The sequence below is a fragment of the Malus sylvestris genome, chromosome 13 (genome assembly GCF_916048215.2).
Source record: "Malus sylvestris chromosome 13, drMalSylv7.2, whole genome shotgun sequence".
NCBI classification, from domain to species: Eukaryota; Viridiplantae; Streptophyta; class Magnoliopsida; order Rosales; family Rosaceae; genus Malus; species Malus sylvestris.
The window spans coordinates 7187804-7469228 of NC_062272.1; the positions used below are offsets into that span (position 1 = coordinate 7187804).

Here is a 281425-nt window from a genome sequence, read left to right on the forward strand (position 1 = left end):
ATCATCTCTTCTGGCCTTACCGGGTGAGCCAAAACCACATTCATCAGTTCTATACATGCAGTGATGGTTCTGTAATTGAGTAGAGTAGCCTACTGGTGCATGTTAAAAACTTAACAGTAGCCACAAACAAGTTGCAATTTCTCTTCTGTCTCTTACTTTGTTGTTCACAGAATATAAAGGAAACGGTAAATATTTACCAACCATACTAACATGGTTATTGAACAGGCGCAGGCCAAGTCCACACCCTTAGTTTGATATTCTTCATTCTTCACAGGTATAAAGGTTACGCTACTATTAAATTTCATCCAATGATCAAAGGTGCTTAGTCAAATTATCCACAATCCAATCCACCCTTGCATTTAGATTTAGTACAAAAAATTAATTTTTAATGTAGGAAGAACAAAGTTACAATCATAATGGAGAGGTTGAAGTTTACAAATAGAGACCTAATACTATGTTTGGACGAGGAATTTAGGCCAAATTAGTCAGAAATGTCCTACAAAAGATTAAGTGGAGGGATTTGAAGAGTAGATATAACAAACTAAGGGGTTGAAGAATGCCTATTTGATGTGAGTAATTTATACGTAAATCTCTTATTTAAATTTTTGGAATGATCATGTAGTGCATTTTACATTCCTCCATTTAATGTTTTGATAGAATGACTTTTTTTTTTTTTAAAAAAAGAAAAAAAAAAAGACCAACTAGTGACTTCGCCACCGTAGTCCATCCTTCTAGGGGCCGAGAATGAAGACTCACAAAGGCATTTTAGCCTCCCCAGGCCACCATCATGATGAGCCGTGTAGAATACGGATTTGAATTTCGTCTCCAATTACTAGATCACTTTTGATAGAATGATGATATCAGTTTAGCAAAAAAGTATTCTACAAGTCTGATAACATTATCATATGTTTGTTGTATCCAAAAGTAATCTTCTGATCATGAAAAAGATAACAATGGACAAAATGCAAAGATAGAGAATCACGCAAGTTTCACTTCAAATTATCAACCTTTTGGAAAAGTTTTCGGTTTCATGCCAAGACAGGCAAGTCCTAAGCGCCGTACTGCACCCGTAGATAGGCTTGCAAGAAATCGTGTCCTAAAGCTCAGCAACAATGCATAACCGATTTGTCACCATCTACAAACAAGTTAAACTAGGTCGCGTGTTTGGCATGTAGGCACAAGATTTAAACCAATAAAATACATATTCCGCCTCCAAAAATAGAAAAGCTTTTTATAAGATGTATCATTTTACACGATATATTATGTGTAGACGACATGATTGATATGTCTCACTTCTTAAATATATTAAAAAAAACACACTAATTAAAATGTGAGAAAATATAATAGCATCACGTAACAGTATTTAGATGAACTTCTGAAAAAGACGACCACCTTTTCTCCATATTTTCTCTCTACAGCTAATAAAGTTGGTACGTACTCATAGTGCTTATCCCACTCGAAACATGTATATAAGATCGATATGCTGCCATTGCTAGTGCAGATCAAACACCTCCGTCTCCCATAATTCTCAAAACCCTAAATTTCATATTTTCTTGATTACAATATTATTATAGAGTGATGAACTTGGGGAAGTTTATTTTGGTTGCCCTAGCTCTAGCTCTGGTCCTTGTCCTGGCTGAGAGCTTTGAATTTCAGGAGAAGGACTTGGCTTCTGAAGAGAGTATGTGGGATTTGTATGAGAGGTGGAGGAGCCACCACACAATCTCCCACGACCTTGGCGAGAAGCGAAAGCGCTTCAATGTTTTCAAGGAGAACGTGAAGCATGTGCACAAGGTGAACCAGATGAGCAAACCCTACAAGCTCAAGCTGAACAAGTTTGCAGACATGACGAACCATGAGTTTGCGAGCTCCTATGCTGGCTCGAAGGTTAGCCACTATAGATCACTGCATGGCAGCAGAAGGGCTACTGGCTTCACACATGGGATGACCGACGATCTTCCGGCAAGTGTTGATTGGAGGAAGAGTGGAGCTGTCACTGGAGTTAAAGACCAAGGCAAATGTGGTAAGTCTCTTATAATTGAGCAAAATAAGGGGACGTTGGGAAATCCCTCAATTAGAATACTTTTGTTCATAAGTGCTTTTTTACAGGTGAGTCGATTGTTTTTTTATAAATATCCATGTTCTTAGAAAGTCACTTCTAAGTGTTTTTGTTACACATAGCCGCTTTTTAATATTTTCTACCAACCATTATTAGAAACGCTTTTAGTTATCTGAACAGCATTCCAATAATAAATAGTACTTCTACTTTTATATTTAAAATTGACCCTAAAAAGGTTTTTGAAGTGCACATATATGAGTAATGTTAAGAAAACTAAATTTTGCAAACTAAAAAATATGTAAGTTGATGATTGGTTTATTACTTAATAATTGATAAACGTGCATATTTCTACTGGTGACACATCATTTAGTTTGCAATTTTAATCTCCAAATTTAGGGGGTGTAGTCAAACTAAGATTTTAAAGGATTTTAAATGATTTTAAAAGTAATAGATTTGATAGGATTTAAGAGGATTAAAGACTCCTACAAAATTCATATGGATTTTAAAGAATTTGAATGGATTGTGATGGATTGTGGTGGAAGGATTTGAAATCCTAGGGGGTGAGGTTTGATTTTTTTTAGTCTTGGTTATATATATTTTTTGCTCTCAAATCTCACAAAATCCACAACTTATTGAAATCCTCCAAAATCTTAATTTTTTTAACACACTTAGATTTGGATGGATTTTAAAATCCTTTAAAATCCTTTAATTGACTACACCTAGATTTGATTGGATTCTAAAATCCTTTAAAATCTTTTAATTGACTACACTAAGATTTTAAAGTCTTTTAAAATCCTCTCAAATCCGAGTTTGACTAGTCTTCTTAGTATTACTCGCACATATTTACAAACTTTCAGCGGGAAATTGGCAGTTGAGCATGGATGATTATCAATATATTATGCGGTTAAAATCAAGAGCTGAATAAAATTCACCGCATGGTAATTTGATGTTATAGGTAGCTGCTGGGCATTTTCAACTGTAGTTGCAGTGGAGGGCATCAATCAGATCAAAACAAAGCAGCTAGTTTCTCTGTCTGAGCAAGAGCTGGTTGATTGCAACAGAGATCCGAACGAAGGGTGCGAAGGTGGATTGATGGAAAAAGCATTTGAGTTCATCAAGAAAAATGGTGGAATAACAACGGAGCAAAACTACCCTTACTGAGCCAGTGATAATCCTTGTGACTCATCCAAGGTGAAAAATTAATTACCCATTTCAATATTTATGTTATTCGTATGAGTACTACACTATACTCTTCTTACTTAACTTCGTGTTAAATTTGCAGATGATGAATTCTCCTCTGGTGCAAATCGATGGTTATGAAAACGTACCTGAAAACGATGAGAATGCCTTGATGAAAGCTGTTGCAAACCAACCTGTGTCAGTTGCACTTGATGCTGGTGGTACAGACTTCCAATTCTACGCGGAGGTAAACGAGCTTCTAATAAACCAACTAAGCACCAATAAAACTTGATATTTCATAAGTTCCTATCCACACTCCTAGTAATATATAGCATCTAGCACAGTAAACAATCTGAATAAAAAGAAATTATTAGATACGGTCGTGCGTGTCACGTCACTTATTTACCGAAGACACATAAAAATGAGACCTTATCATTGAAGTCCACCTAAGTGTGCACATGTGGAGTCCAAATGCAATGTGAGGAGTCATCATTTTGCGTTTTTGGACAAATAAATAACATGACACAGACGATTGTACCCAATAATCTCTCCCTAACAAGTCAATCACAGGAATTAAACTACTTTATCTGAAGCATATAAATTCTTTTCAAAAGCATGGACATGTTTTAGTTTCCAACTTTACCCATGCTGGTACAATGCTCCTCGAATAAGTGCAGAATGACAAAGTAGGAGTGTAACAAAGCATCGCCGAACATGTATATATGTAGTGTCAAATGAGTCGTTAATGTTTTAAATTTGCAGGGTGTGATGAATGGAGACTGTGGAACAGAACTGAATCATGGAGTGGCAGTAGTGGGATATGGAGAGACTCAAGATGGAACCAAGTACTGGATTGTGAAGAATTCATGGGGAGTTGAATGGGGAGAGAAAGGTTACTTGAGGATTCAACGAGGAGTTGATAAAGAAGGAGGGATGTGTGGAATTGCTTTGGAGCCCTCTTACCCTATGAAATCATCACCAAACAACACCAGAAGAAGCTCATTCAAGGATGAATTTTGATGATGCCAGTATATATATACGTACACACGCATATCTATATAATATATATAGTTTAATTGGTAATTTTAAATTTCATTGCCAGTTTAGTAGGCTTTGTCATAAATAAAAAAAATTAAAAAGAGAGGTATAAAATCTTATAAGATATGTTATAGTGTGTGCGTTTGTGTTGTACTGTATTTACCTTTTATTTAGATGAAAATAAATGTTTGTTGGTGCTGAAAAATGAAATGAAATAAAGAGTTGAAATCAGTTATCATATAAGGTTATGTCAATTCAATTTTAAGGCAAGTAGTGGATTACCCTTGTAGTTTTGATATTTCTCTTGAATCATCTGCTTTTATAAGCTCCGCTTTCTTTTGAGTTTACCTTAGATTAGTAACATTGGTTGTAATAAAAAATTAAAAATATTTTTATTCAAAAACTGAACACAGAGAGGATCCTCATCCGGGATAAAGGGTGGCAGCAGCCTGACAATTAACAAGATGGCCACAACAACTACCATACATGACACTGAAACAGGGTAGTGGAGGAGAAATGTCTGATGGTCCCGTGGCTGCGCCGTGCGCCTATAGGTACCGTTTGGTACGTGGGACAGGACGGAACGGAACGGGATGATCCGTTCCGTCCCACGTTTGGTGCGCCTAAAAACTGTGGAACGGGTTGTCTCATGGGACAAAATTTGGCTGATTTTTCGTTCCACCTCTTCCCCCTGGAACGACCCGTTCCACATCCGTGGAACACAAATTTATAACATTTTATGACAAAATTTCTCCTTATCTTTTTCAATATTTACATCATCAGTTCCGTCATGTCCTGTCCCATCCTGTCCTATCCCGTCCCGTCTGCGTACCAAACGGTACCATAGCAAATGGACATGGATGGGAGGGATGCTACTAAAATTTTTATGCGGATTTTACATTTTTTTTTTACTCTTTTTTTACTCTGTAATATTGTATAATTCAAAATCGTTCATTTTTTAACTTCTCTTTTTATAGATTGATTTTATAAAAAAAAAATCAACTAAATCATAAACTGTTTAATATAGAATAAAATTATATTATAAAAATTGATGTGACATGTTGCCTACTTAATTTTCTCGCGAAAAAAAGTTGTACTCTCTATTACATTAGGCAAACAAAGTAGACAAAATTATATTTTATTATTTTCTTTCATGTGCAACATTAATTTTTAATTTTTACCTTTTAATTTTGTCATCTTCCTTCACATAAAGATATCATACAATAAAAAGATACGTGAAACTCCATTATTGTAGGCAATGTTGCCAACTTTGGAGAGTAGGGAAAGTTTGTTTACTCTGCCTGCTCAATTGACTACTTTATAGAGCTTGATTTTGCTCAAATGTATCATAAAAAACAGTTTGACTGCTCTTTTGATTACACCATAACTCTGCAACCCTAACTGGTAGGGATCATTGAGGGTTTAAGGCTTTAGAGCCACATGTATTGCCATATCACCCAACTTTTCTATCCTCGGATTCGAATTACCTGTCACCAACTTCACGAGCAACCCTCTCTCTCTCTCTCTCCCTTCCCCCCTAGGTACGCAGATTACTGAGCCAAACCTCTACAGGCGATGGCAAAACATGGACGCAGCTGCAGTCAGCTTACTATTCCAAGCTATATGTTTGGCAAAAGTTACTTGCTTTTTGTTCAGTACTTTAGCAGAAGAATTGTCCGTATAATCACGTGTAAGTTGAAGAGTATGTATTATTGACACGACGAAACGCAGCCAATATATTTGTGTTTCGAATCTTTGATTTATGGAAGAAGTTCTCACACTTTACTAGTGTTTTTTTTTGTTGTCAAAACACTTCATTAGGGTTGTGATACCGGTTACTAGGACTTACATTGAAAGGCTGCCTGAACAGTGGTACTAGTATTTGAAGAAATCAGAGACTTGCGGGCAGGCATGCATACTTCTGGGCGGACAGTCACAGACTTGATCGTAACTTAATATCATCTGACTACATCGTTAACTTATATCCCAGAAACATGCAGTGCAGATAGGGGACATCACATAAACAGACCAATGCCATAGAAAATACTATTCATTTCTTCTCAATCTCCTTTTATGGAATAAACACCGAACCAAAAAAACTAGGGAACTTTAACAAAAAACTCACAGTACTATTTACCTTAACGAAAAATCATATTTTTACACTAAAAAGTCAATTCTGGTACTATTCACTTTACCCTTTATTTTATCCTTATTGTTAAAACTCAAAGTTTTCAAACTCTTTTCTTTAGTTTTCCTAAAAAATTATTTATACTAAAGGGTGGGGAAATGAGCTAAGCATCAGAATAAGCTAACAATAATGTGGTTCGAATTCATCTTTGATGATAATCGAACTTAAAATCTCTTAATTACAAATAAAGAGAAATATCACTATACCGTAATATCAAGTGACCCCTAATCCTATTATCATACAACCATATATATGTGCATCCTACAGAGTAAATGTACCGCTAAATTGTATGAATATTAAACAATACAATTGAAAATGATTAAACGATATTATTTTTGTTTAATAGGAAAATGTACGGCTGACCAAACAATTGCTGTGCGTACAAAATTCAAAGCAGAATATTGCCAGCGAGATGTTTAAACCACTTGGTCATCTGAGACAATCTCCAACCCTTGAACTAAAAAGTAAATTTTTTAGCCCGAAAAATTTAGCTTTTAGTTTAGAAATAGTTTTTTTGCTTTAATTCTTTTAGCCTAAAATTTTAGCCCGGCATTATTAAAAAATGAACTTAAGCTAATTTTTTTCTTAAATTAACTTTAAAAAAAATATGTAAACTATCGTAAATTAATTTTATGAATATTTTAACCTAAAAATATTTAAATTTCAATAAATATTGAAAAATCACTAAATCTACTTTACATCAAAGTGTGGAATAATAAGTACAATATTTTTTTAAGACATCTAGATTAATAGAAATAATATTAATACACACGACAATTAATAAAGTTCATAAACTTAACACAATTGAAAATTCTTAAACTACATAAACTTAATAATGATATTCACCATCTTGATTTTGTGATGGTGGGCTTGGGATATAGCATTTAGATGAATTATCATCTTGAAATATACTCTTTCTGGCATCCCTTTGCAAAATTTCCATTTGCTTACCATGTAAGTACTTATTCCTCTCTAGAGTGTATTTGTTGAGGTCCTCCATCATCAAATTTATTTCGAATCTCTCTTGCTCCCTATCCCCTTCTTTCTTCATTTGCAAACGCATTCGGGCCGCTTCTTCGTGGCAAACGCTATGGGTTTCACTCAATTTTGCAATTCCGGTACCAATGTGTTCACTTGAAGGATCTTGGGACTTCCCTTTTCTCTTTGCTTCCTTTTGCTTATCTCTTCCCGGGGACCTTGCAAAAAAAAGGAGTTTGGGTCATTTCATCGACATCTTCATTGACATCTTCATCTCTGGCATTTGTCGGTGCGGCTTCAAGTTGAAATAATCTTCCCCATTGTTGGTCCACATCAGTTTCCCACCTCAGACAATCCTTGAGGACTTCCTAAGCATGTTGCAACTTAAAAACTTGATTTTTTGGTGTTACTCTTGTCTTGTAAATTTCCATTGCTTTGTCACCCTATGCAAAAAATACATAAAAATTAAGGAAAATTAATGAAAAGGGTTTGAAAACTTTGAGTTTTAATGATAAGGACAAAATAAAGGGTAAAGTGAATAGTACCAGGATTGACTTTTTAGTGTAAAAATATGGTTTTTCATTAAAGTGAACAGTACCGGGAGCTTTTCGTTAAAGTTCCCTAAAAATAATTAGTTGCAAAATAATATTATATACATGACAAATAAAATATTAAGAAAAAAACTCACAACTTATGTGGCACTCCATCCACTAGCCATGCCAACCACAACTCTCTCCAAGCTTCCCTTCCATAAAGTGCATGCTTTGTTGATAGTCTTCCACCAATCGTAAACACCACCACCGTCCCTCCAGCCGCCGTTGTAGTTTTCTTGAAACTTTGCAATAATTTTATCCCACAAAACCTTTTTATTTTGATTTGTGCCAACTGCACTATCTTCGCTAACAGAAACTCATGCCAAGCATAAAGCAACATCTTCCTCACATGTCTAATTACGACCTCTAATATGCTCTCTTGCCATGTTAAACAATTTGGAAATGGAAAGAAATGGTAGAAAGATAAATTGGAAGAATTGTAGGAGAAAATTGAGTTTTGTATGGATATTTGAACAAATACATACACATTTATAGGTTTTTCTGATGAATTTTGAGTTAAATAATTTTTTATTTAATTATTTTAGCCGTTGCATTTAAATTTGGGTTGTTAGATTTTTTTTTTTTTTTTTACCATTAGATTTGATTATATTCAATTTCAGTTATTGGATTCAATGTATTTTAAAATAACATATTTTTAAAAAATAAATTTTGAATCTGGACCGTTGGATCAACCAACGGTCCTTAAATTGTGGTCGTTCGATGCGGAAAAGAGTCGTTGGGCTCGGGGAAGTGGTCGACATGGGCCCTGACAGTGGCCCTCCGCTGTCAGGAGCTGAATTGATGCGGGCCGCGTGGGGCGCGTCGGCGAGTGGGCGGGCCGAGAGTGGCCCAAATGCAAGCGAGTCCACGCGTTTTGGGGGGGGGTATTTGGCCCAACTTTAGCATTTGGCTTTTAGCCCAATGTTTTAGCTTGGGTTGGGTGGTGTTTGGGGAGGAATAAATAGGGTAATTTGGCATTTAGCCCAGGGTTGGAGGATGCCTGAATTCGCGGTATACATTTTTTAATTTCAAGGGTGAAAATTAGCTACAATTTTTACAGTTCATATTATTTTCCATGATAAAAAATCTGAATTGATGTAGAACAAGTAGCATAATGGAACAAAGAAAAAATAAACTATTGAAAGACAATGATACAAGTGGCAGTTTGCGGATTTAGCATCCAAGTTACAATTTGGGCTCGTAATATATTTTCAGAAAGGGAATGACGCCATGATTCAAACTAAGGGTGGGCATGGGCTGGGTCGGGCCCCGCTTGAAAATACAACGAGGTGGAGTGGGTCGGATGTTACTATTTTAAAACTGAGAACCGGACCTAACCCGGCCCATATAAAACGGGCTGGTTCCTACGGGTACACTTTTTTTTTCCCTTTAATTTTCAATATCCCAAAACCCAAATTCCCAGTCGAATTTGCACCCGATCGAGTTCTTATTCGAGTTCGAAATCGAATTAAGACAAGAAGAGGGCGCCGCCGGAGACAAATCAGTGAACTGGGGGACGACGCTGCCGGAGACAAATAAGAGATGAATCAGGACAGGAAGATGGCACATGGACATCACCCCATCCAAGGCTCCAAGCTCTTTCCTTAGCCTCTACGAGAAAAGCTTGCAAGCGTCCATCCTCAGATCAACAACTGCAACCAACGCAACGAAAGCCCTTGCATCCTCCTTGTAGTTCTAGTGCTACACGCTCACCTCCACTGCGGTTTGCAGCAGCGCGTTTAGGTTTGTTTGCAGCAGTGATGGTGATTGCTGCAGATGAGAAGGGAAGGAGAATATGGGTGATTGCTGCAGCGGCATGTAGTACTTGTGCAGAGGAAATGGTTGCTGAAACGAATAAATCAAGATCGAGGTCTAGTTCAAGACAAGAAGAGTCGGCAGGATTCTGGAATTCGAGATCGAGATGAGAGGAGTCGAGAGGATTCTTCTGGAATTCAAGTCCTGTGTGTTAGAAATCAACGGTGGAGATTTAAGCTCCCTATAATGAATGGTTGAAACGGTTCGGGCCTGAGGCCCGTTTTCTCTGAAATTTGTACCCTCCCCACCCCACTAATTAAATGGCCCCGCCTCGCCCCGCCCCACTAATTAAATGGCCCCGCCTTGCCCCGTCTTGACCCGCGAGTCCAGGACCCGTTTGCCGAGCCCTAATTCAAACTCACGGCTTTGTCGTGTTATACAATGAATTTCGGCCAACCTCCAAAACTGTGTTTAAAGTTTCGTAATAAAAATCAAATCTTTCGATTTTTTTTCGATTAATGTTTAATTAGTTATTTCACTTCCTGGAAGTCCTGGACCAAAAAAACATATCCTAAAAGTCATTTGAGTTGTAAGCCGGTTGTAATCTTTATTTAAGGCATGCGGATGTATTAATTTGTATTCATTGAATCATTAATCAATTCAACCCTTTGAGATTTATCTCAACTTTATAGTAGTTTACAGACTTGTTCTTCAAGGGATTTATGTTAGTAACCCTTTTGATTACTCCGTGCTACGGCACGAATGATTATAAATTCAGCAGCATTAAGGAGAAGATGAAGAAAATACACTAGATTAATTCAAACTACATTAGCAAAACAAGAAATCAATACGAGCCCTTTGCAATTTTTCTTTCTTTCGAGAATATAAGCTAGTCAACTTTGCACTGAAAAAGATAAAAGAAAACTTATAAAACACGATATAACATGGCGGTGGTGGTAGCTGCTGCTGGCCGCCTTTTTTTTCTAATGAACATATAGCTAGGTAGGTGGCAGTTGTCTATCTTGTTCATCATCATCGTCAACCATGGCGCCGCCGTTCTGGCTGCTGTCGTCGTCCGTATCACACGCGGACACAGGCGCGTCGTAATCAATATCGTGATGGTGAGGTGGCGGGAGCAGGAGAGAAATGGAGGAAGATGAGGAGGTGGTGGAGGAGTGGGTTTTATTATTAATTTGGACGCCAAGGCCAACACTGGGAAGTGGTTCGGTCAGTTGCTTCCCGTCCCGAGGCGGAGAAAACACCACTGGCAGGTAGTGCTCCATGTCGCACGGGAACTTCGAGTTCTTGAAATGCTCCTTCAACGCCTCCAATCCCTTCACATTAATTAATATTTATAGCTAATAATAATTAGCAATTTTGATAGTGGATTATGCTGAAATAAAAATGTTTAACGAGGAAGTTAAAGAGACTTGTTACCTGAACTCGAGCGTAGGTGACTTGGCAGATTTTCCTGGAATTGAAGACCTCCCAATGTTGATGGTGAAAGGCTTTGTACAGCCTCCACGTTGCCTGCGGAGTCGTCATGTTCACGAATCCATATCCCACATTGCACTTGTTGCTGTGCTTTCCACACATATGAATTCGACCCATGAATTTGATATTTGACAAATGTGTACCAGAACATACAAAATTTTAATCACAATTTTGGAAATAAAATTTACATCGAGAGAAGATAAAATGATCGCAGAAGCATTTTGGTGACGAACTTCAAACCACTTTTCATTCAAAAATGTTACTTTTATTATCTAATTGTAGCATCAATTGTATCATCTCTCTCATAGAGATGAGACTCATGCGTTGGCAGACCCTATCTCTATTAGAGAGATAATACAAATGATGGTACAGCTAGGTGATAAATATAGCATAATTCTTTGGATATGATTTTCTTCTTTCCTAATCTCTCTTCCCTTCCCTCCACTCCTATTAATCGGTTCTGGTTAAGTTATGTCAATATTTTATTTTAAAGTTTTTTATATAAAAAACAAAAAACAAAAAAAAAATGTGAGACGAAAAGAAGGAAATGAATTATAATAGAAATGGAGAGAATCTTAATTCCTACCTTTTTGGTCGCCGAAGAGAATGTTCATATCTTTACGAAAATCAAATAAAAATTCATGACCAAGCCGATAGACAATTTTGTAAATTAATCATTTCAGATATTAAAGTTGATGTTTTCATCATTTTAGCTAATTCACCTATAAATAATTCGTACAATTATAATTTATAGGTATAATTTTGATATTTCTAAAGAAATCAATTAATAAAACAAAATAATAAATCCATTAAAAGAAAAGGAAAGTTACTTGAAATCAATGGGAAGATAAACGAAATCGTAGGAGGAGAAAGGCTGCTTTTCATCATCACCACCACCGTGATCGCCGGCGCTAATGATCTGTTCATTACAGTGGATACAGTGGTTGTCCAGCATGTTCAACAGCAGCTTCTGACTGCCACAATAATCCACCACCAAAAAAAAAAACAACTTCATCACCATCACAGCAAAAACAAAAACTGAAAAAATAAAGAACAGAAATATGAATTGCCCTAAAAATTTTAAACTGAAAACGTTTACCTGTATTTATTGGGTATGTTCTTGATCATGACGGTGGTTCTGGTATCTCCGCTGGTGGATTCCGACAAGGCATCTTCTTTGATTAAAAATTTAGAATCTAACTTCTTCGCTTGTCTTCCCTTCTTCCCCCTACTGCTCTTCGGCTGCTTCGGACTCGTTGCAGTGGCTTCAAGGCTCTGCGAGCTCCCGCAACTCATCTTCTTCGAAGACGAAGACCACCTCTTCTCTTGAATTGCATCCAAATTTAAACCCGCCATTTTGGATTCAACATTGTTTCTGATAATTACCATTCCCTTGCTGCTGCTAGAACTACTTGATCTATTATCGCTCCTAGTCGATGAAAATTGGATTTGCGATGAGGATGTACACAGACGAGGCTGCGGCCCCGCCAATCTAAAACTGTTCGAGCGTCTAGAGAATTTCACAGCCAATTCCGCCGGCGGCAGCGGTGCAAAGAGATTGTGAGGCGAAAGTAGAGTTGGGGCAGTGTGAGCCACCGCATTAAAAAACTTCCGGCTGTGGCCACCGGGCCGACTGAATTGAATCACAACTGATTTTCCGTTGATTTCTTTGCCGTTCATCTCCTCGAGAGCTCTCGCCGCGTCTCTGACGTCGAAGAACTCGATGAATTTTTGGTGCTTCTTCGATGGCGTCTCTCTCAATTCCTTCACAGCACCTGATAAAACTACAAAATTACACCCGACAAAATTGAAACAAAATCCAGGTCCCATGTTCTTCCATTGGCCATGAAAAACGTAGGACAAAGACCCATGAGACCTACTCCTTAATTATCTCCACAAAAATCCGGAAAAAATAACGTGAAAAAATAAATTAATGGAGGAAATGCTACCAAAAGCTTGGAATATGTCTTTGAGAGCGGAGGTGGTGACAGCCGGGTCCAAATGGAAAATGACGATGGTGCCCTGATTGTGGCCGTCCAGGACGGCTTTCAAGGCCGGAAAGACGAACTGGGCCCACACGGCCTGCCCCGCGATGAGGCCGCGACCTGGAGGAAACGGAAGCGGGAAAATAGGAGGCGGCAGAGGTGATGTGGCCGTCGTGAACGACAAGGCGGCGTAGTGGTTACGAATCCTGTCTTCCTGCTGCATGTACTGCTCCCGAATCTCCCGCAACGCCCTCTCTGCATGCCTCAGATCGTAGAAATGGACGGTCACGATACCGTCGCACGCCCTCTCCATCTGCACCCACCTCACCTCCCCGAACCCCTCCAACTCCCTCCGCACAGTCCCCTCGCTGACGTCACTCGAAACCCCGTTCAGAAGCACTGCCCGTGTGGCAGCCGCCGTCGGAGGCGGCAACGGTGCGCATACGGTAGCCCCCGCACTAACGTACGCGGCTGGCGCGGAGAACGGAGCGTAAGGTACAACTTCGCTGATTGGCGGGGGTGGGTAGGGATAGTAAACCTGGTGGGGAGATGGAGACGGTGGTAGCAGTTGTGGCGGCGTTTGTGGAGGCCCGAAGATGGGTATTTGGTTCTGGTTACTGGGTCTGAACTCTTGGGCTCCGGGGTCCAGACTTCCCGGAAACCGTACAAAGCTGGTATCTTCCATGTGGTGGATGATGTCGGAAAACCACTGTAAGTAAGGAAAGGCGTGATTATCCGGTGAATAAAAACTGGGAGATATTAGTTGGTTATCTGTTGCTCTGCTCAAATTCCACAACTATCTTCCCGTTTAACAGTACATCTCTCTCTCTCCCCTCTTTCTCTCTCAGGAAAATGGAACTGGGATCATCTCAAGTGTGGTATAAACTATAAAGAAAAGCAGGCAGAGCTCAAATGTGTCCAGGACGTTATACCACTTTTTTTTTTTTTTTTTTTAATAAACGATGTTAATTACACTAAAAGTAAAATACAATTAGCCTCGTAATAGGCTAGATACCACACGTTGTATCTTTTTCTAAAATTTAACTGTTATTACAAAAATAAAAGAATTCAAAACTATTGCAGTAATTTAAAAAAATGATAAATTTTGAACCCGAATGCATGAGTATTCCTAATATCTTCCTATTGATTATTTTTACATAAAGAATTTTATTTTTTAATTCATGCACTCGGGTAATCCTCATACCCTCCTACTGATTAATTTTACATAAAAATTTTTATTTTTTAATTATATAATAACATGTAATATATTTTTTAAAAACACGTGATATAATAATCCTTTTCCACTACTTTCTTTTCAAACCAAAGTTGCTGAAAATGTACTTCTATCCATTTAAAACACGCCGTGAAATTACCATACTACCCCGGAGTTATCAGATTTTACCGCGGGCATAGTTAGTACGTCGGGGTTATGCTGGTAATTGAGTCCCAGTAAAGGATGAGAAAGAACGTGGGCCGTACACGTGGAAGAGAGGACGAGTGAAGTGTGTGAAGATGCGCGAATGAAGGGGATGGGAGGCTATGGAGGGAAAGGTACAAGCTATTAAGTCGTGAGTTGTGACCCAAAAGAAAAGAGGGATTTCCGTAAACGGACGATAATTATTGCTCTGCTACACCTGCATGTTACTTTTTGAATCCGGATCCTCGTCGTCGGATTCTCCCTGCAAGAATCTCGATAATCTTTAAATCGTCTTTGTTAATAGTACATCATACGAAATTATTTTAAATATTTTTATTTAAAAATAAACATAAATGGTATTTGATAAAAACTTATAACACGATATACGATAAACGGACATGATTCACGAATCTTCAAGATTTGAAAAGGATCTTGTTGGGTACCTTTTAAGGAAAAATAACAAAAAATCCTCAAAAACTGTAGGTTTAATCAAAAGAACAAAATAAATGTGTAAGTAAATAGTATCATAAGTGAGCTAGAAATGTTTTTAACGTTAAAAATAAAAATTATCATAAATGTTTCATTAAAACTTCGTACTTTCTAACGCAACCTTGTTTTGACTACTCACCATTGTTTTCTTTTTTCTTTTTGTTATCTATCATATGTTTTTTGCTTTAAAAAAAGGCATAATCGGATAAATGGTCCCCGTGGTGATAAGGTATTCGGATGATAGTCCCTGTGGTAAAAAAATTCGGATTTAAACCCCTGTGATTTAAGTCTGTTAGGATTTATGCCCTTCGGTAAATAATGCTGACGTGGCTGCCACATATATGTCATGTGGCTGCCAAATGTCTGCCACGTGGCAAAAATAATATATTTTTTTAAACCTGAATTTTTACAAAAAAAAAAAAAAAAAAAAACCAAAAACCAAAAACTCCCCCCCCCGCCCTCCGCCCGTTCCCCCACCCCGTCGGACTTCTTCTTCTTCTTCTTCTTCCCGCCGGAGACCAGCTCCCCCCCTCCCCCCGACGGAGCCCTCTCCCCGCGCGACCCTCCTCCCTCTCCTTCTTCCTTCTTCTTCTTCTTCCCACCAGTCTCCCCGTGCGACTCCTCCCTCTCCCTCTTCCTCCTTCTTCTTCTTCTTCTTCTTCTTCTTCTTCTTCTTCTTCTTCTTCTTCTTCTTCTTCTTCTTCTTCTTCTTCCCGCCGGAGACCAGCTCCCCCCTTGCCGGAGCCCTCTCCCCGCGCCCTCCTCCCTCTCCCTCTCCCTCTTCCTTCTTCTTCTTCTTGCAGATCTGGGTTTTTTTTTTTTTTTTTTTTTTGTTTGTAAAAATTCAAGTTTTAAAAAAAAAAAAAAAATTATTATTTTTGCCACGTGGCAAACATTTGGCAGCCACGTCAGCATTATTTAATAGAAGGGCATAAATCCTAACAGACTTAGACCACAGGGGTTTAAATCCGAATTTTTTTACCACATGGGCTATCATCCAAATACCTTATGACCACGGGGACCATTTATCCAATTAGGCCTTAAAAAAATGTACTCCTTGGTATCTTGAGGCTTGAGATTGAGATATACATTTTTTTATGTCTTCGTCATACAAGCGATATTGGGGGACGGTATTCAAATATGGATGCTCGAGTAGTGCACGATTAATGTTCTTATAATTACTTGAATTATAAGCCTTATGATTTGATGGAATAAATATATATACTGCTTTATTTTTATTCTTGCAATTAATTGAACATTTAATTATTTACTGGTGAACAAAATAATTAAATTTATGTCATATAGTATTGGAAATCTAGGTGCTACCTTAAAAGAATAATTAGGTTAAATCTCTGAGTCAAACAAACAACGAGAGAGAATAATAATATTTGAATAGATCATTAACCTAAAATCAATTGGTAATATGACGATTTGTCCAATTTACTTATAAGTTCATGCAACGTCTTTCATTTTCTTGATGTAAAATTAATACTCTTAACATACTCATTCAAATGCGGTAAATTTTGAAGCCTAGTATGTAAACAATACATATTGATCAGTGAAGTAAAGTCCGTGTGACCATGAACTTCACACACGAGATAATTTGCTGATATCATAAAAAATGTTAAAGTTTCACTATAATACCAATTAGTACTCTCAGCAGTCGTTTTACAAGTGTATACATGCAACATGGGAAACAGGAAAAGCTTTTACTTGCTTGGTTCAAGAATGTCCGCAGATTGTTGGCATTACCACTCGCTAATTATTATTTCCAATTCTTTTAATTTGTACAATATATATGTTTAATCATCGTATTACTCCGATTCGTACATAGTTTGGTTGATGTCTGCAAGGAAGAAGGTGCTTCGCGGTATTCAATAAGCACACTGGAATTGGGAGTTGAAGTTCCATTTGTGTGATTTTCGTAAAACTGATACTTTTTATTAATTTTCTGTTATCTCATATTTTTTGCACAATAAAATAATGTTGACATTAAATTGTGATATAGCAGAGAATTCATAAAGTGTCATACTTTAAGAAAATCTCGTTAATGTATCTCTTTAAATCTTTCTTCTTTAAGCTCTTCATCATGCATTGAACTATTTACTTTTTAATCGTTTTTTTTATAGATTATCTCTATAAAAAGTTAATCATCAAGTAAATGAATCAACATTTTTTAGTTAAAACACTAAAATTATTACAATGGTAATTAAGGATGACTCGAATAATAGACATGATTATCCAGTAACATTGTAAGATTGCAACACTAAACGAGAAGTTGGAGGGAAAGGTGTAGACGAGATAGTTGTTTACATCCTCCTTCAAGATTTATGTTCAATCTCGACGTTAGACTCTCATCATTCGATATAAGAATGCACCTTACATTTAGAGTATTTTTGCACATAACACATAGAGAAGTTTCATTGGGTAACGCAAGAACAAGTATGTTCATTGGTCTGCCACGTATACAATATGTCTTCAGCTAATATCGAGTTACTATGAGCATTAATTTAATTCAAAATCAATTAACAATATGTGAAGGAACTGAAAAAAGATTTCAGTTTTTACTCAAAGTTTCATAGTTTATCATTCGATGAGAGATAATATCACATGTCTTAAGTTGTCCAAATTAATCAATATGGCTCATTTGTTCAAATTTAATTGTTTTTTTGGATTGCTTTTTAAATGACTAAAATACATTTTTATTATCAAAAGCATTTCTAAACATGTTTGGTAACAACATTTAAAAGTATTATCAAACACGAGTTTAGGGTTTAGAAACGTCTTCTTAAAACACACTTTAAGCCTTAAATTCGTGCTTTCAGGTCCTAGAAGTAATTTGTAGTAAAAATTTAATGCATTTTTAAAAGCAATTGTAAGAAAATCGCTTTGGACATAAATATTTCTCACAAAAAACAATCTCAAACGAGCTCTTAGATCTCAAATGTGATCAAAATAACATTTTTCTCCACTCATAAATCCCTATTTTTAATCCCAACAACAACAATACAAGCTCAAACTTCGAATTGCTTCCACGAAGATCCACCCAACTTCCATCTTTTCTTTCGAGACATAAACAAATTAAGATTAACTCGAACAAAAATTGTGCAAATCTAGTACTAGCTATTAGTATATATAGGAAATATTTAAGGGGAGGGATCTTCATTTTTTTTATAAAAATGGGGATTAGTTGTGGGGTCCATACTACATCGAACTTTAATGATCCGAACCGTCTATTTTTCAAGTTGCACCTCATAGATCATCCTTGCAAAATATTAGCCAAATCGGAAATGTTTAAGACATCTAATTGGGTTCAAATAAATTGACGAATATTTTGTTATATAAGAAATATTGAAATTTTATATTGATAATTAAATAGACAAATGGTTTCGAATTTAATTGAATTTTTACAAGGATAATCTATGAATCGAGACTTACAAAATAAATGGTTCGGATCGTTGAAGTTCGATGTGAAGTGAGTCTCACACTTAATTCCTATTTTTTGAAAAAAATAGAGATCCCTTTCCATAAAGAACCTGAGTATATATATATTAGTTAAGAGTAGCACACGTGCGCCATAGTTTCCACTATCCAGTCATGGGGTCCAAACATGAGATGAGACTACCAAGGCCGGCCCGACCTTAATATCCCCAAACATCGATACTTTGCATGCTCTTGTCTCCCTCTCTCACATTAAGGTACGTGCAAACATTTCGATACGGTCTTATTTCTTTACTATCTCTCCTCCTCGTTGTGGTCCATCTGCATTATTTAATCCTCCTCAATCTTTGAGTTTGGTAAGAACTGCACCATATGTAATTGCACCACTACATCGTATATATTGCCCACTAATGTCAGTGTGGTAATTAGGGTTATATGGTTACTTCGTTATTACATATCAAAAGCTATATTATATTCCAGAAAGGCGGATAATACATTGTCACTGAACTTTGTGATACTTGGTGTCCAGGGACGAGCCAGAGATTTATATGAATGGGGACATCCTCAAACAACAAAGTTATAATTAAAAAGCTTAAGAATTTACTAAACACAATAATTATATATTAATCCAGAAAGTTTTTCATACAACATTCCCTTACAATATCCCTTGACGTGTTTTCATGTTCTAAAAGCATTATATGATAACATCATTACCAATACCATCAAATATCTCTCTCTATTTATAAAAATAATCATGTTATCATTCATCTATTGATCACCCATCCGATTTCTCAATCGATTCTTCAGAAATTTCATGGCCGAAAATACTATTTCAACGGTTGCAGTAGCAACTGGAAGAGTTAGTGCTAATGTTATAAGCAAGTAAACCAAGGAATACACTTTGTGTTTTTTGCATTGAACCTTTTTTTTTTTTTGCAAGGTCTCCAATCTCTTTTAAACCTAAAAACTCAATGCTAGACCGCATATCCACAATAAAAAGTAAACATAGATGGAATTTGGGGGGGGACAAGCGGTCCCCCACTATACTTTTTTTTTTTAATATATAGACCAAAACAACGTCGTTTAGTTCTGGATTTAAAAATAAAAAATAAATAAGAATTAGAATGCATACAATTTTTAACATTTAAAAAAAATATTCTCAGTGGGGGCATCCCCCCCTAAGCCCCACTGTAGCTCCGCCCTTGTTGGTGTCTCAAGTTCGATTCACACATAAGCAAACATGATATATCATTGTAGGTGGATTAAGGACATGTTGTATTTTTGCCAATATCCTATCGTTTGACTAAAAAAACAATGATAAACATGGTAAAATGCATTATTATTTTGAAGAATTGTTGAGATAATGGGTCGGTTTTGTGTGTTCATACAGAGGTAATGTTTTTATACACAACTTATTAGCTAACTAGTCATATATAGGCTTATTTTTAGTTACGCTCTTTGAAACTTGATTTCGATCCCACTTTGGCTCCTAAAACTCTAAAGTTGCGACTTTACTCTCTAAAACTCAATATTCGCTCCACTATGCCTTATTTCTGTTATTCCGTTAAATAACCGTTATGTTGAGGCTTATTTGTATTTATGCTCTCTGAAACTCGATTTTGTTCCCACTTTGCCTCTTAAAACTCAAAAGTCACTACTTTTCTCCTTAAAACTCAAAATTCTCTCCACATTGCCTTGTTTCTGTTGACGATGCCACGCCTTCATCTTTTCCTGATTCTCTGTCTTTCCTCATCTTCCTCTTTCCATAAACGAAATCCAAATTCCTCATTTTGCCCTGGCTCATAAAAATAGTGAAATCAATGGAACTAATGATAAGGTGGCTAGAGATGGAGAGAGAAGAGATGAATGTATGAACAAAGTTTAGAGAAGGGGACATAGGGTTATTTAACTGAATACACATACACAAGCAAAAGTGAAGTGAATATTGGGTTTCAAGGAGTAAATTGACGACTTTTGAGTTTCAAGAGGCAAAGTGAAATCGAAATCGAGTACCAAGAAGCGTAGCTAAAAAAAATTTATTCTAAAAATGTATGTTTTAATCCACATCAGCATATTTGACGGTTTTTAACGAAAATAACATAAACATGGCAAAATGAGATCAAAATCGAGTCATTGAGCATAGCTAAAAATAAACCATATATATTGTTGTGTTCCCCATTTGCTTCACATGATTCATGGGCCACTGCGCTCTCTCTCTCTCGCACTATGATTTATAATGGAGCCCTTTTAATGGCACACAGAAGTGAAAGAGATGTTTCCTCATTTGTTTTAATCTCCATCGACCCTATTTTAAGGAGTTGAGTCACACACAATTGTGAAAAAGTTGAAAGCGGGCAAACAAACAAGAGACACATAATTAAGGAGACATTCCCTATGCACCTATGCTGCTGCCTTGCCATGCTATAGCCTTTGTACCATCTTTTGTTTCTTATTCCTGTGCCTTCAACATAAAGTGCTCCCCACCAATGTATAAAGCTGTCGAAACAAAGATAGGTCACCACTACTCATCACTTCATTATGGTCGAGGCCAAATCTGATAACAATAGCATGTGCGAGTCCACGACTTATAACTGTTGATACATTTGAATTATACAACGCATCAATAGTTAAGATTTGTTTGCTCCTTAGTTGCCACTCACCGGTTCATTTTGGATAAGGGGTAAGCTATCCACACACCTTATTTTACTTCTCACACACCCCTTGATAATTTCTGTTCGTTGATCTTCTTCAATTCATCTGATCCGACGGCCGAAAATTAAAAAAGTGTGCGGACAGTTGCTTGCTTGAGTTGAAAATTTTTGGCCGATTGAAAGTCGTTTGCACTCTGATCACCACTCATCAGTTAATTATTGATAAGGCCAAATGTAACAACTTCTTAGAGAGATGATACAGACAATCACACGTGCGAGTTGCCGACTTTTAACAGTTGATTCCATAATGCAATTTCTAGTCATTGATACAGATGGGTCTCATATAATCATGTATAGGCTTTATTTGATTGGCCCAAGTATGAGCTACTCCTAAGTGGTAGACTGGGAATATTGGGTGAGACAAAAAGGTTCTTCAGACCATCAAGTTTTGCTTCCCCTTACCTTGGTACCAGGAATATTGCCTGCTCCTCTTGTTTTGTTCATGCCTTTGGTTTGCCACCAGACCAGCTCACCCACAAAACACACACACATAAAGCATAACTGCATATAAACTATATACAACTTATATAGAATTATAGAAAGAGCAAATAGAATCTTGGAGAGTGTGTGCGCATTGCGCACCATGTCGTGTCCTCCTACTGTGGCGAATCGTTTTGCAACTGCCCCACACACACACACACACATATATATATATATATATTATACGCACATGTATATATACGTACGTTCGTTGGGACAAGTGTTCCTTTCTTATGTCTTTTTTTATTGAGTAAGGTATGATTCGTTTGGAAGTGTTTTTAAAATGACTGAAAGCGTGTTGACGAAAACGTTTTTGAAAGAAATCCTAAGCAAAAATGCAAGTGAATATTGGAAAGACATTTAAAGCGCTTCCCGAACACAAAAAAAGCAAGTGAACCCCAATCCAGATTTACAGTCCCAGAGAGAGCGAGAGAATTTGTTGGCATGGCACATGTAACTTGCAAATTTGAAAGATCTTTATCAGGATAAGATGGTGTTAATTGGGTAGCAGTATTCAAAATATTCAGAAGCCCAATTCAAGATTTTGAGCCATAGGCTTAGGTTTGTATTTATCCTCTGCTAAACAGTTTTGGGACGGATCAGCCCGGAGTCCGATCTCAAGCCAGGCCCATACCAACTAAACTCATAGGTCTAATAAGCCCTCGGAGTTGGCCCGACCGCTGTAATAGGTGAAGATTAAGATACATCCAGAGTTCGATTCGCTCCAATTTAGACAAAAGAAGCTCGTATGTGTAAAATGACACTAGTTTGGATGTCGAACATTTCTCTATAATTTATCAATTTCGATACAGAAGGTTGGATGAAAGTACAATGGAGATACAAATGCCTTAAACGGTTGAAGTGAATTCAGTGGACTCAACTCCCTCTCGACTTGGACAGTCCAGTTTTGAGGTTAGAGAAGTAAGATCTGTACCTCTGTGCTAATCCAAACAAGCCTAGAGTGCCTCCAGTGTGAATCATCACCACCATTGCACCTCCTTCTGCTTCCTGTTCACGAAGGATCGTTGCCATCTCCCACGCAGCGAGTGTATACACTGGATCCACCAAAATACCGGTTTGTTGTGCAATGTGTTGGCATGCCTCTACTTCCCCTTCTAAAACATTGCCAAACCTGACAGATATAGGGCAGGGTTTAACTTATATTACAGAAAACAGATGAATACATAAATGAAACATTGTAGAAGCTGTGGAGAGGATGACAGGCTACTCACTTTCTTGGATGGCGACGTTCTACCCAGTGCACAATTCCTTTATCCATTTCATCGAAGCAGCTGTCAATTTGAGAACAAAAATGCCTCTTGAAATCGGAAATCAAGCGCTTCTCCTGATGTCTATACCCGTCAACTGTATCAGCTAGCATCACTGCGGTAACCTCCCATGGAAGCCTGACAGGACGAAAAAGAAATAGTTTAAATGCGGCAATAGACAAAAGTCTGCTTGCACAAGAAGCTATGTTATTTAGATGACATTTTTAACATGTTTGAGAAATAATACGTATGAGAACATACCCCAAACATATGGCTCCAAGTGCTAAACCAACAGCAGTTGTCCCGGTTCCAGAATCTACAACAAATCTCAAGGGCCTCTCTTTCCCAAGTAAGTGATTCTGGGATAAGTACTGCACTAGGCGAATCAGACCTGAGAAAACAAATTAGGAGAAAGCAAGACCGAGCCGTCAACGATGTGTGAAATTGCAGACATGAAACAAGAAGCAGGAATGTTGGGGGATTGGATTCAAAAATCAGATGTGCTTACTGACATCCAATAACTATGTAACACCCCCTCCCCAATTAAAAGAATGCGGATATGTATACATGGAACCAAAAAGAGGTTTATTTATTCCTAAAAGTTAGGTTACCTAGTAATGCTACAACATCTCCTGCACCTTCGTTAACAATTGCAATTTTACGAGGACGGTCACTCTTCCAAGCATCCTTTTGCAAAAAATTCTGAGAACCATCATCTTCTCTCAAAGAAGCCTCCAAAATATCATCAAACCATACGACACTACTACTACTGCCTGCCAAATCATCAGCATGGCTCTTTAGCATCTTTTCCCTGTTGGCATACAGAGATCTCGGAACATATGTGACACTGCCATACATTGTTGAAATCAAGTTATAGCCGGTCAGTATTTCTGGCTGCTCCCCTCGTAGAAGCAAGTGTGGTTTAAGTCCTCTCTCTGAACATGAAACAGCTGCAAAACACAAAAATCGCCATATATGAGCAAGGATGCACATAGCTCTTTACACCAAAAGAAGCATGTCTGAGAGAGCAAGATTATCAGAGACTATATCCCATAGTAATTGCAGCTAGAAACTACCTACCAACAGCTGCTGTATGTGCGCTTTGACAGCCTCCGCATGTGACCTACATAAACAAAAAAACGTAGCTGAATGCCATTTGGTCTCGAAAGGAATTCAAATTCAACAAATCACAAGTTGAATATTGAGTTTGCATGATGCAATGTAATCATCCCTCACAATCTTAGAAGGATCAGAATCTCACCACATCAGTCACGGAATGATCTTCCACGAGGGGAATCAGCGCGTCCAACTTTCGCGCCTTATTACCATTTATCAAAGGATGCAACAAATCATCCCTCACAACAAAAAAAGACGGTTCTTGATCATTCTTGCTCATCATAAAAGATGGGTTGGTAATGTTGGAGAAGGAAACATCAGACAAGGCTTTGCCTGGCTCTGCTACTTTGTTGCTAGAAAACACTATTTGGTGAATTTTGGCATCAGGGGCAGGCAATGCCCATCTTCTATCAAGCAATTTTGACACAAAATCTCCACCACTCAAATTCAAATTGGAAACACACTGCCAAATTGGGGGTAAAAATAAAACACTCATCAATCTGCAGTCGTCAGGAGTGAGCAACACACATTGCAACAGTTTAATTAAAATCCCAAGTCATGAGCATGCCCGACCGATTAAATTAAGCAAAGGGTTTTCGTTTTAATCCAACTTTAATCCAGAACTAATATGCAAAATCCAAAACTTAGTCCAACCCATTACTTGCAACAGAAATCTTAGCCTAGCTTCAATGGTGAGAGATAGAGAGAACCTGAATCCGACGGCCTTTCGAAACGACGCCGGAGTGAAAGCCGCGGTTAATTGCTGCCGAAATCGCGCTCTTACTGGTAAAGCATTCAACTTTCATCCTCATCGCACCAGCAGATAATTGAAAGGGGATGATGAACTGGAGTTTATTATTAACCGTACGATGACAAGCCGTAAAGATCGAATGGCGGGAAATGGGCTTAGGGTCCCACCGGGTTCAAGGTTTTATCAAATTTACCGTCTCATCTAACACTAAAACCCCCCAAAAATGAATCCTCGCCGCGCCAGTATCAGAACGTCGCCGGAGGCGCTCTCTCTGAGTCGGGTCGGGGCTCCGAGAAGATGAGGTTGCCCGCGCTTCAGTGGAAGATGAAGTGCGACCCGGCAGAAGGCATGGAAATGAGGCCCGTCGTCAATCTTTCTTTTATTTTTCCATACACTATTCAGTTTCATGTAAATTGTTCGAATGCTTGTGCAGTTTGAACTTTGAACACACGATACATGTAATGGTAAACGCTCTTAACCACGTAACGCCCGATCTGATAGGCAATGCCTGTTTCTAATGAGTCTCAACAACATTTATTTACATTTCACCCTCCTTTTGACGAAAACTAAATTCACCACCTGACATGCGTTTACTGGATGAACAGTTCACTTTTTAAACTCGTAACATCACTTTTTAAAAACGTAACATCACAGTATAGTTTTTAACCAAATCCGAGTAAGAATTTTACCATGAAACAAAGAATGCTCCAAAGTGGAACATTAACGCTGACCAGGAGGAGCTCCATGGGCGATGTCATGTCCCAAATGAAGGCGTAGAGAAGACAGAAACCATTAGCAAACTATCATTACGGCCCCAAGGGTTTTTTTCTATATAACACAGCCTACATTAAACTCGGATTTAGGGTGGAAGAAGCGAAAGATAACCGTAATCTAATACAACAAAGGTCGGGCCAAGAGATGCCTTACTCTTCACCAGAACACGAAGGCAAATCGCTACGCTGGCCAAAAATATCAGGAATTCCATCCCAGTTCTTCTCCCTAGTTTCCCAATACCCTCCCACATAACTATAACAACCCTCCTCGTCTTTCCGAAACCATCTTGGCTGCCACCCTCTCTCTTGCAACTTTCTTGCCTGCACAAAATTATCAACAGTTGCTAAATACAATTTCAGAATAGAATAAAAGTTTACAAACAAATTACACTGCATACAGAAGCCCATCAATTCCCCGAAAACACCAGGGAAATGGCTTTAGCTACAAATTCAGTTTAGAGCTGAGTCCTGAATCTCAAACTCTCAAGATTATAGGCCAGATATGAGATTGAAGTCATTTTCATTTCAATTAAATTCAAGCGGACATTAGGCTCGCAATTAGAAGCAAGAACGCATGAAAAGAGGAAGATGAATGGATGAATAATGGATCATAAGGAGAAAGAGGATGTACAGGGGTACCTGTCTTTGAAGCTGTTCAAGTCTTAGCTTCTCTGCATTTGCCAATTCATATTCACCATTCTCCAAATGCCTTTGATCTGGCCTTAGCCTTGAGTCCGTCGGCGGTAACTTCTCCAATAAGCCAGGTGTGAGTTCATTAAGGGAAATTGCAAAAGGGGAGAAATTGTATCTTGTCTTGGTAACATAGTCATCTCTTTCCCAGAGAAGCACAGCCTCTGTCATTGGATCATAACCATTTGGTTTTGTAGTTGGATCTCCCAGCACATAGTACATTGCCTCGTCCCACTTACCCACCAACATTGCTACATTCTCTCCAGTTCTATTGTCTTGAACAAATCCATGAACCTGAAATTTCATGAATTTATGTAAAGCCCAGCAATGGCTAAAAACTAAGCGTAACATAAACATGAAAATCGGGCCGCCCTGGGGAGAATTTAGACTTTAGCTAACCTGATGTGGATTTCGGTCTATGATAGACTGCTCCTTGAACTTCAGCTTGCAGGAATAATTGCCACTGCCCCTGATGCGCATGGTGCCGTAGTGGTCACAATAAATTTTTCCTAGTATGATATTGTATATAGAGGTAGTGACCTTGCTCCACTGAAATGTCTCCCCATCCTCAAACTGCAAGGAAAGGGTACCCACAGGATCAAGCTGAATAGAACGCCCCCAAAACTTGCCTTTGAGATTGGATTCCGCCCAGAATTTCCAACCTCTTCCTTCACAATGACAAGCAACAACCATTGGGTGGTGACTCACCTGAGTGCAAGCTCATCCTTGTTAGCCAACAATCAATGGTTCATAAACATTTGACAATTATCTGTGATGCTTCAAATTCAATGAGTCCTAACAACACAAAGCAACAAAGAGGCTACTTTTATCTTTTACCGTTCTTCATACTTAATGGCCAGAAATCCATTCAAAAGGGTGCTACTAGACATCAATACTAGAAAATTTGACAACGTGCATAACCTTTTCAGAGAAAAAACGAAGTCCTTTATCTGGATAGTCAGCCTCATAGGTCTCCCCGAGGAGAGGATTAAAGGGTTTGCACTGCCGACCTTCTGTTGATGCATAGCCAGATACAGCAAAAGCTGCAACGTTTAGAATTCTCATTAAATCATTCCCCTGCACCACATGAAGTCCAAATTAATTTGAATACTATGAACAACACTCCCTCAATCCAAATTAATTCATGTCCCAAAGTTCAGACAATTAGGTGATGCATAGAAGGGTACAACAGAGGACCTTACCTGCTTTCCCCATTCTGATGCTCGATCAACCAAGTTTGAATATTCGAGATCTTCAAAGCACTTTTGCAACGATGAGAGTGGTTCATTAAAATAAACAGGAAGACAAACTCCAGACAAGTCCTTCCCAATATTATCCTTGATAATCGACCACAAGCCAATATGCTTCTCTTTCTCCTTGGGTTCTGGCAAATCATCCCTCCTTTTCACATATGGATATTTAATTGTCTTGATCTCCTCAACTCCATGCAATCGACCAGAAAAGAAAGAATCTCTTTCAAATATACAACCATTTCCCAAACCTTCCTTGCTCCGACAGGAAGCACTTCTTTGAGCATCTGAAGACAAAATAATTCATATCAAATTATGTTTCTTTAATTAATCAGAAAGAAAGATTCTCTATCGTATACCATTTCCCAAGCCTTCTCTACTCCGATAGGAAGCACTTCTTAGAGCTTCTGAAGACAAAATGTCATGTGTATCGAAATATGTTCCTTCATCTTCGTCTGTTTCAACATCTGCCCCATCTTGACTTTCGTTATCTGCATCAGAATCACTTGCACTGCCCTCAGATAAGACGGAGTAGAAATCTGTGGCATGAGCAAAACCATAATACAATCAAAACTAAAGGTCAAATTTAAATTTTCATGATAATAAATCAGAAACTGTGTATGTGGCTTGAAACCTTTCCAGTACTACCGACACTTAAATCATCATTATACATCTCATATGTGAAAACAATGAGTTCAACAAAATACTATGATAATGGAAAGATAACTGACCACTAAATCTCCCATTCCCCTGTCCATATGACTCACGCTCCTTTGTTTCATCCACTACTGTAGTTTCCAGCTCTATTTTTTCTGTCTGCAAAAAGAAATTTAGATAGGGATTTACTTTCCGACTAGCAAGCTTTCCACCACCCCTTATTGCGGCACATGTATAAAGCAGAAACTTAGTGATTAAATGCATGGAAATACCTCTAATTGCCTCAATGACTCCAACAGCATCACATGTTTACGCCGAAGACCCTTCAACTGATTTTGAAGCTCTGACACTTCTAAGAGCATAATTGACTCGCAGTCTTTGATCACCGGCTCACCAATTCCCTCCTGAGCTAATCTTAGTCTTAGCTTCTCTGTTGAAACAACTATATCTTCCGAAGGTACCAAATCATTGCTCATAAACACTCTAGGGAAAAGATCTTTAGCACCCAGCAGTGCCTCGATCCATGTAGCTCGGTCCTCTCTGGTCACACACCGCAAATGAAGAGTTTTAGTTCCTGTGAATATGGAAAGCCGTTTATCATCTGATTTGCTGGCACGAATTGAAGAGACCTGTAAACCAGACCACTTCGAATTCAGTAACCAAAAACCAAAAACTCAAAAGTACAGACCGTGCGCATTCGAGCACGCATTTTTATGCATCATCAAACAAAACACAAGCATTCGTCTCAACGTATTCGAGTTTTTGTTGGTCCTTCAAGATTGATGAATACTTTTGGTGGGTATCAATCAATGTTTTATAAAAATTCCATGAAAAGTGTAGGAATATTAAACATTTTCTGTAGCTTTCGACTCCCCCCACTCACATTACAAATATACAAACTAAGCAAAAGGCCCCAGATAATCCCAAAAAATAAACTCAATGCATACATACTTCTCATTTGCTAAATATAGCATCAGCTAAAAATAGCATTTCTACTATATCCCAAACAATGGCTTCACATTTCTGTGATAAGCAAAAGCTCATACCTTCAAATGCACTTCTCCGAAAGGCTTCCACGGCCTCGCCGCCGGACCTCCGAGCCGATTACTGCCCCAATTCGCCTTCTTCATGTACCTCAGCGAGTTCTCTCCGATCACCCTCAATCCCTTCTCTCTCACCTGGCTAACCAAAATCTTGTCCGGTCCATGAACCTTGTAGTACGAAAACACGCCGTCTTCGAGCACAAACCACCGCGACCGCCACCCCTTCCCGTAGTTCACCCACTTGTACAAAATCCCAGCCAAGCTGCCGCACACGCCGCCGCCAAACACCTTCGAATCTCTAGCTTCGCTGATCGTATCCTCAACCTCGTGGCCCGCGGCGGCGGAAGCCCTGTCCGATTCGGTCCCGGCCAACGAGACCTGAGCCGAGTAGCTCGGCTTCGAGCCGTAGCTGACGTTCCGGATCGGAGCCTCCGAGGCTACCTGGCACTGACCCGACTGCTTGGCAGCCACCGGCGTGCCCCGGTCCCGATCGATCGAAACCGGCGCAATGCAGCACAGCGGGTTCATCTTCAACCCCAATCAGACCATCCAATCAGACAAAAAACGAATCCGATCCTTGCAATCCTTATCCCATGCACATGCAGCGCCGATCACACAGCTCCGATTTGTAGAAATGCAGGACCCGATCCGAAGCGAAAACGAACCGTTTCGGAAATGACATAAAATTCTCGGAGCTTCTGGTTCTAGAGAGAGAAAGAGTTATGGAGAGCTCCACTCACACAGATCCATTCAGACACTTCTGCTGCAGCTGCTCAGTACTTACATATTTAAATAACTTTAATTAATTTAATTAACAGCTAAAAATTGGCGTGATTTAAATAATTAATGGCGCAATTAATGTAAATGCATGGGGTTTGGTTTATGGGTTTTTGGGTTGGGGAGGCATAATTGTGGGTGGAGGCAGAGCGGGGACAGCTAACGTGCGCGTTTGTGCGAAGCTGCTAGTGATTGCTGTTGTCCGGTGGGAATTATGAATATCCTTTGTGAAATTACGCCACTACCCTTGTATGTTTGGCGGGTGTGTAGTGAGTGGATGGGGATGTTTTGGATAATTCGGAGGCTTTTGAAAGCGACGAGTGAACGGACGGACCGGGGTGTCCGTGGAGGGAACGGGGGAGTGGTCGGGTGGGCTGGAGAGCATCGTGGACGGTGGAGCTTCGGGGCAGTTGGCCAATCGATGTGCTTACCGCGAGTGGCTGTTGTTGACTTGCGATCAATATGTTCAAATTTGGGCTCATTAGATCGGCTGTCATCATGTCGTGGAAGAAATTTTTCAATGTAAACGAAACACAACAATACACATTACATAATTGGAGAGAAATTTTTTTTCTCTAATTGTATAATAACATGTGTAGTTTCCTTAATTTTAACTCAATTAAAGTAATAATTTCTCAAGTAAAAATTTATAATTATTGATCACTTAACTCATCGGAACTTGCAGACACTGAACTCTGTTAAAATTTTCTTCAACATACCACTCATTTTAACTTTTTGAAAAGCATAGAAAATGCGTTCCATAATTCCATTTTATTTGATTGATCAGTGGATCCACTAACCAACTAATTGACAAAATTAAGGTAATGATTCGATTTGCAGCACGATTAGACCTCAAAGACGACGACAATACAGTTTGTTGTTAGGAAAGGGGACAACTTGCGGCCACGTGGTTGGATGGTTGGGCCTTTGAGGCCCACGTTCGAGGGTTTCGGGGTGGGCTATGTCTAGTGGGACCAAGGCCTGTACGAATTGTTATATGTTGGCCCAGCCAATTCTAGCTTTGTCTTTGCTTTTTCAACTTTATTTGTAAAATTACCTTCCTTGGAGGGACAAAATTAACTGTACCAGTCACCGCCCCCCTTAGCACTAGTCTTTTAATGATATAATAAATAGGCACCCCTACCTAAGATGAAAACCACAATATACATGACAAAACTTTTCCGATATCACGTTGTATTCACTGTAACGTGAAATATATTATAGTTTTAGATTTTGTGAAGTACTTTGTGTGCTTTTTCACTTTTACTTTCGAATTTGGAATATCGTCTTCTAATAGTGAGAACAAATTTACGATTAAATTAATAGCTAGATGATAAGTTCGTATAAATAATGATTAATACTTGTCGAGAGAAAAAAAAATCACCTTCCGTCGTTGGCTCCTGTTTTGACCATGTGGTCGGCGGCCATCATTCATAACAATCTTTCTTGATCCCTTCCTTCTCCCTTTTTATTTTACTTTGATCATCGGTGCCGAATCGTCATCATAAAACGCTATAGTCGCTAGTATTCTAGTTTTTAGCACACATACACATCCAACACAAGGTATTGGCTCTAGTTGGCAATGGCAGCTTCAACATGGATTTGGAGATGCACAAAGTGTGGAAGTTGTCGAATTGCATAGGTTAGGGTTTAGTCAATACAGTACTATTGGTTTAGCCAGTACGGTGCTATGACTCACTTCGGAATGCGGAGAGGATGTGGGGCGGCGGTGCTATTTGGTTCTTTAGTTTTGATTCTGTTTTTTAATAATTTTCATAAACTTTTTTGGTTCTGATTGTTTTCTTTAGGAAAGTTTTGTTCTTTTTTATTTTTGTGTTGGATCTCTTTCATATCTGTGCGTAGAGGTGGAGCTGCAATAAGTTGAAGAGGAAGACTCTCACCATAAGAGTAATCCACCACTTATAAGAAAAATATTAGTTTTGTATGTATTTTGCTCGAAGCTAAACAATTCATATCAATAAAATAAAATTCACAATGATCCGTACAAAATGTCTCGAAAAAAATTTAACTTGCAAAAATTTGTCACACATTATACTGATACTATTTAGTGTTTGCATTCAGAAAATTCACGTGCACTCTAAATTTTTTATGTTAAAAAATGCGAAATATAAATTTTAGAATGTCAATACAACACCTACACATTAATACATAACTCAGTTGTCGAGCAAAAAATAATCACAAAACGACATGTGGATTTTTTGGTGAAGCTGACAAATTTACCCTCAAGGCATACTGGGTCTCCTACACGTGAGCAGTGGAGAATCATCAATCAACCAAATCAGGAGTACACAAATCAGGTAACAAGTTCAATTTTGTCTCATCCATCCTAATTCCATAACCTCCAAAAACCTCCCAAAACATTTATTTTATTATGATAATTAGCCAATTAATATATTTATATCTAATTAATATATTAATTGCTAATTAAATCACCAAATAACACCCCAAAACACACTTAAAGGCCGGCCACACCCCATTCCCTATATATATGACCTTATTTCTTCTAAAAAGCTAAGTTCTCATTCTCTTGCCAAACTCCCAAAAAACTCTCCAAATACTTTTCTCTATAAATTCTAACTTTGGCATCGGAGGTTCTTCGGCCAAAGCCCTCCCAATTCATCATGGGCGCGTGAGGCTCTTGGCCTTGACCTAAGGTGTTAATTGTTTTGTAGGTGCAATTTTGTCCAAGAAGAAGAATGCGAAAATTTGCATCCACAAATTGGTGCTTTAATTGAGAGTTGAAATCCATACTCGTAGAAGACTCTCGCATAAAAAGGTTTTTTCTCTATGACAAGCAATGACCTCTGCCACACCACCTCCTTGGCCTATGACAAGCCGACTCCTGGTCCTTGCCAGCCGACGTGCCGCACCACCCCGACGACTGCCCCGTGGCAGCACCTCCCAATAAGAAGACAATGAGAATTAAGTTTTTATTACATTGGTGTGGCACGGAGAAGACGAAAAAAGCAATGAAAGACGATTCTTTGCACGGGCAAGATGTAGAAGATTGTTAGAGGAGGGGGGAACAAATATCCTCTAAGCTCTCTCTCTCTTGTAGGAATGATCTAATTTCATATTAAAGAGTGAATCTACATCAAAACAGGAAACAATCATGAGTTTCCTAGAGCAAGAAGATCTCTACACCTGTTGCACTTTCCTATGAGCAGCCTAGCAGGTGTGGGAACATTTGTGGAGCAAAAAATAATCACAAAGCGACACATGAATTTTTGGGTAAAGATGACAAATTTTCCCTCGAGGCATACCAGGTCTCCTACACGTGAGCAGTGGAGAATCATCCATCAACTAAATCAGGAGTACCTAAAATATGTAACAAGTTCAAATTTGTCTCATCCATCCTCATTCCATAACCTCCCAAAACATTTCTTTTATTATGATAATTAGCCAATTAATATATTTATACCTAATTATTATATTAATTGCTAATTGAATCACCAAATAACACCCCAAAACACACTTAAATGTCGGCCACACCCCATTCCCTATATATATATATTACCCTATTTATTTTAAAAAGCTAAGTTCTCATTCTCTTGCAAAACTCCCAAAGAACTCTTCAATTACTTTTTTCTCTAAATTCTAACTTTGGCATCGGAGGTTCTTCGACCAAAGCCCCCCATTCATCGTGGGCGCGTGAGACTCTTGGCCTTGACTTAAGGTGTTAATTGTTTTGTAGGTGCAATTTTGTCAAAGAAGAAGAAGGCGAAAATTTACATCCACATCAGTCCTATCATGATTGTAGTAATTTTTGTTCACAAGTTTCGGCCAAAAAAATCCAAGCTCGCGAATGTCGATAATGTTAGGTAAATCGAATTTTTATAGGAAATTGACAAACTAAGTGATGTGTCACCGATATAAAAAGCACTTTAATCAACAGTTAAATAATAATCAAATCCAAAAAATTATGTCATATAATTTATAAAGTTTGGTCTAAATAATTTATCCTAAAGTTTTTTAGAAAAACTAATGAAAATGACTTGAAAACTTTGAGTTTGAATCAAAAGTACAAACATGTGTTGTAAGTGAATAGTACTAGGAGTTACTTTTTAGAGTAAAAATATCATTTTCTTTAAAAGTGAACAGTACTAGAAATGTTTCGTTAAAACTTTCAAGACAAACATGTATTGTAAGTGAATAGTACCAGTAATTACTTTTTAAAGTAAAAATATCATTTTCGTTAAAAGTGAAAAGTATTGAAAATATTTCGTTAAAACTTCTAAATGTTTTTTTCACAAAACGCACAAAGTACAATACAACTATACAGGTATACAATCCACCGACAGTACCATTTCGCTACACTACAACAAGTCCACGGGCCACACGACTGGGTTCCGACCGGAGGCAAAATCTGACCCGTCGCTCCATCCCATCAGCGAACAAATCCAACGGCCCCAAACCAACGTTCTATTTCAGAACCAAACAACGAAACGTAACCAGCCAAAAAGAGAAGCCCCAAAAGAGAAAGCGAGTGGGGGGTCGACGTTGTTTGATTGCCAATAAAAGCATCGAATCGGAGAAAATTTGCCGAAGCTGCAACGATGATGATGCAGTCGACGAGAGCTGCCGCCATTGAAATCTTCAGCTTCTGCGTCCGTCACTGAAATGGGTGGGGCACCAATCGCAATCACCAACTGCCGCGAGCTACCGAGCTGTTCGTTGAGCCGCCGCTTTCGCTTCCGATCCAAGTCTGCGTCGCCATCATCAGCACCACCACCAGCTTCCACTTCGTGCTTTTCTTTCCCGCGCTCTTCAAAGCTATGATCATTTGCCTCGCACCCTCTATTGGATCTCAGCTGCAGATCCACCTCCGTAATAATCAAAGCCAATACCAGTTTCAAGCTCTCTCATGGACCCGGCCTCTCGCCCAGCTGTAGTCATCGACAATGGAAGTGGGTACGTAATTAAGCTGGCAAACTGTTCGATGAAAAGCCCCAATTGACTTTTCTCTGTTTTTTTTTTTCCGATTGAATTTCGGGTTGCACCTATTATCCCCCACCAGTTTGTTAAAATTCCCAGAAGGATTTTGCTCTAATATGTGCATTTGCATCCATATTTTGTAGGTATACTAAGATGGGTTTCGCTGGAAATGTCGAGCCGTGTTACATTGTTCCGACTGTAGTTGCCTTAAATGAATCGTTTTTGAACCCGTCCAGAACCTCCTCCAAGGCCGGCTGGGTAGCGCAGCACAATGCTGGCGTGATGGCTGATCTTGATTTCTTTATAGGGGATGAGGCGCTGGAAAGATCTCGATCTAGTACGACTTACAATCTGAGCTATCCCATTCGACAGGGCCAGGTCGAGAATTGGGATTCAATGGAGCGGTTCTGGCAGCAATGTATATTTAACTACTTGCGTTGTGATCCTGAAGACCATTATTTTCTTTTAACTGAGAGTCCGCTTACTGCCCCGGAGAGCCGGGAGTATACGGGCGAAATCATGTTCGAAACTTTCAATGTTCCTGGCCTTTACATTGCCGTGAATTCAGTACTTGCTCTTGCAGCTGGTTACACTACCTCTAAGGTTGGTATTGAAAGTTCAAGATGTTTATTGTATTATTTCGTGTTATGAGATATGTGTTACCCGAAGTGCTTAGTAATGTGTGTTATCTCGATCGTTTCCTCTTTGATTGACCTATAATTTTCTTAGTGTGAGATGACAGGGGTTGTAGTGGATGTTGGAGATGGGGCAACTCACATTGTACCTGTTGCAGAAGGTTATGTTATTGGGAGCAGCATCAAGTCGGTTCCTATTGCCGGGAAAGATGTCACTCTATTCGTCCAGCAGCTTATGCGGGTATGCTGTATTCCATTCCTTTTTTATTCTTATTACCTTTGGTGTCATCATGAAAAAATGATTAGCTAGGGTTAGCGTTTGGAACCAGACAGTACTGCGTATGAAACTTTGAAAAATTTCATCCATAATGCAATTACGCAATATGGCTAATTAAGAGTACTTAAGGTTTACAGATAAAGTGTTTGTGAGCTAATGCTTCTTGCAATATATTCAGGAAAGAGGCGAGAATGTGCCACAAGAAGACTCTTTTGACGTAGCTCGCAGAGTGAAGGAAATGTATTGCTATACTAGTTCTGACATAGTCAAGGTGAACTTTACTTCCATGACCATAATAAGTTTTGAAGACCTTGGTACAAAGTGGTGCAATTTTTCTTATACCTGTTGTAAATTGTTATGAGCGACTAAGTATATTGCAAGTTCACAACTACTTGTGTTACTTGGTTCATTTGTGTGAGTTTATATTCTATTAGGATATTGTTTTGATGACAAACTCTTGTTTCTCTAATGATTGCAGGAGTTTAATAAGCACGACAAAGAACCCTCCAAGTATATTAAGCAATGGAGAGGCATTAAGCCAAAGACAGGGGCGCCCTACTCTTGTGACATTGGCTATGAACGATTTCTGGGTCCAGAGGTTTACTTCCCCTCCTCCTGAAACTTACTTTTTTCTTTGCCTAGAAGGAAAATTGCTCCCCTATTTTTACAATCACTGCTTGTTGGCTAATCTGTCTCAAATTTTTAACAGGTTTTCTTCAATCCTGAGATTTATAGCACAGACTTCACCACTCCCTTACCAGTTGTAATTGACAAGTGTATTCAGTCTGCTCCAATTGACACCAGGAGGTCTTTGTATAAGGTGACGTAGGCTTCAGAAGAAGTTAATAAATGGGATGTGTTTTAATTGAAGGAATAAGAATTAAGGAAAACTAACGAAAAGTCCACAAAAACTTTAGTTTTAATGAAAAGGGACAAATAAAGGTGTAGTGAATAGTGCAAGGGAAAGGGAAATGTGGTTTTTCGTTAAAAGTGAACAGTACCGGGAGTGTTTCGTTAAAACTCCCTAAGAATTAATATGCTGTATAGCTACAATTTGGTTGTTGGACATTGTAACGATGTTCAGGATCTATTACTGAATGATCTTTGGACACTGGTTGAATAGTCTCTTTATTTTTGCCTTAATATCTAAGTACTGTTTTCTACAACTTCATTTGACTGTACATACATTGGTTCGTAGTTGTTTTTAAACTTTAGCACTAATTTCCTCCTATATTCATAGTCCCGTGCTTGAATTGTTTTAGCTCTAAGGTCCAGACCTAGTCCCATACAAATATTTTTATTCATATGTAAAATAGCCAATGGTTATAGTACTATGACCTCATGTAATTAGTTATCTTCATTCTTGTATTTAAGATTTCTTGATGCAATTTATTGATTTAGTCATACTATTGTTACTGTTATTCTCAGAATATAGTGTTGTCTGGAGGTTCAACCATGTTCAAGGACTTCCATAGGAGGTTGCAACGGGATATAAAGAAGATTGTTGATGCCCGGCTTCTTGCATCTGAAGCTCGAGTTGGCGGTGAAGTAAAAGTAAGCATTTTAATATTAAATGTGTGTGCAACGTGTATTTGTCTATAAACTTGTTTACATGTGCACTGTACTTACAATACATGAGTTTGATTTTTATTTTCTTTTGGGCATTCAGTCACAGCCAGTGGAAGTGAATGTAGTTAGTCATCCCATCCAGAGATTTGCAGTTTGGTTTGGAGGCTCTGTACTTGCATCCACACCTGAATTCTTTGCGGTATGAATTTCTTCTTGTAATCTGTGGGCATGACGATTATGAATTTCTTTCCATCTCATATACACTTCGATCGATATGTTGGACCTATTTGTAGTAACCTTCGTATCTCCTTTGAGTTTCCCTTGTATTTATTTATCTAATTATGTGCACCGATTACCATCTCCTCAGATTTGTAAACGTTTTTGTTAATATATGATACCCTTCAGTCCAGTTATTCAACCTTCGAATGGCATCAAGGGGAACTTAACTGATCATGGAGGATGAGACCTCCTCCTCTCCCAAATCATACAAAGAATCGAATTTGATTTTGATAGCAACCTCAGCATTTGATACTGAGCTTTCACCTTCTTTCATATTTTATATTTAAAACTGCCGAACTGTCATTCTTCTGTTGCTAAATTCTTGTTGTATACTGAGAAGTTTCTATTGGTACAGGCTTGCCATACAAAAGAAGAGTACGAGGAATACGGCGCAAGCATATGCAGAACAAATCCTGTTTTCAAGGGGATGTATTGATGCAAATATCGATTTTGGATGGATCACTTGCTGGCCATTCCTGATAAAAATGGTATTCCCCGTCAATTCCACCTCCTACACGCTCAGTAATTTTACTTCCTGAATCTGCCTGGTCAGATCTGTACGCATGTGCTGCTAAGGGCAGTGTAAAATATAGTTTATCAGTTGTTAATTTTGTAATTGTAAGAGAAATTTCATTAGGAGGCAATAGGGGTCCTAAAAGCAGATAGGAAAATAGTCTGCAGTGTTTTTTAGTCCGAGCGGCCCCTGAAAGGATCAGACGAGAATCGTGATGCGGGTAGACATGAACCTGCCTGAAATATGGAGTTTTGATGTTCAGCTTAGATAGATAGAGTTTGCTTAAGATTGTTACACTGTAGTACATTTCCGGTAGGTAGTTCGATTCTTTCGGATTGGATTGGATTGGATTGTTGTAGCACAATAATTTCTAATTTGAGTTCAAGTATATTTCTATTTCAAGACATTTGTTACAGGTCCTATCGCTTTTCTTTCAACAAAAAAATAGACATTTGTTACAGAAAACACTGATGCGGTTTTATCTCAAATCTAGCACGCACCATCAAAAATTTAAACTTGCTGACGTAGTTTCGCATAACTCAGTTAAGATATCGTAACTTTGACATTTCAATTGTACATAAATATATTTTTCGGAGAATGGAAGTTTACCGGTGTAAATTTTTAAAGACAAGATATTGCAGAAGTGCGTGTAACTTCTGGAATACCATATGGGATGTGACTTCATGTTGTCCTTTCTTCTTATAGTCCTCCTCCCTCGTAAACAAGGAAGGACAATTGGAGATAAGACATTAAGGCGACATGATAGGAGTTGATAAAATGTCAATTACATTCACTCCAAGTTATCCGCATATCACTCTCTCCATGCTTCAAAACTTAACCAGAAAATAAAGCAGTCGATAAAACTAAAAGAGAAAAAACAAAGTTTGGCAAGAAAACACTTGACGTGCTTTTTAATAGAAGCGTTGTTATTGAATGTGCTTTTTTTTTATATTTTTTTTTAAATATTTTTTTATTCCTACAAACCATAGAATAAGCTATATTAAACTACAAGGATGTGGATTGGAAAAGGGAACCTCGAGAGCAAGGACGATTGCTCTTAATTAATTAATTGAGCTACAAGCTACTTGCATTATTGAATTTGAAACTGCTTTTAAATAAAAATATTTTCTAAAGAACATTTTGAAATGAAGTAAAACAAGCATGAGCATTTTAACATTTAGGGCTCTTTTTGAAAATGTTTTTAAAACGGTTAAAAATGTTTTTGGTTAAATTGTTTAAGGACCAATCCTAAATAAAAATGAAAATGAATCATGAAAAAACATTTATGCTTCTTGTAGAAAACACTTTAATTGTTTTTGAAACCTAAACATTTTTAGACATTTTAAAGCACTTCCAAACGAGTCTCCTAATTTGTTGGCCAAATAAGAAAAAAAATCCTAACTTTTTAATATAACAAAAGAAAAAAAAAAACAGCATGGGTTCAAACCGTGTTGGCTTCTAATCTAACATCTAATCTAAAAAATTTATCGTTTAACAAAAAAAAAAAAAAAAAAACGAAAGAAGAAAAAATGAAAATAAAATTACAGTCTAGAGTTAACAGGAATTTACAGACCACCGAAAGAGAAGAAGGTACAAACTTTGACTCGATCGAATGGAATGCGTGTATGGTATCACTGTGTGTGGACATTGCGTAGAAAATAAATATTAAAAATCCAAACACAGATAGAAAGAAAGAGAATCGCTTAGTTGATGTTTGTTGATATTGATGAGAAGACGCAGCTGCTGCTGCTGCTGCTGCGAGTCTGTCGGACGCTTCGGTACTAGTAGCTCAGCCTGAGAGAGATATCATTTGTAAGACAACAACAACATCCTCTGCAAATCGAACATGTTCGAATCTCCTCGTCCCATGATTCTTTGTTTCCATTGTCTCCTACGCATTTTCTGTTAAATCTCGTTAAGCTAAGTGTTGTTATAAGGTCAAATCTTGATGGGTGTTTGTGTTTTCTGTTTCTTCTCTCAGATTTGCAGTTTCATTTATTTTCTGCGATTCTGTGACCCGCGTGTGCTTGGGTTAATCTGATATTTAATTAATGTAATTATCCTGTGATTTGTCAAGTGGATTATGGTATTTTTGATTTGGGTTTTGATTTATCTTTTTCCCAGCAATTTTATGAGATGGGTAATTGGTGGGCGGTGGACATTTTGTTGCTGCTGTTGTTTTCTTTAGATCGTGTTATTGTCTTTTTGTCGTCGATGATGATCGAAGTTATATACTGTTTTGAATTTGATTAGTTGATGATGGAAGATGGGCTGTTTTGTATTTCTTTAGTTGCTAAATATGTTGTTACAACTTCCTTGTATCCTCATAGTTTCATAGTTGTTACCTCGTTTTCATGCTGTATATCCGAGGTAGCAAACCGATTTGGGATGTTCGGGTCCTCTTCTTACTTTCTGTGGTTAACTTATGTTTGTATTCGGATCTGTATCTATCTGTACATCTAGTTTGCAGTATGAGACGGGTCTAAGAACGGTTCTTTTTCTTGGTTATGTATTATATAGGTAGAGATAGAGATTGGTCAACCCCACGTCGAGTATATATTAGTTGGCCTAGATGGATCCGATGGGTGATGAGCAAATAGATTATGAAGATGAGGAATATGGTGGGTCTCAGAAGCTTCAGTATCAGGGAAGTGGAGCCATCTCTGCGCTTGCAGATGAAGAGCCGATGGTAGAAGATGATGAGTACGATGATCTCTATAATGATGTTAATGTTGGAGAGGGTTTCATGCAGATGCACCGATCTGAGGCACCAGTGCCACCTGGTGGCGTTGGCAATGGAGGACTCCAAGCACAGAAAACTAATGTTCCTGAACCAAGAGCTCGAGCTGGTGTCTCTCAGGACCTGAAAATTCCTGGGGTTTCAGTTCAAGGGAAGTATTCTGGTGCTGGGGCCCAGTTTCCGGAACAGAATCAGCCACCAGTGGCGAAGGAGCCAGAACTGGGATCCACAGGTTATGTGGGTGGGGCTTCTGGATCACAGAAGGGGAGGGTTATGGAGATGACTCATGATACTCAAGTCAGACAAATGGGGTTTCAGGGGTCAACAACTATACCCCCAAATGTCGGTATTGATTCTTCTGATATTACCGGAAAAGGTAATAGTGAGTATATTCCGTCACTGAATCCTGGCACTGCTGGTCCTCCAGGAGCTGCACAGATACCGACTAATCAAATGAGTATCAAGATAAATGCTAATCGTCCAATGGTTAATGAAAACCAAATCCGGCCACCAATTGAGAATGGTTCGGCTATGCTGTTTGTGGGAGAACTACATTGGTGGACAACTGATGCTGAGATCGAAAGTGTTTTATCTCAGTATGGAAGGGTCAAGGAAATTAAGTTTTTTGACGAGAGGGCAAGTGGTAAGTCCAAAGGGTATTGTCAGGTTGAGTTTCATGATCCAGCTTCTGCGACTGCATGCAAAGAGGGAATGGATGGTTATGTTTTCAACGGGAGAGCTTGTGTTGTAGCTTTTGCTTCTCCGCAGACCTTGAAACAGATGGGAGCTTCTTATTTGAGCAAATCACAAGGCCAGGCTCAGGCTCAGCAACCAGGAAGAAGGCCCATGAATGATGGTGTTGGGAGGGGGGCAGGTGTGAATTTTCAAGCGGGAGACACAGGAGGGAGGAATTTTGGAAGGGGTGGATGGGGACGAGGTGGACAGGGAGGAAGAGGTCCTGGAGGTGGAGGACCAATGAGGGGAAGAGGAGGGGCCATGGGTGTGAAGAATATGGTTGGGAATCCTGCTGGTGTTGGAACTGGTGCTAATGGAGGAGGCTATGGACAGGGCCTCGGAGGTCCTGGATTTGGTGGTCCTGTAGGAATGATGAATCCACAGGGTATGATGGGTTCTGGATTTGATCCAACATATATGGGTCGAGGAGGCGGTTATGGAGGGTTTCCAGGTCCTGCCTTTCCTGGAATGCTTCCTCAATTTCCTGGTGTTAACACAATGGGACTTGCCGGGGTGGCTCCTCATGTAAACCCAGCTTTCTTTGGCAGGGGAATGGCAGCTAATGGGATGGGGATGATGGGTTCTTCTGGAATGGAGGGACATCACGCAGGGATGTGGAATGACCCAAGCATGGGGGCCTGGGGAGGAGAAGAACATGGTCGAAGAACTAGGGAGTCAAGTTATGGTGGTGATGATAATGCTTCTGAGTATGGATATGGTGACACAAATAATGAGAAAGGAGCAAGGTCAAGTGCTGCCTCGAGGGAAAGAGAACGGGGATCTGAGCGTGACTGGTCAGGAAACTCTGAGAGGAGGCATCGTGATGGTAGAGAACAAGACTTTGAAAGGTCTGAAAGGGGGGAGCACAGGGAGCATCGTTACAAGGAAGAAAAAGATAGTTATCGAGAACATCGGCAGAGAGATCGTGATGGGGTTTATGAGGATGACTGGGACAGAGGTCAGTCTTCTTCAAGACCTCGTAGTCGTAGCAGGTCCAAAGCAGTGCCAGAGGATGATCATCGGTCTAGATCAAGGGATGTTGATTATAAGAGGAGACGGTTGCCATCTGAGTGACAGAGTTAGATCGTTACCTTCTATGGCAGGTCTTTGAGAGACTGCAGAATATAAATTCTGACTATTACTATATGTAGCTTTTGATACGTACAGTGAATCTGCATTCTTCCTCTGGGCTTCACCGGGCCTACTGCCTACCGATAAGCGTGGTTTCTTGAAGGAGAAGTAAGTTCTCCCAGTGTGCATAGGAGGGAAGGATCAGTTCCCCCTTTGCTTTATTATACTGCTTTCCACAGAACATTTAGCTGTCACTATTAATATTTGTGTGCTTAAAAACAATTAGTAACTTTTAGTAGCATACCGATGAAGATATAGCTGTGGGGTTTGGCCACTCATTTCCTGCAGTAGTATCTTCTTGGTTTAATAACTATGCTACCTAATTTCTTCAAGACAATTGCTTTATTGGGTTTGTGGATATTATATTTTGAAAACTTCTTGTGCTCCATGTGATTGTGGGAGTTCTTCTCTTTCTATATTATATCTTGAGTAAATAGCATGAGAGATTTTGGCATGATTGGTACGTTGTTACGGATAGCTTTGACCTGAAAACAGAAAAAACAATTGGGGAGGGACTCACTTGATGTCATTGTTGTCTAATGTGTCTCATACCTATTGGGAAGTTAATTACACAATGAATTGGATACCGTTAACTTTGGTTGCTATGTTCTTTTTCCCTTTCTTGCTCTTATTATTATTCTTAAGTGGCCGTTATAGATTATGAGGTGGTGTCTTGAAAGTTATTTTATTTGATGTCTATTGACATGCGGGTTTTCTTTTAATCATCATATCCAGGGAGTAGAGTGGGCAAATCCTTCTTTTCATTATTGAATCAGCCTGTGCTGGTCACATGGCGGAGGATGTGTTTTATGGATGCGTTGCCAACTGTGCAAAAGAAATGAATGTTCTCGAACTAGTGAAATATTTAATGGAGACTTGTCATTGTGCATGTAACAAATGACTGTCTGTGTGTAATCGTAGACTTCTTGTATTAGGTACACATGTAATGCCCTCTTTTTTTGTTTCTATGACTGTATTAGGATTTTAGGCTTAGCATTGAGCTTGTAAAAGTCTTGTACAATGTGCTTAGTTGTACATATTCAGTGTGTTGTAACTGTTGTTGCCTGCTCTATGCACTATAGGGAGTTAGGATTGAGCCATTGATAAGTTGTAACAAGAAGCCACCGTGCTAAATTGTAATTAGTCAGTGAGATTTGTACAAGCCAGTTTCTGCTGAAGCCACTTCCTGTAAAGAATCTTACTTTTTTCTGTATTATATGTAACTGTGAGTAGTGTGGGGTTAGGGGTTGTGAGTTGCAAGTCAGTGCTGCATTGTAAATGAGTTGGAACGGAAACAGTTGTTTAGACTAGGGTTTGTTTTTCTCTCCAGGGAGACATATTCTGTGCTCCTTATGTACATTTTTTGGACGTAGTTTTGTAACTCTCATCATAGATTTCATGTCATCTATTTCTCAACAATGTATCGCTTAGTGAGGTTGTCTGAAATGGTTGTTTTGACAAGTTGTATGGTTTCTCAACAATGTATTTTAGAAATTTGGTGTATTGGCATGTTTAGTGCATGAGAAGCTGCATCGTTCTTGAGGGAGGCGTTTATTGGAAATGCTTTGCTTTACATGTCTTCCTGCTGGCAGTATTGAAGGATTGTGCTTTGTTTGAATTACCATCATATAAACTTTCGTTGTATCTTCATTTTTCTCTCCTTTCTGTTTTTTTCGTATTCAGTTTCTGTATTAGTATAAAGTAACTGTGCATGTACTGTCCTGCTGTTGTTTGAGTTCTGCCCTTGTAATTTTCGTGTTAAGCTTCGTAGTTGCCTATTCTGTATGAAGTAACTGATACTCTAGGTGCAATTCACAGTTGATGGAATAATTTTCACGAGGCAAGCGGAAAGGTTCTTCTGTTTTCTTTTTGGTTTCAGTCTTTTGAGCTCTATAGTTTTTATCTTGAAGCTCTGTTTGTCGGTAATCAATAGTTGAGGGCATTCGTGTCGGTTTTTCTGTTGCATCATAGTTCTTAGCTGCAACTGTTAACTCACAGATGGTCTTTCATTTCTCTGGAATCTCTGCCGTTTTTAAACTGCTTGGTTGTGTTTATTTGAATCTGCGAATGGATTTTGCTTATGTTTAATCGTAGGACATACGAGCGTGCGCGTGACAGCCGTAGACAGGGAGTCTTGGTTTGCATGTTTTGTTAGTTTGTCTCTCCAGTGCCTCGATGGCTATCGTTGTTCTGTTATTTCTGGGATTTCTATTACGAATCTTGTGGATTTTTTAGCAGCTGGTTAGATTATTACCTAGGCAGTGCAGTTTAAAACCAGATCTTGGCAGTGCCTTCATTCTGCATCAAGGCACTTTAACTCCTAGTTGAATTGCTGTAACGAATTATACACCCCCGAGTCCCAATAGATCGTCTTCGATGGAGAAGAACTTTCATGCAACGGTAATATATACCTTCTTACAGTTAAGATGGATTGGTCGGGTATATATCGAGGTCTAGTTCTTCGCAGTTGTTTTGTTCAAAAATTTCAGACTTAAATATGAGGGTTTAAAGGTATAAAATATCGATGATATCGGAAATATTGGTAGTCCAAAAACACGGAAATATCGGAATATTATCGATATCGATAAAAATTGAATAAAAACCACAAAAATTGTAAGAAAAACTTGGAAATTTTTATTGAAGCTTTGCAGTATGTTTATTTAGTCAATTATTAATTAGTTTATCATAAAAAATTGGAAGGAAATACATTGCATGATAGATATAACTGATTTAAGTTGATTATATAGCGAGCTGGCAAACATTGTGATGGTAGAAAATATGTAGTAATTAATGAAAGAAGTTTAAACATACCATAATCATTTATATATAATGAATTAGTACAATATTTTACACTTTATACATTGCATGGTAAGATACATAAGTGACTTAGCAAGGTCTAAAATATCGATGATATCGGAAATATCGGTAGTCCAAAAACACAGAAATTTCGATAGAAATATCGGGATATTATGAATATTTTAGATCATTTTAATACTACAATCTAGCGGTAACAAGTAGAATTACAACACAAAAGAATGACGTTTTAATTTGTAACGACGAAAATATTTTGTTCGATTACGTATGTACGAGCATCCGCTAAGCTCACTAAATATACGGCCAACGAACATAGCGATGCTTCGTTTATTCAAATTTAGGCTCACTCCGAACCTCGTTTATTTCCATTATTCATAATAATATCGAGCACAAACGTTTGCATGGGGATTATACAGTATGCATGCATGCACGGAGCTTAGAACAAGAAGGAGGCGGCGACGCCAGCGGCAACAGCTACTCCCGCGGAGAGCTGTCCAGCGGTGGCAGCGCTAGGATTAGGACCCTCGGCATTACCACTGGCAATGGAGCCGAAAGCCGAATCAGAGACGGGTCCACCAACAGAGCCGGCGGTAACGCTGTCGGCACCACCAGGAGAAGGAGCATCGGAAGCACCAGCACCGGAGCCACCAATGTCACCGCCAGGAGAAGGAGCCTCGGAAGCACCATTGCCGGAGCCACCAACGGCAATGGTTCCCACATCGTTATTGTCAGGGACTGGTCCGGCCGAGGGCACACCAGCGAAGGTTAGGAGGTCGGGTTTGGTGGCGGCGGCGGGGCTGGGGGCGCTGGCAGCGAAGGCCAAACCCACGGTGGCCAACAGAAGAAGAGCAACAACAACTTGTTGGCGTGCCATTTTGTATGATTAAAAGGGTAAAGGGTATAGTTATGCGCGCAGTTGGTTCTCGTTGGTGGGTTTGAGAACACTGCAGGTTAATGGAAAGTGGCGGTGGGTGGTGGTGGGGTTGGGGGAGAAGTGGGTATATATAGGATTCTTTGGGAGGAGGAGATTGGCGGGCGTGGAGGGCGTTGCGGAGTAGAGCTAGGAAAGCCGTCGGTGGCACCGTGGCGCGCAGTTTGTTAGTTGTTGCCGTTATTTTTGGTTGGAAATATCTTTTTTGAATTGAGGTATTTGTCGGTTTGTTTCTCGAACTTGTATAGAGCTGCCAATATCTTTCATAAATTTTAATTTTAGTCAATTACCTCTATAAATTTTTATAATAAGCCAATTTCCCACCCCTCCGGAACTTTAATTTTAGCCGATTACCTCCTAAACTTTTATAAATAGGCAACTTACGCCTATCGTTATATTCTTTTTACCCCCATACAATTGTTATGTACCAAAATGAATGAAAAATTTTAAAATCTAGCGTTAGAGGAAAATTGGGGTATTTGTAAAAGTTCAGAAAAGTAATCGGCTAAAATTAAAATTCAAGGGGAAAATTGGGTAATTATAAAAATTTAGGATGGTAATCAGCTAAAATTAAAGTTCAAGTGAAAATTGACAGTTCTATGCAAATTCTAGAGGACAAATTGGCAAATATCCCTTTGTGAATTCGCTCAAATATAACAAAAAGAATAAAGAGTGGGCCCAAAAAACCAATCTGGGCCGAATAGTGTTTTTGAAGCCCATAAGTAACAGGACATCCAGAGGGCTTCCCACTTCAAACAGTCAAAATCTCAAACCCCAAACCCTAGAAGCAGATGCTTAAACAGAGACGAAGATCCTCGACCTAAACGGAAGAGGGAAAAGCAGTGAGGGTTTGAGGAATAAGTGAATCGGATTTGGTAAGAGAGTGGTGGTGCAGCAATGGCGTTGGCGTTCGACGAGTACGGGCGCCCGTTCATAATACTGAGGGAGCAGGAGCAGAAGTCTCGATTGCGCGGCCTCGATGCTCAGAAGGCCAACATTTCTGCCGGCAAGGCCGTCGCTCGCATCCTCCGGACCTCCCTCGGACCCAAGGGCATGGACAAGATGCTCCAGAGCCCCGATGGCGAAATCACTGTCAGTAAGTATCTCTCTCCTCTCTCTCTCTAGAACTCTTACGCGCACAGAATATGAAGCTTCGTTTCTGCTTGAGTCGCCATTTCTGGTTGATTATTATTTTTTGTTTGGGTATGGATCTATGTGTTCGTCTTTGTATGTTCATTGTGATTTGGATTCAATTTCCTTCGTTTGCGGCGTCCGGCACGATCTTTTTCACTCTGAAATTGCTAATCTTGAAGTTTATATGCTTTTCTTAGCTATGGGTTAGTGTGCGTTTTACCTGATTGTTGGATTAATCCCAGTCCGCTTGTTATTTTTCCCATTTTTGTGCTCGTTTTGTTATAATTATACCTCCCCTGTAGTGTGAACATGGCTATTATGGGTGGAAGTACCCACTTATCTGGATTATAGGCTTTATAATATTGGCTTTGAGATAAACTTTGTGTTACATTACCTTTCTTTTGCGTATTTCAGCAAATGATGGTGCAACGATTCTGGAGCAGATGGATGTCGACAATCAGATTGCGAAGCTGATGGTTGAACTATCCCAGAGCCAGGACTATGAAATTGGTGATGGGACAACTGGAGTTGTTGTGTTGGCTGGTGCACTTCTAGAGCACGCTGAGCGACTGTTAGAGCGCGGTATTCACCCCATCCGTGTTGCTGAGGGATATGAATTGGCATCTAGAATAGCATTTGACCATTTGCAGCATATATCACACAAATTTGAATTTGATCTGGATAATATAGAGCCTCTTGTTGGAACTTGCATGACCACTTTATCGTCCAAGATGTAAGTGAAACTTTTAGATTTTCTTTTCACTTGTATTCGTTGCTGCTGTCTAGTCATAATTATGATGGTAAATTTACTTCACCACTTTGCCATATGATGGCTTTTGTCATCATAATATAATGGATAATTGTATACTCTGGTAGAAGCACGCTTTCTTTTTGAAGAGTTGGATAATTTTTGTGGTTTATTGTAATGGTATACTGTTATTGCTCCACTCCCCGTCTGCGTTTGCAAATTTTTAACAGATTGTTGTGTCAAAGTGTCTTCTATTGTCATTCCATTATTTGCTTGAATTAGAAATTTTCTTGTTCATGCTGTAGTGTGAATCGGTGCAAGCGTGACCTTGCTGAGATTGCTGTGAAAGCAGTTATGGCTGTTGCAGATTTAGAGAGGAAGGATGTGAACCTAGATTTGATAAAAGTAGAGGGGAAAGTTGGGGGTAAGTTGGAAGATACTGAGCTGGTATATGGTATTCTTATTGACAAGGATATGAGCCATCCACAAATGCCAAAGCATATTGAAGATGCAAAAATTGCTATCTTGACTTGTCCCTTTGAGCCACCAAAGCCAAAGACAAAACATAAGGTTGATATTGATACAGTGGAGAAATTTCAGACTCTACGTTTGCAAGAACAGAAGTACTTTGACGACATGGTCCAAAAATGCAAGGTCAGATTGCATCCCCTACTTCCATAATGTTATCACTATTAAAGAAATTCTGAAATTCATGGCTACCATTTGGTTATCTTGGTATTAAGGATGCTTTTCTGTTACTATGTCATCTGGGTACTTATGGATAATCATTGGTTGCAGGATGTCGGTGCTACCTTGGTCATCTGTCAATGGGGGTTTGATGATGAAGCAAATCACCTGTTGATGCACAGGAACTTGCCTGCTGTCAGATGGGTTGGTGGTGTGGAGTTGGAACTAATTGCAATAGCTACAGGTATGCCTTATTTTGAAGACTTTATAGAACTTGAGATTTGGTATATAATTTTTAGCAGTCTATGGATTTTATACTATTTTGTCATCATTCTCCACTAAAAAAATGATGTCTTTATTTATTTTTAGGAGGAAGAATTGTGCCCAGGTTCCAAGAATTGACACCCGAGAAGTTAGGAAAGGTATAGCTCTTTAAGTCTATTATTTGCTAGTTAATTATAATTAGCAAGCAATGTTTCATAACAAGTAGTTATTTTTCCAACATATTTTTTAATTTTTCTTGATTGATATCCGTTTGTCCATGTACATTCCGTTCTTGTAAACATAATAACCCTAACTTGTGGTTTTTTTTCTTTCACTAGGCCGGTATAGTTCGCGAAAAATCATTTGGCACAACCAAAGATCGCATGCTGTACATTGAACACTGTGCAAATTCAAAGGCTGTGACCATATTTATCCGTGGTGGTAGGTTTCTTTACTTGTATCTTACTGTGCAAATTCAAAGGCTGTGACCATATTTATCCGTGGTGGTAGGTTTCTTTACTTGTATCTTTCCTGGTACTTCCAAAGTGACTCAGCATGTCGCTTAAGTGAAAATGATGTCAATAAGATTAGGTAGCGTCAACCGATGAAATGAATATTATGTATGGTTGGCAGATTTTGCAACCTTTCAATTAGCCTGCCTTTTTGTTATCCGTTTCTGTGATTATGTTTATTCATCAAGCCTAATTTAGAGTTCTTATAAGAGGTTTTGGTATTTCCTTTGACTCATTAGGTAACAAAATGATGATAGAGGAGACTAAGCGCAGCATCCACGATGCCCTCTGTGTTGCTAGGAATCTCATCCGCAACAATTCTATTGTCTATGGTGGTGGATCAGCAGAGATATCTTGCTCCGTTGCTGTAGAGGCAGCAGCAGACCGATACCCAGGAGTTGAGCAAGTATGGAGACAGTCTCCTCCCTCTTTTCTTTGAACTTTTATAAAAGTATCAAGTAAATGTTATGATCATATCTTCCTTTTCTCCACAGTATGCCATTAGAGCATTTGCAGATGCTTTGGATGCTGTCCCTATGGCACTTGCAGAGAATAGTGGCCTTCAACCCATCGAAACACTATCTGCAGTGAAGGCCGAGCAGATTAAGGTAAATGAAGCATGATAGCCAATCTATTCTTGACTCTCTCTCTCTCTCTTTCTCTCTCTCTGTGTGTGTATGGTTTGTGATTCTGAATTTTGATCATCAATTTCAACTGTTAATGCAGGAGAACATTCCCTACTACGGAATAGACTGCAACGATGTTGGCACGAATGATATGCGCAAACAGAATGTCTTCGAGACTTTGATCGGGAAGCAGCAGCAAATCTTATTGGCAACACAGGTGGTGAAGATGATACTAAAAATCGATGATGTTATTTCCCCCTCTGACTACTAGTTGGTTTTACCTGGGGACGAATTTCTGTAATTTTGATAGCTTGATTCAGAATTTTGAATGACTCTTTAAGAACGTACTGTTCGCTTGTGGAAACTTGTGTGTAGAATTTGGAGTGGCTTGTAGCATGGTCACTCTTCTTTCCCTTTGTTTAATTGGTGTGAGGTAGGCCAAGTGATTGGTGAAGAATTGGAAGAAAATTGGCATCAACTTGTATCGCTTCATCTATTTGTGGGAATCATAACGGATAAGTTTCCTTCACGATCATTCCATTTATTTCCTTCCGCTTGGAAGAATTTTGGAACTTGACCCTTGTTTTTCACTTACATTCTATCCAATTCTAGCCACCGAACGTGGTCTTACAGTAATTCCGGAACAAGGTCGTTCGATAATCAAGTAACTTGGTACGAGGAAACTCTCGATGTAATTTTTTATATTCTTTTTGAGGAGTGTTTGCGATAGGACGTTTTCGGCAAGATTTTTATCGAGGCTCATTGTTAGTTATACATATTCCTTCTTCATCAATCAATATCGTACTTGAAAAAAAAAAATGAAAAAATGCTTTCTTATTTTCTAGCTCCTTGTCTATTTGTAGATCCACCTCAATGCCAGTTGATAGAAAGATGCCATCGTGCTCAAGATTTGTCAGTCTTCCCAATGTGCATGTTGCTCTCAATGTCTGATGGTGAAATCATTTCATATGTGAAAACTTGGGACTTGAGATTTTGTCTTCATAGCAAATTTTGAACTCTTAGATAATAAAGATCCAATCTTTCCATGTGTGGCTTCTAAGATTTATATCTGCATCCAACATCATAATTAGCAAAGCTTATAAAATTTTGCTTAATTTAACGGTTAAATGTACGATTAAGAATGTAAAATAACATAATGTACACGATACATTGCCGTATAGTAGGCCCCTAAATTCAGAAATAAACTTTAGAAATAAAGTAGTGGGGAATGAGAAACCTGCAATGCCCCATTTATTTATTTATTTTTCATTTCTAAATGAAACTCTGCCGACCATATAGTTTGCTATTCTGGAGGGCACAGTGATAACATGGGTCGATTAGGAATTGTGGTGGCAACATTTATGGCAAACTGGGGGCAGAAAATTTAATAGTAAGCACTTGGGTTGGTTGTGGCTGTTGGATTGGATGGAGGCAACGTGAAACGCTTGGATGTTCTGCAAATTTGTCAAAACTCGTACATATCCTGTTGAAAATCATCCACTTTTGGTCTGCAGAAGAAGAAGATGGTGGCCCCATAAATTCAGTCCAGTGACAGCATTTATTTACTCACAACTTTAGCTCAACTCATCCGTAACCACTGCACCGACCCCATGTGAGTGGCACTCTAGCATTATATTCGTGACAACCATGTATCGTGCTAATAAAACAAACGTGGGATATTTATGCCATGCAAATTCTTCTTCAAATTAGAACCTCAATGCATATCCGCCGAGTTTCAACGACTAGTTGTACATCTCTCTCATTACGTAAATAAAATATGGTTCTACACAGTCGGTAACACTCAAAAACTCAGGAGAAAAGTACGAAATTTTGCTTTCATTTCATATTCAATTACATCAACACTTTGGCCTTGTTTCTTTCACGATCAAGACATCTGAGAAGAAGTTACACATAATTCTCAAAGGTGAAAAGCCAAGGTTGAAAATTACCATAAGGTTAAAAGCGAAACACTGATACTGATATACAAGAAAAATCAAAACACTAGCTGCTGTAATTACAGTTGGTCTTATTTTTCCCATTTTATCCTTCCCCGTGATGGTCAGCAACGCGAGCCCTTCTTGCACCTGAGCGAACCAGCTCCGGCAGTGAGTGAACTCACGAGCGACGACGGTCTCGCACCCAAGCTCGATGCCTTGGCGTAACTAGAAGATGCTCCTGCACCGGATGCTGTGAAGAACGCACCGTTTAGCAGCAAATCTCCCGAGGACCTCCAGTTCCATTTGCTCCACTCCTTCTGTGGCGCATCCTCATGCTTGGTGACCTGAAAAAAGTAATTCAAATTTTCACCTTAGAAAATCTTGATTCCGAGAAGAATTATAAGGTCGTACCCAGTGCCTCCTGCTTTACGCAGGGTCTGGGAGAGGAATTATACTGAACAAAATTTAATGTGTTGCAGTAATTAATTGAAATTATTCTTTGCTTTACTGGAATTAATGTTCACTGCTCACCTCTTTGTTGAATCTATCATTTGGTGCTAGAAATCTGTTGCCTTGGCTGTTGATGGTTGGAGAAGCACTCCCGCCAATAGCATACATTTCCCAATGGGTGTAGTCATTGTTCACCACATGAAAGTTCCCATGTCTACATCTGCATAATTCAAAAAAAAAAAAAAAAAAGCTTGTCAATTCACCTTTCCACTGACCCGTAATTATATATTGATTAGTTACCTTGGCATCCTCTGAACAAGGCCTTCTCCAAAGTGGTTGAATGCAATGGTGACCTGCATATTCTTGTCCTGAGTGTAGGAATCACTGTGCCCCAAGAGCATGACCTTGTCATGATGCGTCATGTAATTGTTAGAAATGGTGATGGAAGTGGAACCGTGTATGGCATCAATGAGCCCGTCACGGCAGTTCGAAAGAGAGTTATGATCCACCCAAACATGACTACCACCAAAAATGGAAACCCCGTCTCCGTCGGAAAGCGTCCGCCACCCAAAATGCTCCGGCGAGTCCCTCACATAGGCGTTCCCGCCTTGCTTGCAGTCGTGAATGTTTAATCCGTGGATGATAATGTTGGTCACGTACTGTATGGTAATGCAGGGCCCACCGGCAATGTGGACGCTGGCTCCTCTGCCGTCGATGGTCTTGAAGGAGTTCATCATCAGTTCTTCTTTCAGATTGATCGTCATGTCACGCTGGAATACGATCCAGAGCGGTTCGTTTTGGATCACGCCGTATCGGAGGGTACCGGGTTTAGGGTTCACCGGATGGTCGCCTGAGTCCGTGACCACGTAGATTTTACCGTCCCTGCCGCCAATGGCGTGCTTTCCGAACCCGATTGCGCAGTCGGCTAGCCGCTGGCGGTTCTTCTCCCAGTTGGGGTCACACCTCCAGCAGTCGTCAATGGGGTTTCCGGTGCCACATGAAAGATAACCCAAATTTCTCCTTGAGGCATTGATGCTCCTGTAAAAAGAGACAATACCCAAAATTAAGTACACATTGTTAGTAATTACCTACTTTTACTCGAGTACATAACCAGAAACTCTCTGTGCATGATGACGTTGATAATGTGTCGATATTTTCGAAAATGTAACAATAGCATGTCCATACGTTTTATTAGTGACGATGATATTAACACAGTATCAATAATCTGTTAGCAAGACTAAGTAAATAACTATGAAAAAAATGATATTTGCACCCCTTTTTCTCTCATGCACGCTCTTTTACTCAAACTGTTGGGTTGAGTAAATCAAAAGAGAATCGAAGACAAAGCAAAAGTGCATAATGACAAAACAAGAGTGCAAAAATTATTTCCCAATCTTTAACTTTGCAAGTGTTTGAATATCGATCATACTCTTGTACTTGTTGCATCACCAGTTCAGGATCTTTGACTGGGGAGGAGGAAATGGTTGTTGGGATTAGGAGGAGAGAGAGGATCAGCAAAAGGGAGAGTGGCATTGCCATAATTTCTTTCTACTGCTTGAAACAAAAGCAGGGAGAGAGCAGAGTAGGCAGAGAATACTTGTGAGGAAGTTGAGGGAAAGTGAGATTATATATAGGGGACGAAAGGGTTTAAGAACCTCAATATTATACAATGTGATCGTATGTGGGGCCATCCATCCATCATTTCTGATTCAAAGGGTCCCATTACACTAGTTTTGCCGTTAAGTAATGAGTGACGTTAGAGATTGTCTTTTTAGACCATACTTTGTGAACTATAATGTGACGTTTGATAGTTGAATTTCTTCTATAATTTGCTGATTTGCATACTAATCCATAATGCTTTTGTTTTTGGGTGACGATATATTCTACGATTTTATGAGTCGAACTTGATGCCTACTGACTTTATAAGTGTATCCAAAACCAACAAGTTACAAAAAACCAAGCCTAAATCAAAATGTTTAATCAAAGAGTTTATGACCAACCTTTTCTTGTTTTTTTTTTTTTTGAAGGGAAGTTTATGACCAACCTTTGAACCAAAAGAAACATGCAATTCTTGAAAAGAAGGGTGTAATATTAGCCAACACCCTAGGGCAAGAGAAAACAAGAGATACATTATTTATCTACCGAACTGTACACCGACACTTTTCTCGATGAAAGTTGTGTCGGCATGGCATGATGCGGTAAATTTGTAGACAATCTTCCCTTCTTTCTCCATATCATTTCACAAAAATAGCAAGCTTCTATAATTCTATTGCATCTTGTTATTGCCATTCCATCGATGACATATTGTAGTTTCTTATTTTAGTGCCTTGCCGCTAAGTTTTTGTCTCTAACTCTCTCTTAAATCAAATCACGCATTACCATCGTCCTGCTGAAAATAATGTTTGAAGAATGTAGATCGAACACAAAACTTTAGATACGTAGATACAAACTCGTAGTGAAGTGTGAAATGTTAAAAATTAACGTCGGTCCTCAGGTCCCTTTAGGCATCCGAACAATTTTGACATGTTATATTTGGAGTGCAAAGAGTACATGGTGTGGTGAGCACATAAGAGAATCTAATGGTGTGTGGCTTGTGTAAAGTTTGAATCTAGCTCTTCTCTTTCTGATAGTGGGAAAAGTTAATTAGATCAAGGATCATGTATAAATACCCGATTGACTTTTGTGCCTTGTTGCATGTGGCAATTTGGCGACGATCTCACCCTTCTTTTTTTAATTTATTATTTTTTTGCTAAAAGTTTCCTCTCCCTAATAACAGTAACTGCCTTTAGGGTTGCATTAAAAAACATGTGTTTAGGGTTTGATAGAAATGGCAGTAAGAGTGCTAATGAAGGTTGATTGAGTTGTAATGCTTATTTTTCTTCGTTAGTTCAAGGCTTAAATTCGAGTTTCATTGTCGGCAATCTCTCTTAGTGATGCTCTGTAAAAACCGAAAAAAGAGGTCAAGACCCCCTGTAAGTCATAAAAAAAGCTTGTGGTATACTCTGGCACTAAGATGGGTAGTGTAACATCCCACATTGACCAACGAAGAGGGGGTGATGTGCCTTATATGTACATGCTCACGTCCATATAGCACAAGGCCTTTTCGAGACTCACTGGCTTCAGATTCCATCATAACTCCGAAGTTAAGCGAGTTCGGACGAGAGCATTCCTAGGATGGGTGACCCATTGGGAAGTTCTCGTGTGAGTTCACAGAAAAAAAAAAACCTTGATGGCATGGCCTAAAGCGGACAATATCGTGCTACGGCAGAGCCGGTCTGGGATGTGACAATTTGGTATTAGAGCCACTCTGCCATTCGGTGCTAGTGTGCCGACGAGGAAGTCAGGCCCTTAGAGCAACTCCACCCATGGAGCCCTCCCCCTGGCAATCCACTATTGAATCCACCATTTTGAACAGTAACTGCCTTTAATGAATAGTAACTTCCATTAATGAACAGTAATTGCCATTTGCATCTCCATCCTTGGAGCCCTCCCCCCCTGGCAATAGGCAATAAAATATTAGTTTTTTTTGTTTGTTTAAATAATACAAAATAAAATTATTTGTAATTTCGGATAAGATTTTTTAAATCGTTCTCGTTGCGCCACGTGTCATTTTATAAAAAAAACAATTATTTAGTGATGGATTTCGATAAGATTTTTATCCAATGTCATCGTGCCACATGTCGTTATCTTTTGAGAAAGATAGTCATTTTGTGGAAAAAAATTGGATTGAAACTTTGAGAGAAACATAGGAATTTGATTGAAAGTAGTTGAGAAAATATGAAATTGTGGTGTAAGGTAGATGGAGAAGAAGTGGTATTTATAGAAAAGTAAAACAATTTTTTACAAATTTTTTTCAGATTTTTTGACAATTTTTTCGGATTTTTTACAATTTTTTAAAATCTTTTATTCAAATAATTAATCTCTGCCGTTGGATTTTAAAAATTTTGAATTCCAACACTCCAGATTGTGCCACGTGTCATAACGGTAACTTTTCTTAATTTTAAAACTATTTTTTTTTTTTTTAATTTATAAAGCAGATTAATATCAACCGTTGATCTTAGATCGAATGGTTGATATAAAATCAGTTTTTTTTTTATTACCGTTGCAAATCGGACGGCTCGTATTAAAGAGCCGTTGGGATCGAACAGACCGTGGGAAGCCACGTGGCTTCCCAACGGTAACTAGCGTGCGGGCCACTTGCCTGAAATCCTGTCAGGCGACGCGCCCCCACTCGCGAGTGAGGGGCACGCGCTTGACACAAAAAAAATATAAAAAAATAGCCCGGACCCAGGCCTGACGTCATGGGCCTCGGGCCACAGGCCTGTCAATTGCCCACCCCCTTTCACTCGGGCTCCTACCCTCACTCGGGCTCTCCATGGCTGGAGAAGAACCAACCGGCCATCAGGCCCTTTCCTGCAGCCCGTCCCCCCAGCAAAGAGCATGGCTGGAGTTGCTTTTAAGGTGGTGAATTGTAACATCCCACATCGACCAACGAAGAGGGGGTGATGTGCCTTATATGTACATGCCCACCTCCATATAGCACTGTGATGGCATGACCTAAAGCGGACAATATCGTGCTACGGCGGAGCCGGTCTGGGATGTGACAATTTGGTATCAGAGCCACTCTGCCATTCGGTGCTAGTGTGCCGACAAGGAAGTGAGGCCCTTAAGGTGGTGAATTGTAACATCCCAAATCGACCAACGAAGAGGGGTGATGTGCCTTATATGTACATGACCACCTCCATATAGCACAAGGCCTTTTGGGGACTTATTGGTTTCGGATTCCATCAGAACTTTGAAGTTAAGCGAGTTCAGGCGAGAGCATTCCTAGGATGGGTGACCCACTGGGAAGTTCTCATGTGAGTTCCCAGAAACCAAATATTGAGGGTGTGGCCCAAAACGAACAATATCATGCTACAACGGAGCCAGTCTGGGATGTGACAGGTAGCCTCCCCTCTCTCTAAACTTTATTCAACCAAAAAAATGGTAGTAAGAGTCGAGATTTGGACTAAATCACATCGACATAACATATCACTTATAATTAGACTTCAAATTCTCTATTTATACAACTCCAATCAAAGATCTTTCACTTACAATAAGTGAAAAACGAAAATGAATTCAAATATTGATGGTCTTATTATTGTATGTTGAATTTGTAGACAGATGATGTTATCCACATATTCCTTTTTATTTCTTACATATCTTTTATTAATTTTTATTTTTTGATATTTTCTAATTCATTTAATTCAACAATTGGAAATTGAGAAGATTTGTGGAAGATAACAAAGGGACTTTTTCTCTTTGCACCCACTGAAATTAAGATAAGCCAAAAAACTCTTGATGACAAAATCTCTTGAGAATTGAGTCGGGCCTATTTAGCTTTAGACCACATGGGTGGTCCGTACTATCCTCCACGTGATGACGTGGCGTATTTCTGTAGGGTAGCCACGTTCTCCCATGTGAGCTTTGTTCCCTTAAACTTTCCGGAGGTGAGTCCCACGGTGTTTGGGGTCAAATCTGAAGCCTCTGATATTCAATTCTCAGAATCTGGGGCCGTTAATGCTGGTAGTTGATCCGGTACCGAACTGCACCCGCCAATGTGGAGTTTTTCTTTCCATTTTGATATTGGCCTGAAGTTGCATTGCATGGGTTCAAAACTTGAAACAAGCAACTACACTAAAATGAAAATTCACGGCTAGTTGGCTCAGGGGCGGAGCCACCAAGGGACTAGGGTAGTCCCTGGCCCATCCTGACTTCATATGAGGTGTGAACCTTATAGAAGAAAATGAAGCAAACGACATCGTTAAGTTTTGATTTTAAATTTTTTCGACTGTCTAATGAAACGATAAGTTTGGTAGGGGAGTTTTAAAAGAGATGTGCAATTTTAAATGGAAAAAGCAACACCACTTTTGGTTCGATTCTCTCACCTAACAGTAATATACACCCTATAATTTTCTAAAGCAACCCACCTTCTTTATTTGCAGACCTCTCCCCCTTGTCCTTTTTCTACTTCTTTGTATTTTCTTTAGCCTTCCACAACCTACCTCTTACTTGGTTGTCTGGGGTTTTACATTTTTTCTTCTTAGTATTGAATTTAAAAGAATTTTTTCAGTTTTGTGAGGATTACACAAATTGCATATGTCAACATGTTATGAATTCAACTTTTTACACACACTCATGTATATATATATATATATACACACACACATATTTGTGAAAGGCCCCTCCTCATTCAGAATTCTGGCTCCGCCACTGAGTTGGCTACATATATACAACTCGAGTTAAAACGATCAAATTTGAAAGTTGGAAGCGTTGAAGAATGTATCCCACATTAGTAACTTGATAGAATAAATTAAAGTTTATATTGAATGATTATACTCTTTATCGCACAGAAACGTTTTCTCATAAATTAAATTCAGCATTTGTTGGGATGTTGGCAAGCGGCTTCAGGAAGACTTTGTAAATATGATTACAAATGATATGTTGGCTCGACTTTGAAATTTTGACACGAAGAACCAAATTATATACCAAATTGTAATACCAACGTTAATACGAAATGCGTTATTACTTTTCTAAGCAAATGCTAGCTAGGGACTGAAACTATTTTTTCAACTTCACCTTTGTCCGTCTCATATGAGGTGGTGGGATCCATAGAAGTAGTATGATATTATTCTTTTTTTCCTTTCTTCAAAAGAGAGCACTATAATTACTCTAGATCTCATGAAAGAGGAAAGAAAACAAATATGATTGATCCTCATGTGCGTCACTATTGGAGAATATTTTATCATTCGCAGTCATATACTCAAGAACGGTAAAAAAAATTTCGATCAATCGTTTTCTTCACCTAATTCTTGAGATCCAAAATATTATAAATCTAGAGGACCCTCCTAAAAATGGCCCTGATTAAGTTTTCTGTTGCCGTTCCCACTATCACGTGTTAAAGTTGAGAAAACAAATGAAGTTTCATGCTTGCAGGATGATGAGTTCTTACCATGCAACGAAGCACAATACTTGTTGGTCTTCTCGGTACGGACTGAAGATGGGGAAGAAGATGGAGTACTCGTTGAAATAATGAAGGATTTGGAGATCATTCTCCTCAACTAGATTCCCCCAGTGTTTGATCAAATCTGAACCCTACGCATAATTAGTTGCATTGATTGTTGTTGTATGAGTTTATATTTTGATCGGAAAAGGGCAATCACTCATTCTTAAAATAAAAAATTTGTACAATAGTCTGTAGATAAATTAAATTATTGAAAATTAAAAGTGATGATGCCCACTAATTTAGGTAATAAGCAAAAATCCACTCAAAATTTAAAAAGGGTGGTGGCCAAATATAAAATGTACTCACAATAAAGGGCAAATCCCATTTTTTGCCATTTGCATGAGTCGATCTCCATCCAGAAATACTTATTGCTGTGTGTGGGTGAAGAGTGATGAGTGTGGTGACTACTACTGTTAGGCCACATGCTCATCCACTCAACACGTGTCAGGGAGTTGATATTGCTGGCAAATCACTACAAATGACATAATTAAGTATCTTGATTCTTGCTCACCAATCATTTGGCCCGGAAAACAGAGCGGATATCTTGCTTACCTAAATGTGCGTGTTAAATTTACAGCCATCTCAGAAAATATTTCACCCTTAATTGCCTCGACGGAAAACCCTAATTGGGGATTATAGCTTCGTAGGAAAAGCTCATTTGATAAAGCAACTCTCAAATTTTTTGTGAGTACTTGGTTGCAATGTGTTATAATCAACAGACAATAATGTTGATATGCCTCATATTTTTTAGATATTAACAAAAATCAAACATGTTATAATTTGAATAAATTTATGACACCACGTAAGAATAGTCTGAAAAATTGCTCTACAGGGACCAAACTTATTTGGTGGGTTGATAGGGTTAACTCCCTTTGAAGTTCACAAACTGCAGCCCCTTTATTTATGTAGGGTTCCTCTTCACAAATTGCAGCCCCTTTATTTATGTAGGGTTCCTCTTTGACAACAGTCTCTTTCAAAACTTTATGATCTACTTATCTTATTGACATTATGCTCCATCTTTCAGAACTTGTCACATCTGCAATACATTCACATAGGCCTCATCGTCTGCAGAATATGTATATATATATATATATATATATGTATATACACACACACTCATATTAGTGCATTAACAAATTGTCACAATTTAATTTAGTACTACTTTACCATATTTAATAAAACTGAGATCTTCATCACCGACAGTCTAGCTAGCTAGAAAACAAGATCGATCCTCCTATGTATGTACGTACGTTCGTATGTACTTGTCTCACAAGACTCACATACCTATAAATAATGTATACAAAGTACTACAACCGGGTCTACACATGAACAAGCATGTGAATTGCTCAAGGCTACAGGGAAAGAACATGTGTGGGGAAGGAAATTAAAGCTTTGCTTCTTTGTCTTCCAATATTTCAACCAAATAATTGAACAGCAGAGGAGGAGCTCGATCGAAAATTATCTGTGTCCAATCGAGTCTACACTGTACGTAAGAGATTCGATTAGAGATGTGTACGGTACTTCGGATTCTTATAAACAAACATTATTAGTTAATAAAAATGCTTAATTGATGTTTCCTCAACATTGCAGGGTCGTCCAATTATGGATTATAATATATAATTATTAATAATTAATCACTCTCGTATTTTTGTATGTTTTGCAGGGTTGTCCAGTAGCTAGCATTTGTCTCTTCTGGAGTCTGACTTTTATTTCATTGTTAAAAGTTAAAACGAACGCCGCCCGTGAATCCTGACCCATGCACGGCCTGGCCATGGTTACGTAACTGGTGGGGTTTGAAACTCCTTACGACTGATATTTGTATAATTCAACATATAACTACGTATAATATGTGCCACTTAATACTACGGATAAGTGAGACAGATCTTATATTCGATTTTTTAGTGTAAATATTATTGTTTGTTCAAAAAAAAAAAAACTACATAATACGTAGTATTGTTTTGTTGATTTTTCTTTATTTATAAATGAGAAATTTTATATGACAATATATTTCGTGAATGATGATTTTGATACTAATTTATTTTAGGAAAACTAACGAAAAGTCATAAAAAAACTTTAGTTTTAATGAAAAATGACAAACAAAGGTGTAGTAAATAGTACCAGAGAAAAGTAAAAAATGTGATTTTTCATTAAAAGTGAACAGTACCGGGAGTCTTTCGTTAAAACTTCCATTTATTTTACCACCCGCTATGTACATATATCTTTGTATAATATAAAAAGATAGATTAATATAAATATGATATAATATTGGGTCTTCGTTTAAGTGCTTAAGGTGCATGATTTATTAGTAGCTGTAGGCAAACACGGTTAAGACCAGGGCTTCTCTGAGTTTGAGGGTCAAAACTCCATGATTAGTGTTGTTTCATTCTGCAAATAACACAACCAAGTCTCCTGCACATCACATGCCAACATATTCTTTCACACACGCCATGGACAGAATGGATAAGGATTCGCAAACTTGGTGCGAAGTTCATCATGGCAACAAATAAATAAAAAGAACAGCTTGTTACAACAAATTAAACAAAAGACAGGGTGCTTGAAGGCAGCGGCGGATCCAGAGTTTGAACATTAGGGGTTCCAATGGTAAATACAAGTAGGAACAGAGCGCGTAGCACGAAAAAAAAAATTAACTTATTCACTGAGGCATTTCATCGAATGCTTGTTGGGCTTGTTGTCCTGTGACCACCTTGGTCCTACTTCCATCCACCCCTGCCTGAAGAAGTTGCTTGCTTACTATTTGGTGTATTTTTTCTCACCAATCACCACCCTAAATTAACGGTGAGTATCATCACAATATTGATTGTCGCTAAATAAGTACGGTTAATATATTTACAATCACAAATTTTTTAATTTAAACTCATTTCATCACTACTTAAAGTGGTTAGTAAAACTATTTCCCTTACTATTTGGAAATTTCAATAGATAATAAAATGATATCTTATTGAAGCATATGCCCCTTCTTTGAAGTTCAAATGATATCTTATTGAAGCTTATGCCTTTCTTTGGGTCCTAGCAAACCCTAAACAAGTAATATCTTTTGGAAGCATTCATTTCTTGTGGTACAAGGAGACCTTGTCGTGCATAGAAGTCGTATACGATTGGTACGACCACCTACATGACATATACAATTCGTGATCTATAACACATGCGTTTAAGAGAATTGTAATTCATCCTATTACAATAATATATACATAACGTTTATACAAGTCATGATTTCCAACTGAGAACTCTTAAGGGGACTCTCTCATTCATCTTTTTTTTTTAGCACAATGTTTTGTAACATTGAAACGGGAATTAACGTTAAACTGAAGAGAATGCCCTCTTTCAAGATAGTCTCCTTAACATATGTTAATAGAATTTAATAATCAAATAATGATTGGATAAGTTGTGGAACTAATGATGTGAACATATTCCCCTTGATATTTGTTTTATTGTATATTTTTTCCCACCCAACTAGAATTCATAGTTGCATTATTGTTACCATAACCATTCCATCCTTTTTTTTTATGGGAGTTTTAACAAAACACTCCCGGTACTGTTCACTTTTAACGAAAAATCACATTTATACCTTTCGCTGGTACTGTTCACTATACCTTTAAAAATGGTTTTTCATTAAAAATGAAGTTTTTTTGAACTTTTCGTTAGGTTTTTTTTTATCCCTTAACTAAAATGAGAATGTATCATCCTATTAAAAAATGATAATGTATCACCTCTTTCATTCTAATCTCTAGATACGGATAAATAATAGGGTCATCACTTGATTTTTCGATTAGATCAATGTGATTTAAGTCATATTTATAGAGAAAGAAATATGATAGCTGAAGGTTTAGCAAAATTGAGTTTTTTGAGGAATCTGGATTTTATTGTGTTGGATGACCCTTCTCCTTCAATCATGCTATTTCTGAAGTTGGTAGGACTCGGGATGTTAACGTAAGCCCCTTGAACCAATGTCCTTCTTTGTTTGACGGTCCCACTTGGACTTTAGGCCCCCCTGTAACAAAAAATAAATAAATAAATTCTTAGAGGACTACTTTATTATTCATATTGTGATATTATGATCATTTGGTGTTGTTCGGCTGAATTTAGATAAATTTCAGTCCGATCCAACATTGGATTAGAAGATAATCCAATTTCAATTGGTTCAAATGATTGAGTTTACAAAGAAAAATGGAAAATGAAAATTTTATAAAAATAGATATATATATATATAAGAAAATGGGATTTTCATAGAAACAGCTTAAATAAGTGTTGGAAGTGGGTGCAACTCAATTCACAATTTAACAATAAAATTCTTGATTGGAGTTTCAAATGTGCATTAAAACGAAAATCCCACTCAAATATGAGCCATTCAAATACTCGATTTGCCATATTCTTTTTTGTTTCAGTCCTTGAATGGTAAAATATAAATAAGAGTTGGAAGGATCTTTATTAAAAGGGGTGATGAAAAAAGATGTGCATAAATCATTTTTCAAACAAAGAGAAATTTTCTAATTTACCGAAAATACGGTTCGATACACTAAAACATCTGACCAAACAAAAATAGTTGAGGTCACCGCCCATAGCTTAAATGCATCTGGCTATTCACCTATGTACATCAATGTTTTAGGGCTCATTTAGATGTGCTTTTAAAATAATTAAAAACGCTTTTAGAGAAAATATTTTTGGGTTCTAAAAGCACTTAAAGTCATGCTTCTTCGAGTAAGCACTTAAGTGCTTTTCCATTATTTACTTGCATCTTTACCAAAAATTAGTTCTAAAAATATTTTCACTAAAAGTGTTTTTAGTCATTTTAAAAACACATCTAAACGAGCTCTTAAACGTTTAAACCAATGTCGAACCTTGTTGCGTAAATTTGGAGCTAACAATAATATTAAAGTGCTTAGTTATAAAAATGTGATTAATTATTGTATTATTGTAAGTAAAGCCAGACCTTTTTTTTTTCTTTTAAAACAAAAAGAAAAAAAAAAAACAGAAGATACTATCTACATTAAAAGGGAAGAGGTGGGCTTCCTCACAATGAGCTAGCAATGATGTAGTTCAAATTCACCTTTAGCGAGAATCGAACCTAAGACCTTTCACTTACAAGCGAAGATAAAAACTACGTGACCGTAGTACTAAGAGGTAAAACCAAACCTTAATTCTTAGAAGAGCATCCACTCTATAGGTTGGGCCTCCAATTTTTAGCACTTTGCTTTGTGGGTTTTTTAGCCATCATCATGTACATGAAATCACAAACCAACCTCCCATCCCAATTCATAATAACCATACAAATCCAGCAACTAGTAATGCCAAATTGATGGAGTCAAGAATGATCGGCTGGTATACTTAAATTGATAGTCATTTCTCACCTCTCCGTTCTCTTTCCCACTAAGCAAACTTGCACGCAACTACACAACTAGAACACCAAGGTGCCAATATTTCAAACTAAACATGCGATGCTATGTAAAATGTTAAAAAAACATGATGTGCATTGACACATTGACATTCCAGTTGCATGTAAATTTCTCTCGCTCGCTACTGAATACTTAGTTTAGTGATCCAAGTGGACAGTGATCCCACAATTAACAATGACAATGCTCAAAAGATAACTCAAGCCACCTCAACTGTCACAATGCTCAAAGAAAAAGGGTAAGCGAAGCATGAAAATTGCCACTTAACCCCAGTTTTCACCTTTCACCCCAGCAGATAAATTATAAATTTAATCTTGAGATAAAATGAGTCATGAAATAAACCTTGATAAATGTATCATCTGCTATCAACAACTACCTGAAGCCTAAGAGCAAGCCAAATTTTCAGATATAAACAACCATTTAGCAATCTGGTTTAGGCCCCTATTAACCTAATAACCTTTAAACTTCACAATTTTTTGTTTCTATGTACACAATAGACATGGGAATGCAAACATCAAATGCAATGAGTTATGACGATAAATTAGAGGATAGAGCATTATGGTGTGGCCGGGAATACCAAAGATATTGATGAACTCTATCTGAGATCAATATCGACCAGCTCTGGCTTTCCCCTTTCGGTCTGGTTGGCAACAAGTTCAATGCCTAGTTGCCCTTTGTCTCCGGCCCCAAATGCATATAGCTTCCCTGATTCGGTTAGTGCGAAAGTGTGGGCGTTCCAGTATATGGAATTGGTGAGACTGATCTGTACAACCCGCTCATTCACTTGCTTCAGCGATGTCACTAGCTCTGGTGCCAACACATTTGCATGCCTATTTCCCTGCAAGAGACGCAACAGAAGAAACAAGATTCAGAAACTTGGTGAACTGGACGACCTTTCATCCTACAAACCGGAGCCAACAAATAACCAGTTACATAATACAACTCAGCAACAAGAAGTTTGTGAGTTATATCTACGACGAAAACAGCGTCAAAGCTCTTCTAGGATGGTGAAGTCATTCTACAGATGTAAGATGATGTGCAGCAATTTGATACCATTTTGAAACAAGTAATTCGTGTTCACTGATTTATGAATTTCATATATTGACTTTCTGCAATGTGAGTCAAGGGGCACAACCTTACTGCAACTAGGAAACTAACTCAATTACCATATGAAATATGAAATAGAGCGGTAATAAACGAGACCTGTCCATCGGCAGCAGTACTATGTCCAAGACTAGCTGATTCTCCACAACCAAATGAGTACACATCACCGACATCTGAAACCACAAAGGTTGTGTAATCCCCTGTAGCAACGTGCACCGCCTTCACCTGGCTCAATGCTTCCACAACCTTGGGAACTGATTCACATTCTTCATTCCCGTGACCCAAGCAGCCATAACGGCCCCAACCCCAGGTGCAGACACGTCCATCCTGCCCCACCACAGCAGCATGCCAAGCTCCGGCAGCAACCACCATTGGCTGAAGGTTCAAAACCTGAAATTGTTCAATAAGTCGGGGGTGCTTCTCATCAGTTCTTGAACCGTGTCCAAGCTTCCCACCCAAGCCACAGCCAACAGAGTAAACTGACCTGAAAGGTTTCGAGATCATACAAATGAGCAAATAATAATTTTCATAAAAGATTTAATGTAAAGACAGCAATAACAGAAACTGTTTCGGATTTATCAAGGAACAAACATGAATACGTCAGAGTAATATCAAATGCTTTAGGAAAAAACAGTTTGAACAGGTTCCCAATAATTTTTTTAATTTTAGTAACATTCTCAAAAATTGTGAACAAGATTCTCGAACAACTCTTTTTGGTTCCGAAAAAGCTGATTGTTCGATATAATCAGAATGCTCAATGCTTCCAAGGCAAACTGATGAAGACAGATAATCCTTACATGCCATTAGGTTGACAAGCCAGAGCAAGAAGGTAGCAGTATCCAGCTGCAATTTGCACCACAGGTACATTCTCAAGTGCCCCCAATAAAGGATGGGGCTCAACATCAGTTGGCTCAGTTTGGTGACCAAGTTTGCCATCGTTGCCCCAAGAAAATGTATACACCCTGCCCTCTCTTGACAACACAGCTGTGAAGAAATTTGCAATTGCAGCTTGTACCACAAATATGTCTTTCAAAGACTCAACCAACTGTGGAGTGGTAACAAGATTTGATCCTTGAACCCCGTACTCAGTTTCGCCAAAAGAGTCCTTTCCAAAGGCATAAACTTTCCCAGCGTCACTGATCAGCATTGTCCTGCCAGCCCCAGTAGTCGCGTGAATAATTCGAGTGCCTTGCAGAGATCTGCAACACAACGGAGTTCCATTAACTTTTCGTTCAAATCAACTATTTCTCTTTCCTTTTTCCTGCATTTTACAGAATCAGATCAGAGGAGTAGTCAAGAGTTCGCAACCTGATTGGCCTAGGCCGGCATTCCTCTTCAGTTGTGCCATGTCCGAGCTGTCCTGAGCTGTTTGAGCCAAATGAGTAGACAGTTCCTTTCGAAGTCACAGCAATGCTGTGACCAGGCCCTGCTATTGCCTGTGATTTCTCCCTTCGGTAACATGCCTCTCCAGCTAACAAAAACCTCAGGACAAGTTTCCATGAACCCCCACATCTTTGCTTCAATTCTTGACGCTGTTCGGCTGTCATTGGCTTAAATATAGCTCTTTTTCGGCACATGTCCAGAGCAGCAAGCTCCGATATGGACAATTCAAAGTCAGGAGCAAAGTGCGCAGGATGCCTAAAAAAGGAACATGTTGCCTGCAACACACACACGCACACGCACACCCAAATACAAACCAGCAGCATTATAAATCCAAAAACTTAAAACACCGCTGCATTACCAAAATGTAGGGAAAAAAAGGGCCACTTGCCTCTAACTTTGCAAGGTCTTGAGGATCCAAATTGCAGGCAGTAAGGACATGGAGGACAATGGAGGGGTTTGCAGCTAAAGGGAACTCTCCGGGGGTGGAGGTCCCGAAGCAATGGCGTTGCCGCCTTTCAAATGTTGGTACAGGAGTGGCAACAATAGTGGTAATTGGCTGGTCAGGAATGTTATGGTATTGTATAGTTGGGGTTCCGCTTGCAGTGGCATCCATTTGGCACTGCCAAAGTTCACAGTGGCCAAGCTTTGCAAAGGAGTTCTAAATTGCTGAAATTACGAAATATCGGTACAACAATTACTAAATTACTCCTCTCAATCATCCAACATTACATTAGAATCTAAATTTTCAAACATTCTTGCTAATTTTATTCACCGGATAATCTACGCCGTGGTATCTACCTCGATAATTATGTTATTGATCAACAACTTCAAGTCTCAAAACCTACAAATAAAAAAAAAAAATACCTATAAAACATGACAGCAAGTGCAAGAACAAATAATGCAACAAGTTATGTCCTATCAACATGTCATAACATCAAACATCTGCAAAATTCGACAAACCAGAGAAATTCACAACCCGATCATTTGATCACAGTTTGATCAGAACAAAAACCGAAAATTTTCAGACTTTCCGAATCAAGAGGGGTTAACAAAGAAACCCCAAACCTCAAAATAGTAAAGCAAACTTGAGGAACACCAAAAGATGCAAACTTTGAGGAGAAGAATACTAGTCTTCCACAAATGGATATTCCCACCGGCAAAAGACAACCAAAAAAAGGAAAGAGTTTTGACATCAAAATGCAAAATCTAATCCACGTAAACTCATTTTTACTGATACGGGTCAGATTAACCCGATCAAAATAACCTAGGCAAGCAAAACAAACCTCCATATTTTTATACAAATAACAGGGGTTTACAGATAATTGTCCTGTAAAATCAACCCTTTTGACAAACCCAGATCAGAAAATCATCGGAGAAATAAAAAAACCATTTACAAAAACTTGATCAAACATCAAAAGTAATCAAAGAGACAGAATCCAGCAGAAACATAACACAATCACATGCTCAACAAGCTTTGTCAATTCTACATTATGATCGTCAGAGATCGAGACCCAACAACTAGGAAACGAAGAATTACATATCGGAGCAACCCACGATTCCTGAAAACCCATCATCTGCATCCGTCAACAAATTTGCAGAGAATTTGACGTTTTTTCTTAAGACAAACACAGCAAAAAATGGATCAAATGAAAGAGCAGAGAAGTGGGGTTTTGATCAAAAGGCAGAGAGAGTGGGATGGGATATTCCTCAAAGGATTTATAGAGATAAAAGGGAAGGGGAATTTTGGCTTTTGTCTATGGAGAAAGAGAGTGGATGAATATATGAACAAATAGTTGAGAGTTTTTTGTGTTTTTTTATTTTTTCAATGGGGGGATTTTGGGAGGTGACTCTCTTCCCTTCTATCTCTCTTATTAGCTTTTGGGTGGTGATGAAGCTTTTCTAGTTACTATATGTTTGTAGTATGCCCATTCCTACACGTCAGCTTCTTCCTCTTGACTATGGAGATGGTAACTCCAACTAATTTCTATGGTTTTACGAAAACCAAGGTGAAAACTATCACGAACAGGATAGGAAGAGATTTTTTTAGTGTCTCGGTAACACAGCTCGGTACACCTGATATCATAATATAAATAATTAGATATTTAACAAAATTATTTACAATAATTTGTATTATACACAGGTATTCTGACACACTGAAAATTTTCTTTGAGATAGGACTTCTCACAAAGTTTTTTATTTGATTGAAATTATTTTGAAAGTCTAATTGGTTGCTTTAGACACGAATGGTGACAATATAAAATTACTTGGTTCTTGTTTAAGACGTTTTGGAATCAAATTAGTAGAGGGTACCGTCTGTTTTGTTCCAAGTCCAATATAATTAGGACTGTAATTTTAATCATTTTTAATTCTAATCTAACATTACCACTTCACTAGTACATATATGAACGAGATTGTGGTGTTTGTGGCTCGATCGGTTAAGGGTGTTTACATACGTACAGGAGAAGCAAAAATTCATACGTTTTTGAATTGAAATTAAATGCAGAGACACAAAATCCCTGCCGCGACTTAGCATTCTACATTATTGATCTCCCTTCCATTAGTCCATGAAAACGAAGTAGAAATTAGTCGACGGCAGAGGTATATATAATCGGAAATGATCATTTCTGGATCCTTTCCTCCAAATCCATCAAATCAGGGGATCTGTGTCATTGAAATTTTATCCAACGGCTGAAGTTATTATAACTTTTAAAGTGGGCCCTTGCTTGTAGCCGTTTGATCAAATTTCAACGATAAGAATTCCCTGATTTGGTAGATTAGGAGAAAGGGATCCGGAGAAGATCCTTTTACATAGTAGTTAGCAACCTTCAGTCGTCATTGAGGAGTGAGAGCTGTAAGTTGTAAGTAACGGGCCATGGTTTGTGCTTTTTTGGGGGGACCTGGTCGAAAAGCTAAACTATTACTAGTCGTGAAAGTTATTCTCCAACACATGATTTGGCATTGCAAGAATTCTCGATAAAACACATGGGTAAAGGGATGGCAATGTCAAACCATCGCCAGGGAATAAATTACAGGTTTGTATTCCACATAACAAGTTTTGAATTTGATTCTTGGCGAGTCTTACCTACCCCTAAAAGGTGGACTGTCGTGATGAAATCACCAATTGATCCCTTTAATAAAAAAAGGTTGGCAAGGTCCACATTATAAGGTGGTCGAATTTGCAAACAATTAAGACGTTAAGATAGTCATTGATAAGTTAAAGCATCTGATAACATACATTCCATTACGTTAGTATTTTAGTTGCATGTAAGTTTTTCTGTTCAAGCGGATGACTCACCGAAATAAAGTTCATATCTACCATAGCTTGACTTCTACGGTTCCTTGAAGTAATTGAAACTTGAAAACAATAAGTTGAGAAACCTTTTTCTACCCAATTCGTAAATAAATGGTCCCAATGCATTACTTCTTGGACTTGTCTTCTATGTCCTCCCATTCCCATACATTTCCATCCCTTTCTATTTTACGTGATCGCGGTTAAATCACGTCAATAATTTATATTAATTTTTTTATAGAGATAATAAGACAAAAAGCAATAATGCTATAAAATATTAACGTGACATAACCGTAACCGCATAAATAGGAGGGGATGAGAGTACATAGGACCTGGCAGGGCAGAGAAGCCAGGTCCTTACTTCTTAGTGCGCATCTACCTAGCACATGACCATCACCTGAGCCTCTAACTTAAATAGTAATAAATTATAAAAATTACGAAAACACCTAACTACTATAAGTTTTGCACAAAATTACTTTAAAAGTTCAATGGGAAAAAAAAAACATTTTTTTTGGCATAATAATTTATTTGCCCTTAGAAACTGCTATTTAGTCTCACTTTATTTCTTGTAACTGGTTTTGTCTCACTTTGTCCTTTAAAATTGCCATTTTTCGTCTCATTTAATCTCAGTCCATCCCTTTTCATCCATTCTGTTGGATTCAACAAGTGGCTTGAATTGGATTTTGAAACACAACCCATTATTTGTTTTTGCCAAAGGCTGCATCTACAATTCTACACCAATTCGCAAGAGAGACAGACGGGGGTTTGAATTAGAGTTATCGAAAATGGAATTGGGGTGGTTTTAGCATGCAAGTTGGAGGCAACAAATTGTGCATACTACCTTTTAATTTAACGTTTATTTGACTGAATTGACGAAAGTAGGGTATGAATCTAATGAGACAAAAATAGTAGTTTCATGCGGCAAAGTGAGATAAAACCAGTTTTAGAGGATAAAGTGAGACTAAATGGCAGTTTTAGGGGGCAAATAAATTAATAAGCCTTTTTTCCCCCACCTATTTGTACTCTAATTGACTCTTAATTGTAAAATCATTTCAACATTATCAACTCAATTCTCTTAGTTATTAGATATGAAGTGTTTTTCTGACACGCCTCAACCCCAATATCCCCAAATATCAGGGTAGGCACGTGCTGGCCTACGCCCGAGGGTGACGAAGCCATTTTAAACACGCATGCAACTTAAAAGATGTGATTAGAAAGGAATACACTAATGCAAAGACGTGTTCAAAGTATACAACTAATCAAAAATAATGAGAAAGAATTATTATGGAAAGGTACGAATCGAGGAATGGAACTACACAGAGGAAGCTCGAAGACACCTGAGCGGAAGTGCCCTGATGCTAGGATCGTGTGTCTCGATTCTAACTCCTGAGGGGGTGCAAAACATAAAAGGTGAATGGACCAAAGTTTATAATAGGGTAAATTACATAGTAGCCCCTCAGGTTTGAGGTCTATTTGCAATCTTATACAACATCTTTAAAACATTTCACTTTCATACCTCAAGTACTATTTTATTTCAATTTCATACAACCGTTACATTTTCCATCCATGGATCTGTTTTCCATCCATGAATCTGTTAAATGCTGACTTGGCTGCCACATATATGCCATGTGGCTGCCAAATGTCTGCCACATGGCAAATAAAATAATTTTTTAATTTTTTTTAAAAAACCTGAAATTGGAAGAAAAAAAAAAGGGACCGAACCCCTGCAACCCAGAAGAAGAAGGAGGAAGAAGAAGAAGAGAAGAAGAAAGATGAGGAGGAGGAAGAAGAAGAAGAAGAAGAAAAAAAGAGAAAGGGACCGAACCCAGAAGAAGAAAGAGGAAGAAAAAGAAGGAGGAAGAGAAGAAGAAAGAGGAGGAGGAGGAAGAAGAAGAAGAAGAAAAAAAAAAAAAAAGGGACCGAACCCAGAAGAAGAAGGAGGAAGAAGAAGAAGAGAAGAAGAAGAAGGAGGAGGAGGAAGAGAAGAAGAAGGAGGAGGAGGAGGAAGAAGAAGAAGAAGAAGAAAAAAAAAAAAAGTGGCAGACATGTTTTTAAAAAAAAAAAATTTATTTTATTTGCCACGTGACAGACATTTGGCAGCCACGTCAGCATTTAACAGATCCATGGATGGAAAATGTAACGGTTGTATGAAATTGAAATAAAATAGTACTTGAGGTATGAAAGTGAAAAGTTTTAAAGATATTGTATAAGATTGCAACAGACCTCAAACCTGAGGGGCTACTATGTAATTTACCCTTTATAATAATAATACTAATAATAAGAAAACCATTTTCTTTATGAACATACTAACTCCCTGTTTTGAAAACTCGGATATATATATAATACTACATAATAGGTTTTTCTGAAACCCTAGCATGCCATGAAATAATTCGTAAAACAAATATGAGTAAAACCATGCTCAATAACGGTGCAATCATTGCTCGAAGGCAAATCCATAAATCTCACCAATATTGTACTCTTTAGGGGTATCATAGTCGTCCAAAGGCAGTACCTGTCTATCACCCGAAGGTGAAGCAGAAGAAACATATAACATCACACACATACACTAGCCGTGGCTAGTGAAGCTGTCCGACACTGCTTTCGACAGTGAAGCTGGGGGTATATCATAATATCTCATCTCACTCATCAAATGTGTCCTATGACCATAGACATCGTAACACCCTTGTTGTGTGAATGTGTTGTATGATAGCCCACTAGATAGTACCGAAAACATATCTCGAAAATCTCATATCAAATCTGGAGCTCGAAAGCTCAAAGTCTTAACACATAAATCCATGATAATTCACATTTGTAAATCCATAGAATTCCAAATATGAAAATCCCATAATTAATAACTCATATTTGTAAACCATAATATAAATCATAACTATCTCGTAAACCGTAAATATAGAAATTTGGAAAACAATATATAAAACATATTCAAATCATGAAGTCCGAAATGCATGCTAGGCTAATATTTTATAAAAATATGTAAGTTTAGAAAGGGTCCACGCACAAATATTTTGTTGCCTGGGAATCGCTCGAGCTAGCGAGGATGGAATCACTTTCCATCGATGCACCTATCCACAATTAGGGACCATTTAGTAAAACTATACTTAAACCTAAGGATGAACTTTGGATTCGGCACGTCGAAAAACCTAAGGATGGACCTCGGGTTTCGCCCAATGCGCCGCCGCACGCTGCGATCGTCAACCCCAACTCACCGAAAAATTCAACAACTCCAAAAATTCCCAAATTTTACAGAAATGTAGATCACAATGAGAGGAACAACTTTTATACCTAAGCCAAAGTCTAATTCGGCCAGGAAACACCTCAATTCACCCTCGATCTGTCGAAACCCTAGAAATGGGTGGTATCGATTCATCACCAAAACAAACTCCGACGCCTTATCCAATGCTTAGGCATTGCTTCTGGGGTTGAGATGAGTTTATTGGTAATGGTGATCGTCAATGTCGGCTTTAGAAACGGCGGATCGCCGTATGGGTGCAGGAGAAGACGACATTCGTTCATCGTGAAATGTGACCCACAGCCGTCAAGTTTGGGTGGGAATGAAAGCTGAGACAACGCTAAGTTGATTGGTGGTGGTGGTGGTTCCTCATGATTCACCGGAGAAATTCCGTGAAGGCGTCAGGGTGTTCGTAGGAATCGGGTCAGGTCGTGGGTCGAAGGGAGGTCGGGATTCTTTCCTTCTTTCCTCCATCTTTTGCCCTCCTTGCTATCTCTTCTGATTGGTCAGTCTTTCATCCTCTTCTTCCCGATTGGGCAGTCCCCCCACTCCTTTCTCTCATCTACTTCACAACCACACATGTGGCACCATCTCACTGCTCCAGCAAAATCTGGAGCCTTCTAGATTTATGGTCAAATAACCATTTTTCCCTCAACTTCGTTTGTTTATAACTCCAAATTACGTTCCGTTTTCGCCCACGTGTTCGTAGCGATGAGTACTATGAGGCTACGCCAAGGGAATGAATCTTTCATGACACGACAATTCGGTCAACAAAAGTCAACATTTTTTGCCTCGAAGGGCATTTCGTAATTTCACGTTTTAAAATTATAAAAACCGTAATAATTGGGGACGAGTCCTTACATTTTCTTTCAAGTGTAATGTTAGAGAGATGTTATTGACACTCAAAAAAATCATTTGCCCTCCTCATACGTTTATTTTTACCAAGGACTACTTTAGAGGTTGGTATCAATTATCTTCAAAACTGTAAGTCGAACTATGAACATCCATTTAAAGAATAGAAATTAAAATCATAGTAATGAGCTTTGAAGAATGATCCAAACATTTGGGTGCTTTATTTGATTTATGAAATTAAGGGATGATTCGAAAAATTTTAATTACAAGAAAATAATAATCGAATATAATTTTTAATGAATTAAAAATCTTCCTTTTTTTTTTTTGACTTTCTCAAAAGTAGGTCTAAATGATCCTCATCGTCCGAAAGCAACGTGAGTGGGATCAGTCTATCAATGAGGCAGGTGTTAGAGGGACACAGAAGCAATTGAGTTAGCTGTCAAAAATAGAAGGAAACATCAAGACATCGGCCTTCATGATGCTTGTAACTTGTATCAACGACACAAAAACCTTCTTGCATAAAAAAGAAGGCAATCAAGGTACAAATCATAGTTTTTCCTTTTGATTGCCATTAATTAGTGTGCTAATTGTAATTATTAATATTGTCTTTTTCATTACAAGGGCATCATTCTAATTCAAGTACTTTGACAGTCTGTTTGATAACTTTTTCTTTTGTAGTGTTTGGTCCGGAGAGATGAAGAGATGGAGAAGAGACAATGAAGGATGGTAGAGATGATGTAGAAGAAATGTACAAAGAAACGCACACAAAGTAAAAACTAAAGAAGAAAACCGAATTTAAGTTGTTTTCACTTTTCCCATATAGCTACTTATCTATGCATCCTTTTCAACATGAGATATGTGTCATCAAATTAACATATATGTCATTGGAAATCAGTGTGTTTTATTCCACAACCCTTTTTAGCTAACTTAGTTAACATTTGAAACAGTCGTTGACACCCTAAACAAGTCATTCTACGCACTATTTTATTACAATAACGCATTTTAACTACCTAAAACTGTATGTTATAAACTTATCATATAGCGATGTCCATATATTTAGTAATATATTTCTGTAAATAGGACTTTAATAAGTCCCAAAGAAGAGAAATACTAATGGAACTCTCTCAAAATTGGACTCGTTATAGATTCTCTGTCATCTCGTGTTTTTTACACATTATTTTATAATGTTGACACAGTAATTAAGTTAAACTTGAAGATGACTGAGAGTTCTTAAAAAAAATTTTTTTTGAAAGAATTCCCTTAACATTCCTTCTCAGATAATATTCCCCAGAGCATATGTTCAATTGGTTGGAAATCAAGGTCTGCCAAAACCTAAGTAATTGGTCTGATAATCTGAATACAATTCGGTAGATCGATGAGAGAGTCTTGAATGAAACTGATGCCTGCTTTTGAATCATATTTGGGAACTTCCTGGTGATGTCAGCTCCATTATCATCGTCCATTTTTAGCAAAGATTGCGATGTCGGCACGAATAGAAAAAGCATGCAGCCATCTGTCGTTTTGTAAATGTAAAGTAAACTCACCATTGTTTAATTTAATCATTTCATATTTAATTTCATCTCACCCATTTGTTGTATAGCTAGGCTTCCTATGCAGGTAAAAAGTGTTTTGCAGTTGATTGAAATAATTTTTAATAAAAATATTTTTGGAAATAATTTTTAGTAAAAATACATGTAAATTATGAAAAAAATATTTGAAGTACTTTTTGAAAGAAATTCATAACTCATGTTTCTTGTAAAAAACATTTTAAGTACTTTTAGAACTAAAAATTATTTTCTCTAAAAGTATTTTCAATCATTTTTAAATACACTTTCAAACAAGCTCGTAATATTTTTCTTAGTATCTTCCACGATTACGTTAGTCGTTAAAGAAGCAAAAAATTGAAAGTAGTACTTGAGTGTGGTTAAAGTTGATATGTCCGGCTAAATTTAAAAGGTTTTGTGTTGTTCTCTGGAAGTTTTGTCATGCTAAATACCAAATTACCCAGTCGCATTATTGTTCAATATAAAAACCTTGATTGATCATTGCTTACAATTTAGAGAAATGATAAGAGAATACTTTGAAAGTGTGACTCTTTTTGGAATCTCTCAGCTTACAATAATGTCAATTCTCATGTTAATATTATAAATATTGTGCAAAAAATATAAGGTGATAGAAAGTCTATAGAGAATATCACTTTTGAAAAAGTCTCCTTAGCATTTCTCTATTGTATATATTGAATTTTTTTTACTTTTAATTGCATCAAGATCTTTGTAATAAAATTGAACACCGAATTATTGATATAAACGATTATGTTGAGACATATCAGTTTGAATAGTAGTAGGTTGTAGCTTTGCTCTTAAATCTTTAACAAATATACATGAGCAGACAAACATAAGAGCAAGCTAGCTGTATAGGATGATAATCAATGATTGCATAATTTGGCTTAATATGATCATTAAGTTAAGCTGTTTTAATTTGACAAAATTAGCTTCCAAAACTTTTGCGACATATATACAGGCAGACCAAATGAAAGTGCGTGCCAAGCACTTAATCTGCACTCAGCACTGACAGCCTGAGAGCTACCTGCAGATCCTTCGACTGCATGCGCATGCCATGGCTGATAAGAAAAGTTCCACAGTATTTTGCCTGCATGAATCATGCATGCATGCATGCCGAACCTTGTTTCATGATTTCGACAAGGGATTCATTTGTGTTCTCGACTCACTCATCACTAATTGAGCAGCATTAGTTTGCAACTAATTAGAATGCTATCGTTAAACTATCAATTAATTGTAGCATGATCTAACACCAACACACTCCCAAGTTCAGGTGAAAAATAATTATCTTTCCTCGTTTGTTTTGGGTCAATAAATTAACTCCTTTCAAATGCCGTCAATTATTGTCATTTTGACAAACTAGCATGTGAATTGCACGTAAATTATACTTCAAAATAATATTTATATATTGTTTGTAATCATAGAGTATCTTATATGTTATTTTCTTTGAAGGGGAATAGTATTTTAAAATTTTAATTTAATTGAGGTCAGGTTCAGATGCAGATGAACATTAAGACCTAGGTGGTCACAGGACACTCAAGAGTCCATAAAATATACATATAAATGTCTTCTGAAAATTTTCCGAATATTTGGTACGTGTTCCTTTTGAGCCTACCAACTCTTTAACACATACAAAGTTAATTAAGTAAATAAGTTAATATAAAATAACAACTGAAGGGTAATTCTATAATAATAAAAGAACATCCATAACACAGTAAGGCACTGAGAACTTTAGGTTAGATCTTTTTTAGTATAAGAAGAGAATTAGCTTTAATTTAACAAGTTAAATATTACAGTTTTCTAATTAAAGAAACGTTATTGGAGGTTACCTTCTACACGTAAGCTAAAGCAATAAACAAATATATAAGTAACTACTGGCTACAGTCTGGGCCTATACATATATGTCTCGAAATACTAAACAAGACGACGAAGCCTGTTGACGAAGAAAATATGTCATATCACAAGTTGTATACTACCATGTTACTCTATTAGGTGACTAAACCAGCCACGCCCAATAATCTCTCCAATTGAAGGAAACAGGGAGACCATAAAAACCAAGCACGAAACTAGCTGAGAAAATTGGTGTGCAAGGCAACTAAACGGGTAGATATGCACAACGAAAGTAACCAACTGAAATTTTTATATCATTTATTGGTAAGTTGTGTGGTGACACAATGTGCAAGAAAGAATATCTAAGACAGCATCTGCATAAATTTCGTATCCATTTTCCCTCTCACCTAACCAAAAATAAAGAAAATTTTGTTACATGGATCATACATGCCATGCCACTGAGAAGCACAAGGGATTGCAGAGAGCAGCCTTTTATACATACATTCAAAAACTTGTTACAGCTAAATACCTCAACGTCTTCTTGTTGATCCTACTCGTCATCTCGAATATGATGTAATATACACCCTGTTGATTGCTTCTGAATGTTCGGGCTGCTTCCCATTTTCTATTTGGACATATATAACTAGCATTATCGATCTGATTAACGTGACTCGCCAATACCATCGCAACAATGCTTACGCTCTGGTTGGTTGGTCACTCCCCTCTCACTTAATGTGTGCTTTCTCCAGAACCTTTTTTATCCGCAATGGTCGTGGAAATTTGTACTTCAACTGCTTCCTGAAAACCAAGAAAAAATTGGCAGTCGGTATGTCCAAAATAATTCAAGCATGCATAGATTTAGTTTATTCGAGCCCATTTTCTTTTTCTTAAGTCAAATGATTGTATTATGGACGATAAATTCCAATCACAAGCCTAACCTAATTGTTCTTGTATAAATCTTCTTTATTATACCCTAGTAACCCTACACATAAACAAACAAAAAGCTAAGCGCATATATCAAAGCATAACCAAGATACCTTTACGTCACCTAGACTTCCATTCAACTTCTGCTCATCCCCCTTATCAACCTCTTGTTCAGTAGAAACTTCACGGTTTTCCATCTGAAACGTGGAAACTGTGTTGTGGTCTTCTTTTGTGTCCCGTACAGACCGATCACCATTCAACGAAACTCTAGCATCAAAGGAATTATAAGTTGTGGTCTGAGATTGATGTTCTTCACTCTTTTCACCAACTAATCCAACGTTAACTCCATTTTCATTCTCAAGTAATCTGGCTTCTCCCTCATGTGTCTCATTAGTTATTTGAGTCACTTTTACTGCAGCCTCTTCAGCTTTCCTCCTTTCTTCTTCTTCTCTTTGTTGTTTCCTTTGTGCTTCTTGCTCCTTTATCATTTTAAATCTGGACTATCACAAAATATTAGGAACATAAACACTATAAGTGCAGCAAAACATAAAGAAATGACAGGATAGACTACTAACCTTTCACCAGGTCGTAGACCCTCTGGCGTCAACTTTTCTTCTTGTCTGGTATCCTTTGGTTTTGGCTTAAATTCAGAGACAGACTTTAGAATTTGGGGTTCATCTTCCTTGATAACGCTATCACTTAATTGGCTAATTGGATTTTTTGCACCCCCAAATTTTTGAAGCCATACTGATTGTGCTGTGGTCAGTATGTTATTTGTGAACCTGCACAAACATATATGAAAGATTTTAGATAACATAGGAAAGACTATCACCAAAAGGGAAAGTTTCCAATGTCATTACCATGAAGATTAATGATTCACTAGAGTTTGGAAAATACAATTAAAAACTGTTATGGTGCTTATAGAACAAAAGGGTTTTACATCTGCTCACCAATAGAGACTTAGACCAGAAGGCACTGAAAGAGAAAAATAACCAATCATCAAAGGAAGAAACTTGGTAATTGCTTGAGAACTCTTCACATTTGGATCGTTGCTCTGAAGAGAGGATAATACATGAAAAGAATGAGTAATAGTAAATCTGGCTCAAATAAGAAATCCCTGTATCAAGAAGGTCAGAACTAGAAGCACTAGTGATGTTTATCTAACCAGGCTTTGGACCGGGGAAATGAGTCAAATGACTGACCTGTGGCTGTGTTGACTGCATAATTTGAACAGATATGTACTGTGAGATAACCAGCAAAACAGGCAACACAAGATATGCCAAGGTGTCCGACCATCCAAGGGGTGGATGACCATCCTGAAAAATTAAAAGCAACCAAAAGTGAATATGAATTCCACAAATCATAGGCGGGTAGAACATAGATATCTAGTAAAGCAAGCATCAGAACCATCAAATTTCATGTCAAAACAAAAATCCAAGAAAGAAAAACTAAAGAGATTTAAAAGTAGAAAATGGGAAGAAAAAAAAAAGAGCAATTTAAGATTTGCAAAAATTATAACAAGCAAAAGTTCATTATTATAAGGCTTTTGAGTTTGAACCAAATAGCTGCATTGTTACTTTGTAAGGCTTGTGTAGAATACAAGTTATACAAATTTGCAGTGAGTATCCAATAAATAGAGATGAGGGAGTGTTTTTAGCTTGAAGGTGAAGACACTCACTACAAATGGAAAAAGCCAAGAAATTCCACTTCCATTTTGTCGAGCAGCAACGGTTGTAGGACCAGCCAAGGACGGAATCCAGAAGAAGCCTTCTGTAAGGAGCCCCTTAATATAGCAATGTCACACATTTAATTAGAGCTGAGGGAGATTATAAAGCCAAAGTTACATAAACAATAGGAGGTTACTAAAAACCAATCGAGACGAATATGAAAAATGGTACCTCATCTGCCACATTTGAAAGAGCTCTATATAACCCTATCCACACTGGGATTGTTGCAAGTGTCGGCAAACATCCTGGCACAAAACGCAACGAAAAACCAAGAACAATAAGATACAGAAACAAATTGGAAGTTAGAAAACAGAGTTTTGAAATTAAATTATACCTGCCAAAGGGTTTATGCCGGCTAACTTATATAATCGAGCAGTTTCGAGTTGAATTCTCTCCTACAAGTAAAAGATTAAAACTTAGGCTCATATATATCAAATAATTTGATAATTAATGAAATGGTAAAGATTAAATTAAGTGAAAGAAAGATGGGTATGCATTGCAATTGCACCTGGTCCCCAGCATAGCGTTCTTGCACAGCTTTCACTTGAGGTTGCAAGGACCGCATAGCCATGGCGGACTCCACCTGCTTCTTGCTCAACGGGAAGGTAGCAGCTTTAACAAGAACGGTCAACAGTATGATGGCGAAGCCATAGGAGTACGGAACGTGCACAGCAGAAAGCCCATCTTTCAAAAACTTGAGAACGCTCTCGAGGTAACTGGTAATCCCAGAAAGCCAATCGCTGCTCTGTTTCGAAGTAGTCAAATTCTCCGACGACGACGACACCGCCGCATCGGCCACCGTGTAAAGCAAGCTCTCGGCTTTACCGAACAGCTCCATCAGCACAGCTCCGGCGTCTTCCGGTTCGGGAATCAGACCGGGGCCGGGGCCGAGCCGGGCCACGGCGAGCGAGCCGCGGAGGAGGGGCTTGGAGTGGGGGAAGCCGTAGGGGTGGTAGGTTCGCGGGAGGAGGGGGTTCGGGGGCTTGGGAGTTGGGGCGAGGACTGGGCTGGGTCGAAACGACAATAAAGTAGCCATCTTTGGAGGGGGTTTGGGAATTTGGGATTGGAATTTTGCAAATTTGGAAACCCTAAAAGGTTGAGCTGCTGCAGAGAGGAGGTGAGTGTGGATTTAGCAGTTCTTGCTGGACGCGATTCATGCGAATGGGGGATGAACCGGAAAGTCCGGTTCGGCTTTCCATTTTCCAATTTTACGGGACTCTTGTAGGTGTTGAGAGTTGACCGAAATGGCAAGACATCTATGCAACGACTTGTCGTTTTGTTTTCACTTATTTGTTGCGAGCTTGTGAGTTTTGGGCTTTGTCAAATGTGTTGATGGCAGAAGCCCAAGCTAGAAGTTCAAAGGTTTGGCATAGGCCCATGATATTGTTAGATTGATAGTTGATATTATACTCACTTCTTTTATGCTCTGATTCATAACGTATTAGATTGATGAAGGGTAGTTGATTCCATAATCTCCTAACTTATGACTTTTCTTATTTCGAGTAAGTAAACATGTTGTATATTGATCATAGGCATATAGAACCATGTATGTATCTAGACCATTCTAGAGGCTCATTAGTGACAAAGAACTTATCACAATTATTGTGGTTTAGCCATCAATAAAACCATGTTTTCAAAAAGAGATAAGAAGTTGTAGTTGGGGTATTGAATATGAGGTTCTTGTTGCACCAATGACACTCTCTAGATAAGAAAAGAATCCACACACCCCATTTTTATTGGTTCCCATTTCCCTAACTTTGCCCCACATCTATATTTCCCACACTCCCCACTCCAAACCAACCATTGAATCCCATCTGATCTCACTTCCCTCTGCACTGCACACACCTGAAACTTCAAACCAAACCAAACCAAACAATCCCAAGCTCTCCACAGAAAAAACCCTAAACAAATGGCAGCAACCATGGCAACAATGGCAATAATCAACGCAAAGTGCTTGAGCTCCACCACCACCCCCAAAGTCACCACCAAGCTAACCGCAGCAAAACCCACCTCCCTCCTCTCATTTCAAAACCTTCCAAAGGGCCTAAGCCTCTCAAAACCAATTGAACTCCCCAACATCTCCCCTTCCCTAGCCAGCACAGCCATGGCAGGAGCCATCTTCTCCACCCTCAGCACCTCCGACCCCGCTCTCGCAGCCCAGCAGATCGCCCAAATCGCCGAAGGTGACAACCGCGGCCTCGCCCTCCTGCTGCCTATCATTCCCGCCATAGCTTGGGTTCTGTTTAACATTCTTCAACCGGCACTCAACCAATTCAACCGCATGACAAACAAGAGCGTGATCGTCGGGCTAGGGCTCGGTGGGTTGGCTGCTTCTGGGTTCGTCTTGACCCCCGAGGCGTCCGCTGGAGAATTCGCCATGATTGCGGCTGATGCTTCCGCTGGCGACAATAGGGGGCAGTTGTTGCTGTTTGTGGTGGCTCCGGCGATTCTGTGGGTGCTTTACAACATTCTACAACCGGCTTTGAACCAAATCAACAGGATGAGGTCTTAGGGTTTGAGGTGATGAGGGGTTTTTGTGACGGGTGCGATGGCCCAAATGTTGATGAACTTGCTTGTAATTGCACCTTGTGTTAATGGCATATTAATATTCTCTCTTTTTTGTATTAGCATCTTTTTTTCTTGAATTCTCTGTGTTCGGGGGATGTTATTATTATCGGTAGGTTTAATCTGTAACTACTGTGTATCATATATATATATATAGGTCTATAGGCCTTCAAAAATTATATGTTTTTATATAGTCTCCTTTTTAACTAATGCAGAAAGGATTTTGAAGCTTCTGAGCTGGAAGTTCTATAAATTCCTTTCTCGTGAGTTTCCGCTGGGTCATGTTTTTTTTACTATGTTTATGTTTAGATAAAGAAATTTAAGATTACTAAGAAATTTTAAAATGATGAAAATTGAAATGACAAGATTTTATTTTATAGAATTTGTGAATTTTCTTATTTGGTTAACCTATAAAAGAACAATGGAATTGAATACAGAATTTGTTATTTTTAAACTCTCAATCATAGAAATTGAAAAATGATACCTATCCACATGGAATTTAAACTTGGGAATTGGAGGTCCCAAATTCCAAGTTTTTTTTTCCACACAAAAATTCTAAATTTCTATGTTTATGAATCCAAACAAGAGAATTGGTGCATGTCAATTTATAAATTTAGACTTTTACCTAAATTTCAAGTTTATTTTTCTTATCCAAACATAATGTTAGCCATAGTATTTCAAGTCAATCAAATATCATTATGTGTACTAATTTTTTACATGTGTTTGGGCTAGAAATATTGGATTTGGCCCGAAGGTGGGTAATTCTCGATCCAATGGTAATCCTTATAGGCCATATGATATCCAGCTCGTAATGAAATTTGGCCGAGTCCTAATAGAAGTAGGATTCTTAAAAGGATTAGGTTGAGAATTGATCTAACCGAGTCCTAATTGAAGTAAAATTGTTATGGATCAAAATGGGTTTTGATAAGATTCAAATTATTCGAAGAATAAAAACCCATTACTGGTAAGATAAGAAATGAATCTAACACATAAGTGGACTAGGTTCATACAACTAGTTCTAGTCAAAGTCGTCGAAGACTATGGATTGGTTTTTGCCAAATAAATGAATAATATCCGAATACAGGATTACACCAAGGGAGTAGTACAGTTCTAGTGGGACTCTACTTCGAGATGCTTGGTGATCACGAAACTCACTCCTATAAATAGAAGTGAATCTGCTACGTGAAAATGACCTCAAACTCAACATATGAATGCCCTGCGTAAAATCTCACTCTATACGAATCTTCTCACATTGTGAGAAATCATCAACTCTCCTAACTACGTCATCACATCTTTACCGTAGAGTAATAACACAGTGCTGGACAATCGGTGGCATCTACAATTTGGATTAACAATTTGGATTAACATCACTCTTCGAGTTCGGCTGGTTACTTATCCAAGTCTCTACTAGCAAGGAATATTTGGTTTTCTTGCTAAAAGTGGTCATCTCATTAGCTTCTCGGTGAAGTGAGGTGTTACTAGATTACTCAATGTTCGACACATTGAAAGCAGAACCTTTCTATGATTAGTTATTCCTAAGTGCATTCAAAGTTTGGCATTTTGATGATCGACAACATTTACCATCAAGAAACTTATTTCTTTAGAGTATTTGTGTCTTACAGTTTGAAATCGATTCGGCGCACCTATATTCTCATGAATATAGTTGAGACAATCAAACTTGGTGTAGGAGATCTTGAACTTTGAAGTGATTTAAGCAACCTAGCCTTCAGGTTTTAGAACCCAATGCCAAGACGTGTTCCTTTTCTCAGCTGAGGTCGCTCGAGTACAGAAGTCAGCAACGCGTTCAACACCACCACCAAATCTATTTTACATACTCGCCGACCGAGCTCATTTGCGAGTTGGCACGCCCCCAATCACTAGAAGAACACAATTAACTTATTAGTTACTCGGTTTGCACACAACGCATGCATGATAGGTTTTAGTGTTAACAACGTGACAATGCATAATTAGCTTGTGATATCATGACACTGACATCGCAACTATAATGAGGTTCTGTTGGGTTTTTGGATCAAAAGTAGGATGATGCAATAAATTAGGTTTGTGTTACCTATTTGGTTTTGGTGTCCTATTTGGGTTTGGTTTTGACTTCTTAGTTAGTTTCCTTGGTGGAGAGATTTTGTTAATTACCTATTTGATTAGGATTTGGATTTATTTCCTATTAGGATTCCTATTGTAACCTAAGTCTTATGCACTATAAATAGTGTATTTAGTGTGGCTCATTCGTGTGACAATTTGGTGAGAGTCAATTTGTGAGTTAGAGAGCAATTTGGGAGAATCTTCTCCGTTAGGTTTGGGTTCTCTACTCGTTTGATTTAGGGTTTGTAATTTGTGGGATTTGGGTTGTGAGAGTTTAAACACTCTTTTGTAATCTCCGTTTGTTTAGTGAAATTCCTCGCCGTGCTTCACCCGTGGAGTAGACTTTACGCCGAACCACGTAAATCTCTTGTGTCAGTTTGAGATTGTTTGTTTTAGCTTTCACCTACAACGTTGATATTTGGTACTTTGTTATAATTCGCTTCCGTTTGTGCATAAAAGTACAACAGGTTCTTCCCTACAAATTCAATATCTGCTAGCTAGTAGTCTAGTGAAAGATTAGTGTTAAAGTGTCCTAGATTAATTAAAGTATCAACCGTTCGACATTTTAGCTTCACTAAAAATATGTCGAACCTGATACATCTTGAAGTCTCCCAACTTTCATTAGGAGGAAGGTCAGTCACCAAACCTCGAACTCATAGACTCTTTAACTTCTTAAAATGTAAAATCATTAGTAGTTGAGATTCTAAGTTTGAATCTCCATATAATTAACCTCTCACTCAATTTATGGGCCGAACCACACCTCAAAATTTTTTGAGAAGTAATGAATATGATATGTGCCCAAACCAATCCCATATCAACCAATAGAATTCGGCCCATGAATTAGTTGGTATGGTTTCAAAATTTAATTTTGAGTATTACTATATTTGCCACGTTTTATTTCACAAAAGAGATATGATCTATCAATACAAGTATATATGAGATAAGACGTACTTGTATTATTGTTTGGATCCAAAATTACATTATCGGTCCATGCAATCAAGATCGTTGAGTAGGCATAGCTTCCAACCGTCAGATGAAAAGGCAGAGATAATTTTGTTATTAAAGGATAATATTATGATTTTTATCATAATTACCTTTTAATGATTTATCTTCTTATGAAAGAGGGAAAATCTATCCCTAAGCTAGAAACAGGCGGCACAATTCAAAGTGATTTGGATGTTTGGCATGTGGATGTGGTTTGGATTGGTTTTGGTCGACATATATGCATGCATGTGATAAGGGTGAAGTAAAAATAGGTGATATGCTTTGAAAATGAGTCTACACATGTTGGTGATAAGATGGCAACAACTGCCTTGCTGACAACTAACAATGGGTATTTTATGCTAAATCATTTAGCATATTGGTATATGCTTTTGTATTGTGGGCCAGCATATGTTTTCTTTATGGAGCCAAATTCATTCAACATGGATATTTGGAACAATAAGAAGTTTAAGTAGGCGTAGGCTTTTGAGAGTTGAGTTTCAGTTGGTTTCTGCGAAATCATCAAGGCCACGCCAAGCGGGATCATGCATATTTGAAAGAGAATATTCCTATTATTTTGCAACTTACGACGGCAATCTTAGGGCTACTGGTGAATTATAAATACAGAGGCAGTTGCATCATTATTTAGGCCCCTCCAATTCAACACACAAACTGCCTTGCGCAAACTCTCGCTCTACGTGAAACCTCTCAACAACCTTGATATTTTTATTTTCTTTTTCGCCAACACATCTTTAGTTTGGATAAACAGCACTGTGAAGGCAATCGGCGAACACCTTCAGTTTGGATAAACAACACTGTTGCCGTAGAATCAGCCGACCGCGAAGCACCTTCAATTTGGATAAACAGCACTGCGACGAGGCTAACTAGTTATCTATCCGAGTCTCGGTCAAGAAGGATTTTCAAATCCTTATTGACAGAGGTTATCTCATCCGCCTTCTCGGTGAAGTGAGATGTTACCAGGTTACTACATTCGTCATCCTAAGAGCCGAATTTGATATTGAACTTCGCAGAACTAGCAGCCTTGTCTTCAAGCTCTAGAACCCGAAGGTCGAGACGTGTTCCTTCCTCGACCGCAGTCGCGAGATTCATAAGTTAGCAGCGCGCCCAACGCAACATCAACAAATTTTACTTACCAGCCGAGCTTGGCCGATAAGTTGGCACACCCCGCACACAAACGAAGGACATAGTTAGCTTATTAATTACTCGGTCTGCGCGCTACGTAGGCTTGATAGTTTTTAGGGTCAACAATTATATAATTTACTAATGTGGTATACAAAATGTGATATATAAAACGTTTTTGTTATTCTTTTGAGGCGTGTGTGACACACGAAGATCTTGATTGGTGTTCGTTGTAACTAATCAAGATTGAAGACGTAGGCTTCAACAGCAACAGACGGTCAGAGGTCACGCAATCCATGCAACAATTGGCAATATGCATATCCGAAAAGACAAGGCCAAAGCCAAAGACAAAGCCAAAACTGTCGAATGCAGCAAATATTGATCGATCGTGAGGACTCCAGAAGAACGCCACTTTGACTCGTGCATGCGCACTTGCACACCACTTTTCCCTTTCTGGTTGGCCATACTAAACTAAAACTGATCGCTTCTTTCATTCATCAAAGTTTTATATTAATCCTAATCTTCCTTTAATACGTTTACTAATGTAATAAATCTTTCATTAAACTAAAGTTATTACTTTTCGTATTAATTAAGGGTAATGCTACACTTACCGTATTTTTTATACCATATTTGTATCACATCTTCAATATAGGAATGGTTCGCTAACATATATGAATCTCATATCTCTTAAAGAAATGGTACAAATGTGATATGGAAAATATAACATTTTTTATTAGTCAAGTATAATACATAGTTTTGTTGCTCGGGCGACTGAGTGGTAGGTTCATTTCACAATTCCTTTCATGATAATCTTCCTTCTCAATTTTCCATTTGAATGCATGAAAATAAGGACATGTTGCATGCACTAGTATTTGTTGAACAACAGATTTACATTATTTTATACATGTCAATTTAATTTAGAATTCAAGCCGTTATATATTTGACTCCCTCCTTAATCATGATAGATTAGCACATTTGGGTCTTAGTCATCATTTTTCTTTCTATAAAATGTATATTTTTTAGGGAAACTTTGGATTCAGTCCTTAGTTATGAATATTCTTTGATTGAAACCTTGTTGGTTTTTAATTTTTGATCGAGGTCCCTGAAATTAAAGTGATAATTTATTTCTATGTACGTTACTATAATTTTTTAAATTAAAAATTAAAAATTTTAGTTGTTTATATAAATGAGATTTTAAATAAAAAAACCATAATTTGTGGGATTAAAAATATTAAAATAATATATATATATATATATATATATATATATATATTTAAACATGGGTACATTCATCAAAATTAACCAAAACAATTATTGTATCAAAACATGGGTACATTCTTCAAAATCACAAAAAAAAAAAAAGAAGATATTAGGCTTAATAACATTAGTAAAAATTAAACTTGACATGGATACATTTTAAAATCAAAGAAAAAAGAATGTACCCATATAAGTTTAAAAATGGATTAGAAAAAAATTGAATAGATTTTATATAAAAAAAAAGGTACTTTTTTACATATAACAAATTGGTATATTTAAGAATGAGTACATCTTAAGATTAAAAAGGTTTACATGAATGGGTACATATTATTAGCATGGATACATTTAGCAAAATAAAAAGTACAAATACAAAAAAATATATGGGTACAAATACAAATAAACTTTAAAAAATATGGGCACAAAAAGAAATTAATATATGGGTACAAATTAAAACTGAAAAGAAAATTGGTACAAGTTAAAAAAGAAATACAAATTAAAAATGGGTACAAATTAAAACTAAAAATATATGATAAAAAATTTAGTCATAAATATAAATATACTAATTGTAACATTTTTAACATTAAATGAATATATTTAGGAAAAAAAATATTATTGAAATAATTAATGATGTTATTAATACCCAAGGACCTTGATCAAAATTTGAAAATGATTAGGATTTTAATCAATGGAGTAGTAAAAGGAAGGATGAGAACCTAATTTTTTTTTTTTTTAATTATTGGAATACATTTCTTGTTAAATTTCTTGTTTAGCCGTTTAGATTGTTAACAGTTTTTGGCTTTGTTCACAACATTAGTTACAATTTAGCCTTTTAAAAAGACTAGTTGACCTTAGGAAACAAATACGATTGTAGCGAATACATCTCCTTCCTTTTTGTTGGTTGGAAACTTGGAAAATAGGAGGAAGAAGACACCAAGATAGAAGAGAACTGACGGAGGTTTTTAGAGAGAGAACCAGATAGAGAGAAAGTACAGGAAACTGATCAAGCACAGATAATATAACATGAAGAACAACACTCCGACTTTCAAATACTTGCTCCTCTCTCTCCTCCTCACTCTTCCTATTCTCCTTCTCGTCTTCCGTCTCCAACCCCACAACCTCTACTGGACCACCGCCGCCGCCACACACGATATCACCCTCCCGGCTATACAAGCCGAATCCCAACAAGAAACAGAAACCAACAACACATCCACCAAAGACATCCGAATCCGACCAGGCTACACCTCCTACGAAGCATACCTCGAGCAGCAGGTCAACAAAACCAACAACCCTAGGCTCCGCCAGTTATGGACTACCCGCGACTGGGACCGCAAAATCCAAGTCTTCTCTCAAGTCTTCCAACAAATGAAGCTCCAGAACCTCCTCACCGACGACTCCAAGGCCCTATGCATCGGGGCCAGAGTCGGCCAGGAGGTTGAGGCCTTAAAGCGAGTCGGGGTGTCCGACTCGATTGGCATCGACCTTGTACCCTTCCCTCCGCTCGTGGTCAAGGGAGACTTCCACAACCAGCCGTTCGGCAAAGACATCTTCGACTTCGAGTTCTCGAACGTATTCGACCACGCGCTGTACCCGCGGAAGTTCGTTGCGGAGATCGAACGGACGTTGAGGCCAGGCGGGGTCTGCGTTTTACACGTGGCGATCGCGCGGCGGACAGATAAGTACTCAGCGAATGATCTGTATAGTGTGAAGCCGTTGGTAGCGATGTTTCGGAGAAGCGAGTTGGTTCATGTCAAGGAGGTTGACGGTTTTGGGGCCAACACGGAGGTGGTTTTTCGGAAACGGCAAAACGGTAGCCCATCCAACGGCCCTGATTGATTGATCGAACCCCAATTGTCACTCTCTGCAAATACGTGCAACATATTTTCTTGTTTAATGGGAAAAAATTATTCAAATCATGTAATTATTTGTGTATATGCATGCTTCCTTGAGTAATGATTTCCATCTAATCTCTATTTAGACAAACATAATCTTTCTTCACGTTCCCAGTTTATCATTTTATCTCGTTTTATACGATAAATTGAGAATGTGAATATAAATAGTTTCATTGTATCTTTTTCCGACGGTTTTTGTTTAGTTATATATACTTTTTTGGAGATATGATTGTTTCTTCTTCTCTCCACACCTTATTTATTTTATTGAAAAATTAGTTATTTATTTTATTATTTTGTTGGAAAATTGGTTATTTATTTTAGCCATTTGAATTAGGGTTTCTATAAATATAGCTTATAGTATAGAATGTAGCCTCATGAGTTATGTAACCATCTAATTGATTTGTAGTCTTTTTTTTGTTTCACTTAATAAAGTTTATATTTCATTTGTCTTGTCGATTTGTAGTCTTCTCTTTTGTTTTAATTAATTGAGGGGTATGTGAAAATTAAAAATGGGTGTATGGATAACACTACTCAAAAATAAAAAAAAAGTCAAAAAAAAAAAGAAAAAGGGAAAAGAAAAAAGGAAAAGAAAAAAAGAAAAAAATAAAGGAAAAGAATAAAAGAATAAAAAAGGAAAAAGAAAAGAAATTGAACTGATGGTTGTTTTGGGCCTGTATGTTGTTGGGTCACTTGCTGGTTTTGTGGCCCACATTTGGTGATTTGTGAATGGTTTTTGTTGTTGGCCTTGCATTGGAAATTTTGACCACTACAATGATTGTTCGAATGCTTAAATTGGTGACCACTTGAATGACGTTGTATAAATGGGGAAGAATTGGATCATTTGTTTGTTTGTTGTTGTAGTTAAGATATAGGAATCTTGTTCGTTTATTGACGGGTCTTATCTCTTGTCTGCTGAATCTACTGTCCTCCAGAATTTGTTGGTTGATTGGTTGCTCGCTTGTTTGCTTGATTTGCTCGTTTTTTTTGCCGCCTAACGGAACTTGCCTTGTCTGTCTAACGGAGCTTGTCTTATCGTGTCCGCTTAATAGATCTTGCATCCACTTCAACTTGTTGGCAAACTCATGTTTGGCTCGTTTTGGGAAATTCTTTTAAATAACTGAAAGCGTTTTTAGAGAAAATATTTTTGAAACCAATCCTTAAAAATGCAAGTTAATCTTCAAAAAAGTACTTGAAGTGCTTCTTGCAATAAGCACATAACTGATGCTTCTTGAAGGGAGCACTCCAAGTGCTTTTGGAACCAAAAAATATTTTCTCTAAAAGCATTTTATGTCATAAGAAAAACACTTACTAAACGAACCCCGTGTAGTCATGAGTTTGACAGGGGTGTTGGAAAATTAGTTATTTATTTTATTGTTTGGTTTTGGGCCTAGCCTATTTAAGTAAGAGTTTCTATAAATATAGCTTGTAATGTCGAATGAGAATCAAATTAGTCAAAATGTAACCTTACAGGGTACATAGCCGTGTCATTAATTTGTAGTCTTTTATTTTGTTTTAATTAATAAAATTTATATTTCGTTTCTTCGTGATAATCAACTTATTTTTATCTCTTTATTCTTCATTTATATATACGGTGGAAAGGCGAAAATAAACATGGTAAATCACTCCCATTGTTTGGCTACTATTACTTTAATATACGTGTTAATAAGTAGTAGATTGTAGCATGTACATTGTTGAATAGGTCGAATATTGCCATCAAAAACATCAAATTTGTTGTCCAATATGGGTATGTGAATGATGAGATAGATTGATCGCGTTATGCTTGGAGTATTTGGATTTTTAAGCCTAGGAAGCATAAAACTTCGAGGTTGATTTGGACCCTTCTGATTCATGATAAAACTGCTGCACCCATACAGCTGAAAGGGTTCGAAAGAGGAGAGACAAAATGCGTAAAAGTCGAAAGCAAAATAATCTCAAGGACTTGGAGAGAATTTGAAAACCTCGACGACAGTTCAATGACTATGATATAGGCTGGCTGTCGGGAACGAATTCAACGGGCTCGCTGTCCTCCTCCAGTTGTGACTGAGACGCCGTAAGTTTCGCCTTCTTGAATGTGCTTGAACTTTTAGCCAATTCATCCCAATTCATGTCCTTCATGCCGGAAGTGCTGCTCCACAATGAAACAATAAACGAAAGGCTCAGATATCGACGAGGACGAACATTTCAGTATAAAAGTAACAGTGCTCCGTGGTTCTTAGCAAACATTAATCCCCGTTACATTCCCTTTTAGTTTCTTGAAAAGAAAAAACAAATCTTCTTATGGCAACAGAACAAGAGAATTAAGTGAAAGGTACAAAGTTGTTAGGGGAATGGTTGCTAACAAACTTACCATGATTTTATGACGCTTCTCCCACCAGCCCTTCCTGTGGAAAATGCAGAGTATCAGATAACGAAATCATGAAAACTGCGGTGGGTGTAAATATCCAAGATATGAATTCTTCTTCAACTTACCGCCTCTTGGCGTGCTCATATCTGCATTGCTTTCCCCATCTGAGTAGCCAGATGACGAATAATCTGATGGAGTTTGGGTGCTGGCTTTTGAAAGTTCTTTATCTTCATCTTCAGAACTCCCACTACTGTCGTCATCCATGAAAATTTTCCTTGGTGTAGTTGAGCTCTTCCTCTTTTCTGGGCTGTTTACAACTTCCCCATAATCAATACCATAAGGTTTCCCACTGGCCACACGATTTCGGTTGACACCTGATTGACGCTTGTTATCCATTTTATTTTGGTGAGGTTTACTGTTTGATTTGTCCAATTTAGAATTCAATATAGCTGAAGAATCGTTCTTTTTCCCTGTACGAATATTGGTCCCAGAAACTTTGGCACCACTGTGCTTTCCAGCTGCTTGAGAAATGGAATTCATCTTATCAGACTTATCAGGTGTTGGGGCTTTGGTCCCAGTTTTAGGAACCTTCTTCGAAACCTTCTTTTCAGGGTGAGGCATAAGGTCGTCACCCTTGGATGATGATCCTTGCGGTTGTATGGAGCTTGCGTTGCCAGCTTCAGACCTTCCATCAATCCCTTGGTTCTCATTAGACTTGAGCGAACTATGCAGATCAGGCGAAGGAACACTTTGCACATCAAGCTTTTTTCGCTTCTTTTTTGTCTTATCATCTGTTATGTTTGTTCTAGTCACCTCGGTGTGCACTTCTCCAGAGACAGAAACTTCATGCTGGCCCAGGCTAGGCATCTGATGCTTGTCAAAGTTGACCTTATTGCCTTCACAGGAAACTTCCGTGTTCTTATCAGCCTCATTAGAGCATCCATTAGGGTTACCAGTTGCGCTAGCTTCAAGAGCCCTCCCATCGGAAACGTGTTCTAGTGCATGAGAATGAACTTTAGTAGGCTCAATACGCTTGGATTTTGACCGACCAGCGACTGAATCGGTTTCCATGCCATAACCCTCATCAGATTCCAGAGCTTTCCCATTTGATTGTTCAATGGGAGTTCCTTTTTCCAACTTATCAGTTGTCGGTGCTGGAACCTGGTGACCAACATTTTGCGCTTCAGCTTGCAAATTTGGGATGTCTTTTGTCATGGCACTCCTTTTCCTCTTAGATTTCTTTTTGACATTCTGCTCCATACTTTCTTCATTTTCTTGAGGTTTGCCATTGTGCTCCAGGGTCCCCACCTCACTGTGACCAAGTTTATCAGTTTTCATAACGATATGAGAACTCTCTGTTTCTTTTTCTGATACATCTTTCCCATTTTTCTTAGAAATATTACTTTCCTCCTCATGAGGTTCATCCAACGAAAGTCCATTCTCAGACCCTTTAAAGTGTTCTGCACCTGATTCAACCGAAGTTTCTCCAATAGAACCCTTGGTTTTTCTGGTTTTCTTTTTCTTCTTAACGGTGTTATTAGGGGTGTTAATTCCATTCGCATCCAACAACTCAGATGTCACAATTACCTTTGTATCATTCCTATCTTTCTTACCCTGACTAGGCAACTGTTTCTTTTCAGATTTCACCAATTCAGAATCCTTTCTCTGTAATGATTCTCTCCCCTCTCCAACTCTTTGAGCAGAATCAATTACACCTTCACTGGGAACTTTGAAGACAGGGGGAGGATGGCCGTCCCATTTTTCTTCAGCTGCAACACTTTTGCTTTCCACATTGCCAGCATCGGCAGTATTATTACCATCTATAAAAGAAAAAGCAGTAATCTTAGACAAAAGGCCCGTTTTTCCATCCAAACTTCAGTTAGAAAGGAATAAAAAAAATCTATATCTGATCACATATGGAGCAAACAAAATTTACCTAGTGAAGAGGATACTCCAGAATTTTCCCGCAACTCTTGTACAGGAGCACAGTGATTTTCCTTCTGAGAGATTCCATTAAGTTTACGTGGTGTTACACCATGTATACCTTGTTCATTATTAGAAGCAACATTGTCTTCTCCACCTGAATTTTTATCATTACTTCCTGAGGCAGCAGCAGCAGCGTATGTCTCTTCTATAACATCTCTTCCGGAAGGAGCTGCATCAACTGCTTGATCAAGGGAATTTGGTGAAATCTTTCTATTTTTCTTCTTCTTCTTTCTGGAACTGTTGGTCAACAAATCCGAAGATTCGGCAGTTAAACCACCTAAGATAGAACTTGCATTTTTCTGTTTGTCCCTCAAAGAGAATTCAGATGCAATCTCTGGCTTGGAGGTCACTTTATCATTTTCTTTCAGTGAATCCTCAAGACAAGATATGTTTGCAAGCTTCCGCTTGTTGTTTGCAGCAGGCTGAGATAGTGAAGCATCGTCCACTTCTGTATCGGAGACCGCAAGACTGCCATGCTTAGATGTATTCTCCCTGCTCTCAATGTGTTTTCCAAGAACTTCAGTGTGCTTGTATGCAACAGTAGTCCTTCGAGTTCCAGAATCTGACCTGTTATCCATACTAGAAGCCAAACTCCTGCAAGGTTCTTCAGTAGTGTTTCCGTTTCCAGCTGCCATATCCTGTGAAACATCTTTACTGGTAGTAGTATTCTTTCCAATAGTCACATCACATATAACATCTCTACTCTGATTGCCTGATGAATTTTCAGGACGTATAATATCTGTCTGCGACTGTTCTTTAGCAAATCCAAGAACTGAAACGCTGTCTTCTTTTAACTGCACTGTTTTTTCATTTCTCTGCTTAGTCTTGCGTTGTCTTTTCTTTTCAGCAGGAAAAGCTTTTTCCGAAGAGACGTTGCATCGGACATCACTTTCTTTCCTTGAGCCATCTTCCTTGCATTCTTGTGTTTTGGGAACTATGTATCCCTTGCTATGTAAGCTGTGGTCCTCCTGTATTTCAGGTTCCAGACGATTGGTTGTCTCATGAAATGAAATTGTGCAATGATCATTATCAGAACTCTTGAACCTTATATCCAATTGTTTTGAAGTTTCTCCAGCAAAATCAACTGAACCATTCTGGTCGACAGTAGTAACTTTCTCCTCTGCACGTTTTCTCCCCTCAAGTAGCAAAGGCCTTGAATCATTAAAATTGGAGAATCTTTTCCCCGCAACACCTTTAGCATCGGCAGAAACAAACCAATTCATCTTGACCCTGAAAGCATTTCTAACAACCATGGAATCTGATAGGTGATAAAAGAATCCTTTGCGTTTTACCTACCAGGCATACAAGTAATCCTCAATACCAAACGCAATATTTCAGCGAAAGTAAATTAACAGTTCACTAAGAAAAAAAACAAACCTTTAGAGCTTCAACCTCGATTCTCCCCACGCTATTAAAGCACAATAGATGTTCATGTTCTATTTTCCCTGCAGAGCGAAGGCATTCACACAATCATTCACAGTACATAAAAATCGCAAATTCGAGTATTCATGGTAAAAAAAAAGCGGAAGATGATAACTAATGGAACAACGTAGATGTTAAGTGAATCACATCAATGACCATAAACACCAAACTCCTTCAATCATACGAAAAATCGTGCTATAAAAGTATCTTCCTATAGATTTCTAGGATCACTTTTTTCTTTTATACAAGCAATATTACGCGATGGGGGGTTCGCACTCATGACCTTATTTGCAAGATAAGGGCTCTAAACCACTCGAGCTACAAGCCACCTTGCGATTTCTAAGACTCTTAAAACCCGAAAACAAAGCATTCAATTGGGTATTTGAAGCTGAACAAAATGTAAATGAATAAACATTAACACCTAATGTTTCCAATTTGGTAATAATTATTCAAAGCAGCATTCTTTACCCAGAAAAAGAACAAAAGCGATTAAATTTTTTGAATGGGAGCTAAAAAACAGTATCAGACTAAACTCTGAAAGAGAAGGGATGGGATAATATTACTTTTGAGTGCGGAAACGGTGGCGTTGGGGTCGACGGTGACGGCGAGGTGGGTGCCGAGGCTGGTGTCGACGAACACCGTGGCCTCCACCGCATCGGAGACCAAACTCGAGTTCTGCTTCCCCATTGGTTTCGACCCAGTAACTTCCTAAGAGTTAAAATTTGAAAACGCAGGAAACCCACATAACAGTTCGTCTACAGAGGTATTTCAATGGCGGCAACAGAAGGTCTGTACTCGGTACAAGTTCTGGGGTAAATAAGGTGCGCAATGCGCTCAAGGTGTATGCAAAGGGCGGGTATACGTGACGGGCCTGAAACAGTGGGCTTCAAGCCCAAAATGGAGAAAAGGCTATAGGCCGAATTCTTTAGTAACACTTTCCTTCAATTGTGGGCTTAACTTACTTCCTTTTCTATTTTTTTCTCAATGACAAAATAAAATGGAGAATAACAAAGAGAAATTAGTAATTTTATTTTTTCCTTTTGGGTTTATGCCTCGTCGTCAAAAAATAAAAAAATAAAAAATCCTCTCAAGGAGGATACGAGTCTAATAAATAATACTAAAATTACGAGCAACGTATAACATGTTCATCGTTATCTAGCGTTTCAATCCAGTAACAGTGATATACGAAGACGTAGATGATATTATATTATTAGATCGGAACGTCACTGTAAGAGTAAATCTGTCCCATATAAGTCCCACCAACGGGAAGAGGATCCTCTCCGGATCCTCCTTTTTTTCTCTGCATTTTTTCTTCTGCTTCCTCGTCTCCTTCAGCTCTTCTTGTTCAATAATCCTTTCTTCTTCAATTCTGAGTCTTCTTCTTCACTTTTGTTTGTTTTCAAGAAATTTCATAACCACGAGTCGTCGTCGACGACTATTACGACGTTGCCGAAAACTAGCTCCGGGAAGGCCACGACGCCGACTCGAGAAGGCACTACGCCAACTCGGCCTTTAAAGAAGGATCCGGAGAGGATACTCTTCCCCACCAACGCACAAGTTTTGATAACTTTTCAACTTGGCAAGCCTATAGTTAGTAAAACACGGGACGGGCAGTGCTTCAATTAATTTGTTCACGTCAGTCGGATTGAATTAAAAATGGATCCTCAGTGTGGCTATATCACTAGAGAGCAGTCGAAGCATTAACAAGAACAAATAGGGCCAAGTGAAACAATATCTTATTTTTGTAAACATCTCCAGACAACAAAGACCATGGAAATTCAAAACATACAACAGAAGTAAAATCCAAGCATTGCATCATCTATTCCTGCTTCCGGGAAGAATCTTTCAGTTGTCCCCTCTTTCGAATCCGTAGGCAGAATCTCAGACGCCATGCGTCAACAACAGACTCCGGCAATGAGCATGCCAGACCCCAGAGTAGAGTGTGCGGCCAGTAAGGAGTGCAACGAGGCTCGTAGCCTATCCAGCGCAAAGCTGCCCGGGCATAACCGTCTGTTGATGGTACAAAGAAGGAAGACCTCCTGATAGATGCCATCTTTGTTGCCACGTACAGTGGAACCTGCAAACAGAAACTTCTTTAGTTTTTATAATCTAAACAACTCAAAGCAAAGTAAATACGGACAATCATCCCTAGTGGTAAGCATCCAATGCCCAAAAGATTAGTTGCCAAACTACGGCAGTATGCATAGAGGGTCAAGACATAAGGCTCTGCTCGGCTTTCATTTCCGAGCAGAGCATTATGAGGGCATGAAGCATGAAATGTTCTCGCAGACGCCATACAGTCTAGGAAACGTTTAATTGCCATTTCCTAACCCAACATACCACTAAACCACAAAGCTCATGGTTAAAATCAGAAATCTGGCAGGGTAGATTTCAAAAGAAGATAATCAGGCCGGAAGCATGGAGCACAGGACTCATTTCAGCTATATCTCGACATTTGGAGGTTAGATATATAATACACTCGAGCTACTGACATCCTCACTGCATGCCTTTCACATTGAGAAACCTTCAATTTCCATTCCAATTTGCACCGATCGGTCCAATTCTAATTTGTGTTGACATCAGTTTCAGTGCCAATCACATCTGGATGATAGTTTTTACATTTCCTTTATATACACAAACCTGAGATACTATGAGATAATCCATGGCGTTCATTGTGATGTACCCGTGGACTCTTAAACCAGATAACGATCTGAAGCTATTTAAACATCAACAGAACTACCATGGGATATGCAGCATGGCAAAAATTCTGATATTTTCAAAGAAAATTGTAAAGTCCATGCGAGGATGAAGAAAAACTTTGGCAAGAAAGAGCCACTTTGTATTTCACTGAATAAAGATATCCACTTTGTACAACAACACATGACACAACACCGCACTTTTCTATAGGTTGACTTTTTAATCATTTGAGAGTTGCTCAATTAAGCTTCAATTATTTACAATTTACATAGTATCAAATCGTGGATCAAATCAATATTTTTTTATTTGCCAAACAAATCGTGGATCAATTACCCCGAAAACTTTACTAGGGGAGCTAGCTAGCATCACCAATTATATAAAAAAAAAATAAAAATTGATAAATAAAAAATCACAGAAACAGTACCTGGCACTGCACGTCAATCCCACTTTTCTTGTATTCCACATGGAGGCACCTAGAGAACTGATCGATGTACCTGAAAACAATCACCTGAACAATAAGCACATGTGGATCCAAGAAGAGAAACAACAATCTGTGTAACACCGCGAAGGAGTGGGCTAGTTGTTCAAGTTGGTCAAGAGCCCGAACTCCGAGTTTCATTCTCCCTCCTCCAATATGGCATGTATTAATTAAAAAATAAGTAGAACAATAGGTGCAAAATACTCACGCTTTTGTAGCTGCATAAACAGCATACAAGGGATCCGAGGGGATCACAATAGCAGCACCCGACCCAATGTTTACAATAGCACCTTTCTTCCTCTCCACCATGCCGGGCAAAACAGCCTGAGTAACCTTCGTAGTGCCTTCGACATTAACCTTAATCAAGTTCCTCAGCAGCTCCGAATCCACCTCATGAAAGAACCGAGCATACGGGTACGAAATCCCAACGTTGTTAATCAAAAGTCCCACATCCAACCCTTCAATCGTCTCCCGAATGCGCCTGACGCCGTCGTCGAGGTCGCCGGTGAAGTCGACCACGACGGTCTTGATCTGGGTTTTGCCGTACTTGGCCAGGACAGCGTCGGACACGTCCTTGAGCTTGTCCGGATTCCGACCGACCAGGATCAGATTGAGCCCCGTCCGAGCCAGTTGGAAGGCGAAGGCCTTGCCAATGCCGTCGGTGGGTCCCGTGACGAGGGCCCAAGATCCGTACTTTTTGAGATTCTTGGCGGGTCTGAGGAAATTGACGTAGACCCATTGGAGGAGAGAGAGGGAGAGTTTGAGGAGAGAGAAAGAGCCGATAATGAAGAGCACAAGAACCCAGAAAGGCTGAGCCTTGAGGTGCTCGAGTAAGCAGAAACCCATGTTTGTTTTTTGCTTTGGATCCGTCAGAAACGACAATGGCGAAACTCTGAGTTTTGGGTTTTTTGAATTAATGGAGTGGGGAGAGAGGAGGGAGTAGCGTGAGGAAGAAGGACATAGCAGGGTGTGAATGGTGGAATTAAATTTAGAAGCGTCTGAAACTGATAGGGATGAAAAGTTGGACGAAGTAGACGAGCGGAAAACCACCCCAACTAACTATGTTCCATGGATTCAATAGGTCTATTTTCACATGGATTATGACACTTAATATATTCATGTTGTGTTCTCGTAATCTACCGTTCCGAAAAAAGACAACTACATTTTATTGTGTTTTGTCCAAGTGAAGGAAATTTCCTTGAGTTTGGTTTACGTTAGGGCTTACATAGAGAGAGATCAAAATTTCCTATTTGAAGAAATGATTTTGGCAAACAATGTGTTCACAATGATTTCAATAATTTTGTGTTTACAATTTTGGCAAACAATGTTTTTAATTTTTTCAATCATTATTTGAAGTTTATTTATGCACAAAATTAATAAAGCTAGTGATCGTTTTGGTCACACACAATGAGGAGTAAAATATAAAACAAGATAAAAATTACTTTTGAATGTCATAACTCACGATACAAAGCAACGTCATTTACATCAACAATTTACATCCAAAAAAATATCGCTAACTCTTTCATTACATACAATACAAGCAATTGTGGGAAGGAGAAAATCGATCAAGAGCTTCAAGTGCAGATGTAATTTTATCAACTTACTCAAAGTTTGGTGGTGGTTTGACTTCAAGCCAAGGCCAACCTTGTTACAGCGATACTATCTAAGAATTGCGTCATTTGTTGCAGCTATAAGCAGTTGGGGGACGGTTTTAGAGGGTAAACTAAATAAAACTTGGGCATTATTTAATTAACATGCAATCACAATTTGGCCAACGAGTTATTTTATTTTATATTTTTCATTCAAATAAATATTAGAGGAACAAAATTAAACACAAAACTTCAAGTGCAAAAATAAACGCTCTAAATCACTTGAGTTACATGTCCGCTTGGGAGTTGGAATACTTGTTGAATTTGTATCTTTTGCTTAATTATATCTCTATGGATTTCGTTATTCTGCTTGCAGGGCCATCTTTGAGATTTCGGAGGCCCTGTTCAAAATTTATAAAAAGGCCCATCCTTAAGATAGTCTTAAAAATGGAGTTTCAACCAAAACACTCCTGATATTGTTCACTTTTAACGAAAAACCACATTTATACATTTCCTTTATACTATTCACTATACCTTTAAAAAATGACTTTACATTAAAAGGGAAGTTTTTTTGAACTTTTTATTAGTCTTCCTTTTTAAAAAAGGAAAACAATATATTGATGTTAGAAAACAATTACTTAAATCAAAACAAATTTTAACGCTCAATGATTGTAAGTTTACAAATGTCATTAATTATAAGTAAAAAAGCTACAAACATAACATTTACTAGATAATAAAAAACAGTTCAATCTTAAACAACCACATGAAGAAAAAAAAACTTCAAAACTCTAATTTTAAAGTTCACTTGAATATGTAACATTATTACATAATATTAAATTAGCTCATCATCATCTTTCCAAATACTGACAGGGATGTGATGCACCACGACATACAACCAAAAACCATCGAAAAATTTAAGGAGAGCAGACTTATTTGTTTCAAGTTCAATCACCCTACTCCAATTTATTATGGAGATAACTTTGAAGTGCCCTGGTTTAATGCGTGATAAATGTTTTTTTCCTCGTTAATTAGATCCTACTGTAACCATTTTGGTCTTTCCACATCCGAAAAGGAATGTAATAGTATAGTTTCTAAACATGATGCCCAAAAAGTTTTTCGCTCATGATCAAACTAGGTCATTGCACAAAACAAGCTTACCATAAATCATGCACCCAAAAAATGGTAATGCTAGCATAAATCTCTAGTTAAAGATTAACTCAATAAGGCATCAAATGCAACACAATAATGGACTTTTCTTCTTCGTTTCTGGAGATCAGTCATGTCATCTCTGTAACGTAGCTCACACTTGTGTAGAAGCACTAGGATCCCGCCATTCGTAACGAAGCTCACTTTTGGAGAAAAATTTGTGCATGGGAAGCCATGTATTTTGGTTTGACCTGACATGTGTAAAAGGGCAGCCTACCGAAGTTTCCCCTTCAGTTTATGTTGCTAAATTATTTTGTTTCGTGACTCCTTCAATTGGAGAGATTTTTCCAGTGTGATCGGTACACGGGGTGGTACATCACGTTTCACTATACAAATGGTGAGATATGTGTGCTAAAAAGTTAATAACTTAAAAAATAAATTTTCCCACCACTTCTATTAAAACAAATAGTATGCCACTTGTGTTCCTATCACAATTAAAAATTTCTCCTTCAATTGACCTCTCTTTCGCATCCCAATGAAATACTCGAACATGATCGTATTCAACAACACATTAGGCACTGAATTTGTTATGAACCACTGCACAGAATGGCTCAATTAGGGTGTGCACAGATGCTCATAACCAATGCAGCTCATGCTTACTTTGCTATACTTCTCTGGTGATGCAATGAAGAAGGAAGTTGACTTCATCTTTGTTGCCACCAAACTAAGAATCTACATTGAATTGAATGCAAGGGGATTATATGGAGGACTTCATAAAAACACAATCCTAGAAAGCAAGCGAAATAAATTCCGTGGATTCGATCTTTTTCAATGAAAATCATCACCGGGAAATCAACAGCCTAAAGTGATCTCTCTTCCCCCTCAAGTTTATCTAAGGGGTCTCTTTTTATAACAATGTTATTTTTAGTTTTTAATTTCATTGTAGTGTTAGAAGAGAGATGTAGAGGAAATGTATAACAAAAAACACGCAAAATGAAAACTAAAAATCAAAAAACATTTTAAGCAATTGTTTTCACCGTCAAGAGATGTAGATCTTGTTTCTTCTCCTCCCTTATACCACCATTCTTCATCCATTCTTTCCCCTCATACTTTGTAACGACCCGTCCCCAAAAATTACGGTTTTTTATAATTTTAAAATGTGAAATTACGAAAATACCCTTCAAGGCAAATACATTGACTTTTGTTGACCGCCTTGTCGTGTCACGTAAGATCCATTCCCTTAGAATATTCTTGTAGTACTCTTCGCTATGAACGCGTGGGCGTAAATGGAACGCAATTTGGAGTTATAGTGAATGAGTTATTAACGAACGAAGTCGAGGATAAAATGGTCAATTGATCATTTTCTGGAATGCTCCAGATTGTTAGAGCAAAATCTAGGAAGCCACGTGTGTGGCTGTGATGGAAAGGAAATGAGAGATACGGAAGGTGCGGCCCAATCAGAAGAGGGGGAAACGGAGATAACCAATGAGAATGAGGGAATAAGGGGAAATAAGGGAGAATGAGAAGGAGGGGATCGGACCTGGATCCCTCTTTACCCAGCCTTCGACCAAACTCAGACTCGAACTTCCCCGAGCCTTTTATGATGATATCCGTCATTTTTTCGGTGAATCATGACTCTCCAACACCTGCAAACATCATCATGCCTCTCCTCATTCGTTGATCACCCAAAAATTCGACGAGATTAGGCATGTTTCGTGGTGTACTGCGATGTCGGCACCGTGGTGTTCATAGTGCGAATCCGCCAATTTTTGAAACAAATTCCCTCGATCTCTACCACCATTAGACTCTCCTTGAACCCAGGAACAAACCCCAACCAACCATGGAGGCGACGGAGCATTGGAGAAGTCGAATCAAAGCCACCCATTTTTAGGGTTTTCGGCGGGTTCGAGACGAATTAGAGCTTTTCTAGCCAAATTAGTCTTAGTCACAGGTATGAAACTTGCTTCACTCATTGAGATCTTCATTCCTGTAAAATTTCAGAATTTTTGGAGTTGTTCGATTTTCTGGCGAGTCAGGGCAGCCGACTACCACGTGCGACGACACGTGGGGGAAAATCTGAGGTCCCTCCTTAGATTTTTCGACGTGCCGGATCTGAATTTACCGTCCATTTTCCCAAATTATAACGTTTTAGTATAGTTCTGCTAAATGATCCCTAATTGTGTTTAGACGCGTTGGCAGGAAGCGATGTCATCCTCGCTAGATCGAGCAGTTCTCGAGCAATAAAATCAATGAGCGAACCCCTTCCTAACTTATATGTTTTCATAAAATAGTAGCCTAGCATGCATTATGTATTTCATGATTTGAGTATGTTTTATATTATGCTTCACGAACTTCTATAATTACGGTTTACGAAATATTCATGATTTTATCGAAATTACGTTTACGAACAGTTATGAATTATTGGATTTGCATATATGGATTTCTATTGATCTCAAATATGACTTATATTATGGATTTACAAATATGATTTATTTTATGGATTTATGAAATGAGGTTTTGAGCTTTCGAGCTCCAGTGTTTGATACAAGATTTTGAGATATGTTTTTTGTACTTTCTTAGTGGGTTATCATACGACACATCCGTACACCACAGGTATAGATGTCTATGGCCATAGGACACAGATGATGGAGGAGTGAGATATGATATATTATATACCCCCAGCTTCACTGCCAAAAGTAGTGTTAGACAGCTTCACTAGCCACGGTTAGTGTCAGTGTGGATGTATGTTATTTTTATACAACTTCACCTTCGGGTGATAGACAGGTTATTCAGCTTCACCTTCGGGTGATGGAAAGGTACTGCCTTCGGGCGACTATTATACCCCTAGTTGAATACAACACATATACTATTTACGATGTTTCACATGTTTTTCATGGCATGCTAAGGTTTTTCATAAAACCTATATGTAGTATTATATATATGTTTTCAAAACAGGGGGTTAGTATGTTCTAAAATAAATTGGTTTTCGTACTATTTGTATTATTATAAATTATGGTCCACTCACCTTTTCTGTTTTTGCGCCCTCTCAGGAGTTAGGATCGAGACACATGATCCCGGCGTCAGGACTCTACAACATAGGTATTCTCGAGTCTTCTCAGTACATAGGTATCATTTCTTTGTTTGTATCTTTTCGTAGTAGTTGTATGCTTTGAAAACGTTTCTGCTTTGGTATAATAGTTCCAACTATATATCTTGTAGTTGTATGCAAGTTTAAATGGCTTCGTCACCCTCGGGTGTCGGCCATCACATACCTACCCTCATATGTGGAGATATCGTGGTTGGGGCGTGTCACACTTTCCCTAGGGGTGGTTCGGGTCGGGATCCTGAACCGAAACCCCTAACCCGAATCCCAAACCAAAACATTTCGGGATGGGATTTTACATCCCGAAACCGAACCGAAACTATTGGGATTCCCGAAAGTGTTTCGGGATTTTCGGGTCACTTCAGGATTGGGCCTTGAAGCCCAAAATGTTGGGCTTTTAAAACTTTTTACAATTTTAAGCTCTTGAACAAGTAAACCCACCCATTTTTCAGGAAAAAAAAAAGGGTTAACAATTGCAGGCAGCTTGTCTGTTTCAGTTTCACAATATCACAATTTCAGTTTCACATTACCATCTGTTTCAATTTACATACCAAGGAAGCAACAACTAACAAGTTAAGCTTAGGTTCACAATTGTCTACCAAACTCGTTAATTAAAAGTGCATGCAACCAAAATTAAATAAGTTAAGTTTTACAAACCAAACTTCCGAATGAATTTAGATTAAGTTACAAACCAAAAGCAAAACATAGTTTATAAGCAAGAAAGTGCATGCAACCAAAATGAAGCTTAAGTAAGTTCATTCCTTTTTGCCCCTTCAGCCTCTTCCCCTTGTTGATGAATCAACCAAACTCTTGATTTTTCCCTTCTCTGTAAAATACAATTCTAAAACCGCCGCCGCCACCTTGTGCCTATTTGGAAGCTTGTACTTTGGATTCAAGTCATGGATCCAATCTTTAAAGTCCTCTTGATCAACCACCCTAAAAGGCATCTCCGCTTTTATTATCCACTTCACACATTTCATATCAAGTCTTTTTTGATTGAAAGTGTGAGCAACAACTTGATCCCCCATCACCCCTTGTGACAACAATGGTTGTTTCGAATCCAGGGTCCTAGGTGTACTAGTAGATTGTGATTGGCTACCACTACCACTACCACTACCAGACCCGTCCATCCTGATAATGCACAATAATATATCACAACACACTTCAGCATATATATAATATTCATATAAGATTAAAGCAAGTTAATTGATCCATAAACTGATCCATTCCATAATATATCACACACATTCCATAAACTGATCCATAAACACATATAGTATATCAAAGTCAAACACATATTTATCTCAGAATATAATCAAGTTAATTGAATATAATCAGGTTAATTGAATATAATCAAGTTAATATAATCAAGTTAATTTTTGGTTCATCAGTTGAACCAATTTGCAATAACTCAACAAAATACGCAAATAGTTCAAAATTCGATATCTGAAATTGCTCCATTAAAGAGGCATTCCCTAATTCCGAATATGTTCACACTCCATTAAAGAGGCATTCGATATCCGAAAATGCTAAAGAACAAAACCCAGTGAAAATAAAAAACCCTAACCTGGATTTTAGGACTCAATTGGTTCCTTCTTGTCCTGCGTCTGCGTGAGTTGTGGAGGATGAAGAGCGGCGTGGATTCGACGGAGGAGTGAAGCGGCGGGAGCATTGGCGGCGGGACTCTGAGTGAGAGTGTGAGTCGGCGTGGATTCGACGGAGGCGTGGAGTGACGGGAGCACGGGCGGCGGGACTGTGAGTGAGACTGTGAGACTGTGAGAGAGAGAGAGAAGAAAACTGGTGGGATTCAAACGAAGAAGAAGACGAAGACGAACCTAGACTTCAGCCGGGAGAGCAAGTGCGAGAGGATAGAGTCTGGAGAGGACCACGACCGAGCGTGAGAGGACACTACGTCTGGAGAGGAAGGAGACAGCGAGAGGGTTCGCTCCGACCAACTGTGAGTCTGTGAGAGAGGGACTGTGAGCGAGAGCGGAGAGACCGAGAGACTGTGAACGAGAGCAAGAGTGAGTCTGAGAGAGAAAGAACACCCACCTAACAAATGACCTAACCTAACTCAATGGACGGTTGGATTTGATTTTAAAAAATCCAACGGTTCAAGTAATTTCTAATTAAAAATTAAAAATAAATATATATATATATAATAATCGGTTCGGTTCGGGACTACCGAAAGCTTTCAAAGTTGTGGTCGAATCCCAACCCGAAACTTTCGGGACGGGTTCGGTTTCGGGTACCGAAGGTTTCGGGAAATTCGGTTCGGGATATTTTCGGTCAAATTTCGGGACGGGATCGGGACGGTTCGGGATTTTCGAGAAAAAATTCCACCCCTAACTTTCCCTATATCTTGAGCACAATACGTGAAAACTATTTGGAGGTTTATATCCTTGGCTCAATACTTAAATTTACGTAAATGAAAACAGCCATTTCCAATGAATTGCAAAAGGATAAAGAAGAAAACTTTTTAAAAAGGGAAGAATTAGAACTTGACACTGAATGTCAATTCCTTGCCGCTTGTATTCCAAACCAATACATTACGAGAACATTGATATGTACGTGCCAATACCGGATTTATGTGACAAGTTTCAAATGTTATAATATGCTAAGACTAATTGGGCATTCCCGAAAGAGAATAGCTTTTAAGTGTGACTGTCACTCCGTTCATCACCGTCTAGTATTAGCAATTCACTCACATTAAATCACGTTTGATGATAAGGCTAATCCAATTGTACCCCATCCTAAAATATAAAAAAATACAAAACAAAGGCTTAATAAACTGCTTTAGAAGCAGCATAAACAGTGTAAAGAGGGTAAGAAGGGAGTGTCTCAGAGGAAGCAGAACCAATGTTAACAATTGCTCCCTTCTTCTTCCTCAGATCAATGGCAATATCCTTGTTGTGAATTTTTTCACCATATTTTACGTGTATTTCATTGGTGGTGGCTTCGAGCTTCAAAGGGTTTCAACCAACTAAAACTACATTAAGACCCTTTGAAGCCATTTCGAAGGCTAGGGATTTTTCAATCCCGTCAGTGGGCCCAGTGATGAGAGCCCATGAGCCATACTCCTTGAGATTCTTTAGGGGTCTGAGGAACAAGAGCCAGACCCATGTGAGAAAATTGATGAATGATTTGCAAAGAGAGATGAACCCTAGAGTGCTTACTGCCACTAGGAAAAATTGTTGGAATTCCATTGCCAGCAATTCCAGTAGAGAATTTGGTAGGGTTTCTGGTTTATAATAGGAGCAGTCAGCGAGAAGGAAAATTCATAAGAGGAAAAGGGAAAAGGAATAAAGTTAAGACATTCGATTTTTCATTCATACTCTCCCAAATGGTGAAAGTTTGTTCTTATACAACCCTAGGATGTTGGAAAATATTATTATTTAGATTTATTTTAATGTTTGGTATTTTGGGCTTAGCCCGTTAGCATTAGGGTTTCGTTTCCTTGCCTATTAGGGTTAGATTAGTTTTCTATGTATATGGTACTTTGTAATTCTATAGAATAACAAGTTATTCACAATGTAGTCTCTTAGGTTTTTTGTAGCCGTTCCGGCATTCTCGTTTGTTTAATAATATTTTTATTATTCTTGTAAGTCTTGTTCATTGCGCACTTTGATATTCAACTTGGTATCAGAGCAGGTTTGATCCTTCGGGATTTAATCTACTTCTGTTTGCTCGTATCAATTTGTTTGTTTTTGGATTTCGATATTAGTTGTTGGTAGTCTAAACTGCATTTGGAGCATCTGCACCCTTCACGTTCCTGCACTCATCGTTGCACTCTTGTGTTTTGCAGGTTCTTTGTGGAGAAGACTACAACAACAACAACAACAACAACAACAAAGCCTTTTCCCACTAAGTGGGGTCGGCTATATGAATCCTAGAACGCCATTGCGCTCGGTTTTGTGTCATGCCCTCCGTTAGATCCAAGTACTCTAAGTCTTTTCTTAGAGTCTCTTCCAAAGTTTTCCTAGGTCTTCCTCTACCCCTTCGGCCCTGAACCTCTGTCCCGTAGTCACATCTTCGAACCAGAGCGTCAGTCGGCCTTCTTTGCACATGTCCAAATCACCAGAGCCGATTTTCTCTCATCTTTCCTACAATTTCGGCTACTCCTACTTTACCTCGGATATCCTCATTCCCAATCTTATCCTTTCTCGTGTGCCCACACATCCCACGAAGCATCCTCATCTCCGCTACACCCATTTTGTGTACGTGTTGATGCTTCACCTCCCAACATTCTCTGCCATACAACATCGCTGGCCTTATTGCCGTCCTATAAAATTTTTCCTTGAGCTTCAGTGGCCTACGACGGTCACACAACACGCCGGATGCACTCTTTCCATCCAGCTCGTATTCTATGGCTGAGATCTCCATCTAATTCTCCGTTCTCTTGCAAGATAGATCCTAGGTAACGAAAACGGTCGCTTTTTGTGATCTTCGCTAGATTGCTCCGGTCATTAGTGTGGATAAATATATAAATGGATAGAGATAGGAAAGCAAACACAAGATGTACGTGGTTCACCCAGATTGGCTACGTCCACGGAATAGAAGAGTTCTCATTAATTGTGAAGAGTTTACACAAGTACATAGGTTCAAGCTCTCCTTTAGTGAGTAAGAGTGAATGATTTAGTACAAATGACATTAGGAAATATTGTGGGAGAATGATCTCGTAATCACGAAACTTCTAAGTATCGGAGTGTGGTGTCGTCTTGACTTGCCTTATCTGTCTCATAGGTAGATGTGGCATCTTCTCTGGAAGTACTCTTCCTCCATCCAGGGGTGGTATCTTTAACTGGTGGAGATGCACAAGGTAATGTATCAATTTCACTTGAAGCTTACTTGTAGTTTCAGGCTTGGTCAAGCGCGATACAAACCATGTAGTAGGAGTCCCCCAAGTCGCCGAGCTAGGGGGTCTGCTGAAAGAGGTGACAGACAAGGTAAGCAATCAGAGCTCCGACTGATTGTTCACCTTCTCCCCATCTTGCAGCAGCATGAAGGATAAAGAGAAGAAAAATGAGAAGAGATGATATGAGATACTTTTGCTTTTGAAGAAGTAACTTTCCACAGGCTTATTCTTGAACTGAGCTGGAGGGTTTTCTGGTTTCCTCCAGAGTATAAGGCCGACTGAAGAATTTGAGGGTCAAAACAAGTCCATCAAATCTAGAGTACGTTCCACCCTGCTGATATGGGATACTTTTGCTTTTGACAGAGTAATGGATGTATCGGCACGTGTGCTGTTACGTTTGTCTCCACATGCTTCCTTGTATCCTTCGCACTTGCCCTATCTGTTCCTCAAGCAGATGCGGAATCTTCCCTGGAAACATAAGATGATGAAGATGAGTACTCGAGAGCAATGCCAGGTAAGGGGTTCCAGGCAGTCAGTTCCTGGCTGGAAGCTTGATTCCAAGTGCTGACTGATTGCTCTCTTTCTCCTTGTCTTGCAGGTAAAAACAAGGCCAAAAGAAAAAACAGGGAAAAAGCATGATATGGGATACTCTTGCTTTTAACCCTGATGATATGAGATATTCTTGCTCTAGTATAGCTTGTTTGCAGAGGTATTATCGGGGGGAAAGAAAGCTGAATATTTCGAAAAGCTTTGTTGGGAGTGCCCTCTCAGATATGATGAAGGGTTGAGCATTTTTGCAGGTCTGCCTGTCCGTTGGGGATGAAGGTCGACATATATAGGAGTCTCCCTAACAACAAGTAGTAATGCTATTCCTTTACCCTGCTTGGTCATAGCACGGTAGTGGGAGCTGCCAGTTTCACATGTTTTAACTCTGTCAGAGCACTTTGAAAAAGTGGTCTGTGGTATCTGGCTCTCGAGATTCGGAGAACGATGCCTCTTCGATTTTTGAGAAAGCAATCATGCTGGGGGTCTGACTCTCGAGATTCGGAGAGCAGTGTCTCTTCGATTTTTGAGGAAGTAATCATGTTGGGAGTCTGGCTCTCGAGATTCGGAAGGCGGTGCCTCTTCGATTTTGGAGCAAGCAATCTTGTTGGGAGTGTTGTCTCGAATGTGAGTAAAGGTTGGACATGTTTGCTAGTCTACCTTGCCACGAAGCACAAAGGTTGACACACAGGGACTTTCCAATTATCCAGCAATGGTACTGTTCCTTTACCCTCTCTTCGATTTTGAGAAAGTAGTCATGTTGGGAGTCTGGCTCTCGAGATTCGGAGGATGGTGCCTCTTCGATTTTGGAGCAAGCAATCTTGTTGGGACTGTTTTCTCGAATGTGAGTAAAGGTTGGGCATGTTTGCTAGTCTACCTTGCCACGAAGCACAGAGGTTGACACACAGGGACTTTCCAATTATCCAGCAGTGGTACTGTTCCTTTACCCTTGTGGGTAATAATATGGTAGCTAGACCTTCAAAATTTATGTGTCTAAACTTTGTTAGTGCTGTTTCTTTGCTATTCTTTTACCTTTCTTGGTCAGAGCGATGTAGTGGGAGCTGCAAGCTTCACGTGCTCAACTTTGGCAGAGAACTTTGGCAAAGTGATCTGTGGTACCCATGAGTTATTGTTGAGTGTGGGAAGTGGGTGATTGAACAGTAAGATTCATGTGCTTTCTACTTCACCAGAAGTCTTCGACAGAATGCCCATAATTTCTGCAAAGCTGAGTGTGCGTGTGACAGGTGCTGACAAGGCTAGAAAAGTAGATGCCTCTTCGATTTCTGAGATCGGCCCTCGTGGTCTCTGAGCAGCCCAGCTTTTGAGAAAGCGAGCGCCTCTTCGATTGATTCGGAGAACGGTGCCTCACCGATTTTTTAGAAAGCAATCATGCTGGGGGTCTGGCTCTCGAGATTCGGGGAGCAGTGTCTCTTCGATTTTTGAGAAAGTAATCATGTTGGGAGAGTGGCTCTCGAGATTCGGAGGGCGGTGCCTCTTCGATTTTGGAGCAAGCAATCTTGTTGGGAGTGTTTTCTCGAATGTGAGTAAAGGTTGGGCATGTTTGCTAGTCTACCTTGCCACGAAGCACAGAGGTTGACACACAGGGACTTTCCAATTATCCAGCAATGGTACTGTTCCTTTACCCTCTCTTCGATTTTTAAGAAAGTAGTCATGTTGGGAGTCTGGCTCTTTAGATTCGGAGGACGGTGCCTCTTCGATTTTGGAGCAAGCAATCTTATTGGGAGTGTTTTCTCGAATGTGAGTAAAGGTTGGGCATGTTTGCTAGTCTACCTTGCCACGAAGCACAGAGGTTGACATACATGGACTTTCCAATTATCCAGCAGTGGTACTGTTCCTTTACCCTTGTGGGTAATAATATGGTAGCTAGACCTTCAAAATTTATGGGTCTAAACTTTGTTAGTGCTGTTTCTTTGCTATTCTTTTACCCTTCTTGGTCAGAGCGATGTAGTGGGAGCTGCAAGCTTCATGTGCTCAACTTTGGCAGAGAACTTTGGCAAAGTTATCTGTGGTACCCATGAGCTATTGTTGCGTGTGGGAAGTGGGTGATTGAACAGTAAGATTCATGTGTTTTCTACTTCCCCAGAAGTCTTTGACAGAATGCCCATAATTTCCGCAAAGCTGAGTTTGCGTGTGACAGGTGCTGACAAGGCTGGAAAAGTAGGTGCCTCTTCGATTTCTGAGATCGGCCCTCGTGGTCTCTAGGGAGCCCAGCTTTTGAGAAAGCGAGCGCCTCTTCGATTTCTGAGATCGGCCTTCGTGGTCTTTGAGCAGCCCAACTTTTGAGAAAGCAAACGGCTCTTCGATTTCTGAGATCAACCCTCGTGATCTCTAAGCAGCCCAACTTTTGAGAAAGCAAACGCCTCTTCGATTTCTGAGCAGGCGCCTCTTTGATTTCTGAAGCTCCGTCGAGTGCAGATTTTTATAGAGGCTGGCATTAAGTTCCAAAGCACACTTGAATCTCCACCAGTAGAAGCTTCATTCTTGCACTTCTAAGATCTTGATTTGTCCGACCTTTTCTCTCTTCAACACCTTTGAAAATGTCTGGCCCCTCCGACCGTCGTTTTGACTTGAACCTTGTTGAAGAGGCAGCCCCGCCTTCTCCAGACAACATATGGCGCCCATCCTTCGTCTCCCCAACTGGTCCTCTTACCGTTGGGGATTCCGTGATGAAGAATGATATGACCGCTGCGGTGGTGGCCAGGAACCTTCTCACTCCCAAAGATAACAGACTACTTTCCAAACGGTCTGATGAGTTAGCTGTTAAGGATTCGCTGGCTCTCAGTATTCAGTGTGCAGGTTCTGTGTCTAATATGGCCCAACGCCTATTTGCTCGAACCCGCCAAGTTGAATCATTGGCGGCTGAAGTGATGAGTCTCAAACAGGAGATTAGAGGGCTCAAGCATGAGAATAAACAGTTGCACCGGCTCGCACATGACTATGCTACAAACATGAAGAGGAAGCTTGACCAGATGAAGGAAACTGATGGTCAGGTTTTACTTGATCATCAGAGATTTGTGGGTTTGTTCCAAAGGCATTTATTGCCTTCGTCTTCTGGGGCTGTACCGCGTAATGAAGCTCCAAATGATCAACCTCTGATGCCTCCTCCTTCTAGGGTTCTGTCCAGTACTGAGGCTCCAAATGATCCCCCTCCGGTGCCTTCTCTTTCTGGGGCTCTACCGACTGCTGAGACTTCTCCTAAGCAACCTTTGTGAAGGCTCCCTCTTGTGTGTTTATTTTGACTCATGTATATGTACATATTTGTAGCTTATCGGGGATATCAATAAATAAGCTTTCCTTCATTTCAACGTATTGTGTTAAATACACCAAAGCCTTCTTCGCTAAGTTCTTTGAATTTTCTTTTGTTGAAGCTTGTATGTTGAAGCTTTCTGAGTGGAGCATGTAGGTTGGGGTAGTGTTCCCTTAATTTCCCGAGTGAGGAAAACTTCTTGGTTGGAGACTTGGAAAATCCAAGTCACTGAGTGGGATCGGCTATATGAATCTTAGAACGCCATTGTGCTCGATCCTGTGTCATGTCCTTCGTTAGATCCAAGTACTCTAAGTCTTTTCTTAGAGTCTTTTCCAAAGTTTTCCTAGGTCTTCCTCTACCCCTTCGGCCCTGAACCTCTGTCCCATAGTCGCATCTTCTAATCGGAGCGTCAGTAGGCCTTCTTTGCACATGTCCAAACCACCGTAACCGATTTTCTCTCATAGAAGACTGTAGAAAAAAAAAGAAAAAAAAAGAAAAACAAAACAGAAAAAGGAGGAGGAAAAAGAAAGAAACTTTGAAGAAGATCCCAAAGAAAAAAAAAGGAAAACCGAGACAGAAAAAGGAGGAGGAAACGGACAAAAGGGAAATAGAAGAAAATGCTTTGTTTTTTGAGGTTTTGACTTTGTGCCCACACGGGCAAGAAAGAAGTATTGATATTTGTATTAGTATTGGTATTCACATTGGTATTGGTATTGGCATCGTCATCGGCATCGGCATCGGCATTGGCATCGGGATCGGCATCGACATTGGCACTGGAATTTGAAGTCTTGCATCCACATCTACTTTGGCAAACTCATGTCGTGTACCGCCATGAGTTTGACGGGGGTGTTAGAAAATATTATTATTTAGATTTATTTTAATGTTTGGTATTTTGGGCTTAGCCTGTTAGTATTAGGATTTCGTTTCTTTGCCTATTAGGGTTAGGTTAGTTTTCTATATATATGATACTTTGTAACTCTATAGAATAACAAGTTATTCACAATGTAGTCTCTTAGGTTTTTTGTAGCCGTTCTGACATTCTCGTTTGTTTAATAATATTTCTATTATTCTTGTTAGTCTTATTCGTTGCGCACTTTGATATTCAACATAGGAGTGCCCACAATTGGAGAAATTTTTAGTTGTGATAGGAATACAAGTGGTACACCATGTGTTTTAATATGAATACTAGGAAATTTTATTTTTTAAGTTATTAACTTTTTAACACACATATCTCACCATTTGTTTAGTGACACGTTGTATATTATCCCGTGTGCCGGTAAATATCTCCCACAATTGGATCACATCACAGCTTCCCATACCGTTGGATTGGATGAAACCAACTCTTCCAAAAGAAAAAGACAAAATACCATAAGGGCTAAACACCTAACTACCATATGGTCCAATGTCCTAACAGTTTATCAGTAGAAGGCGTAAAGCGGGCAAGAACAATTCAAGACGACATTTCTAAAATGGTGCAGACCAGTAGCAAACTCTAGTTGCCAGTGCAACTAGCAATGTGTGTCAAATGCCACGAAGGTAATATGATTTTTTTCAAAAGGTTCCTTAGTAAAATATTGGCTTAATTACAAGTACACTTTATTAAACTCAATTGTTTTTTCATTTTGTCTCATAAAATTTAAAATGTGTCACTTAACTTTCCAAAAGTTCATTTTTTGTTGCAACTTACCCCCTTCATCAACTCCGATAACTAATACATTAAAAAGTCTGGCAAAGTGAGAAAACAATTGAGTTGTATGGGGTGTAGCTGTAATTAAGCTTAAACCATTACACTTGGTAATTGTAAGTAAACATACTAGATGCTACTAAAGTAGGTGACTATTACATCAATTGTACAATGATTTAAGAATATTTTTCTAATTATTATGAGACATTTTAAATTTGATTCTCATGAATGACGAGTTTGGTTTGCTAGTTTATTACGAAGATGTATAAATCTTCTCTCTTAATATAGAAAATAAAAGAATAAAAACATATTTTCTCGAATTAATGAACATTACATCATATCACATCTCATCACATGTTTTGTTTTATGAAAGCACATCACGTGTTATATATAACCGATTGGTGCCAACCAAATTAAAAAACGCGACAACGCTCCCATAACTCACAATAATTTTCCTATTCATACAAGTCCATTGTGAATTTGCTTCTTATTATATTATTACTTAATTACTGCAAGCCAAATACACATCAAATTAACAAACCTCACAATCTTAACCAAAACAAAGAACGTACACAATGGAGTTTCATCATGTTCGTGTTGTTTGTTGCATCCTTTTCAATTGGCCAATCTTTCGCAACCGAAGGGTGTACCAAAAACACACAGCAGTCACAAACGCATCGGGCAATGTATGTACTATGAGCCACTGCACAGAGTGCCCCCAGTAGGGCGAACAATGGTGCTCATAGCCAATCCATCGCATGCTTGCCTTGCCGTACGTCTCTGGTGATGGGAAGAAGAAGGGAGTTGCCTTTACCATTGTCAGCTTTGTTGCCACGAACATAGGAATCTGGCACTGAATGTCAATTCCCTGCTGCTTGTATTCCAAACTAATGCTTCTTGACAACATTGAAAGGTACCTATATAACATGACGCATACATTCTTAATCATATAAGCAGTTTAATATACGAGAAAATGTTCATTTCAAAAGATAACCAGTTATACTTAAGATCTTCTCAATTCGAAAGTTTGTAAAATTAACTGGGCTTAATTTTCAAGAGGGTCAAGACATATTTGCACAGACATACTAATCGTCTAACCACGAGATATGAAAATATGAAACAAAGTTTGGTAAGAACCGATATACACCCAAATCCTAATCCCGTTTTCACAACTTAAATTAATTTGAAGCAGAATGTTGATTGAAAAAAAAAAAAAAAATTAAGCATGAAATGAACTCACGATTTGGAAGAAGCATAATTAGTGAATAGAGGAAAAGAAGGGACCGCATGAGAGGCAGAGCCAAGATTGACAATTGCTCCTTTCTTCTTCTTGAGCATACCTGGAAGCACTGCCCTAGTGATCCACGTCGCAGCCTCCATGTTCACCTTTATGCTCTCCATCAACTCCAAATCATCCACCTCATGGAGGAACTTACCAAATCTGTAAGCCACTCCTGCGTTATTTACCAAAATACCGACATCGAGCCCTTTTATCTCTTCCTCTATGGCATCAGCTATTTCCTCCCCACTAAATTTGGACACGTCCATAACAATGTTCTTAACATCAATTTGTCCACCATATTTTTCACGTAATTCGTTGGAGGTAGCGTCAAGCTTTGAAGTGTTTCGATCAAGCAAGACTAGGTTAAGACCCTTTGAAGCCATTTCGAAGGCAAGGGCTCTCCCGATACCATCAGCAGAGCCCGTAACGAGAGCCCAGGAGCCATACTCCTTGAGATTCTTTGGGGGTCTCAAGAACATGACCCATACCCACCTGAGAAAATTGAAGGAGGATTTGCAAAGAGAGATGAATCCGAAAGTGCTTGCTGCCGCTATGAAAAGCTCATGCAGTTCCATTGTAGGTACTGAATCCACTGATCAGTTTCTCTTTTAAGATGAAGGACTTTGTTTTGTAAAGCGACTGCGGGACAAGTTTGAGTCGCTGAAAAATGAAGAAATTTTTAGTTGTGACGAGAATACGAATGGTATATCACTTATTTTTATATAAGTGATCAGAAATTTTATTTTTTAAGTTATTAACTTTTTAACATACATATCATACCATTTATATAACGATACGTGGTGTATCATCCCTTCTGACAATCACAATGAAAAATCTCTCAAAAAAAGGGACCGTGCTATTAAATATGATATTCAGAAGAGATGTTGGATGTTGCAACTTTAAGACCATTGACTAATAACCTAAAATTTCCTCTTTTCCGTCGGCCCCTTTTTTAACATACATATCCTACCATTTATATAACGATACGTGTTGTATCATTCCGTGTGATAATCACACTGAAAAATCTCTCAAAAAAAAGGACCGTGCTATTAAATATGATATTCAGAAGAGTTGTTGGATGTTGCAACTTTAAGACCATTGACTAATAACCTAAAATTTCCTCTTTTCCGTCGCGCCTGAGAAAATTGAAGGAGGATTTGCAAAGAGAGATGAATCCTAAAGTGCTTGCTGCCGCTATGAAAAGCTCATGCAGTTCCATTGTAGGTACTGAATCCACTGATCAGTTTCTCTTTTAAAATGAAGGACTTTGTTTTGTAAAGCGACTGCGGGACAAGTTTGAGTCGCTGAAAAATGAAGAAATTTTTAGTTGTGACGAGAATACGGATGGTATATCACTTATTTTTATATAAGTGATCAGAAATTTTATTTTTTAAGTTATTAACTTTTTAAGATACATATCCTACCATTTATATAACGATACGTGGTGTATCATCCCGTGTGACAATCACACTGAAAAATCTCTCAAAAAAAGGGACCGTGCTATTAAATATGATATTCAGAACAGATGTTGGATGTTGCAACTTTAAGACCATTGACTAATAACCTTAAATTTCCTCTTTTCCGTCGCGCCCCCCTCCTTTTTAACATACATATCCTACCATTTATATAACGATACGTGATGTATTATTCCGTGTGATAATCACACTAAAAAAATCTCTCAAAAAAAGGGACCGTGCTATTAAATATGATATTCAGAAGAGATGTTGGATGTTGCAACTTTAAGACCATTGACTAATAACCTAAAATTTCCTCTTTTCCGTCGCCCCCCCCCCCTCCCCAAATGACTCAAAATTAATCTAAAACTTAATACCAGCTCAGTTTTAGGCCACAAAACAAAATGAGCACCACCAACTGAGACTGAAACCGGGGATGTGAAGCCCAGTTCCCTTTTCCTACTCGCCTACGCGTTGCGCGCTAGGATTTTCTATAACCTAAAATTTCCTCTTTTCCGTCGCCCCCCCCCCCCCCAAATGACTCAAAATTAATCTAAAACTTAATACCAACTCAGTTTTAGGCCACAAAACAAAATGAGCACCACCAACTGAGACTGAAACCGGGGTTGTGAAGCCCAGTTCCCTTTCCCTACTCGCCTACGCGCTGCGCGCTAGGATTTTTCAGAAACCAACAGGCCCACGTGGGGGTGTTCCCCCACCTGTCAGAAAGCCATGGTCTCACATGCTGTGCCTTTTTCTAGCTTTTTGTAAAATCATAATCACCTGCAGAGAACCATGATCTCAAAGTAATCCCAACGGTTACATTTTATAATCCAACGGTCTATGTTCAAAATTTTTTTTTAGTTTTATATTTATGTATTTATTGAATTCAACGGCTTAGATCGAATATAATCAAATCTAACGGTAAAAAAAAGATCTAACGGTCCAAATTTAAATCAAACAGCTATAATAATTTAAAATTTTTATTTAACTTAAAATTCAACTAAGTCAAGATGATGGATATCATTATTAAGTTTATGTAATCTATGAGTTTTCGATTGTATTAAGTTTATGTGGTTTATTAATTGTCTTTTTTTTTTAAGTTTATGTGACTTATTAAATGTCGTTGGTATTAAGTTTATATGGTTTATCATGATTTTCATGTATTAATTTAGTGATTTTTCAAAATTTATCAGAATTTAAATATTTTTAGGTTAAAATATTCATAAAATTAATTTAGGATAATCTACATAATTTTTTTTTAATTGCCTTAATTCATTATTTGATAATATGGGGCTAAAATTTTAGGCCAAAAAGGTTGGAGTAGAAAAGCTGTTTCTGGCTAAAACCTAAATTTTCTGGGCTAAATATTTTTAGGTTTTAGGTCACCATTGGAGATGGTCTAATGGGTGACAACCATACTTGACTCGACTATAGGCGGAAGCATGGTCCACCATCAATAATATTGATGTTGTTTCAATTTAATCACCTAACATTAGTTGGTGGATATTACTGCAAGGATGAGGATCCTCTCCGAAGCCTTAAAATCTGAGTTTGCTGAGCATGCGATCTTGACTGTTGAAATTTAATCCAACGGTTACAAACAGAGGGACCCTCTAAAAGTTATAATAAAAAAAATTATACATTTTTTGCAATACAATCTCACAAATTTTTAAATCATATTTACAAAATAAATTATGTGTCATCAATAAAAAAACGTTAATCAATAGTTAAGTAATTACCCAATCATCAACAACCACATCATTTAGTTTACAAAATTTAGTTTAAAATTTTAGTTTCCCTAGCATTACCCATTGCAAAATCATATTGGTAACTGTTTGGGCCCAAAATAACAGTTTGGGCCGAGGGAGGAATCACTTTCGGCCCGGGAAAACGTACGGCGAGAGGGTCATGGGGCGTTCAGCTCATGGGCTTCTAGGCCTAGGTCGGTTAAATCAGAGTGCAAGTCGAGTCCTAATACAATAGGGACCCTCGACGAGATCAGTAAAACTAGAAGGCGAATCCGGCTCAGTTAAGGACTAGATTCGTAGTCCTAGCAGAGATAGGACTGATCGAGGTAATGTTAATCCGGAGAGGGAAACCTAGTTCGAATAGGATTGGAACTCGGGCTCGGTGTTCTGCTACTATAAATACAAGACATTCAGCAATGAAAAAGCCCCTGCAAATCAACACAAAAATTGCCCTGCGCAAACTCTCACAACTTGAGATCTTTTTCTTTTCCTTTTTCGCTGACACATCTTCCGTTGGCATCAACAGCACTGTGGAAGCAACCGGTGATATCTTAAGTCAGCATAGATAGCTCTGTCACCGTAGAGTCGGTCGGTCTCGCAGTATCTTCCGTTGGCATCAACAGCACTGCGGCGAGAACGGTCGATTGCCTATCCAAGTCTCGGTCGAGAAGGGTTTTCGAATCCTTGTTGGTCGAGGTCATCTCATTAGCCTTCTCGGCGAGGTGAGGTGTTACAGTTATTACATTCGGCACATTGTAAGCCGAATTCGGTTCGTGAACTTTGTAAGAAATAGCAGCCTTGTCTTCAGGCTCGAGAACCCAAGAGGCTGAGACGCGTTCCTTTCTCGGCCGCAATCGCAAGACGCAGAAGTCAGTAGCGCGACCCAACGCAGCATCATCAAATTTACTCCTCGGCCGAGCCTCGGCCGACGAGTTGGCACGCCCCGCAATCACCGAAGGACGTAGTTAGCTTAGAATATATTCGGCCTGCGCGCCACGTAGGCTTTGTAATTTCTAGGGTCAACATTTTGGCACGCCCAGTGGGACCCAGTGCTAAACTACGAAGTTTATGCCAATTGAAACACGATCGGTAAAAAAGAAAACAGCTATGGGAAAGTCGACAGCCGATTTACCGAGTCAGAGCATAGGACAGAGTGTGCCACAGGCGCAGAATCCCCTTAGCGTTGGTACACCTGAGTCCACGAGCGCGACTCGCCGAGAGAGAGAACTTAATCTCGGCGGTCAACTCCGTGGTTTAGAGATCCCTAACAGAAACACGTGCGTTCTCAATGAAGGGATAATAGAGGAATGTGACGAGGATGGTGGTGAGGGATCAGACCCACCAACGAGGTCGTTTCTCCGAAAGCGACTGGACGAGCAGTCTCGGTCAGTCGAGCAGACGTTCAATCGAGGCATTGACAAGCTGCATGACGCGATACTTAGTGCCAATGATCGGCAAACCAAGCTGCTCGAAATGCTGGTTAGTCAAGTTGGTGGCAGCAGGCCTTTCGATCTTCGCCAACCTTGTTTACCAGAAAACAACCCGGCACCGATTGTACCGGCCGGGCCTATTCCTGCCCTGCTCAAACCAATTAACTTGGAGAAAGGAGGAGGGTCGAATAGTAGGTCAGACGGGACCAACCAGAGGGTCGAAGCAACACCTGTTGATATGACCGAAGTTCAGCGGATGATTGACTCGGCCATGAAGAAAAGGCCGAAGTTTCCTAAGTTTATTCATCCGTACCCAGCTTACGTGGAATCGTTTGGGTACCCGAAGGGTTTCAAGATCCCAGATTTTAGTCTTTTTACCGGTGAATCGTCTTTATCTTCGTTGGAGCACGTGGCTCGTTTCACTGCGCAATGCGGAGATGTCAATAGTGACTTTCATAAGTTACGGTTATTCAACTTCTCATTGACCGGCTCGGCATTTGCTTGGTACATTAATCTACCCCCCAATTCCGTCCAGAACTGGGAAGAGTTGGTCGAGAAGTTCCATGAGCAGTTTTATCGACCAGGGATGGAGATGTCAGTTTCTTCATTAGCAAGGATGGCTCAGGCATCTGATGAATCACCAATGGACTATCTCACTAGGTTCAAATCGGCCCGGAATTGGTGCCGAGTGCCCTTACCCGAAGTCGAATTCGTCAGGCTTGCTTTGAACGGCCTCGACGTCGAATATAAAAAGAAATTCCTGGGGGCAAACTTTCGAGACATGTATGAATTAGCCCAGCATGTTGAACAGTACGACTACTTGCTCCATGAGGAGAAGGTTTCGAAAACGCCATCTCGGGGGACGTTGTACAAAAATCCTACTGTCAGCTATGCGTCAACCGAGGATGAATGCGTCAGTGTGGATGCGGCCGAGATAGTGATAGATAAGCCATACGTTTGTAAGGCATTAACTCAGGTTGATTCTAGAGAAGTCAAAAGTCGCTCGGCCGCTGAAGGAGTGTTGAAACCATCAAAGGTCTATACTTTTGATATTACCAAGGCTGATGCGATCTTCGACCAACTGTTATCCGCAAGAATTATCAAGCTTCGGCCCGGTCACAACATTCCTAAGGCCGAAGAGCTTAAAGGGAAGGTGTATTGCAAATACCACAATTCAAGCAAACATACGACAAACAATTGTGTCGTGTTTCGCGACAACGTTCAAAACTGGATTGATAATGGCAAACTGAAATTCCCCGAAAAAAAGATGAGTGTGGATACTGATCTATTCCCCACGGCAACAGTAAACATGGTCGACGCGTACCTACCCAAGGACAAAGGGAAAGGCAAGGCTAAAGTGGTTGAGACACAACGCCCGCGGAATCAGAATGTTCGGCCACGGTTCATGGCCGATTTTCGTTCAAATAAACCACCTACGGCTTTAACGGGACCCGCTATTGTCAAATCTATGATGGATTATAGTACTGATGAAGATAGTGGAACGGCGGTTTTGTGCAGGAAATGTAGAGCGAAGGTCGACAGTGAATCAGAGGAGAAGCCTTCTTCGGAGCCTGTGGCCGCAACTCGGCAAAAGGTAGCCAATGAAGGCCACCATCACGGGGTTTTTGAGAGGCTCGGTCCTAAAGTACGGATGGAAGATACACCCCCGGTCAGGCGGCGTCTTGATTTTGATGCTTCATTTTATGACGATGATTACTATAAGCGTAATTCTAGCAGTTCAGGATCATCACGGAGTCAAAAGACCTTCAAGCCTCCCGAGCCTAGAGATCAACGTTGGTATACATACCATTCTTCGAAGGGCGTTTACACTGCGTTGTCCAAATCTCAGAAACGCCGGCATCAACGGATAGATTGCATGGCTCGCCGACAAGCAGCCCAAGAAACTTCGGCCCCTAAGTGGCGACCGAAGGATACAGTTGCCACTAATGAAAAGCGACCACCTCCACCAATTATGACAGAGTTGGCTCAGGGGAAACGGTTGGTCGATCAAGACGTCGAGACCATGTTTGAAGAAGCTGATAAGCGAATCAAACTTCTCATTCGACCAGGGGAAATGAAGGCACGTGTTGAACATTTCAGGCAAAAGGCCGAAAGCAAATTATCCCCGCTAGCTATACAAGAGCCTTTGGTCAAAATTCGACGGAATTTGCACCCCCCGTTCCTTGGGGAGTCTTTGGAGTATATGCGAGAATTTCATAAGGAACATTCGGCCAACGATTTGTATGGTTTGCCGAAGGCATGTCAGGACACCATTGATCTTGTCTTGACTTGTCCGGATGCTGAGCGGATCATCCAGAAGACCTCAGATCCAGGATTGAAAGCAAGGTTCCAGCACATACGAGAAGCTCGTGTCTTTGGATTTGAAGTTGACCCGTATACCGATATCGATGTCGCTGACCTTCCTTTCTCGCTAGAGGACCTTCAGTATTTACAGTATCACTTTGAAGTATTTTCGGCGGTTTCTCTCTTCGGCCTTACGACCGATGAAATCGCCCGTATTGCCCGTCTGGATGCTTATCTCGACACTAGGGATGCTCGGCTACACTACCAGGAGCAGGTTCAGGTCTTGACCCCAAGCTCATTGTCAATCTCGACCTTACCTGAGGCGGTCACGCAGAGCCAACAAGTGGCCGAAGCAGCTCCGCCGAGTGACATTATTGAAGGGACGGAAGAATCTCGTTGTCCGACTCTGACGACAACTGAGTCCGTAGTCGCTAACCAACCAAACGAGGAGGGTCTCGACCAAATGGGCCCGTCAGTCCTGGATAATATGGAAATTAGTATGGTCCATGTATTACCTGCCGTTTTTCAATCAAGCACGGCTCAACCAAATTTCCTCGATGGAGATGTGGTTGTCGAGGAACCTGGCCATGTTGATTTTATATCGATTGCTGAAGGCGAGTCAACAGCAAAAGATGATAGTCTAAAGGCCGCTTTGGCCGAATTGTTCCCTCGTTTATCATCGGCCAAGCTTCACCATTTAAAGCCATTGTATGTAACGGCACACATCGAGGGATATCCGGTTTCTAAAGTTTTTGTCGATTGTGGAGCTACTGTCAATATCATGCCCCTGAACATCATGAAGGCCTTACGCCGTTCAAATGACGAGCTTATTCCGTCAGGGATCACAATGAGTAGTTTCATCGGCGATAAGTCCCACACCAAAGGTGTGCTTCCGTTAACTGTGAATATTGCCGGTCGCACCCATATGACCGCCTTTTTCGTGGTTGATTCCAAAACCGAGTATAATGCACTGCTCGGCCGAGATTGGATTCATCAAACCAGTTGTATTCCTTCTTCATTGTACCAAGTGCTTGTCTTTTGGGACGGCAAATCGGTCACTGTTCATCCGGCCGATAGCCAGCCCTTCGAAGCCAACATGATTCAAGAACGGTATTATGACGATCACGTCGGCTATATTACGTTGCAAGGCTTCAATGAAGAAGGACGGCCGACTCGGATTTCCGTTCAGAAAGCTATCGAGGTTGGTGCCGAGACTGTCCAGCAGGATTCGGCAAGACTCGGATTAGCTAACTTTCTCCCCGAAGCCGATGTTTGACACCGATCGGGAAGCACGCAGGGCCGCGGTTTCATTTACTATGGAACGACTGCTAGCCCATTGGTATACGATATCTAAACAACCAAATTCAGGCGTCAACCTCGTCGAGTTCCTTGCTGAGGGAGATAATGGGCCTGTATTATCTTTTGATAAAATTCGAGCCGCCCCGGCCGAACTCGAAGATCATCGGCCCCTTGTTAAGGACCCTTTGGAAGAAATTAATGTTGGGACGGCCGATGATCCACGACTTTTGTTTATTAGTGCGTTACTTCCTCAACAAATGAAGGACGAGTTGCGGGCCTTGCTTACGGAATTCAAAGATTGTTTTGCTTGGAGTTATCATGAAATGCCCGGCTTAGATCGTGCTTTAGTCGAGCATGAATTACGTATTAAGCCCGGATTCAAGCCTTTCCGTCAGCCACCTCGTCGATTATCGACCGAAGTACAACTCAGTGTTAAAGACGAACTAGTTCGGCTTTTGAAAGCCGGGTTCATTCGGACAGCTCGATATGTCGAATGGTTGGCGAATATTGTTCCTGTATTAAAGAAAAGTGGTGCACTGCGCATCTGTACCGATTTTCGCAATCTGAATCTGGCAACGCCCAAAGATGAGTATACAATGCCGATTTCAGATCTGTTAATCGATGCCGCGGCGAATCATGCGATCCTATCTTTTATGGATGGACATGCCGGATACAACCAAATATTTATTGCCGAAGCCGATGTGCACAAAACTGCTTTCCGGTGCCCGGGGGCACTCGGCACTTACGAATGGGTTGTCATGCCATTCGGCCTCAAGAATGCCGGCGCCACGTACCAACGGGCAATGAACACCATCTTCCATGATTTAATTGGCACCATCGTCGAAGTTTATATCGACGATGTTGTCGTCAAATCTAAACGCCGACAGACACATCTGGACGATCTCCGACAGGCTTTCCTCCGTATGCGTCAGCACAACCTCAAGATGAATCCTGCCAAGTGTGCCTTCGGTGTATCGGCCGGGAATTTTCTTGGTTTCCTCGTACATCATCGTGGGATTGAAGTCGATGAGAATAAGGCACGCGCAATCATCACCGCCCCACCCCCAACAACGAAGAAACAATTACAATCCTTACTCGGCCAGATCAATTTTTTACGCCGATTTATTGCTAATTCGGCAGGTAAAATGAAAGCATTTTCCACACTTTTGAAGCTCAAGGACTCCGATAAGTTCATGTAGAATGAGGAGCACCAGGCGGCGTTCACGCAGCTCAAGGTTTCCCTTACAAACTCACCTGTCCTGGTCCCTCCTCAGCGCGGTAAGCCTCTCAAGCTGTACATTTCGGCGGCCGACGAGTCCATCGGTTGCCTCCTCGCGCAAGACAACGATGCTGGCCGGGAACAGGCTATCTTCTACCTCAGCCGTAATCTGAGTCCTCCGGAGATCAATTATTCTGCCGTTGAGAAGCTCTGTCTCGCCGTGTTCTTCGCTGCATCCAAGCTTCGGCATTACATGCTCCCGTCGGTCACCCAAGTCATTGCCCAGACCGACGTTATCCGGTACATGCTTACCCGGCCAATTGTGAAGGGCCGAATTGGGAAATGGACGATAGCGTTGTCCGAGTTTAGTTTGCAATACGTGCCGCAAAAAGCTGTGAAAGGACAGGCGTTGGCCGATTTCCTTGCCCAGCACCCTTCGCCTTACGATTTCGGGGGTGCTGATGTCGAGATTGGCATGGTGGTAACCCGCGACAACTATTGGACGATGTATTTCGATGGTTCCAGTACTTCGTCCTCGGCCGGCGCAGGCATCGTCATTCAGTCTCCTCACAACGATCGTTGGTATTTTTCGCTCAAATTGGATTTCGACTGCACCAATAATCAGGCCGAATACGAGGCTCTGGTCATTGGTCTAGGCCTCCTTCTTGACCTACATGCCACTCGTGTCCTCGTCCTCGGGGATTCTGAACTAGTGATTAACCAAATTAATGGGTCTTTTCGCTGCATGAGTTGTACTCTGGCGCCTTACCACATGGTCGCCAGCTATTTGGCCGAGTCCTTTGACGGTATTACATTCGAGCATGTTTCTCGGGTTCATAATACTGACGCAGACGAGTTGGCTCAAATCGCCTCCGGTGCACAACTCCTGGGGGGCAAGCTAGGCCGGGAGATACCAATATTACAACAATTATACCCGGCCTTGGTTGATCAGCAAATCCTCCGTCGAGACAATGTGATACGTACCAGGGTCATGTCCTTGCCTTCGTTGTTAGATCGGCAGGACCAGGACTCTATAGAAATTTGCGCGGCCGAGGTAGTACCAGATGATTGGAGAAAGCCCATTATGCAGTATCTTGACAATCCTAACGGAAAACACAGTCGCAGGACACAGGCTCACGCCACGAACTATGTCACGTACCAGGGCGAGTTGTACCGAAAGGGCGAAGATGGTTTGTTATTGCTATGCCTCGGCCCTCAAGAAAGTGCTCCAGCGATCGCAGAGGTTCATGAAGGGGTATGCGGAGCTCACCAGTCTGGACGAAAAATGCGATGGCTACTCCGACGACACGGTTATTTTTGGCCGAGAATACTGAAAGATTGTATCGAGTTTGCACGAGGATGCGTGCAGTGCCAAATCCATGGGCCTATACAAAGGGTCCCGGCCGAATCGCTACATTCGGTCATTAAGCCATGGCCGTTTAGAGGATGGGCCATGGACGTAATTGGCAAAATCACGCCGACTTCTGGAGCTGCTAAGCATGCATGGATAATAGTCGCAACTGATTACTTTACTAAATGGGTCGAAGCAAAATCGTATGCCGAGCTAACATCTAAAGAAGTTTGCGATTTCGTGGAGGAACACATTGTGACCCGGTTCGGTGTGCCAGAAACGATCATAACCGACAATGGAACAATTTTCACAGCCGAAAGGTTTAAGGAATACACGGCCAATTTGAAAATTCGGCTGGAACAGTCCACACCGTATTATCCACAGGCGAATGGGCAGGCCGAGGCAAGTAATAAAGTGTTGATTGGCATCCTCGAAAAAATAATAAAAGAAAGGCCTGGCATGTGGCATTTGAAGTTGAACGAGGCATTATGGGCATACCGAACGTCGCCCCGGTCGGCGACTGCAACAACCCCGTACGCATTGACTTATGGACACGATGCGGTGCTACCAGTCGAGTTGAGCATAAATTCGTTGCGATTAATTGAACAAAGTAGTTTGTTTAGCGCCGAATATAGTCAGTCCATGAGACAGGAACTAGAAGATTTGGAAGAGGCGCGACTTGACGCTTATAACTTACTAGTGGCACAGAAACAGATTGCCGAGCGAGCCTATAATCAAAAGGTACGACAGAAAACCTTCGGCGAGGGTGAATTGGTGTGGCAAACGGTGTTGCCCGTAGGAATAAAAGATCCTAGGTTCGGCAAGTGGTCGCCGAATTGGGAAGGGCCGTTCATTGTGCATAAGGTATACGGCAAAGGGGCGTATCATCTTAAAGACCGGACTGGAGTAGTTCACAAATTACCAATTAATGGGAAGTTCTTGAAGAAATACTATCCGGTCACATGGGAAATGCGTGAATAAAAAAAATTGTTGTAGAAAAAGTCATTCCATTAAAATTGACAGGTATTACAAAAATGAGTAGGTCGAATACATTCAAGGAGACGAGGGAAGAAGAGTGCTGAGCAGAGCTTTCAACTCCAACCACCGCACGTCGGCCATGATGACTTCGGCTTGTCGATTCTTTTTGTCCAGCCTCAGGCGCTCGACCCGTTTTTTGGCCGCCGCATACTCAGTTAGGCGATCCTTCCCGCCTGACTCGAAGTCCCTCGCAAGCTCAGAAGCAATGACCGACCGGCGTTTTGCTAGTTCTGCCATCTGACGGTCGAGCTCAGCTAACGATTCTCCTTTTGCCCGTAGATCGTCAATCTTCGGACGGATGGTGTCTTGAACGGTCGTGGCGGCTTGTAGGTCCTGTTCGGCCTTCAGAGCAGTTTGGAAGATGCTAAATGTCTCCCGAACGCGCTCCAAGGCAGACGATGCCCGAACAATGGCATCTCCGCTTAGGCGACCGTCGGCTCCAAGGTCGTTCAGACACACGCCGAGCAGATCAAGACCGTTGCGCTCAAGTACTTGCGATGATGAGAGCGACAGGACTTCTCGCAACTGGGCTAGGGCGCTTTAATCGGCAGCCTCAGTCGGAGCGGCCGAAGGGCTGGACTCTGCAGTCGTGCTGGAGAGGAGAGCCTTGAATTCAACCTCCCATGAAGCCTGCGCGAATAGACAAGGTTAAGCTTAAAGGAAGTCATGACAAGAATAGCAAGAAGGTGTCGTTTTTAACCTGCCGAGAGGAGACCTCGGTCATGTCCCCAGGGTCGTTGCTCGAACCTAAAGAACTCAATGGCCGAGCCCAGTGTCTCAGATTGCTTCTCACTTCACGCGGCCGATGGAGGTTATCTACGTTTGATGGCCACTGAGGCGGCCAGGAAATATAGATAACGCCCTTCGGCGCATAGAATTGACGGTGAAAATAATGTACAGGCACCTGACATTTAGTTTTTCCTTGTTTAGAATTCTAAAGCAGAAAAGCAATCAGGAGGAAAATTAAAGGTACTTACAAAAGCCGAGGTAACCTCATGTGGAGGAATGTGGAAGCCTTGGTCTTGAGGATGGACCGACGATTCCGCCGTGGCCTCGGGTTCCTCGAGCAGCCGTTTGCCACGGTCGGCTGCCGATGGGCCGACTGGCGCAACTGCTTCAGTGGAGGCAGGGACGTCCTGGTCCAGAGAAGGAACGAGAGGTTCGGCCACCGGGGTCGGTTCCTCGACCGTGCGCTTGCCACGATTAGCCGAGGAGGGGCCGGTTTGAACCGCCATCTCGGATACTGGAGGAGGTTGTTGACGAGTATGAGGACGACGCGCCAGCGGGACCTCGTCGCTCCCCTCACTCTCTTCCAACACGAAGACCGTGGGCCTTGGATTCTTGGGAGAGGTTCCCTCGGTCGTAGGAGCCGCCTGTTGTGAGACAAGTGCCTTCTCGACAGAGGGAGGTACAACTGATTCGCCGGCCACAGAGGCAGGCCGCGCTGGGGCCGTCTCTATGGCCGAAGCCGGCTGTTTCTTGACCCTAGAATGGCCGGCGGCGGGAGAAGGGGAAGCACTGGGAGTCGTCGTGTGGCTGGAGATAACGTGGATCTCCCGTGCACCTTTCTTCGCCAGTTGTTTGACCCGCTTGGCAGGCGGGGAAGGCTCGATAGCCGGCCCGGCCTCTTGGCGAGGCCGTTTGATCAGCACGGCCCTACCAGCGGGTTTGTCCTTTTGGGCCACGACCGATTTTTTCCCGGCCGTAGCAGCGGCAACTGCCTCCGTCTTTCTCAAAGGCCGACTACCTAAAAGGATAAAGACAATTCAGTGAGGCAAATCAATATGCAAGGTTGATGGAAAGGAGGAAAATGGAACAGGTACCTTGAGTATGAGGGGCCGAGGCCTTCTTAGGTCGGTCGCCGAAGAGTCTGCTCACCACATCCTCGACCGGCGCACTAAAGAACTCTTGGGTGTAATTTTCCCACCACTCACCGAAGGTGTCGGTGCAATGAGTTTCTGGGGTGGCTGGTCGAAGCCGGAATTTTTGGCAGTGCTCTTGGAACTCCCTCACGGCGGTTCTACACTCCTTCTCAGAGGAACGAGGTTCGCGTCCACGGCTTAGGACCGTTCGGGAGGAGAGAAGGGGGATAGGGCAGCCCTGAAGGTAGCCGAGCTGTCGGGCAAGGAAGTTCGGATGATATACTTCCCAACCTGACCGTTTCCCATCACAGCCGAGAGGGAGGTCGCGAGCAAGCACAAACGACCCCCAGGTCTGACGAAGATCGGCGTCCTCTTCTGCGCTCCATGGGGAGGTAGGCAGCCTGGTGGAGGAAGGATAGTCTCGACGACGACATATTAGGAACTCGTCGTTGGAGAAGTCGTCGAGAGCAAAGAGGTACCGAAATACCTCTTCGGCTTGATGGGGAGGTGTCGGTCGAGAGGCCAGTTAAGGTCCAAGCGCCTCTGTTGGTGAGAATTCAGCTATGGCCGGCCGAAGGGAGGCGAAGTATACCTGCAACCAGAGCTGGAAGACCCAGAGAGGACCATTCTGGTGTGGGTCGACCTTGTGGAGGGTCGCCTCGGCCAGGCAGCGGAAAAGTTGGGCGAGAATATTGGAACTCAGTGCCAAGACGTGACCACTAGCCAGGGTTTCGGCTATCGGCATGTTCTCGACCAAACACTTGTTTGACTTGGTACAACAAACGTATTTGTTGTACCAGTAGAAGAGGAAGGCTTCATGCTCTCCCTCTCGCAGGTCCTCTTCTCCTCGGCCGGCGAAGTGAAGATAGAGGGTGTTGTAATTGCAGAAGTTCTTGTGGAGCTTCTGAATATCTTCCTTCGACGGGATATGACCGTCACGGTTCAAGGTCTCGAAGGCCCGACGGTCGAAGAGCGTTTTCAGGTCGATATTCGACGGATGCCCAGAGAGGGTCGCGTCGACAGGGATCCCGGTCGCCGAAGTCCCCAGAATGGCAGTGATATCCAGGACGGTGGGACCAATGGGACCCAGAGGAAGGACCATCGTGTTGGTGGCCGAGCACCAGAAGCACAGAGCGGCTTGGAGAAGCTCTTTGTCGGGGACGATTTCCATAGACGAAAGGAGAATGGCGTCGTAGATGCCAAGGGCCTTCCATTGCTCGCCGAAGAGTCGTTCCATTCGAACGACCCAGGCTGCCCAGGATGTGGTCGTCGAGGGCCAGGAGCCCTGGGGTTTAGCCGCATCCCATCGCGACCATTCAAACCCTTGAAGTAAGGGTGTTAGGCAGTGCTCCTGGAGAAGGCCGATGATAGTCGGCGGAATTGTAGCCTTGAAGAGAGGACCCAGGATTTGGTACTGGGTGCTCATGTCGTTTTCAAACCGGATGGTCTTGATCGAGCTCCGATCAACAATCTTCTGGTGTTGGTCACATTCCCTGGAAAGCTTGGAGATGAAGGATGCCATTGTGTGAAAGAGGCACGGAGTAAAAGGGTTGTCTGGGTTGGGGATTTAAAAACGAAGACTTGGAATAGGAGAAATGCACTAGAAATCAATGGCAGAGGATTTCAGGAAGTTTGAGAGCGTAAAAGTACAAATGAGGGAATTTCGGTATTTATAGAGTTATGGGGGGGAAGAGCAATCGTTCGAAATTCAAAACAAAGGGCAAAATCGACCGGAAGAATCGTTGATCATGATGAACATTTGGGAAATGCGGTTGAGAAGGCCGACGGTTTTAGGTTTTGGGGGCGCACGATCGCGTGTGACGGCGAAGTTAATGACGAAAGACGGTTCGACGCCTGCACGATGACAGGTGGGCTCACGGACTGATGTAATGGCTCGCGGATTGAGATAGTGGTCATAATGGCAAGACGGTTCGGGCAGGCGCACGCTTCAGACGTCATTATCGGGGATTGGCCATGTTGGAGGAGGCCACGTGGCGAGTGGTTTAGCAGGATCAAGATCGTGCGATCGTGTTCAATAAATGCGCCTTGGAACTCGGGTATTGGGATCCTGAGTGGTAGATTCGCTTCTTCAAGGCCGAAACTCGGCCGAAGGTTTTAGGCCGAGGACCTCAGAAGCGAGGGGGCAATGTTTGGGCCCAAAATAACAGTTTGGGCCGATGGAGGAATCACTTTCGGCCCGGGAAAACGTACGGCGAGAGGGTCATGGGGCGTTCAGCTCATGGGCTTCTAGGCCTAGGTCGGTTAAATCAAAGTGCAAGTCGAGTCCTAATACAATAGGGACCCTCGACGAGATCAGTAAAACTAGAAGGCGAATCCGGCTCAGTTAAGGACTAGATTCGTAGTCCTAGCAGAGATAGGACTGATCGAGGTAATGTTAATCCGGAGAGGGAAACCTAGTTCGAATAGGATTGGAACTCGGGCTCGGTGTTCTGCTACTATAAATACAAGACATTCAGCAATGAAAAAGCCCCTGCAAATCAACACAAAAATTGCCCTGCGCAAACTCTCACAACTTGAGATCTTTTTCTTTTCCTTTTTCGCTGACACATCTTCCGTTGGCATCAACAGCACTGTGGAAGCAACCGGTGATATCTTAAGTCGGCATAGATAGCTCTGTCACCGTAGAGTCGGTCGGTCTCGCAGTATCTTCCGTTGGCATCAACAGCACTGCGGCGAGAACAGTCGATTGCCTATCCAAGTCTCGGTCGAGAAGGGTTTTCGAATCCTTGTTGGTCGAGGTCATCTCATTAGCCTTCTCGGCGAGGTGAGGTGTTACAGTTATTACATTCGACACATTGTAAGCCGAATTCGGTTCGTGAACTTTGTAAGAAATAGCAGCCTTGTCTTCAGGCTCGAGAACCCAAGAGGCCGAGACGCGTTCCTTTCTCGGCCGCAATCACAAGACGCAGAAGTCAGTAGCGCGACCCAACGCAGCATCATCAAATTTACTCCTCGGCCGAGCCTCGGCCGACGAGTTGGCACGCCCCGCAATCACCGAAGGACGTAGTTAGCTTAGAATATATTCGGCCTGCGCGCCACGTAGGCTTTGTAATTTCTAGGGTCAACAGTAACGCTAGCAAGATTAAATTTGTAGATAAAATTTTATAAATGACTTGAAAGTTGATAATATAATTTAGTTTACATATTTTATCTACAAATTTAATCTTCATATAGCTTTATTTTCTTGCAAAACTGGTGGTGGTGGGGACATAGCCTCTGTTGGGCCTTACATCGGGAAATTCCACCTTTTCTTTAAACCAAGAGAGTCGGGAGCCAAGTGTGAGAAGAACCACGGGTCTTGAGTGAGCCCAAACTGTGTGCAGCAAGCTTCATAGCCAATCCGCTGAACCGCAGCCTTTGCATGAGCATTTGGCGTTGGTATGAAGAGGGACGACCTCTGGATCGAAGCAACCATCGGCAACAATTTTGTTGCTGTATAATATGATACCTGACTTTGCACATCAAATAGTATAATAGTAGATTATGTTATTGCATGCATGAAATATAAACAAAAAACTCATTAGTAGTTAGGTCAAAGGGTTTTATTCCACAGCAGTACGCATCACGTATAGGCACCCATAAAACTGCATGCAGTATATAGCAGAGGAGTTGCGGTTAGTTGCGAGAGATTTTTCAGTTTGCCTAGAATATGGGGCAAAATATTACATATCATTATATAATTGGAGGAGTACTTGAAACCAAAATTCCCTTAATTGCATAATATTTGGTATTCCGCTCCATATTCTGAACACATTGCACGTTAAAAAATTTATGGCCTCACGGACCCCACTTTCATAAGGGGCATGTTAGAGCAGTTCCACTGGAGAACTGATAGGCCATCACCCAGCCAAAAAACCAGCCCAGCACCCAGGCTATCCACTACAGCCAAGCATTTTGACCGACACCCAGCCCAAGCCAGGCAAGAGACCGGCCTAAAATCGATAGACCCGCATGTCGGGCCACCTGACGTCAGCCGAGCCATCAACCTCCCACACGATCAACACGTCGCAGAGCTCCTCGGGGCTGAGGTTGATTCTGGGGCCTTCACCAAAAGGCGTTTGACCTCGGAATCCAACACGGGTCCACGGGTACCAGCCCGAATTGTCATACGGGTCAGTGCCGGGCGGGTGACAGGTTGGATTCGCGGCGGCTACTGCCGAGGGAACCACCGGTTAAGGAAAATATCAAATTGGGTTAGTGGGGTTGGATTGATAGGGAATTTGATAGGCAAAATTGTTGGAATATTGTGGAGGAATAAAGATTGGGGATTGTGAACCAGAAGGAAAGTTGGAATCCAGTGAGATTATCATTGCACAGGGTGGTGGGTTTTTGCAGAGCTCCACCCAACACAGAGAGAGAGAGAGAGATGCAGAGGGAGGTTGAAGCGAGTTGGCGTCGAGAGTAGCGTTTGGCGTTTGGGGATGTAGAGGGAGAGTATAAAGAGTTCTAGTGGAACCGTGGAGGTTCCTGACTTTTCCTTTTTTTTTTAATAAAATTATTATTTTTATTATGGGACACTTTGGATGCGGTCCCTAGCTATCAATATTCTTTGATTGAAACCTTGTTAGTTTTTAATTTTTGATTGAGGTCCCTGACATTAATGTAATAATGTAAGTTACTATATTTTTTAAATTAAAAATTAAAAATTGAAATTTGTAATTGTTTATATTAATGAGATTTTAAATAAAACCCATAATTTATGGGATTAAAAATAATAAAATATAAATTATACTCTCTATTATATTGTGTGTGTGTGTGTACATATATGTATGGGTACATTAACCAAAATTAACAAAAAAAGTTATTGTACCAAAACATGGATACATTCTCAAATCAACGAAAAAGAATGTACCCATATAAGTTTAAACATGGATTAAAAAATTTGAATGGATTTTATATTAAAAAAAGGGTACATTTTACATATAACAAATTGATATATTTGAGAATGGGTACATTTAAGATTAAAAAAATTGAAAAATTATATGAATGGGTACATTTAAGATTAAAAACTTGAGAATCTTTTTATATATAAAAAAAAAAACTAATGGGTACAAACTTAATTTAATTTAATTTTTTATTATTTTGGAAATGTTTGAATTGAAAATTAATTAGAAGTTTAATAGAGGTGTGAGTATTAAACCCTAAATTAATTACTAATTTTTATATTAAAAAATTATATAATAAACATGTAAATTCATTATCACATTAATGTTAGGGACTTGAATCAAAATTTGAGAACTAATAAGGTCTTAGTCAATGAACAGTAAAAACTAGGGACCAGATACTAATTTTTCCTTTTATTATTTTATAATAAAAAATAATAATATTTTAATAAAATTGACTAGGCTAATTTTTTTGTTAGAGGTGTAGATGCTTTGGCCTATTACTGTTCACTTGAGTGGATAAATGTGCTGGGTGCTGGCGCAAAGTCTTTAGGGGTGAACTTGCTCTTAGGTCCGCTTTTGTCCAGAAAATAAGTGAATAGTTACGGGTTCATGTTCCTATCCCTATATATAAGGATGAATGACAACCAGCTTTTCATTTGAAATTTCTTGTTCTAACTTTTTTATAAACCACAAAGCTAACAGTTTTGATCTTCATATAACATTTTAGAATAAAAGATAGTCGTAAAAGTAGAATAAGGTCTAGCTTAAACGGTTGGTAACATCCCCCATATAATATACAGTCGGTTTGATTTGGTAATTTGGTTTTATTAATTAAGTGTTTGATTAAGAGAAGATGGTCATGAGATATTGAAAGTGATTACCATAATTGCATTTCCTAGGGTTTGTGAAGACTGTGAGGCCACGGCCGGAAGAGAGGGTGTGGATTATACATGTTCACCTGTAATATTCATGTAGATGTCTTGAAGTGTGATCCGAATAACTTTGGATAAGAGTTTATATATATATATATATATATAGTTGCAGCTTTTATTGTTGAGATCTGGCATTGGGATTGCGTTAGGGAGACTATTGTAGTAGTGCTCCATGAACTTGCACCCTAGTTTAGGAATGCACGAGTCCTGGTTAAAACTTAGCTACAAGCCTGCAACGGGTTTCGTATCCCTCTTCTTTTGGTTTTCCTCATCATATTAGAGAGGTGAAGAAAGAAGAGGGTATGAAACCCCGTTACACGCAAGTTCTTCCCGATCCCTTGAGTATGCTTCCTCTCCATAACTATAACATGATGATTCACAACAGTTACAAACTACTTGTGCTTGAAAAATAAGAAGATTATTGGAGAATCATTGCTTCAATTGTTAGAAGGTAGTGTAACTCATAATATGTGAAAAGGTTGTATGTACAGATCACGTGACGCTAAGCCTTCATAAACTAGCTAGAATAAAACACTTCTTCGTGTGTCCGGGAATCGCCAAACAAAAATTTGCTATACTTTCATGAAACTTCCATATCTCTTCTTAATCTTCAGTTAGTTTTGTTTATGCCGGCCAAGCGATAATGTTGTCGGAGTCTTCACAAAACAATAGCATATCCTTGTGATCCATCAAACTTCCAGTTATCATACCTTTCCATGATACTTGGCTCACAGTAGGCCTTGGTGCCGAGTGTTACAGTAATAATCATGATTCTTGTTCTTGGTGAAATGGATCATCAACACCGTGTACAGCACTCAACCTGGTAGTGGGAGAGTGGTTCCAACGTGTCATCTGTTCCAGCTCATGAGATCTCAGACTTGCTTCTTCCTTGAACTTCTTGAAGTACATCGATGACCAGAAATCTTTTGCCAAGTTCTTCACGAAGAGGGTAAAAAAAGAGAAAGAAAAGCTTAGAAATCATTCTGCTGTAATATTGAACTTATTAGAAGTCAGTTAAAGAAAAAGTTGTCTGAAAAATTCATCCTACCGTTTTCATCAATTGTATCAGCTCATTTAAAGCATCATTAAAAAGATTTGGTTGTGCCAGATTGGAAGTAGTCAAAATCGCTTGTCTGCTTCGGTGAGAAATGTTAACTTCCATTGCTGCACCTGTATGGTAGAAATTGAAATACATACACACGCTTATGAGAGTTGAGTTAACTCCAAGTTATTGTGAGACTAGGTTGAAAAAGGTAAATTCATATCGTTACGCAACTCAGTTAAAAGGTAGATTTTCACTGACACGATCACAAACCTGCAATTATGTACTTGTCAATGATATGCCGTGCCATGTAAATCCTTCTTACAGGATCATCCGCTGGTATTTTACCAAGTTCATGCACTTCCTCATAAAAATGGACACTCTCCCCTGCCAAACAACTGTGAATAAACGAACAAATAGATTAAAATAAATACTCCACACAATTATTTATTTATTCCTTATCTCAATTGTCTCTAAAATAGATCCCACTGAAAGCTTGTGATAAAAAGCGTATAATCTTTGGAGGTTCCATTTGGCTGGATAAAATTACATTCAGCCTTTGGGCAATTCGTTAATTCTTTTCAGTTAGCTTTAGGAGAAAGTCGTGTTCTGTACTCAAGAGGTTATTCTGGCATAATAATTATCATTGCAAATGTATTTCAAAATATGTAACTTTGGGAAGAACGGAATACCTGTCTGCAAATTTCATGAAGGACTGACGGAATCTTTTGTTCATAAGAAGTTTATCAAGTGGCACATCAGGATCTATCACAGGTGCTGGTTCCCTTGGCAATAGCATTCCGCTGTTAGGAATCCCCAGAGCCTGACCCATTGTCTCAAATGATAAGGGCTCCCTTTTCCTCAAGCTGATTTTTGATAGAAGAGGTTGTGAACTTGATATCGAAAAGAAAGCTAAGACAAGAATGCTTGCCTATAATATATACCTTAGAAATGTTAGCACACGCATGACACATGAGTAAGACTTTTACACAGTACATAACATGCAAAGGTACTAACAGATGATAAATCATACCGTAACTAAGAGCACAAATCTTGAGGCAACTTGAAGCCATGAGATATCTTCATGAATTTCATTCAAAAAGTAAGCAACAACCCATACTCCTGGAAGCAATAAGGAGAACCAGTTAAAAGCAGGGTAAACAAGTTGTACTGATTCAATTAACCATATATTACTGATATATTACAGCCTTAATCAGCTTACAAGATAGTTGAGAAACAGTGATGTAGTTTTCTGTAACATTATAGTTTCTTCCACAATATCTAAAAGCAGATGTGAACTAGCCTTTGTAGCATCCAAGGAAACAAATGAAAATGCTTGTACGGCCTTTATTTATTTATTTATTTTTTTTGTCAAACCAGTAAGGCCTATATAACAAGTCCGCATTTGGGACCACTTGTCATTCAAACTAAAGAAATCTAATCTGAATTGGATTAAGATGAACAACTCCTTCATCGGAAAAATTAAAAAGTATTATTTTTGACATTCATCGAACTAACCAAAAACAGATCACAGTGGTGTACCAATAGAAAAGGCTGAGACAAGTATTCCCCGCCAGAGGTCTCTAAGTTCGTCAAACCTGAACTCTATATGCCAAATAGCCCCCGTGAATCCTACCAAAATGGCAACATACAATGTGTGGAGGGACATGACTGGGATGGTCCACTGAATTCCCATGTGGCATCGATTATTTAGAGGCCTTTTGATCTGGATAACTACAAATCATACAAGACACATTGTGTAAGACACAGGCATTTGAAGTGGATATCCAAAGTATTTATCAATTCAGAGAGCCTTACAAGCAGCTCCAGTAATCCATGGCATGAGAATTAGTGGAAGAAATATATAAGATCTGATTGGTGGTAGACACCTCCTGAAAGATTAATTGCACATAAGTGGAGCACAAACCCAGTACAAATGCAACCTAAATCTCTTTCTTAATCGGTTTTGGTTCCACAGCTTAATTTTCTGATTAAATACTTGACGAGTTGTAGCCCAATTGTAATACTGAGCTTTATACTGCAACAATAATTTCTCAAGCACGGAAAATGTATGCTTACTTTACAAAAATGTAATACAGTTGGAAGGCCTGTGATATGCGGCAGCTCAGTAGTAAACCAAAGCCAAGCGGAGCTTCAATCCAGACTGAAAGCAAAAAGATTCTTCAAAGAGAGCACAAAACTACAAATTTCACAAACGATAAACTGTACAATTAACTTCAAAGTCATGATAAAATGAGTAAACAACCTGCCCAAAAATAGCAAGAATGCCACCAATATGTCTTCTTGAATTTCAGAAAATTGAGAGACATCTGCAAGAAACATGCTCTATTTATAAATGGTAACAAAAGAGCCCCACAACACAACTTATAAAAGCTGAAGTTATTAAGAACAGTATTGATGGGTTACTGAACATAGAAATCGATAATTACCACAAGCGACAACAGAAGGTTTAAGCTGGCATAAATTTGAATCACTGGAATCCAAAAGCCACTGCGTTTCGGAAGAGGAATTTTGAGAACGGCAAAGGGCAAGATTGCCCGTGAAAGAAGCCTGAAAGAAAGAAACCAACAATACAAAAGGGCTGGAGTTAGTATATGAGCGAGTTTGTTCAGTGTAAGAGTATAATAATCATAGAATAACTCAGACATATGAGCAAACAAATCAGCAGATACAATCCGGAAATTCTATAATTTCTTTCCATTCATTCACTATGAACAATGAGGTCAACAACTTTGCTTATCAAACTTTGAACATCAAATTGTACTTCTTGCCAAACTAACTAACTCATAGAAAGCTAAAGGTTACAAATTTGTTACCCTATTGCTAATTTTCACATGAAAATTTCAAATCTTTTGCTTTAACACAAAATTCTCTCGACATAAAATCAAACAGTAACCCAGCAAGCAGTATCTTAAAACAAAACCCACCAAAGCAAACTAATATGCAAATATACAAGACAACCCATTAAACAGTGATGAATTTAATCAGATAGAGACCCACTAGAACCAGAAAAACTTACAGAATGAAGCAGACGGCGGATATGGCGACGGCCAAGTAGTCGCTGGCACAGCCACCTTCCACTGCGCAGCTTGCCATTTTCTTTGCATTTACCCAACAGGGTAATTCGAGTTTTACCCAGTACGTTTTTAGGATCCGAAATCAGAAGAATTTAGGACGCCCCGCCCACCAAGTCACCAGCTTCAAGGCTCGTCCTTTTTCTGGCGGGGTGCAATCGGAAAATGGCGGCTTGGTGTTCGCACATGATGTTTGACCAGAAGGGAACAGTGGAAATATTGCGTTCGTTTGTTGACAAAATCGAAGACTCGAAGATTGCAAAGTGTACACGTGACTGGTTAAAATGCCCATCATTGCTGCCGTGAAAAAACACAGAAGGTTTAGTGGATAGAGAAATTATTTATTATGATAGAAAGACGAGTAGTATATCACGTATTTCGTAATGAAAATTTTTATTTTTTAAATCATTAAATTTTGAACACATGTATTTTATCATTTATATAACGATACGTGGTGTTTATAGGTCACATTGAAAAATCTCTCATGTTGATGAAGGGTGGATCCCATCGCTTGTTCTGCTACGAGAAATTTTTTATTGTGACGGGAACACTAGTGATACACCACATGTTTTTATGTAAGTGGTGAGAAATTTTATTTTTTAAGTTATTAACTTTTTAACATATAAATCTTACAATTTGTATAATGATATGTGATGTATTACCTGGTGTGCCGGTCACATTAAAAAATCTAGCGTCCGGCTACATTCTCAAAGAGATCAGATCTACGTGTATGAAGGGTGAATTACGTCATTGGTCTGATCACATTTACGAGGTACCAAATTTTTCTAATTGAGATTACTACTTATATTAATAAGTATATTCACACGTTCGTGCCTATAATATTTGTTGTTAATAAATTAATAAAAGTAAATTTGTTTTAATGATTCTAGCAGTCAGCTATCACAAGGTAATCGTCTATTCAAATACCGACCACTTCTGTTAATGATTCTATCAATACATTACTTTACGTCATTGTCAACAATATATCAAAATATTTGTCAATGAAAGTTTACGTGAAATAAATTATTGATGTTACATCATAATACACCAATGTGATAATGGAGAAATTCTTAGTTGTGACGAAAATACAGATGGTATACCATGTGTTTTTATGTAAGTAGTGAAAATTTTTAATTTTTAAGTTATTAACTTTTTAACATACATATTCCACCATTTATATGAGGATATGTGGTATATCATCTTGTATGACGGCCACACTGAAAAATCTCTGATGAGCGCGTAATGTGTTCCATCCGTTAATTAAATATTTTTCCGTGATTTGGCCGAGAGCAGTTGAAAGTTGAAATATGGTGTAGAAATGACTATTACAGATGAATCAACCAGTTCCATTCCAAAGTTGCATTAGCATTCAATCGGGTTGAGCATATAAAATTAAATAAAAGCATTCATTTAATGAAAAAAAATTAACAAAATACTCAATATACATCACTCTCCTTGAAATGGAAAAATAAAGGAGTAACATCAAAATTGAAAAGAAAAATAAAATGAATTAAAGAATAACAAGAACGATATTGTTTTTCTCTACTCTGATCAATGCTGCATTGTAGAGCATCATGTGTTTCTTGTCTTGCAAGGTTCTTTCGAAAGCCAATGGGCAAAAACCTAACAACCGCAGCAAATAAGCCACTTGCTCTGCATCCACAAAGTGTAGATAGATAATTAGTTGAGATATTCAATTAGGTTAATCAGAATTTAGAGGTATGAACACACTTAATTTGTGAAATGATTAGGCATGGATATCATTACCTTTTTGGGGAGCTCATTATATTTGCCACTTTTTTTACGGGAAGCATATTTTTCTGGGGCCGCTGCTGCAAGAATCAATGGAGTTCCACCAGACTTTCTGTCATCTCTGGCCTTGTTGAATATGACTGTAAATCCTTCAGCTGATGCCGGATCGTTCACATCCCACTCCCCAAATTTTGGTAGAGCTCCCCCTACCCCTACTGCCGCCCTTCCCTTCTCATACTGCAATTTATATAGCAAACATACAATGTTATTCATGGAAACAATTTTCTGTGTAATACTCACACATATGATATTAATTTCTGTGACTTTTAGACTTCGGCGTCCATTTTTTCTGTAAAAGATGTATCGTTACTTACTTGTTATCGATATAAAATCCGTCATTTTCTTAAACCTAAAGGGCGTGCATCATGCACAGATAATGAAAAAGCCCTTACAACCCTAAAATCAGGAAAAAACATGAAGGAAAAAAAACTTACCGCTGCCATTGATAGATAAATCTGGAGAGATTAGAATCAATTCACAGAGATGTTTCAAAGAATCTGAGAGATTATGAGTTACTGTTTGATTGAAAAGAATGATTGAGATTATTCATATATAAAGAGATATTAGAGAGTGAAAAAACGGAAAAGAATAAGGTCGAATGATTCGGTAATTCCCATATCGATCGAGTAGAAACAAACGTTGCCGTTTGAAAAAAAAAAGCGCGTTTTTGGTCAAAGGCCGCTTCTTCTTCTGCTTGATTATCCAAAACGCTGGCGTCTTGTTTCCTCCTACTTAATTTGATGATTTTTAAGCAAACGCTTACGTCTTCCAAACTTCGATTAAAGCTGTTGCAACTTGCAACACTACTCGCGGTTTCAATTCTTGTTTTTATTGGTCGACGGTGTCAAAATTTAGATAACCAGATTTTTGTTTCTTAATTCGTGTTTGGTTTTGTTCGTTTTTATTTGAACTTGTTAGGATTAACAGCGGTTTAACTAGCTACATGGTTAGAAGAATGTACATATCACAACCATAGCGTATCGTGTTAATTATATAATGTCATGAAAAGATTGATTGAATATCTATGATGTATTTGTATCATTTAAGTTGCTCACCATAATATTTTAATTTTAATAATTTTACAACAAGAAGTTTTTAAATTGGGAAAGGGATCCTCTCCGGATCTCTATTTTTAGCCGTTAGATCAAATTTCAAGGCCCCGGATTCATTAATTAAGTGGATTTGATGGAAGGAATCTGGACATGATTCCTTTCCTTTAAATGGCATAAAAGAGACGACAAAGGTTTCTTAAAAGTACAAAAATAGGTAAAAAATAGTAGGACTAAGTAATAAAAAAATTAATAAAGTCGTTCTATTACCATATTAACATTACTTGATTACCAAAGCATGAGTATGAACTACTTATGATCGGAACCGGGTTAATATTGTAAATTATTGTGTAAATATTGTTTTTACAAATTAAAACTAAAGTCGTTTAATCAATTAATAAAATAATTAATAGATAAACGGTTCGAAATACAAAAAAAAATTATTTATAAGATCAAAGAATAATAGATAATTATATGGACTTAAATTATTTTAAATATATGTAAATATTGAGAAGGAACTTATTAAGCCCTAAATTTAAATGTCCTTTCATCATATAAGAAATTAATCACGGCCCCCAGTAGGCCAGTGGCAACACTTGAGGCAGGCGGGTGGAACTTTGCTAACGTCGCAGTCGCAGCAGGCCTCGCCTTTTTCACACCCCCTCGGCGTGCAAGCTGCAGATCCACGTACGATTCCAACCACAAAATTAATTAATCCATGCATCCAATCAAAATATAGAAAATAAAATGTAATTACAAACACTTGAAAACGAAAGGAAAGTGCGAGAGAAATCATAAGAACACTTACGATAGACAACAATATCACCAGCTAAAGGAACATGTTTGGCGCTGACGATCAGTGGCATGCGACTGCTGGTGGCTTCTGCTAATTTGATTTGGCCCATTTGATGATCAGCCATGCAGAGGAAACAAAACAACACGAAGCTGATTACTGCCACCGTCTTCGTGTTCATTTTGATGATTGTTCTCTTAAGTTTTTTCTAATATTATATTAGTATCAGAGAATTAGTGCACGCTTAATTATAATTTCGTTTGCATTTCTCTCTCTATTTATAGCTATAATTCTTCTTATGCGTGTGACCTTGGTTAGTAAGAAGAAAAAAGGAGACCTATAAAAAAAAAAAAAAAAAAAAGAAGAAGAAAAAAGAATCTCTGCAGATATTCTGCATTAATGAAAAATGTGCAAGGAGAGAAAAGAACCAAAATGTTTAATTACTTGCCTTGTATTTGAGTATGAAAAGGATTACTTGCCTTGTTTGATTAATTGCTTACCTTGAACAAATGATGTATTTTTGCTTATCGTCATGTTTATTACTATTGAATAAGTTTAAATTTTAGAATTTGTGTCTACGCACTATACAAATCTCAAAATTAACTTATCGAATAGTAATAAATAAAGTGATGAACAATACCATAACTTGAAGATAGTTTCACAAGAGATCTCATATTCGAAATTTGGTCAACTAGAGATCGAAACGAAAGTTTCCTAATAAAAGCTAATCTTGGGGACTTGCTTTTTTTTTTTTTTTTCAGATACCAAAATTGACTCATAACTACTGGTGTGGAAGTTGCTGAAGTTTGGAGCATAACTGGTTTTGAGGTTTGGTTTAGGAAATTAGTTTTTGGAATTGGTTTTCGGATAGGAAAATGCTAGGGATCACAATCTGGTTCACGAAACTTTGGATGAAATTGAGAAAAAAATTGGGATGTGCTATCCCCTTTTTACTTCATACACACCCTTTTAATTTGCGGCCCGGCCCTCGGATCGATTGAATTAAAGAAGATTATATAACATAAATTAACAAAGAGCATGTGAAAAGTAAAATAGGTTGTGCGAATAGCACATCCCAAAAATTATCTCAAATCCAATAGCACTCACGCATAAAATTGGAGCGAAACACCGACGAAGTGAATCAAAATTTGCACCAGATTAGTTCTCTATTAGTTGAATACACTGTTAGACGGTAGTAAACCCAAATATCGCGTGGTTAATGGAAGTAATACGTTTTACTAATAGTGCCTCAGTAGTTATACACTCCTCAAGTTACAAGACAAATCATGTACATTTTCTGGTAAGTGTGACAGTGGCAGTCTTCTCATATCTTCCGTGATGAATCTGATCGGAGACGATGGTTGCATAACCATACACAAGACCCACAAAAGTTGCCCTGAAACACGTTTTACCACAAAATCATAACTAAGCTTGGAAGCATTTTCATGAGAATTCATCGGCATAAATATACGCGAAACATGAAATCACAAAAAAGAAAGACTGTCTGACAATGGCATGAATGAAGTATTTGTGAAGTGTTAGAGACAAGAGGATAAGTACCAGACAGCGAAGGAATACTTTCGGCCACTGCCCAGGCGTAGAACACCAAAAATGATGGCGACTATCAAGGCGCTCCTCCAATTGGATCCAAAAAGTGGTAGCAAGGCACCCCGAAAAAGAAGTTCCTGTCCATCCAATGCACGATGAATTGACGCAAAATTAGCTGAGCAGAGAAGAATTGAACAATACTACAATCTGGTTATAAGTATTAGCTAACCTCGCTGACACCGGGCAAAAATGCAACGATTATGTAATCCAAAGGTTGAAGTGATGTAAGGGCCTAAGTTACAGGAAACGGATTGTGTCAGAGATGCGGAATAAACTATGGACAACAATATCAATAAAAATGGATGTCTTCATGCAGCAATATGGGACTGAATTACTATATTGACAGAGACAACTATTGACTACAAATTGTTTGTGGTAAACTCTTCCGAGTCCTTGCAGATATACAGATAGAACAGAAAGTAGATACCTCGCTGGACTCTGCGAAATCCGGCCATGTCTTCAATAATAGATATCGGCTGAGTGATATCAGAATGACCAGTCCCGAAATCAACTCAAGATGCCACACCTCAAAATCAACTGGATGCGATGGGAGAAACGAGTTATGCTCTTGAAACTAATGAAGCAACTAAATCCAGAAAAAGACATAAAAATACGAAACATAAAAGAAAACAAAGAAGAAGGCAATAAAAAGTATTGTACTGTAAGATTTGGGACTGAAACAACCCACTCTTGACAAATCTTGCTTCGGTAACAGCTTATAGACTGTCATTGCCAAAGATGAAAGAGAATAAGAATAAAATTTTCACTACGAATTCTTGCATCGAGATAGTATGTGAATGTTCATACATGATACTTCCGATGAGCAGTCAAGGACTGGCAATCCTTCAACTGATGCAACATGAGATGCCTGCAAGTTGCAGATAAGAAATAGAATTTAAAATGCAGATTACTTACCAAGTTAAGCAAAGCTCCGACCATATTTTTTGTTCCTTTTACAAAACCTGAAAGTAACATTATACTCTAGGAGTAGAATTTCTTAACTTTTAACTAAACTCGGGCCTTGGTGAAAAGGTTTTAACTTCTAATTTATAATTCAGGTTCTGATGGAAGATGTGTATGGTCATGACCAGTCGACATTCGTGGGTAAACATATTGATTTTCTCATACAATATGAACTTTAGCACATAAAATAATCAGAAACGGTACAATTGTGTCACGGCATGAAGTTTAAGAAATTTCAGTGCAGCATGTATGTTCGACAAGGTCCAAAATCTATATCCTGGTCTACAACGGACAAGCGTATGATTCTGTTCTCTGCTTTTAAACATTCCATCAATGTATGTATGTATGTATGTATGTATATATATATAAAAGCTACTGCGTGAATCGAAAAATTCATAGAAGGCATCGATTCAGGAACACACTAAGGAAATCTTACCTGTCGAATAATTATACCCAAAGCCGCTATCAACCCGGATGTAGCAGTGCAAGCCCGAAGCACAGCACCTCTAGAAGGAAATACAAGGAATTCTTCTGCAGCTAAATTATCAGAAGATTCCACCTTCTTGTCATTTTTAACACTATCATCTTCAGAAGCAATGCTCTTATCCGCTACCCTCTTTCGTGCCTGTCCATCCCTTCTCAATTTCTTCACCGAATTCCGACTTGCAAAAGCTCTCGGGCTAATTGCAACTCTCTGCCAAGACAGAAACACACACTTGATTTCACATTAAAATATCAAACCCTTTTTTTTCTTTTGCAAAGATTATAGACCAAATATAGTAAATATATATATGAAATTCTCACACTACATAAATCGGGAGGCAAAACTTTGTGCACATCAAACTTCCCACCTGACCAAAAAGGTTCAAACTTTATACTACCAAAGCAAGAAGCATAGTCATAAACTCCAACACAGAAAGCCAAGCTTTTGGTATACCAAAAACACGGCCACGTGGCGTTACAATTCTACTGAAATTATAGGACATGTGACTTGTGTTCTCGGTGTCCATAAAAATTTCTCTCAAGAAAGAAATAACTTAAGGACTCATTTGTTTAAAATGACTGGAAGTGCTTTTAGAGAAAATATTTTTTTTGTTCCAAAAGCACTTAAAAGTGTTTCCTGGAAGAAGCAACTTAAGTGCTTTTCCAGAATTTACTTGCATTTTTACTAATGATTGGTTCCAAAAATATTTTCACTAAAAGGTCTTTCAATCATTTTAAAAGTATATCTAAACGAATTCTAAAGCAGTGTAAGAGGACTAACAAATGAAGATGGAGCTTCCCAACTCAATGGGTTCACAGAGAGCGAACCCATTGGCCAATTTCAGGCCAGAGTCCAATCCAAAACTGGGTTCCTGTTAAAAAAATGGAAAGAGTAGATTAAACGAACGTTACGAACCTCTGCAGTAAAATGATGGAGTAAAATTCTGATGAAGTCCCGGCGCTTTACAGCAAGAGAAGCAATGGAGTGACCGGAGCTTGAAGTCCCAAGATTGAACAACCAACGACTACCAGAACATGCAAAGCTTTGCGTTTTACATTTTTCTTTGTTAATTTTTTATTTATTTTTCGTTTTAGAAAATTCTGTTGCCACGTGGATCATTGAAGACAACAAAAATGGGCCATCCCAAAGTTGACCAAAGTTGGAAAGCCGGCACCGCACCACCAGGGACGAGACGCTGGAAATGTTACCGTAAAAACCAATAATATATCTTCTCTCTAACCACAGTTAAAAGTACGATTCCAAACCGGCAAAGCTCCTATTTTGCGAGGGTTGGGATACACGTTTATAGTACATAGTCTTATTCATTCTTCACCAGAAAGTTATTTCCACGACTCGAACCCTTAACCACAATTAAATTTTAATTTTTTTAAACAAAAACAAAAGACGAGCCTTGACGTAATACAAAGATTACTCCTTTTTGTCCAAAAAATCACGGGTTCGAAACATGAAAACAACCTCTGTGAACCCTAACAAATCGAGAAACCTCGTTGACTTGAGATCGTCATTTATCGAACAGTTAAAACACCTCCCGAAAGACTAAAAAATGTGTGAAAATTAATTTTTCTGTCTAATGAGAAATGCCGAAAGTTGAGAACTGTGTCAGATTTGAGGTTCATCTGTGATATACCAAAACTACGATGAAATAAAACGAATACGTGAGGTGGAAAAATTTCCATCGGATTTTTGATTTTCTGCAACCTAAAAATGTGATTGCAGAGAATTTGAATTTGGGGATGGGACATATATACAAATATGAAAGAAAAAGAATGAGGTAAAAGAAATGACAAAATGTGTATGATACAATTTGCTTGCACACCCTAATGAGGAACAATCAGACCTGGTTACAAAATGGTTCCTAGCAGCCACAGATGCAAGAGGAGCCAGTAGGCGATCAGTCCGAGCCTTGCCTTCGGGCGACTCATCAAAACCCGACCGCCAGATACCCTGCGTATAGAGATCAGAAAAGCTAATTAGAATCAAGTAAAATAAGACCCCATTGGAAAGTGGCAGACTGCATTGATCAAAACGACTAAATATGCGGAGTAAGATGTTAGGCAGCTACTAAGGTTTTCGTGTAATGTGGTTTCGAAAAAAAGCAGGTGAAAAGAAGGGATTTTGATAGTTTTCCACCCGACCCTCTTCTTTATATAACGAGTTTAAGCTCAAGAGTTTACCAAATTCCATCGATTCGATCTGCAATCAACTTTCCTTGTCTTGGTACGAGACCAGATGCATTGAGAGATTTGAATACATGACCTGCAAAAGGACGAGAAAATGAAAGAAATAAGTTTACCAGGCCTTAAAAAGTGTTTGAAATGACAGACAAATCGTAAGGTGCCAACCTTTGTCCTCATCAGTTTCTTCATTGTTGACCAGACGAGTAGATTCAGAACCAATTTCAATTGCCAGATGTTCAGTTGAACCCTTCCTCATAGTTCGCACATGAGCCGCTGATTGGACAGGAGATATTGCGTTCTTTCCATGTGATCCCTGAAACAAAAAAAATTATTTACTAAGTTCAAATCTTACAGGTCTCATCAGTCCATACATACAATCACAACTGATATTGCTCAGCATGCAACTAACAATAGGCACCGTAATGAGCCTAAACCTCAACCATCAACAGAAGCTTATATTATATTTACTGGAAAACACCTCAACTTAACTGGAATATCTTGTAGCATATATCAAAACGTTCAAAAGGAATCAAATGATAACCGCAGAAAGACGGGAATTATCAAGGAGTCATATAAATGAACATTTACCCCATCTTCAATTTCAGATATCTCTGAACCAGTAGTAGGTGCTTCAAAGATACTCCTTTCCTGGACAATCACTGGCTGAGCAGCCCGCCCTTGAAGTGAATTAACCTTGGTCGATAATTCCTCCACAACCCTTTGGCTCTCGCCCAACTTAGTACCAAGTTCCTGGGCTTTTGATTTTGAACTTTCAGACTCCAATTGTAAAGCCCTAACCTGCTTCTCCAATACTGATAGAAGTCCAGTCACACCAGAAGATTTCTGGTCTACAACTAAATCACTACCTCCTGACATATCTATAATTTTTTCCAAACTATATATAAGCACAGACAATTCATTTTTCATCTTCTCTCTATCTTGTCTATCTCTATCATAACTTTCAGCCTCCTCCTTCAATTGTTCAATTTCGAGATTCCTAGTCCCAAGAGTTGACTGCAGCTCTTCATTTTCATAAGACAATAAGTTTATCCGATGCTGAAGGTCAGTAATATTATCAATAACGTAAAAGAGCTTCTTCACATGAGCTGAATTGTGGGGCTCCAAGTCTCCTCCATGTGACTCTGGGATTTCAATCCTGCCAATCTTGTCAAAGAGAGTTTTGATTTCAGATGCTGACAGGAGTGAGTCTTCAGCCTCTGAAACAAGCAATGTGAACAAATAAGTCATCAGAGCACGGAAAGTCACTACAACTGTACAACAGCAAAGTAGTAAGAGGATACGAAAGAAAAGAAAAGATATTCACCTTGTTCTTTCATCGACATAGCATTGCACAGTGATAAAACTTCCACCTCTTTTTCATTAAACTTATCTTCTTGGGATTGATAATCCTCTAGTCTAAGTGTCAGCTTACTGCACGAATTCTGTAATGCTTCTACATCAGCATCCAACTTGGAAATCCTATTTTGTCCTAGATCCCTTTCTTCAATGGCTTTCTTAGAAATCGTCCTAGCTTCTGTCAGTTTACACTGCAGATCTTCAATTGTAGAGGCTGCCACTTTACTTGTTCTCTCAAACTGTTTAATCAAAGCTTTAACTTTTCTAATAGAAACGTACAACATTTCTGCGGTTTTTCCATATTTGCTGTCCTGTAGACCTTGCTCATCTGCTTCTGTGGTCTCTCCACTGATTACTGTTTCCCGGGGCAAATTATGTTTCAATTTTTCAAGCTCAGGAACAGAGCTCAGTTCAAGTAAATTGTTCTCGACTCCAAATTGAAGTTCTCCGATAGCAGCGGTACAAGCAGAAAGTAGAGACTTAAGATCATTTTCTAATATGGCTATTGTATTCTCCTGTTCCTGTTTACATATTTCCAGATTAGTTGCTTGTTGTTTGACAGACTCCATGTTCTCGAACCTAGCTATTACTTCATCCCTTACTGCCTGTAGATTTCTCAACAGATTTGCAATAAACCCATCTACAGAAGAAGATAAACATTCAAAAATTTCTGCAAGAACATCTTCTCGCATCTGGAACCTTTCCACAGTCCGCTTCAAACATGAAGACATATCAGCATCTGCAACACTGGCCTCACCAGTAACCTTTTCCACACTGGATATAGTGTCAATGCCATCTGAGAAAGACTTTGTCACATATGAATCTTCCTGGATTAAGTAATAAAAGGAGCTCATTAGAACAAAATTCTAGCTCTTCTTGAATACATCATACATACAGAAAAGGAGCAATTTTCACAAATATTTGGGGTCATTGGGAACACATCACAATGACATTCTAATCATAAAGGAATTTGATATTATCAGAGCCGTAAAATCTAATATCATGTTTTATTGGCATGTAAAAGTATTCAGAACTATTAGCAAACATATTCTTCACAGGCAGAAGTATGAAATTGAAAACAAGAGAGAGAATATAAAAAGAAGTAGGAAAGCTCTAAATGCAAGATGGCTTCTGGTCCACCAGCATCTGCATGGCATGCACAAAAGAAAAAAAATAAAGTGAACAGCAAGGTAGAAAACTTTGTTCATCGAACAGCATATATACCTCCAACACTTGATGTCTTTTCAGCTCTTCTGAATTCATGAAAACACAATGGTCCTTTATATTTCTAAGAATGAGGTCCATATCTTTCAGGCTCTCAAATTTCTTCTCGAAACATCTTTTCATAGTGGCCAACAGAGTATCATCCTTCATTAGCAGGTGAAGATTATGAAGGTGGCTACTTAGCTCTATGGACCTGCTTTCTGTGCTGCCATTAGTTCCAGACAACTCTTCGTCTTGTGTATTTAACTTGGAATTAAGTGTCAATATTTCGTCTTCAGCATTTTTCTTTTCACCTTGAAGGACAGAAATATCATTCTCAGCCTTCAGCAATGCATCTTCCAGTGATTTTATGGTTGCCTTGGCATCTGCTAGCTTGTTATCGTGGATCCTAGCTTCCTCTTGCAGTTTCTTTAGTTCCACCTCTAAATTGGTCCTACCAATGTGAACTTCATTGTTTTGTTCGGTAAGCAAAGAAACATTGGTCTGTACCAGTGATAGGGAATCTTTGAGTAACTTTATGGCCTTATTGGCCTCTGTTAGTTTGCTAGTCTGAGTATCAACTTCCTCTTTCACTTTCTCTAGCTCTGTCTCTGCAGAAGCTCTACCAACTAAAGCTCCTTCTTTTTCACTAACAAGCACAGATATACTATTTTCTGCAATTGATAACGCCTCTTCCAGTGACTTTTTGGATGCACAAACTTCATCGTACTTGCTAGCTTGAGACATAGCTTCCTCAATTGCTTTCTCTAACTCTTTTTCAACATTGGTCTTACCCAATTCCATTTCCCTCTTTTGTTCAGCAAGTAGAGAAATATCACTCTCTGCAACCGACAATTCATTTTCCAGAGACTTTAAAGTTGAGTGAGCTTCTGCTAACTTACCAGCCAGATTATTGACTTCCTCTTTTACTTTACTCAACTCATGCTCTGCATTTTCCTTGGCATCCTGACATTCACTTATGTATCCTGCAATGAAATTCACCTTCCCCACAGGCTCTTCAAAAATTGAATCGACAGGAAGAGCAATGCCATCAATACATTCAATTACTCTCTGTAACATGTTATTACTCTCCACTAAGAACTGTTCAAGTTGATCCCGTTGTTCCTTCATAGCAATTAGATCAGCATCTAACTTTGGGATGCGGTCTACATCAGCAGACAAACTACTTATCTTGTCCCTGCATTCAGCAAGTGCCAACTGTTCCTGCTGTAACTCAAGCTGTAACTTCTCAATTTCTGATTTCTTTTCATCCAAAAGATGTTTCAAGTTTTCCCGGTCTTGAACCAGTCCCTTACCTTTCTTGACTGCCATGGATAACTTCTCCCTTAGCACAGTATTTTTCTCCTCTGATCGTTCAAAATCTCTCTGCAGGGTCCCTTTTTCCTCTTCCAATGCTGCAAGTTTTTGAGATACAGCCCGCAACTCATTTGACAGGTTATTCACCTCTGACCTCACCAGTGTCTCCTGTTCCAGTAAAGTCTCACACAGCATCAATTTCTGATCCCTTACATACAGGTGGCTTTGAATGGTTTCAAACAACTCAGCATCAACCTTTGGAGAATCAAATGAGGCATTACTCTCTTCTTTTATCTTCCCAATGCATCTGTCAACAAGCAAGGCAGGGTCTGATGAAGGTTGATAGACCTCTTCATTGTCCACTACAACTCCTGAGACATCGAGTAACATTCTGACCATATCAGCCTTCTCTGAAGACACCTGTTGCTCTTTCTTGACAATCTCTTGGTATTCAGATGTCAGATTATCCAGCTCTGCTTGGAGATATTCCTTTGCCTGCAATTCAGCTGAAAGTGAAGCAGTTAAGTCTTCAATATTTTTACGCGCCACTTCCTTAGTTGCAGTAATTTCATCACACAACACAAGTACTTCCTCTTTTGCCATATCAGCCTTCTCTAAAGACACCTGTTGCTCTTTCTTGACAATCTCTTGGTATTCGGATGTCCGATTGTCCAGCTCTGCTTGGAGATATTCCTTTGCCTGCAACTCAGCTGAAAGTGAATCAGTTAAGTGGTCGATATTTTTACGTGCCACTTCCTTAGTTGCAGTAATTTCATCACGCAACATAAGCACTTCCTCTTTGGCCTGAGAAAACGATTCCCTAAGCCAATTTACTTGAGACTCTAAGTCAGAAGATGAAATAACTTCTGGTAGATCAATTGCATGCATAGCATCTCTCAAGTTTTTTAATTCAAGGGAAATTCCCTTGAGTTTATCATTTTCATCCCAAAGCCATCGAAGTTTCTCTAGAATATCCATAGATTGAAGTTCTTCAGGTACACCGGTCTGAGACATAATCTCCTCCAAACTTTCAATGATTACATTCTTCTGGGATACTATTTCTTGCAAGGATGCAATCGAATTTTCGCTCCTAATCAATTCCTCCTTGGTTAACTCAGCAGCTTCAATTGCGCTTGACTTCTCTTGCAATTCAATCAAACACTTCTCAAGCTCACTCGTTTTTTCAGCAATGGACTGCTTCAATGAGTCCCGTTGCTGCACCAATGCCTTCCCTTTTGTCACGGCCATAGCAAGCTTCTCTCTGGTATTAGAGCACCTATGCTTCTCCTGCTCCAGTTCCATTTTTGTTTGTCCTAGATCCGCATTCACCACCTCAACTATCCCTTTTTGATTTTCAAGTTCTTCTATCACTTTCCTATTTTCATCTTCTAGATGGCTCAATCTTTTGACAAACTCTGCTTCCTTTCTTTTGAGCTCAAGTAACTCATCACAGGCAGCAGTAAAAACCCCTCCTAGTTCCTGTGAATTAAGATCTGACCTGGCTTCCGGCAAGCACTGTCTAAGTTGTTCAATTTCAGAAAGCATCCTGGTGAACTTCTCAATTAGCATAGAAGTGCCTTGCTCAACATGGACTAATTTTCCACCGATAGAACCATCCAACATTTCTTGTTGATCAACGACTCCCCCAAGGGAAGCCAGCATCCTGTTTGTCACAACTTCAATGTACGTATCCTTCTCAATCTGAGCCTCAGATGACACTTCCACAGACCTCTGAGCAGAATTCAAAAAAATTGCAACGACATCATTCAATACCGAAAACTCATTGACCTTGGCATTGAGTTCCTCAATCTCTTGATCCTTCTTAAACACAACTCCATCAAGTTCTCTCACCGCGGCCTCAGTCTGCAACCGTTTCTCCAAAGCCGTTTTAACAAGTCCAGAGCATTCAGTTATCAAGTCACTCCACCGGGTATCCGTACCTTTATCATCTTCCCTACTATCTTTGTCATGATAAAAATTACCGCTTTCGCCAATTGATGGCTGTTGATCAGTAAGAGCATTCAGCTGAAACCGAAGACTGGCAATTTCTCTAGCAAAAGCCTCTCTTTCTTCCTACATTTTAAACAACAACAACAACAATCAACAATCAACACGGAAAACACGAAAATGCCTCATAAAAGAAATACCGACCTCGAATTGGCGTGCCAAACTTTCCTTCTCGCCAACAGTAGTATCCACCAAAAGCCGCAGGCGGTCCAACTCATCCATTGCGTAATCCTCCGAGCAATCCACAAACTCCTCTTTCCCCGAGTCCTCCGTCACTTTGCCTTTATCTTCCGCCACCTGATTATCACCGTCTGCCACCGATTCCGCCACCGATTCCGCCACCGGCCACGCTGACCCTAATTCCTGCAATTAAAACCGATAAACAAAGCTTTACTACCCGATCAAAATGAACCGGCACCGTTCAGCAAATTGCAATTCCGGAATTCTCCGATTACCTGATTCACCGGCTCGGCGACGTCGTCTCGAATTGCATTCGAATCCTTGGCCAACCCATTCGCAATTGGACTGCCTCGAATCGGTTGATCTCCCTCCGCCTCAGCTGCCGAGTCCTCCAGAACCTGCTTCAAGCCAGGTTTCTCAGACATCGGAATGACACGCATAAACCAATCCCTCCTCCTCCGCCACAAGGCCCGGATCCGAAACCCAACCCAACCGGATTATTTAATCCCTGTATCCCTAGAAATCAATCCAAGAGCTCTGAAATTGTCGCCAATTGACACCAAAACCATAGAAATTTGTCCTGTGGATTCCGGTAGAGTTGAGAAGGTTGGATTTTGATGAATAAAGACCACCGCGGGCGGTGTCTCTCCGATCCTGCAGACTGCGGAGCTGACTGTAATTTTCCCACGTTACCCCTAATCTGGCGTCTCCCTCCAATTTGTATTCTCTTTTAATTTAATTTATTTTGTTTCCGTCATAGTGCAGTCAATGGCTACCGTTACCGTTACTCTACACGTTTGGTAAATTACCAAACTTTTACCAAACTACCGAAACTATTACTAGGCTTTCGACTTCAATTTTGTTTTGTTTTTACCAATTTACCACGGTCCGTAACCTATGTCAGTAACATTCAACATAGTAGCAGATCATGATTTACTGCAGTGGCAGAAAGCAATAGTGCTTAGGCATTCTGATATAGGTTCGATCCCCACCCATCTTCTTATCTCTAACATTTAACAATTTAACCTACTAACACAAGCGTTTGTCAAAAAAAGAAAAGTTCAACACACTACATGTATATGTCGTTTCGATATTAACAAAAACAACTTACGAATAATGAGTTACATTGTTTCTCTTCATCGAACTATCAAGTTAACTATTACTGTTTTACGCATGCGAGTTTATTTTGGCTTGCTTGAATGTTACATAATATCTATTCACCCATTTCTTATTCCTCAAAATTCAAAGTTTTTCTTCAGGGAAAGTGTTGTTTGTTATCCATATGACATCCTTCAATTCGCGTGTCATTCATTTTGGATCTATTTACTATTTAGACAAAAAAAAAAAGGACAGAGTGCCACGTCCAAAACAAATATAAGTTAACTTGATGGTTAGATCGAGTGAAGAGAACTACAATATTCGTAATTGGATTCGTGTTTTAGGATCGTATTTGTCAATTTTTAAAAGGGATAGAGAATAAATGCAAAAATATACAGAGCACATAGCCTCATTCATTTGCAAATATAGGCAAAGAACATGATCTGCGTCTTTCATTGTGCGATTGTTGGTTTTACTACTCATTTTTCTTCCACTCCCTTGTTTGCTACCCACCTATCGGACCAACTCCCCGGCCGATCCATGAACTTAGAGCAAGTCCACCCCATGCCGATTGATTGGGCAATTGGGCAATCCAATCACTCAAAATCCAAAAATCTCTCCACCTCGGCCCAATCAGTCGGGTCATAGGCGGGCCCAAGACCACCGGACTGAGGAGTCGGGCAGGAATAGCCCACCTCTACGCCTAAGGCCATGTAACGTCAAGGCAGCGAAGATGGGTTTGAGAGGGCTCCAAGAGACAGGCGGATTTTGGGAGATTCAGTTGCGCAAGCAATTGGCATGGGGTTGACTTACTAACCCCCTTGAGGGCTTGGAGCTGTGCTTGATACGTTCTTAGGCTCAGCATGAGACGATAATGAATCTCTCACCCCTTGACTTATCCGACGACCAATCTCTTCTTAATTACAATTTCTAGAAGCTGAATCGACTAAAATCATAATTTCTTCGTAATAGTTTCACTGACTTTGAAAATTGGAAGTTGATCAACGATGGACATAAATGTCTACAAAACATGTTTCTTTGACCACCATATTCATTTCTTTTAATTGAAATGGACACCTTAAAATATTGTCATCCGCAGACAGGGTAGGTCACCTGCCAAAACGGTCTGCATTTGCAACGCCAGCTGAGAGAAGGTGTAATAATATAATGCTAACAAATAAGTCAGGGGATTACATCAACAACCTAATGATGCTTCATGTTTTAAAACGTGTCAAGTATTTCGGCAAGCAAACGAAAAAGGATAGCGATTTTCACACTCCGTTTTTAGCCGTCCGCACTCTAATTTGAATACTTAGAGCACTCACAGGACGAGTGTAGGGAGGCTAGAGAACTAGAGTTGTCGACCGGATTCAACTCATAACATAAATACATTCTCAAGATGCAGACTTTGGCATCGGTAATGCAGCAGTCTTACACTGACTTCTAAATTTTCGATATGCATAACATTTGAAACTTGTTATTTTGTGTAAAAATTCAATAGAAGTTCCTTACCGGATTCTATTTACATTTGACAGGACGGCTTTTTTTGTATCTGTACACCATTCTCCGCTTCTTAGAACAAATTAGAATACTCGTAATACACCAAGAAGAGGGCGTCTGGGTAATCTTTCGGCAGGCTGTTGATATAGAGGTAGAAACGCAACAAGTCCTCTTTAGAAACTGTTTCGGTGTCAACCACATCATCGTTGCAAGTGAGCACCCATAAGTCTTGAGAATTAACTCTCTTTATATTACCACGACAAAATGGGCAAGACTCCGACTTTCTATTCCTGTAATTAAACCAAAGCATTGCAAGTGCAATGAACAAATGACTGTTTAGAGAAACAAGCAGCAATGGGCGAATCAAAAGGGGCATACGGATAAGGGATATAGTTCAAGGTTTGTACTTACCAATTGCGGTAGCATTTGATGCACATTGCGTGACAGCAATTAGGCAAGACCACTTTGGTGCAAGGCTCTAAACAAATCCCACACTCCTCTTCCCTCTCCACCTCAGCTTTGACAAGGCTACCATCTCCCTTAATCATCTTCTTGCCAGAGCTTTCCATGCTAGGAAGCCTAGGATGTCCTTCCTTAGCATCATCCAACTCCCCCAAATCCCCGTGAAGCCGCTGAAGAGACGGTAAGATGACAGCTGCAATTCAGTTTTTGACAAAGCAAACTTGGTTACAAACCTAATTGTGCGAATCACAACCAAACGACATCCAATGATCATAAAGTAGGCCAATTGACATACAATAGAAGTCCCTTATAGAAGCTTTCCTTCCATGAGTTGAAATACTAGGCCTACCGTCTGTGTATACCTGTATCAAATAAAGACCAACACGCCCAAATTAGGTAGAGCGACAAAAGTTAATTCCTTTTCCGCAACGATTAACAACCAATAGACCAGAGTGGAAGAAAAGAACCAAACCTTGTAGACACGTATGTGGAAGAAATTTAGGTATCTAGGGAGCAGGCAAGTGCATGAGCAATCAATCCATTGCAACAAAAACATAAATAGGGGAGCCAACTGATTGTAAACCAATTTCATCTGAAACCGGGCACCGCCTTTGCCTCTCGGAATTGCAGCAGCTCTGCACACAATCCAGTCAAATTCAGAACCGGTAACATGTCAAAAGTTTCAAACTTTACAATTCTATCTGATAACTCAGCCATGATCAAGTCAAAACCCAAAAATAAATAAACAACTGTGCACCCCAGAAAAATCCCAAATCAAAATCAGAATTAATAATATGTCAAAAGTTGCAAACTTTACATTTAAATCTGATAAGCAACCATGATAAAGTCAAAACCAAAAAAATAAAAATAAAAATAAACAACTTTGCTCCCCAGAAAAATCCCAAATTGGAAAAACTGACGAAGGGTTTTGCTTTTTCTTGCCTAAATTGATACAAACAATCATGGGTTTTGGTTTTTCTTGCCTAAACAGAAAAATTATGATGCGGGTAGTGATGATCAGATGGCCTAAATATAGATATTTGCAATTAAACATAAAAGTAAAACTACCCACTTGGGAAAAAAAGGATATCCACACCCACTGCAGAAAAAAAAAAGAGAAATTGAAACAAAAACAAAGAATTTCCAGAGAAACAAAGCAACTTACAGAGAATTTGCATGCTGTATATCTGCCTCTAAAGCACCCAAGGACTCCTGGTAAGAAGGCTGGTAATATATCATCTCCATCTCTCTCTCCTCTCTCTCCTCTCTCTCTAGCAAAGAAAAAAAAGAACAAAGAGCAAAAACTCCTCTCTCTCCCTCTCTCTTCCTCAGAGACTATCAAATAGAGAAGATAACCCACAAAGTCCACTTTTTTTGTTGGGTTTTCTCTATTTTCTGCAGAGAGATTAATACCCAGCAAGCACCAAAGACAGAGAAACAAACAAAAAGCAGATAGAGTGAGAGAGGGACACAGAGGTTTGCTTCCCAAGCCTATTTTCTCTTTATCCTTTTCTCAATGGGGGGCGGCTCTGCTGAGAACGACTGTTTTCGGCCTTGTTTATACGGTCAGAAATGGAATACGTATTCAGGAAAAAATTCGTCTTTTGCACCTCGTTTAATGTGTTCTTTCTTATCATAATCTTTTGCTTTATATATTATTATTTATTATATTTGCTTCTCCTTTTAATATTGCCAAGGTGCCTTTTCTAACCTTCTCTCTAATTTTTTTTAATAAAATAAATTGTATGAAGACCATATTTTTAATTGTATTTTTATGACTGTATTTAATTATATTTGTAATAATTTAAATAAGAAATTCAACTACCAAAGCCACATTATATGATTCTAACAGATATTTTCTCTAACATTATCGTTTAATGAAACATTATTTTGTGTTACTATTTTTTATGGTTTTGGAATAATATTTTATAAATGAATCTTGCTATACAAGCAATAGAAGGGTGAGAGGTTCAAATACATGACCTAGATTTAATGGAAATACTCTTTAACTACCTAAGTTAGAAAGTTCCTTCTGGTAGAGTACTTTTGATGTTTCAATTCAACCCTTTTTTTCTTGGAAGAGATTCTCTACGGATCCATTCCACCTAATCCACCAAGACGACATTTTGGGCTCTTAAAATTTGATTCAACGGTTACAATTATTATAACTTTTTATGGATCCTCTGTTTTTAGTTGTTGGATCAAATTTCAAAGGCCCGAATTTATGGACTTGAAGGATTAGGTGGAAGAGTTCTGGAGGTGATCACTTTCCTTTTTTCTCGGACAAACAATAGAATATTACAAAATGCGTCACAATGAGCAACATTTTAGTATCCAACTCAATATAATTACATTTTTTGCAAGAAAAATTAGTATAAATATACTAGTTTTTTTTTTTAAGTCTTGAAGGCATTTTTGGTTAAAATAATTTTGGAATAAATCCGTAATAATACAATTGAATTTTGAAAAAACAATTGAAGTGTTTTCTGCAAGAAACTCATAACTGATGCTTGAAGTACTTCAAGTGCTTTTACAATCCAACATTTTTATTAAAAGTGTTTTCAATCATTTTAAAAACACTTTCAAACGAGACATATCAATTTGCATATGTATGACTCAACATCAATTTGCATATGTATGACTCAACATGATATCCATTCCAATTAAATAGATGATGGGCACTGAATGCTGCTAGACTAACAAATCATATCCACTTTGAGCCTTATTTTTAAGTTTAACCAGATTGACGAGAATAATGTAGTTTCCTCCCTTCATTTAGTTCGAACTCTTTTCGAAATTTTAAGAAAAAAATTAGTATAGAAATATTTGTATGCAAATTTATGTGTGTGTTATTATGGTGGGTTTTTATTTGTGTGTATGAGAATGATTCATCCCATCTGCAATCATCTGATGCCACTCGATCAAAGGGTCCACATTTGGAGGCTTATCCATGTACTGAAACATATCAGGTGGAGAAACCCATTTGGAAAAGCAATATAAAACTTTGCATTATTAAAGTATTATTGTGAATATATACAAATAAATCCCTTAAAACTTGGTCAATTAATCTCTAGAATTGGGGTCCACTATCCATCATTAGAAAACTAAAAACAAAGGGGGTCGAATCATATTTTATTCTTGTGGGTTTTTTATACTTAAATTATTATTGTTGGTTTGTCGTCTTATATTCGATATAACGAATTTAGTACAATGTACTGATATTCTTAGTTATTTGTAAATTATATGTAAATATCTTAAATTTAAATATGGCAAATTTGGTCCTAAACTGTATGACATAGTCATTGTGTACTTTAGTTTAAGTCTTCACACGAAACATAATATAATAAAATAATTGCATTGGTTTTCCCCCTATTGTAATATATTCATTTTAAAGCAAATTATTATGGCATATGGGTTTTAATGATCCATGACTCTTTCTTTCTCATTTTTTGCCAAGTGGTGAAACCTTTTGTCTAACAGAAACAAAAAGAAAGAAAAGAAGTTATGGAAAATCCAAGTGGAACATCTCTTTAGAAGGAAATATTTTTTAATGTGCCGAGAACACAACTCGATATACTATATGTCAAAAAAAAAATTAATTAGATACTTGAAAAAATCACGTGTATTATAATCCTTAATACATCAAGTCGTGTTTTCCAAACAAAAAATTTCTTCTTTAAAATGACACTTGGGGCCCAAGGGCAAGTGGTGACAACACTGAGTGTGAATGTGTGAAGCACGTAGCTAGCCAACATAATTTGGGTATGATCTGGCGAAATAACCCACGCCGTTTCTGACGGATATATGGAATTATATGCATCGTACGTTTTCCATATTTGCTTTTTCTAAGTGCATGTCGTTGTCCGCACGAGTTACGTTTTAGCATCTTTTGCACGCACCATGGACGGCTATAGACCCTCCATACCTTGTAACACCAACTTCACTTGCATCAACAATTTGTTTAACATAAATTGTTCAAGAGAAATATCAGTTCAGTAGCATGCTAGGGGTCGTCGCGCATGTAGAGCAAACAAGTAAAAATTTATCATGTCAGCGCAAATGAAGAAGGATATTAACCATGATGCACAGGGTTTGGGGAGATAGTTTGTGGCCATGGAAGGTGCTCACTTTCGCTACTTAAGTTTTTGTCTAAGTTGTCGATGTGCGTAGGACTCCCTTGTATCAAAGGTTAACAGTTGTCTATGAGGTTTGATTACCAGTGGTAGCATTGTTCTTCCTGCACTTAGGAGAAAGCATTCTCCCGACACTACTCTTTTACTAATTGTTGAAATTATAAATGTACGGCTGCATAAGAGCATTTTATAAAGAGACTTCCCTATTGTTTTGTTTTAAAACAACTTTTAAATAAATTAACATGTTTTAATATTCTCTTAAATATGCGTAGTTTGGCACCAAAAGATAACATACGAACTATCTAGTAAAACAATCGATAGACAAGTAAATTGATGGTAGCAATACCGTTCTACACATAATAATAGTTCTTAATAAAACAATTTGCTTAGCTGAGGTTGACAGGTTAATATACTTTTCATTGTGTGCAATTTGACACCAGAGGGACGTCCACCCACTTCATAAACATCACCGACATGTACGGCAACATAACATATCAAACAGTCTTCGACATGCACGATAACATAACATGTCGAATAGTATATATATACACGTAGCGTAAGAGCAAAAAAAGTAAAATTTTCAAAAGAGAGTGAGAAGTAATCTTAGTGTTAAAAGTGGTGAAATGTCAAAACGAAGAGGATTCACATCATCAGCTCATCTGGCAGATGGGACTAGGCAATCCTTGGACAAGTCAGGGCTCTCGATTTCAAGAAAGCTTGTTAGCAAAGTTTTCCTGGAGGATTGTGCTTTTGAAGTGCTACTGCTGGGTGATATTTTCCGGTTGGATTCACTGCCCTTTTCAATCTTCATAGCATCTTGAACGGCCACAATTATTTCCTGCATTCTTGGCCTCGAAACTCCATGTTGCTCAACACACTGGATTGCAACTTCGGCAATTCTCCAAATCGACTCAATTTTCACACTTCCTACTAGGACAGGATCCATGATGCTTTCCACATCCCCTTTATGAATCAAGGATCTTGCCTGGAAAAACAACAATTTTTTAGTGATCATATGTTGCGTATAATGTAAAAATTCTACTACGTTCCAGTGTATGATATGCACTGAATGAATGACGCGTTGGATCTAGAGCTAAAAATCCAACTATCAAGAATCAATCCGCTATAGATGTCGATGTATAGTGTACACCGGAGTATATAAGAAAATCTTGTGAGTAACAACTAATTCTAGAGTGCAAGAAGATTAGCATTGAATTTTCATTCGGGAAAAATTAGCGAAACCCCTGAATTTATAAATCTGCTTCCAATTTTTCCCCTCGACTTTCGGTTTGGTTATGAACTCCCTAATTTCCAAACGCACCATTTTGCCCCCAAGTGTCAAACTCATCATATTTTCCATTATTTCCCCCCAATTGAATTGACGAAAATAACCCTCCAATGGCCGGAAAATTTGACAGTTCGAGAATATTGGCACCTTTTTATAGATTATGGAAGCTCAAAACCAAATTGAAAGTCAAGGAGAGCAAACCGGAAGAAGGTACTAAGTTCAGGAGGTACTGCTAAAACTTTCCCTATACATTTGCCAGACAAGTTCTTGAAGTTGAATTAGAAAGCATACCCAGTGAACAATGTTCAACTCAGAACCAAAGTCTTCTTCTGAAACAACCTTTTTTCCTGAAATCAATTCCAAAAGAACAACCCCAAAACTGTACACATCGCTTTTCTCAGTTAATTGCTGACTAGCATAATACCTGCATTGGAGGATTAACATGGCTGATCAAGTGCATACAGGAGAGAAATGAGAACATGATTAATTTTTCGTATACGATTCATGGGGCTTACTCGGGGTCAAGGTAGCCTACTGTTCCACGAGCCACGCTAGATATGTGCGTTAAATCCTCTTCCGCTTGCCTAGACAATCCAAAATCTGATACTTTTGCTCTCATGTTTATGTCTAAGAGAATGTTGCTTGTTTTCACGTCCCGGTGGATGATACTAGGGTTGCATCCAGTGTGCAAGTACTCGAGACCTATACATGCGTAAATTCGTGTCAATAGCATGAACTTGAGAAATGAAGTATGCATAAATTAGTATAAGAAGTTCCATCTTATACCTCTAGCTGCATCTTCTGCAATGCGAAGGCGCATTTGCCAGTCCAAGCGCTTCTGAGTGGTAGAACCTGCTGTCAACAAATTATGTCATGGATTTCCATCAAACTGTTTCGGTTAAAACTATGAACAGAAATTTGAAGAACAAGTATTTTATGAGAGAGCAGACCGTGTATGTGATCACGTAAGGTGCCATTGTGCATATACTCGTAAACCAGAATGCATTGATGCTCTTCCTCACAGTATCCAATTAGAGGAACCAAGTTTCGATGATGAATTCGTGACAAGAGTGCTACCTCAGTTACAAATTGCTTATTCATGTGGGTAGATGAATCCGCCATCATTTTAACCGCTATCTCCTTTCCATCTTTCATCTTTCCATAATATACGGATCCAAAGCTTCCTTTGCCAATTTTTTTTGAGAAGTTATTAGTCGCTTCTTCCAGATCAGGAAGTGTAATGTAGCAAGCTACGCCTTCATCCTTCCGAGAAATTGAATAGTGAGTTGAAGGCTTGGTGCTGGCACGCAGAGAGTCACCTGATGCACAAGAAAAGATGTTACATTGCAGAAACTGCGACCGCAGCAAACATATTCTTGCCGTACAAACCTTTTCCATTACTTCTCTGAAGAGATGACTTTCTTCGAAGATTACGCAATATCAATAGAGTCCCCAATAATAAAAGTGATACAATTGCAACTACTCCGACAGAAATTCCAATTATCAACTTGACATGCTTCTGTTTTCGTTCCCCCTTACGTAGTCCGAGATTATATTCATATCTGCACGATGAAATAGCATGTCTGTCGATAAGTTTCTAAGCTACAGATACATTGTCATGTTTGTAGTATTTCATACATCAGTGAAAAGCAAACTTACTTAAATTTGATTTTCCCAGTTAACAGTCCTGCAGGAATCTCCCCGCTGAAAGAGTTGTTCTGTATGTACCTGCCACATAAGGATTTCACATTTTCAGCATTTCCCCACTATGAAAAATGTCTAATACTAATCTGAATAATACATGGAAGTATCGAACTCACAATTCGTTTGCTACTTACAGTTCTTGTAAGCTTGGCAAGCTAGCCAGGTAAGAAGGTAGTGCACCAGTGAATTTGTTATTCTCCAGATGACTTCAAAATCGACAACAGATAAAAGAAATGCATCAGTGAAGGAAATATGTGTTCTCTGAATTCAAATAGGTAAATTCGGAGCAAGATTCGAAGAGCTTACAGAATCTTTAGATAGATAAGATTACTAATGTCAGGAAATTGTCCAGTTAGGTAGTTACCATCCAACCACCTAAGTACAAAGAAAAGATCGATTATAAGCGAACTCAATAGAACGATGAAAAAAATAATAAGGTATGCATCTGTTTAGAGAATCACAGAACTTACAATTCTGTCAAATCCTGCATGTTTTTAAGCTCCACGGGGATTTCACCCTTCACATTCTTTCCTGACAGGTCACTGTAGCACAAGTTAGAGGATTTCATAATTAAGCATAAAATGCTGAATATCTTGAAGATGTGTGATCAATTTTTGAGTGTCCAGTTTAAGTAATGGCGAAATGTTTCACGACCTACGTTGATTTAATTACAATAGTCCGTTGGTACAATACCTTCTACTGTTTGTCAAAAAAGGAGTTTTAATAGACATCCATCGACGAACCTATAAGCAAGCAACTGTGCTGAAGATCTGATATTTGAATGCTTGATGTATATGAAGCAATTCTGTCAATGAATTGAGCTTTTGTATATCAGCACTGCACCATAAAAAGGTGCATTTGTTGGACATCGGAAGCTAACTTATACGATGAATTTGACTTCGACCCATTAGCTTAAAATGTACAAATTAATTAATTTCCTTTCGATTTGTATGCCTTTCCAATGATTTAGCATGTTTCAAGTTGCTTGCTATGACATTCAGTAAAAAAATTTGGCAGACTAAATATCCTGGTATTGAATGGCAATGTAACAGAAATCAACATGAAGCAGAGATGTCACGAAGAAGGCATGAAGAACTTACATTTTTGTGATTCTCAAAGGTGCTGTGGAGCTACAATTCACCCATTCCCACGGAGTTGGAACACAAGGATCGCCTTCATCTACCGACAGACTTTCAGCAGACATGAAGCGAAGCACATTGAGAACCGCCACTACAAGTTCAAAACGGAACATAGCAATCAGCTCATCAATGATAAACCACACCCAATCTGATGCAAACTTTATAAAATAAAACACCAAGATCTTGGACTTACAATCTTGCCTATCGGTCTTCGCAGCAATTTGAACATATTTACTTATCTCCATTGCATTTAGAAGTGGCCCTCGCGTAGAATCAGGGGTCTCACGAAAGGAAAATGACAGAACAAACTCCAGACTCACATTCATGTAGCTCGGCTCATAAAGAGTATAGTCTCCATTTGCGTTCTCAGCAATATTTACAACTGCTCTGTTATAATCAGCCAAATTAGGTTGCTCTAACCTGAACTTTCGACTCTCATTTGCTCCTAAATCCTCAATTTCCGCGAAGTAAGCATAAGCTCGAGCCATTCCTGGGAAGCCATCAAGATTCAATCTGTAGCTCAACACTTCCTTCGTACCAACAACCGCGGTCTGCATTACTTTCACCGGCGGGTATTCTTTACTCCTTGTGTCTACATCCCTTGATGTACTGATTCTTTCTGTACCTGGTGCCACTCCAACCAGATAGTTCTGCCTTTTCACAAGATCAGAATCCCAAATTCTGTCATATGGATCATCTGGGTACCTGCGAAAAACAATAAATTCTCACTCTTAAATCATCAAATCACTAGATACATTAGCATCCGGACCAGCCTAATTCTGGTGTGCAATTCTACTCGTCTAAGCCTCTATCACCTAATGCCGTCACAAAAAATAAGAAGTTAGCATCGAAATCTAGTTTTTTACCTTATGGCATCTTTGCTTGAAGCACCAAAATTTACCCTAGCTGCAACTTTCAGGAAAAACTTATCCTCAAAATCCGTGGCGTACATCGAAAGATTGAAAGGTCTCAGCTCCAAAGTCGATATAAACGGAAACCCTGTTGTTGCACAACATATACACACATCAACCGACTTGGACGAAGCCCTAATGATCATTTCATTCACATAAGTTCTTGAAGCATCAAAAATAGTCACGGTTGCCCACTGCGTGGCATCCAAGTAAAGCTCGAATTTCGGATATGTGTCTTCACTTTTGAGACTGCCGTACTGAAACGTTGCCCGGACTAAATACCTCCTCCTCTCCACAGTGTTCAGTGTGTAGCAGTACTTCTTGCTGTCTATGGGAAAATCCCTGCGTTTCTGAAACTGCAGCTGGTTTCCATTAGGGTTTTCGACCTGGACTGATTTGCCCCGGGACATTAGTCCCCCGTCTGAAATCCATGCCAGTCCAGTGCTTGGGTCAGTGTAGTTACTTGTCCCTCCACAGTCAATGCTCACAAAGTCTGCATACTCAATTCAAACATATCGTCAGAACCGAAAACCGGCAATTCCTAACAACACGCATGCGTTTGTAATCACAAAAATCTCTTAAAAAATCTGTAATCAAATACCGAAAAACTACACACCTTGAACTTGGGAAACAACAGATGACAGAAAGCAAATATAAATTATAAACATGAATTTGAACGGAAAAACCATTTTATTATTTCATGAGAAAGACAAAATAAATCTTTTTTCTACGTTTTCTTGGCGTTCAGAATTTGAGTTCGTTCGTTGATGAAATCGAAACTGATTGAAATTAGTTTAACATGTTTGTCTAAGCAGGGGTCCACTTCACTTTTTTTATTGACGAGATTTGCAATGTTCATTCACGTTCCTTTTCTTTTTTCAGATCTTTGGAATCTTCTCTTTTTCTCCAGGAATTAGAAAATTGATTTCCCGTTTCATTTTTTGGTTTAACTTTCTTTTTACTTGTAAAAAAAAGTGACACTAGCAGCCAAGCTCGACCTACCTAGAAAAAAACATCATTCTTAAGTCATTATTTTGCTTTTCAAAAATGATTTGGCAGATGAACTGTGTGAACTGTCTTGAATTACAAGTTTTACCGTGTTGCTGATAGATGTTTTTGAATGATTTCTTGATATTCATGCGTTGATTGATTCGTTCCTCTAATAAAACTTATGTTTGCACACAAAGTACCGTTGATTTTTCTTGTAATTAACTGTTTTTAATCAAATTATGATGTTGCTGGTTTATTTTGTTCGGTTGCTGCAGATATTATAATGAGGTCAGGACTGACAGATGGAACTTTGATATGTTGCTACCAAAATCTTTATTGCATTTGTTCTATTTACGTAAGTTCGGTTCATGCATGTGTTTCTGCAGAATTGACTGTGAGCAGTAAGTACCACCAACCGACCAGTTACAATCCATTGTTTTATCGTCACCGACGAAAGTATACAATAATTAAAAGATGGTGTTATCTATACATCTATTTTATTTCTCACACTTCTTTCAATTTTTGATCATTGGATCGAATAAATAGAAGAAGATCAAACGAACAAAAATTAACAAGGATGTGTGGGTGATAAAAAAAGATGTATAAATAGCACAACCCTAATCAAACTATTTGGTGTTCAAAAGTTTAGGGTGTAGGGAGGTTACCTATCTCAGAGCCATGCAAGATCTATCCTTTCATTAATGTGGGATTCATTTCTAACATGTTCCCTCACGTGTAGCGAATTTTCAAGCTAACACATAGTCAACACAACTCGAGTAACGTGGATCGCTTGTGGCCATTGAACTTCACACGTGGGACAACCTGCTCTGATACCATAAAGAAAATTGAGGTTTCACCATAAAACCAATTAGTAATATGAGAAGTAGTCAAACCACCTATAAGCACATGCAAGTGTCTCTCCTCTCATCTATGTGGAGTTCATTCTCAACATTTGTTGTTCAAAAGTTTGGGGTTACCCATCTCAAAGTCATGGCATGCTATAAACTTCTTTGATGACTTACAAAGGGTTCTCAGCCCTTTTTTTAGTTTTTATAGATCACCTACAAAAATAGATAATCAAACTATTTGTACATCACTCAGTATTACAGTCTAGTGGTATTCTTCTTTATTTGTAAGTGAAATCTTAAGTTCGAGTCTCGTAGATGACGAATTCGATATCAAATTAGTTGTCCATTGTGTGACTTAACCAAACTCTAGCCAAACTTCCCCTCCCTTTAATGTAAAATAAAGATTAGCAAATTCGATACTTAATTAGTTGTTCATTGTGTGGCTTAACTGAACTCTCATTCATTTTAATGTAAATATAAATCTTTACTACTACGTAGCTTTTAATGTTACGATAATTGTGTCGTTGAGATTTTACTCTTTACATTTAACGGTGCGGATACAAATTTTGGGAGAAAATGAAGACGCCTGCTAACTGTTTCGTACCCAAGACAAACCCTAGGAGGGATAAAATTCATCTGTATAAGAAAATAGGTGATAATATTAGGAGCGGACAAAAAACCACTTGAATTCCATTATTTGATTCGAATTTCAACTAAGAAAGTATAATCTTAAACTGTCTTCCAAAAAAAAAATAAACAGTATAATCTTAAACCAATTGAACCAAACCACAATCAATTAATTTGGTTTCATTTGACCTTTTAATAAACCGTCCAATATTTAATTTACGACAACTTTTTTTTTTAACAAACAATATTAAAAAAAGAGGATGTACTTAACCTCACAATGGACTAGCAATAATGTGGTTCAAATTCACCTGTAGTAAGAATCGAACCTAAGATCTCTTACTTACAAATGAAAAGAAATACTACTATACCGTAGTACTAAGTGGCAATTTACGATAACTTTCACACATGTAAGAAAATTTAGTTGCGTTGTGCCAGTTTAATTCTTGAACTACACCAAACCAAATTGTGATGCTAACGTTGATTCAGTTGTGATTTGAGGCATAAACTTAATCGAACTCAACTCAACTCAACCATGCTCACTCTAAATACATGTACATATTTACATAACGTATTACAGCTAAATATGCAATGAAGTTTATCGACGATATTTTAACAATCATATCAACCGCATATTGATAACTATTAAGTCAACGCATCAAGGCAACATTATCAAAACTTCGTGTCACATAAAAATATCGCGGTTAATTGTAAGGTAGAAAAATATGTTAACTACCCATAAATATGATATATTTAGTATGAATCTCACCCTACGTGAGAGATGTAATTAACAATTTGTCGAAGCTTATATAATCATAATAACAGGCTCTTTAAGGAAATGGATCTTCATTTTTCAAAAAAAAAAAGGGACATCCTTTAGACCGTTAGATCTGGCTTTAATGAAATTATGTGGTTGATATTAAATCACAGGCCACAGAATCTCAACAATATAATTTCATTAAAGTTAGATCTAACGGTCAAGAGAGTGTCTCTTTTTTTTTTTTTTTTTAAATGAGGATCCATTCCCTTAAAGGCTTCCATCATAATAGTAAACAATTAAAAACGTAACCGGAAACCTGGACGATTATGAATGGACAACGATTGTCTGTCCTCCCACTTATCGTGCCCTTCTGTTTGTGTGGTCACGGTTAAGCCACATCAACATTTTATATTACTATTCATTTTTATCTTATTATCTTTATAAAAAATAATATAAAATGTTAACGTAACTTAACCGTGATCACACAAAACAGAAGAGCATGAAAGGAAAGTAAGAGGACAGACAATTCTTGTCCATTGTGAAAAGCATCTTTAGTGAAAGAAAAGGAAGCAAGATTAAATATCCTCTTTTGCTTTTAAAATTGGCTTTTGCTTTTGCTTTTGCTTACAGCGAAATATCTTTTCCTTTCTGATATGCCCTTTGGACCAACTTGTTTCCAGCTTTTCTCAACTTCGAAAAAGTATGAAGATGATGCCTTCATGCCTTCCTTTTCTGTATTGGATGCATACAATCCATCCTCTATTCCTCTGGTCCACCATCTCTATAATCATCAATAACTAGCCTTTAGCGCGTGCATGTGATATTTTTTAAATTACGAAATGCTATGTGCGATTTATATATTTTAAATGTATTTATATAAGTAAATTTGATAAAAAAAAAAAGTTAAATATTTTAAGTAAATGAATAATTTTAGATCATACTAAAAGAAACCTCTTATAAACCAATTAAACCAGTTGAATTCATATAATAAAATTGGTCTCTATAAATTTTATAATAAGAAAAGAGAAAAAAAAATATTTAATGAATAATTGATTGAATTACATTATTAGTAACCCACCCCCCTTTCCCCTTAATATAGATACTAATATTTTGTTAAAAAAAAGAATCATTTGACAACTAATTTAATCACATTATTATCAGCATGTGAAAGTGTCACAGCCCGTTCCGGAATTTTCATATTCGTGGATATGAAATGACGGAATTGCCCTTAACGGTTGCTAAGGTACGTGTGACACATAAGTTGATTATTGTATACTTTCCTAAGTTTTTTTTGGAAAAAAAAATCAAGTTGGATTAAGAGTTGTTTACAATTTGTGTGGTTAGGGAATTAAAGTATGGTTGTTTTGGGTGGACCACACACACACACGGGACATACCCTCACCACGTGCCCTCTCTCTCCTCCCTCGCAGTTCACTCTCTCTTCCTCCCTTCGAATTGTACAGACAAGGCACCAAACCCTCAAATCTTCACGGATCGACGCCAAAAAGGTGAGTTTCTTCATCCTTGCAACCTCTTGAGTTGAGGTACCATTTTTAGAACTGGAAACCTTCGAAATCACGTCAAACCTGTAACCCATTTTGAAATCATTGTTCATGCACACGTGAAATGTGGATTTTCAGGGAATTCTAAGCTTACAGGGAACTTAGTGAGGTCCCAAGGAAGCTCGGAGCTTAGTTTGAAGGTTTTGGACGTCGGGATCGTAGGGTTCGATGTTGTATTGATGATGTGAATTGTGTTGAGAGCTCATAACCTGCACCCTGGTATTAGTGCTTATATTATTCACCCCGCACCACACGCTCACCTTGGATTCAAGTAGGTGCATGTCGTACAGACCATTAGAGGGTTCCGACATGTCGTACAGACCATTAGAGGTGGTTCCGACTTGTAGGTGATTTTAGATTATTATACAGCTATTGATGAGAGAAGCACTAGAGCGTATTCCTACACCTTTCTTATCGTACAGACTACTTCAGGTAGTTCCGATTTATGTGCAGAGTAGCGCCGTACAGGTCACTGTGGTGACTCCGGTTGGTTGGATATTGAGCTATAGAATTAACCGTACAAGATAGTTGCAGGGTTTCCGGTTGATTCATTATTTCACTTGTTATATTGACGCATTCTTATTCTGTTGTTGACGTTTATAGCATAGCATACTTTCTGGTTTTTGATAAAGATTGGTGATTTGAGATATTTGAAGAATTATATGCATATTATGTTATTTTATGGGAAAGTATACAGGTTTTACAGCGAGGGGTTAGAAATGTTATAAAATGAAATGTTTTCGAAAAGCTTGTTTTACTGACCCACTCAATCTTGTCTTGCACCCCTCCAGGTTCTAGTTAGCTGTGTTGGTGGCTCACGAGGATTTTCCCACGGCGTTCTGACAGACTACTTAAATGTAGGACTCACCTTCGAGTGTTGTAATTTGGTAATGGTCCTACTTGACTGCACTTAGTACTTATGCTCTGAATATGTGTGTTTCACACTTAAACTTACTCTAGCATGTTAGTTGTATATTATTGCTAGTAGTTGGTTTTTATTCCTTCATATTTCTCTTATCTTATTACTTCAGCGTCGCACTTTTGGTTACGTCATACTCACGTGACGGCCATCACGCCTTGATTCTAGGATCAGGGTGTGTTAGAAAGATTTTTTTTATAACTGGCATTACACGCCCTTTAAGATGTTTTGAACCTGTTTAAAAATAGAAAAATTGAATCACATTATTGTTAGCCTATTGTGAGGTACTATTTAAAAAAAAAAAACATCACAAAAAAATTAAATGTTAAAAAAATATTATTAAAATGATGAAACTGCCCTGGTCTTATTTGATGCATTATTTTGGAATGCCTTTGAAGTTTTTTGTCTTGAGGGCATTTTTATCCAAATATTTTTGTTTAAGCTTGGTGACACCAAAAACAATATTCACCATTTGTGTTCTCTTTATATCAATCTAATAATAACCCAAACAATCTTATAGGGAAGCAATAAATATAATATTTATTTATCTGCGCTACAAGTTTACAGTTTCATATTTTTTTCAACTTATTTAACTGACGAGTTTGATACATAAAACTAACTGATTATGTGAGTTGAGCTAAGTCTCAGACAACTTAGAGTATAATATCATCATATAACAGAATAAAAATAAAATTTGAATCTAATATATGAAAAAAAAAAAAAAACTTGAAAGTGCTTCTTAAAGAACAATATGGGTAAATTTTTGAAAAGTTTTTAAGCTTTTATGTGTCAAATGTATCTAGACGGTTTAGTTAAAAAATAACACGTTTAGCACAAAATATAAGCAAATATGAGTAGTGTTTAAAATGCTCAAGAAATATTCTAAAAATTAAAGATCGATATGAAAAGGGGGTGAACTGCAAAAATCATCCTATATCGATGAGATATAAAAAAATCAATGAATATCGATGATATTTACAGATTCACTATAGAAATTTGCCATAACCTATTGCAGATTTTGATCTTTTGATTATTTTTTTCTTTCTAATTTCGACTAAATTTGAATGAGTTGATATACCCACCCTATTGCAAATTCCATAATTTCTGTTGAAGACAACTGATATCGATATATCCATTGATATTTTTATAAATTTGTATATTGATGGTTCTACCTATATCGATATTTTAAATATAAATGACCAAATATTTCCTAGGAGAAATTGAACCCAGATCCTCTCTGGATCTAAAAAAACTGAGCCTAAGGATCAAATAATTCGGACCGTTGAAATTTGGTCAAACGGCTACAAATAGGGGTTCCCTCTAAAAGTTATAATAATTATTGTCGTTAGATCAAATTTTAACTGTCCGGATCATTTGATCCTTAAGCTTAGTTTTTTTTAGATCTGGAGAGGATCTGGGTTCGGAGAAATTAATTCATTCTCATTTGAGTAGATAGATGTAAAATCACCATTTACTGTGTACAAAGTTGTTGCGGACTTGCAGGGCCCATCACACGAGATGATCTGCTTTGTATCTCTATTGGGCCCAGATGTCTATGTCAAGACACAACACAGCTAAAACTTCAAAGTAAATGATGGGCTGAAGTCCATTCTAAGGGTCCACTATGTCTGACACCTACACTTGGTCACTATTAATTACTTATGGCCCCACACGCTATACACGCATCAACCAGTTGAGTCGTGGCGTTTTTTAAGGTGCGGACCGAACTTTGCGGCCCTTTAGTTCGGTAAGAAATCCTCTTCAGATCTATTCTATCAAAGTCTACTAGTTAATTAATCTGAATTCTTGAAATTTGATTTAACGGTTAAAATTATTATAAATTTTAAAAGGATCTCCTGTTTGTAACCGTTGGATCAAATTTCAAGGGTCCGAAATAATTGATTGGTGGACTTTGGTCGAAGAGATCCGAAGATAATCTATTTCCCTTAAGTTCGGACCAATTAACACCCATTAAATCGTTGACTTGCGAACGGACGATTGTGTATCTACGTTTACATCAACGACTCAAAGTCACTTATATTCGCATTGGTAGGTCATGCTAGCATAATTCAATTCATTATGGTAAGATAGTAATGCTAAGGATGTGCGTAGATGTCCACTATTGATGTCATATATGCAATAATCTCTACTTAAGCAATTACTAATAATTTATCTGTTACATATTTTTTTTGAAAAAATTTCAGTGGTATGAGAAAAATTTAATTGATAACGAAAAAAGTTACATCTAATCAGGAGAATTTACCTACTACATAATATTCTCTTTTAATTTGTTCATTTCACAAATTAGTAAAAAAAAAAGAGAGAGATTGTATAAGAAGAAGGCATCATGTCCTAAAAGTTAAAACTAATAGGACTCGAATTTTAACTTTTAATTTTTTTCTTAAGAAATTCTTATTCTCAATACATTATGCGTTTATTAACACATAAAGAATAAAAAGTGAGTCATATGTGAAAGATATGTACTTCATTTTCGATTTCAACCTATAATACCCGTATTACCCTCGTATCATTCGCATACTTAAAAATGTTAGTAAACATAAGTGTGATCGGTCAAATTGTCATGTAATTTGAGTGAAAATATAATTAATTTTTATGAGCGGAATATATACTATTAATAAAACTAAGGTATATTATAAAATACCATTACATGGATTACCAACATAGATTTAAGGAGGAGCTTGGTAGTTGATACCTTGATTAATAATATCCGCTAGTACCAAAAGTGGGTGGTTTTATTCTTTGACAACATTGATTAAGGAGGAGTTTAATCCAAAGTATCAATTATCAAAAGTCAGAGTTGGTCTTGGAGTTGGATGGAAAGGGTAATTGGGAATCCAAACCTGCCGCGCTAAGTCGATAAAATAATATGAAGAGAAAACATGAAAATAAGAATGAAATTTTTTTCAATGCAACTGAAACACGGAATAATAGTCATAAACTCTTTTTTTTCAAATGTATCTTTCTATATGATAATAACATAACGTATGAGCTCAGTGTTCTTATCACACTAATCAATCTCTCAACGAAAAGGCATCCCTTTCTTTCCTTGTAGTGTGAAAGGTTTGATCACTAAGCAAAGCCTTTGCCTCTCTCTCTCTCTCTCTCTCTCTCTCTTCCCTGTTTTTCTTATTAACCCCACCATCAAATGTCCCCAACCTGCAACAGATTCACCAACAAAAACTAAAAAACAAACTAACTCCTACGGAAAAACAAAAGTCACTCTTTTCATCTTATCCCCCACCCTCTTTCCTCCCTCTATTCCCTTCTCTTTCTGTTCTTCCATCCCAAAATTCAAGTGAGAAGAGAAAGAACATATGTGGCAAGCTCATGCCTGCAAGTCTTCTTATGGAGAATCCATCAAAGCTCTTGAAGCTGATATCCAACATGCCAATACCTTGTGAGTCTCTTTTTTCTCTAATTTTTTTTTGGGAGACTTTGGATGCGGTCCCTAGTTATGAATAATATTTGACTGAAACTTTGTTGGTTTTCAATTTTTGATCCAAGTCCCTAAAATTAATTGATAATTTATTTCTATGTACGTTACTATATTTTTTAAATTAAAAATTAAAATTTATAGTTGTTTATAGTAATGAGATTTTAAATAAAAAACATAATTTTTGGGATTAAAAATATTAAAATATAAATATACTATTGTGTGTGTGTGTAAACATGGGTACATTCATAAAAAATAACCAAAAAATTATTGTATCAAAACATGGGTACATTCTTCAAAATGGGTACATTTAGCAAAAATAAAAATGGGTACAAATAAATAAAAAAATATGGGTACAATACAAATAAAACTTTAAAAAATATGGGCACAAAAAGAAATTAATATATGGGTACAAATTAAAATTGAAAGGAAAATTGGTACAAATTAAAAAATGGTTGCAAATTAAAAATGGGTACAAACTAAAAATAAAAATATATGATAAAAAATTTAGCTATAAATATAAATATACTAATTGTAACATTTTTAATATTAAATGAATATATTTAGAAATAAAAAATATTTTATTATTGAAATAATTAATGATATTATTAATACAAAGGACCTTGATCAAAAATTGAAAAGTAATAAGGTTTTAATCGATAGAGTAGTAAAAATAAGGATGAAAACCTAATTACTCCTTTTTTTTTTTTTGTTGGTGATCAATCAAAACTGTGGAATAATCCATATGCATTTTCCTCTTCTGGGTAGTTTGTTGGGTAGTTAATCCAACTGAATTGTGGTTGTTGGGTAGTGCTTATCATTTGAGAGAGAAGGTAAAGTTGGATTTTTTTTTCCCTAAACATTTAAGTTCGATACTGTTTCCTTAAGGCTTTTTATGTGAGAAATTTTCCAGCTTTATATACATTACTGCTTTTATGTTGCCAATTTAATTGCTTCTCTGGAAAAAAAAGAAAAATCCCACAGGCTGTTCTTATTTTTCTACCCAAATGAAGCTCAAATATTTTTTGATTTTTTTTTTCCATTTGTTTTTGGGATGGATTTTGTTGCAGGGCAGCTGCTCTTCCCAGAGATTATGGTGGGAACTGTATCCAAATGAGATTGTCTTACAGCCCCTTTGCACCTTTCTTCCTGTATCTCATTGAATGGATGGATTGTAGTTGCACTGATGTACTTCCCAATTATTTAGGCCTTCTCCACATCCTTGTACACAAGGTGGGCTGCTCTTCCGTTTCATGCTTTATTCGTTTTACTTCCCAGTTGCCTGCTGCAGAAAGACAATCTTTTGTTTCCTAAAGACCGAAATTAAGCTTTACGATATTGTACAGGTATATGTCGATGGGATGCCTTCATTGTCCTCCAAAGAACAGAAGGTCACTTTAAGGGAATTTTACGGTATGTTATTCTCTTGTTAGCTTCTTATTGAAAACATACCGGTTCTTGGAAGAATTGTTTTTGACATAGCGGTGAATTCTGCTGGAAATCAATGCAGCTGTAATATACCCTTATCTTAGGCAACTTGAAGGCGAATTTAACGAACTGGAAGATAATAATAATAAGAGAAGTCGATGCACAGATGTTTTGGGCAGAAAGAGGATGGAAGACCAAAGGAAGCTTTCGGATAAAGATCTTGAGAGAGAAGATGAATGTGGGATATGCATGGAAAACTGTACAAAGATGGTGTTGCCTGACTGTGGGCATTCCATGTGCCTCACCTGCTTCCATGATTGGTATGATCAATTTCCATCTTCACTTGTTTGCTTATCAGCGAACTGAAAATCATTTTGCTTACCGGTGAGGTAACCTGTGGAAAATATTTATTCTGTAATGTGCCTGATTTGCAGGAATGCAAGATCGAAATCCTGCCCTTTTTGCCGCGGCAGCCTAAAGAGTGTTAGCTCCAGAGATTTGTGGGTTCTCACTAGCATCGGTGATGTTATTGATGCAGTAACGCTTGTGCAGGAGAACCTAAGACGTTTCTATCTTTATATTGAAAATCTACCTGTAATTGTGCCGGCAACGCATATTGTGGTATATGATTACATGCTCTTACTCACAACATGAAGAATGAAGTTGCAAAGTACACAAATTACTCATTACCGCAATGTATATATAGCCTAATATAGGGAAGTTCAATGTAAACTACCATGCCGGGTTGACGAGCTGTCTCATGGTAGCTGTATATAGTCAACTAAAGTACTGAATGCCTGTTTTCAGACGATAAGCTGGTAGCTTTGGAGATTCTTGAGTTGCATATGAGACTATGGGAGCATCCTGCCCATCTCCAATGACTAAGGCACCTGCAAGTCTCTGGCGGAAGCCCTGGATATATGTATATATAACAGGTAAGCCTGGCATTCAACTCAGCTTTTTGGAACCTGAGTGTTGGAATGGAAGTAATCATGGTTTCTGCTCAATTACTTGATGATCTCTTATAAATTAATGAAGTTTACAGTATTTATATACCACTTGATAACAGAATGTAAGTGCTTATGCTACTGCAATAGAATTATTTCGTTAAGAATGTCATGTCACGATGGAACTTCGTTTTAATGAAACTCATTATATATATATATACGAGTTTTAAATCTTCGGTGCATTGGAGATGCTCTCAGTAGAGTCATAGTAAGATTAACCTCGAGGGAGTTGGTTTAATGGCCAGGATTTTGTTTAAAAAAGCAACAATCCTGAGCTTGATTGTGCTCCAATCCAGCTCTACAAGTCGCCATCAGTAGATTTTCCCCGCTGAGCATCGGTCAATGTAGGACGAGAGATTGGCTGTGCCGTGAAGATAGCAGAATGCTCGAAGAGGGGGTGATTGGGGATACCTTTGTGCCTACCTTGTGATGATGAAAACACACATATCATCCCCTCAACAGGAAGCAAACTATTATGCCTTTATGCTAAATCCTGCTGTTTAACATCACTGGATGGCTTTAAGGGACCTGGTTGAGTAACTTCTGTTACAGCTAAACCAAGGTTGTTTTATGTAGTTATTGGCATGCAATATTTTTAGGGTGGTGTTGTCCACACCCTCATTTTTTACTTCTCATGCACCTCACAATTTTCGGCCGTCGGATCAAATGAATTGAAGAAAATCAATGGACAAAAATTAACAAATAAATGTATACGGGAGATAAAAAGAGATGTGTGAATAGCACTATGCTATTTCCATCTGTGTTATGTCTCACATAATTAAAAAGGGAAAAATATCAGTAATAAAATTGCGCTAAGCCACAATATGTTACTAATGTAAATACACAAGCAAAGTTTGTATTAGTGAATTGGTAATAATACGTGACGGTGAGACAATCATACTATAAATCACTCTTAAATTCCCAAGCAGTAGGCCTGACATTTTGGACCCAACCCGTTAACCCGACCCGACCCAATCCGTTAATATTTGTATTTGGGTGGATGCTTAACGGGTCGGGTCGCTAACGGATGAACCCGTTAACAACCCGTTAAATAACGGGTCACTTTGGGTCAACCCGTTAGACCTGTTAGGACCCGTTAACATCCGTTAGCACCCGTTAGTTGAGGATATTTTAGTAATTTTAGTAAAGTCTTAATAACAAAAAATAAACTTTATGCAAAAAATAATAATAATAATAATTGTTAGTGAATGACCCGTTAGCTTAACGGGTCAGATTCGGGTGACCCGTTAGCTTAACAAGTTGGGTTCGGATGATCCATTAACTTAACGGGTCGGGTTCACCCCGACCCGTTTACAGGTCTACCAAGCAATGTAGTAAAGGAATTTTTGCCCGGCTGCCAAATTGTCTCATCATCATTCAGATTGGGCCTCCGAATCAATACAACGATACTTCTCAACCCATCAACCCAACTAAAATTGCTTGGGTCCAAAAACAACTGCTAAGATAATAAGATTTATAAACAATGCTAACAAAGGCATAAAGTTAACTAGTTAAGTGGTGGCAAACATACGAGAAAAACTTGGATAAGGTAAGCCGAAAGATAGATAGTCAAACACTTTTACAAGGGAGTGAGCCCTTCTCTATACAAAAAAACATACCGTAATATTCTTGTGAGAATGGCCTTGACTAGACCTTACTGAAGTTTTTCTCCGGACGTATTCTTAGAATGGTTGTTCATGGTATTCAACATCACTGCAACAGTTAAAAGGGGGAGTGAAAACAAAAACAATATAAGTAAAAACAAAAGAAAGAATACAGAGGTAAAGAAGAGGGGAAGCATCGTAGGAGAGCATAAGGGGAGAGTCATATTCTTTTAACTTTTAAATTAACAAATAAAAAGGCAGTCCACTGATGAGAAGTTGCACGGAGTTCATCTCCCTAGTTCCTTAGACACCAATCATGCTCACCCTCTCTTTTAGTAAATTATTGTAGAATTTCTAAGTGGGCATTTCCTTTTAGAGCCATTGAGTTTTTATTTCTTCAAAGTCCTTTTCTACCCCACTCTCCTAAAAGTATGCCTTTAAAGGCTTATAATTCCCTAAAGTTTTTTAGAGTTGTAGGTGAAAAATATAGAAGGTTAATGGCTCACCCACTAATTAATGAGGTTCAAACATGTATTTAGGCTCACACCACATGTCAATTATTTGCATTTTTGTATGACACAAAGTGGAGGAGGAACTTACATATAATGAGAATATCATTATCATTGCGGTGATCTTTAAGTCAATAACGACTGTCATGTAATAAAGTTAAAATACATGATAGTGTATGATTAGTCTGAGAAATTGACTCTACATATCACTAACAATGTGCATGATATTTTAAAGTCAATCACCCACTTAGGGGCGAATCCACCTTTGAGACAAGGTGGGTCAAATGACTCCTCCAAGTTCAAAAATCCTCCATGAAAGAGTTGGGTGTTGCCCTTTGAAAATTTGAGATGCCCTTGAAATATGTCCTCCAACTGCTTGACGAAGTGCCTTTATGAGCACTAGGCAGGGTAGCTGTTAGCCTCATACCAATGTATGCTTTTCTATGGTCCCTTTCGATAGACGCACTTGGTATATGTTAGCATTTGTCGCCGTGCTCGCTTAAAAGCTATTGACATCAATCAATATGCTCGCTCGAAAGTTGTTGGTATTTGTTGACATGCATGCAATATGACTCGAAAAATGACCCTAGGCCTATCACGACTCAATGAAATGCCAATTTGGTAACTATTTTGTCCAAAATATTTTGCGTGCTACTTGCGCTATTCTTACTGACCCTCCCAATAATATTTCTTAGATTTGCCACTGCTTGCAGTGTCATGTAATAAAGTTAAAATGCATGATATTGTATAATTAGTTTGAGAGACTGTTGTAGTGTCATTCTGTTGTATGGTATGACAACGTATGATTAACTTAAGATATTGTCACAGTGATAAATATATCGTGGTCGTATGTATGTGCATATATATATATATGCAAGTGTCTCTTTCACAAAGTGCGCAAGGAAATCTTGTTCTTGCTGGGTTGCTGGTTGGTCAAGAAACTTAATTAAGTGATCATTGGCACAAATTAAACCATCTTTTAAATTAAATGGAGTTTCAGAAAAGATGCCACTTTATTTTGCACCAATATGGAGCAAATGGCACTATACTGGCTTCAATATTTTTCTGCTTAGGGGCATCGTGGCCTCAATTCACGATAATGATTAGCCCGTCTTAATCTTAAATATTTCAAAAAATCTGCAAACTCTGCCATTACCTTTTTTAAGCATGAATCCTCTTATGTCACTGAGTGCATGTCATCTATCTAGTGGCCTTGTTAGCTATTGGAGTGATTAGAAAGTAGATTAAGGACTAATTCTTTTGTTAAAGTTAGATGTTCCTTCGAGATTAATTAGCATCATGAACGTTCCTTAATTGTGATGTTAAACTTAATGTGGGTTAGAATCTCTCTAATTTCATGTTTAAAACTTGACAAAAAACCAAGAGTGAAAACCACGCACTAATGAAATGGAGACAAAACACACTGCTTGTGTAAGCTGATTGCTAATGTCAATGTAAACAACACAAGGATGTTTTGTCCTTATCTTATTGCATCATGAGTTATTTAATACTAGTGAAAGAAGAGATTTTTCAAGATGACTGAAACATGGAGCGTTACGCTACGTTATTCAATTGGAGAAAAGTTTTTTTTTTTGTTTTTTTGTTTTTTTTTGTTTTTTTCAAATGCCCCTCTAATTGTATAATGAGATGTGGTGTATTGCCCCGTGTTCCAATCACAATGAAAATCTCTGTATATTAAAGGGTTACAGGACATTCTTACATGTAACTAGGGATACATGTTCAAGTTTCTATTCATTTGTTACATGATCAAGTCATGTGACAAGTGAAATAGCAACTTAGGTAATATATGATATGAATATAGAGATATATTTTTTACTACACTCAAGTTTTTTCTCAAAAGTCGATGCTAATTAACCAAGACTGATTTTTTTGGGTGTATTTTTGTTCATCACCCTCAAATGATAGTAATGCTCACCAACCTACTTATTATCATTGAATGAATTTAAATTTTGAGATTTATGTCTGTCCACTACACAGATCTTAATATTTAAACTATCCAACGGTTATAAACAGAGTATTAAGTATTACCAACACTTGAAGGTGGTGAGCAAAAATATTTCCGATTTTTGGATCTCACAATCTGCCCATTCATGCATTTTCCTAAAATATTAAGTGAAACTTTACCCTAAGTACTTAAAGGTACTTTAATTATATGAATTATTTGCTGAGCAATGACATTAAACAATTCAATTAACAAAAGGAGTTTTCCAAATGCTTCCACTTTCATCGAAAGGATTTGGATAATGTGTAACCAGACGGGTGTCAAGAACATGCATGCTTTACAAACACTGGTTGGAAGAATTAAAAGGTCAAATACTGTGAGTTTGGTACCAAAAGGATTTCAGTTGTCTTCAAGTTCAGATGGTCTTGGCTTTTTGTCCAACCACTACAAAATATCCTTCAAACAACTTTTCATCTTTGTCTCTCAAATGCATTCCACGTGCCCTCAAACCCTTGTTTTCTTTATCCAACATGCATCAACTTCAAATATTTTTTACCAAAAAATTAAAAACATGAACTCCAATTTGTTCGATCACCTTCCTCTCAAGTGTACAAGGATAAATAATATATTTTTTGCACAACAAAAAGGGAGGCTTTGCCTTTTCTTGTCTTGCCTTTCGGCTTTGAGTCTTGACACAAAATGCAATATTGTAAAGGATCTTAGGTGACTAGTAAAAGGGAGTCCTTGCACATAAAAAAATCTAGTTAAATTATTTTTGACGTGTGACTATAATACTTTGTGATTTTCATTGATTTTAATTCAATTAGAGTTTCTCTGAACTAAAACTTCACAAGTATTGATCATTGAGCTTGTAATAATGTGAAACAATTATCATTTGGCTTACTCCGTTATAATTTCCTTCCATTTTTGCCCATTTAAACCCTTTATTTTGGATGGAAGTTCTAACAGAGTTAACGAAAATGACCATTGCTCTACATTATAACAAGTTCAGGGACCAATACTCACATATTTTAGTTTAGGGACCAAAGCTCCAGTTGTGCCAAAATTCAGGACCATTACTCCAATTCTCTAAACCAAATATAGTAGAATTATACTTTGATGTGTAGTTACAATACTTGGTTACTATAAATTATTGAAATATTTATGGGATAAATAAAATTAATAAAGAATTAAGATTTGTTTATTTAAATCTCACTCGTGCATTTGACGTTGCATTGAACTATAATGTGATATTGTAGAAGTTACCCATGCTTTGTGTCCCTTTGAAATTGATGCATTAAGCTACCTATGTGTCCTTTACAAGATGCCCTTGTTCATTCAAGCATTTTTTCACAAAGCATACACCACCATGCCCACCTTCAGATTCTACTTCTTTTATCTGGTAAACCTAAGATTCTACCCCCAATTTTTCGAAGTTACCATACTTTTCTCACTTTCCCATATTCTTTTTGGATACAAATGGTGAAACTTGTTTATGTTTCAGCTATATACAGAATCATAACTGACAATAGATGGTTGATGAACCAAATTTTCGTGCCTAGTGCCCTCCGATTTTATTTTGATTCAAACTTTGTCACACGTTCTATTGGGAAACACTAAGCAGAAATTAGACAATATATAAACTACTATTGAGTACTTCCTTGATATTCCTCAATTTTTATTGTTAATTAAATGCATGTAACTGATTTTATTTAGTATGAGACATTTAAATATAATACATACCATATAAACCACGACCTAGTGGTCCTTAACTTCCTTTAATACACGCTTTTTTGTTTTTTTTTTGTTTTTAGAAAAGGGGAACAATTGCTGCCAAGCCACGGTTATCCACCATTTCCGGTGGTCAGGAAGACTCATGCTTTTTTAATATACGCTAATGTCCTCCAATTGTTTTGATTATTATTATTATTATTATTATTATTATTTGCAACTCATTCTATTTGCTCATTTTTCTCTCTCTATATATTTTTGGGTTGGGATGGCAATTCTAACCATTAAACTCGATAATCGTGGATAACCGTCCGAATGAATTGGATTTGGGTATGAAAATTTGGGTATGGGGAAAAACCGTGATTATTATTCGGTTATGGTTTTGGATATGGTTATAGTGGTCCCCAAACTGTATCAATCCCAAATCCGAACCGAATAATATATATTATATATAATACTAAAGTATTAAAAAATAAATAAATAAATATATATATATATATTTATTATTCACCGAATCCATTACCTTGAGAATACAAAAATTGCATTGCGTGATGTGCATTTTGTAGAAAAGTTCAAAAGTTTTAATATGAATCCAAATCTATGAGAATTCAATGACACTTATGGGAGATATCAAAGATCAAACCAACATTATCAATGTTTAGCTTTAATTTTTATGCTTCACAACATCTATTCATTAAATCAATTTATACATCAAATATTTAATGATAAAATTAATATTTAATAAAATATCATGCATCAATTGAATGAATATATTTTTTTATTGACAAAGATGAATATAACCGTTAACCGATGGAAAATCCGTTACCCAATGAGTATGGTTATGGATAATACCCGATGGTTAATTTGTGGTTATGAATATAATTAGTTTTCGTGGTTATGGGGATGGATATAATATTTCTGTCCCCAAATTTGAACCGTTGCCATCTCTATTTTTGGGACATTTAGATCTGGATCCAAAAAATCAATTAGGTTAAGTCCATTATTATCTTTTCTCTATTTTTTTTTATACTCATATTATATTTTGTAAAAATATTAGAGATAAATTAAAATATTCTAATTTCAATAAATCTGCTTAATATCTTTTAACAAAAAACTAATATAGTAATACAAATCCATCCACAGAACATACGACCATAGCTCCAATAACAAATATACGAATGTATATTATACATATAACTGAGATATGAAACCTTACTAAAATGTACAAAAACATAGTATACTTACAAGCAAGACAAATTAATATGTGATTGGTTGATTATAAAAAAGAATTGTCATATAGGTAGATGCATACAATTAACTTATGGTATAAGTTGATTATAAAATTTTAGAGTAGTAGGAAAAACAAAAATAACATGAAAAAAAGAAGAAGAAATAATTAAAGAGATAATTAGAAAAAAAATTTAATTTGTCTAATAAAATGTAATCATTAAAGAGATAATTATTGACAATAAAATAAGGAAAACTAATGAAAAAGACTTGAAAACTTTGAGTTTTAATGATAAGGACAAAATAAAGGATAAAATGAATAGTACCAGGATTATCTTTTTAGGGTAAAAATGTGATTTTTCGTTAAAATGAATAATACCGAAAGATTTTTGTTAAAGTTCCCAATAAAATAAGGCCTAAACTTAAAGAATTAGACTTATTTTAATAAATTCGAGTATTCTTAATATTGGGTTAAAAAATTGTAAATTATAGAGTAATGCTATTCATACCATGTTTTTATACCACATTTCTATATCACTTTAGGTGGCATTTGATGTGAATAGCCACATCATTTGAAAAATTTGCAAAACCCAATGAAAAGAAAGAGAAAGACTCCTCGTATACCACAATTATCATTTAATTAACTAGTTTTTCTTAATTATTAGTTTATTAAATAATGAACTAAATTTAAAAATCTGATTAATTCAAATGATGTAGCTGTCCACATCAAATGCCACATGCTATAAAAATAGGGAACTTTAACGAAAAGTACCCGGTACTGTTCACTTTAACGAAAAACCACATTTTTACACTAAAAAGTCAATCATGGTACTATTCACTTTACCCTTTATTTTGTCCTTATCATTAAAACTCAAAAGTTTTCAAACCCTTTTCATTAGTTTTCCTATAAAAATATGCTACAAAAATATGATATTTACTCTAACTTGTATCAACTTTCCTAATCCAAAAAAGTGAGAGAAACTAACGTGAACCACCCTGACCGTTAAGTTATCCGGCGCCAAAGATTCGTTGGTTCCCTCTCGTCAAAAAATCCAAAGAAGCCATTTTTTAAAATTTTGGAGACACTCTGAAGCTATATAATCTCATTCGAGCTGTAAGTCCCCACGCTACCCCTCCCACTTCAATCTTAACTCTTCCTCCTTCCTTTAACTTTTTCCCAATGGAGAGTAGCTTCTCTTCTCCCCGAAACGATACTTTTCCTGCTGGCCTCCGGGTCCTCGTCGTCGACGACGATCCCACTTGGCTTAAGATCTTAGAAAAGATGCTCAAGAAGTGCTCCTACGAAGGTTATTTCACGCTATCTCAGTTTTCTCACTGTTCCTCTGTTTCGATCACTCTTTAAAGTTCCAACTTTGTTGTTTTTTCCTTCTCTATTTTCTGGAAATTTATAGTTTTCCTGAATGTTTTGGTGTTTTTGGAGATGGATTTTTTGAGTTGTGGGTTAATTTTGGTGGTTCTTACTTATTAGTGGAATTTTGATCATATTTGGTAATTTAACCACTGTGTTTGTTGAAAGCAAGGATTTTTAATCTTCCCAGAAGCAGCAGTTTAGTTATCGATTTTTCGATTTAAGTAAACGGATAAGCAGAATGATCAGGGTTTACTTGAGATAGAGTATTTGATTGTCTTTACAGGCTGCTATGCAGGAGGATAATGATAATGTGTTTCCGTTAATTAGTTAGTTTAATCAAATGGCAAATACTTTATTCTGTATCGAATATAAACACGTAAAGGTGATTGATTTCAGATAACTGGAGTATTCTTTGGTGCCTCTGGTAGTGTACTTATAGAATTATTTCCTTTTCTTTTTGATGTTTGTTTCAACTACACTAATCAAAGACCATTTTTAGTCTATTTATGATCCTTGCTCAATAAATTTTCGTGGTACTTCATATGGGGAACTGAAGTAGTTACTTTGGTTATGTTGGGGGATATTCTCATGTATGATTACTTGTATATGATCTAAACAAGTATAGAAGTCTTCCATTATTCATGTAGAAAAGGAAATCCGTTTGTCTTACAGGATTTTATTTTTGTCCGACTGTCAGACACGATGCTTTGGCCAGTCTGATAATATAATCAGCTATCGAATGATAACAGCATCCATTAATTTTCATTATTTCTGAAGTTTTTTCCCTCCCTTTTTTGTCTGTGTTTCAGTGACTACATGTGGTTTGGCAAGAGATGCTTTGCACTTGCTTCGCCAAAAGAAAGATGGATATGACATTGTTATCAGTGATGTGAACATGCCTGACATGGATGGTTTTAGACTTCTTGAGCATGTAGGACTTGAGATGGATCTTCCAGTTATTAGTCAGTACTCTGCCGTTGACCAATAAAGCTTTGTCTTCAAAAGAAAAGCGTCTGTCACCACTTAATTCTGACATATCATATCCGTTTTACCTGTGCAGTGATGTCTGTTGATGGAGAAACGAGTAGGGTTATGAAAGGAGTTCAACATGGAGCATGTGATTATCTTCTTAAGCCGATAAGAATGAAAGAACTGCGCAATATATGGCAGCATGTCTTTAGAAAGAAGATACATGAGATAAGAGACATTGAGAGTCATGAAAGCTTCGAGGGTATTCAGCTTATAAGAAGTGGATCAGATCAGTATGATGAGGGCTACTTTCTTAGCGCAGATGACCTCACTTCATCGAGAAAAAGAAAGGATGTCGATAACAAATACGATGACAAAGACTTTGCTGATTTATCATCTACAAAAAAGGCTAGAGTTGTTTGGTCTGTAGATCTTCATCAGAAATTTGTAAAAGCAGTACATCAGATTGGATTTGACAGTATGTAAATTTCTTGCTTATGAAGCTAGGTTTTTGGATCAGCATCATGAACTATTAGTCTGAATACATTTTGTGTTCCTTTTCAATAATATCGCCACCAACTTTATTATGTTTCTACAGAGCGATGATGTGTAATGTCTGTTTGGCAGAAGTTGGTCCGAAGAAAATACTTGACCTGATGAACGTGCCTTGGTTGACAAGAGAAAATGTCGCTAGCCACTTGCAGGTAAATACCTCACCTTTAAGTACTTTTCCTGATAACATCGGAAACTTTTATGTAGTGGGATTTGTACACCGCAATACTTTCATTACGGTAACATACCTGGCAATCGATAATTTCCTTACGCAATAATGTATGATATATATATATATATATATATATTATATGCATATATGTATATAATATGTATACACACACACAAGTATAGTGACAACATAAATTGCTCCCATTTCCTTGATCTCAGTCGGATTTGTCAAATTTACTGACACATGTACGAGGAATTATAGTTCATAATGCTTATCACTGAAGTAATTGAACTCATAGTCTCTCCTGTAACAAAATGGCTAATAAAAGCTAAAGTGTAATAGATAATATGGTTACATGGCATGAGTATTCTCACCGAAAAAGTTCATGTGCAGAAGTACCGGCTCTACTTGAGTAGGCTGCAAAAAGAGAATGAACTTAAATCTTCTTGTGGGGGGATGAAGCATTCCGATTATTCCTCAAAAGATGCTCACGGAAGTTTTGGCCTTCAGAACTCGATCAGCATTCAACAAAGTGATGTTGCACATGGCAGCTTCAAAGTTTCTGGCAATAGCTTAGTTTCCCAGAGAGTGGGTACGAAGAGCCACGAGAGTGACATAGAAGGGATTGTTTCAGAGCCTGTGGCAGAACCTAAGAAAGGTTCGAACGGAAATATTCCTGATTCTCAGAAGACCAGGAGTCCACAGATGGACTTCAATAATTCTTATGCGGAAACCAAAAAGGGTTTGATTGGCAATGTTCCTGATTCTCAGAAGATTAGGACTCCGCAGGTGCGTCCCAGTCATTCACTTGCATCGGTGGAATCTGAAGTAAACTTCACAGAATTTGAATCCTCTATTCCAACAAAGTATTCTAGGAATGAAATTCAATTGAATAAAAAGCAGAAGGCACTTATTCAGTTAAATAGTGGATTCAACAAGCCACCACTGCCCGGTCCACACAGCCATTTCCAAGTTGATCGAGTACAATCAATTCCTTCCAGTAGTTCAAGACCTTCTATCGCGGAGGAAGTTGTAACTGGCCCTGCTAAGAGTAAGCCTTCATATTCTGAGTACATAAATATTCAGGGTAGCCATGTAAGTCCAACAATAAGCACGGCAGACTCCTTTCCTGATCAAATCAAGAGCTGTGTGGTAAACCATCAAGTTTCTGAGGCCGTTTCCACTAGTACAGCAAACATGGAGTACCAGGGCTTCAACTTGAACTGCATTACTGATTTGGAATCCGCCCAAAGGAACCTAATCGTGGAAAGTGCATCACCTTTTGCTTCTTTGGATGACGGCTTTCAAATTTGTTGGTATCAAGGTGATTGCTATGGCATGAATCTCAGACTTCAAAATATAGAGTTCCCGGAGTACAATGATCCTGCACTTGTTTCTGAAGTTCCCGCTCACTTGTATGATGCATTGAGATTTGATTATCCATGTGAGCCATCAGAATATTCTGTCATAGGTCAAGGTCTATTCATATCATGAACTGCCCCTGCGCGGCACTGTTCTTTTGCGCAACTTCAACGAAGAATGATCCGTTGCTATTTCCGTTTTGATAAGCCAGTATAAGTTGAATATCTGTTATATCTCTGACCGGTTTGGATTTGAATGTCGAAATGTGTATCACGAGTGATGGAAAACCATAGCATAATAAGCATTCTTCTTTAAATTTGATGAGATGTGCACTAGATTTCTTGTATCTATACGCATGTGGAGAATCCATGCCAGAATGGTTTTTTGTTAAGTCTGTACCTCTGCATAAAACTCATCGTTCTCTCCCCGCAAGTTATGAAACGAGAAATTTAATGAACAAAATGGAAAAAATATCGAGAAATAATTCGAAAAGGAGAAGAAAGAAGAAGCTGTGTACATGGAGCAACCAAAATATGTAATCATTCCTAACTTTTGTATATTGATCTATTTGCAGTCACCCAAAAGAACAAAAGAAGCACCGTAGAAATGAAAGATAAACCCTACAAAATTTCACTTCTAACAGAAAGACCTCAACAAAATGCCCCCGTTCCCCGAAAGAAAACCATACTATCCTCGCATGTTAATTTTCTTTCCCCATATTTTGTATTACAGAGAGTAGTTGTGGCCCTTCTGGGTGGTAACCGGACTTTTCTTTTTCTTTTCGATCAGAGGGTGTCAACCGGCTGAGTCAATCAATCTCCATGCATATCCCTAAGCTAGACACCCTCAACTCTGGATATTGGGAGGAGAATTCTCGTGAGCATTCTTTTTTGAAAGAGAAGGCACCATTCGATTTGTGCTCAAATTGTATTTTTGTGTGACACACTTGGAGCTGTGAGAATTGACAAAAGGTCGAGAGCTTGAGTCCAGAATTTTGCTGACGGTAGAGTGCCTCCCAAGTTTGGGTGACCGAGACTGTGACGGAGGAATCTGCAAGACATTTATGTCCACCATTCATAAAAAAGAAAACATTTAGAGGGATAAAATGGAAAATGTTCCGAGGGGAGAGTAGCAGTCTTCATTGCCTCAGAAACTAAAATTGCAGTAGAAACTTTCCAAAGACAAGACTACTGAAAGCATTCAGTGCATGCTCTAATACATATACAAAGTTCGGAAGAAAATGTGTGTACCTTGTTCAAGTGATTACTTGGCAATTGTGGTCCCGAGGAGAGAACTTGGTTTAGTTTCGCTTTTAAGGCAGTGCTCTGGTGCAGTTTATTAACATCACCCACTGCTTTTTCCTGCATAACATTTTCTTTCTTTTAAGTATACTTATAAATGTTTGATAATGATACACGGGTACAGAATATTACAGGATTCAACTCGCATTGCCCTGTCACACATGTTTTATGCGACTTGCTCTGATAGCAAAACTCGAATGAGAAGAAACCCCTTATCTAAATGCATAAGATCAAAGGAAAGTTATTTTGTAAAAAATACCAAGATTTTTCATAAGAAACTAACCCTTTTATTAGATCTCAGTTGCAACAGCTTATGTTCAGCCTCCTTGGCAATTTTCTTCTCTTCCAGCCTCTGATAGAACTGGTGCAGGAAAAGAAAGAGAAATTTCTCTTAGCAAAGAAACCCACAAATACTTAATGAACCATGGTACGATAAGGAAGGAACTAAAAATATAATAATCGATCGAGTCTTGCCTCTTTACGCTTTTCTGCTCTTTCTTCACTCTTCAATCTAAAAGGACATGATACAATAGGGGGTCGTGGTTTACTTCCGTTTGCAGTAGAAGATTGGCTACCAAACAATCAGTTATTTAGAATAATCCATAGCCATAAGTTATGAAAGCATTGGTAGTTCCTTTTAAATCTAGTCCAATAACCATTTTAGTCCAATAATCTAGAACATTATACGAATACAAGTTCATAGAGTTTGTTAAGTAATTAAAAAAAATAACAGAAAAAGAGTTATTAGTTCCTGAAAAATAAAATGAAAATAAATAAAACATATAGCCATGTCAGTAGCAAAGTCCTTACTCTTTTGAGGAGGATATCCATTTCCCTTCTCCAATTGGTCCAGCTACTGACTTATTCAGTAATGTTTTTGCCCTAGAAGCAATATAATCGATCGCATAAGTTAAAGTACTCAATGCATGATAAATAGCACAAATCGTAAGGGAGTATGTAATGGACTGAGACTCTGAGACATTAGCGAACATATGAGAAGAAAGCAGAATACCTTCTATCTTTGGACCATGGGTCTACTGAAGACTGCATTAATACCCCGCCAACAGATGCCTGAAGTTGGCAAATAAAACTAGGTGTCACATTAGACACAAATCATATGAATGAAGAATAAATAATAAGATTAAATGGTAAGAATTCGTACCCTAATAGCAGTTCGTCGATGAGAAGCCGGATCATTTATGGAGATATTAAGTTTAGTCATATTACTTCTCGAATTTCTGGTCTTCTCAACAACTGGTGAAGTTCTTTTACTGGTTTCATTTTCGCCCACATGAGAAGTGAAGTGCATTGACATGTGGAGAGATTTTGCAGTCAAACTGCTCTTGTCAACTAAGTCTGATGAAACCTTCTTACCCATTTGAGTGGCATTTTTCCCGTTTATGGTTTGCACACGAATTGCTTGTTTGGCAGGAGACGGTGGCACCTTGGGTGCTCTACCTTTAGTGGATAACCTTGGGGAAGAGTTCATCAATCTTTTCTTGCTCATTGAAGCAAGATTCTCCTCACCGGAAGCTTCCAGGAGGATCTGTGAGATGACAACAGTTAGTGTGGTGAGAAAAGTTGGTCAAGCAATTGCAACTTACTTAAAACAGGACAAAGCCCAACAATTTACCGTATTTGGCATCTTCTCTTCTAGGGTGGCAACAATCTCATTTTGGTCTTTGCCATTTTTAAACTGGTTTGATATTTCAACGTGAATAGGATTTTCCAAATTAACACTTTCTTCAATCACCGCTTCTGATCCGTCCACCTTGGTGATATCCAATTGATTCCCTTCAACATTTTGATTATGGCTATTCACATCAGCTGAGTATACTTCTACCTCAGAATATGGAGCAACATTTTCCTGTTCTTTATCAACAACCATCTGGCTCCCTGCATTTGCCGGTTCTATGTCCATGGAGGAGCTCTCACAATTTCCGTACACAGTTACCGATGATGCTGTAACATTACAGGCATCAGCATTTGTCACCTCAAGCAAGGCTGCTGCTTTCTCGGCAGCTTTTTTCTTGTAATGAGCTTCAAAATAAGCCTTCTTCAGAGCAACAGAGCCGGGCTTGGAGAACTTCTCGACTTCTTCTAAGTATCGATTGTGGGAAAATGCTGACCATTTCTCCCAAGCAAGAGGTTCTGACATATACCTACCGAAGGAGATTGATTCTCCTAGGCAGTGAAGGGGGTCACCCTGCAATGCAAAGCACATCACAATTTCCTCAGTGAATTCCAAAATCCGACTCGTAAAAATGTAACCAAATCATACAAGTCCATCCAAACACAAAATTCAATAATTCCAACAAGAAACTAGAGAGATACCCATATCATTTAAACCACCATGAATAAGCTCACTGCGTTAATGTAATCCCAAAAGAATGTGATGCACAAGCTAAAGAACTTTAACATGAAAACGAAACTGGTTAAAAGTCTCTCTCTCTCTCTCTCTCTCTCTCTCTCTCTCTCTCTCTCCCCTCTCTCTCACTCCCTCTCCTCTCTCTCACTATAATAACGCAAGATTAGGAACAAACCAAACGAACCAAGAACAGAAGACATCCATTGGAAAACCGCCTACTACAACACTACGCGCACTTTATCCCCTAACAATAACAAAAGGAATAGCTCTAACAAAACCATCTTAATCCACACCACATTAACCAAAGTTCTCATTTTCCCACTATTTCTCAGCAGCCAAACAAACCACTATGCGATTAAAACAAGCCAATCGGATCAAGACCCATTAAAGCTTTCGAGAAAACAAGAAAAACCCATGAATCGAAAAACTTCAAGAGTCAAAGAAATGGGAAAATCTGCAGAAGGACGACTGACCTCTTTGACTTCAGGGGAACACTCAGAAGGGTCGGATAATGAGCTCATCAGGCAGGCCGATTCACCCATTTCAGTGTTCTTGCTTTCTCTGGGAAAATCCTTCCAATTGGGGTCGTTTATATGGCTAGAAATTTGAATTGTGAATTGCAATTCAAGAAAGGCGCCTTATTGGGTCCATTCCATGTTTGGTTATACAATTTTTACCCCCAAAAAATGTGCAGAAAAATAAGCTTTTTTAGAGAGAGAGAAGGGGAGCGTGGGGTTTTGTTTGCCTTTAAAGCTTGGGTTTCTAGTTTCCTTGATGATTTTCTTAGATGGAGATGGAGATGGAGATGGAGATGTCTCTCCTTTTTTTTTTTTAATTCTTGGAAATTTATTTATTATTTATTCGTTAAAATGGATCAAGGGCCTCAACGTTCATATACTGGAGTGTGATATGGGACCCATTAATTGGAAAATTAAAACTTTATTTCCAACGTCTATTTCCTTTTTTGTTGATTGACCAAATAAAAGTTCCTCTTTTTGTTAATGATGGAGAGAGTTTGAGCCACGGATCCTTTGTTTGCAGAAAGTTTGAGCCATGGCTCCTCTGCATGTTGCGTCGACCCTTTTATTTTATTTTCGCAAACACTTACTAAAATTTCAATTATTTAGAGAATTTAACACTTTAAGTTATTAACTAATGTGGATAAAGTTTGCATCTTTTTCTTCAATCGTAGATAGTACTGGAGTCGTACCAAAAATGAATCGAACTAATGAGTAAAATGGCACTTTACTGTAACAGACTGCAAATCAAACTATATATTGTTTGATCATTTACATGTACTGAAAAAATTGAAAATTTTGGTACCATGTAAACGGTTCATTATTTTGTTACGTAGAGATAACTAAATGTTTTGTGGTTTGATTGATTGTTTGTTGTTGTAAATATGACTTTAAATAATGATTACAAAAATGAACGATTATGATTATAAAATTTGTGCAATGAAACCACGCTAATCGCAAGGGGAAGACCTTTCCCATGCAATGGATGCAAGTATATATGTTCATACTTTCATGTAAATGTTGGTTTAAAATGATAATATTATTTGTATCACATTTACTAATCACTTCTCAAAATAGAGATGTATCCATTGATATGCGTGAGACTTACATAGTTACGTGTACTCAAGCAGTATTTGACAATGTGATCAACAATGGGATCCAGTTAAAAATATAAATGATATAGAATTTTTGTTGGGAAATTGTTTAACACTTTTCTTTTAGAGTGGAATTTACACATTCATTTTTACTTCCCACACACGTTTTTTTAACCGTCGAATTGAACGAATTGAAGAAGAAGATCAATACCAAAAATTAACAAAAAGTATATGAGAAGTAAAATAAATGTGTTGATAGCACCACCCTAGATTTTAGTCTCTTCCTTTCCTTTGGCATGCAAAGCTTGCTTCTATTCATTACGACAAGTCATTTATCTTATGGTGCGTTTACTAAGGGGAGTGGGACAATAGGAAGGACAATGATTGTTTGCACTCCCACTTTCGGTACTCTCTTGTGCCTCCTGTTTTGTGTGGTCACAGTTAAGTCACGTCAATATTTTATATTGTTTTTTTATAAAAATAATAAGACAAAAATGAATAGTAATATAAAATGTTGACGTGGTTTAATCGTGACCACACAAACAGAAGGGCATGGGACGGCAGACAATCCTTATCCATGTGAATTGCACTCCTCCCAGGTTATTCAAGTGTTTACCAACACTTGAGGGAATGAAATGCATGTGGGACCCATCTAATATGGGGAATCAGACTCCCAACATACCCGGCATCAATCTCTCGAACAATAGATGGGATTTGAATTCCGGGAGAAAGTCTCTATCTGGAATCTCTTTTTTCTACCCAAAATACCCTTACCTCGTCTCCCTTCCACCTCTTTCTCTGCTTCTTTGTCTCTGCGGGCACGGGCAGTGACCAATATCAAAGGAGAAGAAAATCAGAGGGAAAGAAGAAGAAGAAGATGGAGAAAAGAGATGTAGAAGCTGAAAAGAATTGCAGAATGGGATGCGGTGTGGTCTTCACGAGAAAGAAAAAACAATTGGCGGATGGGGAAGAAGAATCAGAAGAGAACAAGAAGAAGAATCATAAGGAAGCAAGAAGAAGAATGGGAGACTGAAAAGAGTTGGGCTGGCCGAAAAGAATTGGGCGATGGGGTGCAATTTGGGCTTTCAGGAGAAAGAAAAATAATTGAGGGATGGAGAAGCGAGCAAGGAGGGCTCTCAATTGGTTTTTTTAATATCAACTACACAAATATCTTTTTGACATTTAAAAAAAAAAATGATAAATTGTACAAATTCTTTGTAAAGCATTTTTCTCAAAGTTTTTTTTTAAAAAAAAAAAATTTATAAAAAATATAAAAAACTATATACTTGGAATATGAATAATTTAGTAATTACATTAGTTTTCACTCCGATTCATGTATTTAAGTAAAAAACTTATATAAATAAATATGATTTCTACTCCGATTTCAAGAAATTTTAGTAAACAATTTCAATAGAAATCTGATTATGACTCCACCCTATTTCAATTCCTCTTTAATCTAATTCATTATCAATTCAATTCCTCTCATTTTGATTAGACGAGATTCCACGAGTACTGTAAGTTTAAAAATGTAAACCAGTAAATGCCAAAATGCCAATTTTCCAAACGATGCCGTTTTTTATTCGCCACCGAGTCTCTCTCAGATTTTTCCTTATCCAGGAACATTTCTGGACTTCTCCAGAACGGTCAGCTTCTGAATGTGTCTTCCTCCTTCCATCTTGTTCCAGAAATGTCTACACTTTCCTTTAAATATTGGAAAACCTGGATGCTCTCCTCAAGTTTTATTTCAATCACTTCACTTTCTTATCTAGATTTCTTACCTACCAAATAGATCCCCACAACTCCATTAATATACTGACCAATAAACGAAACCCAACATTTGAGAGTACCAAAATGGCTCAGGCCGTATCCAATGTCAGCCCCTTTTTCCCACTGTCATCTGTGAAAACCAGAAATGTGCGATACCCTGTTTTCTCAAAACAAATTAATGGTGGCGGATGTTTTAGCCACATTAGTAAGAACAGCCTTAAGGCCATGGCAGGCGATGCAAGAGACAACCTTGACCACATGCAGAGGGCCACCAAGCTCCAACAACAGCAGGCCCAGCCTAGAAAGAGAGCTGCCCCAGCGCCGCCCATCGGTAAGTTCGAATTCCCACTAAAAAGTTTTAACTTTGAAGCTTTAGGACTGCTTTGGTTGTTCGTAAGCGCTTCTGCTAGTAGTGTTTTCATTGGAAACGCGTTGAAAGTGTCTGTCAGGGAACTTGAGTCAAATTCTTTTTGGTGACCCTTTTACTCTTTCAGAAACACGGTCTCAAACATGTCCTAGAATTGAATAGTTTAAGAAACAAAATTGAAATTTGGCAGGGTTGTGGGACCGGTTTCCAACGGCCAAGACGGTGCAGCAGATGATGGAGACGATGGAGGGTCTGATGGACGACCCGTTTGCCTACTCCGGCGGGTACAGGACGCCAGTCCCGAGCGAGACGGGCGGGTACAGCAGGGGAAGGGCGCCGTGGGAGATCAAAGAAGGTGAGGATGCTTACAAGGTGAGATTCGACATGCCCGGGATGACAAAAGAGGACGTCAAGGTGTGGGTGGAGGAGAAAATGCTGGTTGTGAAGGCCGAGAAGGCGGTCAAGAAGACGGAAAATGGGGCGGTGGTGGAAGAAAACGGGGAGGAGTGGTCAGCCAAGAGCTATGGGAGGTACAGCAGTAGAATAGCGTTGCCGGAGAATATTCAGTTTGAGAAGATTAAGGCTGAGGTTAAAGATGGGGTCTTGTACATTACCATTCCAAAGGCGTCCATGACTTCCAAGATTTTGGACATCAACGTTTGTTGAGTGATGTCATGGCCTCTTTCTTTTCGTTGTTCAAAGGCTTCCATGACTTTCCGGTAATTGAGATCACTTGTTCATAGGGATTTTGAGTATTTCCAATATGGTGCATGCTTTTCCAGTTAAATGACCTCGAACTTCTTGAACCTGAAACAAAGACGGAAACAAAGCCTAAGCATATTGCATTCCTTCAAATGATGTCATGTGACCGAAGAATTTCTTAGAACTAAGACAAGACTGAACCTGTCCACTCACTGCTCTTTGTGAAATCAGTACCAACAAGCAGACTAGACGACTGTATTGGAAGACTCTGAAGTTCTGCGACGCGTTTTGTTCATTTTACAACCATGGAATCTGAAACTAAATTAAAATCCAGAAAACTAATTCTACATAATAAAACTAGATGCAACTGGAGAAATCGTATGTACTTAAAAAATCATCAATATTCGGAAATTATAAGAGCAGCAAAGCAAAGAAATTGACCTAAAAGGGAGAACCTTTAGAAATGGTTTCACCTATCCTTTCACCGCTAGGTCATGAAAAAACTGTTGTCCACTTGTCCCGATGCCAGAGGAGGTTGTTACAGTACTTGATGTGAGGAAAGAAGATCATCATCATCATCATCATAAGTTTCAAAATTGACAATGTTTTATAACAAGCAAAAGCTCAAGTTTGAAAATTTAAAATTTTTTTTTAATTTTTTTGTAGGCTAAAATGTCAAAATAATCCTTGTGTTTACATGTTTGATTAATTTAGTCCTCGTGTTTTCAATCTGGTTGATTTAGTCCTTATGTTTTAAACCGTTACCCAATTTGATCAATTTCGTTAATTTACTGTTAAATATTTCATTTTAAATTATTAAAAAGCCTATTTATTTAAGGAATATGAAAACTCAATGTAAAACTAAAAAATAAAGTAAAACAAAAGTTCAGATTAAAAACTCAAGGCAACATCTCCAACCACGAACGTGCAGTGGGGGAGGGAGATCCACAGGAGGAGAAGGGGTGTAGATCGATGCTACGAAGGTGGTGGACGCGGAGATGACTCATATTAGGGTCGTATGGGATTAACACTGGTGCATGGGAGTGGAGAGCAACAAACGTCGATGTATCGTTAGAGAAATGACGCAGAATTGGATGGCAGGTCGGAGACCGTGGGGGTCAAATTTTTTCAGAGAGAGATAGGATGGTTGGTTATGGGGCTATCCATGGTGGTTGCTTTGATTTTCTTAATTTTATTATTTATTTTTATTTTTATTTTTTATTTTTATCAATTTGAAACATGTTTGTAACGTTGGTAATTGGATGGAAAAAGGAGCACATTGACTAACCGAGTTAAACACAGGGTTTAAATTGACAGAATTGAAAACACAGGGACTATGTTGGTCGGAAGGCTAAAACACAAGGATCATTTGAACATTTAAGTGCTCTTTTATTACAAACAATACTATGTACTAAACTACATTAAGGAAAATGGAGAGTTTGAACTCAAAGTAAATTAAATAGGAAGACACTAGCAATCTACCACTTGCATCTTAATATGCGTTTTAGCCCGCAATTAGGTACTTTTACGTGTATAAGCGCGAATTTCCAAAGAACCAACTTGTTGCGAGTACTTTTACTTATGAATACGAGATATAAGTGTGGAATAGGCTAAATAAATTTATACTGGCAAAGACATAATTCTGTTTAATTGACAGAGAGATCTATGACCAAAACCCTGTGTCAGCTCTTTACCCTGTTGGAAGGAACCATTAATTAGGCATGTAAAGTGATAGGTAATCGTTGTTTTCGCTACGTGAGAGGGAATGGGACTGATGCGGGAAGCCTTAGGTTCGAATGTTGCCTGACAATAACAAGAAAGCCTTTCGACAACTACAGTTGAGAAACCAAAAACTTATCAAATGTATCGTGTGCATATGACTCACTTTCCCTGTTCTTCGGTTTTTCCTTCTGATTCTTGAGACTCGGATAAGTTTAGCGTCGTCAGCTTGCCAAACGATTCCTTTGCATCCCCAAAAAAATCCTTCACCTTGTCAAATGTCGTTTTGAGCTTGTCTTTTGTTGGTAGCTGAAAATTGAGTTCAGAAGCAAACGATATTAAAGCAAAAGGTAATCAAACAAGAAGATTTGATTTCAACTGTAGTGTATGTATAGATACCACCAAATTTCCTATCAGAAGAAACGAAGCCCTCTAGTTCAGGCCATGAAGCTTGTGCCGACTGAATGTCTAATACGGTAATACCTTATAATCTCATGACAAAGACGATGGAGTAGGCGAATTACCTCAATTACATCCGAGGTAGAAAGTGCTGCTCTCATATTACCGTTTTCCTACACGATTGCCACAGAACAGACTTAGGCACTGAACAGTTTTAAGCATTTTAGTGGTGGTGAGAAAAGAATAAAATCATCTACAAATGAGCTTTTACTTAATGTAGAGGTTATAAGAGCATTACGACAATTTTGTAGCCATATCTAAAATCAGTAGCTGACCGCAAAACTCGGTACTGCTTAAATGCTGTCTTCTGTATTTCCTTCTCATCCTGTTGAAATAAAAACGAAACAAGAATTTATACAATTGAGAATATGAAGCCACTTGCGAAAAATGTTTAATCACCATACAAAACGCATTTGGTTACTAAACGTAAAAGCAGAACATCAAGCAACGAGAGAATAAAGCTGCTCGAAAAATGTTTAACCACCATACAATTCGCATTTGGTTACTAAAAAAGCAGATCATGTCCCTAACCCGCAATTAATCAACAATGTTGGACCATCTCCACCACAAGGATTAATCAACATGTCCCTAACCCTCGATTAATAAACATATACCTAAACCGCAATTAATTAACATTTCTGTGTCTATACAGATTACAGAGAAGCATCCGAGCTTGTCTGTAATCTGTATGGACACAGAAATGTTGGACTCTCTTGACATGAACACAAAAACAGCTTGTTTAATAAGCCGCAACAAGCATGGACAATGTAAATTTTGATTGAGCAAGTAACAAATTATATGCAACTAATTCAATAACAAAGAACAAAACTCACTCTGTAAATAACTGCAGCAAGATTTCTAGCAAGTGTATCTTTGTATATATATTTCCCCAGAAAGTTATCTTTTGCGGCAATCATGATTTTAGCCGTTGTACCACCTGATATCACACTAAGTGGGTACCATAGGTAAACCTGTCCAAGCAACAAACATGTGAATTAAAAGAAACAGAGGAGAGAGAGCCAGGGGGAGACAGGGGGGGGGGAGAGAGAACAAACATTGGCCATTCGGATAAAGACGACGAAGCGAGGGTTGCCGTCGTCTTCAATCTTGGGCATGGCAGGAGGCGGAGGCCTCTTGGGTTGAAACTGGCGGGCCATCATTCCCCTTTTGCCCTTTGATTCAACCACCAGCGCGCGGCGGACCTGCCTTTGCTCAGCCGCTTTCTGGGTCGTCGTCTTTGTGGAAACCAATGAGTGCCTGACCAGACCATCTTCGTGGGTCCTCGAGCTCGACAATGGAAGCCGAACCGCTGCGTTTAGAGACAAACCCACCTCCATTTTTCACTTGGGTTTTTGCAGAGTCCTGGATTTCTCAGTGTGTGTGAGCGAGAAAAGGAAGCCGTCGGCGTTGGGACTATCCGAGGAGGGACTCTTATCCACACGTCGTTATTTTGTCCGAGGGAATGGAATTTTTGGTGAGGTCTAGAGAGACCAGAGAGCAGCTTGGAATGGGAACTGTTACTCGCCAGCCATACACGTGGCAGATCACGATGGAGCTGCTGATGGCTATGTATTGTTGGCCGTTTATTTTGCCACGATGGTCCATTGAATACATGTGTTTGCGTCATAGCCTCAAACATTCATCTCACACTTATAATAAATGACTTCTTTGGTACATGGTGTTTATGTTCAATAATATAATATTATGTTTTTTAACTTTTATCATTCAAGAAAGTTAAATTTAAAATAGATTACATATTAATTATAGTTCCTTAATGTATCTTTAGTTCAAAATAATCAATGTGCATTTTATATAAATTTATTAATAAACAAATTTTAATTTAAACTTTTGACCAAAAAAAGTTTTTTTTTTAATTTATTAATTTTATTTAACATTCTTCAAACTTGAAAGACTCAATTAATGTACTTAAATGTTAGTACCGAAATGTATTATATTGAACTAATGTATTTAAATGTTAGTACCGAAATGTATGTACTAAAATATATGCACCGAAATGTATTATATTAAATTAATATACCTAAATGTGTGTACTGAAATGTATGCACCGAAATGTATTATATTGAATGTACCTAAATGTTTGTATCGAAATGTATGTACATAAATGTATGCACCAAAATGTATTATAATGAATTTAATATACCTAAATAAAGAAGACAAACTACATCGAAATTTATTGTATAACAAAAATTAGTTTATCTAAATGTTTACAACAAAATATATTACGATAAATAAAATGAGAATGAAAATTATAATGAAATAAAATTAATACATTAAAATTAGGAAGAACAAGATAAATAATTAAAAAATCAAAACGTAATTAATAAATTAGGTTATTAATGCATCTAGAGCCTAAAATTAGATTTTGATCTTACTCATGTTTTTAATCTAAAAATCATCTTTACCAAGGATTAAAATGAAGTTTTGTAATAAATTTTTTATCACATAGCGTTGCTTTATTAGACCGTAATGTTACACGGTGATGAATAGTTATGTTTAGGCTATTAGAAATTTAGAATTAGCCCCCTTTTCCAAAAATTAAAAAAAAAAAAAATCACTCTTACTTTGAAAGAAAAAAGAACTTTTTGCTGTAAAATAGACATGATTAATTCCACAACAAGTATTTAGAGAATCTGACAGTAACATGATAAATTTCAAAAAGGTTATTCTTCTGTTGTTAGGCAAGGTTTTGTTGGAACAGATAACATCATTTCCAGCAAGAAGTTGCAATGATAGGTTTTGATTTCCATCCAAGAACCAAGCAACCCTTGTCTTCAACAACCGTGTAACCCTCACAAGCATTAGTTTCTAGCCATTTCACTGCCTGTGCCATCGTCCTCAAAGGCGCCGGTTGGAACCCCGCACGCCTCATCCTACGGCGCCATTGATCAACCCTTTCGTGTCTCTCCACCCTGGCTGGTCCCTCGCAGCTTACGATGTTCTTAATCTCCTCCCCAAAATAAAACTGCTCCATTTTCACCCTCCTCGTGTCGTACTTGGGCAGCATTGCGTCTAAGGAGTCAAAGATGGCGGAGTAGTTATGCAGTGCCTCCATGAACCTCCCTAGAAAGAAAGGCCCGTTGTGGCTTGTGTCCTGCTCAACCAAGACCATAAGCTTTGGTGACAGCTCGTGAAGTGTTTGTAAAGCTGAGTTCAATGTCCCTCTGCTCTCTTTCACCAAGCAATGAAGTTGAAGAATGCTATTGATGATCAAAATCTCCCCATCAACCAAATGGAAATCTTGGGGCTTAAGGTTCTCCAAGTTGCTCTCCACTTCTGAAAAGTCCAAATTTATTTTCATGCTTTGAGCATGCAGCTTGAGATCGTCGCCGATTGCTTGAAGGCGTTCGGAAGAGCTACCAACTCCTGTAATGCGAAGGCGGTGCAAGGGTTGTCCTGGACGGTTTGCCAGACGGTCTATTAAGTCGCGCCATTGGTACCCGTGCTGGAGGCCTAGGGTCATGCCTAAGTCTATGACATGGACTGAGCTTCCTCCCTCAAAGGCTTCCAATATTGATGCATTCGCTAGGAAATGACCAAATTGGATCTGTGGGCAGATTTCATAAACAAGGTGTAAAGCCTCGTCCTTCTCTGCTGAAAAAGGCTTTGATTTCACGTTCAGGTCTATTACTCCTCCCGCCCCTAGTGGTTGAACTAGAGCAAGGCGGTCGGCAAGGCCTTGGACAAAGCAGGAAGATACTCGCTGGAATGATGTCCCGAAGGCCTGGGCATTAGCTCTCAGCTCAAAAAGCAATGCTGAGGCATGAGCTTTGTCACGACAAGCCACAGCTTCGGCACAAGCGATAAGTTGTTGGACTAGTTTCATTTCATCTTCACTTCCTCCTCCTTCCTCGGATTCATCTTCTTTGTCTCTCATTAAGGTTGCAAAGGCTTCTTCCATGGCCTCTGCTGCCAAATATCTCCGCTTGTGTGCGGATATGTGCTCACGGAATCGGATTGTGGGCAAGCTAGTGAAGCCACTAGTACACATATTGCTGTCACTGCCAGTGTAAAAACTATAGTAATTAGTACCCACTTTGAATCCATAATTGGCATCATGTTCCTGTTTTAGCCTCTTATGATTTCTTGTTTTGTCAACGAATGGAATCACCCAGTTTGCCGAATCGTCCTCCAAAGCCGAAAGAGAAGGGTAGGGAAGGCATGACATGGATGACAGATTGAGATCAAAGCCAATCACCTCATTAGATGTAATCTCACCACAAAACTCAGGTTGCACATAGAGATCGGATGCCATCGTGTAGCTTTCTAATGTATTAGAAGCTTGACCAATCGAGTCTCCTTGCGGGGATATATATACAATGTGTGATATATGTGATGTGTAGGTTGAAGCTACCTTCTTGTACTGACGACGATTACAATGTTACCAAGAATTTAAAATGAGTCTACAAAAGAGTAAAAATTAATAGTCTTACTGCAAGAGATTTGTAACTTAAATGGTAAACTAAAAGGTATTGAGTCTTGCACCTGATGTCCCAAGTTCGACTCCTTTCTCCCCGATTATCGATTGTATCAAAACAAATAAAACAGGCTTTACAAATTCCAGCAGGCATAGGGCAACGTATGCATAGACCAATCACTTATTAAGGAACAAACATTATTGCCATCATTTTCAAGGATCTCCCCAAGATTTGGGAGCTTTCTATCTTGTCTATGCCCACAGCTTAGGAGGTTTATCCATATGTGACTGTAATTTTCCCCAAATACAGAATTCTCCAATGCTACTTCCGGTTATAAAACTTATTCTTTTCGCCTCTTCCTTTTACTAAGTCCACCGGATCCTGACATGGTTTAAAATAATACATATGGCCTGGAATACTTGGGAGCAGCCTCTCCATAAATGGGGGTAAGGCTAGCCGACATTCACCTCTCCCAGACCCTGCGTAAAGCGGGAGCCTTGTGCACTGGGTACGACCTTTTATATGGCCTGGAATAGTTAGCGCTTTAGCAGGGGTAAATTCTGTTAATCAATTAAGCTAATAGCCGACCTGCGTAGGTGATGCTGTCATGGACAATTAATTTATCCAGGCTCTAAAATGCATAAGAGCAAGAGAACATGTATAGGATATACCACCGGTATGGAGACAATCTTGGAACTAAATGGACTGCGGCCAACAACTCCAAAAGAACAAAACAAAATATGTTTGCAGGGTGCAATGCACAGCTCAATAAGGATCAGATATCTCAAAACTAATCTGATGTATACTATGTAAAAAAAATTGGAGTGACATGATTTTGTACACAAAAATGTTCACTTTCGTTGTCCCGAAGCTGTTCAAATGCATGTTCATATGTGCTTCAATTTGAACAACTTCGGAACTTATCACATATTCACAATCAATAAGAAAACTCATGGCCTCTGAGTGATATATACTTCTTGACCCATATAGTGATATCCTCTGCACAAGCCTTGGCCTGGGGCGTCTCAAGGAGCACATCAAGAGTAGCAAACTCGTGCACAGTATCCTTGTAATCTAAAAGAGGTGCATCCACATTAGCCTTCCTCAATTCTTCAGAGTAAGCAATGCCACGATCGTGCATCCAATCATGCTGCGCCACAACTGTAAGTGTCGGAGGCATGGTCTTTAAGGGTGGCCCTCTCCCTGCAGGCATGAGGGGGTTGCCGGCGGGATGGTCTAAATCAAACTCTTCCTCTGTTAGAAATAGCTTCCATGCTAGCATACACGTAGCCTTGTCGAATAAGTAGGAGTTTGCTAGCTTAATCTCAGACCTGGTGGGAGTGCTTCCAATGAAAAAGGGGTACATTAGTACTTGTGCTACCACCCTTATCGGGTCCAAGAGGTCGCCTGCCTCCACAGCCTTCCGAGCGACATAGTCTGCCAAGTTAGCTCCACAGCTCACTCCAAGAAGTACACATCTGTTCTGATAAGAAAATAACATGTTAATGTTCATTAGTTACTGAATTTAAACAAAAGGTGTACAAACTAAAAAGGGCTGAACATAATCAAAACACTAATCATTAAGCAAATCCATGTACTTTAAATTTTGGGAACCCAACTGGTTAGTTCAAAATCCAAGAATATACACACAAAAACTATGCACAAATAGAACATGTTACAAATTTTAATTAAAAAGCATAAACATAAATTAACTAAATAATAAAAGACATTAAACCCTAATCTATATAAATCGCATTGTTATTTTAGTGTCACTAGTTCTATGTATACGATCTAAATACCCCACGATTTGAATTTTGTTGAGTGAACTGCATAAACTTTTGCGAACCTTCTGTGATTGTTCCAATTTTATCCATCCATCAACTTAATAATAAAAAATAGAATATACTAAACAATAATAAAGGAGCACTAAACCATAATTTATCTATTTCAATGAAAGTTTTGTACAGGGTCCATTGTGCATATATGATATACCAACACTAATTATACTAATTAAACAATCCGGATATGGCTGATAGGCAGTAAGTACCTAGATGGATCTCCATGAGCAGCCAACCATGGCTCAACCATCGAAGACCCAAAGCTGTCAAAGATACGACTCCGTCCCTTTTGAACCAAGGCCAAGTTGGCCTGCTTTGCTACCCACTTCAACACCGTAACCCCGTCCTCAAACGCCGCTGGGTACGGACTCTCCGGCGCCAGCCTATACCCCACCGCCACCACGATCGCGTCACACAGCTTCGCCATCCTCCTGCAGAACGCGTCGTTCCACGACGTGTCGTTGCTCCCGCTCACAAACCCACCTCCGTGAAACTGCAAAAATATCGGAACCTTCCGGTGTCGCCTCCCCACTAACTGATCGGGAGAATATCCCCTGTACACGACACCATCGTCGGAGTTAGAGCAGGCAGGGGAGGGAGACAACAGGGCGCCGACACGAGACGTGGGATTTGGTGCTTTGAGGGGGAGGACGGTGTCAGGTAAGAAGATGCGGAGGGAGAGGGAGGAGTTGGGGTCGATGTGGATGTTTTTGGTGGCGACGCCGTTTTGGAAAGTGGGGTTGGCGGGAACGACGGGCTCTTCGGGGCGGGAAGTGATGCCAAATTTCGGGTCTGTGTTTTGGAGTTGCGCTGATTGGGTTAGGTTGTGTAATTGGTGTCTGAGATGGTACTTGAAGAACAAGCTGTGCAGCTTCAAACTTAGGGGTGGCATTTTTTTGGTTTACAGAGAAATTAAATTCACAAGAGAAAATCAAAACACAGAAATCTCCTGGTTTCGGTATTAAATCTTCAATTTTATTTACCAAAATGAAGAAATCTTCAGTTTCCATTCGATTCAATTCAATTCAAAATGGCAGACGTAGAGACGTGTTGGAATAAGGCGGCAGAGTAGAAGCTTCGAGTTTGAAATTGAGCGCCATCCATGCAAGTTCGGATGAGGTGCCGTTAGAACACGTTTGTCGACAAACGTTAGTTTTTTTATATTATTTTTTTAATTTATTAAATTTTTATAAGACGATAGCATTAGTGGTTAGATGTTAGATTGGGAAGGGGTTCAAATCCACGTCATAATGCAAAGGCACAACTTATTTCCACAATTGTAGTAAATGACCCAAAATACAAGATTAGAATTGTAAACGGACCAGATTTGGATTAGATCAGCCTTCATAATCATTTTGTTTATTAATCAGATTATTGAATACAAATTTGAATATTAGATTTTTTTTATATTTTTTTTACGGAAGTTTAAGGGAGATTGGTTATTCTCATCATTAGCGTCAAGACATACTCATAACCTCGAGCTGAGAGAACTAACGCGTAACACCTAACTGTCAGCTAAATTTACGTAGGAATTTATAAATCATGCACCAACGAAGACTGTTAACAGCAAAACTCAGACCTTGGTGGGATGACACACAAAGCGGAGACCTTACTAACTGAGCCAACCTGGTTGGCATGTAGTCAAATTATTGAATTTAACTTGTTAATTGATATCTGTGAGAGTCAAATTTGGATCGAATCAAATTATTATCGGGTTTATTTAAAGAAATAGGAAATATTCAAACCTTACCAGCAACTTTGTTGTTTATTGTGTCTTTGATAAGAGTCAACAATTTATTGATTGAGAAATTTAATAGTATATTTTGTGGGTTGGTTTGGATTGGCTTGGATTGAGATTTGGGTATTGGCTGGCTTGGATTGGCTTGAACTCATGTTTAAAGTTGGGTTTCATAATCCCACTTATTATGGGTTATCGATTTAGGATGCGTTTGTTGCATCAGACTATCTCGGACTGGATTAGCTTTAGGGACTAAGCTGGATTGGCTTGGACTAGACTAAGCATGACTAACTTAGTGAAGCGTTTGATGCAGTGTCGGACTAAGAAGTAGGATAATAAAAATAATAAAATTAATTATTTTTTTTATTTTTCTATTTCTTTTTCCTGTTCTAGAACACCCCTGAAACCACTCTTCCCTCTCATTTTTTCCGTCCAAACTCCATACATTACAATCACAACTTTTCCTTCATTCCAATTGATAAAGTTCTCCGTCCAAATTCCACTACTTGCAACCATATCTTTCTCCTCCACTATAAAGCTCCCAAAACACAAACAATCAAAAATTCAAATTCAATTTCAATCAACTGCAGCCATAATAGGATCTTCCTCGGAGGTTTTTTTTTGCAAAAGACGGGTCTTTTGTTATGGTTGTGGCTGATGATCGAGTTGCAGTTGCTGTGGCTGATGATCGAGTTGCAACTACTGTGGCTGCTGTGCATGTAGTCTGAGATAGCAAAAAACCCGTTTTTGCCGTGTTCGGGTCAACCCAGATGGCGGAAGGCCCCAAATCGACGCTGGGTTTGCGGGATGATGGAGATCGATGAGAGTTGTCTTTGCTATGGTCACTAGAGAAGGGGGTTGCAGCTGCTGCTCATGTACGAAATAGAATGACTGGGTTCGCTGCTTGTAGACGATGGAGAGGGGACTAGCAATCCCGTTGTTTTGGGGGGGTCTCGCTAAGACCTCCTGGTGAGGGACTTAGTCAAGGTAAGTCCTCCTTTGCCCCATTAAACTTAATCCTGCCTAGAACAAACATAGGCCTAACTAATGTCTAATCCAGTCCAGTCCAGTGAAAATTAAGGAGGCCAAACAAACGCCCCCTTAATGTCTTTTCGATCCATGATACACTTAATCTCACCAAACAAAGGACAACATTCATGTCTATTTTTATTCTAACTTATCCCATCTAATCGAACCTGCCAAAGAAAGCCTACATAGACCCAGCTAAGGGCGAATCCCCGCTATCATTCGGAGAATAAATTCATAATATACCATAATCTAAAGAAGTGTCAATTACATTTTACAACCTCAAAAATCTTGGTAGAATTGTAACCTCATTCAATATATTTAAAACATTTTAATCTCATACATTACATATTATTGTATTTCAATATCACATAATTGTTACTTAATTCATTAAATTTGAAGATGATGTATGAGGTTGCAATTGCACTTAAACAGAATTTATCCACTTGCCATAGTATTGGCATCTCAATAAACAACTAAACCCCTAAAAATGAGGACCTTGATCAAGTAACATGGGTCTGACTTCGGTGTTACGTAGCATTGAATGTTACGACTATTCATAAGCTCAACTTATTATCCTAGGTCGGAACAAGTTAATAGGATCCCCTTTTTAATGTTCTAGTATTATAATACTCTTTAAAGATCATCTCCGTAAATAAATTAAAACTAAAGTTGTTTAGTTAATCAATTTTATCCATATATTTTTGTACAGTACCATGACTAAACAACCTTAGTTTTAATTGTTTTTTGTTTGTACCATACTTAGGGCCTCCATATTTAGATCTTGTATACATACTCGGGGAACTCAAATGTAATTATGTAATAAATGAAGGGGCAAATATGTAATAAGTGAGGAGCCCTTATTCTATAAAATGACTCCTCACTCTCCTCATTAAAGAGGCCAAGTTTTAGGCCATGGGAAGAGAGCACACAGAAAATAGGCTAGAGAGCACATAGAAAATAGGCTAAAGAGCACACTGCCTCTAGCCTTCTTGTATATTCACCATTCAGAGTGAAACAATATCAACATCAGTGTGGACGTAGCCCAAACATTGGGGTGAACCACGATACATCTTGTGTTCTTTACTTTCTTGCAGATTCATGGTCGGATTTACGTTGTTCCAAGACCCATCCGGTTTTGTGCATCAATATTTGGTGCCGTCTGTGGGAAACGATACTAAAAGTTATGTCGGTTCTCTTTCATTTTTTCACCTCCATCGTGAATCTGCAAAATCACAAAAAAAAGCAATCAACCAGTCTCATCTCTCTTTCCTCTCACTGACCCACACTGAAGTCACATCTTTACTTTCCCTCTCGTCCGTTCTCTCTGCTCTCTCTGCAACATTGAGAACACCACCTCATGCAAACCAAAAAACCCATCTCCAAAAATACCCAAATTCTCTGAAAGTTTCAAACTTTATGCTTCCTGGGAGCTTCTGAGATTGTTTCAGAAATACCTAAATCGTTGTTCTTTTTAAAAGCTTTGACCCACCTGCAAATCTCTGATCATTCGCAGTTCTGATGCTGGAATTCGATCTACATGTAAAAACATTGATTGGCACCGTTTTGCCATTTAATGCGCTGGAAATTAAGCTTCTGGCTTGCAGCCGTTACTCGGTGAGTGAAACTGAGTCGCCATGGCGGGGAGGACGGACTCGGAGTCTATCCGGGTGCCGTACAAGAACTTGAAGAGAGAGGTGGAAGTGGAAATGATGGTGACAAATGAGCCTCATCATCGTATCAACCTCAATTCGTCTACGTCTTCCTCCTCTAGGGTTCCAAATGGGGGCGGCGGCGGCCTCGGCCTTTCGCCGTCGGGTCAACTCGAACACAAACACAATACTCTTTTAACGCTTATTCTGAGCTGTACGGTTGCCGCCTGCGTACAGTTCGGTTGGGCGTTGCAGCTTTCGCTTTTAACTCCCTATATACAGACGCTCGGAACAGGACATGTCCCTGTGGAAAGATAATGCATGAGGGATTGTCTTGCAAAGCCTCTGTGCCTTTGTGTGGTTCAACTTGTGATAAGATGTTCAGTTGTGGCTACCATAGGCGCTCGGAGAGGTGTCATCGTGGGGAGTGCATTGAGACTTGCAGAATAGTTGTTATTAAGTATTGCTGGTGCGGGAGCTTGAAAAAGGAGGTTCCTTGCCATTAAGATTTAGCATGCGAAAAGAAGTGCCAAAGACTAAGGGACTGTAGGCGGCATGCTTGTAAGCGCAAGTGTTGTGATGGGGACTGCCCACCGTGCTCAGAGATTTGTGGAAGAAAGCTGCGATGTAGGAACTGCAAGTGCCCATCTCCATGCCATAGGAGAAAAACATGCTGATGACTCAACGCCAGATGCTTCATGCTCAGAATCTCCGGTTTCCCAATCTTGAATGCCTTCCCAAACAACAAAAGACGTCCGTCGACAAGTCGTGGTGCTTCTGCTGCCGTTCAAACCACTTGAAGCTACTTTTGCTTTTATCTACCACCAAAGAAGATGCCCACACTTTCATCATGCATGTTTCCATTTTCTGAGAAAGAAAAAGTAGAAAGCAAAAATAGAAAGCCAATGAGTTGGAAATGCAAGTGCGGGAGATCATTACAAGCATCCAATGCAGTCTCCTCAGATTCCATGGGCATCGACCACCAGTAAAGCGAAAGCAGAAAGCAGAAAGCAAAAATAGAAAAAGGAAGGAAAATAATGAAAAAGGAAAAGATGTCTGGAGATGGAGAAAAGCCAAGGAAGTGGAAAACATGGCACACCCATTGATGAATATTTTATTAAGTTGTCTTCTGCAAACTGGAGCAATTATTGTATAGTTATACTGATATGTAAAGAAGACAGCATAACAAAAAAAAAAGTACATCCAGTACTCCAAAATTATTCGGCAGCCTGCCGTTATTATCACCTACTAAGTGATCAAAATTACGTCTAGTACTCCAAAATTATTCAGCAGCCTGCCGCTATTATCACCAACCAGGTGATCAAAAGTACATCCAGTACTCCAAAATTATTCGGCACCCTGCCGCTATTATCACTAACCAGGTGATCAAAAGTATGTCCAGTACTCCAAAATTATACATGAGCATCACTCATGTCAATCATACATAAACATTCATGAGCATCACTCATGTCAATCATACATAAACATTCATGACCATCATTCATGTCAACATTCATGAGCATCACTCATGTCAACAATCATGAGCATCACTCATGTCAACATCCATGAGCATCACTCATGTCAATCAACATAAACATTCATGAGCATCACTTATGTCAATCAGCTTCGAAAGCTTCATTTACAGAGCTCTAGCTTCAAAAGCTTTATTTACAAAAGCTCCAGCTTCAAAGCTTCACTTGCAAAGCTTCACCTACAAAGCTTCACCTACAAAGCTTCAATGCAGGGTATACAAAGATGATGCGAAAATTAACTTAACACACAAATTTAACCATCTTTTGACAATTGTAGTATAAGTATAAGTATAAGTAGGGGTCGTTCTGGACCGAGGATTAGGAGGGCTTGCTAATAACCTCTAAACTAACTCAAAAACATAAAACTAAATTTAAAAACACTTAACAAGACTCACAAGACTCAAAGAAAACTTAAAATACTCAAAACAGCTTAAAACAACCAAATAAACTTAAACTAGACACTAGGAATGACTTTGGACGAAAATTGATTTTTACTTGAATCAAAACATTTAAAAACACAAATTAAAATAGATTTGAAACACTTTGAAACAAGAAACTAAAAGGGGGGTTTTGATTTGGAGGAAGTTGTAACAAACAAACAAGTATGAAAAACTAGACAGATTGTAAAATAAAATTGAGAAATAAGATGATGGATAAGATAGTTAGAGGCTTTTTCTCCACCCATGACATGTATGCAAATAACTTGATTTCCAGTTACTACTTCATTGAATTATGAACGACAATGCTCCAAATTAGCCGTGACATCACTAGTTAACTCTCATATTTTCCTTGTTTTATTGGATTGGATGACATCATTCGACAACCCAAAACATTCTTCAAAAGTTCCCTACATGACATCATAATAGAGATACAATCAAAGATCAATACGTTTAATGAAAATCATAAGCAATGACAAAGCACTTGCAACTATGACATCATGTCGCTTATGCTAGGAATTGAACTTAACGCGATCGTTTATAAGCGACTCTCACTACACGTGAATATAAGTTTGTAACGATTATGTGAAACTTCCTTATATTCTAGCAACGGATTTATGCATGCCAATTAAGTGTCGACCCTTAATTAACAAATACAAATAAGTTATCAATCAAATAGTTAAGCCAATTGCATTCACGATTCAAGAGTTCATAACTTAAATTTATCAAATTATATTGCACACATAATCATGGCTTTGAAATCACCCATAGCCAAGAGGGCTTTAGCCACTCATATTTACAACAAAGCGAAAGGAAATGAATTTAAACATTAGAAACAAAAGAACGAAAACACCTAAACGCTCCAACGATCCAAGTTGGACAACAAGCACGTCCAAGCACTTTCCTTCCCTTCCTTTGCTATAACACAAGATGTTGGTGAGTGTTTGAAGGTTTGTTTGTATGGAGGAATGGATGTGAAAATGAATGGATGTGTTTGGATGAAGGTTGTGTTGAAAATGGGAGTGAATGATCTAACAAAGTATGAACTAAATTTATGTTACACACACTTCCTTTTATAGAGGAAGTGCATGGCAATGGAGGGGAACATGGAATGGTGTAGCAATTGAGTTCAATGATGCATGAAATCTGAAATGATGGAGGGAACAAAGAATGATGTAGCAATTGAGTGCAATGATTCAATGTAATGATGCATGAAATTTGAAATGATGGAGGGAACAAGGAATGGTGTAGCAATTGAGTGCAATGAGTGGTGTTTGAAATGATTCAAAGGTGAAAGTGAAGTGATGATGCAAAGCATAGGGGTAAAATGGAGTGGTGTTGCAGCTAGGGAACATGAATGATTGTGCACATGGTAGAGAAAGGAAAGGGAGGTGGAATGATGGAATAAATGAGTCAATGGAGGGAACATGGATGATGATGCACGGCATAGGAATCCAAAGGGAGTGCAATGGTGGTGCACGACAATGATGGAAAGGTGAATGGTGGAGTGACACCCCTTTGTGGCTGAGGTCTTTGTCTTTTTTACATTAATTCTTCCTTCTCTTTAACACATTCCTAGCCTCTTTAGTCTTCAATTTCGTCCATCCACCTTGCTCCATGCATGTGCTATTCATTCCAAGCCCAAAACTGCTCCAAAATGCACCAAAATGCATCTTATTGCTTCATAAGGCCTATGGACCTACAAACATATGAAAATAGCTTAAAATACATAATTAACTAAGAAATAACAACATAAATGCATGAGAACAAGCTAACTTGGTTGCATAAATATGCTCCTATCAAAAGACCGCCCCCGAACAACCGCCACTTCGACCCATACATGGATTCAATTTGAAGTCTCCAGCCAACATACTCTATTGACTGAAGACTTAGGGGACTACACTATGTACCATATATTGGGCTTCCACAACTAGGCCTCATGAAAATACTTGGGGGACTTAGCCCATCATTTATGTATTGAAGAGTGAACCCTTATTCTATAAAAGAGACTCATTCACTTTCATTAGAGAGCACCCATTATTCACGTTTTGAGGAGCGAACCCTTATTTTATAAAAGGGACTCCCTCACATTCATTAGAGAGCATCACCACCAGCTGAGCAACCGCCTCGCCACGAGCATCACTCCTAACCCATCACTTATGTATTGAGGAGCGAACCCTTTTATAAAAGGGACTCGCTCGCCATCATTAGAGAGCATCACCGCTTGCTGAACAACTGCCTCGCCGCGAGCATCCACTCTAACCCATCATTTATGTATTGAGGAACGAGCCCTTATTTTATAAAAATGACTCCCTCACCTTTATTAGAGAGCATCGCCGCCTGCTGATCAACCGCCTCGCCGCGAGCATCAACTCTAGCCCATCATTTATGTATTGAGTAGCGAGCCCTTATTCTATTAAAATGACTCATTCACCTTCAACGCCACAATCCAAGCCAACCAAGGCAACATAAGCCACAAGCTGAGCAGCCTTGCAACATGTGCTACTTCTAGTTGAGCATCATTTCAGATTGAGCACCGCCTCATGTTGAGTATCAGTCCTAGATGACATCTAGTTACTTCGGCCCACACATGGACTAAATTTCAAGTCTCCAGCCAAAAGACTCTCTTGACTGAAGACTTGGGGGACTACTGTTTGTACCATACTTAGGGCCGCCGTATTTAGATCTTGTATAAATACTTAGGGGACTCAAATGTAATTATGTAATAAATGAATGGGCAAATATGTAATAAGTGAGGAACCCTTATTTTATAAAATGACTCCTCACTCTCCTCATTAAGGAGGCCAAGTTTTAGGCCATGGGAGAAGAGCACAAAAAAAATAGGATAGAGAGCACACTGTCTCTAGCCTTCTTGTATATTCACCATTCAGAGTGAAACAATATCAACATCAGCGTGGACGTAACCCAAACATTGGGGTGAACCACGATACATCTTGTGTTCTTTATTTTTTTGCAGATTCATGGTCGGATTTACATTGTTCCAAGACCCCTCCGGTTTTGTGCATCAACAGTTTTTTTACAGATATATATAGTCTTTATAGAGTGATTTTATAATATGAGCAATTTTAACCATAATTTAAGTAGCCAACGCCATTTTTTTTTATTCGATTTTGTTGGTACAATATCTAATTGAATTGACTTCAATTTCAATGAACTAATTTAAAAAATCAACCAAACCCCATCTAAACAAACAAAGATCAAATATGTACCATAGTGGTTAACTAGTTCGATCTGGATTCTAGCCATTTGCATGCCTTGTTCTAAGATCTATATAGAAAGCCACAAAATGCTTCAAATTAACTATATATACCATCTTGCAACCCAGTGGTATGAAGACCTTTTTGTGGACATGAGTCAACCAAGACAAGTTAGGAGAATAATTATTTATTAGAAATATAATTGTGTTTTCTAATTTAGTTAGGAGTTCTTTATTATTCCTTGTATCACAATATATATTTCCTATATAATGCCTCCTAAAGGGAGAAGAATAAGATAACGATTAAACCCTAAACACATATACTTTTATTTTGGCATTAAAGCAGGTTTCGACTTGTCTCTTTCTCTAAACTCTATTCTTGTTCACTGCCGACTTGGGTGCTTTTCTGTTGGCTGTTTAGCAGCCGTTTGGAACCAATCACAGAAGTCTTGAAACAAGAAACCTCCGTTAAAATCCCAAACCCAGGTCTCGAAACAAGAGACCAGACCTCTGTTAAAACCCAAACCTAGAAAATTAAAACTTAAACCACAACTTGCCGCTTTAATGACAGACAACCAAACTGTCATCCCCATCATGGGATGCTTGCATAAACCGAATGATCAAAATCCATATCTGGGCTTGCTGCGCTAACCACTAGCGATTCTGAATATCGGCCCGTTGAGCCATATGGAGAAAACTCAAGAAGTGGACTATTGTTTTTTGAAGCCCAAAACAATACAAATCTGCCAGCTGTTTCTGCCGTTAGTAACAGAAAGGAGACCGGCCTGCTTGGCCCACCAGCAGTGACAACACGTGCAGAAGACAAACTTGGTCCATATATATTGGACCCGCTTTCTCTTTTAGATTTAATTACTTCAAACGAGCAATCTGACGACCCCGGTAACACAAGCATGGCTTTAAATGCGTATGTTGCTCATGATACATGGTGGATTATTGATTCAGGGGCCACCGATCATTAGACTTACGATCGTACTCTTTTTAACTTCATGACACCACCACCACGAAACAATATTGTCACTGTTAAGGGAGGTGCTGCCCCGATTATAGGGGCGGGTTTAATAGCACTCACTCCTACCCTCTCTTTATAGAACTGCTTACTTGTTCCTACATTTTCTAGCCACTTATTATTTGTGGGGCAGGTAACCGAGCAATTAGACTGTGTGTTACTAATGTTTCCATCATTTTGTTTACTTCAGGATATCCAGACTCAGGCGATCATTGGTCGTGGTACTAAAAGGATGGGGTTGTATTATGTCGACGATGTTGCACAAGGCCAGGTTCACCAACTTCGAAATTGTGATAATGGAAATGTAAACACTGTTCAATTGTGGCACCGTCGCCTAGGTAAGGTACTTCAGTATGATAATGGTCCACACACAATATTCGTTTCTAGTTAAGGTACTTCAGTATGATAATGGTGGTGAATACATTAATCAGGACCTTTCTCAGTTTTTCTAAGAAAAGAGTCTTCTTCATGAGACTACTTGTCCTCAGACCCCACAATAGAATGGAGTAACCGAACGGAAAAATCGACACATACTTGAGATTACTCGGGCCCTTCTCATTGGTGCTTGCGCGCTAAAGACTAATTGGGTTGATGTAGTGACCTATGCCATATATTTAGTAAACCGAATGCCATCATGTGTTCTCTCTTTTCGCACCTTGTTGGCTGTGCTTCGTGACCATGTTTCCATTTCCTCCATTCTTCATCTTAAACCACAAGTTTTTGGTTGTGTAGCCTACATCCATCTTCACAAAAACCAACGAAGCAAATTTGAACCATGTGCAATCCGGTGTGTTTTCATTGGTTTTAGTCCCCAATAAAAAGGTTACCAATGTTATCATCCACATACCCGATATGTTTACGTCATCATAGATGTTACTTTCTCTGAAGATGAATTGTTTTTTCTTCCCAGCCATACTCCTCAAAGGGAGACAGCCTTAGACAAAGACTATGGCTGGTTTGATGTACCTTCCGACTACCCAAATAATGGGTATGTTGAAGATCGTGAAATTGGGCATCTGCGTGTGGAGACAAATAGGACAAATGATGGGCCTGATAATAAGACTGATGATAGGTTGACAAATATGACAAATGGGCCAGCGGTATATGGGCTGCATGATGATGGACGGACAAAGATAACAGTATATGCTGATAAGCATGATGATGGGCTACTGACAAAAAAATGGCCCATAATGGTACATGCCCACGTGAGCTTGGGCTATTTCCTATTGCTGGAGGCTGCCACTGTTGACGCCAGCCCAGATGGGCTTTCCGCTGCTGACGCCTACACAAATGGGCTTCCTGCCACTGTCACCAGCTTAGATGGGCTTCCTGCTACTGCCACATGCCCAAATTAGCCTTCTGCCACTTACCCGAGTACCATATCAAGAAACAACCCCCTCACACTCCTCCAGTATCGGTCCATGATCCAACGAATATCCTCGAGGTAAGTGCTCAATCCGAAATTATTAAACCACTTTATGTGTTACCTTTTCAACAGAATCAAAGAAAGCCGCCAAAAATGTACTTTCTAGAAGGGAAGGTACGATACCCTATTGCGAATTGTGTCTCCATTCATTGACTTTCGCCGACATAATGCGCACTTGTTCAACTGATGGACACCATTAAAATACCTACCAGAGTAGAAGAAGCCTTGAAAGATCCAAAATGAACAGAAGCAATGAAAATTAAGATGGAGGCATTACATAAGAGTAATATGTGGAGTGTGGTTACACTTCCTAAAGGGAAAAAAAACAGTGGGATGAAAATGAGCGTTTATCATCAAACATAAGGTTGACATATCAATTGATAGGTACAAGGCGAGACTAGTGGCCAAAGGGTACACACAGACCTTCGGTGTTGACTATCAAGAAACTTTTACTCCTGTTGCAAAAATGAATACCATTAGAATTTTGTTATCTCTTGCTACTAATTTTGATTAGCCTCTAAGGTGGTTTGACGTAAAGAATGCTTTTCTACATAAGGATTTAGAAGAATAGGTCTACATGGATATTCCACCAGGATATGGTGCTGCAAACTCCAGTGGGAAAATGTGTAGACTTTGGAATGCGTTGTATGGTCTCAAGCAGTCGCCTAGAGCATGGTTTGGAAGATTCATTCAAGCCATGAAAAAGTACGGATACAAACAAGGAAACTCAGATCATACTTTATTCATCAAACGTAAGGATGGTAAAGTTACTTTACTCATTATATATATGGACGATATGATTGTCACAAGGGGATGATACGAAGAAAATTGAACGGCTACATGGGTACTTGGCTTTCGAGTTTGAGATGAAAAATCTAAAGGGACCCAAGTACTTCCTAGGTATTAACGTTGCTAGATTTTGAGAATGGATATATTTGTCACAATATAACTATGTGTTAGACTTGTTGTCCGAAACAGGTATGCTGGCATGTAAACCGCCAGATACTCCAATTGTTCAGAATCATCACCTTGCGATCTATCAAGATCATGTTCCAACAAACAAGGAGAGGTATCAAAGGTTAGTGGGAATATTGATTTACTTGTCCCTCACTAGGCCATGCATTACTTATGCGGCAAGTGTTGTGAGTCAGTTTATGCATGCACCGAATGAAGATCACATGGTAGCAATAATGTGAATCCTAAGCTATTTAAAGGGAGCTTCAAGGAAAGGTCTAATGTAGAGAAAGCATGGATACATGGAGGTGAAAGGATATACTGATGAAGATTGGGCTGAGAATATTACTGATAGGCGGCATACATCAGCTTATTTTACATTCGTAGCTAGTATAAATCTGGTGACTTGGAGAAGTAAAAAACAAAATGTCGTGACGAGGTCATTAGCAGAAGTTGAATATAGGGGAATGGCACATAGTATTTGTGAATTTATGGGGATTCATATTCTTTTTACTGAGATTGGCTTTAAACCCAAGGGCTCTATGTTGTTGTACTGTGATAATCAAGCAGCTCGAAAGATAGCTAACAATTCGGTGCAACATGATATGACCAAACATGTAGAAGTGGATAGACACTTCATAAGGGAGAAAGTTGACGTTAAGTTGGTTGACATTCCATTTGTGAAGATAGAAAAACAGTTGGCAGATGTTATAACACATGTAACATCCTACATCGCCCAAGGGAGTGGATCCTATAAGCTTTATGTGTACATGCCCACCTCTTCCTAGCACGAGGCTTTTTGGGAGCTCACTGGCTTCAGGTTCCAATGGAATTCCAAAGTTAAGCGAGTAGCGCGTGAGAGCACTCCCATGATGGGTGACCCACTGGGAAGTTCTCGTGTGAGTTCCCAAAAATAAAATCGTGAAGGTGTAGTCGGGGCCTAAAGCGGACAATATCGTGTTACGGTGGAGTCGAGCCTGGGATGTAACAATTTGGTATTAGAGCCAATCCCTTGCCGGAAGTGTGCTGACAAGGACATCGGTTCCCTAAGGAGGGTGGATTGTAACATTCCACATCGCTCAGGGGAGTGGATTCTCTAAGCCTTATATGTACATACCCACCTCTTCCTAGCACGAGGCCTTTTGAGAGCTCATTGGCTTCAGGTTCCGTCAGAATTTCAAAGTTAAGCGAGTAGCGCACGAGAGCACTCCCATGATGAGTGACCCACTGGGAAGTTCTTGTGTGAGTTCCCAAAAAACAAAACTGTAAGGGTGTAGTTTGGGCGGACAATATCGTGCTACGATGGTGGAGCAGGGTGTAGTTGGAGCCCAAAGCGGACAATATCGTGCTATGGTGGTAGAGCAGGCCCATAATACGGTGGACCCCGGGCCGAGATATGACAAATTGGTATCAGAACCAATTCCTTGCCGGAAGTGTGCCGACGAGGACGTCGCGCCTCTAAGGGGGGTGGATTGTAACATTCCACATCGCCCAGGGGAGTGGATCCTATAAGCCTTATATGTACATGCCCACCTCTTCTTAGCACGAGGCATTTTAGGAGCTCACTGGCTTCAGGTTCCATCGGAATTCCAAAGTTAAGCAAGTAGCGCGCGAGAGCACTCCCATGATGGGTGACCCACTGGGAAGTTCTTGTGTGAGTTCCCAAAAACAAAACCGTGAGGATGTAGTCGGGACCCAAAGTGGACAATATCGTGCTACGGTGGTGGAGCAGGTCCGGGATGTGGTGGATCCCGGGTTGGGATGTGACAACACATGCATTTTCTGCTAGCAGGTTTCAAGATTCACTCGACAAGTTGGGCTTAAGGGATATCTATGGACCAACTTGAGTGGGAGTGTGAACATGAGTTAACCCCGACAAGTTAGGAGAATAATTATTTATTAGGAATATAATTGTGTTTCTTAATTTAGGTAGGAGTCCTTTATTATTCCTTGTATCACAAGATATATTTCATATGTAATGCCTTCTAGAGGAAGAAGAATAAGATAACGATTAAACCCTAAACACATATACTTTCATCTTGGACAGTATCGGTGTCGTTAGAGAGAGGCCCCCCAGACTCGTCAATAAGGGTAGCTTTAAATATGATTACTCTACTCTAATTAATACTGAGACCTTTTGTGGTAAAGCCCTACACCTAACAGATTTGGCTGGTGGTAAAGTTAGGGACAATATCGATATCGTTAGAGTAAGGCCCTCGGGGTCGTCGATTTAAAAAAAATTTCAACACTTTTTTTGTCATTTGCTAGTCAAAATATTCATTAATGGATACATAAAAAAAAGATAAAGAAAAAAAATGTAATCGTTCAAAGGTGTGTGGGATAGAGTTTTGGTTTTTTTGTTTTTGGGTTTTTTTTTTTTTTTTTTTTTTGTTTTTGTTGGGGTAGAGAAAAAAAATGTAATCGTTCAAAGTAGGGGTGGGATTTTTTCATAATTGGTTGGTATTTTACCGAACCGACAATTAATGGCATGGCTTTGGTAATTGATTTTGTATGCCGGCGGTATGCCATACCTACCAATATATATACATACATATATATATATATATATATTTTTTTTTTTCTATTTAGATATTTTAAGTATTTTTTGCATGCTTGACTCCTCAGTTTTAGGGTTTAGAAAATAAATGACTTCTTAGTTTTAGGGTTTAAAAAATACATGCTTGACTTCTCCCTACTACTATAAATCAAAATCAGATTGTCCATACTTTGTGTTGCAAGCCAATTTGAATTGGGGTGTAGCGAAATTGATGGCATGGAATGCATGTGAGGCTCACTAATATACTTAATAACCACAGGGATCCCAAACTCCCATATGCGAAGCGACTTGTCATCGCTGAAAGTAACAAACCTACAGTTATTATCCACAAATGTAATCGTATTCACAGCACCCAAATGTTGATCATACTCTTGCAAACCTACGGTTATTATCCACACTTTCCTTATTTGCAAACCTACGGTTATTATCCACACTTTACTCTTGCAAACCTACGGTTATTATCCAACCGAACCAACATAATTTTGGCTGAACCAATTTTTAGCAACTGCAAGAAGACGGTTGACTAGCGGTACCGAATCGAGCCCTAGTTCAAAGGTGTGTGGGATAGAGTTATGGGTTTTATTTTTTTTTATTTTTTATTTTTTTTGTGTGTGGGGTGTGGCGGGCCAACTATAATGGCTAGTTGTCATTGGGGGAAAATGTATTTTGTGCAGGTAACGATGACCAAATCAAGCACTTTGTCATCGGCATCGTAACCACGCGATACCTACCTAATCTTTCTTTTTCTGCAACGGTTTATTAGTATGGCTACACGTTAATTAGGTCATTATAATAATTTGAAGAATTTGTATAATTTCAAATGTCGTTTTGTGTTTAGGTAAAGGGAAACTTCATTCTACACAAAAGAGAATTTTGGATCACGAAATTATCTTCAAATAAAAAAATTAATCACTGAAGCATATGTACGCTTAGTCGCATCTGGCACCTTCGGAATTGGTTTGTAATTGTTTGTTTGTGGAAATTAAACTATATCCCTTCTATCAAAAAAAAAAAAAAAAAAAAAAAAGAAGAGAATTTTGGATCAGAGTTGTTTGGCCTTAATGGACTATAACAAAACTAACCCAAACCAATGGTTGGGTGGTCAAATTTCGGCATCATTCGATCGAAAAAGAGTCGAAGCGTTTAAAAGACGATATTCTAACTAGACAGGTCAATGGATCAGATTCATTTTTAATTTGGTTCAATTAATAGGATATAGATTAACATTTTCACTCATATAATCTAATTAGGTTCGAGTATGGTAACTTGTTATCTTTAACATAAAATATGTATGTAAATTGATCTTATTCGACTTAAAATAATTTTTTTTAATAGAAGGCGGATGTAGCTTAGTCAGTTAAGAGTATTCTGTATTATTATTTTTTTGTTGTAAAAATTGTATGTGAAAAAAGAAATTTAATTGTTTTTATATATTGAAGATGTACTTCAATTATTTACTTATTATAGAAATTAAAGTTTATAGGGTTTTTATCAACAATGGTCCCTGAGATTGACCAAACTCATCATTTTGATCTCTCACTTTCAAAATCAATCAATGTCGTCTCTGACATTCACCACAGCACATCAATTTGGTCATTTCGTTTAGATTTCGTCAACTATTTCTATTAGTTTGCATGTGGGACCCACAAATCCAATAAAATGGTGACATGTGGATTACACAAAAGAGGGTTTTTTTTATTTTTTATTTTTTATCACAAATGGTCCCTGGCATTGATCAAACTCCTCATTTTGATCCCTGAGTTTCAAAAATCATTAAATTTGGTCTCTGACTTTCACTACTGTACATCAATTTAGTCATTGCATTAAAATTTTGTCAATATTTTTTTGTTAGTGTGATAATATGGTCCCACTGGTCCAATCATATGGCACCACATGTATTAACTATAAAAAAAATATTTTTTTAAGATTTAAAACTAAAAGTACTATAAGAAATCAAAAACAAAAAAAAAAAAGACAAAAAAAAAAAAAAAAGAAGACATCATTGTCTTCATCTAGGTATGCTAAAAGAGAAAAGGAATGCATCATGACACCAGTAAAGCTATTGTCCTCTGTGAACTCACTTCTCATTCTCTCTATAGTTGGTTATAATCATATCAAATTTGAATTGAATTTGGATTCGATTTTATCGAATTTAGATTGAATCTTATTTTCCAATCGGGATTGTGGGATGTGAGAGAAATGTCAGCGCGGAATACTCGCCAGTTGGTTCACTCTAAAAAAAAATTAGTTTCTTATAGTTAATCCTCTTGGCGCCATATGATTGGACTAGTAGGACCACATCAGCACACTAACAAAAAATATTGACGAAATTTTAATCGAAAGGCTCTATTAATGTGCAATAGTGAAAGTCAGGGACCAAATTTATTGATTTTTGAAACTTAGGGACCAGAATGATGAGTTTGATTAATGTTAGGGACCATTTGTGATAAAAACCTTTCTTTTGTGTAATCCACGTGTCACCATTTTATTGGATTTGTGTGTCCCACATGCAAACTAACAGAAATAGTTGATGAAATCTAAACGGAATGACCAAATTGATGTGCGGTGGTGAATGTCAGGGACGCCATTTATTGATTTTCAAAGTGAAGGACCAAAATGATAAGTTTGGTCAATCTCAGGGACTATTGGTGATAAAAACCCAAGTTTATATTAAAACGTAATAAACAAAGAAAAAAATTACAATGTGTTGTAGGCCTATTTAACTGAACTATTCTAAGGGAATATAAAGGAAGAGGCCGGCAGCAATAAGAGAGAAAAGAGAGAGATATAATTGTGAGGTGTGTGTTGTATCAACCCATTGTGCCTTTATTTATAGTAGTAGGAAAAGTTAATTCCTTACCCTTTTAGGATTACAACTCTAATAAGATATTAGCTACTAAATGGAATATTCAAAGATATCTCTAGATACACTAGGATTTACACAATCACACTCCCCCTTGAGTGTGTAAATACTCAACAAAACATTGCATCATATCTTCAACAAATAAGATAGAACAATTGATGAAGTCGGCGGCACAACGGCAGAATACGAGTCTTAAATTTAAAGAAAGTACGCATTAGTAGTAAAACTAACAAAACCTCGTTATGGTAAAACCAAGGTGGGAGAAAACCCCATACACTAAGGAGAAAAGTGAGAAGTATGCATAATGTCTAAAACAAACGTCAAACATGACGAACGTAGTGAACTGAATAGAGTATAATCATCCTAGGATAGGTGCCTCATCAAAACTTTGTTAGGTAGCAAAAACCCAGTGGGAAAAATGCTCTTAATCGTAGGAAAAAGTGTACATTAAGATTAAGTAAGTATGCTTCTGGATACTCCCCCTAAGTTAGACATAACTTCCAAATAAGAGAAATACAAGCAATTCAACTCAGGTAATTTACACATACCGATTCTATGGACGAGCTTCTGAAAAGTAGACTTGAGCAATGACTTGGTAAAGAGATCAGCCAGGTTGTCCTAGGAACTGATTTACTTGACTTCAATGTTCTGATGCTGTTGTTGCTGATGAAAATAAAAGAACTTCAGCGCTATGTGCTTGGTGTTGTCTCCCTTATTTAACTGCTCGATACATGTTACATTGTCTTCAAATATTGTTGTAGGAAGGTCAACGACGGAAGTAAGGCCATTAGTGCTTCAAATATGTTCTATGACTGTTCTCAACCAAAAGCACTCATGCTATGCTTCATGCAGGGTGAGAATCTCAGCATGGTTTGAATAAGTCGCAACTAGCGTTTGCTTGGTAGACTTCTAATATATAACGGTGTCTCCAACGGTAAAGACATAACCCGTTTGAGAATGTGCTCTATGTGGGTCAGACAAATATCCAACATCTGCGTAACCAACAAGGCGAGAATCAACCTGAGAACCAAGGGGGAAGCAACTCTCGAAGATTCGTGGGTATAGAACAAGCTGTCGTACCCTTGAGGTAGCGGAAAATGTCTTTAACACTATTCCAGTGCTTGCGTGTGGGCGCATTGCTACATCTAGCCAAAAGACTAATAGTGAAGAAGATGTCAGGTCTAATGCATTGAGCTAAGTACAATCAAGCCCCAATTACACTTAGGTATGGAAATTCGGGCTCTAAAATCTTCTCTTCCTCCTCCTTCTTTGGACGGAAAGGATCTCATTCGGCATCTAGAGTCCGAACGACCATATGAGTACTCGAAAGTTTCACTTTATCCTTATTAAAACGTTGCAACACCTTTTGGGTGTAGTTCGATTGATGTACTAAGATTCCATCCAAACAATGCTTGATCTCTAGGCTGAGGCAATATCGAGTTTTCCCAAGATCTTTCATCTCAAATTCCGATTTCAGGTGAACGATAATTTTCTCAAGCTCTGCAGGAGTTTCGATGAGTTTATGTCGTCGACATAAACTACAACGATCACAAATCCGGAATGTGACTTCTTTATGAACATGCATAGGCATAATTTTTTGTTTACATAACTCTGACTTGTCAAATATTCACTCAAATGGTTATACCACATTCGCCCGAATTGTTTCAATTCGTAAAGTGATATCCTCAATCTACTCGAGAGAGTGTTCCGTGGTCTAGAACTATTTAAACCAGTCAATGGAAGCTCGTCTGGAATTTTCATATATATATATATATATATATTTCCGTATCTAAATCTTCATAGAGATACAAGGTTACCATGTCTATAAGCTGGATATTCAGTTTTTTCAGAAACTACCAAACTGATTAGGTAAATGAACGTTATGACGTCCATTACGGGAGAATACGTCTCATCGTAATCAATCATAGGGCACTGAGAGAAGCTTTGTGCTACGAGGCGTGCTTTGTATCACATTATTTCATTATTCTCATTACGCTTCCTCATGAAAACCCAATTGTAGCCTACGGGCTTCACATGTGGTGGAGTAGGAGCTATAAGTCCAAACACCTTACATTTCGCAAGCGAATTGAGTTCGACCTAGATTGCTTGTTTCCAATTTGACCTATCTGTTCTATGTTGTCATTCATCAATAGAACGTGGTTCAATGTCATCACTAAGCATGATGTTAGTAACTACTGTGTACGTAAATGCATCATTGACAATCATCTCATTCCGATTCCAAACCTCATCCAATATTGCGTAGTGGACCGAAATCTCACGATTCTCGGGAGGCCGGGTTGTCTCCTCTAAGACATCACCATAATCTAGAATAACCTTATGTGTTGGAATATATGAGTGAGTGATGGTCGGATTTAGACTAGGGTCACTAGTTGATGCTGATTTCCTCTTCTGGGGTTGTGAATCTTTTAAACCAAGGGATTTGCCACCCTTCAGGGTCGGAGCAGATGATTGGCTAGCCGCCATTGTACCAGGCCACGTGGAAGGTGCAGCCTTCCCATCTTCAGGGACGGTCTGACCTTTCCAGGCAGGATTATGATGTACGCGGGGTACATCTATCCTTGCAGGTGCATTTGCAGCACGTATATGTGATCTTGTCACTTTTGCTAGATCAGTAAAAGCATCCAGCATGCTCTAAGCAATGATTTGAAGATCTATAATTTGTCGCACCTCAATTTCAGATTGGGCAGTGCGGGGATCTAGATGAGACATAGTAGGAGCATACCACAACAATTTGCGGTGTTCTCTAGGAACATTAGCATACTTATCTCTCCTTAATGACATGAAGACTGTCTCATCAAAGTGATAATCCGCAAAACATGCGGTAAAAAGATCTCCTGTCAAGGGCTTTAAATAGTGAATAATTAATGGTGAATTATAACAGACATATATTCCCATTTTTGTTTGAGGACCTATTTTGATACGTAGTAGCGGCGCTATTGGCACATAAAATGCGCACTAAACACATGTAAAAGAGAGATGTTAGGCTCGTATTCAATAACCAACTATAATGGTGAATGAGGTTGGGTAGCGGTGGGCCTCAAGCGGACTAACATAGCTGTGTGCAATATTGCATAGCCTCAGGCAGATATCGGCAGTTTGGTTTGCATAATCAAAGTCCAAGCTATCAATTGAATGCGCTTTATAAAAGCTTCTGCCAGTCCGTTTTGGGTGTGAACGTGGGGTACAAGATGTTCCACTTCAATCCCTACTGACATGCAATAATCATCAAAAGTCTGTGATATAAACTCTCCAACGTTATCCAGTCGAATTAACTTGATCGGATAATTAGGGTGGTGAGCCCTTAGCTTAATAAATTGTGTTAGGAGTTTTGCAAATGCAACGTTGCATGTGGACAACAGGAAAACATGTGACCACTGTGTCGATGCATCAACCAACACCATAAAGTATTGAAATGGTCCGCATGTTGGTTGGATAGGTCCACAAATATCCCCTTGAATCCTTTGAAGAAACTTAGAAGAATTATGAATAATCTTTGAAATCGAGGGTTGAGTTTTCAACTTCCCAAAAGAATACGCTTTGCATGGCGGGAATTCAACATAGGGAGGTAAATGATGCCCATGTGATAATTTGAGGATACAACACATCATGTCATGTCCGGGATGTCCTATACGGTCATGCCAAAGCAACAAAGTGTTATGAAACTCAGGCAGAGGGCCACCCATATGGTGGGCTTTTATGCCGCAAATGGTTGTGATGTACAACCTACTCGGGAGATGTTCCAACTTCTCATGAATACGTTTCTGGCCATATTCGTAAGAAGTGATACAAAGAAATTCAAATCCATTATCTTCAGTAGTTTCAATATGATATTGATTATCTTAAATATCTCTAAAACTCATCAATGTTCTTTCAGAACGTGGAGAATAGATGGCCTCTTTAATGGTTAAGATGGTACCATTGGACAACATGATACGGGCCTTTTCGTATCCTTCAATTAGGTTAGATGAGCCTGAGAGAGTTGTCAGATGTGCTTTCTTAGGTACAAAGTTAGGAAAATAGTATCGTGGTAGCACGATCAGCCAGACAACTAACTTCCCCACTAGACATGTACCTAGAAATAAATTGATTGAATTGGTCACATGCATAAATATAATTCAATTCATTTAGTTAATCAATTTGACAAATAATATCCATAAGATAATTATCCATAATTCAAAACAAACCAAAACCAAACAAATTATTCCAAATACTTAGAAAAATTGTCCAAAATTAAGCCATAAACCTAGAAAATAGGGAGGGGTCTGGCCACTCCTAGTGGGTTCAGCCACTAAGGGTAAAACACCCAAAACATGTCTAAAATTTATTCGTCCATATGAGTTGATGCTTACTGAAAATCTGATATCTCCATGGATGTAGTAGCATCTTTGGGATGATCCACATTCACAAAGTTAGACTAACGATGGGAATGATACTTGGCAATAACTTTGAGGGTAGCTCGGTATACAAGTGGCCAATGATCATTTAACCCACAGCGGTAGCACATGTCCATTTCAGTGGAAGCCGATCGAACGGTAGCTTTTCCCTTGTTCTTGAAGTTTGGGGCCTTAAGGGCAAGGGGTTGGTGCTTTTGGGTCAAATTTCCTCTTTTGGGTGGGCCTTGATTCAGTTGACCTTAGGCCCGTGGTTGGGCTTGTCGCCCATTGCCATGGTAACGAAAATTTTTATGTCGTTTGTGGCTTCTAGAATTGGTCTCATGTGCTTCAGGCGCGACGTTCGAGCCAGTGGGTCAAGTTTGATGATTTTTCATCAAAAGCTGGTTCTGCTTTTCAGCGGGAAGTAAAACAGAGATCAAATCCAAAAATTTGGTGAACTTCTGTACCTTATATTGTTGCTGCAGGATAATATTGGTGGCATGGAAGGTCGAATATGTCTTTTCCAGGAGATCTGATTGGTTAAGTCCACTTTACAGAACTTAAGTAGTGATCAGATTCTACAAACTTTAGAGTTGTATTCATTAACGGACTTAAAGTCTTGGAAGCGTAGATGTTGCTAGTCGTGTCTTGTTTTAGGCAAGCAAATGTATTTCTGGTGATCGAAACGGTATGCCAGAGTAAAGCCAAAGGGTGCATAAGTCCTCCTCAGTGAGGTACTCAGTCTGCAGTGCATCATGGATGTGTCTTCGAATGAAGATCATTGCAGTAGCTTTTTAAGCTTCGTCAATGGGTTTTTCGTCGATGGGTGCCTCGATGACGGCTTTAATACCCTTTGCAATAAGATGGAGCTTCACATCTTGAACCCACTTCAGGTAGTTTCTTCTAGATACTTCCAAAGCAGTGAAATCGAGTTTGTTTAAGTTCGACATGTCCCTAAAACAGAGGTACAACAAAATGTATTTAGTCATATGGTAATCCATAGACATACATTGTAGAACATTCGGGTTCTATAGACATATATTGGATTAATTTATGCATGAAAGCTACAGGTTTCATGTGGTATGTTTTGAATGAAAACTTCGGGTTTCAAAGGCACTAAATATGAAACTATAGGTTCAATTAGTTTTTATGAATGATTAGTTCATAAAGGAGAGGTTCCTGCAAGAACACATAATGCAATATACTGATTTAAGTGTAGTGGATTTAAGTTGCTTCGGGAACTCAAGTGTGAGAGCTTCGGGACTACGAAAGGATGTCAATGGTTCAAAGTATAAAAATAAATTATTGAATCGTTAATGTCCAAAAGTGATTTTCAGGTCAATAATTTTGGATTAATTATCATATTAATCGATTACATGTCACTTTTAATTAATTCAATAGATCGGGACAAAACGAGGTCGATCGTGGAAGCAAAATAATGACAAACGGGTCATATTAGCTTCAGTTGGTGAAAAACCAAGTGATAATTAATTAGCGTAAACCAAAGTACCCCAAATAAATATTTGGACATGATTTTATAATGTGGGGATACCAAAAATTGGCATCAGTTGTAGGCTGATTGAGTCACATGAGGGCTTTAGGCCTCGGGGCCGTGTGGTCTGGGGAGCCTAGCAGCCAAGGCTGCTGGCTTTAAGGCAAGAAATTGGACATTGGTGCAGGCCTAGCAAAAAGTTGGCCGTGGGTTGGTCCGGGAAGCCCAGCCGAAAGCTGGGTTCGGGTTGGGGCAAGCTAAGGCCAGCAACAAAGGATGCGGGCAAGTGGGCCGAAGACTGAGGTGAAACTAGTGAACTATAGGCTGCTGCGGGCATGCCAAATCATGGGAAAGTAAGCCCAGTGGTGGACTCGCGAGACAACGGGCTAAGAAAGCTGCAGGCTTTCTTGGTTGGGCTAAGAGACTTCAGGCCCGTTAAGCTTATTAGGCCGAAGGCCTGGGGTGTCTGGGTCAGCGTAGCAAAGCCCAAAGGCTGCTGCCGTGTGGTTCAAACGTGTCAAAACGACGTCATGCCATGATGTGCTCCACGCAGCTGAGCTTCAGGCCAACGGTGGTTCGGCAGTGGTGTGTGTGTGTGTGTGTGTGTGTGTGTGTGTGTATTAAGGGAAGGGATCCCCATTTTTCAAAAAACATGGGGACACCTTCTTAATCATTAGATTTGGCTTTAATGAAATTCTGTGGTTGAGATTAAATCACAAGCCACAGAATCTCAACCACATGATTTCATTAAAGCCAAATCTAACGGTCAAGATGATATCCCCATTTTTTTTTTTGAAAAATGGGGATTCCTTCCCTTAAAGGCTTCCTCTATATATATATATATATTTTTTTTCTGACTTTTCTAAGGTTTGAAAAAACCCTAAATTGCTTCTAATTTATTTATATGCTTTGACTCACAAATTTCACATAGCAATATAATTGCGTAATGCATGAAACACACACACACACACACACACACACACACACACACACACACACATATATATATATATCGGAAGGAAAATATAAACATAGGGTTTATGCATCATGAGGAATGTTTTCATCTTTGTGGACGTTTCAAATATCTTCCTTTATTTTAAGCGTACCTGATTAGCATAAAACAAATAAAAACCTTTGAATTTTGTAGAAGAGAGCCTCCTCATACAATCCTTCAATTCCTTAGCTTCAGACAAGAGCGTGCTAATAACGTGTTGTAGACCTATTTAATTGAACTATTCTAAGGGAATAGAGAGAGGGCCGGCGGCAATAAGAGAGAAAAGAGAGATATTTAATTGTGAGGTATGTGTTGTATCACCCCATTATGTCTTTATTTATAGTAGCATGAAAGGTTAATTCCTTATTCTTTTAGGATTACAACTTTATTAACGGGAATATTCAAAGATATCCCTATGTTACTTCGAAATTCTCCAACACTATGTAGCTTTTAAAGCTACGTAATGTGGAAGGGCAGGAAGATTGCAAAGGGAGAATGAGGATCTTTTTTGTGAGGATCATGAGGATTCTCAAATCATGTATATTCATCGTACACCATGAGGTTATAAATTATTTTAAATATTTTTATTTAAAATTAAATATGAACAGTATCTGACGAAAACTGATCGCAAGATATACGATAAACCAACATAATTTGAGGATTCTCAAAATCCTTATAAAGAGAAGACGATCCTCGTTGGCAAAAGGAAAAACCGGTTGACTGTTATTTGCAAGTACAAATGATGCTCACTCAGTTTGATTTCTCTCTTTCGTCAGAAATTGGAGATACGACTTTTAAAAACCAATATTTTCATAGTTTCTTTGTTTCTTTTTTTGTCAAATAGAAGAATGATGGGACACAGACTTTACCTATAACTTCGTACAATTTTTCTTAAACCTATTAATTTAACTACAAAAAATTCCAATCAAAATCATGAAGTTTTATGAATTGGACACGACAAGTTTTGAGTAAGAACTCTTATTTATTTTTGAGTAGCCAAATGTTTGAACTCGTTAAGACCATTTCTTATTGAATTAATCAATAACCAACTTAATTTGTTTGGCTGCCTAAACATTAATTAATTAACCTTTAATTAACTTCAGCCATTGCAGATATTGATGTATACAACTGTATATATATGTATCCACATCATGCAAGTAGGTGGAAGCGTTTACAAACTTTATGAGTACGTGATCATTTTATATGCAAGACAACAAGAGTAAGATGGTGATGTTTTTCAAGGCAAGGTGCACCAAGTTGCCCTTGAACATGACCACCTCGTTGTTCACAAAATTGGTACTTAATTAATTGGTATTATTAATCACCGGCTAAGAAATATTCTCCTAAGTCCTTTTTATAAACATGTGACCTTTACGCGGAGAAATTTTAGTTGTGACGGGAACACGGATGGTAACCACGTGTTTTTATGCAAGTGGTGAAAAATTTTAATTTTTAAATTATTAACCTTTTAGCATACCTAACCATCATTTATATAAAGACATATGATGTATCACCTTGTGTGACGATCACACTGAAAAATCTCTTCTTTACTCTAGTAAAATGCAGGGTTTCATTAGATAACACTAATGCAGAAACTAAACTGGTCAACCATCAGTTGAATTGTTCTAACTGATAAACTCGTTTACTTTTATGCAAGATCACGAAACCACTTGAACTTCTTTTTCCTTGTAAATCATATTGCTTAATTTAGTCACCTTCTTCCGTGCACTCCACTTTCCAAAAAAGTCCACTTTTGATTGATTTTATAAAATGGGTTCGGAGAGTTTGGTGAGTATCTTCCGAATTTACTAGTACAGTTGGTAGTCAAATTGAATTCTATTTAGACATAAACGAAAACATTCAAGTTTACAAATCAAGTAATTATATTAACTATTTATGAAAATATGTGTGGGAATTTTTTTTTTTATGGATATTAGAAATACAAGTGATGTGATACATAATTTCATGTTTTATAATAAGGATGGACGTCATAATTGACATTTGTCACTTCTATACGAAATCAAGTATAATTTAAGTAAAATAATTATGTCACCTGCTTGAACTGAAAAGTTAATTACTCCTATGAGTGGCCAAAACCTTTTTACTCGAACTCCTCATCACGTTCCAAGTACATTGCCACGCAAGAGTCTCAACACGTACCTCATAAACTTCATCAGCAAACATAAAAACGGAGGCTATAATCTCAAACGCAGAAATAGTCCTCACAAGGTGGTTTTTAATATTATAATTAAGAAATACAGTAAGTTATGAAAACTAATAAATTACCATCGCCTTTATTGTGAGAGAGAGAAATCCCCACTAGTATGGGGAGCATTTTTGCTCATCACCATTTAGTATAGTGTATGCTTGTCACCCTATTTATCATCGTTAGATGAATTTGAATTTCGAGATTCGTATAGTGGATAAGTACAAATCTCAAAATTCAAACTCATCTATCAGTGATAAATAAAATGATAAGCATATATCACATAAATGATGGTGAGCAAAAATGCACTCACCAGCATGAAGCCCTAGTAACAGTAAGCACGCAATCGCGTAATTATAAGAGGTCAAATTCCAATCCTATTTTTTTTTCAAGGAATTCCAATCGTATGGGACGTGACTTTTTTTACTCAAATACTTAATGCACTTCCTAATTTCTTAGATTTTTTTTTTAATTTCAGGCGATAAGAAAGAAATTTTATTAATTACAAAAATAATTACATCTAGTCGGAAAAACTTAAATCTTATCCCTCTGTTTGGACCCGATTTTACACCATCGGCCCAAGCAATCGAGGCCGTTGAGAGAGCTAGCTCCTAACCGTTGGATGAAAAATGAAGATAGTTTTGTTATTATGATCGTTATCGTAATAATTCTCTTTCAATATGATTCATTTTCTTTATACGACGGGATAAGTGGGATTCTCATTACCTCCAATGAAGGCAACAACAACAGAGTTCGAATTAATTGAGGTTATGTGATTCTATCTTGCATACAGAACCGCATGGAGCAATTCTACAAGGATGTAATGGGATGATCAGTATGATGAGATGCCGTGCGTGCGAAAGTCTCTCAAATATCTACTATATATATATATATATATATATATATATAATAGTGGTTATCACTATTTGGTCAGATGATGTGATAAGTCTTGATAGGCTTTTGATTTGTTTGAGAAGGCATGGCAGTCTGAAGGATAGCCTTCTGATATGGATCAAATTTCTTTTCACAAGTTTGAGTTGCAGTTGGACTTTACAAATATTGTCAGACATTGCCGAGCAGAAAATATGAATACTATAAATACAAGGCTCGGTGCAACGTTGAAAAGCTCTCTCCAATTCAACACATAACTGCCCTGCACAAATTCCCTCAACAACCTTGAGATTTTTTCTTTTCTCTTTTCGCTGACATACCTTCAGTTTGGATAAACAGCACTGTGAAGGCAACCGGTGATATCTTCAGTTGGCATAGACAACACTGTCGCTGTAGAATCAACCGATCTCGCAGCATCTTCAGTTGGCATAAACAGTACTGCGTCGAGGGCGACTGGTTATCTATCCAAATCTCGGTCGAGAAGGGTTTTTGAATCATTAAGCCTACGTGGCACGCAAGCCGAGTAATATATGAGCTAACTACGTCATTCGGCTGAATGTGGGGCGTGCCAACTCGACGGCCGAGCTCGGTCGATGAGTAAATGTGTTGACGTTGCGTTGGGTGCGCGGCTGACTTCGTCTTGCGATTGCAACCGAGGAAGGAACACGTCTCGGCTTCTTGGGCAGTTGTGTGTTGAATTAGAGGGAGCTTTTCAACATTGCACCGAGCCTTGTATTTATAGTATTCATATTTTCAACTCGGCAATGTCTGCCAATATTTGTAAAGTCCAACTGCAACTCAAACTTGTGAAAAGAAATTTAATCCATATCAGAGGGATATCCTTCAGACTGCAATGCCTTCTCAAACAAATCAAAAGCCTATCAAGACTTATCACATCATCTGACCAAATAGTGATAACCACTATTATATATATATATATATATATATATATATATATTTGGGAGACTTTCGTACGCACGGCATAGCCGCATTGACATGCAGGCCTACTATATATATATATATATATAATAATATAGTAGATATTTGAGAGACTTTCACACGCACGGCATCTCATCATACTGATCATCCCATTATATCCTTGTAGAATTGCTCCACGCGGTTCTGTATGCAAGATAGAATCACATAACCTCAATTAATTCGAACTCTGTTGTTGTTGCCTTCATTAGAGGTAATGAGAATCCCACTTATTCCGTCGTATAAAGAAAATGAATCATATTGAAAGATAATTATTACGATAACGATCATAATAACAAAACTATCTTCATTTTTCATCCAATGGTTAGGAGCTAGCTCTCTTAACGGCCTCGATTGCTTGGGCCGATGGTGTAAAATCTGGTCCAAACATTGCCCCCCAGTTTCCTTGAGCTTCGGCTTGTAAGCTGAATGGTTAAGGAAATTAATTGTACGTGACCAACAAAATCCCATCGTATCGCCGAAAAAGAAACTTTGTTCCTCGGCAATAACATGTATGTTCTGCTAATGCTGCAGCCTTCCTCGACTGTCACAACTTCATACCACGCTCGGCAACTTTGCCAAAAGGTCGAGAAGGAGAATAACTGGGGTCGAGGTCGATAAAAACAGTTCTTGGAGCTCGGCCTACGGATATATACATATCTATAAAAGTAGCATGATTGTCTAATGTGATTTGCAGCCATGCAGTTGGCCTATATATATATATATATATATATATAAAGAACTTGCCGAGTACCAGTTCGTCGAGCTCGGCATGTATGATATAGGTCGAGAAGAGTTGGGGGTAAAAGACCGAGAAATAAAAAAATCTTACTTGGCAGCTTGTTTCTCGGCCATGTATATATATATATATATACATATATATAAATCCCAATGACTTGTCTCTATCATGTGATTGCATATAAATGTATAGATATACAGCTACCATGCACCTATTCTGTCTTCAGTTTGGCTGGACCTCTCGAATCCTAATACTTATATATATATCCATGACGTGCAGACATCAAGATGAAAAGCTGAGAGACAGTGTGCATAAAGTATGTATAATTTGTTTTTCTGACCTTGAATCTGCCAATGCTTACAGGGCCACCATATCATCTTCCTGATTCTCTCAGCCTCGGATGTCACCATATCGTCATCCTGATTCTCTCGCCCTCGGCCTAGCCTTTTTTTTTATTTTTTAAATCCGCACCATCTTGTCTCCCCATTTATTTTCTTAAGTATCGGCTTAATTAGGCAGATGATTAAGAAAATAATTTATTCCTGTTCTTAATAAAAGAAAACAAAGGTGGCCGAACTAATAAAGAGGATGAGGCCAACGATGTTTTATTCCAAGCCGAGATCTTTGTATATCAACACAGCCAATAAAATTTTGCATTGAACCGAATAAAAAATCATCTCCAAATATGCTCGGCTTGACAAAAGATTTTTTTAACATCGGCCACCGAATGTGTTGAACAATTAGTATGCCCCCCCGTGCATAATAATTTCGCCGATTTCGACTTTTAACTCGAACAACTTAGCCGAACGGGATTTTCCCATATCAGCTTTATCACCAATAATCATGTCAATTGGCGTAGTCTCGGCGTCTAAGACCATGTCTCCAATTACCATATCAATTGATGTGGTTTTATGGTCTGAAGTTGTGTATCGGTCTTGTTCGTCATTGGAACACTCCTCTGACGAATCATTTTCCAAGTTGATTTGTGACTAAAAAATTTGAACGTTTTCTTCTAGGCCTACCACACTTTCAGTCTCGACTGAGACAACAGGTGGCCTAGGTGTTTCTTCGGTCGTCTTAGCAATTTCCTGAGGCCGAATTTTGATTGTGGCCGGAATGAAAACTTGCCCCTCGGCTTTTGGACTTAACCATTTTTCAAATGGAATTGATATGTAGTCAGAAACGTAAGGAAAACGTTCTTCATCTAGCCAGGCATTAAATCGAGCCATGTCTTTGTTTACCCATTGCTCTTGCAGGGGAACATGAGCTTTTATTCTCAACATATAAGCAAATGACTTTTGCATCTCTCTATGGCCACGAAGAACTTTTTCCACTTCCAAAGATCTTTTACATTCCTCATTGTGTTTTTTCAATTCCTCTAGGAGCTCGTACAATCGGCTACGTTGAGCCAGATTGGAATCTTGATATATCATATGAACTTCGTAGTATTAGCACTGGGTCCCACTAGGCGTGCCAAAATTTTGACCCTAAAAACTACCAAGCCTACGTGGCACACATGCCGAGTAATCTATAAGTTAACTACGTCATTCGGCTGAATGCGAGGCGTGCCAACTCGACGGTCGAGCTCGGCCGATGAGTAAATGTGTTGACGTTGCGTTTGGTGCACGGCTGACTTCATCTTGAGATTGCGATCGAGGAAGGAACACGTCTCGGCCTCTTGGGTTCTCGAACCTGAAGACAAGGCTACTATTCTTACGAAGTTCACAAATCGTCGTCGTCGGATTCGATTACAGTGATGGTATTCGTCAGAGTAAACTCACGCCGAATCAACACCAAAGTGTAAGGGCACAAATACTCAAAGTGGATATAAGTCTTAATAGTAAATGTTGTTCGGCCGTCGAAATGCCGAACTCTAAATCCCACTTGAGAGTATCCAATCATAAAATAACTTGGCATGCAATGTGCTGAGCCTAATAAACTGTAACACCTCACTTCGTCGAGAAGGCTAATGAGATGACCTCAACCAATAAGGATTCGGAAACCTTTCTCAACTGAGACTTGGATAGATAACTTGTCACCCTCGACGCAGTGCTGTTTATGCCAACTGAAGATGCTACGAGATCGGCTGATTCTACGGTGACAATATTGTTTATGCCAATTGAAGATATCACCGGTTGCATTCACAGTGCTGTTTATCCAAACTGAAGGTATATCAGTGAAAAGAGAAAAGAAAAAATCTCAAAGTTGTTGAGAGAATTTGCGCAGGGCAGTTGTGTGTTGAATTGGAGGGAGCTTTGCAACGTTGCGTCGAGCCTTGTATTTATAGTATTCATATTTTCAGCTCGGCAAGGTCTGACAATATTTGTCAAGTCCAACTGTAACTCAAACTTGTGAAAAGAAATTTAATCCATATCAGAGGGCTATCCTTCAGACTGCCGTGCCTTCTCAAACAAATCAAAAGCCTATCAAGACTTATCACATCATCTGACCAAATAGTGATAACCACTATTATATATATATAATAGATATTTAGGAGACTTTCGTACGCATGGCATAGCCGCATAGACATGCAGGCCTACTATATATATATATATATATATATATATATATATATATATATATATATATATATATATAGTAGATATTTGAGAGACTTTCGCACGCACGGCATCTCATCATATTGATCATCCCATTACATCCTTGTAGAATTGCTCCACGCGGATGTAATGGGATGATGAGATGCCATGCGTGCGAAAGTCTCTCAAATATCTACTATATATATAATAGATATTTGGGAGACTTTTGTACGCACGGCATAGCCGCATAGACATGTAGGCCTACTATATATATATATATATATAATAGTGGTTATCACTATTTGGTCAGATGATGTGATAAGTCTTGATAGGCTTTTGATTTGTTTGAGAAGGCACGGCAGTCTGAAGGATAGCCTTCTGATATGGATCAAATTTCTTTTCACAAGTTTGAGTTGCAGTTGGACTTTACAAATATTGTCAAACCTTGCTGCGCAGAAAATATGAATACTATAAATACAAGGCTCAATGCAACGTTGAAAAGTTCCCTCCAAGTCAACACACAACTGCCCTGCGCAAATTCCCTCAACAGCCTTGAGATTTTTTCTTTTCTCTTTTCGCTGACATACCTTCAGTTTGGATAAACAGCATTGTGAAGGCAACCGGTGATATCTTTAGTTGGCATAAACATCATTGTCGCCGTAGAATCAGCCAATCTCGCAGCATCTTCAGTTGGCATAAACAGCACTGCGTCGAGGGTGACTGGTTATCTATCAAAGTCTCGGTCGAGAAGGGTTTTCGAATCCTTATTGGTCGAGGTTATCTCATCAGCCTTCTTGGCGAAGTGAGGTGTTACAGTTTATTGGGCTCGGCACATTGCACACCGAGTTATTTTATGATTGGATACTCTCAAATGAGATTTAGAGTTCGGCATTTCGACGGCCGAACCACGTTTACTGTTAAGACTTATATCTGCTTTGAGTATTTGTGCCCTTATACTTTGGTGTCGATTCGACGTGAGTTTACTCTGACGAATACCATCACTGTGACCGAATTCGACGACGACGATTTGTGAACTTCGTAAGAATAGTAGCCTTGTCTTCAGGTTCGAGAACCCAAGAGGCCGAGACGTGTTCCTTCCTCGGTCGCAATCGCAAGACGAAGTCAGCCGCGCACCCAACGCAACGTTAACACATTTACTCATCGGCCGAGCTCGGCCATCGAGTTGGCACGCCTTGCATTCGCCGAAGAATGTAGTTAGCTCATAGATTACTCGGTCTGCGTGTCATGTAGACTTGGTAGTTTTTAGGATCAACACCCTCATAAAACAAAAATGATACAAAGAAAAGAGTGGGCAACATGAAACCTAAACCCTCCAAAATCAAACCTAAAGATCTAAACTTGCCAAACCTAATTCCTATAGCCTTGATTCTTAAACCTTGGATTAGAGTAAACAGCATTACTCTCCAATTTTCTTATATTGTTCAAAACTAAATCCAAGTATCTAGATTCAGGCCAAGTTATTGTGAACCAATTGCTTAACTAGTAGTACTGTTATTCGTGTTCACAAGTCCTCATTCCTTAAAATATTCGACAAGTCAATAATTGGTACGTTGAAAGTAGATCAATTTGTAGATGTGAAATTTAGGTCCAGCTCTCGTAATAAAAAGAATACTCCAACATGTTTCCAAAAAAAAAAAAAAGAGAATACTCCAACTACCATAAAGACATTTTCAAAATTTGTTAGCGTATTATATTTTTAAAATATAATAGCAATTGACAAACATTTCACGATCACATATAGTAATCTTTGTACAAGCTAGCAATATCCCATTGAGTTCTGTTTGACTTTCGAAGGGTTTTCCACCCCTTAAACTCTCTATAAAAACTGTGTTGGCAATTGTCCGTATCCATAAGATCCCTCGTCTATTTTGTCACCGAACACTTCAATAGTTTCACACTGCTTAGCTAGCTAGCTTGCAACACCAATCCACCATGACTAAATTGGAAGTGGAGGTTGTCTCAACAGAGACCATCAAACCCTCATCTCCAACCCCAGACCACCTCCGCCGCCATAACCTCTCCTTTCTCGACCAAATCCAACCCCCAATATTCATGCCCATGGTCCTTTTCTTCCCTAAGGATCCTCACACCACCGAAGACCCCACGGAACGCTGCACGAAAATCAAAACCGCCTTATCGGAAACCCTGACCAAGTTCTACCCGTTAGCCGGGCGAGTCAGAGGCACCCAGTACGTCGATTGCAACGACGAGGGTGCCTACTACGTGGAAGCCAAAGCCAACTCCAACATCATCGACATCATCCAAAACCCTAACCCTAGCGACTTCAACAAGTTCATACCGTGTGCGCTCGACGCTGCTAGCGAACTCCCCATATGCCTACAAGTTACGTTCTTTGCATGCGGAGGCATGAGCATCGGAATGGGCATGTCGCACAAGGTCGGAGACGCCCTGTCATATTTCACGTTCCTCAACAGTCTCGCCGCCACTACTCGCGGGGAGCCCGACTACGTACACGCCCCCGAGTTCGTTTCCGACAAGTACTTCCCCCAACAGGACTTGTCCGGGTCCTACCAACATAGGAGCGGGATCATCAAGCACAACATTTCCACTAAGCGCTTTGTGTTCGACGCTCCCGCGGTTTCCGCTCTCCGAGCCCAATCTACAGACGTCGAAAACGAACAAGCGAGGCGGCCTACACGTGTGGAGGCCTTATCGTCTTTCATATGGAGACGATACATCGCGGCCTGCACCAGCCAACAACAAAACAACAGCGCTGACGATGTCCCAGCAATGTATACCGTGTCTCATGCGGTAAACCTGCGCACGAGAATGGACCCACCGCTTCCGGAGTATACATTCGGGAATGTGACCCGAACAACAATCTCCGTCCCACCCATACAGTTGGAACCGAAAGAAGGATCATCATCTAACCCTTCTCTATATTCTGTAGTGAGCCACGTCAGAGAGGCTCTTAAACAAGTTGACAGAGAGTACATAAAGAAACTGCAAGAGGGGGAGGGGTTCTTGAGTTTCTTGAAAGAGCGGAGCTCACAGGTGAAACGTGGAGAGGTGGTGTCGTTTAGCTTCACCAGCTTGTGTAGGTTTCCAATTTACGATGCTGATTTTGGGTGGGGGAAGCCAGTTTATGCCGGGTCCGCGAGTTTTACATTTAAGAATTTAGTGAGCTTATTTGACACAACAAGTGGCGACGGTGTGGAGGCTTGGATTAACTTGAAGGAGGAAGACATGGAAAAATTTGAAACTGATGAGGAGGTTCTCAAGTATGTTTCACCCAACCTGAGTTCGAAGAATTCAGGGTGAAAACTGGTTTACTAGCATGGATTGATGTTTGTATGCATTTAATTTGTTACTTTACAGTAATTTCTCTGCGTTCTATTTCATTAAAAAAAATAATAGAGATATTATGTTTTTAGACCATATTTATCAACATAGAATGTAGCGTTTGATGGTTGAATTCTATTTCTTTAATGATTTAAAGAAGAAGTTTAACCATCAACCGCCATATTGTATGATCTACAAAACACAGTTCAAGTAAATAGTCTCTCTTACCATTATCCTTTTGTTAATATCTGTGTGTAAAATTAAGTTGCAACATGTAAAGATGTTTATGTATATCTATTTTTTTTATCATGTTGCGTGACAAGTTTGTTCATGATTAATGTCGTCGAATAAATTGGAAGAAAAAATTTCTGTCATTACAGTTGTCTTGTTCTAGCATTATACCCTCATTAATAAGATCTTTCGATGCTATAATAAGAAGATAGTTTTGTTTCTTTCCCAAGTTGAAATTAATAACTGGACAAAATTGTGTTTTCTTATTTCAAAATACGCAATTATTTATTGAACTAAACTAAATTTTTTATTAGAAATTAATCTCATAAAAAAGGTAATTACTTAATTAACTACATATGTGGCCACAAGGTGAAATTCACCATAGTCTCTTCGGACCCAAAATGGGTGGATAACTGTAACTTACCACTCGTTGTTCCCCTTTTTAAAAAAATTAAAATTAAAATTAACTACATCTATAGATCCTCAACTTGGGGCCTAGATCCTCTATATACATACGTACATACATATAGATACGTTTGTAGATCATTTAGTTTATATACAAGTGCTTCACTTTCGAAGTCCTATAATATGCCAAATAACATAAAAAAGTACTAATTAATTAAAAAGAACAAATTGACGGTGTGAATAATTAAAGTAACATATTTATGATGAACTGTTCATTTATTTGATATACTTGAATGGCTCAATGATCTACAATTTGAATAAAATTTTATGTATGGATGATTGAAATGAAGATTAAGAAATTAAATTGTTTCAATTATGAAAGTTATACGATGCAAATGCATTATTTGTAAGGGTGAGATATGTGGATTCCCAATAAAAGATGCAGATATTATGTATGTATGGGGAAAACATTATCTTTCGTTGAATTTTATTATTAATTTTTCCTTCTAACCAACATTTGCCACCTATTGTTGTTTTCTAAATTAAATAGAAAAATTTAGGAGCATATTTTTTTTTGTGTCGATAAGATAAACTTTACGATTTAATGGAGTCCTGCATACGACTTTCTATTCCTCAATGATACACATAAAAATTGTCATAGAAAAATCAATGTGTTGTATTCGTTAATAGAGAAAAAAGGAGCTGGAAATATTGACAAATACGCAGATAATAGGTAACGACATGTGTGAAGGCACTATATGGGTCTCAGTCTCAGAGTTGGATGATTGCGACGGCTTGGGGCACTAATATCTTGATAGGTAGGTACGTTGTCTCATGCTCCGACTCAGCGACAATAACTGGATGGGTATTAAAAAAAATTAATCAACAAAGAAAAGACGTGCAGAAAAGGAAAAAACAATCAGCAGGGTTCAAATGGGGACGAGCTCAGTAATATGTTCTAACCAAGAGCATGCTCTCCCTACTGAATATAGAGTCTCTTTTTCTTAGACTATGTGGTTCCAAAAAATTGTAATTATTCACCGTTTGCTCTTAATTTAACAATAGATGAGAAAATACAATAACAAAGGTTCAATAATTTTTTATTGTTGGATTAAGATTGAACGGTAGATAACCACAATTTCTTTAAACTATGAAGTCTAGAAGAACGAAACTGCTTACATACTCCTTGTGAAATACATCACACCCCCAAGAGCTCACTGTTGATCTAGGCATTTCCTTTTGATATTTTACCGATCGATCGGTTTATTAGTATTGTTGACATATAACTTCATAATACACACTCTGTTTACTCCTTTTTCTCATATTATTTTTAATTAAACTATTAGTATCCTTTTGCATTCAAATTTACTATCTAAACTACCTTTACAAGCCTAATTCAAAATCATCATCCATCTGTCAAAAATAACATATTTTCTTATATGAGAGTGTTTTAGGGTTTTAGTCAGGTAAATTGTTATTAGCACTCCAAAAATCTCACTCTACATTCTTCACAAGTGTATTTTTCTTTCCAATTATAGAAAGTTTGAAGTGCAAAATGAAATTTAGGAGTATCAATAACAATTCCCTGGGCCAAAATAGAACAATAAAACTGAAACTGAATTTATTTTATTATTGTAATTAACAATGTCATATAAATCCTTTGACAAATTATTCTACAGCTGGCCCAATTGTCGTTCTGATTAAATGTGTCATGTAGATAATGTAATCTATATAACGTTCAACAAGTATGCCATCTAGCTATAGATAATCTTTTTAATTGTTGATATGTATATGCAAAGACTTTTACTGAACTCTTTATTATTAGTTTTTTTTTTTTAAACAAATGATATTATTTACATTAAAGGAGAGATGGTAGGCTTAGTCTCACAATGAGCTAGCAATAATGTGGTTAAAATTCGCCTTTGACGAGAATTGAACTTATGACCTCTCACTTACAAGTGAAGAGGAATACTACTAGACCGTAGTACTAATGGCACGTTTACTAATCCGTAATCAAATTGAGAAGAATCGGATTGAGGAGGAATTTGATTGAGGAAGAGTTGAAATGAGATGGAATCAGAATCAGATTCTTGTTGAAATTGTTTACTAAAACTGTCTGGAATCGGAATACAATTCCATAAAGCTGTTTACTAATTCAGCAGAATCGGAATATAAACCAGTATGATTACTAAAATGCCCTTGTCCCAAATCAAATATTTTATATACTTTTTTTTAATAAAATTTGATATAGTATATAATAGTAACAAACTGATTCTGCATTGAGTAACAAACTGATTCTGCATGAAGTAACAAACTGATTCTGCATGAAGTAACAAATTGATTCTGCATTGAGTAACAAACTGATTCTGCATGAAGTAACAAACTGATTCTGCATTGAGTAACAAAATGATTATGCATGTATTTACAGAGTTACTTTAGATCGATTGAATTTACTCTAGGTCGACTGAATTAATCAACTAACCGTTCCAGAACGTTAGATATGGTAGCGTGAAAAGGGAAATAATACTCTAGGGTTAAAAGGATAATCTTGGAAATAATGAAAGTAGGTGAGGGCATAAAGGGAAAAAAGTTAGCATTCTGATTCCCCAAGCCATCCGGAATCCAAATACCTCCTTTATCTTAGGAATCCAAATCAGCCAAATATTGGAATTGGATTCCAAAATTTGTGTGGGACCCACTAAATTTTGATTCCTCCAGATTTAGTAAACACCGGAGTATACCGTAATCGGAATTCAATTCCATTTCTTGATTCCGATTACCCTTACGTAAACGCGCCATAAGTGACACTATTATAACATGAAAGACTGGAATGATTGCATGATCATATCTGAGTAATTAACTTGTAATTATATTAGTTTTCTACCATTTCTGGGCTGTTGCTTTCGTTACCGTACGTCTTACCACATATTAGTTTTGAACTATTTGTTTACTAATGCCTGAGGTTTTACCGTCTAGAGACTAGAGTTTTCTTCACAATCCTAACAATAATAATAATATTGTTGTAAATAGTATAATATGTATGCCCACATGCATACAGTGAACATGTCATATGTTTAACAGTGTTTTTGTTTGTTTCCATGGTGATGCTCTATAAATAGAGCTTTACGAATGTTCAACAAAGCAGAGAGAAAAGGAAGAGAAAAATATCTAATAGTAATAATATACATTACTTCCTCTGCAACAGCTTGTGTTGGTATAATACTTTGCAACTACTTCGTTCCTGTCCCGAATAAAGGTTATCTCTCTATAACTTTTACATTTTTATAACACGTTATCAGCACGAGTCTCTAAGTATAACCATGTCTCATTTACATTCACTAAACAATAAAGGAAATTATTATCTCATTTCTCTCCGCCGAACGAAAAAAAAAAAAAATTGTTTCCTCTAAGGTTTTTCCTGTTCATCTTCTTCATCTGCCTCAACTGCGCGGTATATCCTCGCGACGAACTATTTGCTCCATGCCTGCTCGTAGTTCTCCAACTAGCGGTTACATACATCTTTGATTACTTGTTTGGTTTGGATATTGATTACTAACATAGTATTTATATTGATTTTACTGCAATCCAAGATGGTGCGGTACAATCGCCCATCTTGAACTGCAAATTTCATCTTACTGCGATCCAAGATGGTGCAGTATCATCGCCTATCTTGGACTGCAGATTTAATTTTACTGCAAATTTCAGGTGGAGCGGAATAATCGCCCTCCTTGCTCTTCAAATTTAAATTTACATGTTGTTTAATTTCATTGCAATTTTAGGTGGTGCGGTATAATCGCCCTCCTTGTTCTCCAAATTTAAATTTACCTGTTATTTAATTTCATTGCAATTTTAGGTGGTGCGGTATAATCGCCCTCCTTGTTCTCCAAATTTAAATTTACCTGTTGTTTAATTTCATTGCAATTTTAGGTGGTGCAGTATAATCGCCCACCCTGCTCTGCGTATTTCAATTTTCTTGCTACTTGAGTGGTGCGGACTAATCGCCCATTCCATGTTACATTCTTTCAATGAGAATGGTGTGGTACAATCGCCCTTCTCATTCACCCTGAAAATCTCGAGCCAGAAGTTTCGAGTGCTTATCATTTTGGCCTGAAGATCAAAATGAAAAATTTGTAAGAACCAAAAGTTCTAACATCACATATTACTGCAAGTTCTTACATATCTCATTTTTCTAGGAATACATATTACTGCAAGTTCTTACACATCTCATTTTCTTTCAGAAAAGAAAATGACGAACTTGGGTAAGCTTGAATATGCTGCCCTGGACATTACCGGGAAGAATTACCTTACTTGGGTACTTGATACCAAGATCCATCTGGAAGCAGGGAATCTTGGAGATACCATCAGAGAAGAAAGCAGCTCATCTTCTCAAAATCGGGCGAAGGCTATGATCTTTATTCGCCGCCATCTTGATGAGGCACTAAAGAGTGAGTACTTAACGGTTGAAGATCCGTTAGCTCTCTGGGAGGCCTTGCGAAGCAGATACAATCACCAGACAACGGTGATTCTTCCAAAAGCTCGCTATGAGTGGTCTCACCTGAGAATTCAGGATTTCAAATCAGTGGCGGAGTACAATTCTGCGTTGTTCAGGATTACCTCTCAGATGAAGCTCTGTGGGGATACCATTACTGATGAAATATTGCTGGAAAAGACTTACAACACATTTCATGCCAATAACGTGCTCCTGCAGCAGCAGTATAGAGCGCGAGGCTACACTGAATACAACCAGCTGATATCTGTACTCCTGGTAGCTGAACAGAACAATGAGCTCCTGATGAAAAACCATAATTCCCGACCTACTGGATCTGCACCATTCCCAGAAGAAAAATGCTGCTTCCCTCGAAGTGAACGCCACATCCTCTGGTGGTAATTATCATAAACAAGGACGTGGCCACAAATGAGGTCGATGGAATAGGAAAGGCAAGAACCATGGTGGTCAGTTTCACAACCAGGTTCAGAGGCATAATTCTGGCCCGAGGAACTCTGAAGGAGCCTGCCATAGGTATGGTGGCAATGGGCATTGGGTGCGAACTTGTCGTACCCCAAAACATCTGGTGGAGTTGTATCAAGCCTCCCTCAAGAAGAAGGGTGTCAAGACCAATTTTCTCGACCAGGCTAAACCAATGGATATACCTGATCCAGTGTTTGATTTATCAGGGCAATTTGACGCAACTCACCTAGATGTTTCAGACTTCATTATGGAAAGGGGGAATGAAGTATATCGGTCCGACTAAATCGTTTATGTTTGATGTACTTTTATTATGCTGAACTTGTTGTCTAAAACTAGTTTTTCAAATTCAATAAAAATGGCATGTAAATTTCCTGTTATAAATTGTTTGTTAACTGTGATTCCATTTACTCAGAAAGCATGGATAAAAACTGTGGTTATTCTCAGAACATGAGAAATGGTGGAGATATTTGTCTTGCAGACAGTGCAACCACACATACAATACTTCGTGATCGAAAGTATTTCTCAAGCTTAATGCTTACAAAAATAGGGGTAACAACAATATCAGGACCTTCAGATGTGATTGAAGGCTCAGGGAAAGCCCAGATTATGTTACCAAATGAAACAATATTGTCCATACAAAATGCATTGTATGCTACTCGATCTACTCGAAATTTGTTGAGTTTCAAAGACATACGTCTAAATGGATACCACATTGAAACGAAAAGTGCAAAAAATGTGGAGTATCTATGCATTACCTCCAATGATACCCAGAAGCGTATATTGGAGAAGTTGCGTGGTTTTTCGAGTGGATTATATTATACATACATAAGGACAGTTGAATCATATACTATCATGAACCAGAAGTTCATTGATTCAAAGGTTTACATGTTTTGGCATGACCGTCTGGGTCATCCAGGATCCACCATGATGCGTAGGATCATTACCAACTCTAATGGACATCCATTATTGAGCAGAAACATTGCTATCTCAAATGATAACCCTTGCAAGGCTTGTTCTCAAGGGAAGTTGGTAATTAGACCATCACAACTAAAGGTTGATGCTGAATCCCCATCATTTCTACAAAGAATTCAAGGGGATATCTGTGGACCTATTCAACCATCTTGTGGACCATTTCGATATTTTATGGTTTTGGTTGATGCATCCACCAAATGGTCACATGTTTGTCTCTTGTCTACTCGGAATGTAGCTTTTGCGAGACTTCTTGCTCAGATAACTAAGTTACGAGCACAATTCCCAGATTATCCCATTAAATCAATCCGACTTGATAACGCTTGTGAATTTACGTCTCAAACCTTTGATGATTACTGCATGACATTGGGCATTGATGTTGAACACCCTGTTCCTCATGTCCATACTCAAAATGGTTTAGCAGAAGCATTGATCAAGCGGCTTCAGTTAATAGCCCGCACTCTGATTATGAAAACCAAATTGCCAGTTTCTGCATGGGGACATGCCATTCTACATGCTGCATCATTGGTTCGATTGAGACCTATAGCCAACCACCAATACTTCTCAATACAACTCGTGTTTGGACATCAGCCAAACATTTCACATTTACAAGTTTTTGGTTGTGCTGTTTATGTGCCTATTGCACCCCCGCAACGCACTAAAATGGGACCTCAGCGTAGACTGGGAATTTATGTGGGTTTTGATTCACCATCTATTATTAGATATTTGGAACCCTTGACAGGTGATATGTTTACAGCTCGTTTTGCTGATTGACATTTTGATGAGACATTCTTCCCATCATTAGGGGGAGAAAAGACCGTTCCAGAAGAACGGAAAGAGCTGACATGGGTTGTTCCCACCTTGTCTCATTTTGATCCTCGAACCCTTCAATGTGAAAATGAAGTGAAAAGGATCGTTCATCTTCAAAGCATTGCCAATCAAATGCCAAATGCATTTAATGACGCTATGAAAGTGACAAAATCGCATATACCAACTGCAAATGCACCTGCCAGAATTGATGTCCCTGTTGGACAAAATAAAGTGGCAGCGAATGATTCATCTGGTGCACGCCTGAAGCGTGGTAGACCACCAAGTTCAAAAGATTCAGCCCCTCAGAAGAGAAAGACGAGGGCACAACTGAATCCAAATGAAATCATTCAGGAAGAGAGAGTAAATGACAAATCCACAATTCATGACTCTGGACTTCTAGAAGAAGAAAATGGCCCTGAAGAGACAGAAGTACATGAAAGCAAAGAAATCTCCATAAATTATGCATGTACTAATGAATTGTGGGATCGGAATGAAATAATCATTGACGATATGTTTGCATTCGCAGTAGCCACTGAAATCATATTAAGTGATGATATTGAGCCCCGCTTTGTTGATGAATGCAAACAGAGACAAGATTGGCCTAAGTGGAAAGATGCAATCCAGGCAGAATTAAATTCCTTGGAAAGGCGAAGTGTTTTTGGACCAGTAGTCCAAACCCCAACTGATGTAAACCCCGTAGGTTACAAATGGGTATTTACAAGGAAACGCAATGAAAAAACGAGATTGCTAGATACAAAGCACGACTCGTTGCACAAGGCTTTTCACAAAGACCTGGAATTGATTATAAGGAGACATACTCTCCTGTAATGGACACAATTACGTTCCATTACTTAATAAGTTTGGTGATTTCAGAAAAACTTGACATGCGACTTATGGATGTCATCATCGCGTATCTATATGGAGAATTAGATACTGACATATATATGAAAGTCCCAGAAGGACTTAAGTTGCCTGAAGCAACAAACAAACCACGGGGTATGTTCTCAATCAAATTAAGGCGATCACTATATGGGCTGAAACAATCTGGGCGAATGTGGTATAATCGTCTCAGTGAGTATTTGATTAAAGAAGGATATATCAACAATGTCATCTGCCCTTGTGTGTTCATTAAGAAATCCAACTCTGGATTTACTATAGTGGCAGTATATGTTGATGATATGAACTTAGTTGGGACTCCTGAAGAGCTCCATAAAACTGCTGAATATTTGAAAAGCGAATTTGAAATGAAAGACCTTGGGAAAACCAAATATTGTCTAGGCCTGCAGATCGAGCATTGTGTTAGTGGAATTTTGGTCCATCAATCAACTTACATTGAAAAAATACTGAAGCGATTTGGCATGGACAAGGCTTATCCACTTAACACCCCAATGGTCGTTCGTTCTTTAGACATTAAGAAAGATCCATTCCGTCCAAAGGAAGATGATGAACTGGTCCTTGGTCCAAAAGTACCATATTTGAACGTAATAGGTGCTTTATTGTATTTAGCACAATGTACTAGACCAGAGATAGCTTTTTCAGTTAACTTGTTAGCCAGGTACAGCTCTGCTCCAACAATTCGTCATTGGAAGGGATTCAAAGATGTTCTACGATACCTTCGTGGGACAACAGATATGGGTCTCTTCTACTCAGACAAGCCCACAAATGAACAAATCCTTGTTGGATACGTAGATGCTGGTTTTCTCTCTGATCCGTATAAAGCCCGCTCACAAAATGGATATGTGTTCACTAATGGAGATACTGCAATTTCATGGCGATCAACGAAGCAAACGCTAGTTGCAACATCTTCCAATCATTCGGAAATAATTGCTCTACATGAAGCAAGTCGTGAATGTTCTTGGTTAAGATCAATGATCCATCACATCCGGAATTCATGTGGTCTACCTTCAAAGACAGACACTCCAACTGTCATCCATGAAGATAATGCAGCCTGTGTCACCCAGATGAAGGAAGGATTTATCAAAGGTGATAAGACTAAACACATATCTCCAAGATTTTTCAGTGCACATGAGCTTCAGAAGGCTAAAGTTATTGAAGTCAGACAAATCCGTTCCAATGAAAATTTAGCAGACTTGTTCACCAAATCTCTACCAAAGTGCATATTTCAGAAGCTGATGCAGGGAATCGGATTACGTCGGCTTACAAATTTGAAGAATGCAGAATCAGGGGGAGATCCAATTCAGGGGGAGCATCCATGATACATGCATGTTGTACTCTTTTTCCTTCGCTTAGGATTTTTCCCACTGGGTTTTTCCTATCAAGGTTTTAACGAGGCAACATAAGCATGCTCAACACCATCCGGATAAAGTTGTACTCTTTTTCCTTCGCTATGTTTTTTTTCCCACAGGGTTTTTCCAAGCAAGGTTTTAATGAGGCAACTGATGTTGATATGTGGGCATCCAAGGGGGAGTGTTGTAAATAGTATAATATGTATGCCCACATGCATACAGTGAACATGTCATATGTTTAACAGTGTTTTTGTTTGTTTCCATGGTGATGCTCTATAAATAGAGCTTTACGAATGTTCAACAAAGCAGAGAGAAAAGGAAGAGAAAAATATCTAATAGTAATAATATACATTACTTCCTCTGCAACAGCTTGTGTTGGTATAATACTTTGCAACTACTTCGTTCCTGTCCCGAATAAAGGTTATCTCTCTATAACTTTTACATTTTTATAACAAATATTTTGTTGTTTGGGTTTTGGAGAACTTCCGTTGGACAAGGAATTTTGTTGTAGAACGTACGGTACCGAGATGGTTCTTTCCATGTCGTAACTAATTATTGAAATGGTTGACCTTTGTGTCTACCCAACCTTCAACCTCCTTTGCAAAACCCTAGATCTAGGAATTTCACAGCTGCCGCTCCCTTGCTTAGGCTTAGAACTGGTGGCAGCCATCCCCCTCCCTCTCCTAGCCTCTCCTCCCACCCATTTATCCTCTATGTTTCTGTACTCCTTTCTCACATTTCTTGCAGCCCCCCACCCTCAACCCTCGTACCTCTTCTTCCCTCCCCTTTCCTCTTTTCCTATGTTTTCTAAAAGCATCTCCAACAGAGACCCTAAACGGAATCCGTATAACTGTATAGTCCATAAATATAGGGACAAAGGGCTTCCAATGAGCCTGAATTGAAGTCTTCAAGGTATCTTAACATATAGGGACTCGTCAAATACCTCAAAGAAATTATCAAATATGAAAACTACATATAGGGACTCAAAGAGTGCCCTCCATTAATTTTGAGCAGGATGCTGCTCTTTATGTTTTTTCTTTGTTTTTTGAACCCACCCATGTGGGGTAGCTTCTCACTTAATTTTCTCATGTACGTAGGTCTTTTTTTTTTTTTTAACTCTTGAAAAATCAATGGTAAAGATTCATTTTTTGTTTTTTTTTTTATCAAACGTCACAATACTCCAACAAAATGAACAATAATTTTTTAATATTTTAGTCCCTACATCTAGGGATTATACTATAAGGATTTTCCATTGCAGGCAATATTTTTTTAAGGACTCGAATATTCCTTTAAAGTCCTTAAATGAGTCATCAAAGTTGGTGTCTCACATTGGAAATGCTCTAATGTCTCCAATTTTGTATTAAACTATGGAAAGGGTTGGACATGGGGTGTTTCCGGCAACGACTTTCTCACGTGCTTGCAGTGGTTGGTGGTGTAGCTAGATCTGATGTTGTAGCTTTCTCTCAGTCGATTGAGTTTTTCCGGGAGCTTTGCCCTTGGAAATTATGTTCAGACCATTTCAGGTTCGTCGTGGTGGTGGGCTATGAAGGTGCAACAACGTGGGTGGCTATGGCCTGGTAACCCCTCTACCACCCACACTGTTTCTGCCACCCTTGCTAAAATTGTGACCCACACCAGCTGACGAAAATTTTGGGCAGCTCATGGTGCTAATAAATCTTATGCAGGTTTATGGGTTCGTGGTGGCGTTAAGACGAAGATGATGGCTCAAGTTGGGTATCCCTTACGACCCCACCCTCTGTGTGTTGTCTAGGCTACAGTTGGTGTCGTACGTGCCTTTGCCCCTATGCCTCCTACCAATTCTGCACTTTCTTCTCATGGACATGTCATGAAGCCGCATATTATACTATATTTTACTAAATAGATATCCGTGTTATTAACCAAGTAAGAATGATAAGGGGCACACAATGTCGTTGCATAAGGCACCTCGAGGTGCTGCCGAGGAACTGGAGTCGAGCACAAGATGAGAGAATACATTTATATGAAAAAACAATATCCTATAGAAAGAAGTCTTCTTTAATTATTTTCCGGCCACCATGAGATCTAATTCAATCTTCATAGATTTCTCAAGAAATTTTCCTATGTGAACTTCTTTTCCTGGAGAATAAGCAATTTGGACTTGTCATTCGATTCATAACCTTTCAAACACAACCACTATCTATCGAATATTTTATTTTTTAATTTAGTTTTTTTATGTTTTGCTTGTCTTGTTTCGACGATTTGTTCATGTCGCTACGGTGACTGTGGCCCCGCTGCTTGTGATGACTTTACGTGAGGGTTTTGATGCTAAGTATGTCACGTTTATCGTTTTTGTGACATATATGTCTTGTTCTAGTGGTGCGGTTTGTGTGGTAGCCATATAGGGGTTTAAAATCATTTATGTTTTGTGCTAATTATCTCCGGATCAAGAAATTGGTCATTGAAGCATATATACCCATCTAACACCTCTTGTAATTGATTGTTCTTGGTAACGAAACTCTATCGCTTATACCAAAAAAAAAAAAATAACCAAACAAGCAAACAAACAAACTAATTATTGACTTTGTGTGTTCATGACATGCAATATATATTGCTTCACCTAATGATTTATACCTGTGGACATGCAATTCGCGGTAACGCATATAAACATCGCATTTGAAGGGTTATATTGAAGGGTTTCGAATCTTAAATATAGTCTACTTCTATTCATCACCAAACCTATTCTCAGCACTAAACGAACCGCAATGGCTTGAATGAACCTTTAATCAACTAGCTAGCTAGAAATATTTATTCATTTCGAAGCCGAGAGTCTAATATGAATACAAGTCATATATCCAATTGCTTGCAGCATTTACATATTTTATACAATTGTGACTTGAAAAATAATGAAGTTGGTTTGCTAGACAGTTCTTTCATTAATGCTTTCTGGCTGGGTATTTGTTATCGGTAGTGACATACTCTGCTTTAATTAGGAAATTAGGAATCGACCTTTTGTCAGGCGTCATGGATGAACTCATCTTTGCCTTTGGTTATTGCATGCCCTAGCAGGTTTTTCATTGTGGTTTTTTTTTTTTTTTTTGCCCGTATTAATATGATTTTTACAAGAATCGGGAGTTTTTACAACACTTATGTGATGGACAATAACACTTCATGGTTAATTATGTCTGCATGATGAGAGGTAATAAAGCTTGATGAGCACTTTATCTGATTGATGCGCACTTTATGTAGCTAACCCTTGATTTCAAGCCGTTAATTATAAAACTTTTGAAATGGAAAACGAGGTCAATCTGGTCTGCATTCTGCACGTAAACTTCTTTTCAAGTTTTATTTTTTGCGGCTCTTTATATCATGATAGGCTAAAAATCAAAGTAGTGGGTTAATCCTAATCCTAAGAGAGAGAGTTCTATAATATTAATAGAACCTTGTGAGTATATCATGCGACTCTGAATTTCTCTGATAGTGTCCGCGCATAAAGTCTACAAAGCTAAATCCCTTTACTTACTAATATGCATACGACATTAGAAGATGGATATTCAGATTGCAGATTATTCATGTATTTACTAGCTGTAATCTTAACAAAAACCAGGCCAATTTTGTAAACTGAAGATAGAAAACCAAAATTTTTCCAAACTTCACTACAAATATAAGGAGTTTAACTCCTAATTTTGGTGGAATTAGAGTCTTTGGAGGAAATGGTAATATTTTGATTCCTGAGTATATGTACTGCTAATTTCTTACTGTGAAAGATCTTCTTACTTATATTTTCTGGTCAGAAAGGAAAGAAAGGTTTCCTGGGTAGATTTTTTTATACATTTATCTTTACGCGAAAGGCCTCTTATGATATCGATCTCATATAATTGCAGATTTCAAGTGATATTTATATACATCCTAGTTTGTGAAAAACCATAGAAAACCCCCAAAAATGGACAGAAGAACGTCACCGTTTGTCATACAAACATCATGAAGCTGAGTTCTACGGAGGAGTTTTGCACTCAATGATAGAGACTAGCAATTAACGGATTTTCTGTACTGGCGATTATTATTCTTGATGAATTGACCTAACCAAACTCTCTATTTGAATCTTCAATTTTGGGTGGTAGAATATAATATTTCTGGGTGGATTGGTCAACGACTGTGTGCGGGTTTTGCATTATTCAATTTCTTGACAATGATACCCCATCTTCCTCTGGTGTAATTATAAGATCGTATTTTTCTAATTTGCGTAGACAATAATAATAATACTCGTACATTAACTGTACACAAATTAGAGATCTGAATCCGGATTGTGCTTCCTAATTATAATATGTACGAAGTTTACCAACTAATAATTAGTGTGGTGGAGATAATCCTAAACCAATCGAACATATATATATATATACAATTTATTTTGCGTGGGAGGAAAGATTCGAATTTAGGGTTACCAATCCCTTTAATATTAGACAGAAAAATATTTTTACACCAAAGATAAGATAATTTATGTATGCACTTCTTGAAAAAAGTTGAGGTTTCCTTTAAAACTAAATAAGAATATGGGAAGTAGTCTAATTTACTTATAAACACATGCAAGGTCTCTCACTTCATCAACGTGAGACTTATTCTTAACACGCCCATCACAGGTAACGAATTTTTAAGCCAAACACGTAGACAATATACTACCAAGTGACGTGGAGCATGTGACATTTTTTAGCCAAACATATAAACTCAAAGTTGATGGACTCATATCTGTTGGGCCTCACACATAGGACAACCTGCTTTGATATGATAAAAAAAAATTGAGATTCCACTATAAAATCAATTAGAGTTTTTGTTTATAAATTTATGCAAAGTCCGTTATTCTATCAATATAGAATTCATTTTCAACACTTCTCTACTAAGAGATGTCGTTTACTATGTTTCTTGTATATATGAAAGATGGTCTACCAAATAAAGTACAGGTATAATACATTGCAAAGCTTAATTCAATTATACAAGTTACTTATGGTCTAATTATCCAAGTAATGTAACACAGAATGTCAATGTGAACTGAGACGCATAAGATGGTCAAATATTCCATACAGCTCGCCATCTTTTGTCTGCCAAGGCGGCGCTTAAAGCCTTAAAGCGCACCAACCAGAATTCCCATTTCTTTTTGGAGTCTTATGCCAAACCTGGTCAAAACTCAAAAGTACATTTTTTAGTTTGTATTTACTCGTGCATATATTCATTTAAGGAGAAATTTAGTTCACATTTTTTTTTTGCTACTCTATTGATTAAAATCTTATTCATTTTCAATTTTTGATCAAGCTTCTTGAGTAGTAATAACATTATTAATTATTTGAATAATAAAATATTTTTATTTTTAAATATAATCCTTTAGTGTTAAAAATGTTTCAATTAATATATTTATATTTATGGCTAAATTTTTTATCATATATTTTTATTTTTAGTTTGTACCTATTTTTAATTTGTACCCATATATTAGTTTCTTTTTGTGCCCATATTTTTTAAAGTTTTATTTGTGTTTGTACCCATGTGTAAACCGTCATGTGACATTGTATATTTAATCAATGATAGAAAAATTACATATGGTATATTTATGTTTTATGCCTAAACTTTGTATCATATATTTATATTTTTAGTTTGTACCCACTTTTAATTTGCAACATTTTTTTTTAAATTTGTAGTATTTTATTTTTAGTTTTATTTTGTACCCATGTATTAATTTATGTTAGCACCTATATTTTTAAAAATTCATTTGTACTCATAATTTTTTAATCTTTTATCTGTACTCTAATTTATTTATAATGTACTCATTCTTCTTTATTAATGTACCACTTTGTTATATGTGAAATGTACCAATTTTTTTAACGGATACATTCTTTTGTCATTTATTATTTCTTATTTTTACATAGTTTTTATCCATTTATTCAATCAAAATGTTTGAATTTTTTTATGGTAACCGTTTCTAATAGTATTATAATGAGGGATTTTAAATTTATAGGATTATAAATCTCATAAAATATTAAACAATTAATGTCAAAACTATAAAAATATAAATATTAATTGTAATATAATGAGGTGTACAAAGTCAAGGGACTTTGATCAAACTTTGTATACCATTAAGGTTTTAGTCAAAGAATATTAAGGATTAGGGACCGCATCCAAAGTATCCGTTCATTTAATCAACTCTATATATCCACGTCCAGAAGACTTTGAAATCTCCGTAGAAATAAAATTCTCCGCCTACTAATCAAGTATTTTGACTTATCATGCATGCATGAAGTGGAGAGCTTAGCACTATCACCATCACCTTATCCACTGGCTCCAACTTGATTAAACTTTTGATTTCTTGCGCCAAAAGCATTGCAGCGTTAACTGCATTTAGCTTGAGGAAAAGTAAACGCGTCCATATGCATGCAACGCGTTAATAACATAGCAAGAGGGCCTGCTGGTTTGGCACCACTCGAGCCGACGAGCACTATAAATTTAACTCCCTAACGGAATAATCCACAACACCGTCTGCTGCCATTTGCTGCATACAACTCTTTCACATATCAAAGCAAATTACATTCTCATTGCTCATCAACATTACTGTTACAAGATGAAGATTGAAGTAATTGAGAAAGCTTGCATTAAGCCTTCTATGCCAACCCCACCCCACCTTCGTAAACACGAGTTTTCTTTTCTCGACCAAATCGCCACTCCCATTTTCATGCCTATGATCCTTTTCTACAATAATGATCATGGCAATGACGCCATAACATACTCAGACAAGGTAAAACAATCCTTATCTAAGACCCTGACACAATATTATCCATTGGCTGGACGTGTCATCGAAAATGCCTACGTGGATTGCAATGACCAAGGTGCCCCTTACGTCCAAGCCCGAGTTAGGTCCCCGCTTTCTGATGTCATATCCCAACCCGACCCAAACCAACTCAACCAACTACTCCCATGCGAACTAGACAATGTCGGTGACTTGGTTCTTGCTGTCCAAGTCAACGTGTTCGATTGTGGTGGCATGGCTATTGGAATTTGCATTTCTCACAAAGTTGCCGATGCATTGTCACGCATCATGTTCCTCAACAGTTGGGCATCGATATCTCGTGGGGATTGCAACATTAAAAATCGTACAGTCAGTCCTCCAATTTTTGATTTGGCCACGTACTTTCCACCTAGAAGCATATCAGGGTTCAAACCAAGCACTGGGATCACTAGAGAAAAAATTGTTACAAAAAGGTTTGTTTTCAGTGCTTCCACGGTTGCTTCTCTTAGGTCAAAATATACAGATAATAAAACCAATGAGAGAAAGCCAACTCGGATTGAGGCCTTGTCAGCATTTATATGGGCCCGGGTTATTGCCTCCACTCAAGGAAAGCCGAACCCTAACACTCTTTACAAAGTGCTTCACGCCGTTAACTTACGGACGAGGATGGATCCACCACTGCCCGAATACCATTTCGGGAACGTGAGCCGGTTTGCGATGTCATCGCCGTCGTTTGATGAGGGAGAGGATATGTGTTACGGGATGGTGGGCCAGATGAGGGAAGCAATAAAGACAATCGATGGTGATTACATGGCCAAAATCAAAGACGGCAACGCGCACTTGAAGTTTTTGAAGCAGCGAGCGGAGGAGTTTATGAAGGGTGAAGTGGCGTCGTTTAGCTTTACCAGCTTGTGCAGGTTCCCACTTTATGAAACGGACTTCGGGTGGGGCAAGCCTGTGTGGGTCGCGTCGGCCAGCCTTACATTTAAGAACCTGGTTGTTTTCATGGATGCTGGGTCGAGTGGTGGGATTGAAGTATGGGTGAATTTGAAGGAGGAAGACATGGCTAAGTTCCAAGATGATGAGCAACTGCTGGCATGTAGTTATCCAGCCCAAGAGGCTAAGGTTTAGTACCTGCTCGGATATTTGGATTATGTTGCTAAATTTTTTGTATTTTAGTTTCTTACTAATTCGTTTTGTATAATACCAAACATTTGGATTGAATAAGCTGTTCATCGAGAACAAAGTCTGTTTGCAGAAAAATAATTAAGGGTTGAATTATTTACTTTGTCCTTATTTACAGTCTAATACTTATCTTAAGGCATTCCCCTAAGCGTTTCAAGGCAATTAGCCTATTGCTCTGCGAAAGGTGATATGCAGGTACATCTTATTTTTGTTGTGTGAAAAAGATGCTTCATTCAAAAGGAAACGCCACGCTAATTAAGAATTTAGGATATTGGAATGATGCTTTCATTCAACGTTTAAAGACACATGTGGGTGGAGAAAGTATTGTATGATATTGGGATACCCCAATATGGGGTACAGTTTTTTCTTTGCTGAACAACACAGAAAACACAAAAATCCAACACAACTACAAGGAGGGATGACTGCGTTGGCACACCCCTAATTCGAATGATAGAAAAGAAGGGCATTGTAACTGCTGGGGCACTAAAAGATCAAACTCCCACCCTAATTTTTTTTTTTTTTTTAACAAACGATATTATCTATTTAGGGAATGGGTGAGCTTAGTCTCACAATGAGCTAACAATAATGTGGTTCAAATTCGCTTTTGACGAGAATTGGACCTAAGATCTCTTACTTACAATTGAAGAGGAATACCACTAAACCGTAGTACTAAGTGACTCTATTTGGGCCCAAAATACCACTTTGGGCCAAGCCTGGAGTTACTCTCGGTCCAATGAGTATCGAGAATATTCTTTGTGACGCGCCCGACCCTGATATTCCCCGAACACCAGGGTAGGCATGTGCTGGCCGACACCCGAAGGTGACGAAGCCATATTAGGATGCATGAGAAATAATAAATAAGAATATAGTTATGAATTTAAATACAATGATTAAGCAAAAGAGGAACGTGTTTAGAGTATACAGCTAATTCGAGACACTAGAAAGAAAATAATATAAAATTAAATGAACAAGGAAATTGGTCCTACACCGAGAGGACTCGAAGATGCCGATGCGAAAATGTCTTGATGCCGGGATTGTATGCCTCGATTCTAAATCATAAGGGGGCGCAAAACAAACATGAGTTGACCAAGTTGATATATATATAATACTGAAATAGTTATCAACATACTAACCCCCAAAGTTTAATGAAAACTAATAGCATAATAGGTGATAGATTTGCCAAAAACCCTAGCTTGCCATAAAACAATGTATACTTTATAAAGATATAAAGTCGAAAACATAAAACAATGTAAGGTCGAAAGTATGTATGTAGAATATGATAATGTCAAAATAGATAAGTAATAACATATATGACACACCCCGATCCGAAATGTCCACTAGGACTCCGAATCGAGCTGTGCTAGCCAACACCTGGAAGGTGACGAAACCATAAAGTATAGTGATGTGGAAAATGTGAATAAATTTAAACCTAAAAGTACCTAAAGACAAAAGTGCGCTGTGAGCGGAAATGAGCCCATTTCACAAATGACGTCAGAGCATAAGTGAAGTACAGTAGTGTACCCTCAGAGGTAGCCACATATACTGAGATTTGCCAAGAATCCTCGTCGATATAAACTTTCAGCAGCTAAAACCTGGAGGGGCACAAAAATAAGGGTAAGTGGGCTTGAAAATAAAGTTTTTAATAAAAACCTTTTGAAAACGTTATAATCCATTGTCGTAAAACCCGTATAATTTCCCAGAAAATAGTAATACATATGTATATAGAAATCATGCTCGAGAGTAATGAAAACTAAATATATGCCATGTCAAATATCTGCAATGACATAAGTAAACCAGGTGAAATAAATCAATGTAAAATGATATGTCAGCTGGAGTCACCTAACGTGACTTGTACGGCTGAACCTATAGCTCATTAACCAATTCCTGCACATAAGTCGGAACCACCTAATGCGGTTTGTATGACAGGCTGGGTGTAAATAAGTACACTTAAGTGCTATGATCACTTGAAGGTTGTGCGAAATATCACAAGTCACTTACGAGTCGGAACCACCTAATGTAGTCTGTACGACAGGCTGACACCTGCCTTGGATCCAAGTGAGCGTGCGATGCGGGAGGTGAACGATCACGTGAAGGTTGGCCCTGGCCTCGGGCGGAACACTAACACCGGGGTGCAGGATAATGAGCACTAAATGCATTCAAACATAACCATACACTCTGCAATCACTATCATCAATATGTACTCACCTGAAGCTTACCTGGGCGTCCGCAGTGTCATGCAATAATATGCATATCTATACTAATGCAAATACTAAAATGTAATGCAATTGACATGACATTTAAAAACATAAATCCATTTAAAACAATTTCTGGGAAAATATAAAACAAATACACGTATATATAAAGAAAACCAAAAGCCCACTCACTTGGAGTCCGCGCTACAACTCCCTAGCACAAACATCAAGGTGTCATGAACGATCGGTGCCTGTGACTAAGGCCAATTTGGTTGGGAAATGCTCCAATTTAACTCAAACTCACCCGAACCCTAGAAAGGGTGAGCTTTAATTCTCCTTCCTCAATGTTTCGCCACCCCTAAAACTGATTAGGCTTTGTTCCAGGGCTCAAGGGGAGTCTACTAGTGGTGGTGGTCAAAGGAATCACCTTCGGGAATGACGGATCGCCGCCTAAGACGGCCGGACCTCCCCACTCGGTTCTTCATCTTTAGGGTGGAATTGGTAGAAGGATGGCCAATGAGTGGTGAGGTAGGGATGGATTACTGCTATTTGCCGGAAAGATGATGGAAAACCACCGGAATTAGCCCCGGGTTAAAACCGGGTCGAGCAGGTTGGCTAGGTATAACCGAATTAAGGGATCTGGTGCATTCCCTTTCTTTCCTTTCCCTTCTTTTCTTCTCTCCCCCATTGGTACTTCCATTTTCACTTTCTTCCTCATTCGCCGGTTCCCCACTCATTTCTCTCCTTTATATTTCATCTTCACCACCTAACTTTTCTTTCTTTAAATCTGGGCCACACACGTGGCTGTCCATATTAAGCTCCAAAAATTTGGAGCTTTCTAGAAAATAACCAATTTACTAAAATACCCTTGACTTTAAACGTTAATATCTCATTCGTTATAACTCCAAATCACGATCCGTTTGTGCCCACGCGTCCGTAGCGACGAGTACTACGGGGATACGCCAAGAAAATGAATCTTACGTAACTCGACAAGGCAGTCAATAAAAGTCAACATATTTACCTTGAAGGGCATTTTTGTAAATTCACTCTATAAAATCATAATAATTAGGGACGGGTTGTTACAATATAGGTAGAAAACTTCGTACTGAACTCAACAGTGAAAGTAGAAATGACTCGACTGAACATTTGTAACGTCTGAAAACAAATATATAACTATAATAAGGTAATTTTAAATACTTGTCCTGAAAACCAAAACCAAAAATGAAAGTGGGTCTCGCCCAAGTATTCGAAATGTCACGTACTCCGAGAACAGATGTGTCCTTGGGTCGAGCCCTAAGAATAGCAAATCCGTAACAATTGTCGTAGACGGGTCTTCCTACCCACTTGCTTAACGAACCCAACGAATAAGTTTTTGATACAACAGTCGACCGCCCGTGATATTGACCACACATTGTTGTTTGTAGCAATTTCCCAAGAATGTACCACTTTACCCATCAACGTGAAAGTGTGCGTAGAGTGTCCAATTCTCGCCTCGATTGCGTTTTCGTACCTTTCCATAGCGCACCAATCAGATCTGCTAGAAGTGTTTCAATATCCATGTACTAACGAATAATAAGGTCCTGAAGTAAATAAGTGGAAAAATGCGTTGAGATGAACACATATCGTTGGAAAGGAATTACTAGAGTACGATATGATGCCTATGAATTGTAGCAAGATAATAAGATGTGACTGTTCATTTCTATGTGAAGATAGTGATTGGTGATGCAATCTGCTGACCACCTGCACTACGACCTTTATCAATCTCTTACTACAAGACGGCTCAAACCTGAAGGCCATATGAAACTCTTCTTAATAAGTCTAGTAGGCTCACGAGAAGGTTATGCTCCAAATATTTCTGCTAACATCTATTTGAAACTGGGCGCACGCATCCGTCGAAACACCATGTTAATATAACTTGTCAATCAACTTCGTCCGATAACTCATGAAATAATTTAACGTTTTGAACCTTCTGACAAATTTATATGATTTCAGTAAATTCAGTTTTTTCGCTTTTCCAGTCCAATACGATCTCACTGGATAATTGTCCAATTAGGTTCGGATGATCAAAATGAGCTTTGGGTGAAAAGTAGTAAGACACATTAGTACGACAGTATGATCCAGTTTTACGTTGAGAAACAAACAAGCAAAGGAAGGTGAAGATGCATAAATAAAAGTCATTGTTTATGATTATTTTGTTAATCATCGCAATATACAACTGCGTTACTTTGTTGATCTACCGTGCCTCAAAGTCGGGAAGCCAAGACGTATTACCTATATCCCCTTGAGCTTTATGTGTGTCTTTCTACTAAAGTGTTCAGCAACTACGCTTACATAATTGGAATGGTACACGATGGTGCAGTAATATACATTTATATACTTTAGACAAAAACAACGTTAGCAGAAGTTGACGTACAGCTGACAATCGAGGTTTAGTGAACTTAACCTCGTGATTAGAGTAAGAAAGAATGTTATCAATAGAACAATCGTCGAGAATTTTTCTAAAGATCCACATGAATTTCCTCAGCAGGAACAAGTTCGAGAACATTGATTCGATCTCACTAATTACCACGTACTAAACTTCATAACAACTAGCGTTTACTCGCTTTCTCCCACATGAACTTCGAATGTTTCGAATAATTCCAAAGAGATATGACTCTGTTTGCCATTCCTAGGGAACACATGTCGCAGAGTAACATCCCCGTTTCAAATTTCCAGTTGGTCTTAACCGACTCGTACCACTAAGATTTTTCTGTTTCCTAACACTCATATGTATATCCAACTCTGCCCGCAATTCCTAGGGAACATATGTTGTTGAGCGGCATTGCCAGTTCGGATCTTCAGCTAGTCTCAACTAGACTCCCTCAAATTAAGGTTTCTAATTCACATCACTTCAATGTAAAACCAGCTCTGCCCGCAATTCCTAGGGAACGCATATTGCAAAGTATCGGTTCGATGTTGAAAGTCGTCCAACAATCCATTACGTCGCTAGTGAGGCACAATCCCAACACGAGATTTCTTCTTCAACAGGATGTGACTATTCAAAGCGTGATGAGGGTTGCATAACCGTGCCGAATGACAACCAATATGAAAGTCGTGACATCCAAATGATGTCAAGACCGACACATTACTAGAGTAAGAAAAGATCCTAAGTATGCGCTGAACAAAACCATGCTCTAATACCAAACTGACATGCTCGACCCTGATATTCCCCGAATACCAGGGTGGGCACGTGCTGGCCGACACCTGAAGGTGACAAAGCCATATTAGGATGCATGAGAAATAATAAATAAGAATATAGTTATGAATTTAAATACAATGATTAAGCAAAAAAGGAACGTGTTCAGAGCATACAGCTAATTCGAGACACTAGAAAGGAAATAATATAAAATTAAATGAATAAGGAAATGGGTAATACACCAAGAGCACTCGAAGATGCCGATGCGGAAGTGCCTTGACACCGGGATCGTACGCCTCGATTCTAAATCCTGAGGGGGCGCAAAACAAACATGAGTGGACCAAGTTGATATATATATATATAATATTGAAACAGTTATAAACATACTAATCCCCAAAGTTCAATGAAAACTAATAACATAATAGGTGATAGATTTGCCGAAAACCCTAGCATGCCATAAAACCTTTCATAAGACATATCTCGTATATAATGTGCTAACTAGTGGTATCCTAGTCACTCGTGGTGTTCAATAATTATATCTCTCAGCCCGCAGCCAACTACCATGTCTCTGCGCTCGAAGCCAGAAATTATTTCTCTCGGCCCGAAGCCAACTCTTATCTTCGCGATACGCACAAAAACATTGAATATACACTTTCCAAACATAGGTACATATATCTCAAAAACATCTTCATAGCATATAGTCATCCATCATTTATACTATAAAGAAGTGTGTAAAAACATGTTCATAAGCAGTATATAGTCTTCCATCATATATACTACAAAGAACATCAGTTCGATAAAATATGGTATTCCAAAATATTCTTAGTAAGCATAATCTCTCATAAAATGTAGTCATTAAATCTTGTTTTTCATGTATGCATATCTACTATTAAAACATGTATTTTAGAAGGGGTCCACTCATAGTTACTTCGTTGTCGAAGAGCCAAGCAAATTAGTAAAGACGGACTCACCACCATATAAGCACCTAAGCACATAAAGGGACCAATTAACAATACTATACTAAAACAATTGAATTTGGGAAAAAGAATGTCAAAAATGGATTCAGGACATCGAAATTAGCCTATGAAGGGTCCCGACCGAAACCCGAAAAAAGTCAACGTCAACGTTAATCGATCAAAGTCAAAGTCAACAAGTTGGGTCAACTGGTTCAGTGGGTTGGATCTGGGTTAGGCCTGAGCTTTAGGATTGGGTCCAAAAGGTTTGGGTTTTGGGGTTAACGGGCCTAAGGCCCGAGTTCTATATGACTCAAAGGCCTAATTTCAAAAGGGTTTTGGGTTAAAGAGTCTGGGTTGGGTCTTAAATGGAATTGGGTTTTGGGCTTAAGGCCCGGCCCAAGGATTTGGGCCAAGGACCTGTGCCAACTTGGCACGAAGGCCTGACAGTGGTTTGGGTTTAAAAGGGTTGGGTTAAAAGAGGCCTAAAGGCTCGGGTTCACTCGGCTTCAAGGCCCGGTTCTGGTTAGGTTTTCAGGCCTGGCCTGTTTCTCACCGGGGAAAAAGGCCAGAGCTTTCCTAGTTCCAATCGACAACAAACCAAAAACCTAAGGTACTAATTAGCTACCAAAAACCTAAGATCCGTCGTGAGGTGGCCGGAAAGTGACTCAAATTTTACCGGGTTTCCAACAAAAACTGGGAATTCTTCCCAAGCTAATTATATGTCCTAAAGCAGTTCAAAATACACAAACAAGCTTAAGAAACGAACCACAAAGATGAAAGTACAGGTTTTAGAGTATTCTCGAGGCATACCTAAGTCGGAGGGACAAGTAACTCATCAGAAAAAACTATTTAGGTGGTCTCGAGCCTTGTACTTGCAGAGGGAGAAAAGGAATGAAAGAAGCCCGATGGTGGTATGGTCACTGGAGAGTGACCCACGGTGGTGGTGAAAGTGGTGTGGGTGATGTTGCAGTGTGGTTCTCGATGAAGGAATGAGATAGTTGCATAGAGAGTTTCGGGAAGAGGGGGATATTGAGTTGAGGGAGATAGGTCCGAGAGTGAGAGAGAGAATGGGAGAAAATGAGCTGCCATGTGGCAGGCGGGGAGCTAGGGATTGAGGAATACAACTCAGGGGTGGGCCCATTGGGCATGCCATTTAATACCAAAAACAATATTTTAAACAAATATCCCACAACCCAAATGAAAATACAAAAATATCCATTTGGTTCCGTAAATTGCAGGACTGGTTGTTACACTTTGCCATGGGCCGAGCCTAGTACGGTTCAGTCGAGCCCTATCAGAATATAATTTCCGCCTGGATAAAGGTAAAGTGGTCGAATCCTAATACAATAGGGATACGTCAGAGGTTAAAAGCTTCTGAATCATAAAAGATGCTGAAAGTCAAGGGTTGAATCTAAATAATTAAGGAGCTTGGTTCAAAATCCTATAAGAGTTAGGATTGGTCGAGGCCATATTAGATTGGGATGGAGAATTCTAGTCCGAGTAAAATTCTAGTTCGGTTATTTGGGAAATCGTTACTATAAATAAAGATGGGGTGCATCATTCAAGGTCCCCCCCCCCCCAATTCAACACACAATTGCCCAGCTCGAACACCTTGAGATTTTTTTTTTCTTTTTTTTCCTGCCAACACATCTTCAGTTTGGATAAATAACACTGTGAAGGCAACAGACAACATTTTCAATTTGGATAAACAACTCTAGAATCGTAGAATCAGGTTACCAAGGAGAACCTTCAGTTTCAATAAACAACATTGCTTCTAGACTGACTGATTATCTATCCAAGTCTCGGTCAACAAGGATTTCCAAATTCTTGTTGGAAAAGGTCATCTCATCAGCTTTCTCGGCGAAGTGAGGTGTTACCAGGCTTAGCACATTGAAAGCTAAGTTTATTTTATGATTGGACATTCACAAGTACATTTTAGAGTTCGACATTCCAACGGTTGAGCTACATTTACAATCAAGACACTTATCTCTTTTAAGTATTTGTGTCTGTATAGTCTTGTACCAATTCGGTGTACTTATATTCTCACAAATATAATTACTGAGGCCAAACCCAGGGCCAACGATTCGTGAACTTAGAAGAAACTAGCAGCCTTGTCTTCAGGCTCTAGAATCCAAAGGCCGAGACGAGTTCTTTCCTCGGTCGCAATCGCAAGACGCAGAAGTCAGCAGCGTACCCAATGCCATATCAACATATTTTACACACTGGCCGAATTAGGCCGATGAGTTGGCACGACCCGCATTCAATTGAATGACGTAATTTGCTTATTAATTACTCAACCTACGCGCCACGTAGGCTAGGTAGTTTTTAAGGTCAACATGCTCCCAACATTATTTTTTAGATATCTATAGTATTGGTAAATCTCTAGTCGTCGGCAACCGATTGTGCTCTAATGTCTTACCAGTCGAAGGTATACTACATATATTGTTCAAGTCTAACCTTCACACCTTGTCTCCCTTTGAAGACGAGAATTGGGCATCAAATCAGTAAAGTACATTTCGGGCTCCATAATACTATGTTTGGATCAGGGAAATAAAATTAGAATTTAGATAAAAGTCAGAATTTATAAATTGACATGCACAAATTCCCTTGTTTGAATTCATAAACATAGAAATTTAGAATTTCAGCGTGGGAAAAAAACTTGGAATTTGGGTCCTCCAATTCTCAAGTTTAAATTCCATGTAAATAGGTGTCACTTCCCAATTTCTATGATTGAGAGTTTAAAAATAATAATTATGTATTCAATTTCATTGTTCTTTTAGATTAACCAAACAAAAAAATTCACAAATTCTATAAAATAAAATCCCGTCATTTTAAAATTCCTTAGTAATTTAAAATTTCTTCATCTAAACATAGTGTAAGGGTCACAGCCATAGTCACACAAAGTTGTTTGGTAGGAGGGTGTTAACATCGATATTTTCTTGGGAACTTTAATAAAAAGCACTCGTTACTGTTTATTTTAATAAAAAATCATATTTTTGCACTAAAAAGTCAATCCTGGTACTATTCACTTTACCCTTTATTATGTCTTTATTGTTAAAACTCAAAGTTTTCAAACTCTTTTCATTAATTTTCCTTATTTTCTTTATGAGCACCATACCCCAAAAAAATATTACAAAGAGTATTCTCTCTAGATCGTAAAATCGTTTAGATCAGATTTTATCAAAAGCATGATGGGTGATAAAAATTATTAAACCACAGAAGGATTCTCAAATACCTTTAATTAAATATGATATCGGTATCATCTATTTAAACGCTGATAATGTAAGGTTATAGTTAATAAAAACATATCATGACCTTTCTTTTTACAGTTTTATTTTATGTTCAAAGAAAATTACAAAAAGGAGCATTAGGATTTCAAGATTTCTTTTATCATATAACACCGTAAAGTCACCTATGCATTTAGAACAAAACTAAATATAAAAATTAGGGGAGTGCTAGCAACCTTTACACTAACTTTTGTATTTGAACATTTTTACTTCTTCAAAACCAAAAACATTAAAGGCCTTCTTTTTTGTGTAAAAATGACAAGTGTCATTCGAAGAAATAAGAAATTCCAAATGCAAATGTTGCTAGCATTTCTCTAAAAGTTATAGTTATTCTTCCATTTGCAGGTTCGTGTGAACCACTCAAAGACAGAGCTTCAAACTATACAAAAGGGAGGAGATTCTGTAGAAAACTATCTACTAAGGTTAAAAAATATTAAGGACGAATTGACAGCAGCAGGGGAAGTAGTTTCAGACCATGGTTTGGTTATTGCTACTCTGTCTGGATTGCCAAAGGAGTTTTCAATAATTAAAACAGTAGTTCTGGCAAAAGAAACCCCAATCTCTTTGAAAGAAAATAGGCCACAGCTTCTTGGTGCAGTTGTCTGCCTGGTACGTTGGTCATCATCTGCCTCTACTTCTACCCCTCAATGTGCATTACCACCCCTAAGTGTTTCCTAATCCAGTGCCTTATATAATGCCACAAGCATTTACCGTGCCATTTCCTGCAAAAACAATCTTTTGGGTTAAACATGGCCGCAGGTTCCCGACCATTTAATCCACCTCCAAATCAACCTTATTTGGGTTATCAAGAAAGAAAACCTATGTATTAAATGATTGAACCATACAATCTAATTACAATAGTAATGGCACTCAGTACTACAATTTGGTGGTATTCATCTTCGCTTAGAAGTGAGAGGTCTTATGTTCAAATCTCGTGGATGACGAATTCGATACCAAATTAGGCTGCCCATAGTGTAGTTTGGCCAAACTCCCCCTCATCTTAGTGTAAAAATATCAATGTACTCAAAAATTTACAATGGTAATGAGCTATATATACTGAGCAAAGCGCTCTATTTAATCCCCTTTTACTTAGCCAATGAGCAACTTATTGAAAAAAGTTGAAGTTTCACCATAAAACCAATTGGCAATATAAAGAATAGCGCAATGTCCTTTCTTTTCCTGATGTGGGATTCATACTCTCAACACATCTCCTCATATGTGAAAATTTTTCAAGCCTAGCACGTGGACATTACAAATTGGGTACATGGAGCATGTGTGGCCGTTAAGTTTTACACATGAGACAACATACTCTAATACCATGAAGAAAGTTGAGACTCCACCATAAAATCCGTTGGCAATATAGGGAATAGCTAAATTATTTATAAAGCTGGGCGACCGTCCATGACCTAAAAAATTTGAAGGCACCATAATTATTAGGGTGATATGTTCATATATGTTTTCATAAGAGTATAAATTTATAAAATTTGATTAAATGATCAAAAAGTTTAACAAGAAATGACAACCCCTGAGATTTTCTTAACAGTCATGAGATTTTTACAAATGCTCTATTTGGTTACTAAATTGAGTTTGAAGACTTTAATTGCATTCGTAGTAATTTATTGAGTTTGAAATACTTTTCTAAATATAATTTTATCGAAGTCTTAGGTGTGAAATCAAATAATTTTCCTTATATGAAGTTAGATATTTTTTGGAGGGTTGCCCTGAACCTCAAAAACCTATGGGGCTGTGAGAATGTGCAGGTAAAAGAGTCTCATATTGCTGAAAGAAAAAACATTGTAAAAGCTTAGAAGAGGTTGGACTACTTCTCATATTGGCCATTGCTTTTATGATAGAACCTAACTTTCTTCATGGTATCAAAGCAAGTTAGCCCACGTGTCCATGTCACCCACTTCGTGTTGTCCATATGTTTGGCTTGAAAATTCGTCACACATGAGGGCGCATATGAGAATATGAAGGTAAAAAAGTCTCACATTGGTGAAAGGAGAAATCTTTCAAGGGCTTATAAGAGGTTGGGCTACTCTCCATTTTGCCAATTAGTTTTACGGTTGGAACCTCAACTTTCTATAAGTCCAGCCCTAAACACATACAATGTCTGTTCTTTTCCCAACGTGAAATTCTTACTCCCAACACTTATTACTCACTTTCCAACAGTCTTAACAAGCATATATATTCTTACATGATGGTGATCAGCACAAATCGCAACCCAATGCATAGCTAACACCTGTCATTAAGAGTGTCACAGCTAGGAGGCAGATTCTCTACCCTCCCACTTCTCGTGCCTTCCTGTTTTGTGTGGTCACAGTTAAGTCACGTCAACATTTTATATATTTTTTTATAGAGATAATAAGACAAAAATAAATAGTAATATAAAATGTTGACATAACTTAACCGTGACCACACAAACAGAAGGACACGAGAAGTGGGAGAAAAGAGAATCAGCCTCCTCACAGCTAAAGCAGGAGCAGACATTGGCTTCTCAAATTACACATCGAATTTGCTGCACCTGGAAGTATTATAACCACTTAATTATGGTAAAGATAAGTTGATTTTCACGATTCTGCAGAGTCTAAAAGAGGAGATCAGGAACCTCTCGAGCCACTTTTATTGGCAATTTTTGTGCTTTTCCCCACATTGGCCGGTGATTGTAAGACCTGTTTATGACGGTGATCAATAAAGTCCACTATAAGTGACAAACAACGCATCGCATTACTGCGTGAAGGAAAGGAAAAAAAAAAGGCGCGTGAAGTTTTTATCTTTCAAAAAAATTTACTTGAAAACAATTTTGTGATCTTTATCTTTCAAAAAAATGTTTATGATTTTATTCTTTTGGTCGTAATCTACAGTGTGCAATACCTTCTTAATTTTACACAAGCTAGGTGTAAAGAAAAAGTAACTTAATGATAAGCTCATATTTATATATATTTTACATAAAATTTACTTGTCTTTTCTTAGTTAGTTCCTTATATTTTTGAGCTATTAACTATGTTTTTGTGTTTTGTGTGATTTATCAAGCAAAGAAAAGAAAAGTAGCACAAGTGAGATATTAAGTAACAAATTCGTCAAAACTGCCTGTTCAGATTAGCTGACTTTGGAAGCATGTTACGAACAGCTCAGAATGAATAAGAAAATGAGCCTTATATGCTTGGAAAGCTACGGATGCCTATTTTCTGGAGAAATTTACGGATTGTTAATATCATTTTTCTAGAAGAAGTTATGGGCATTGTAACACTGAAAGGTTCAGAAAATGGCTAAGCAGATTTGGCTAATAAAATGAGAAAATGAAGGCACTTGTTTTGTGTTTTGCTTTGTCATCAACACTCAGCAGCAAATGGGGTAATGATTGCACTCATTTGGCTTTGGAGCAAGTGGAAATGCACAGCTAGAAAGAGAAGGCACGGCACATGCAAAAGAGAAACATGGACAGCTACACACATGCAAACTGCACAGGTTGGAGGGCATACACACACTCTACATGGACAGCACACACACAACAAGAAAGGCACGGCATGGAGGGCTTGGCATGGGTAGAAAATAGGTGGATTGTTGGCTGAAATAATGAAGAACATGTGTGTGCAAATGCAAAGGAAAAACACACACACATGGGCAAAGGAAAGACACACACATGGGCAAAGAGAAAGGCACGGCATGGACAGTTGGCATGGGCAGAAAATGGGTTGATTTGTGGCTGAAATGATGAAGAACATGTGTGTAAATGTAAAGGAGAAACATGACAGAAAATGTGTTTGTTTTGTGGCTGAAATGATGGAGGTCATGTGTGTGCAAATGAAAAGGGAAACATGGACATCACACACCCATACAAACTGCACATGCAAGGAATTGAAGTGGTCATCTCCTTAGCCTATAAATACATCCACCATTCCCCTTCCTAAGAACAATCTTGATCCATCAAAATAGCTTCATTCACAAACACAATTTCCTTGCTATGACCTCCATCCATTCATCTAGCCATATTACATCTCACCAATCCATACACTTTCATCTCTTAGCCGTGCAAATCCATTCCATCCATATATCCATACACATCCTAGACACTTATGCTACAACAAGGTAGTGAAAACAAAGGTCCTTGGCGTTTCAAGCTTGGAACTTTGGAGCGTTTTAGGTATCTTCGTTCTTGCTTTCAATGTCTACTTTGTTATTTTCTAATTTTGTTGCAATTATGAGTGGCTAAACCCCTATTTAGTTAGGGGGAAGTTTGAAGCCATGAACATGCTTGAGATTTGAATTGATTTCTTCCAATTGTGATTTGATAAGTTGTGATTGCAATTCAATTATCTATTTTATTCATAACTGATTCTTGTATGTTTATTAAGGATGCATACTTAGTTTTCATGCATGAATTAGATGCTAGAATATAAATGAGTTTCACCTAATCGTTACAAGTTTATATTCATGAGTAGTGAAGGTTGTTTATCACAATCGCGTTAATTGAATTCTTGGCAAATGTATCATGCTTTCATAGTTATAATTGCCTCGTCACCACTTATGATTGTCATTGAACGTAATGATCTCTGATTGTATCTCTATTATGCATTCATATAGGGGACTTTTAGAGAATGATTTGGGTTGTCGCATGCATTCATCCAATTCAATAAGTAAAGGAAAATCTGAGGGTTAATTTGTGCATCACGGTTAATCTGGGGTGTTGAGCATCATAGTTATTTGAAAAGCAATTGGAAATCGATTCATGTACAAGTGTGTCATGTGTGAAGAACGGACCTCTAACTAATCCATCCATCATCGTATTCCTCAAATTTGTCTTATAATCTGCCTAGTTTTATAACTTGTTGTTTGTTTCAAATTCATCAAAACCAAAATCCCCATTTTACGTTCTTGTTTCAAAGTGTTAAATTTCGGTTTTGTTTGTGTTTTTGAGTGTTTTGATTCAAGCCAAAACACTAAATTCGTCCAAAATTGTGTTAGAGTCAAATCTGCCCAGTTTGTGTTTTTAGGCAGTTTTGAGTCTTTAGAATCTGTTTTGAGTCCCTTGAGTCTATTCAAACGTTTTTAACTTTGTTTTTATGTTTTTGAGTAAGTTCAGAGGTTTTAGCAAGCGCTCCTAATCCTCGGTTTAGAACGATCCCTACTTGCATTTATACTACAATTTGACAATAAGAGGGTTTAATTTGAGTGCTTAACTTTCATCGCATCACTTAACTTAGATTATTGAAAATTAGAAGATAGGAAAATGTTAAGTTTGGATAACTACCCAATATATAGAGATGATTCCAAATTGATCCTAACTTTTTAAAACATTCAAACTAACTATCTAAAGCTTTAAAAAATGAATGTATGTTGTATTCATTATCATTAAGTGATGACATGAACAAATATTAATGCGTATTTTAACTCTTAATACATCAATGGAGTTTTGAATCTCCAAATCGTTGCATTTTAGCTAGCAAATTTATGGTTAACATGGCTAAAAGGGGTCAATTTGGAGGATTAAAGCTCCAAAGACGATGATTAGTGAAAATCAATCTTATTATTTGTCCATCTCATCATTTAATGTAGTAATGTCATCACTTAATGTTGGTAAAGTCCTCACTTATCACCAATGACCTAATTTTTAAAACGTTAGTTATTTAAAATGTTTTAAAAAGTTGAGACCAATTAAAAATTATTCCAAAAAATTTGTTAGTTATTTAAAATGTTTTAAAATGTTTTGAAGTGGAAAGCTGGCTAAGCTACGATGTAAGCATCACGAACTCACATTAAAAACTAGAAAGCTTTCGACTTTATGATTTTAATATAGAGACAAAATCAGACTTTCCTGCTAAATGGGATTTTGGATCTTGCAAAAGCTTATATGCATTTACCATGTGCTTTTGTCTTTATAGATGAAATTCAAAGTCTAAGCCAACAATTCTGTCTCGACATTCCTATTGACACACCAAAAACCATGCACAATCAAATAATACTTTGACATTCTCCCGGTATTAGTTGAACTACTTTCTTTTTGGCCGGCTAATTAACATTGAGCCAGAAAATCAACAACCAAAACCACACTGGCTATATGACCACAATCGCATAAGCAACAATCCGTATTCGTCTTTACTCCTCCTCCCTTTCCTTATATATATATATATATATATGAGTAAATACACATAGGACCATGCATACCATCAACATTAACTAGCTCCAAACTTCTTGCTACTAAATAAAACATTCGAGCTGATTAATTAGGAGATGGGAAGATCAATGAACGTCGAGGTTGAAGTGATCTCCAATGAGATAATCAAACCATCTTCTCCAACTCCTGGCCACCTTCGTCATTACCAATTCTCCTTTCTTGATCAAATAGCTCCCCAAGTCTACAACCCTTTACTCCTCTTCTATGAATACAATGCCAAGACACATCCCAATATCACTGAAATATCCAACCACCTTAAGAACTCGTTATCCAAGGTCCTATCCCTATTCTACCCGCTAGCGGGTCGAATCAAACACAACCACAACCACTTCATACATTGCAATGACGAGGGCATCCCCTACGTCAAGGCTCAAGTGCTGAATTGCACTCTCTCTGATGTTCTCAGCAACCCCAACCCTGGTGAACTTAACAAGTTCAAGCCATTTGAACTTGATGATATTACCAATCCATTACCCTTAGGGGTCCAGCTCAACATATTTCAGTGTGGAGGATTTGCTATTGGCCAACGCATTTCTCACAAGATTGCTGATGGGTTGTCCTATTTCATGTTCAGCAAAATTTGGGCAGCCATTGCCCGTGGGGACCAAGCCAACATAGACCCTCCACCATTTGTGTCAGCCACACTCTTCCCACCAAAGGAGTTCAATACTGGATTCGATGGAGGCGTTGGAATCACAAAGGATAGAGTGACAAAGAGGTTCGTGTTCAGTGCCTCTAAAATAGAAACCCTCCAAGCAAAATATGAAGAAGATATGAAAAGCCTCCAACTAAAATGCCCCTCGCGTGTCGAGAGACCTTATCCGCTTTCATATGGAGTCGATTTGTGGTGGCTACAAAGGATTGTACCGTGAATAAATTGTACAGGGTGGTCCATGCAGTGAACCTACGTCCACGGTTTAGTCCACCGTTGCCTCAACATTCTTGTGGGAATCTTTTTCGTGTTGCCATTGTTATAACCAATCAGTATAAGGAATCAAGCAATATATATATATATATATATATATATATATATATATATATATATATATATATATATATATATTTACAACTATAATAACCAACTAAAATTACAAAAATCAAATTGAAATTGAACCTAATAACAACAATTGAAATTGAAATGTACTAACTTGATCAGATAGAGGCCTGCGATGCAGTGACCTAAGACAGAAATTCATCCCCACTTGTGCTGTAGTTTTGGACGTCTATCTAGAGGATACAACTATCTAGAACAAGTTCTTGCACACGAACTTGTTCCCTAACGAATTTACTTTATGTTTTTCCAAGAACAACAGAAGAAGAAGAGGGAAGAAGATCAAGTTTTTTTTTCTGTGTTTCAAGGACGAATGGTTTCGTCCTTATATAAAACCCAAATGAGTCGTTACGTCATCAGTTGCAACTGTTCGATTTTATCCGAGATTATTAAAAATAATAAAATTACATTAAAAACTAAATCGGATTTAATCAACAAAGCCCAAGAGGTCGATTTTATCCGAGATTATTGAAAATAATAAAATTACATTAAAAACTAAATCGGATTTAATCAACAGAGCCCAAGAAGTCCAAGGCCAATTTTGACTCTTTAATATATATGTAGCCCACTTCTCACTTGTCATCCATTAAATTCTTACATGGGTAAAACCCATATAAAGGGTATAAATCCTCAACCTTCCTTCGATGTGGGACTAAAGTCCCACAAGTTCCTACAGCCATGACATCACCTTTGCAAACCAGTAACGGTGGGGAGGAAGAATGTGATGGGGTGGTGATTGGGGAGGTGCGAGAAACACTGAGCAAGATTGACAAAGAGTACGTGAAGGAATTACAAAGGCAGGGTGATAAGCACTTGGGTTTAATGAAGGAAACTGCTGATAGTTTCAAGAGAGGAGACATGGCTACGTTACTTAGCTTCAGTAGTTATTGTAGGTTTCCTCTTTATGAATGATTTTGGTTGGGGCAGACCTGCGTGGGTGGGATCACCGGCACTGACCTATAAGAACCTGGTGCTTTTCATGGACACCAAGGAGGGTGATGGAATAGAGGCATATGTTAGCTTGGAGGAGAGAGTAATGGCCAAATTCGAATGTGACAGCGAGTTGCTCTCTTATGTTTCTCCAACCGGTCGGGTGCTGCCGAGTTGTGAAAATTAATTTCGCAATGTTTTTGTTATGTGTCACAAATAATGTGACTTTTATGAGTTTTAATTAAATTTAGCCCTAAAAATATCCTAAATCTCTGACCCTAATAACATCTCATATCTCCCTCCTTTGTGTCTCACACAACTGTTCTCATCTATCCTCCCACCCTTCCACCCACAAATACTCCAATTGCCTGCTAGATGCTTACTTTCAAATGAGAAGCCTTATCTGGTCACTGTATTTGCTACCCACCTTGAGAAGGTGTGCAAAACCACTTTGGTGGTTTGGGTCCCTACGCTGCCTCCTTCTACAGTTTCGATGGTATTTTATCTACTTACGTAATTCTTCCCTTACTGGTCCTCGGGTGGTGGACATGGTCGCTGGTGTTGGTTGTTGTTTTTGCTAGCTAAGTTTTATTTTGAGCAATTTTATATATTTTTTGTGGAACTTTGATGTTGTGAAATTAGGGATTTGGTTTGTTTTTCATTTGGTGATGCTTTGTATCTTTGTTTATGTTTTTGGGCCTTTGTGTTTTGTTGGCACCGATGGGAAATCGGTTTATCTGATAGATGGAATGGTGAGGTGCATGGTAGCTAAGGCAGTGACGACTTATGTCAACAAACTATGTCTAATTAGGTCATCATATGCTTTGCTTAGGCTTCTATATCCTCTTTAGCCTACTTGCAGCTTGTTTTATGTTTATCTCTTGTGACATCTTCTGTTATCAATAAAGTTTATGTTTGACAAAATAAAAAATAATCTCTTCTAGTTTTTTCCTAAAATGCTTTGCACTTTAATTGTATCAGCACTCATGTCATGACATGTCCATATTGATCAATATGTACTAATTCTCGCATAATATACATATAGTTGGGGCATTTTGATCTAGATTCTTGGTTTTTGAATTAATTTCTTAACTAAACATCTAAGGCTTTTAGAGATTTGATCAAACTACTTTTCTACAATTTTTTTTTCTTAAAAAGGGAGACAACTGGTGACAAGTCGCGGTTATCCACCCCTTAGGCCTGGAGAGGCTATGGGGAATTTCCCCATGCCCGTTGCCACAGCCAAGCAGGCTCACCAGCTCGTTGCATCGAAACCGGGACCTCCCACATTTATTTATTTATTGGTTCCATAGTCCGCGCCTTACCATTGAGCCACTTTTCTACAATTTTAATTCATTAATTTCAAATTACAATTTTATTTTATTTATTAATTTCAAATTACACAAATTATTATTATATTTTTAATTAATTTCAAATTACACAAATTGTTATTTGTTGGAGCAGAAAAACTCGGATCCTCCAATCCTACAACAAGTAAATTTTGTAATCATGTGAGAAGTCCAAAACACCAACTTCGCTTGCCATCAATGAGAGCGGGGGACCTGCAAGAAAACACTCCGATGCTCAAGTCAGTTTTTATTCAAGGTGCTTGTAAAATATAGAACCTCTCTACCTCCCCTTTTATTGTCAGATTCTAGTTCCTTTATAGGCATAAAATACTTAGGCTCCAAGTCCCACTTTCCTTCTATTTCTCCATGTTCCATCTTCCATGATCATGCCCTTTTATTCTAGCTCCACTCCCCCAAATTTAGGAAGTGGCTGCTTGCTTAAGCCTTATTTTTTGCACCCACATTATTATAATTTTAATTAAATTTTTAATTAATT

At 38.5% G+C, this 281425-nt stretch overlaps 33 protein-coding genes and 1 pseudogene across 46 annotated transcripts; 14 read left to right on the forward strand and 20 right to left on the reverse strand.

The window, feature by feature from the left end:
* The first annotated feature begins 1522 nt into the window (after window positions 1–1522).
* Window positions 1523–4320, forward strand: LOC126595142 (vignain-like). The gene is made up of 4 exons (XM_050261519.1): window positions 1523–2023; window positions 3015–3250; window positions 3342–3485; window positions 4001–4320. The coding sequence occupies exons 1-2, from the start codon at window positions 1579–1581 to the stop codon at window positions 3218–3220; spliced, it is 651 nt and encodes a 216-aa protein (XP_050117476.1). The 5' UTR covers window positions 1523–1578; the 3' UTR covers window positions 3221–3250; window positions 3342–3485; window positions 4001–4320.
* On the forward strand, window positions 3345–4258 carry LOC126596842 (vignain-like). Its single transcript, XM_050263496.1, has 2 exons — window positions 3345–3485; window positions 4001–4258. The coding sequence occupies exons 1-2, from the start codon at window positions 3345–3347 to the stop codon at window positions 4256–4258; spliced, it is 399 nt and encodes a 132-aa protein (XP_050119453.1).
* Window positions 4321–10573: 6253 nt separating the features above from the next.
* Window positions 10574–14154, reverse strand: LOC126595141 (protein terminal ear1-like). The gene is made up of 5 exons (XM_050261518.1): window positions 13234–14154; window positions 12384–13059; window positions 12115–12258; window positions 11228–11369; window positions 10574–11124 (listed from the first exon to the last, which is right to left on the reverse strand). Exons 1-5 carry the CDS (start codon window positions 13952–13954, stop codon window positions 10789–10791), a joined length of 2019 nt encoding a protein of 672 aa, XP_050117475.1. The 5' UTR covers window positions 13955–14154; the 3' UTR covers window positions 10574–10788.
* Window positions 14155–22574: 8420 nt separating this feature from the next.
* LOC126596678 (D-cysteine desulfhydrase 2, mitochondrial) lies at window positions 22575–25261 on the reverse strand. Of its 2 annotated transcripts, XM_050263346.1 has the most exons (7): window positions 24902–25261; window positions 24337–24654; window positions 24156–24198; window positions 23687–24025; window positions 23337–23466; window positions 23040–23213; window positions 22575–22939 (listed from the first exon to the last, which is right to left on the reverse strand). In XM_050263346.1, the coding sequence occupies exons 1-7, from the start codon at window positions 25001–25003 to the stop codon at window positions 22684–22686; spliced, it is 1362 nt and encodes a 453-aa protein (XP_050119303.1). In that variant the 5' UTR covers window positions 25004–25261; the 3' UTR covers window positions 22575–22683. The 2 variants fall into 2 exon arrangements, with proteins under 2 accessions (XP_050119303.1, XP_050119304.1); XM_050263347.1 differs by lacking the exon at window positions 24902–25261 and having other exon boundaries at window positions 24152–24198; window positions 24337–24484.
* Window positions 25262–25722: 461 nt separating this feature from the next.
* On the reverse strand, window positions 25723–30288 carry LOC126596677 (oxysterol-binding protein-related protein 1D-like). The gene is made up of 9 exons (XM_050263345.1): window positions 29359–30288; window positions 28585–28941; window positions 28387–28471; window positions 28015–28194; window positions 27608–27942; window positions 27327–27482; window positions 26805–27113; window positions 26355–26699; window positions 25723–26036 (listed from the first exon to the last, which is right to left on the reverse strand). The coding sequence occupies exons 1-9, from the start codon at window positions 29881–29883 to the stop codon at window positions 25866–25868; spliced, it is 2463 nt and encodes an 820-aa protein (XP_050119302.1). The 5' UTR covers window positions 29884–30288; the 3' UTR covers window positions 25723–25865.
* Window positions 30289–34583: 4295 nt separating this feature from the next.
* LOC126597170 (actin-related protein 3) lies at window positions 34584–38764 on the forward strand. The gene is made up of 9 exons (XM_050263938.1): window positions 34584–35064; window positions 35232–35691; window positions 35818–35964; window positions 36179–36271; window positions 36479–36598; window positions 36710–36820; window positions 37429–37554; window positions 37670–37768; window positions 38204–38764. The coding sequence occupies exons 1-9, from the start codon at window positions 35018–35020 to the stop codon at window positions 38282–38284; spliced, it is 1284 nt and encodes a 427-aa protein (XP_050119895.1). The 5' UTR covers window positions 34584–35017; the 3' UTR covers window positions 38285–38764.
* Window positions 38765–39993: 1229 nt separating this feature from the next.
* LOC126596460 (uncharacterized) lies at window positions 39994–44429 on the forward strand. Of its 3 annotated transcripts, XR_007613972.1 has the most exons (3): window positions 39994–40174; window positions 40883–43076; window positions 43704–44429. XR_007613972.1 is itself a non-coding variant. In XM_050263050.1 (2 exons), the coding sequence occupies exon 2, from the start codon at window positions 40935–40937 to the stop codon at window positions 42909–42911; it is 1977 nt and encodes a 658-aa protein (XP_050119007.1). In that variant the 5' UTR covers window positions 39994–40314; window positions 40887–40934; the 3' UTR covers window positions 42912–43356. The 3 variants fall into 3 exon arrangements, 2 of the variants coding, with proteins under 2 accessions (XP_050119007.1, XP_050119006.1); XM_050263050.1 differs by lacking the exon at window positions 43704–44429 and having other exon boundaries at window positions 39994–40314; window positions 40887–43356; XM_050263049.1 differs by lacking the exon at window positions 43704–44429 and having other exon boundaries at window positions 39994–40210; window positions 40883–43356.
* A 1789-nt stretch (window positions 44430–46218) lies between these two features.
* On the reverse strand, window positions 46219–46656 carry LOC126596843 (anther-specific protein BCP1-like). The gene has a single exon (XM_050263498.1). It carries the CDS (start codon window positions 46654–46656, stop codon window positions 46219–46221), a length of 438 nt encoding a protein of 145 aa, XP_050119455.1.
* Window positions 46657–47469: 813 nt separating this feature from the next.
* LOC126596356 (T-complex protein 1 subunit epsilon) lies at window positions 47470–51213 on the forward strand. The gene is made up of 9 exons (XM_050262912.1): window positions 47470–47809; window positions 48262–48580; window positions 48901–49249; window positions 49394–49526; window positions 49652–49704; window positions 49885–49987; window positions 50298–50464; window positions 50553–50666; window positions 50785–51213. Exons 1-9 carry the CDS (start codon window positions 47611–47613, stop codon window positions 50953–50955), a joined length of 1608 nt encoding a protein of 535 aa, XP_050118869.1. The 5' UTR covers window positions 47470–47610; the 3' UTR covers window positions 50956–51213.
* A 1292-nt stretch (window positions 51214–52505) lies between these two features.
* On the reverse strand, window positions 52506–54681 carry LOC126596357 (probable pectate lyase 5). Its single transcript, XM_050262913.1, has 4 exons — window positions 54501–54681; window positions 53372–54109; window positions 53153–53291; window positions 52506–52965 (listed from the first exon to the last, which is right to left on the reverse strand). Exons 1-4 carry the CDS (start codon window positions 54608–54610, stop codon window positions 52744–52746), a joined length of 1209 nt encoding a protein of 402 aa, XP_050118870.1. The 5' UTR covers window positions 54611–54681; the 3' UTR covers window positions 52506–52743.
* Window positions 54682–63799: 9118 nt separating this feature from the next.
* LOC126596397 (uncharacterized) lies at window positions 63800–69886 on the reverse strand. 5 transcript variants are annotated; one of them, XM_050262973.1, is made up of 7 exons: window positions 69549–69886; window positions 68810–68852; window positions 68400–68677; window positions 67937–68286; window positions 67426–67827; window positions 66728–67112; window positions 65821–66362 (listed from the first exon to the last, which is right to left on the reverse strand). In XM_050262973.1, exons 3-7 carry the CDS (start codon window positions 68622–68624, stop codon window positions 66120–66122), a joined length of 1605 nt encoding a protein of 534 aa, XP_050118930.1. In that variant the 5' UTR covers window positions 68625–68677; window positions 68810–68852; window positions 69549–69886; the 3' UTR covers window positions 65821–66119. The 5 variants fall into 5 exon arrangements, with proteins under 5 accessions (XP_050118928.1, XP_050118930.1, XP_050118927.1 ...); XM_050262970.1 differs by having other exon boundaries at window positions 68784–68852; XM_050262971.1 differs by adding an exon at window positions 63800–64125 and having other exon boundaries at window positions 66102–66362; window positions 68400–69886.
* Window positions 69887–79081: 9195 nt separating this feature from the next.
* Window positions 79082–82663, reverse strand: LOC126596243 (ALBINO3-like protein 1, chloroplastic). Of its 2 annotated transcripts, XR_007613929.1 has the most exons (10): window positions 81948–82663; window positions 81774–81834; window positions 81611–81684; window positions 81391–81495; window positions 80915–81028; window positions 80663–80766; window positions 80288–80494; window positions 79826–80207; window positions 79318–79586; window positions 79082–79195 (listed from the first exon to the last, which is right to left on the reverse strand). XR_007613929.1 is itself a non-coding variant. In XM_050262761.1 (9 exons), exons 1-9 carry the CDS (start codon window positions 82473–82475, stop codon window positions 79518–79520), a joined length of 1644 nt encoding a protein of 547 aa, XP_050118718.1. In that variant the 5' UTR covers window positions 82476–82663; the 3' UTR covers window positions 79082–79517. The 2 variants fall into 2 exon arrangements, 1 of the variants encoding a protein (XP_050118718.1); XM_050262761.1 differs by having other exon boundaries at window positions 79082–79586.
* Window positions 82664–83124: 461 nt separating this feature from the next.
* On the forward strand, window positions 83125–84056 carry LOC126596244 (photosystem II core complex proteins psbY, chloroplastic-like). The gene has a single exon (XM_050262762.1). It carries the CDS (start codon window positions 83349–83351, stop codon window positions 83949–83951), a length of 603 nt encoding a protein of 200 aa, XP_050118719.1. The 5' UTR covers window positions 83125–83348; the 3' UTR covers window positions 83952–84056.
* Window positions 84057–90358: 6302 nt separating this feature from the next.
* On the forward strand, window positions 90359–91443 carry LOC126595198 (uncharacterized). Its single transcript, XM_050261576.1, has one exon. It carries the CDS (start codon window positions 90500–90502, stop codon window positions 91310–91312), a length of 813 nt encoding a protein of 270 aa, XP_050117533.1. The 5' UTR covers window positions 90359–90499; the 3' UTR covers window positions 91313–91443.
* A 1744-nt stretch (window positions 91444–93187) lies between these two features.
* Window positions 93188–97932, reverse strand: LOC126596940 (uncharacterized). Its single transcript, XM_050263652.1, has 6 exons — window positions 97684–97932; window positions 97076–97143; window positions 95649–96990; window positions 93838–95532; window positions 93716–93749; window positions 93188–93493 (listed from the first exon to the last, which is right to left on the reverse strand). The coding sequence occupies exons 1-6, from the start codon at window positions 97805–97807 to the stop codon at window positions 93346–93348; spliced, it is 3411 nt and encodes a 1136-aa protein (XP_050119609.1). The 5' UTR covers window positions 97808–97932; the 3' UTR covers window positions 93188–93345.
* A 902-nt stretch (window positions 97933–98834) lies between these two features.
* Window positions 98835–101363, reverse strand: LOC126597273 (very-long-chain 3-oxoacyl-CoA reductase 1-like). The gene is made up of 3 exons (XM_050264051.1): window positions 100504–101363; window positions 100242–100311; window positions 98835–99197 (listed from the first exon to the last, which is right to left on the reverse strand). The coding sequence occupies exons 1-3, from the start codon at window positions 101139–101141 to the stop codon at window positions 98940–98942; spliced, it is 966 nt and encodes a 321-aa protein (XP_050120008.1). The 5' UTR covers window positions 101142–101363; the 3' UTR covers window positions 98835–98939.
* A 15412-nt stretch (window positions 101364–116775) lies between these two features.
* On the reverse strand, window positions 116776–118412 carry LOC126595507 (very-long-chain 3-oxoacyl-CoA reductase 1-like). Its single transcript, XM_050261779.1, has 2 exons — window positions 117724–118412; window positions 116776–117400 (listed from the first exon to the last, which is right to left on the reverse strand). The coding sequence occupies exons 1-2, from the start codon at window positions 118338–118340 to the stop codon at window positions 117070–117072; spliced, it is 948 nt and encodes a 315-aa protein (XP_050117736.1). The 5' UTR covers window positions 118341–118412; the 3' UTR covers window positions 116776–117069.
* A 19318-nt stretch (window positions 118413–137730) lies between these two features.
* On the reverse strand, window positions 137731–141681 carry LOC126597690 (regulator of G-protein signaling 1-like). Its single transcript, XM_050264499.1, has 11 exons — window positions 141395–141681; window positions 140805–140925; window positions 140621–140684; window positions 140434–140518; window positions 140173–140246; window positions 139897–140088; window positions 139388–139476; window positions 139047–139285; window positions 138628–138752; window positions 138361–138482; window positions 137731–138248 (listed from the first exon to the last, which is right to left on the reverse strand). Exons 1-11 carry the CDS (start codon window positions 141469–141471, stop codon window positions 138078–138080), a joined length of 1359 nt encoding a protein of 452 aa, XP_050120456.1. The 5' UTR covers window positions 141472–141681; the 3' UTR covers window positions 137731–138077.
* Window positions 141682–143056: 1375 nt separating this feature from the next.
* On the reverse strand, window positions 143057–143704 carry LOC126597691 (protein NOI4-like). The gene is made up of 3 exons (XM_050264500.1): window positions 143696–143704; window positions 143217–143438; window positions 143057–143102 (listed from the first exon to the last, which is right to left on the reverse strand). Exons 1-3 carry the CDS (start codon window positions 143702–143704, stop codon window positions 143073–143075), a joined length of 261 nt encoding a protein of 86 aa, XP_050120457.1. The 3' UTR covers window positions 143057–143072.
* Window positions 143705–146148: 2444 nt separating this feature from the next.
* LOC126595199 (uncharacterized) lies at window positions 146149–149855 on the reverse strand. Its single transcript, XM_050261577.1, has 10 exons — window positions 149835–149855; window positions 149074–149182; window positions 148479–148525; window positions 148111–148368; window positions 147519–147579; window positions 147372–147434; window positions 147139–147248; window positions 146881–146943; window positions 146664–146788; window positions 146149–146499 (listed from the first exon to the last, which is right to left on the reverse strand). Exons 1-10 carry the CDS (start codon window positions 149853–149855, stop codon window positions 146388–146390), a joined length of 969 nt encoding a protein of 322 aa, XP_050117534.1. The 3' UTR covers window positions 146149–146387.
* On the reverse strand, window positions 149836–157142 carry LOC126596464 (trans-Golgi network-localized SYP41-interacting protein 1-like). Its single transcript, XM_050263058.1, has 8 exons — window positions 156695–157142; window positions 156384–156602; window positions 152937–156305; window positions 151681–152539; window positions 150945–151573; window positions 150522–150669; window positions 150354–150435; window positions 149836–150123 (listed from the first exon to the last, which is right to left on the reverse strand). The coding sequence occupies exons 1-8, from the start codon at window positions 156857–156859 to the stop codon at window positions 150021–150023; spliced, it is 5574 nt and encodes a 1857-aa protein (XP_050119015.1). The 5' UTR covers window positions 156860–157142; the 3' UTR covers window positions 149836–150020.
* Window positions 157143–158886: 1744 nt separating this feature from the next.
* Window positions 158887–161020, reverse strand: LOC126596376 (E3 ubiquitin-protein ligase AIRP2-like). The gene is made up of 5 exons (XM_050262942.1): window positions 160645–161020; window positions 159952–160114; window positions 159775–159841; window positions 159429–159672; window positions 158887–159307 (listed from the first exon to the last, which is right to left on the reverse strand). Exons 1-5 carry the CDS (start codon window positions 160722–160724, stop codon window positions 159091–159093), a joined length of 771 nt encoding a protein of 256 aa, XP_050118899.1. The 5' UTR covers window positions 160725–161020; the 3' UTR covers window positions 158887–159090.
* Window positions 161021–164008: 2988 nt separating this feature from the next.
* Window positions 164009–169571, reverse strand: LOC126596375 (probable LRR receptor-like serine/threonine-protein kinase At1g67720). 2 transcript variants are annotated; one of them, XM_050262941.1, is made up of 14 exons: window positions 169483–169571; window positions 168610–169147; window positions 167937–168448; window positions 167705–167834; window positions 167075–167146; window positions 166911–166979; window positions 166739–166810; window positions 166560–166628; window positions 166290–166462; window positions 165851–166219; window positions 165687–165752; window positions 165416–165602; window positions 165192–165324; window positions 164009–164597 (listed from the first exon to the last, which is right to left on the reverse strand). In XM_050262941.1, exons 1-14 carry the CDS (start codon window positions 169511–169513, stop codon window positions 164268–164270), a joined length of 2751 nt encoding a protein of 916 aa, XP_050118898.1. In that variant the 5' UTR covers window positions 169514–169571; the 3' UTR covers window positions 164009–164267. The 2 variants fall into 2 exon arrangements, with proteins under 2 accessions (XP_050118898.1, XP_050118896.1); XM_050262939.1 differs by lacking the exon at window positions 169483–169571 and adding an exon at window positions 169271–169473.
* A 7836-nt stretch (window positions 169572–177407) lies between these two features.
* Window positions 177408–180353, forward strand: LOC126597322 (E3 ubiquitin-protein ligase AIRP2-like). The gene is made up of 5 exons (XM_050264107.1): window positions 177408–177775; window positions 178882–179044; window positions 179158–179224; window positions 179322–179559; window positions 179674–180353. The coding sequence occupies exons 1-5, from the start codon at window positions 177693–177695 to the stop codon at window positions 179891–179893; spliced, it is 771 nt and encodes a 256-aa protein (XP_050120064.1). The 5' UTR covers window positions 177408–177692; the 3' UTR covers window positions 179894–180353.
* Window positions 180354–188276: 7923 nt separating this feature from the next.
* On the forward strand, window positions 188277–192053 carry LOC126597708 (two-component response regulator ARR11). 3 transcript variants are annotated; one of them, XM_050264517.1, is made up of 5 exons: window positions 188277–188587; window positions 189462–189614; window positions 189713–190099; window positions 190249–190325; window positions 190739–192053. In XM_050264517.1, the coding sequence occupies exons 1-5, from the start codon at window positions 188461–188463 to the stop codon at window positions 191837–191839; spliced, it is 1845 nt and encodes a 614-aa protein (XP_050120474.1). In that variant the 5' UTR covers window positions 188277–188460; the 3' UTR covers window positions 191840–192053. The 3 variants fall into 3 exon arrangements, with proteins under 3 accessions (XP_050120474.1, XP_050120475.1, XP_050120476.1); XM_050264518.1 differs by having other exon boundaries at window positions 190252–190325; XM_050264519.1 differs by lacking the exon at window positions 188277–188587 and having other exon boundaries at window positions 189460–189583.
* Window positions 192054–192221: 168 nt separating this feature from the next.
* On the reverse strand, window positions 192222–196235 carry LOC126597709 (protein WVD2-like 7). The gene is made up of 9 exons (XM_050264520.1): window positions 195850–196235; window positions 194642–195214; window positions 194171–194554; window positions 194021–194079; window positions 193819–193890; window positions 193483–193579; window positions 193292–193369; window positions 192958–193068; window positions 192222–192757 (listed from the first exon to the last, which is right to left on the reverse strand). Exons 1-9 carry the CDS (start codon window positions 195916–195918, stop codon window positions 192554–192556), a joined length of 1647 nt encoding a protein of 548 aa, XP_050120477.1. The 5' UTR covers window positions 195919–196235; the 3' UTR covers window positions 192222–192553.
* A 2422-nt stretch (window positions 196236–198657) lies between these two features.
* Window positions 198658–199868, forward strand: LOC126597035 (small heat shock protein, chloroplastic-like). The gene is made up of 2 exons (XM_050263790.1): window positions 198658–199086; window positions 199313–199868. Exons 1-2 carry the CDS (start codon window positions 198840–198842, stop codon window positions 199786–199788), a joined length of 723 nt encoding a protein of 240 aa, XP_050119747.1. The 5' UTR covers window positions 198658–198839; the 3' UTR covers window positions 199789–199868.
* A 1551-nt stretch (window positions 199869–201419) lies between these two features.
* Window positions 201420–203478, reverse strand: LOC126597034 (protein HHL1, chloroplastic). 2 transcript variants are annotated; one of them, XM_050263789.1, is made up of 6 exons: window positions 203058–203478; window positions 202836–202973; window positions 202241–202327; window positions 202068–202115; window positions 201710–201852; window positions 201420–201519 (listed from the first exon to the last, which is right to left on the reverse strand). In XM_050263789.1, the coding sequence occupies exons 1-6, from the start codon at window positions 203337–203339 to the stop codon at window positions 201507–201509; spliced, it is 711 nt and encodes a 236-aa protein (XP_050119746.1). In that variant the 5' UTR covers window positions 203340–203478; the 3' UTR covers window positions 201420–201506. The 2 variants fall into 2 exon arrangements, with proteins under 2 accessions (XP_050119746.1, XP_050119745.1); XM_050263788.1 differs by having other exon boundaries at window positions 201420–201627.
* Window positions 203479–204714: 1236 nt separating this feature from the next.
* LOC126595676 (GRAS family protein RAD1-like) lies at window positions 204715–207130 on the reverse strand. 2 transcript variants are annotated; one of them, XM_050261985.1, is made up of 3 exons: window positions 207027–207130; window positions 206506–206819; window positions 204715–206423 (listed from the first exon to the last, which is right to left on the reverse strand). In XM_050261985.1, the coding sequence occupies exon 3, from the start codon at window positions 206273–206275 to the stop codon at window positions 204728–204730; it is 1548 nt and encodes a 515-aa protein (XP_050117942.1). In that variant the 5' UTR covers window positions 206276–206423; window positions 206506–206819; window positions 207027–207130; the 3' UTR covers window positions 204715–204727. The 2 variants fall into 2 exon arrangements, with proteins under 2 accessions (XP_050117942.1, XP_050117941.1); XM_050261984.1 differs by having other exon boundaries at window positions 204715–206383; window positions 206454–206819.
* Window positions 207131–207218: 88 nt separating this feature from the next.
* LOC126595677 (probable carboxylesterase 11) lies at window positions 207219–209295 on the reverse strand. Its single transcript, XM_050261986.1, has 2 exons — window positions 208486–209295; window positions 207219–207916 (listed from the first exon to the last, which is right to left on the reverse strand). Exons 1-2 carry the CDS (start codon window positions 209166–209168, stop codon window positions 207376–207378), a joined length of 1224 nt encoding a protein of 407 aa, XP_050117943.1. The 5' UTR covers window positions 209169–209295; the 3' UTR covers window positions 207219–207375.
* Window positions 209296–242886: 33591 nt separating this feature from the next.
* Window positions 242887–244236, forward strand: LOC126595200 (stemmadenine O-acetyltransferase-like). The gene has a single exon (XM_050261578.1). It carries the CDS (start codon window positions 242887–242889, stop codon window positions 244234–244236), a length of 1350 nt encoding a protein of 449 aa, XP_050117535.1.
* Window positions 244237–249139: 4903 nt separating this feature from the next.
* LOC126595201 (uncharacterized) lies at window positions 249140–250145 on the forward strand. The gene is made up of 3 exons (XM_050261579.1): window positions 249140–249338; window positions 249474–249606; window positions 249827–250145. The coding sequence occupies exons 1-3, from the start codon at window positions 249140–249142 to the stop codon at window positions 250143–250145; spliced, it is 651 nt and encodes a 216-aa protein (XP_050117536.1).
* Window positions 250146–260363: 10218 nt separating this feature from the next.
* On the forward strand, window positions 260364–261925 carry LOC126595499 (stemmadenine O-acetyltransferase-like). The gene has a single exon (XM_050261774.1). The coding sequence runs from the start codon at window positions 260465–260467 to the stop codon at window positions 261758–261760; it is 1296 nt and encodes a 431-aa protein (XP_050117731.1). The 5' UTR covers window positions 260364–260464; the 3' UTR covers window positions 261761–261925.
* A 15742-nt stretch (window positions 261926–277667) lies between these two features.
* On the forward strand, window positions 277668–279767 carry LOC126595518 (stemmadenine O-acetyltransferase-like; annotated as a pseudogene).
* Window positions 279768–281425: the final 1658 nt, after the last annotated feature.

What these genes read in the sequence shown, in the direction of transcription:
- LOC126595200 (XM_050261578.1), top strand. Translation starts at nt 242,887, where the DNA reads ATGACTAAATTGGAAGTGGAGGTTGTCTCAACAGAGACCATCAAACCC.
- LOC126596244 (XM_050262762.1), top strand. Translation starts at nt 83,349, where the DNA reads ATGGCAGCAACCATGGCAACAATGGCAATAATCAACGCAAAGTGCTTG.
- LOC126595142 (XM_050261519.1), top strand. Translation starts at nt 1,579, where the DNA reads ATGAACTTGGGGAAGTTTATTTTGGTTGCCCTAGCTCTAGCTCTGGTC. An exon ending in TAAAGACCAAGGCAAATGTG is followed by an intron (nt 2,024 to 3,014) that starts GTAAGTCTCTTA and finishes TTGATGTTATAG; the next exon opens with GTAGCTGCTGGGCATTTTCA.
- LOC126595507 (XM_050261779.1), bottom strand. Translation starts at nt 118,340, where the DNA reads ATGGAACTGCATGAGCTTTTCATAGCGGCAGCAAGCACTTTCGGATTC. An exon ending in AATTATGCTTCTTCCAAATC is followed by an intron (nt 117,401 to 117,723) that starts GTGAGTTCATTT and finishes CATGTTATATAG; the next exon opens with GTACCTTTCAATGTTGTCAA.
- LOC126595499 (XM_050261774.1), top strand. Translation starts at nt 260,465, where the DNA reads ATGAAGATTGAAGTAATTGAGAAAGCTTGCATTAAGCCTTCTATGCCA.
- LOC126595198 (XM_050261576.1), top strand. Translation starts at nt 90,500, where the DNA reads ATGAAGAACAACACTCCGACTTTCAAATACTTGCTCCTCTCTCTCCTC.
- LOC126597708 (XM_050264517.1), top strand. Translation starts at nt 188,461, where the DNA reads ATGGAGAGTAGCTTCTCTTCTCCCCGAAACGATACTTTTCCTGCTGGC. An exon ending in CAAGAAGTGCTCCTACGAAG is followed by an intron (nt 188,588 to 189,461) that starts GTTATTTCACGC and finishes TCTGTGTTTCAG; the next exon opens with TGACTACATGTGGTTTGGCA. An exon ending in ACATCAGATTGGATTTGACA is followed by an intron (nt 190,100 to 190,248) that starts GTATGTAAATTT and finishes TCTGTTTGGCAG; the next exon opens with AAGTTGGTCCGAAGAAAATA.
- LOC126595199 (XM_050261577.1), bottom strand. Translation starts at nt 149,855, where the DNA reads ATGGAAATTTTTCCACCTCAC. An exon ending in TGCCTCCCGATTTATGTAGT is followed by an intron (nt 148,369 to 148,478) that starts GTGAGAATTTCA and finishes CTGTCTTGGCAG; the next exon opens with AGAGTTGCAATTAGCCCGAG. An exon ending in CTGCTCATCGGAAGTATCAT is followed by an intron (nt 147,435 to 147,518) that starts GTATGAACATTC and finishes TGGCAATGACAG; the next exon opens with TCTATAAGCTGTTACCGAAG.
- LOC126597035 (XM_050263790.1), top strand. Translation starts at nt 198,840, where the DNA reads ATGGCTCAGGCCGTATCCAATGTCAGCCCCTTTTTCCCACTGTCATCT. An exon ending in TGCCCCAGCGCCGCCCATCG is followed by an intron (nt 199,087 to 199,312) that starts GTAAGTTCGAAT and finishes GAAATTTGGCAG; the next exon opens with GGTTGTGGGACCGGTTTCCA.
- LOC126596464 (XM_050263058.1), bottom strand. Translation starts at nt 156,859, where the DNA reads ATGCGTGTCATTCCGATGTCTGAGAAACCTGGCTTGAAGCAGGTTCTG. An exon ending in AAAGACATCAAGTGTTGGAG is followed by an intron (nt 152,540 to 152,936) that starts GTATATATGCTG and finishes TACTTAATCCAG; the next exon opens with GAAGATTCATATGTGACAAA. An exon ending in GATCGAATCGATGGAATTTG is followed by an intron (nt 150,124 to 150,353) that starts GTAAACTCTTGA and finishes CTCTATACGCAG; the next exon opens with GGTATCTGGCGGTCGGGTTT.
- LOC126595676 (XM_050261984.1), bottom strand. Translation starts at nt 206,591, where the DNA reads ATGCCTGCTGGAATTTGTAAAGCCTGTTTTATTTGTTTTGATACAATC. An exon ending in TAAGTTACAAATCTCTTGCA is followed by an intron (nt 206,384 to 206,453) that starts GTAAGACTATTA and finishes AATCGTCGTCAG; the next exon opens with TACAAGAAGGTAGCTTCAAC.
- LOC126596842 (XM_050263496.1), top strand. Translation starts at nt 3,345, where the DNA reads ATGAATTCTCCTCTGGTGCAAATCGATGGTTATGAAAACGTACCTGAA. An exon ending in ACTTCCAATTCTACGCGGAG is followed by an intron (nt 3,486 to 4,000) that starts GTAAACGAGCTT and finishes TTAAATTTGCAG; the next exon opens with GGTGTGATGAATGGAGACTG.
- LOC126596843 (XM_050263498.1), bottom strand. Translation starts at nt 46,656, where the DNA reads ATGGCACGCCAACAAGTTGTTGTTGCTCTTCTTCTGTTGGCCACCGTG.
- LOC126597690 (XM_050264499.1), bottom strand. Translation starts at nt 141,471, where the DNA reads ATGGCAAGCTGCGCAGTGGAAGGTGGCTGTGCCAGCGACTACTTGGCC. An exon ending in GATTTGTGCTCTTAGTTACG is followed by an intron (nt 139,286 to 139,387) that starts GTATGATTTATC and finishes TATATATTATAG; the next exon opens with GCAAGCATTCTTGTCTTAGC. An exon ending in TGACAAGTACATAATTGCAG is followed by an intron (nt 138,483 to 138,627) that starts GTTTGTGATCGT and finishes TCTACCATACAG; the next exon opens with GTGCAGCAATGGAAGTTAAC.
- LOC126595201 (XM_050261579.1), top strand. Translation starts at nt 249,140, where the DNA reads ATGACGAACTTGGGTAAGCTTGAATATGCTGCCCTGGACATTACCGGG. An exon ending in TCTTGATGAGGCACTAAAGA is followed by an intron (nt 249,339 to 249,473) that starts GTGAGTACTTAA and finishes ATTTCAAATCAG; the next exon opens with TGGCGGAGTACAATTCTGCG. An exon ending in AACGTGCTCCTGCAGCAGCA is followed by an intron (nt 249,607 to 249,826) that starts GTATAGAGCGCG and finishes TCGATGGAATAG; the next exon opens with GAAAGGCAAGAACCATGGTG.
- LOC126596397 (XM_050262971.1), bottom strand. Translation starts at nt 68,624, where the DNA reads ATGGATGCCACTGCAAGCGGAACCCCAACTATACAATACCATAACATT. An exon ending in TGCCGGCCTAGGCCAATCAG is followed by an intron (nt 67,828 to 67,936) that starts GTTGCGAACTCT and finishes GTTGTGTTGCAG; the next exon opens with ATCTCTGCAAGGCACTCGAA. An exon ending in GCTTGTCAACCTAATGGCAT is followed by an intron (nt 67,113 to 67,425) that starts GTAAGGATTATC and finishes GAAACCTTTCAG; the next exon opens with GTCAGTTTACTCTGTTGGCT.
- LOC126596356 (XM_050262912.1), top strand. Translation starts at nt 47,611, where the DNA reads ATGGCGTTGGCGTTCGACGAGTACGGGCGCCCGTTCATAATACTGAGG. An exon ending in CGATGGCGAAATCACTGTCA is followed by an intron (nt 47,810 to 48,261) that starts GTAAGTATCTCT and finishes TGCGTATTTCAG; the next exon opens with CAAATGATGGTGCAACGATT. An exon ending in GACCATATTTATCCGTGGTG is followed by an intron (nt 49,988 to 50,297) that starts GTAGGTTTCTTT and finishes TTGACTCATTAG; the next exon opens with GTAACAAAATGATGATAGAG.
- LOC126597322 (XM_050264107.1), top strand. Translation starts at nt 177,693, where the DNA reads ATGTGGCAAGCTCATGCCTGCAAGTCTTCTTATGGAGAATCCATCAAA. An exon ending in TCCACATCCTTGTACACAAG is followed by an intron (nt 179,045 to 179,157) that starts GTGGGCTGCTCT and finishes GATATTGTACAG; the next exon opens with GTATATGTCGATGGGATGCC. An exon ending in CACTTTAAGGGAATTTTACG is followed by an intron (nt 179,225 to 179,321) that starts GTATGTTATTCT and finishes AAATCAATGCAG; the next exon opens with CTGTAATATACCCTTATCTT.
- LOC126596375 (XM_050262939.1), bottom strand. Translation starts at nt 169,343, where the DNA reads ATGGTTTTTCCGTTCAAATTCATGTTTATAATTTATATTTGCTTTCTG. An exon ending in CTTATCTATCTAAAGATTCT is followed by an intron (nt 166,811 to 166,910) that starts GTAAGCTCTTCG and finishes TCGATTTTGAAG; the next exon opens with TCATCTGGAGAATAACAAAT. An exon ending in TCAGAGAAGTAATGGAAAAG is followed by an intron (nt 166,220 to 166,289) that starts GTTTGTACGGCA and finishes CTTGTGCATCAG; the next exon opens with GTGACTCTCTGCGTGCCAGC.
- LOC126597709 (XM_050264520.1), bottom strand. Translation starts at nt 195,918, where the DNA reads ATGGGTGAATCGGCCTGCCTGATGAGCTCATTATCCGACCCTTCTGAG. An exon ending in AAGAGAAGATGCCAAATACG is followed by an intron (nt 194,555 to 194,641) that starts GTAAATTGTTGG and finishes GTCATCTCACAG; the next exon opens with ATCCTCCTGGAAGCTTCCGG. An exon ending in CCATGGTCCAAAGATAGAAG is followed by an intron (nt 193,891 to 194,020) that starts GTATTCTGCTTT and finishes TATTGCTTCTAG; the next exon opens with GGCAAAAACATTACTGAATA.
- LOC126596376 (XM_050262942.1), bottom strand. Translation starts at nt 160,724, where the DNA reads ATGGAGATGATATATTACCAGCCTTCTTACCAGGAGTCCTTGGGTGCT. An exon ending in TCCACATACGTGTCTACAAG is followed by an intron (nt 159,842 to 159,951) that starts GTTTGGTTCTTT and finishes TATTTGATACAG; the next exon opens with GTATACACAGACGGTAGGCC. An exon ending in ATCAAATGCTACCGCAATTG is followed by an intron (nt 159,308 to 159,428) that starts GTAAGTACAAAC and finishes GTTTAATTACAG; the next exon opens with GAATAGAAAGTCGGAGTCTT.
- LOC126596243 (XM_050262761.1), bottom strand. Translation starts at nt 82,475, where the DNA reads ATGGCTACTTTATTGTCGTTTCGACCCAGCCCAGTCCTCGCCCCAACT. An exon ending in CTTGGCTTTTTCCATTTGTA is followed by an intron (nt 81,029 to 81,390) that starts GTGAGTGTCTTC and finishes TTAATTTTTCAG; the next exon opens with GATGGTCATCCACCCCTTGG. An exon ending in GAAGTCTAGGTGACGTAAAG is followed by an intron (nt 79,587 to 79,825) that starts GTATCTTGGTTA and finishes CTTGGTTTTCAG; the next exon opens with GAAGCAGTTGAAGTACAAAT.
- LOC126597034 (XM_050263788.1), bottom strand. Translation starts at nt 203,339, where the DNA reads ATGGAGGTGGGTTTGTCTCTAAACGCAGCGGTTCGGCTTCCATTGTCG. An exon ending in TTGCTGCAGTTATTTACAGA is followed by an intron (nt 202,328 to 202,835) that starts GTGAGTTTTGTT and finishes TTATTTCAACAG; the next exon opens with GATGAGAAGGAAATACAGAA. An exon ending in AAAACCGAAGAACAGGGAAA is followed by an intron (nt 201,628 to 201,709) that starts GTGAGTCATATG and finishes TGTTATTGTCAG; the next exon opens with GCAACATTCGAACCTAAGGC.
- LOC126597170 (XM_050263938.1), top strand. Translation starts at nt 35,018, where the DNA reads ATGGACCCGGCCTCTCGCCCAGCTGTAGTCATCGACAATGGAAGTGG. An exon ending in TCGTCCAGCAGCTTATGCGG is followed by an intron (nt 35,965 to 36,178) that starts GTATGCTGTATT and finishes CAATATATTCAG; the next exon opens with GAAAGAGGCGAGAATGTGCC. An exon ending in CCACACCTGAATTCTTTGCG is followed by an intron (nt 37,769 to 38,203) that starts GTATGAATTTCT and finishes CTATTGGTACAG; the next exon opens with GCTTGCCATACAAAAGAAGA.
- LOC126597273 (XM_050264051.1), bottom strand. Translation starts at nt 101,141, where the DNA reads ATGGGTTTCTGCTTACTCGAGCACCTCAAGGCTCAGCCTTTCTGGGTT. An exon ending in GTTTATGCAGCTACAAAAGC is followed by an intron (nt 100,312 to 100,503) that starts GTGAGTATTTTG and finishes GATTGTTTTCAG; the next exon opens with GTACATCGATCAGTTCTCTA. An exon ending in GGATTGACGTGCAGTGCCAG is followed by an intron (nt 99,198 to 100,241) that starts GTACTGTTTCTG and finishes TTCTGTTTGCAG; the next exon opens with GTTCCACTGTACGTGGCAAC.
- LOC126595677 (XM_050261986.1), bottom strand. Translation starts at nt 209,168, where the DNA reads ATGCCACCCCTAAGTTTGAAGCTGCACAGCTTGTTCTTCAAGTACCAT. An exon ending in GCTCATGGAGATCCATCTAG is followed by an intron (nt 207,917 to 208,485) that starts GTACTTACTGCC and finishes TTATCAGAACAG; the next exon opens with ATGTGTACTTCTTGGAGTGA.
- LOC126597691 (XM_050264500.1), bottom strand. An exon ending in ATAATGAGCTCCCCAAAAAG is followed by an intron (nt 143,103 to 143,216) that starts GTAATGATATCC and finishes TTGTGGATGCAG; the next exon opens with AGCAAGTGGCTTATTTGCTG.
- LOC126596940 (XM_050263652.1), bottom strand. Translation starts at nt 97,807, where the DNA reads ATGGGGAAGCAGAACTCGAGTTTGGTCTCCGATGCGGTGGAGGCCACG. An exon ending in TCGAGGTTGAAGCTCTAAAG is followed by an intron (nt 96,991 to 97,075) that starts GTTTGTTTTTTT and finishes TATGCCTGGTAG; the next exon opens with GTAAAACGCAAAGGATTCTT. An exon ending in TATGAGCACGCCAAGAGGCG is followed by an intron (nt 93,750 to 93,837) that starts GTAAGTTGAAGA and finishes CATTTTCCACAG; the next exon opens with GAAGGGCTGGTGGGAGAAGC.
- LOC126595141 (XM_050261518.1), bottom strand. Translation starts at nt 13,954, where the DNA reads ATGGAAGATACCAGCTTTGTACGGTTTCCGGGAAGTCTGGACCCCGGA. An exon ending in AACATACCCAATAAATACAG is followed by an intron (nt 12,259 to 12,383) that starts GTAAACGTTTTC and finishes TTATTGTGGCAG; the next exon opens with TCAGAAGCTGCTGTTGAACA. An exon ending in TATCTTCCCATTGATTTCAA is followed by an intron (nt 11,370 to 12,114) that starts GTAACTTTCCTT and finishes TGGAAAGCACAG; the next exon opens with CAACAAGTGCAATGTGGGAT.
- LOC126596678 (XM_050263346.1), bottom strand. Translation starts at nt 25,003, where the DNA reads ATGAGGATGAAAGTTGAATGCTTTACCAGTAAGAGCGCGATTTCGGCA. An exon ending in CGAAAGGCCGTCGGATTCAG is followed by an intron (nt 24,655 to 24,901) that starts GTTCTCTCTATC and finishes CCAATTTGGCAG; the next exon opens with TGTGTTTCCAATTTGAATTT. An exon ending in CGCACATACAGCAGCTGTTG is followed by an intron (nt 24,026 to 24,155) that starts GTAGGTAGTTTC and finishes TGTGTTTTGCAG; the next exon opens with CTGTTTCATGTTCAGAGAGA.
- LOC126596357 (XM_050262913.1), bottom strand. Translation starts at nt 54,610, where the DNA reads ATGGCAATGCCACTCTCCCTTTTGCTGATCCTCTCTCTCCTCCTAATC. An exon ending in GTGATGCAACAAGTACAAGA is followed by an intron (nt 54,110 to 54,500) that starts GTATGATCGATA and finishes CTCTTTTTACAG; the next exon opens with GAGCATCAATGCCTCAAGGA. An exon ending in CTTGTTCAGAGGATGCCAAG is followed by an intron (nt 53,292 to 53,371) that starts GTAACTAATCAA and finishes TGAATTATGCAG; the next exon opens with ATGTAGACATGGGAACTTTC.
- LOC126596460 (XM_050263050.1), top strand. Translation starts at nt 40,935, where the DNA reads ATGGATCCGATGGGTGATGAGCAAATAGATTATGAAGATGAGGAATAT.
- LOC126596677 (XM_050263345.1), bottom strand. Translation starts at nt 29,883, where the DNA reads ATGAACCCGCTGTGCTGCATTGCGCCGGTTTCGATCGATCGGGACCGG. An exon ending in TTCGTTTTTTCTCTGAAAAG is followed by an intron (nt 27,114 to 27,326) that starts GTTATGCACGTT and finishes GCTTGCACTCAG; the next exon opens with GTGAGTCACCACCCAATGGT. An exon ending in TAGACCGAAATCCACATCAG is followed by an intron (nt 26,700 to 26,804) that starts GTTAGCTAAAGT and finishes ATGAAATTTCAG; the next exon opens with GTTCATGGATTTGTTCAAGA.